The sequence below is a fragment of the Salvelinus namaycush genome, chromosome 5 (genome assembly GCF_016432855.1).
Source record: "Salvelinus namaycush isolate Seneca chromosome 5, SaNama_1.0, whole genome shotgun sequence".
Lineage (NCBI taxonomy): Eukaryota > Metazoa > Chordata > Actinopteri > Salmoniformes > Salmonidae > Salvelinus > Salvelinus namaycush.
In genome coordinates this window covers 17,005,280-17,235,127 of record NC_052311.1, presented here as the reverse complement: position 1 = coordinate 17,235,127, position 229,848 = coordinate 17,005,280, and the positions used below count along the sequence as shown (strand labels likewise).

At 42.7% G+C, this 229,848-nt stretch overlaps 12 protein-coding genes and 2 non-coding genes across 23 annotated transcripts; 9 read left to right on the top strand and 5 right to left on the bottom strand.

The window, feature by feature from the left end:
• Positions 1–12,011: 12,011 nt before the first annotated feature.
• On the bottom strand, positions 12,012–17,533 carry LOC120047406 (protein ATP1B4-like). Its single transcript, XM_038992925.1, has 8 exons — positions 17,468–17,533; positions 16,380–16,605; positions 14,531–14,659; positions 14,291–14,398; positions 13,463–13,662; positions 12,497–12,553; positions 12,292–12,384; positions 12,012–12,173 (listed from the first exon to the last, which is right to left on the bottom strand). The coding sequence occupies exons 1-8, from the start codon at positions 17,531–17,533 to the stop codon at positions 12,012–12,014; spliced, it is 1,041 nt and encodes a 346-aa protein (XP_038848853.1).
• Positions 17,534–22,452: 4,919 nt separating this feature from the next.
• Positions 22,453–37,829, top strand: LOC120046952 (transmembrane protein 255A-like). Its single transcript, XM_038992503.1, has 9 exons — positions 22,453–22,465; positions 22,555–22,697; positions 24,556–24,618; positions 34,176–34,265; positions 34,920–34,991; positions 35,187–35,275; positions 36,004–36,166; positions 37,263–37,412; positions 37,683–37,829. The coding sequence occupies exons 1-9, from the start codon at positions 22,453–22,455 to the stop codon at positions 37,827–37,829; spliced, it is 930 nt and encodes a 309-aa protein (XP_038848431.1).
• Positions 37,830–56,051: 18,222 nt separating this feature from the next.
• Positions 56,052–60,991, bottom strand: LOC120048010 (transcriptional regulator Kaiso-like). Its single transcript, XM_038993676.1, has 2 exons — positions 59,946–60,991; positions 56,052–59,212 (listed from the first exon to the last, which is right to left on the bottom strand). The coding sequence occupies exon 2, from the start codon at positions 59,208–59,210 to the stop codon at positions 57,300–57,302; it is 1,911 nt and encodes a 636-aa protein (XP_038849604.1). The 5' UTR covers positions 59,211–59,212; positions 59,946–60,991; the 3' UTR covers positions 56,052–57,299.
• LOC120048011 (NF-kappa-B-activating protein-like) lies at positions 60,295–68,496 on the top strand. The gene is made up of 7 exons (XM_038993677.1): positions 60,295–60,883; positions 66,606–66,670; positions 66,886–66,969; positions 67,069–67,096; positions 67,201–67,386; positions 67,958–68,107; positions 68,218–68,496. The coding sequence occupies exons 1-7, from the start codon at positions 60,795–60,797 to the stop codon at positions 68,384–68,386; spliced, it is 771 nt and encodes a 256-aa protein (XP_038849605.1). The 5' UTR covers positions 60,295–60,794; the 3' UTR covers positions 68,387–68,496.
• A 2,887-nt stretch (positions 68,497–71,383) lies between these two features.
• LOC120048009 (NADH dehydrogenase [ubiquinone] 1 alpha subcomplex subunit 1-like) lies at positions 71,384–72,088 on the bottom strand. Its single transcript, XM_038993675.1, has 3 exons — positions 71,827–72,088; positions 71,591–71,680; positions 71,384–71,479 (listed from the first exon to the last, which is right to left on the bottom strand). The coding sequence occupies exons 1-3, from the start codon at positions 71,926–71,928 to the stop codon at positions 71,459–71,461; spliced, it is 213 nt and encodes a 70-aa protein (XP_038849603.1). The 5' UTR covers positions 71,929–72,088; the 3' UTR covers positions 71,384–71,458.
• Positions 72,089–72,455: 367 nt separating this feature from the next.
• On the top strand, positions 72,456–81,444 carry upf3b (UPF3B regulator of nonsense mediated mRNA decay). 2 transcript variants are annotated; one of them, XM_038993673.1, is made up of 10 exons: positions 72,456–72,817; positions 73,930–74,036; positions 74,125–74,231; positions 74,823–74,921; positions 77,703–77,813; positions 77,939–77,982; positions 78,087–78,275; positions 78,399–78,562; positions 79,302–79,668; positions 79,870–81,444. In XM_038993673.1, the coding sequence occupies exons 1-10, from the start codon at positions 72,704–72,706 to the stop codon at positions 80,005–80,007; spliced, it is 1,440 nt and encodes a 479-aa protein (XP_038849601.1). In that variant the 5' UTR covers positions 72,456–72,703; the 3' UTR covers positions 80,008–81,444. The 2 variants fall into 2 exon arrangements, with proteins under 2 accessions (XP_038849601.1, XP_038849602.1); XM_038993674.1 differs by lacking the exon at positions 74,823–74,921 and having other exon boundaries at positions 72,458–72,817.
• Positions 81,445–81,612: 168 nt separating this feature from the next.
• LOC120047405 (60S ribosomal protein L39) lies at positions 81,613–83,169 on the top strand. The gene is made up of 3 exons (XM_038992924.1): positions 81,613–81,711; positions 82,125–82,228; positions 82,975–83,169. Exons 1-3 carry the CDS (start codon positions 81,709–81,711, stop codon positions 83,021–83,023), a joined length of 156 nt encoding a protein of 51 aa, XP_038848852.1. The 5' UTR covers positions 81,613–81,708; the 3' UTR covers positions 83,024–83,169.
• LOC120048920 lies at positions 82,299–82,383 on the top strand. The gene has a single exon (XR_005477069.1). It is a non-coding gene; the product is annotated as a small nucleolar RNA SNORA69 (small nucleolar RNA).
• Positions 83,170–84,098: 929 nt separating the features above from the next.
• Positions 84,099–87,287, bottom strand: LOC120048007 (ankyrin repeat domain-containing protein SOWAHC-like). 2 transcript variants are annotated; one of them, XM_038993672.1, is made up of 2 exons: positions 87,110–87,287; positions 84,099–85,429 (listed from the first exon to the last, which is right to left on the bottom strand). In XM_038993672.1, exon 2 carries the CDS (start codon positions 85,315–85,317, stop codon positions 84,301–84,303), a length of 1,017 nt encoding a protein of 338 aa, XP_038849600.1. In that variant the 5' UTR covers positions 85,318–85,429; positions 87,110–87,287; the 3' UTR covers positions 84,099–84,300. The 2 variants fall into 2 exon arrangements, with proteins under 2 accessions (XP_038849600.1, XP_038849599.1); XM_038993671.1 differs by lacking the exon at positions 87,110–87,287 and adding an exon at positions 85,864–86,138.
• Positions 87,208–131,638, top strand: LOC120048006 (septin-6-like). 8 transcript variants are annotated; one of them, XR_005476958.1, is made up of 11 exons: positions 87,365–87,471; positions 91,687–91,801; positions 103,307–103,502; positions 106,896–107,082; positions 113,802–113,963; positions 114,986–115,082; positions 116,470–116,638; positions 122,040–122,172; positions 122,360–122,550; positions 123,685–123,744; positions 125,611–126,938. XR_005476958.1 is itself a non-coding variant. In XM_038993666.1 (11 exons), exons 1-10 carry the CDS (start codon positions 87,418–87,420, stop codon positions 124,419–124,421), a joined length of 1,308 nt encoding a protein of 435 aa, XP_038849594.1. In that variant the 5' UTR covers positions 87,365–87,417; the 3' UTR covers positions 124,422–124,462; positions 125,611–126,938. The 8 variants fall into 8 exon arrangements, 6 of the variants coding, with proteins under 6 accessions (XP_038849596.1, XP_038849594.1, XP_038849593.1 ...); XR_005476957.1 differs by having other exon boundaries at positions 123,597–123,744; XM_038993666.1 differs by lacking the exon at positions 123,685–123,744 and adding an exon at positions 124,418–124,462.
• A 754-nt stretch (positions 131,639–132,392) lies between these two features.
• On the top strand, positions 132,393–137,593 carry LOC120048005 (NF-kappa-B-repressing factor-like). The gene is made up of 3 exons (XM_038993663.1): positions 132,393–132,692; positions 134,398–134,522; positions 134,664–137,593. Exons 2-3 carry the CDS (start codon positions 134,432–134,434, stop codon positions 136,898–136,900), a joined length of 2,328 nt encoding a protein of 775 aa, XP_038849591.1. The 5' UTR covers positions 132,393–132,692; positions 134,398–134,431; the 3' UTR covers positions 136,901–137,593.
• Positions 137,594–137,759: 166 nt separating this feature from the next.
• On the bottom strand, positions 137,760–144,256 carry LOC120048004 (ubiquitin-conjugating enzyme E2 A). Its single transcript, XM_038993662.1, has 6 exons — positions 143,999–144,256; positions 143,596–143,676; positions 143,340–143,365; positions 139,148–139,237; positions 138,929–139,017; positions 137,760–138,751 (listed from the first exon to the last, which is right to left on the bottom strand). Exons 1-6 carry the CDS (start codon positions 144,040–144,042, stop codon positions 138,623–138,625), a joined length of 459 nt encoding a protein of 152 aa, XP_038849590.1. The 5' UTR covers positions 144,043–144,256; the 3' UTR covers positions 137,760–138,622.
• Positions 144,257–148,841: 4,585 nt separating this feature from the next.
• trnae-uuc lies at positions 148,842–148,913 on the top strand. Its single transcript has one exon. It is a non-coding gene; the product is annotated as a tRNA-Glu (tRNA).
• A 426-nt stretch (positions 148,914–149,339) lies between these two features.
• Positions 149,340–225,590, top strand: LOC120048003 (ETS-related transcription factor Elf-1-like). Its single transcript, XM_038993660.1, has 9 exons — positions 149,340–149,860; positions 200,005–200,396; positions 214,523–214,694; positions 214,894–214,998; positions 215,517–215,672; positions 216,412–216,495; positions 218,299–218,491; positions 219,813–220,178; positions 220,706–225,590. The coding sequence occupies exons 2-9, from the start codon at positions 200,325–200,327 to the stop codon at positions 221,493–221,495; spliced, it is 1,938 nt and encodes a 645-aa protein (XP_038849588.1). The 5' UTR covers positions 149,340–149,860; positions 200,005–200,324; the 3' UTR covers positions 221,496–225,590.
• Positions 225,591–229,848: the final 4,258 nt, after the last annotated feature.

Sequence of the window (229,848 nt, the reverse complement as noted above, 5' to 3'; positions counted from 1 at the left end):
TAGCCATTTTAAAATTGGCCCTTTTGATGTTTTCTCATCTTATCATGCAATTGCCTGTTCAGTAGAAAGGGTTCAGACATGTTTGTCACAGAGAACTTGACTTGTCTATGAAGATAGGTAGTTGTTACTAGTATGTTAATGTTCTTGTTGTTTATCAACCTGCGTTTTCAGTTGAATGTGTTGTACAACTGACTAGGTATCCCCCTCTCCCTTTCCCCTTTATTAGAAAGTGGAGACCATCAACCTGGTGCCCAGTGCGACTAACGTGAGCGGGGCTTGTGGGGTTAACAGCAGCAACCTCATACTGACATCGGACACAATCACCATCATGTTCACTTTCAGCAACGTAAGTCGACGAGGCCAAATATCTGAAACCTAGGCCGTTATTATCCTGGTTGTCTGCATTTAGCTTGTAGACAGCTGGACTAAGGCGGTAGGATGCAGCGTAAGGTCTGTTTGTCTCCTGTTCAAGGTGTTTCCTTGCTCGTTACAGGACAGCAAGAAGTTCCACCTGCACGCTCTGAACGTCACAGTGAAACCAGCCACTGGTAGGCAACCTAGCACTACAAACCCTTTCAGAAAGCACTAGCGTAGAAAACCAAGTCCCTTTGTGGAAGTTAGTATAGGATCAACTTTATTGTCCCCCAGGTGAAAGTTGTCTTGGACACAGTGCGGCTTTATAATAAATAAACACTATACATTACATACATACACAATATATACAATGCATATTAAAACCTCTACTCTCTTTGCTCACTCTGTGTGTTACGTCCAGGGGCGGATGTCTTTGCAGACAATACCAACATGTCCATTTGGGCGGCGGCGGTAGGCAGCTCCTACATGTGCAACAAGGAGCAGACATTAACTGTCACCCAAACGCTCACTCTCTACACGTTCATGCTTCGCGTCCAGCCCTTTGGGGTTGAAAAAGGGGAATTTGCTGCAGGTAGGTGACTCTGAGATGGTGAATTGTTATCAATACCTTTGTGTTGTGTTAGCCATATGCTACAGCTTACTAGGGTTACTAGAGCCAAATGCAGCAAATATGCTTGAAACTGAGACAGGCCATAATGACCACTATTGGTATCAGTAGAATAGGTCAACTGTCCAGTTTGGTGAGAAACAGCTAAGTATTTAGAGCAGCAGGTAGCCTAGCGGTTAATAGCGTTGCGCCGGTAACCGAAAGGTTCCCTGGTTCGAATCCCCGAACCAACTAAGTAAACAAAATCTGTGCCCTTGAGTAAGGCACTTAACCCTAATTGCTCCTTTAAGTTGCTCTGGATAATAGCATCTGCTAAATAACTAAAATGTTCATATGTATTTTATACTATACCATGTTTCTGCCCCTGCTTAAACTGATTAACAACCAAATGATCATGAGAAGATGAGATGTTCCGAGTCGTGCTCATTGATTCTCTCTCTCGTCTGCAGCCCATGAATGTTCACTGGATGACACCAGCATCTTAATCCCAGTCATTGTTGGTGCCGCCCTGGCCTGCTTGATTCTCATTGTAGTGATTGCTTACGTGATTGGTAGAAGGAAGACCTATGTGGGATATCAAACCCTCTAAAAATCCATCTGTGATCATGAATCCAGAACAGTTTGATCCTTATGTGTCAGGGGGGGTCCCAAAGCCTGATCCTGGATTGGCTGTGTAATCTTTCCATTAGTGACTGACTCACAAAACTGGAATAGTCAGACTATAGTCTCTTTACTTCAGCCACTCTTAAGAGCTGCTTTTAGACTTGAGATTAGGCTAGCTTCGCTTAGGTTTAGACTTGAGTAGCTTTGTTCAGGTAAATCTGAATACTCAAAACGCTCTCCAGGACCAGGTTGGACCACCCATGTTCTTTGTGTAATTTCCCTTTTTGTTTGATTTGCTTTGTATTTTTTCCGCCTTCTCCCCTTTTTTTTGGAAAGGAGCAGTGCAGGATTCTCTGTGTTTACCAGTACAGTATAGAAGGCCTTATTTATTGCAGAATCTCTGAAAGTGATTGTTTCTTATGACACTCCATTTCCTTGCATCACTTTCCAGATGATTCTTGTTCAGTGTAGGCTCTCTTTTGATCAAGTAGCACATTTTATAGAAACTCCGGTCAGAGTACTTGTGCTACTGTTTGCACATTTTCACGAGGAGTTATGACAATTGGGTGCTGTGCCCTTGTCACTGTGAATCATGCTCCCGCCCCCTCTCCCTCACCTTTTTTTGTTTCATATGTTCTTATTTAATGTCTGTGTACATTTTTGTTCAACCTTTCTTTTGTGGTTTCATTCATCCTCACAATTCATTGTAGCAGCGCAACATTTTGACAACTTGAACATTTTAGAATTTGCCTTGCAGCTCAATGAGACAACATTGAGTAGCTTTGTTGATTTGTCTCAGGAACTCCTTACTAACTAACCAGGATAAAGGTCTGCTGCTTCGCTCTCCTCTCCCCTTACTGATAATCTACTAGTCACAGTAGTTTGAATCTGGAAAGGGAAGACTTTACGACTGAAATCTGTGTGGCCACATTAAAAAACAGTAGTATTATTGGCATATAGTGCCTTCTCCAAGTTGACGTTACCAAACAAGGGATCTGTCCCTATATGTTCACACACGGCTCTAGTTGACATAATGTTTGCCACTAATGTCTGTTTGTCTCAGAATTATGTGTTAACTCTTTGACTGACTGGCTAATTTTGTGAGGTGTGAAATCTACCTTGAAGTGTTAATTTAACTCTGAAAAGTCCATGAGGATGTAAAAGATGAACCTGAAAGGAGAAATGAAACCAAACCCCCTCTCCCGTCATGACATGTTGGCATTAGGTTTCAAAAAGGGATAGCTGTAGTTGACTTATTTGCTGCCATTCAAATGTGTTCTTCACAGATGGTGATTATTTTGTACATATGCATTAAATCGTTCAGTAAGTTTGACGTAAGTTCAAAATGCGTGCTGCAATATTACACCTGTGTATAGTATAGCCATTGCTGCAGTGTTGCTCCGGAAAGCTGCCAGTTAGTATGGGGAACTTGTAAACAGAGCTGGGGTCAATTCCATTTTACAATCAAGTCAATTTCAGTAAATTGATTTCTAATTCCAATTGTCCTCTCTGCTCTTCAGTGAGAAACATTTGAATGTGAATGTTTGTTTACTTTCTGAATTGACTGAAATTAAATGGAATTAACCCCAACCCTGCCCAGTTAACCCCTTGTAAGTTGTACCTATCGACAGAGAGTGGTAGTAAAGGTCATTGTCCACAGGATGTGTATATTTTTGTACTGTTAGGATGGGATACAATGGGTATTATGTTGTAGTGCGGTGGTCAGCATGAGACATGAATACATTTGATTGCCGCCTTTAATTGCTGTTGATTCAACCAATTTTTCTTCAGATTATGTGAATGATTCATTTATTCCTTATCAAATATTATTTTGGATTCTTGCTTTACAGTCTGGTGTGATGTGTCTTGGAAAATTGACTGCTTTTCTACAAATCCTGTTTGTTACTATGATTCTAAAATTGGCTTCTCAGACCCTGTATAAAATCAATTCTAAAATACCCTTTGGAATCTTAACATTTACTACTCCCAATTTTCATTTACTTGACATGATAATGAATGTTATGATTGTGACAAATGTGTGCCTTACTCAATGAAGCTTGTCCATTTGAGATTCATTCAGGTTTGATATCTTTACATTTAATGGATTCTCCACTAGTCTAAATGTCTCCTATTTTATGAATTCAAAATGCATCATGTTAAGAAAAGGGAAATCCCTATTACAGGACAGGCCCATCCTCCAAATGTAAGATACATTGTATTTTCTTCTGTGTAACTCCAAACAAATGTTCATTTTTGAATTCCTTTTCAATAGGCTTTTAGCTGCATTAAATGGGAATGGAGATTTTCCCCCAAAATAATGGCGTGGAACATTTGTTTTTATATTTTACGATTATGAAAATAAGTGTTTATTGGTCCCTGGTCATTTTAGTAAATTGCTCTTTGTTTTCCAACTATTCTTGACTGAGAAGCGTCCTAGTATGACCATGCATTCACCATTTTCATGTTTTACATTTCACCCTGCAACGTCCCTCATGCCCACTTTCTTTACTGTCACCCAGCGGAGGATTGACGATAGGACAGGGAGCTGCTCTGGCTGTGCTGGTGCTCATTGTACTGATCGCATATTTCATTGGGAGAAAGAGAAACCAGGGCTCTAGCTATGAGCACTTCTAAATGACCCCACTGAGGTTGTATCTTTCCTCATCAGGATACATGTTGATTGTAATTTAACTACAAATTGATATGTGCTGTGCATAGTTAACCTTACTGTGAAATTCACCTGACGCTGTTTGTGAAGATGTTTGTGTTAAAGAAATTGCGTGGCTCTGTTGATAACATTTGGCATGTAACAGTTCTTGTAGATATATTTAGAATTGATTGGCTGACTCTTATTCCTCACTTATAACATGGTTGACTATAGATGGCAGATGATGGCCAAATATTTTCCTAACTGCCGTCACTGCCCATGTTCTGACAGAATCCCCGGTGTTGTTGTAGATCTGCCATCACCGAATATGCTCTGACAGAACCGCCCTCATGTGGTAGATGAATGTCTGGGTTCTGATCTGACGTCTTGCTGCTTTTCGAGCCTCGTCATCCATGTTGTCTGTGAAGAGCTTAACCAAATCCTGTTTCTTCACTAAAATGTGTGTTTTCTGCTGACTAATTGCTAGCATGCTAATGTCGCTAACCCTTCTTCTGTCTCTTCTCTGTGGCAGCCGTGGAGTGCTTCATGGACTCTGATTTGAGCTTTCTGGTGCCCATCGCTGTGGGCGTGGCCCTCTGCTTCCTAATCGTCCTTGTGCTTTTCTCTTACCTGATTGGCCGGAGGAAGAGTCGCACCGGCTACCAGTCTGTATAATCCAACCAATCCCAGCTGCTTCTGCCTCTACCCATTCCTTCCCATCCTCCCCCACCCAAGCCACCCACAACACGTTGGCTCCCCATCCCCAAAGCTTCTATGGCATCCAATTGGAAATGAAAGGAAGAAATGTATCTTTCCTTAACGTTACCCCCAGCAAATTCCCTGTTCAGACTCCTACCCTAATTATCAAACCCACCCAACAGTAATTTTGAAAGTTGACTGTTTTGCTATTTTTTGACACCAACAATGACTGAAATAATTTACCACCAAAACCTGTCAACATAATCAGTGGTATTGCACCAGGTGTGTGTGGATGTAAATTGCATGGAGTGAAGTATCATGGGTCCTCTTAATAACAGGCCATAAGTTTCTTTATTCCCAGAGAGGCTCATATGAATGAGGCTGTTTTTTCTCACTTCTGTTTTGTGTTGCATTATATTTCTATGTTTCTAATTAATTACTCTCTTGTATAGAATTAATTGTTGATTTTGGATAAATAGGGACTTGAAATTGTGCAAAGAATTTATTGAAAGTTCATAGATATGAATAGCAATGCCTCAATTTGTAAGTATCCATTGTTAAATATTTGTAGAATTAGAAAATATCCTATAATTTTTTTGAATTCCCTGTAATTTAAATGTTATTATACCCCCTGCACTAATCTTCTCCTAGTGTCCCTTTATTGTACTAGGACTAACTTTACAAAGACACGTACCAACCAGCATTTGGAGCAGTTGCATAAACATGTGATTTTGATGTTCGAGAGAAAATACAATGTTAAGAAGTCCCCTCTCAGGGAAAGGAAGACAGCGGTATAGTCTCGGGTCTGGTATCACAAATGGCTCTGTTAAGACAGAGGCTGTAGGGACTCTGCAATAGACTAAACAAAATTATGTCGGTTTGCTGTCAGGAGTGTCCCTATATCCTTTTCCTCTAAAGGCATTTACTACCTGGATCATGTTCAGTAGGTAGGGCGTTTTGAAACGGGGAGGTACTGCCTGAACAATAACCTTTTTTCGTTGCAAACAGTTGCTATGGTGTGTCCTTCTGAACACTGCCCAGGCCTCATAATAGAAAGTATAATAATTTACATATTCTAGCACTAATTATTTTTATGACCAAAGCTTGGACAGAAAGGAAACTTATTTCCGGACCTCTGCATTTCAGAGCAGGTAAATGAACAGCCTGATTTTTTAAATAAACCAGTGAAATGCATTGTGTTTGACCAAGGATGATGTTTCTATTATCAGGCTCATTATTCTGTTCTGTACCAATACATAAGACCTCTGGTTAATTTTGCCCCCAAGATGTGGTTTTGTGCCTTTTTTGTTGCACTACTATTCCCCTCAACCAAGCCTGTCTCAATCCGATGAAGAATGTTGAGATGATGTTAACTTGTTGAACTTCACTTGGAGCGGGGAATTAAAATAGTTGCTTTCCTGTTTTGTAGTACTTTGCCTCTTCTTTCGTTAACCACCGGTGTTTTCCTTTCCTTTTGCTGCGCTTGTTATGACAAGGACATAACGTGTGTGTGTGTGTTGCATACAGTTGTAAATCTAGCCCTGGCAATGTTACATACATTTCTGCATTTCTGTCCAGGCCCACAGATCAGACTTTGATCAGAATCATGACTGTATAATCTCTATTGGCATGACTGTCGCCCAGGATACATCCCAAATGGCACCCTAGTGCCTTCAGAAAGTATTCATACCCTTTGATTTGTTTCACAGCCTGAATTCAAAATATATATTTTTTCTCACCCATCTACACACATTACCCCATAATGACAAAGTGAAAGCATGTTTTTAGACATTTTTGCAAATGTATTTTAAATAAAAAATCCAATTTTATACTGAACAAAAATATAAACGCAACATGTAAAATGTTGGTCCCATGAGCTGAAATAAAAGACCCTAGCAATTTTCCTATAAGCGCAAATAGCTTATTTCTCTCAAATGTTGTACACATTTGTTTACATCCCTGTTAGTGAGCGTTTCTCCTTTGCCAAGATAACCCATCCACCTGACAGGTGTGGTATATCAAGAAGCCGCTTAAACAGCATGATCATTACACAGGTGCACCTTGTGCTGGGGACAATAAAAGACCACTCGTGCAGTTTTGTCACACAGCACAATGCCACAGATGTCTCAAGTTTTGAGGGAGCGTGTAATTGGCATGCTGACTGGACGAATGTCCATCAGAGCTATTGCCAGATAATTTAATGTTCATTGCTCTACCATAAGCTGCCTCCAACGTCGTTTTAGAGAATTTGGCAGTATGCACAACCGCCTCAAAACCGCAGACCACGTGTAACCACGCCACCCCAGGACCTCCACATCCGGCTTCTTCACCTGCGCTATCGTCTGAGACCAGACAACCGGACAGCTGATAGAACTGAGGAGTATTTCTGTCTGTAATAAAGCCCTTTTGTGGAGAAAAAAAGAATTCTGATTGGTTGGGCCTGTCTCCCAAGTGGGTGGGCCTATGCCCTACTAGGCCCAACTATGGCTGCGCCTAATTTATTTATTTCAATTGACTGATTTCCTTATATGAACTGTAACTCAGTAAAACCTTCGACATTTTTGCATGTTGCAATTATGTTTTTGTTCTGTATACATAAGTATTCACACCCCTGAGTGAATACTTTTATAGAAGCAACTTTGGCAGCGATTACAGCTGTGAGTCTTTCTGGGTAAGTCTGTTTAGAGCTTTCGACACCTGGATAGTACAATATTTGCACATTTTATTATTTTCTAAATTCTTCAAGCTATGTCAAATTGGTTGTTGATCTTTTGTTAATCAACTATTTTCAAGTCATGCCGTAGATCTTTTTGCAGATTTAAGTCAAAACTGTAACTCGGCCACTCAGGGAACACTGTCTTCTTGGTAAACAACTTGTGTGTACATTTGGCCTTGTGTTTTAGGTTATTGTCCTGCTGTCGGGTGAATTAATCTCCCAGTATCTGGTGGAAAGCAGACTGAACCAGGTTTTCCTCTTGGATTTTGCCTGTGCTTGGCTCCATTCCATTTATTTTGTATCCTAAAAAACTCCCCAGTCCTTCACAATAACAAGCATACCCATAACATAATGCAGCCACCACTATGCTTGAAAATATGGAGAGTGGTACTTAGTAATGTGTTGTACTGGATTTGCACCAAACATAACGCTTTGTATTCAGGACAAGAATTAAATTGCTTAGCCAATTCTTCTGCAGTATCTAATGGCTTGTTGCGAACAGGATGCATGTTTTGGAATATTTGTATTCTGTAGAGGCTTCCTTCTTTTCACTCTTTCAATTAGGTTAGTATTGTGGAGTAACTACAATGTTGTTAATCCATCCTCAGTTTTCTCCTATGAATACTTATTGACTCAAGACATTTCAGCTTTTCATTTGTAATTAATTTGTAAAGATTTCATAAAACATAATTCCACTTTGAAATTATGGGGTGTTGTGCCAATGACCAACAAATCTCAATTCAATCCATTTTAAATTCAGACTGTAACACAACAAAATGTGGAAAAAGTCATGGGGTGTGAATACTTTATGAAGGAACTGTATTCTCTATAGGCCCTGTTCAAAAGTAGTGTACGATAAAGGGAATAGAGTGTCATTATGGACGTCCCAGTGCTATGTTATGGGTGCAGTCATCACTGGTATATTAATAGGTGCCCAAATTCTTTCTCCTTTTAAGGTCATATGAGCCTATCTCTGGAAGTTCAATGTATTGCAGAGAACAATGGATAGATCAACACTTAATCTCTCCAATGGATTGGTTGGATTCCCATATTGTTTAGTGTTTTGCGCATCAATAAGCCTCAAATAAACAATGTCATTTAATCTGACTTGATACGTTGTGGTTTTATACTTGATGTGTCAAATCATGTCATTTTCTTCTGGATTTTGTGTGAATTCCTTAATGTTTATAGTACAAAATGACAGATACACATTGTTCAATTAGTCAATATAATTTAATTTTTATTGTTAACATTTGCTACAGTGGTTTTATTAAACAATATGAATTGGCATTACGCTCACCATTTTAATATTTCTTAGCTCGAGTCTCCATATCTTTAGGCAGTTTTGATCATTGACTGTACCATATCAACATAATTAATAAAATGTATAAATCATTCTGCAATGCCTTTAAACATACACACCCCTACTTATTTATTTGGATAGTGAAGCTAAAACTTTCAATTTGGCACTCCAGCATTTTGGATTTGAGATCAATTATTTTACATGAGGCGAAAGTACAGAATGTCACCTTTTATTTGAGGGTATTTTCAAATCTGTTTTACCATTTAGAAATTAAAGCACTTTATCTAGTTCCCCTATTTCAATGTGTCATAAGCATTTGGACTAATTCACTTATAGAGTTGGTTTCCCTGAAACAGACTAAGTCTAGTACTAGACTAAAAAGCATGTGGAGAATCTCCATTAAAAGTGCTTTTTAGTACAAGACTAGGCTTAGTCTATCACATTTTGTCTAAAGTTTAGTATTTGGTCCCAAATTCCTAGCACGCAATGAGTACATCAAACTTTTGACTCTTCAAATTTGTTGGATGGCAATGGGTGCATTTGCAGTTTGTTTTGGTTGTGTTTTGTTACGGATTATGTTTTGCGCAATAGAAATGAATGGAAAATAATGTATTGTGTCATTTTGTAGTCACTTTTATTGTAAATAAGAATAGAATATGTTCCTGAACACTTCAAAATTAATGTGGATGCTACCATGATTACAGATAATCATGAATGAATCGTGAATAATGATGAGTGAGAGTTACAGAAGCATAAATAGCTTACATAGAGGCACAAGCTTGATGTAGTCATTGCGTGCTATGAATATGGGACCAAATACTTAACGTTTAACTAAATGTAATACACTATAAGTGAATTTGTCCAAATACTTATGACACCTTCGAATGGGGGGACTAGATACATAAAGTGCTTTAATTTCTAAAATTTCTAAACCGATATATATGAAAATACCCTCAAATAAAAGGTGACATTCTGTTTTGTCGCCTCATACAAAAAAAAACATTTGATCTCAAATCCAAAATGCTCGAGTAATTTTAGGTTCACTGTCCAAATAAATACGTAGGGGAGTGTATATCTGGGCAAAGTAGACCTTCAGAGAATGATGGCTAAAGGATAGTCATTACTTTATCTTGTTTGTGCATGTGTAATAAGTTAAGTTTAATGTACTGTGCTTGACAACCTTCAACGTAAGAAAAGAGTTGCATGTAAAAAAAATATAATACATTCCTATGGGGGAAAAAAGCATTGTTCTCATCAACATTGTATTTATTATAGTATATATCAGAATAAATACATGGATACCAGGTTTAGTAGAATCATAGCAAAGGTACAGTAACAAGGATTAATTCTAGGCCTACATCAAAATAGCCTGTTATTTCATGAAGAGTGTGCAAGACTGGCATACAAGTTTAGCAACAATGTGACCTCTGTCAGTTTCCACAGTAGATCTTACTTTCCATCAGCTAATATAGAGATCAAAGTCAGCCTGCAGTATTACAGTCTCAGTAGCAGTCTTGTGTTCATACAAAATAAAACAAAATGGCAGCATACACTGAGTATACAAAACATTAAGAACACCTGCTCTTTCCATGACATAGACTGACCAGGTAAATCCAGGTGAAAGCTATGATCCCTTGTTAAATACACTTCAATCAGTGTAGATGAAGGGGAGGAGACAGGTTAAAGATGGATTTTTAAGCCTTGAGAGAATTGAGACATGGATTGGGTATGTGTGCCATTCAAAGGGTGAATGGGCAAGACAAAAGATTTCAGTGCCTTTGAACAGGGTATGGTAGTAGGTGCCAGGCACACCGGTTTGTGTCAAGAACTGCAACGCTGCTGGGTTTTTCACGCTCAATAGTTTCCCATGTGTATCAACAATGGTGCACTACCTAAAGGACATCCAGCCAACTTGACACAATTGTGGGAAGCATCGGAGCAACATGGGCCAGCATCCCTGTGGAATGCTTTCGACACCTTGTAGAGCCCATGCCCCAACAAATTGAGGCTGTTATGAGGGCAAACGGGGGTGCAACTCAATATTAATGTTTTGTACACTCAATGTATATTATCAACAAATGTAGAATAAGGAGCTATCAACAAAAAAAATGAAAAAATTAAATGTAACCTAGTCATTTACTGTTTATCTTACTGAAATGTAACCTAGTAATTTACTGTTTATCTTACTGAAATGTAACCTAGTCATTTACTGTTTATATTACTGAAATGTAACCTAGTCATTTACTGTTTATCTTACTGAAATGTAACCTAGTAATTTACTGTTTATCTTACTGAAATGTAACCTAGTAATTTACTGTTTATCTTACTGAAATGTAACCTAGTCATTTGCTGTTTATCTTACTGAAATGTAACCTAGTCATTTACTGTTTATCTTACTGAAATGTAACCTAGTCATTTACTGTTTATCTTACTGAAATGTAACCTAGTCATTTACTGTTTATCTTACTGAAATGTAACCTAGTCATTTACTGTTTATCTTACTGTGTAAGTAAAAGTGTCCTGCCTTCACCATTCTTCATATTGTAGCCCTTGGAGTCTACAAAACACAATAGATATGCTGTTGAAAAGTACAAACTCAAAAGAAATTAGTACACAATTTGATTTAAAAACAAAATGTGCTTAACATGTTCCTCTTATATCCTTTTTGTACAGTGGGTATTTATGTCTATTAATAATGTCTTAAATTATAAATTGCATAGCTACAGAGACTAACTACCTGTGAGATGAGCCTTGTGTTTCATAAACCTAGCTAGTGGCATTGGTCTAGCTAAGTATTCAATGGTAATATTCAGTTTCTATACTTAGCTTGTGCTCAAGACTATCAGTGAGGTGTCTGTGTCGTGTGTGTGCTTATGATCCATTAACATTCCAAATGATTGCTTTTTTCAGCAAAAGGCACAAGAGTACATGAGGGAATGGGAGAAGAGAGAAGCTGGTCAACTATTTTATGCAAAACAAGGATTCAACATAATGAGATTTTTTCCTATATTCTCTTGTCTCCTGGTTGTCATGGGGACAGCATTCAGCATGGGGAATACTACTATGCGCCCACATCGAAGGAGAAGGACACACTGCCTAGGAAGCGATCGGTAGGCGAATCATTGATGATGCCCTTGCCATTGAGTTTGCATTTTACAACAATGTGGGTGTCGTACTGCAGCCCATTGAAACGCACGGCCACCACCGGCGCTGTGTAGTTTACCTGGGAGAGGGGATATGGGACACAAGCAACTTGAGTGGCTATCGTCACTATGATCATGCATATAATCTAGATCATGAGAGCAACAGTGGAAGTCATAATGCTGAAAATCCTCACTTACATGTCTCAGCTTCCCATAGTAAGGGTAGTACATCAGGTTGAAAATGCTTTTTGGGAAGAACTGAAGTTCTCCTAAGCTTTCTGGCGCACCTTTCTGAAAGAGTGAGAGGTCACCAAGTGAGTTATATTTTGGTGACTAAAGCAGTTATTATATTCAGTTACGAAGAGATGATGTTTGGAGGGAGTAATGCTGATTGTTACTGTACCTTGACTCCACAGGTCACGTTTACGGGAGTGCCTTGGCCAGGTAAATAGCCCAGTATCTACAGGGAAAGAAATGAGAGCAAAGAAAGGACCCTTTTGTTGTTATAACGTCATTTTGATGAGAAAAAATGTTGTAAATCTGTTATAACGTCATTTTGATGAGAAAAAATGTTGTAAATCTGTGCATATTAATAATTCACAGTGGTTATCTTCAGTTTTCTACCTAGCGATAATATACATTTTGGATATCCCCACCAGGTTTCACTCTAAAACGTTCAAAATGGGGACAATAAAACGATATGCTACAGTATATAATGCTAACAATAACATTGATTTGAGTCACAGGAACGCTGTAATCATATAACAAGACCGTTTTTATCTGCTACTCACAATGGCCACAAGATGTCACTGAAATGTATGTATCTTTCTCAGATTACCTCAATGGCATCCTCCATTTCATCTATAAACTACTTTATGTCTATAACACAGACAACACTATCTGTTAGCAAACACTGATTATATATGCAGCTTTAGGATGAAGTTCATGTTAGGTGACTGATGCTATAGAGGGATAGTGTGGTCCTGGATCTGTTTGTGCTGGGAGAATGACTCCTGTGATCGTTGTCATGCCAAACGTGCTTGGCACGCTCATAGAAGTTGGCAAAGACAGTCCAAACAGATCTGGGATCAGGCTATCCCTCTATAGCATCATCTTGTAGCCATTGTGAGGAGCAGATAAAAACGGTCTTGTGATATGATTACAGCGTTCCTGTGACTCTACTGTAGCATATAGTTTTATTGTCCCCATTTTGAACGTTTTAATATTATCGCTAGGTGAAAAACGGAAGATAACCACTGTGAATTATAAATATGCATAGATTTACAACATTGTTTCTCATCAAAATGATATTATAACAATGGGTCCTCCATGGGGGAGATCTCTACGATCTGATCTGAGTGGGTCTTACCCGGTTCATTCGGAGGAGGATGCAGGGTTTCCCCTGGGAGAATCCAAAGTGGGGGTCCTGGAGCCCCGAGCACTCGCCCAGCCAGGACCTCTTGAACTGGCACGCCTTCCTCTCTGCGCTTTCCCCTTGTTCATCCTGCATGAAGTACACGTCCTGCGGACACTGGATGTTCCTCTGCTCCTGTACGGCGTCATTGTATGCTAAAAGAGATACATTAAAAAATATATAAAAAAATAATGGGGGGTTCATGGTTAGCACTGAAACACCATTGATAATTTAAAGAATGGTATATGCTACTGTATGTCAAGGAGTGCAACTGGTTGAAAAAATTGAAACGGAGAATGTTGAAAAATAGGGACATGAGGGGGATGGGGAGGGGTGGGCTCCCATAAATAAACCAATTGTTCCGCCAGGCCTCTGATTCAGGCAGCCTGACCAAAGCAGGGAACTGAAGAAGGGGAAAAATGTAGCAGAACTCAATGGATACGCTCTGCCCATAAAGAGGCTTTCCCTTCCCAGCATGCAGTTCTCCCAGTGGCGGTTTGGGCATAGGACAAAGGTAGGGAAGGTAGGGGGAAGAGGATTAACTTACCGTGTCCCTGTTCTGCTTCAATGTCATACCCCCAACATGTCCCCAACATTTGAATTCCATTGGACCCAACACAAACAAGCACTATCCTCAGCTAACTTTCAGACCACACTCCCGCATTTTCATACAGCTAAAAGTAGCATTTGAATCAACATGGTAATGTCATGATCACGGTGGAATTCATGTTTCTATTCAAGTTTGGCCAAATGCCAACTATTCCATCATTGTATCTGACTCACGTCTTAGCTGTTCTTCCATTAGCTTTGCATACTTCTTCCAAGACTTGCGGTCGGATGCATTGAAGGCGATCTCATAGTGCCCATCCAGTTGTGGGGACATCGTCATACCTGCCAAAGGAAACCCATAGACAGTCAACTGTGCTTACGTTCAGATAGAATGGACAGATAGAAGGATGGAGGAGTGATAGAGGGATAGAATGACAGAGAAATAGTGAGTTGTGGGTTAGAGTTTATATTTACCTGGTGGCATCACCCTGTCGTTGTGGGTTGGATGGTAGGGGCTGATAGACAGCATGAGGCACCACATACAGGCACCAAACATGGCCGCCAGGAATGCATACAGTGCCGTGTAGAAGAGGATGATCAGAACTAGAAGGAGGTAACATGGATGGCATATAAAGAGAATGAATTCAAACCAGTCATTATAACTCAATTTCATGGAGATGATGAGAAGAACGGCGAGGGTAACAGTTGTGGTTATGGCTATCAGCGTGATTTGGAAAGACTACAAGCACAGCATCAGAACAGAAAGTTTTGATTTGAATTGCCTATATAATGAAGTATAAAGAATCCCCTGTTATTATTTTGGAAGTTGGAATTGTCTGGGCTGTCTAGACACTCCTAATGGCTTTGCTCAGGATGCTCACTATTGTGTTAATTAAACCAATACAAAAGAGTTGTCTCTCCATGTCTACAAATGGGAATCACTCCAATCAGTTTGTATTTTGTTACGAAATATATTTGTTAACAAACTCATTCAAATTATCTGAACTATGTGAAAAAAAGAAAACCCTGGGAAGTGCCATTGTTCTCCCCAGATTTCAATTAACAGTCCATTAGCAACTAATCAAACCCAAACGTGCCCTAAACTAAAGGCTTTTACTGCGCAGGCAATTTCACAGGAGACTAGTTGCAGCCAGCCTTGCATCCCCTGAGCCCACAAAGGCCTTACTGTTTGAGCTCAGTGAGAATTCACCCAGCAGTCCTTTCACTCAGGAACACAGTGAACCTCCGGTTGCCATCGTAGTGACGGTCTTTTGCAGCCATAGAGCCATGGCCAGCTCCAAGTAGCCCCGATCACCCCACTCTGTTAATGTGTCCCCCTCTCACACTCCTCTCACACAGGAGACACATCACAGACTTCAAACTCAGTCCCCTCTCCTTTCTTGCCAGGGGGCACATGGGGCCCCATTCCTTCACAAGTGTGCACACATTGCTTACTGAAACTATCGCTCCTTGTCCTGAGCCTGGCCTTTTGTCTTCTGTATTACTGGGCACGATGATGAAAAAACAGCAAGTTTTCAGCTTCTGACGTTTTCAGGAGGAACATGCTCTTTCTTGAGACATTTTTCAAAGCTTGGCCCCTTGGACCGCTCTCGTATGGTAGAGTTCAAACCCAAACGCGTCACATAGCAACAAGGCTGTCGGATCAAGAGCCCTGCTCCATCATCACTGATTCAACAAGCCAATTTACGACCCCCCCCCCCCCCCCCCCCCACACACACACACTTGTCTACTCCCTATGTGTTTGCCTGTGGCCGTGGGGCCGCGAGCACGCTAGGGTCAAATGCAGAGTTCACGGGAGCTTTGGGAAAGAGGCAGTGGAAAGCCAGGTGAGGGGTATGAGGAATGTGATTCCTGGCCAGTGCGCGGCCCGGAACAGCGCACTCCCGCCGGGAATCCGTCCCCAGGCAGCCTTGTTTTTGTCCACATCGGGACAGAGTTGTCTGTGCACCTATGTAAACATGAAGCTCGGGGACACACACACTCACAGTACAGTGAGCAGAGGCAAGGAACGAGGTCCCCCCCAGCTATAGCCCATCCCAGCCCATCATCCAAAAACAATAAGCCATGAAACCACCACTTTTGCTTCAACCATTGGCGATTAACATTGTAATGATTACAAATGAGAGAGGCTAATGGATCTATAAAGAGGTTAAGTACCAATGTGTCAGTAGACCTAATGTTGCAGTTTTGAACACTGCATTATGTACACGCTTTAGCTGTTATCTTGGGGGTGGAATATGTTGTGTGATATGATATGTAAGCGCAACATGCAGTTCTGCTACTACTGAGCACTTCTACTTACACCAGCTATGCCCAGTGCGGCCCATGAACTCTCTGGTCTCTGCGTTCCATAGATATGTCTTCACATCGCCTGCTTTCTCGTGGAGCGTTCTCTTAGGTTTGGGCTTGGGCTTCCATTTCTCAAAGTTCAGGTCTTCCTGCTCCAGAGGTTGATGTTCTATCAACTCCTCCTGCACCTCTTCCAAGGCCTCTGACACTGCGTGCTTTCCAGGCGGCGCCTCTGCAGACTGGCACAAGGAAAAAAGAGGGGGAGAAAAGGAAGGTAAGAATCACCCCAGTCTGACTTTGCCTTGCCACGATGTTGTCAATCACTATCTATTGGTTCTAACTCATTATAGAAAGCCATTTTTGAATTATTATAATCAGCCATGTTTTTTAGGTTAAGCGCCATGATTCTTTTTACATAAAGACTATTATTCCCTATTTATCGAGTAAATGCAATTTTCCAAAACAGCATGACATCCGCTGTAGCAACGCTCCTCCGCGATGGTCCTGTCCCATCATGTTTCCTTAAATTGACCTTCGTCATGACCCTGGTGGTCCTCTTTGGGAGGGCTCTCCTCCTCGAGGTTGACCTTCCTGCTTGGAGCAACAGCTGCATCCGAGCTGGAGGGTCACGACGACAGCCAGATGTAAAACACTGATTCTCAGCATAGAGAGGCCCAAGAAAGATCCCCAGTGGTCAGTGAAACCCCCTGGGGTTTTAAGAATGTCGCTTTCTTAATGAAGTGGAGTTTTTAAGAACTTTTTTTATGGCTTTGTTGTAAGATCAAATACACTTTTTAAAAAAGCATCCTGCTAATTGCAGATGGATCTATTACTGGTAGGCCTTCTGGATGTTTAAAGTATCCAAATTAGAACTAGATCTGATATATGGCATGCAGGTTTGATGGGTTAACAGTTACAGGCAGATAGGTATTTTATTTTATTCTATTCTGACATAAATGGGTAAGAATTTAATTCATTATTAATTAAATCCATGAGGTATGGTACCCCAATCCCCTTGCAAGGTGCACTTGTAGACAGCAGAATGAGTCCCAGAAATCAATTAGTTTTCATGTCATCCTCTGTTTTCTAAAGTGGACTTACTGGATTTGGTGAGTAGTTTCCATGGTGCTCTTCCTCAGCCCCTCCCGCTGTAGAATTGGGCTCCATGATTCTTCACAGAGAGAAAGGTACTTGTTAACCCAATCACATCTACTACCTTCCCCAAGGAATTAAAGCGGCACATCCTAACATCCTTAGAAAGTAATACAAATCCATTGCACCCACTGTTTCCGACATTTTTGCGTGAGGTCTACCAAATAACTTTGAAAAACCATTACAAATGTTTTTATCCACAATTGATTTTGGCACAGCTCCAGGGTGTGATTTCCCAAAAAGATTTAAATAACGAATCTTGACATACCTGAAGTTTTCTTTAGCAGGGAAAGTTCTTTGAGTGTCTTGAATCCCTCTTGACCCTAAGTAGAACGAATTCTAAATCGGTCAAAAATAAATTTGGGATTTCATTAGAAAGTTTTACGCACACAAGGGGAGCCGGGCACAAGAAGCTCCTCTCAGCTAGGCGAGCATCATAGTGACTGAGTGCATACTGAAAAGAGGAACACGGGGGGAAGGCGGGGGGGGGGAAGAACTTTCCCAGAAGAACTTTTGGCAACAGTGTAGGGGCCGATGTACGGCATTCTGCACACGCACACCAGAGTCGCGTTGTCTGTTGAGCTGAACTGAGACTCAGGCAAAGACGCAGCGCATCGAAAATACTATTTCTATGTTATTCCCAACATGCTACTGTCAATCACTGTCGTGCTTAAAGCTGCATTAACTGGGGGTTTTATTAATAATGTATCTATTTTTGTGCTTTTTAAATGGCCACTGCTTGTTGTAGGCTATGCTAAATGTAATGCAACGAGTAAATTCCAATAGTGTAGTATTGTAACGGCCCTTATAAGCGCGGATATTTCATTACAGTATGATGATCGTGAATGAAGTCTGCACCTCTCTCTGACAGTGACAGACCCAAAGTGTGCAAGTTTGCAACCGACCATCATCGGCCCAGAGGTTAGGCCATGAAGATTATAGGAGTTGATGGTAACAATTTTGAATGTTGACATGGGGTGGCGCTCGAACGTATCCAAATCGCTATCTTATCCTACTCCACTCTTGCTTATTATGAGCCGTTTTATCAGCTAATGTCTTCCTGTCTGATCAAAATAACGGTTATATACTAATGACCGTATATAACAATAATAAAGACGAATACAAAAAAGCAGAAACTAAATAAATCTATATATTTTGGCTATAATTAGGCTATATGAAAATGTTCAGCTAATAAATTGAGATAAAATAAGCCTACGATTATTTTAGGACTGATTTAAATGTGTTATTGTCCTGAGTGTGACTGGCCGGTGTGTGACTGTGACTGGAGAGTGGTGCATGCGTAAAACTGTGCACCTATTGACGCTCTGCGGTTCACGACGGATGAAGACAGTAGAGAGTGGACATGTCAATAGACACTGATGTAAAAGAGACAGCCACGGTTGTGGCGCGGGGAGGTCTGCTATTAGAGAATGCCACTGCAGTCAAATGTCACGCGTGCATTAGCTCTTAGCAGTAAACACGTTTTTGTTCCGCTTGTTATGCGTCTAGTTTTTAACCTTGAATCATAATTTTGGGCCTATATTCAGGTCCCGCGGTTAATTAGAAAATGCCTCTTGTACAGAATCAACAAGCCGGAATAATTTTGACAGAAACTCCTATAGGTACAGTATGTGTGCGCGAGGTCAACCGCATGGTTACAGCAAAAATGATAGGCTACTTGGTGCAATATAATTTTGTCTGCAGCCTACTGGCTAGTATGGCTAATGTAGGTTACATTGGACTGGCTGACTGTTTTTCTTTTTTGTGGGTTTGTCAAAATCTTGAAGAAAGGTACAATTTGTCACATTGTCAGGATAAATAGGATGGATGTAATACTAACTCTGTGGGAATTAAATGTGTTTGACACGAACAGGGCAGTTCTTGATTAATATGGGAAAGCCGCTAGTTTACATTAGATAGATACAGTATATTTCTGTTCTTTTTGCTCGGGCCACTGCAGCTGCAGCCATGCAGCATTAGATACAGCGATTATGTATTTGTTACTTAGCCAACAACATTCACACACCCACGGCACATTACATTGCATTTGTGTTTCTTACAAAGTAGTTCTATAAGATGTTATTAGCATGCAATCATTCATTAATTACATGGTTATAACAACACGTGCACCTGATTCGACATCAGACAATTCGAGCGCTTAGGACTATAAGGTTCTATCTTAATTTTCGTCGAAATTTAGTTATTTAAATAGTCTTGAATGTTCAATTCTCTAACTATATAGCATTCTAAATACCCCAAATCATGTTGTTAAAGACAAAATAATACTAGACAAAGCCAGTATTATCAAAAATGTATGCTACCGTGAATCGTCACATAGAATCGATAATGTTAATAATGAGAAACAAATCATCAATGTCTAGATGATAATATATTTTAACTACACATGCATGCATTTTGAATGGAATGGAGCAAGGGGAACAACAGGGTTAGTTTAATCAAGGCTTTAGATTCCTTGGTTTATTACACAGCTAACCATAATACACTCCTATTGATATTGCCCTATCAGTTGAAGAGGAGTGTATTATGACTTACACAGGAATACTCCTGTCAAAAACTATATTAGTACAATCCTAAAAAAGTGGTATATTGAGGGTATATATAGGTATATTGAGGGTATATACAGGTATATTGAGGGTATAAAGAGGTATAGTGAGGGTATCTAGAGGTATATTGAGGAGATATAGAGGTTTATTGAGGGTATATATAGGTACACTACATTACCAAAAGTATGTGGATACCTGCTCAACAAACATCTCATTCCAAAATCATGGGCATTAACATGGAGTTGATCACCCCTTTGCTGCTATAACAGACTCCACACTTCTGGGAAGGCTTTCCACTAGATGTTGGAACATTGCTGCGGGGAGTTTCTTCCATTCAGCCACAAGAGCATTAGTGAGGTCAAGCACTGATGTTGGGCTTTTAGTCCTGGCTTGCAGTCGACGCTCCAATTCATTCCCAAGGTGTTAGATGGAGTTGAGGTCAGGGCTCTGTGCAGGCCAGTCAAAACCTTGAACACCGATCTCAACAAACCATTTCTGTATGGACCTCACTTTGTGCAAAGGGCTTTGTTATGCTGAAACAGGAAAGGGCCTTCCTCAAACTGCCACTAAGTTGGAAGCACATAATCATCTAGAATGTATTGTATGCTGTAGCATTAAGATTTCCCTTCACTGGAACTAAGGGGCCTAGCCCGTACCATGAAAAACAGTGTCAGACCATCAATCCTCTACCACCAAACTTTACAGTTGACACTGCATTCGGGCAGGTAGCGTTCTCCTGGCATCCGCCAAAACCAGATTAGTCCGTCGGACTACCAGATAACGCGTTTCCACTGCTCCAGAGTCTAATGGCGGCGAGCTTTAAACCACTCCAGCCGATCCTTGGTATTGCTCATGGTGGTCTTAGGCTTGTGTGCGGCTGCTCGGCAATTGAAACCCATTTCATGAAGCTCCCGACGAACAGTTCATGTGCTGACGTTGCTTCCAGAGGCAGTTTGGAATTCGATAGTGAATGTTGCAACCGAGGACAGACAATTTTTACGCGCTATGCGCTTCAGCACTCGACGGTCCCGTTCTACGAGCTTGTGTGGCCTACCACTTCGCAGCTGAGCTGTTGTTGCTGCTAGACGTTTCCACTTCACAATAACAGCACTTACAGTTGACTGGGGTAGCTCTAGCAGGGCAGAAATTTGACAAACTGACTTATTGAAAAGGTGACATCCAATGACGGTGCCACATTGAAAGTCACTGAGCTCTTCAGTAAAGCCATTCTACTGCCAATGTTTGTCTATGGAGATTGCATGTTTTTACTCGATTTTATACATCTGTCAGCAAGGGGTGAGGCTGAAATAGCAGAATCAACTAATTTGAAAGGGTGTCCATATAGTTTTGTATATATAGTGTGTATTGAGGGTATATATAGGTATAGTGAGGGTATATACAGGTATATTGGTGGTATATACAGATATATTGATGGTATATAGAGGTATAATGACAGTATATACAGGTATATTGAGGGTATATAGAGGTATATTGAAGGTATATTGTGGTTATATAGAGGTATATTGAGGGTATATACAGGTACAGTGCATTCGGAAAGTATTAAGACCCCTTGTCTTTTTCCACATTTTGTTACATTACAGCCTTATCCTAAAATTGATTAAATTAAAACATTTCCTCATCAATGTACACACAAAGCCCCATAATGACAAAGTGAAAACAGGTTTTTAGAAATTTTTGTAAATGTATAAAAACAATAAAACAGAAATACCTTATTTACGTAAGTATTCAGACCCTTTGCTATGAGACTCGAAATTGAGTTCAGGTGCATCCTGTTTCCATTGATCATCCTTGAGATGTTTCTTCAACTTGATTGGACACCACCTGTGGTAAATTCAATTGATTGGACATGATTTGGAAAGGCACACACCTGTCTATACAAGGTCCCACATTTGACAGTGCATGTAAGAGCAAAAACCAAGTCATGAGGTCGAAGGAATTGTCTGTAGAGCTCCGAGATAGGATTGTGTCAAGGCACAGATCTGGGGAAGGGTACCAATTATTATTGTTAATTAGAATTTTTTTAGGTGGTGCTTTGTTTGTAAATTATGTCTGAGTGTTGGAGAGTGCCACTGGCTATCCATAAATAAATAAAAAAGAAAGAAAACTGTGCCGTCTGGTTTGCTTAATATAAGGAATTTGAAATGATTTAGACTTTTACTTTTGATACTTAAGTATATTTTAGCATTAACATTTACTTGTGATACTTAAGTATATTTAAAACCAAATACTTTTAGACTTTTAGTAGTATTTTACTAGGTGACTCACTTTTACATGAGTAATTTTGTATTAAGGTATCTTTACTTTTACTCAAGTATGACAATTGGGTACTTTTTCCACCACTGTGTATTGATGGTATATACAGGTATATTGAGGGTATATATAGGTATATACAGGTACAGTATATTGAGGGTATATACAGGTATATTGTCTAACGCTGTGTTTGTCTTCCAGGATCATTCAAACAGAGGAAACGGAAGTCCATCATGGTCACTATGATGTTGCTCATTGTGTCTGTACTCATCCTTATCTTTGGACTGGCAGCCACCACCAGGACACAGAACATCACAGTCGGTGGCTACTACCCTGGAGTCATTGTAAGTAGAAGTCTAACATCTTACTGTCTTAGCGATATGTCATACCTCAACGAGAAGAGGGTAACACTATAATGCATCACAAGACTTGTCATGAGTATATGACCCTCTTGTAATGGCTTATCATCCTCTCGATCCTAACTAAATACCAGCCATTTTGAGAAAGTTTAAATGTTGTTACACAGAGCGACATAACATATTAAAAGCTTGATTCTTATAATACATTATAAATATTTTATACATGCTTATACATGCTTCTATAATAACATTATTATTGTTATTATTATTATTATAATAATTAGTTATAAACAAGAAATTCCGTCACAGATTTACTATTCTACTCTATTCTATACCATTCTATTCTATTATACTCTATTCTGTTCTACTCTATTCTTTTCTACTCTAAAGCCCGTTATGCCTGCAGACTTTAAGTAACTTTAAGTGTTTATGAAAAGAGTATTGCATACCATCCAGGGTAATATGCTCTGGCTGATGTAAGCTCTCTTTTAGCTGCTTTTGAGTGATAATTTATGATGGTCTCTCAGAGGGTGGCATTTCCCCCACATTCATTATTTAGCATGTTTGTCATTAGAGGATGAAACATGTACTCATCATCCATAAATTGGCTTCAGAGTCCCCATCTATACAACTCTCAGCATTCTGCCTCAGAAGAAAGCAACAGTGGTGGTCCTATAGAGCTTATACTAATATATTGTAAACCTTATTCTAAGCCATTATTAAGACTCATACATGCTTATAACAAGTTCTAAAGAAGAAGCTCCCTAACAGTAAAAAGAAATGTCCTTTGTTCTATTCTATTCAGTGTGGATTATCAAGGCGAGACCCAGATGCAGACACAGGAGGCAGATGGTTAGAGTCTTTGATATTTATTGACAATCCAAAAGGGCTAGGCAAGAGAATGGTCATGGACAGGCTAAAGGTCAAAACCAGTTCAGAGTCCAGGAGGTACAGAGTGGCAGGCGTGGCAGGGCAAGCAGAATGGTCAGGCAGGCGGGTATGAAGTCCAGAAAACAGGCAAGGGTCAAAACCGGGAGGACTAGCAAAAGAGAAAGGAGGAGCACGGGAAAACACGCTGGTTGACTTGAAAAACATACAAGACGAACTGGCACAGAGAGACAGGAATAACAGGATAAATACACTGGGGAAAATAAGCGACACCTGGAGGGGGTGGAGGCAAACACAAGAAGCAGGTCAGGGCGTGACAGTGGATGTTGATTAGGCTGTCTCTAAGAATAAATCAACTATGGTCATTCTTCTGAAGAAAGACCAGTGAATCAAATTTCAGATACAATAATAAGCCAGATATTTAAGAACAGCATTGGCTAGGATAGATCAAGATAAATGTTATTGTGAACTTGTGTGAATAGAGCTGAGACTGGCTGTACTTTCACCACATGTATCTTACTGAGTGATCAATGTCACGATTATAGATATGGGCCCTGTTCGAATACTTCAGAAATGCATCCTTCCTTACCTTCCTACCAGTGATGTAGTGGTAAAAAATAGGTGGGTAAACTCTGATCACCGGTCGTGGTGAAAAAAAAGTAACGCACCCTATACTTTCAATGCCTTTTTCGGCAAAAGGTGGGTAAACTGTTACAGACCTGTGATTACTTCCATGAAGTACCTCAAGGAAACAAGGAAGGGAGGATGCATTTCTACAGTATTTGAACAGGGCCGTTTTATTATTTCTGGGGAAAGGTCATTTGGGTGAACCGAATGGAAGGGCCATTTCCTGATCCTGAGGGACTCAGTGTTGTGTTGTAATTGCTGATTCAAATGAATTTCCTATTTATTCCAGTTCCACTGGCGCCCTATCAACAGTCTGCTCTTTTTTCAGCTGGGCTTTGGCTCCTTTCTGGGAATCATCGGAGCCCATCTGATAGAAAACAAGAGGCAGATGGTAAGAGGAATTATATTACGCCTGCACTTCCGTATCAGTTTCTATGCCACGGCTCTATATCTCTCTGCAGACATACACCACCAATAACCCAATCCAATTATTTAAGCTGCATTCACTTGACATAGACTACATCCAAATTGTGGTCTTCATGTGGCATGGGCACACAACCACAGCTACCTTCTCTAGCAGAACGACACAGTTGGCTCACAGGGGTTTTAGCGTGGCTATCAGAAAATAGCTCCTAGGGCTTCTTGTGAGATGCACCCAGAAATAGACATGTGTAAGAGGAGGAGGACAGATGTCCACGCAGGAATGTACAGAAGGAACTGCAGATGAAGGGTGGTGCCAGGGGCATAGCCACTCCCCATAGCTCCCGAAATGAATAATGAGTGTGTAGCGTGACAGCCTTAACACACAGAAACTACAGGGAGGCTGGATGAGGAGCAAATATCAGTAAACAACTAACATCCAAAGCATCCTAGTGCATTTATCCCACATAATACAGTAGAGATGTTGCCACCCTAGTGCATTTATCCCACATAATACAGTAGAGATGTTGCCACCCTAGTGCATTCCTCCCACATAATACAGTGGAGCTGTTGCCACCCTACCGCATTCCTCCCACATAATACAGTGGAGCTGTTGCCACCCTAGTGCATTCATCCCACATAATACAGTGGAGCTGTTGCCACCCTACCGCATTCCTCCCACATAATACAGTGGAGCTGTTGCCACCCTAGTGCATTCCTCCCACATAATACAGTGGAACTGTTGCTAACCTAGTGCATTCATCCCACATAATAGGGTGGAGATGTTGCCACCCTAGTGCATTCATCCCACATAATAGGGTGGAGATGTTGCCACCCTACCGCATTCCTCCCACATAATACAGTGGAACTGTTGCCACCCTAGTGCATTCATCCCACATAATACAGTGAAGATGTTGTCACCCTAGTGCATTCATCCCACAAAATACAGTGGAACTGTTGCTAACCTAGTGCATTCATCCCACATAATACAGTGGAACTGTTGCTAACCTAGTGCATTCATCCCACATAATACAGTGGAACTGTTGCCACCCTAGTGCATTCATCCCACATAATACAGTGGAACTGTTGCTAACCTAGTGCATTCATCCCACATAATACAGTGGAACTGTTGCCACCCTAGTGCATTCATCCCACATAATACAGTGGAACTGTTGCCACCCTACCACATTCCTCCCACATAATACAGTGGAACTGTTGCTAACCTAGTGCATTCATCCCACATAATACAGTGGAACTGTTGCCACCCTAGTGCATTCATCCCACATAATACAGTGGAGCTGTTGCCACCCTACCGCATTCCTCCCACATAATACAGTGGAACTGTTGCCACCCTAGTGCATTCATCCCACATAATACAGTGGAACTGTTGCTAACCTAGTGCATTCATCCCACATAATACAGTGGAACTGTTGCCACCCTACCGCATTCCTCCCACATAATACAGTGGAACTGTTGCTAACCTAGTGCATTCCTCCCACATAATACAGTGGAGCTGTTGCCACCCTAGTGCATTCATCCCACATAATACAGTGAAGATGTTGCCACCCTAGTGCATTCATCCCACATAATACAGTGGAGCTGTTGCCACCCTAGTGCATTCATCCCACATAATACAGTGGAACTGTTGCTAACCTAGTGCATTCATCCCACATAATACAGTGGAGCTGTTGCCACCCTACCACATTCCTCCCCACATAATACAGTGGAACTGTTGCCACCCTAGTGCATTCATCCCACATAATACAGTGGAGCTGTTGCCACCCTAGTGCATTCATCCCACATAATACAGTGGAACTGTTGCTAACCTAGTGCATTCATCCCACATAATACAGTGGAACTGTTGCCACCCTAGTGCATTCCTCCCACATAATACAGTGGAACTGTTGCTAACCTAGTGCATTCATCCCACATAATACAGTGGAACTGTTGCCACCCAAGTGCATTCCTCCCACATAATACAGTGGAACTGTTGCTAACCTAGTGCATTCATCCCACATAATACAGTGGAACTGTTGCCACCCTAGTGCATTCATCCCACATAATACAGTGGAACTGTTGCTAACCTAGTGCATTCATCCCACATAATACAGTGGAGCTGTTGCCACCCTACCACATTCCTCCCACATAATACAGTGGAACTGTTGCCACCTTAGTGCATTCCTCCCACATAATACAGTGGAACTGTTGCTAACCTAGTGCATTCATCCCACATAATACAGTGGAGCTGTTGCCACCCTACCACATTCCTCCCACATAATACAGTGGAACTGTTGCCACCCTAGTGCATTCATCCCACATAATACAGTGGAGCTGTTGCCACCCTAGTGCATTCATCCCACATAATACAGTGGAACTGTTGCTAACCTAGTGCATTCATCCCACATAATACAGTGGAACTGTTGCCACCCTAGTGCATTCCTCCCACATAATACAGTGGAACTGTTGCTAACCTAGTGCATTCATCCCACATAATACAGTGGAGCTGTTGCCACCCTACCACATTCCTCCCACATAATACTGTGGAGCTGTTGCCACCCTACCGCATTCCTCCCACATAATACAGTGGAACTGTTGCTAACCTAGTGCATTCATCCCACATAATACAGTGGAGCTGTTGCCACCCTAGTGCATTCTTCCCACATAATACAGTGGAACTGTTGCTAACCTAGTGCATTCATCCCACATAATACAGTGGAACTGTTGCCACCCTAGGGCATTCATCCCACATAATACAGTGGAACTGTTGCTAACCTAGTGCATTCATCCCACATAATACAGTGAAGATGTTGCCACCCTAGTGCATTCATCACACATAATACAGTGGAACTGTTGCTAACCTAGTGCATTCATCCCACATAATACAGTGGAACTGTTGCCACCCTACCGCATTCCTCCCACATGATACAGTGGAACTGTTGCTAACCTAGTGCATTCATCCCACATAATACAGTGGAACTGTTGCCACCCTAGTGCATTCATCCCACATAATACAGTGGAGCTGTTGCCACCCTACCGCATTCCTCCCACATAATACAGTGGAACTGTTGCCACCCTAGTGCATTCATCCCACATAATACAGTGGAACTGTTGCTAACCTAGTGCATTCATCCCACATAATACAGTGGAACTGTTGCCACCCTACCGCATTCCTCCAACATAATACAGTGGAACTGTTGCTAACCTAGTGCATTCCTCCCACATAATACAGTGGAGCTGTTGCCACCCTAGTGCATTCATCCCACATAATACAGTGAAGATGTTGCCACCCTAGTGCATTCATCCCACATAATACAGTGGAGCTGTTGCCACCCTAGTGCATTCATCCCACATAATACAGTGGAACTGTTGCTAACCTAGTGCATTCATCCCACATAATACAGTGGAGCTGTTGCCACCCTACCACATTCCTCCCCACATAATACAGTGGAACTGTTGCCACCCTAGTGCATTCCTCCCACATAATACAGTGGAACTGTTGCTAACCTAGTGCATTCATCCCACATAATACAGTGGAACTGTTGCCACCCAAGTGCATTCCTCCCACATAATACAGTGGAACTGTTGCTAACCTAGTGCATTCATCCCACATAATACAGTGGAACTGTTGCCACCCTAGTGCATTCATCCCACATAATACAGTGGAACTGTTGCTAACCTAGTGCATTCATCCCACATAATACAGTGGAGCTGTTGCCACCCTACCACATTCCTCCCACATAATACAGTGGAACTGTTGCCACCTTAGTGCATTCCTCCCACATAATACAGTGGAACTGTTGCTAACCTAGTGCATTCATCCCACATAATACAGTGGAGCTGTTGCCACCCTACCACATTCCTCCCACATAATACAGTGGAACTGTTGCCACCCTAGTGCATTCATCCCACATAATACAGTGGAGCTGTTGCCACCCTAGTGCATTCATCCCACATAATACAGTGGAACTGTTGCTAACCTAGTGCATTCATCCCACATAATACAGTGGAACTGTTGCCACCCTAGTGCATTCCTCCCACATAATACAGTGGAACTGTTGCTAACCTAGTGCATTCATCCCACATAATACAGTGGAGCTGTTGCCACCCTACCACATTCCTCCCACATAATACTGTGGAGCTGTTGCCACCCTACCGCATTCCTCCCACATAATACAGTGGAACTGTTGCTAACCTAGTGCATTCATCCCACATAATACAGTGGAACTGTTGCCACCCTAGGGCATTCATCCCACATAATACAGTGGAACTGTTGCTAACCTAGTGCATTCATCCCACATAATACAGTGAAGATGTTGCCACCCTAGTGCATTCATCCCACATAATACAGTGGAACTGTTGCTAACCTAGTGCATTCATCCCACATAATACAGTGGAACTGTTGCCACCCTAGTGCATTCCTCCCACGTAATACAGTGGAACTGTTGCTAACCTACCACATTCCTCCCACATAATACAGTGGAGATGTTGCCACCCTAGTGCATTCATCCCACATAATACAGTGGAACTGTTGCCACCCTAGTGCATTCATCCCACATAATACAGTGGAACTGTTGCCACTCTAGTGCATTCCTCCCACATAATACAGTGGAACTGTTGCCACTCTAGTGCATTCCTCCCACATAATACAGTGGAACTGTTGCTAACCTACCACATTCCTCCCACATAATACAGTGGAGATGTTGCCACCCTAGTGCATTCCTCCCACATAATACAGTGGAACTGTTGCTAACCTAGTGCATTCATCCCACAATACAGTGGAGCTGTTGCCACCCTGGTGCATTTATCCCACATAATACAGTGGAACTGTTGCCACCCTAGTGCATTCATCCCACATAATACAGTGGAACTGTTGCTAACCTACCACATTCCTCCCACATAATACAGTGGAGATGTTGCCACCCTAGTGCATTCCTCCCACATAATACAGTGGAACTGTTGCTAACCTAGTGCATTCCTCCCACATAATACAGTGGACAACATATGGATATATCCGGCACCATCCACACATGTATACATGATTTTAGACAATGTCAAAATGTGGAAATATTGTTGTTGTTGATGTTGCCAAACATAGATGGAATATATTCCCATGGAATGAATCTTGGCTCAGATCCAAGTCCCTGCAGTTGCTGGTTGCTTTTGAATGTGTGGTGTCCCTGGCTACTGCTTCCTTCCTCTCCTCTCCTCCCAGGGAGGGCTGTAGAGTGTTGTAGAAAGGGTGGGGTGATGTGTCATTGAATACATGCTGTCTTTCTTTGAGAAGTGAAAGGACTTGAGGGTGAGGGTAGCGATGCCTGAAAAGAGCTGGGCACTGTGCCACGTGGGGCGGGCACCGCAGGACCGAGGTGACAGTCAGAGCACTCTATCACTGTTGTCCTGTGCCCACCCCCAATATACACCCCCACCCCGTCTCCTCACCGGGAACATTCATACTCACGCACCCAGGGCACGCTGCATTCTCAGTGACCTGGTTTACACGTGTCCTCACACACTCATATATGAACACACGCACATACGCAAGAACACATTTCATGTGTGAATAGACACACACACATCATGCACACACGCACACACACACACACACATAGACACACTATCATAGGGCACCTGCAACAGCTACAATGCCACATTAAATTAGAAGCAGGTATTGAAGTTACCTATAATTCCAACTCCAATTCATAATGTAGTAGATCATTCATAATATAGTAGATAATACATAATATAGTAGATAATTCATAATGTAGTAGATAATACTGTAGTAGATATTGCTGTAGTAGATTATACATAATGTAGTAGATAATACATCGTGTAGTAGATAATACTGTCGTAGATGATACATAATGTAGTAGATAATACTGTAGTAGATAATATTGTAGTAGATAATACTGTAGTAGATAATACTGTAGTAGATAATACACAATATAGTAGATAATACAACATGTAGTAGATAATACATAATGTAGTAGATAATGATGTTGTAGATGATACATAATGTAGTAGATAATACTGTAGTAGATAATACTGTAGTAGATAATACATAATGTAGTAGATAATACATAATGCAGTAGATGATACATAATGTAGTAGATAATACATAATGTAGTAGATAATACTGTAGTAGATAATACATAATGTAGTAGATAATACATAATGTAGTAGATAATTCATAATATAGTAGATCATTAATAATATAGTAGATAATACATAATGTAGTAGATAATACATAATGTAGTAGATCATTCATAATGTAGTAGATAATACATAATGTAGTAGATAATTCATAATATAGTAGATCATTAATAATATAGTAGATAATACATAATGTAGTAGATAATACATAATGTAGTAGATCATTCATAATATAGTAGATAATTCATAATGTAGTAGATAATTCATAATGTAGGAGATAATACATGACATACTGTAGTAGATAATACATAATGTAGTAGATAATACATACTGTAGTAGATAATTCATAATGTAGTAGATAATACATAATGTAGTAGATAATACATAATGTAGTAGATAATACATAATGTAGTAGATAATACATAATGTAGTAGATAATTCATAATGTAGTAGATAATACTGTAGTAGATAATACATAATGTAGTAGATAATACATAATGCAGTAGATGATACATAATGTAGTAGATAATACTGTAGTAGATAATACATAATGTAGTAGATAATACAACATGTAGTAGATAATACATAATGTAGTAGATAATGATGTTGTAGATGATACATAATGTAGTAGATAATTCATAATATAGTAGATCATTAATAATATAGTAGATAATGCATAATGTAGTAGATAATACATGCTGTAGTAGATAATGCATAATGTAGTAGATAATACATACTGTAGTAGATAATTCATAATGTAGTAGATAATACATACTGTAGTAGATAATACATAATGTAATAGATAATACATACTGTAGTAGATCATTCATAATGTAGGAGATAATACATGACATACTGTAGTAGATAATACATAATGTAGTAGATAATACATACTGTAGTAGATAAAACATAATGTAGTAGATAAAACATACTGTAGTAGATAATACATAATGTAGTAGATAATACATACTGTAGTAGATAAAACATAATGTAGTAGATAATACATACTGTAGTAGATAAAACATAATGTAGTCGATAATACATACTGTAGTAGATAATACATAATGTAATAGATAATACATACTGTAGTAGATAATGCATAATGTAGTAGATAATACATACTGTAGTAGATCATTCATAATGTAGTAGATAAAACATACTGTAGTAGATAAAACATAATGTAGTAGATAAAACATACTGTAGTAGATAAAACATAATGTAGTAGATAATACATACTGTAGTAGATAATGCATAATGTAGTAGATAATACATACTGTAGTAGATCATTCATAATGTAGTAGATAATACATCATGTAGTAGATAATTCATGATGTAGTAGATAATAATGTAGTAGATAATACATCATGTGATAGGTAATACTGTAGTACCTAATACATAATGTAGTAGATCATCGAGAGCATCCAACATTGAGAGCATCCTGACTGGTTGCATCACTGCCTGGTACGGCAATTGCTCGGCCTCTGACCGCAAGGCACTACAGAGGGTAGTGCGTATGGCCCAGTACATCACTGGGGCTAAGCTGCCTGCCATCCAGGACCTCTACACCAGGTGGTGTCAGAGGAAGGCCCTAAAAATTGTCAAAGACCCCAGCCACCCCAGTCATAGACTGTTCTCTCTACTACCGCATGGCAAGCGGTATCGGAGTGCCAAGTCTAGGACAAAAAGGCTTCTCAACAGTTTTTACCTCCAAGCCATAAGACTCCTGAACAGGTAATCAAATGACTATCCGGACTATTTGCATTGTGTCTCCCCCCCCCCCCCCCCCCAACCCCTCTTTTTACGCTGCTGCTACCCTCTGTTTATCATATATGCATAGTCACTTTAACTATACATTCATGTATATACTACCTCAATTGGGCCGACCAACCAGTGCTCCCGACCAACCAGTGCTCCCGCACATTGGCTAACCGGGCTATCTGCATTGTGTCCCACCCACCACCCGCCAACCCCTCTTTTACGCTACTGCTACTCTCTGTTCATCATATATGAATAGTCACTTTAACCATATCTACATGTACATACTACCTCAATCAGCCTGACTAACCGGTGTCTGTATGTAGCCTTGCTACTTTTATAGCCTTTTTTATTTCTTTACCTACCTATTGTTCACCTAATACCTTTTTTGCACTATTGGTTAGAGCCTGTAAGTAAGCATTTCACTGTAAGGTCTACACCTGTTGTATTCGGCGCACGTGACAAATAAACTTTGATTTGATTTGAATACTGTAGTAGATAATACATAATGTGGTAGATAATACATAATGTAATAGATACATTTAAGCAATAAGGTCCGAGGGGGTGTGGTATTTGGCCACGGTAAGGGTTGTTCTTAGAACGACGCAACACGGAGTGCCTGGATACAGGCCTTAGCCGTGGTATATTGGCCATATACCACAAATACCACAAACCCCCGAGGTGCCTATATATATATATATAAAAGAAATGTCAATTGAAAAAAGGTCAAACGAAACGAAGTGTAACTAGTTTGCAGTCTTTCCAGCTTCAGTTTGAAGTGATTGTGTTAGCTGTGTTGTTGGCTAGCTCCTCTGAACAACAGTGTCCTGACAAGTGAGCACATTTTCTATGCCAGGCGAAATCGCGCCTCATTACCTCATTGTTATGGATGTATCCAAATAAATGTCACTAGAAAACAGCTTAAACAAATGCAAATGCAGCTTCTTTTCCATTATTCTGGCTGCACTTTTTGACGTGACTGTAAGTTAGCCGTAGTTGGCTAGCTAGCAAGCAAGGGATAAGAATGTTGCCAGTCAGTATGGCAATGGAACATTTAGAACGAACGACTGGGTCGCGTCCATAGCTACAGAACAAAAAGACTGAATGACTGGGTCACGTCTCTGGCAACCGAACTGATAGAACAACAACCAGCCGGCTTGGGTAGCAACCCTAGATTTGTGTCGAGACTATATCTTGTGGAAGGATGAAATAATACGAATAAACTTATCAAAATAACGTTTTTCATGAAAATGTGTCAATCATTATTTGAATATGTTGGTAACCCGTAAAAGTGATAATGCCCTCGAAGCTGGTGTTTGGAGGATATACACCCATGCCAATATATCCTCCAAACACTGGCTTCGAGGGCATTATCATGTAGTAGATAATACATCATGTAGTAGATAATACATCATGTAGTAGATAATACTTCATGTAGTAGATAATACATCATGTAGTAGATAATACATAATGTACAACATTAGATGCAGAACAACAAACACAATAATTTATTCATGGAATGAGAATATTTCCCCTGAGGTGACTTTCCAATGGAAGGTAATAAGACTAAGGTCTAAGTGGATAACTCTTTGTTTCTCTCATCACTCTTTGTTTCTCTTACAGCTGGTGGCGTCCATTGTGTTCATCAGTTTTGGAGTGGTGGCTGCCTTCTGCTGTGCCATTGTGGATGGGGTGTTTGCAGCCAGACACATAGTGAGTAGCAGTACCAAGCAGAGCCAATAAGCCAAGCTCTAATGCAGTTAACATGCAGTCATATGGAATATCAATGTTTTGGTGTTATTACACAGTAACCACACTAGTAACTGATTTAATATATAATATGACCATTGCCAATTATTTTCAATTATAAACTGGGTGGTTCGAGCCCTGAATGCTGATTGGCTGACAGTCATGGTATATCAGACCGTATACCACGGGTATGACCAAAACATTTATTTTTACTGCTCTAATTACGTTGGTAACCAATTTATAATAGCAATAAGGCACCTCGGGGGTTCGTGATATATGGCCGATATACCACGACTAAGGGCTGTGTCCAGGCACTCCGCGTTGCATTGTGCTTAAGAACAGCCCTTAGCCATGGTATACTGGCTATATACCACACCCCCTCGTGCGTTATTGCTTAATTATATCATTGTTTTTGTACCTTTTCTGTATTTTCCATGAGAAAGTATTAATTACATACTGGTTACTTACGTATAGAGTAACTATATGACATAAGTGAGTTTGAATCTAGTGTTGTTGCAGTGTATTCTGCTGGTGTGGTTGATGCTGTTGTTTCTTCTCTAGTGATGTGTAAAACCTAAACAGTAGGATGAAATGTTTGTATGTTTTGTTACGCCCCAGGACCTTAGACCTTACTATGCCGGCCGCTGTGATTTCTACGCCAATTCAAAATCCTCTGTGGATTATGAAGACGTAAGTGCACACTCATATCACCACTTTGTTGAAAGGTTGCCTTAAAGTTGTTTATATGTTGCCTTAAAGTTAAAAAGTTGCCTTAAAGTGGTTTAAACATTGCCTTAGATTTGAAAATCCATCAGTTCTCAATATAGAGAGCATGATCCAGATGCTTTACTGTGTGATAACAGTGACTGCCTGTGTGAAATCTAGGTTCACTGCCAGACAGCATCCCGTGCAACCTGTAACCTACGTGTGAAATCCAATACCTGCTACTGCTGTGACCTCTACAACTGTGGCAAGTGAGTTTCCCAAGTCTCTTTCACCAACTTCTGTCATCACAGGATTATTTTGATATTATCTCGCAGTCTGAGAGGCAGTTTAACTCATCTCAATTTGATTGTTTTCTTAGTTTGATTATTTCCTTGTTTACCTCACGTATTTACCCTTGTGCTGTTTTAGTGTATTTTGTGTTTGCTCTAAGGTCAGCACCGTTGGAAAAATGACATTTAAAAATCTTTTTTGGACTTATGTTTCAGAGAACATCCTCTTTTGGGACATGGGAATAAAGATGTTTTGAAAAAGTTTAGGAAAACGTCCATGATTTGGAAGTAGGTCCCTTTCTTTTAGCCCCTTGAGACTCATTAACAACCCATTTTCTGTTGTTGTGGTTGATTTTAACAGTAGCTGTGTAGAAGTCTTCTTGCTTGGAACACACCATGGGAATGAGTGTATCACTCCTGCATGAAGACCAGTCCACCTACCTGTCCCCCAGCTCTTACTCTCTAGTAGTTGTAGCTAGTTCCTCCATTTCAACTCCATTTGACAGCCAAAGGCCAACTTATGTTCATGTATTTATATTCTGTTGTCATTTTCTATCAAAGAATTAAATACACAGTGAATGTGGTACAAATTACACTTTTCTCTGTAGCCGTGCGTCTCAAGTAGGTGGTTCTTACTTACTTCTGTATGTCTTTACTCTTTGTCCTTCCTGATCTCGTACACCCACCTCTCCCACACACTGGCCCAGCCGTGTGGAGCTGATGGGGGGCTACCACGAGTACACGGAGGTGGGGAGCTGCGAGGATGTGGTACACCTTTATCACCTGCTGTGGTCCGTCACCATCCTCAACATCATCGCTCTCTTCCTGGGCATCATCACCGCCGCCGTGCTGGGAGGCTTCAAGGACATGGTGAGATGAACAGCAGGACATATCTGGGTTGTATTCATTAGGGCACATCCTAGCATTAAGTTTTAAAGTGTTTTTCAACAGAAACCGAAAGAAAGTGGTTCTTATTGGACTAGTTCAGGTATTCCTTCCCAGTTTCAGTCTGCTTTCTTCCATTTGGTGCCTAATGAATATGACCCTGGGATGTATATAGTGTACTTAGTTAAAGAAAGAAAGGGGGATACCTAGTCAATTGTACAACTGAATGCGTTCAACTGAACTGTAACTTCCGCATTTAACCCAACCCCTCTGAATAAGAGGGGTGAGGACGGCTGCCTTAATCGACATCCACGGCGCCTGGGGAACAGTGGGTTAACGACAGATTTGTTCCTTGTCAGCTCGAGAATTCGATCCAGCAACCTTTCGCCAGGCTACCTGCCGCCCCTACGTAGTTATGTCAAATAGTTTGAAATACTTGAGCAGCGATTGATTGAGTTTAACACAGTATAATGGAAGCAATGGAATATTCCCAAACATGCAAACCTCAAGCTGAATCAATTTAAATGTATTTATTGGATTTATTTGACCCAGGACATGGTATAAGACACTGACCCAGAGATGGAGGAGCAGACATGATATAAGACACTGACCCAGAGATGGAGGAGCAAGCATGGTATAAGACACTGACCCAGAGATGGAGGAGCAGACATGATATAAGACACTGACCCAGAGATGGAGGAGCAGACATGGTATAAGACACTGACCCAGAGATGGAGGAGCAGACATGATATAAGACACTGACCCAGAGATGGAGGAGCAGACATGGTATAAGATAGTAACCCGGTGGGCAGAAACGAACAATTCTTAAAAAGTTGCCCAACCATTCTTAAAAGGTTGAATGATGTTAATTAGGCATTTTAGGCATTTGATTTACTTAGGGTTTGCTCAAGATGAAAGCTTATCACCTCGGCCCTTAGTGTGGCCCTTAGTGTGGCCCTTCATCAATCATTGTTGTGTGTGTGCGCGTGTGTGTGCGTGTGTGTGTGTGTGAGAGTGTGTGTGCACACCATGGACTACATGTATCAGTATTGCTCATTCTATATGTATGTGTTTTGGACAGACGCCCATGCTGACCCCTGACTCGTGTGAGTCAGAGCCCCTCCCAGCAGCCCCTGTCTCCACAGAGCTTCCAGCTCCCAGCACCTCCTCCTTCAACTGCTACTACAGCAATGCCCCCTACCTGCCACCCTATACTGCCTACGACCTGCAGGTAATAAACTACTAATATCCATCATTCATTACCCCCCAGAAAGCCACAACTAACAGGAATAATTCATTAGGACTGAAGATTAACTTAAACTATGTGTGGGTAGCTCAAACTCTTGAGGAGATCACGAGTTTATGTCAATGGTGTTATGATTCTGTCCTCACTGCTTGACCATAGGATGAGTACTGTACAAACTCAAGTCGCCTGTACAAACTTTGTACAAACTCAAAGTTGTTTCAACCCCGGCTCACCTTCCCCCTCCTGTCTCTTCAGGGCTCCAGCATGATGTTCCCTGACTCTTCTGGCCTGTCTGATGAGTCCCAGTCGGGGGCCAGCCACATGTGGTCCTCCCTGGTCCCCCCATGCTACTCTCCACCTTACTGCCCACCCGACGAGAAGCCCCCGCCATACAGCCCCTAGGAGAGAAGCTGGAACTGGGAAAGAACAGGGGAGGACATCCGGTATCATCTCCTCTTTTGCCAGCTACATTGGCAACAAAGGGCAATGGGTATTGATGGGTGTTAATGGACCTTGAATATGAACCTGTTTGAACGCGAGCTGCTGCTGCTGCATATGGTCCAAACTGTTCCTGAGCAGCCAAGCCTGCCTGAGCTGTGTGGAATATAAAGATACAAGGAGTTAGTGGAAGAAAGAAAGAGCATGAGTCACTGATGTGACTAGAAGCCAGTGCTGTGAGGTTTAATTCATCCCCCAGTAAGTATAGCCTGTTAGGATTCAGTCAAATCTGGATGGAGCGGGGGGTATAGCAAGACCCTGCTTGGCCTACACCCCCTTTTCTCAGCAGACTCTCTCAGTTGGTGCCAGTTTGCTCCCTAACTCTTCCCCTTGGCCCTAACTCTTCCATGTCTGCATTTCTAAGGGGTCTGGGTAACTATAAGCAGCGTAGTGGGGGAGCCAACATCCTATCGTTTACACCTTACAGGTCTGTAAACATCAAAAGGTTATTTGAATTGATGTCATTAGGATCCCCATTAGCCGACACCAATGGTGACATCTAGTCTACCTGGGGTCCGACACACAACGAAAAAATACATTACAGACAAAAATACTATAATTTACATACATTTAAAAATATTAACATTAGCTAGGTTTCCATCCAATTGAGGACAGATTTTCATGCAAATATTCTAGAATCCGCATAAAGAAAACATGCACATTTTCCCACCAGTGGTGTGTTTCCACCAAATAGACTTGTTGCGGATAAAAATCAGTGCGTGATGAAAATTTACTTTTTCACATAAGTTTTCATGTACAGAATACATTTTTTAAGTTCAATGTGTTTCCATCGCATTTTTAACTTTACTTACTACTAACACTGTTGCGTTAATGTGCCTACTCTGGTCTTGGCAGTGTGCTCTAGCCAACAGCTCACAAATACAGTGCGGGTAGGCTGTGCAGGTAGGCTAGTCTACAATGATGAGATTATTATGGATAAGAGCAAGAATATTTTTATTTGTCAAATGGCAGTCAAGCATCGATCATCATGTCACCAGAAAAGGACCCTCGATAGTTATTGGAAAGGAGCATCAAGATCACTTTGCACTTTCAGCACCCTGTGAAGTTCATCATAACTTATTTCATCTGTAGCCTAATAAACTGCATGGTATCCTGAGTTGTAATGGGAGGAACACACACCATATCATCGCATGACTCCAAGTTTACTTTGATATATTTGCGCATAAAGGCGTTTCCACTGCCATTTCTCGCCTAATTAATTGTACAGACACAAAAAGATCCCACCATGTCGAACAAACAAATGATCTGTCGGCATTTATAAAATTGTACTGAAACATCCTGTTTCCTTCACAGCTGCCATGATTGTTTTTTGTACGGTATGACTTTATCCGCATAAAAACTGTGGATGGAAACGTGGTTAGTGACATTACAGACTTAAATATAAACTACAACTAAAGACACGTTTAATAAAACTTAAGAATAATAATGTGTGGGTGTGTGGAGTGTGTGTGTGTGTGCGTGCGTGCGTGCGTGCGTGCGTGCGTGCGTGCGTGCGTGCATGTGCATCGATCAGTTACACATACATGTCAGTACATACACACGTAGGTCAAGTAGGTCACGTGGGGGAGAGGTGTTGCTTTATTTGTTTTTTTAAATGAAGTTTGCTGTTCACTTGAGCAATATGAGAGGGAAGGGAGTTCCATGCAATCGTGGCTCTATATAATACTGTACGTTTCCTTTAATTTGTTCTGGACCTGGGAACTGTGAAGAGACTCCTGGTGGCATGTCTGGTGGGGTAAGTATTTCTGTCAGAGCTATATGTAAGTTGATTAAGCAGACAATTTAGAATTTTCAACACATGAATATTTCTGACAAAAACAAGAATTGATGCAGTCAATTTCTCCTCTATTTTGAGCAGAGAGAGACTGACATGCATACTGTAGACAATTGCCCTCAGAGTACATTGAAGGGCAAGACGTGCTGCTCTGTTCGGGGCCAGCTGCAGCTTTTCTAGGTTCTTCTTTGCAGCACTTGACCATATCACCGGGCAATAGTCAAAATATTAGATAAAACTGGGCTTTTGGTTGACTGTGATGTTAAAAATTCTGAGCATCTCTTTATCAGACAGACCTCTCCCCATCTTTACAACAATTGAATCAATACGTCTTGACCATGACAATTTATAATCTAGGGTGACACTGAGAAGTTTAGTTTCTTCAACTTATTCAACAGCCACATCATTCATTACCAGATTCAGCTGAGGTCTAGAACTTACGGAATGATTTGTACCAAATATGTGTTATGGCTTTACATCCTATGGTAAAGAATGTAAAGCCATAACACCTACGTTTATCCAACAACAGGCTATTTGTCAATAATATTAAAGGTTGTTCTGAAGTCTAACAATACAGCTCCCACCATATTTTTATTATCAATTTCTTTCAGCCAATCATCAGTCATTTGTGTCAGTGCAGTACATGTTGAGTGCCCTTCTCTGTTGTTTATTAGATTACAGAGAAATAGCATTGTATTTGGTCAAACACCATTTTTTCCTGAAGTTTGCGAAGAGCTGGCAGAAAGCTTATTAGTCAGCTGTTAGAACCAGTAAAGAATGATTTACCATTCTTGTGTAGCGGAATGACTTTGGCTTCCCTCCAGGCCTGAGGACAAACACATTTCTCTAGGCTCAGATTAAAGATATGACAGATAGAAGTGGCTATAGAGTCAGCTACCATCCACAGTAGCTTTCCATCTAAGTTGTCAATGCCAGGTGATTTCTCATTATTGATGGATAACAATTTTTCAACCATGAATATGATGGCTCACAGTTTGTTTTGGGCATTTCTGAGTTTGTCAACTTTGCCAATGAAATAGTCATTAAAATAATTGTCAATATCAAAAGGTTAGAGCCAAGGTGAAGGGGTGGGAGCGAATTGGGATTGGCTGTAGTGTATCAAAAACAAGCTGACCTGTCTTAAGATGCCAGGACTGTCTACAGATGTGCCTTATCCATATCTGTCAACTCAAGAGAAGCACTAGTTATCCTGGCCAGATGAGAAGCTCTCCTCAAACAATGTGCTCTCCTCCTTGGACAATGTGGTCTCCTCCTTGGACAATGTGCTCTCCTTGGACAGTATGGTCTCTTCCTTGGACAATGTGCTCTCCTCCTTGGACAATGTGCTCTCCTCCATGGACAATGTGTTCTCCTTGGACAATGTGCTCTCCTCCTTGGACAATGTGCTGTCCTTGGACAATGTGCTCTCCTTGGACAATGTGCTCTCCTGTAATGTACTCTACAACATCATTATCACCCCAGTACAAGAAATATCAGCTGTAACGGTGCTTGGATTTATGTAAAGGTACACAATTTTCTCTAGTAGTGCAATTGAAAATGAAGGTATTGAAAAATCGATACTGAAGATCACAGTTCACCCTATTTATCTAGCTCACAGTATTGTTATTATAGATGGGTCACAGTTCACCCTATTAATCTAGCTCACAGTATTGTTGTTATAGATAGGTCACAGTTCACTTTATTAATCTAGCTCACAGTATTGTTGTTATAGATAGTTCACCTTAATACTATACCTCGCATTATTGTTGTTATAGATTGTGAACATGGTTATAGCAGAGAAAATAATGAGAACATACTCTGAGTCTGTTTGTTGTAAGGGGTGGATTAGGGGGAATCTGAAACATAAATGATCACCGAACATTATGTAATGTATTTTATAAATTGTAAAGGGACTGGCTAAACACGAAACTCTTCTGTTTCTTTCTAGGTGTGATATAACAGGCTTTTACACTTGAATATAGCAAAAAAACAGCATTGTGGGTTGTATCTTAATCACAAAATGCATAGACCTCAAAAGTAAAGAGCAGCTTCTTGAGATCATCGATTAAAGTAGTCAGCTTTGTTTTTGCATAATTTTTTTGAACAGCACTTTCTCAACAGCTGAAGATGGACGTCTGCTGACTGGAGTGGATGGATTGTCTCGCCATTAAAAGTAATTTTTGTGAAAAATGCATGTACAGTGTTACTTTCCATAGACAACGTACATTGAATATACAAAACATTAGGAATACCTTCCTAATATTGAGTTGCACCCCCTTTTGCCCCCAGAACAGCCTCAATTTGTCGGGGCATGGCCTCTACAAGGTGTCGAAAGCGTTCCACAGGGATGCTGGCCCATGTTGACTCCAATGTTTCCCACAGTAGTGTCAAGTTGGCTGGATTTGCTTTGGATGGTGGACCATTCTTGATACATACGGGAAACTGTAGAGCTTGAAATCCCCAGCAGCATTGCAGTTCTTGACACGAACAGGGGTGCCTGGCACCTACTACCATACCATGTTCAAAGGCACTTAAATATTTTGTATTGCCCATTCACCCTTTGAATGGCACACATACACAATCCATGTCTCAGTTGTCTCAAGGCTTAAAAATAATTTTTTAACCTGTCTCCTACCCTTCTTCTACACTGATTTAGTGGATTTAACAAGTGACATCAATAAGGGGTGATCGATTTCACCTGGATTCACCTGGTCAGTCTGTCATGGAAAGAGCAGGCTGATGTTTTGTACTTGTCACACCCTGGCCTTAGTTATCTTTGTGTTCATTATTATTTTAGTTAGGTCAGGGTGTGACATGGTGAAGTATGTGTTTTTGTATTGTCTAGGGGGTTGTATGGTTTAGAGGGTTAAGGAGAATAGATGGTTTAGTGTTGTGTGTAGTTGTCTAGGAAAGTCTATGGTTGCCTGAATGGGTTCTCAATTAGAGACAGCTGGTTACTGTTGTCTCTGATTGGGAGCCATATTTAAGGCAGCCATAGGCTTTAGCTGTTGTGGGTCATTTTCTATGTCTAGTCTATGTTGAACGTAAGTAGTTTGTGTGTGCACTTGCGTTTGTAGCTTCACGGTCGTTTGTTGTTTTTGTTAGTTTGTATAAGTGTTTCGTGTTACGTCTTCGTATAATAAAAAAGAAGATGTATTCATATCATGCTGCGCCTTGGTCCAATCTCTCATATCAAGACGATCGTGACAGAATGACCCACCAAACCCGGATCAAGCAGCATGACAAGCGGCAACAGGATCAAGGCATCAAGGATTCATGGACATGGGAGGAGATATTAGATGGAAAGGGACCTTGGGCACAACCGGGAGAATATCGCCTTCCTCGTGAAGAGCTGGAGGCAGCGAAAGCCGAGAGGAGGCGATATGAGGAGGCAGCACGGAGGCAAGGCTGGAAGCCCGCGAGTACTACCCAAAAATTTCTTGGGGGGGGGGGCTAAGAGGTAGTGGGCCGAGGGCAGGTAGGAGACCTGCGCCCACTTCCCAGGCTAACCGTGGAGAGCGGGAGTACGGGCGGACACCGTGTTACGCAATAGAGCGCACGGTGTCTCCTGTACGTGTTCATAGCCCGGTGCGGGTTATTCCACCTCCCCGCACTGGTAGAGCTAGATTGGGCATTGAGCCGGATGTCATGAAGCCGGCCCTACATATCTGGCCACCAGTACGTCTCCTCGGGCCGGCCTACATGGCACCAGCCTTACGCATGGTGTCCCCGGTTCGCCTACATAGCCCGGTGCGGGTTATTCCACCTCCTCGCACTGGTCGGGCGACGGGGAGCATTCAACCAGGTAAGGTTGGGCAGGCTCGCTGTTCAAGGGAACCAGTACGCCTGCACGGTCCGGTATTTCCGGCGCCACCTCCCCGCCCCAGTCCAGTACCACCAGTGCCTCCTCCACGCACTAGCCCTATGGTGCGTGTCTCCAGCCCTTTACCACCAGTGCCTAAACCACGCACCAAGCCTCCTGTGTGTCCTCAGAGTCCTGTGCGTCCTGTTGCTGCTCCCCGCACTAGCCCTGAGATGCGTGTCCCCAGTCCGGTACCACCAGTTCCGGCACCACGCACTAGGCCTAATGTGCGCTCCCAGGGTCCAGTATGCCCTGTTCCTTCTCCCCGCACTAGCCTGAAGGTGCGTGTCCTTAGCCCGGTGACTCCAGTTCCGGCACCACGCACCAGGCCTACAGTGCGCCTCATCCGGCCAGAGCCATCCGTCTGCCCAGTGCCATCTGAGCCATCCGTCTGCCCAGTGCCATCTGAGCCATCCGTCTGCCCAGTGACATCTGAGCCATCCGTCTCCCCAGCGCCATCTGAGCCATCCGTCTCCCCAGCGCCATCTGAGCCATCCGTCTGCCCAGTGCCGTCTGAGCCATCCGTCTGTCCCGAGCCATTAGAGCCGCCCGTCTGTCCCGAGCCGTCAGAGCCGTTAGTCAGTCAGGAGCCGCTAGAGCCATTCGTCAGTCAGGATCTGCCAGAGCCGCCAACCAGACAGGATCTGCCAGAGCCGCCAACCAGACAGGATCCGCCAGAGCCGCCAACCAGACAGGATCCGCCAGAGCCGCCAACCAGACAGGATCTGCCAGAGCCGCCAACCAGACAGGATCTGCCAGAGCCGTCAGCCAGCCATGAGCAGCCAGATCCGTCAGCCAGCCATGAGCAGCCAGATCCGTCAGCCAGCCATGAGCAGCCAGATCCGTCAGCCAGCCATGAGCAGCCAGATCCGTCAGCCAGCCATGAGCAGCCAGATCCGTCAGCCAGCCATGAGCAGCCAGATCCGTCAGCCAGCCATGAGCCGTCCAGCCAGGATCCGCCAGAGCCGTCCAGTCAGGATCCGCCAGAGCCGTCCAGCCAGGATCCGCCAGAGCCGTCCAGCCAGGATCCGCCAGAGCCGTCCAGCCAGGATCCGCCAGAGCCAGCCAGCCAGGATCCGCCAGCCAGCCAGGATCCGCCAGAGCCAGCCAGCCAGGATCCGCCATTCAGTACGGTGCTGCCCTTCAGTCCGGTGCTGTCCCTCAGTCCGGAGCTGCCGTACCTCAGTCCGGAGCTGCCCCTTATCCTGGTGCTGCCCCTTATCCTGGTGCTGCCCCTTATCCTGGTGCTGCCCCTTATCCTGGTGCTGCCCCTTATCCTGGTGCTGCCCCTTAGTCCGGTACTGCCCCTTAGTACGGTGCTGTCCCTTAGTCCGGTGCTGCCACTTAGTCCGGTGCTGCCCCTTATTCCAGTGGGGTTAAGAAAGCGGGTAGTGACTATGGTGGGGTGGGGACCACGACCAGTGCCAGAGCCGCCACCGTGGACAGACGCCCACCCAGACCCTCCCCTAGACTTTATGCTGGTGCGCCCGGAGTTCGCACCTTAAGGGGGGGGGTTATGTCACACCCTGGCCTTAGTTATCTTTGTGTTCATTATTATTTTAGTTAGGTCAGGGTGTGACATGGTGAAGTATGTGTTTTTGTATTGTCTAGGGGGTTGTATGGTTTAGAGGGTTAAGGAGAATAGATGGTTTAGTGTTGTGTGTAGTTGTCTAGGAAAGTCTATGGTTGCCTGAATGGGTTCTCAATTAGAGACAGCTGGTTACTGTTGTCTCTGATTGGGAGCCATATTTAAGGCAGCCATAGGCTTTAGCTGTTGTGGGTCATTTTCTATGTCTAGTCTATGTTGAACGTAAGTAGTTTGTGTGTGCACTTGCGTTTGTAGCTTCACGGTCGTTTGTTGTTTTTGTTAGTTTGTATAAGTGTTTCGTGTTACGTCTTCGTATAATAAAAAAGAAGATGTATTCATATCATGCTGCGCCTTTGTCCAATCTCTCATATCAAGACGATCGTGACAGTACTGTTTTGTACAGTCAGTGTATACTGTCAGTATAGGTTAAATAAAGTCAACAAACATCATACGGTGTTGAATACACAAGGAGCATTTGATTTTCGTTTCTTTAAATAACAGAATCAACTGGGGTTGAGGGAATGCCAATGGAGGGGCCTTCATTAATATGGGAGTTAGGACAAGTACCATATTTACCTTCCTTCAATACCATGGGAGTTAGGAGAACTACCAGATGTATCCTCTTCCATTACTATGGGAGTTAGGACAACTACCAGATTACTCCTCCTTCATTAATATGGTAGTCAGGACAACTACCAGATGTATCATACTTCAGTACTATGGGGGGTAGGACAACTACCAGATCTATCTTCATTTGTTTCTTTGGGAGTCAGGACAACTACCAGATTCATCCTCCTTCATTACTACGGGAGTTAGGGCCAGTAACAGAGTTATCCTACTTCATTACTATGGAAGTCAGGAAACTACCTGATGTATCCTCCTTCATTACCATGGGAGTTAGTATAACTACCAGATTGTTCCTCCTTTGTTACTACGGGAGTCAGAACAACTACCCGATTCATCGTCCTCCATTGCTAAGGGAGTTGGGCAAACTACCTGATGTATCCTCCTTCGTTACTATGGGAATCAGGACAACTACCAGAATTATCCCCCTTCATTACTTTGGAAGTTAGGACAACTACCAGATTCATCGTCCTCCATTACTATGGGAGTTAGGACAACTACCAGATTTATCCTCCTTCATTTTTACGGGAGTCAGGACAACTACCAGATGTATCCTCCTTCATTAGTATGCGAATCAGGACAACTACCAGTTCATTCTCCTCCATTACTATGGGAGTTAGGACAACTACCAGATTTATCCTCCATCATTACTGTGGGAGTCAGGACAACTACCAGATGTATCCTCCTTCATTACTATGGGAGACAGGTTAACTACCAAATGTATCCTCCTTCATTACTATGGGAATCAGGAAAACAACCAGATTCATTCTCCTCCATTACTATGGGAGTTAGGACAACTACCAGATGTGTCCTCCTTTATTACTATCGGAGTTAGGACAACTACCAGATTTATCCTCCTTCATTACTACGGGATTCAGAACAACTACCAGATTTATCCTCCTTCATTACTATGGGAGTCAGGACAACTACCAGATTCATCCTCCTTCATTACTATGGGAGTTAGGACAACTACCAGATTTATCCTCCTTCATTACTATGGGAGTTAGGACATCTACCAGATTTATAATCCTTCATTACTACGGGAGTTAGGACAACTACCAGAATTATCCTCCTTCATTACTATGGGAGTCAGGACAACTACCAGATGTATCCTCCTTCATTAGTATGCGAATCAGGACAACTACCAGTTCATTCTCCTCCATTACTATGGGAGTTAGGACAACTACCAGATGTATCCTCCTTCATTACTATGGGAGTTAGGACAACTACCAGAGTTATCCTACTTCATTACTATGGAAGTCAGGAAACTACCTGATGTATCCTCCTTCATTACCATGGGAGTTAGTATAACTACCAGATTTATCCTCCTTCATTACTATGGGAGACAGGACAACTACCAGATGTATCCTTCTTCATTACTATGGGAGACAGGACAACTACCTGATGTTTCCTCCTTCATTACTATGGGAGTTAGTATAACTACCAGATTTATCCTACTTCATTACTATGGGAGTCAGGACAACTACCTGATGTATCCTACTTCATTACTATGGGAGTCAGGACAACTACCTGATGTATCCTACTTCATTACCATGGGAGACAGGACAACTACCAGATGTATCCTTCTTCATTACTATGGGAGTCAGGACAACTACCTGATGTATCCTACTTCATTACTATGGGAGACTGGACAACTACCAGATGTTTCCTTCTTCATTACGATGGGAGTCAGGACAACTACCAGATTCATCCTCCTTCATTACTATGGGAGTTAGGACCAGTAACAGTTATCCTACTTCATTACTATGGGATTAAGGACCACTAACAGATGTATCCTACTTCATTACTATGGGAGTAAGGACAACTACCAGATTCATACAACTTCATTACTATGGGAGTCAGGACAACTACCAGATGTATCCTCCTTCATTACTATGGAAGTCAGGACAACTACCTGAGGTATCCTCCTTCATTACTATGGTAGTTAGGACAACCACCAGATTCATCCTTCTCCATTAATATGGGAGTTAGGACAACTACCAGATTTATCCTCCTTCATTACTATGGGAGATAGGACAACCACCAGATTCATCCTTCTCCATTACTATGGGAGTTAGGACAACTACCAGATTTATCCTCCTTCATTACTATGGGAGTCAGGACATCTACCAGATTGTTCCTCCTTTGTTACTACGGGAGTCAGAACAACTACCCGATTCATCGTCCTCCATTGCTAAGGGAGTTGGGCAAACTACCTGATGTATCCTCCTTCGTTACTATGGGAATCAGGACAACTACCAGAATTATCCCCCTTCATTACTTTGGAAGTTAGGACAGCTACCAGATTCATCGTCCTGCATTACTATGGGACTTGGGACAACTACCAGATTTATCCTCCTTCATTACTACTGGAGTCAGGACAATTACCAGATTCATTCTCCTTCATTACTATGGGAGTTAGGACAACTTACAGATTTATCCTCCTTCATTACTACGGGAGTCAGGACAACTACCAGATGTATCCTCCTTCATTACTATGGGAATCAGGAAAACAACCAGATTCATTCTCCTTCATTACTATGGGAGTTAGGACAACTTCCAGATTTATCCTCCTTCATTACTACGGGAGTCAGGACAACTACCAGATTTGTCCTCCTTCATTACTATGGGAGACAGGTTAACTACCAAATGTATCCTCCTTCATTACTATGGGAATCAGGAAAACAACCAGATTCATTCTCCTCCATTACTATGGGAGTTAGGACAACTACCAGATGTGTCCTCCTTTATTACTATCGGAGTTAGGACAACTACCAGATTTATCCTCCTTCATTACTACGGGATTCAGAACAACTACCAGATTCATCCTCCTGCATTACTATGGGATTTGGGACAACTACCAGATTCATCCTCCTTCATTACTATGGGAGTTAGGACAACTACCAGATTCATCCTCCTTCATTACTATGGGAGTTAGGACAACTACCAGATTTATCCTCCTTCATTACTATGGGAGTTAGGACATCTACCAGATTTATCCTCCTTCATTACTACGGGAGTCAGGACACCTACCAGAATTATCCTCCTTCATTACTTTGGAAGTCAGGACAACTACCAGATGTATCCTCCTTCATTAGTATGCGAATCAGGACAACTACCAGTTCATTCTCCTCCATTACTATGGGAGTTAGGACAACTACCAGATGTATCCTCCTTTATTACTATCGGAGTCAGGACAACTACCAGAATTATCCCCCTTCATTACTATGGAAGTCAGGACAACTACCTGATGTTTCCTCCTTCATTACTATGGGAGTTAGTATAACTACCAGATTTATCCTACTTCATTACTATGGGAGTCAGGACAACTACCTGATGTATCCTACTTCATTACTATGGGAGTCAGGACAACTACCTGATGTATCCTACTTCATTACTATGGGAGACAGGACAACTACCAGATGTATCCTTCTTCATTACTATGGGAGTCAGGACAACTACCTGATGTATCCTACTTCATTACTATGGGAGACTGGACAACTACCAGATGTTTCCTTCTTCATTACGATGGGAGTCAGGACAACTACCAGATTCATCCTCCTTCATTACTATGGGAGTTAGGACCAGTAACAGTTATCCTACTTCATTACTATGGGATTAAGGACCACTAACAGATGTATCCTACTTCATTACTATGGGAGTAAGGACAACTACCAGATTCATACAACTTCATTACTATGGGAGTCAGGACAACTACCAGATGTATCCTCCTTCATTACTATGGAAGTCAGGACAACTACCTGAGGTATCCTCCTTCATTACTATGGTAGTTAGGACAACCACCAGATTCATCCTTCTCCATTAATATGGGAGTTAGGACAACTACCAGATGTGTCTTCCTTTATTACTATCGGAGTTAGGACAACTACCAGATTTATCCTCCTTCATTACTATGGGAGTTAGGACAACTACCAGATTTATCCTCCTTCATTACTATGGGAGTCAGGACATCTACCAGATTGTTCCTCCTTTGTTACTACGGGAGTCAGAACAACTACCCGATTCATCGTCCTCCATTGCTAAGGGAGTTGGGCAAACTACCTGATGTATCCTCCTTCGTTACTATGGGAATCAGGACAACTACCAGAATTATCCCCCTTCATTACTTTGGAAGTTAGGACAACTACCAGATTCATCGTCCTGCATTACTATGGGACTTGGGACAACTACCAGATTTATCCTCCTTCATTACTACTGGAGTCAGGACAATTACCAGATTCATCCTCCTTCATTACTATGGGAGTTTGGACAACTACCAGATTTATCCTCCTTCATTACTACGGGAGTCAGGACAACTACCAGATGTATCCTCCTTCATTACTATGGGAATCAGGAAAACAACCAGATTCATTCTCCTTCATTACTATGGGAGTTAGGACAACTTCCAGATTTATCCTCCTTCATTACTACGGGAGTCAGGACAACTACCAGATTTGTCCTCCTTCATTACTATGGGAGACAGGTTAACTACCAAATGTATCCTCCTTCATTACTATGGGAATCAGGAAAACAACCAGATTCATTCTCCTCCATTACTATGGGAGTTAGGACAACTACCAGATGTGTCTTCCTTTATTACTATCGGAGTTAGGACAACTACCAGATTTATCCTCCTTCATTACTACGGGATTCAGAACAACTACCAGATTTATCCTCCTTCATTACTATGGGAGTCAGGACAACTACCAGATTCATCCTCCTTCATTACTATGGGAGTTAGGACAACTACCAGATTTATCCTCCTTCATTACTATGGGAGTTAGGACATCTACCAGATTTATCCTCCTTCATTACTACGGGAGTCAGGACACCTACCAGAATTATCCTCCTTCATTACTTTGGAAGTCAGGACAACTACCAGATGTATCCTCCTTCATTAGTATGCGAATCAGGACAACTACCAGTTCATTCTCCTCCATTACTATGGGAGTTAGGACAACTACCAGATTTATCCTCTTCGTTACTATGGGAGTCAGGAAAACTACCAGATTCATCCTCCTCCATTACTATGGGAGTTAAGACAACTACCAGATGTATCCTCCTTTATTACTATCGGAGTTAGGACAACTACCAGATTTATCCTCCTTCATTTTTACGGGAGTCAGGGCAACTACCAGAATTATCCTCCTTCATTACTATGGGAGTCAGGACAACTACCAGATGTATCCTCCTTCATTACTATGGGAATCAGGACAACTACCAGAATTATCCCCCTTCATTACTTTGGAAGTCAGGACAACTACCAGATGTATCCTCCTTCATTAGTATGCGAATCAGGACAACTACCAGATTCATTTTCCTCCATTACTATGGGAGTCAGGAAAACTACCAGATTTATTTTCCTTCGTTACTACGGGAGTCAGGACAACTAACATATTTATCCTCCATCATTACTGTGGGAGTCAGGACAACTACCAGATGTATCCTCCTTCGTTACTATGGTAGTTAGGACAACTACCAGATTCATCGTCCTCCATTACTTTGGGAGTTGGGACAACTAACAGATTTATCCTAATTAATTACTATGGGAGTAAGGACAACTAACAGATTTATCCTCCGTCATTACTATGGGAGTCAGGACAACTACCATAATTATCCTCCTTCGTTACTATGGGAGTTAGGACAACTACCAGATTCATCGTCCTCCATTACTTAGGGAGTTGGGACAACTACCAGATTTGTCCTCCTTCATTACTACAGCAGTCAGGACAACTACCAGATGCATCCTCCATCATCACTTTGGGAATCGGGACAACTACCTGATATATCCTCCTTTGTTACTACGGGAGTCAGGACAACTACCAGATTCATCGTCCTCCATTACTTTGTGAGTTGGGACAACTACCAGATTTATCCTCTTTCATTACTATAGGGGTTAGGACAACTACCAGGTTCATCCTCATCCATTACTGTGGGAGTTAGGACAACTACCAGATTCATCCTCCTCCATTACTATGGGAGTTAGGACAACTACCAGATGTATCCTCCTTCATTACTATGGGAGTTAGGACATCTACCAGATTTTATCTTCATTACTACGGGAGTTAGGACAACTACCAGAATTATCCTCCTTCATTACTATGGGAGTCAGGACAACTACCAGATGTATCCTCCTTCATTACTATGGCAATCAGGACAACACCAGTTCATTCTCCTCCATTGCTATGGGAGTTAGGACAACTACCAGATTTATTATCCTTTGTTACTATGGGAGTTAGGACAACTACCAGATTTATCCTCCTTCGTTGCTACGGGAGTCAGGAAAACTACCAGATTCATCGTCCTGCATTACTATGGGACTTGGGACAACTACCAGATTTATCCTCCTTCATTACTACTGGAGTCAGGACAATTACCAGATTCATCCTCCTTCATTACTATGGGAGTCAGGACAACTACCAGAAGTATCCTCCTTCATTACTATGGGGATCACGACAACTACCAGATTCATTTTCCTCCATTACTATGGGAGTTAGGACACCTACCAGATCTATCCTCTTTCGTTACTACGGTAGTCAGGAAAACTACCAGATTCAATTTCCTTCATTACTATGAGAGTCAGGACAACTATTTGATGTATCGTCCTTCATTACTATGGGAATCAGGAAAACTACCAGATTCATCGTCCTTCATTACTATGGGAGTAAGGACAACTACCTGATATATCCTCCTTCGTTACTACGGGAGTCAGGACAACTACCAGATTCATCGTCCTCCATTACTTTGTGAGTTGGGACAACTACCAGATTTATCCTCCTTCATTACTACTGGAGTCAGGACAATTACCAGATTTATCCTGCTTCATTACTATGGGAGTTAGGACAACTACCAGATTCATCCTCCTCCATTACTATGGGAGTTAGGACAACTACCAGATGTATTCTCCTTCATTACTATGGGAGTTAGGACATCTACCAGATTTATAATCCTTCATTACTATGGGAATCAGGATAACTACCAGAATGATCCTCCTTCATTTCTATGGGAGTCAGGACAACTACCAGATGTATCCTCCTTCATTACTATGGGAATCAGGACAACTACCAGTTCATTCTCCTCCATTACTATGGGAGTTAGGACAACTACCAGATTTATTATCCTTCATTACTATGGGAGTAAGGACAACTACCTGATATATCCTCCTTCGTTACTACGGGAGTCAGGACAACTACCAGATTCATCGTCCTCCATTACTTTGTGAGTTGGGACAACTACCAGATTTATCCTCCTTCATTACTACTGGAGTCAGGACAATTACCAGATTTATCCTGCTTCATTACTATGGGAGTTAGGACAACTACCAGATTCATCCTCCTCCATTACTATGGGAGTAGGACAACTACCAGAGTATTCTCCTTCTACTATGGAGTTAGGACATCTACCAGATTTATAATCCTTCATTACTATGGGAATCAGGATAACTACCAGAATTATCCTCCTTCATTTCTATGGGATCAGGACAACTACCAGATGTATTCCTCCTTCATTACTATGGGAATCAGGACAACTACCAGTTCATTCTCCTCCATTACTATGGGAGTTAGGACAACTACCAGATGTATTATCTTTGTTACTATGGGAGTCAGGAAAAGTACCAGATTCATCCTCCTCCATTACTATGGGAGTTAGGACAACTACCAGATTTATCCTCCTTCGTTACTATGGGAATCAGGAAAACAACCAGATTCATTCTCCTTCATTACTATGGGAGTTAGGACAACTTCCAGATTTATCCTCCTTCATTACTACGGGAGTCAGGACAACTACCAGATTTGTCCTCCTTCATTACTATGGGAGACAGGTTAACTACCAAATGTATCCTCCTTCATTACTATGGGAATCAGTAAAACAACCAGATTCATTCTCCTCCATTACTATGGGAGTTAGGACAACTACCAGATGTGTCTTCCTTTATTACTATCGGAGTTAGGACAACTACCAGATTTATCCTCCTTCATTACTACGGGATTCAGAACAACTACCAGATTTATCCTGTTCATTACTATGGGTCAGGACAACTACCAGATTCATCCTCCTTCATTACTATGGAGTTAGGACAACTACAGATTTATCCTCCTTCATTACTATGGGAGTTAGGACATCTACCAGATTTATCCTCCTTCATACTACGGGAGTCAGGACACCTACCAGAATTATCCTCCTCATTACTTTGGAAGTCAGGACAACTACCAGATGTATCCTCCTTCATTAGTATGCGAATCAGGACAACTACCAGTCATTCTCCCATTACTATGGGAGTTAGGACAACTACCAGATTATCCTCTCGTACTATGGGAGTCAGGAAAACTACCAGATTATCCTCCTCCATTACTATGGGAGTTAAGACAACTACCAGATGTATCCTCCTTATTACTATCGGAGTTAGGACAACTACCAGATTTATCCTCCTTCATTTTTACGGGAGTCAGGGCAACTACCAGATGTATCCTCCTTCATTAGTATGGAGTCAGGACAACTACCAGATGTATCCTCCTTCATTACTATGGGAATCAGGACAACTACCAGAATTATCCCCCTTCATTACTTGAAGTAGGACAACTACCAGATGTATCCTCCTTCATTAGTATGCAAATCAGGACAACTACCAGATTCATTTTCCTCCATTACTATGGGAGTCAGGAAAACTACCAGATTTATTTTCCTCGTTACTACGGGAGTCAGGACAACTAACATATTTATCCTCCATCATTACTGTGGGAGTCAGGACAACTACCAGATGTATCCTCCTTCGTTACTATGGTAGTTAGGACAACTACCAGATTCATCGTCCTCCATTACTTTGGGAGTTGGGACAACTAACAGATTTATCCTAATTAATTACTATGGGAGTAAGAACAACTACCAGATTTATCCTCCTTCATTACTATGGGAGTTAGGACAACCACCAGATTCATCCTTCTCCATTAATATGGGAGTTAGGACAACTACCAGATTTATCCTCCTTCATTACTATGGGAGTCAGGACATCTACCAGATTGTTCCTCCTTTGTTACTACGGGAGTCAGAACAACTACCCGATTCATCGTCCTCCATTGCTAAGGGAGTTGGGCAAACTACCTGATGTATCCTCCTTCGTTACTATGGGAATCAGGACAACTACCAGAATTATCCCCCTTCATTACTTTGGAAGTCAGGACAACTACCAGATTCTTCGTCCTCCATTACTATGGGAATCAGGAAAACAACCAGATTCATCCTCCTCCATTACTATGGGAGTTAGGACAACTACCAGATGTATTCTCCTTCATTACTATGGGAGTTAGGACATCTACCAGATTTATAATCCTTCATTACTATGGGAATCAGGATAACTACCAGAATTATCCTCCTTCATTTCTATGGGAGTCAGGACAACTACCAGATGTATCCTCCTTCATTACTATGGGAATCAGGACAACTACCAGTTCATTCTCCTCCATTACTATGGGAGTTAGGACAACTACCAGATGTATTATCCTTTGTTACTATGGGAGTCAGGAAAAGTACCAGATTCATCCTCCTCCATTACTATGGGAGTTAGGACAACTACCAGATTTATCCTCCTTCGTTACTACGTCAATCAGGAAAACTACCAGATTCATCCTCCTGCATTACTATGGGAGTTGAGACAACTACCAGATGTATCCTCCTTTATTACTATCAGAGTTAGGACAACTACCAGATTTATCCTCCTTCATTTTTACGGGAGTTAGGACAATTACCAGATGTATCCTCCTTCATTACGATGGGAGTTAGGACAACTACCAGATTTATTCTCCTTCATTACTACGGGAGTCAGGACAACTACCAGATTCATTTTCCTCCATTACTATGGGAGTCAGGAAAACTACCAGATTTATTTTCCTTCGTTACTACGGGAGTCAGGACAACTAACATATTTATCCTCCATCATTACTGTGGGAGTCAGGACAACTACCAGATGTATCCTCCTTCGTTACTACGGGAGTCAGGAAAACTACCAGATTCATCGTCCTTCGTTACTATGGGAGTCAGGACAACTACCTGATATATCCTCCTTCGGTACTATGGGAGTAAGGACAACTACCAGATTCATCCTCCTCCATTACTATGGGAGTTGGGACAACTACCAGATGTATCCTCCTTCATTACTATGGGAGTCAGGACAACAACCAGAATTATCCTTCTTCATACTAAAAGGACAGTCATCTCAAGCTATAGATTTCTTCCCTTCTGTGAAATGAGACACACTTTGGTTTTATTTACTTTATTAACATTTGTTCAGCACTAAGACCTAATAAATACATTATTTAAACAAAGAACATTTTAAAATTAAAAAGGTGTTTAGCACAATTATGTAGAAGACACCACTGTTAATTTTGTAATTTTTCTTTAAACCATAAAAGCTGGAAGTTCCCTTATTGAAGGACATACTGAAGCAGTATAAAATGTCAAGTTAGCTCTACAGTCCAAGTCTATTCAACTACATACTGACAAGACAAGACTGGGAAGAAAAAGGAACATGATTCCAATGAGATACATGAGTACTATGATACACTACGTAGGCTAACTTTATACATACAGAGTAGCAGGCAGCTTCGGGCATCCTTGACAGAACATGACTTTTAGAAAGACTGCAAAATATATGGCCAGCATATGAAAGGAAAAAAAAGGTCCCAACAAAAGAGTAGACCATATAAGGTAAGTCATGATCAAACCATTTGCAAGGACTTCAATATTTAATGGACATAAGTAAATCTTAAATTATAGGTTTGTGCAACCAATTCAAATACTAAATAATTATTGCAATTGCGTTTCCTTTCAACATTGGGCAAAAGTGTTATAATCATCATTAATTACTAACACAGCAAGACCAGTAATTTGTGCACATTGCCTTTTCATTTGTGGCACAAAAATAATACAATAGAAAATTGAACAATCCAGATTTTAAATCGACACATATGCTATTTAAGCAATGTATCCCATCAATGAGCTGGTATCTGAATCCCTGTATGCAGAAAGAGCATCATTTCAGTATCATTATTGAATGTCATCAATTAATTCCATCAATATCCTGCATCCCGATACAATCTCTGGGGTTTGAAAATAAACTGTACAGTATATTCTCAAAGGCATAACATACTTTGCCTACATAAAAAAAAGAATCACAAAATAAAATACATACTAACAATAAATACATTTATATGACTAGATTGAGGGTCCTTCTGTTGAACAGCATGAGCACTCCAAAATTCTTGGAAATATTTACCATTAAAAGGGTCAGTAGAAATACAATGAGACAATAGACAGTTCAATGACGAGCTTGATAAGAACAAAAGTCATACTACACTCCAGATGGGTTAGCTAGTGCACATAGGAACTTCCTACAAAACAACTGTTGAACATCTGAAAAAGACAACATGGATGACATTTGACATGGACCCAGGAAACAGAATTCGAAAAGGGGACCCCACTGACAAGGCACAGATCGGTGAGCCACCCTGCTCAGTAGGTCTCTGGTATGACAAACTCAAACTCAGACGAGCCTGGTGGAGGTTGGATGGGGTGGCTCCCTGGTCGGTGGGCGTGTGCAGCTGGTCGAGGCTGTGCCTCAGGCGCCACAAATATGTCATCCCAGTTCAACATCTTGCCCTGGGTGGACTCTAACGGTAGTGGGTTGGGCTGCCCCCTTCCAGGGTTAATGTGCTGGACCCTCCCATCGTCTTGGATAATAGGGACCCCTCTTGGATCTGAACCGTCTGTCTCATATGAGTAGGTCTTGAACTGCACCGTTTTGCAAGGGAGCAGGCGGTACAAGTTGTTGTCGGTGTCGTCCTTCTGTTTCCTCCCAGACGGGTCTTGGTTGTGGGCCTGTTTGCAGTGAGTTGACAGTAGCTGGTAGTTGATTAACATCTCGTTGCACAGCAGGCACTGGTACCTCCTCTCACCTGTGTGGTGGATCTCGTGTTTCGTCCGGTACTCAGCCAGGGCGAACACCTTGTCACAGTAGTGGCATGGGTACTTCTTCTCCCAAGAGTGGGTGTTGAAGTGGCGCCGGAGGCTTGTCAGGCACACGTAGGGTCGCTTACAGACCACGCACACAAAGAAGGTCTTCCCGTCCATGATGAGCTCATAGTGATCTTCCTGCTCGGTTTTGGCCTTCTTCTTGCTCGAAGCACCCTGTGGCAGTTGAGAGGTGTTGAAAGGTTGAAGAGGTGTGGCCATCAGAGACCTCTTTGCCCCTCTACTGTTTTTAGAATATCCCTCCCCGGGATCGTCCTTCATGGGGACAATGTCATATGTGTTCTCCCCGATATTGGCATACACCTTGCAGCCTGGAGAAAGTGAGCCGAGCTCCGAGGCCTTATCTAGTGTGATTGTCTTTTTTGCAGCTGCAGCCGCTTGGGGAATGCTAATGCCTGCCTCGTTGATGAATCCGCCTGGTGACGTCACATCCGAGAGCTTGATTTTTAAGTTGCCCTTTCGAGCTAGTGTGACCTGCTTCTTATGGATTCCTATTATCTCTGGGGTTTCTGAAAGCAGGGAGGTGCTGTGGAGTTTGGGGATGAAAGTGCCAATTCTAGCTGGCGTTGTGGATGTGCTGCAAGACGAGGCTACAGCAGGTGAAGATGGAATATTGGAACTGGTGTCAGGGGACACCATAGGGCTGTTCAGAGGACTGTGGTCTCGCAGGGTCTGAGGAGAGCTGTTGAGGTGCGGGGCTGCTTTGACTGTTTTCTCTTGGTCCTTTGTCAAAGCAGGGGGTCTGGCCTCTCCCGGTTGCTTTGTCACAGAGGCTTCCTCTGTTTCAGGTGCATCCAAATCAATGATTTCAGAGGGCTTGCATTTTTTGATGGCGTCCGTTTTGGACACAAACATAATGTCATCGTCTGAGTCCTGATCCGTACTTCGGTCAGTCTGGTTGAACTCCTCTGCAGACAGTGAAAAGGACTCGGTGATAATGGGCATCGTTGGCTCTGTACTGTTCTTGTCTACAGAGCTCACCTCATTGTTTTCCGTGTCTTTGGACAGGCCAGGTAGGCCCTTGACTTGTGAGAGCGGTACGCCTAAATTCGCAATGAACTTCACCCCCAACATCTGCCCAGCATTGATAAGCTCCTTGAGCATGTCAGAGCGAACGCGGACAATCTTCGAACTGTAAATGTAATTCAGGATTTCCTCAAAGATTTCCGCCTTTATGAAATTCAACTCAATCACCTGTCCAGCCACTGAGAAGAGTTGGTGGAAATAAGTACTCGACGCCGACAATATGTTTTTGTGCGCTCGAAATTTACGGTCCTGTATAATTATGGTCACGTCACAGAACAATCCGTTATTTCGTTGTCTATTCATCGACTTCAGCACCGTTCCTGAATACCGGGTGTCAGTTGCAGAGATCAGCTTTAGGCCCGACATCCCTGTGTGGTGAAGACAAAAGCAACAAATAAATGCATTCACTTGACAGTCTATTATATATCAATATACAACAACGTCCTCCATCCCAGGTCTTACAGTTCCTTTACTGCCCTATTAGTGGTAAATTGCAAATCACCTTTCACTTCTTGTTGGGTGACCTTATCATGCATTCATAGTAGCTCATTGTTTTAAAGACAGAGGGAGTCAGCAAGCTACCCATTATGCTGGCTGTTGGGGTTTATAAAATAGTTGGCAAACTAGCTACATTGCTAGCTGGCTAACGAGCTAAAGCCATAATTGATCAATAAAAGTCAAGGTCTGTACAAATAGTTTTGGGGGAGGAGAGAGCGAAAACGAATATGCATTGTTTGTAACTTGCCATATAGCTAACGTTAGCTAGTTAGCCTAACACCATTCACAAATAGAAGGCCGGTCTACACAATAGTCTTGCATGCCAATCACATCTAATATATTTTTCAAATAAAAAGCTATTATGGTAGTGATTTAAGGTAGCCTTGTATCTATACAATGTATTATTTTACATTAGGGAAATACGGCTTCATATTGATTGATTATATGAAAAGGATCTAGTTAGCTAGCTATTAACAGAGGTACGGATGTCCCCTTCCTGGTTCGCGGCCTTTTGGTGAGAGTTGATCTTCCATCATTACAAAATGATTGTATGGGGCCAATATACGATGTTGGTTTCTATAAGTAGTTAACACTTGCATTTACCTGTAACGCCTAGCCGTATGATTGATGTTCTCTTTCCAAACGAAGTATCGGTAGATGGTTGTAGACAACAAAACGTCAATCTCCTTGTTACCGTCGGTGTGACCTACTGCTAGTTCATGCATGGCCAACAGGAGTCGCAACAATTCTGTCTCAAAATAGTTCCATGTAGCGAGATCTACACATTTGCTGCAGTTCAAACGTTTGAAACTAGATATGTTCAATGGCATTATTTGAGATAATTAATACAGACCATAATTATTATTTTTTAAGCCAGCGACATTGCTTAAGCGACTGCTTAAAGTCAGTTCCAGTCTAACGTACTACGCGGAACTAAGAGCATCGTGCTGCATTGTTTCAAGGGGGACCTGTTTACACTCGCACCCCATCATGTACTGTTTTTGAAGCTCGTATATAAACAACGCAGAATGACCGAAACAGCAGATTAGGTAGTCATTCCTGTTTATTCTTTGCCAAGCTCTCGAATTTAGGATGTTAGCATAAAAAACGCTAGCTACGTCTCTGTTCGATTAAGAACAGAGAAGACGACGCAGCCGATCTGGCAGCGGCAGTCGATCTCGCGACTACAGTCCAGTCTTTGGTCCCATGCCCAATGCTTATTCTTTACCAAGCTCTCGAATTTAGGATGTTAGCATAAAAAACGCTAGCTACGCCTCTGTCCGACCAAGAACAGAGAAGCCCCAGAAGACGACGGAGCCGAACTGGCAGCAGCAGTCGATCTCGCGACTCCAGTCCAGTCTTTGGTCCCATGCCCAAGGCCCCCAAAAATGAAGAAGAGCATAAACCTCATCGAATTTCCGAGATAGAGAGAGAAATGCCAAAGGGTTTCGTATGGAAAACCCCCGCGAGAGGTACAACAATCAGCGAGGTGGCGGCAGGAATGATGATCAACGCCAGAGACAAAACGCCTGCATCTCGAGGTAAATGTAGTTCGCGTGTGCAAGTTAATTAGTTACCACCTGGTCTCACAGCTGTGTTTTCGCACAGCCAGCTAGTTAGCATTGTCTGACTCACACAATCTAACGACAAATTGTTTCAAGGGTTTGTGAAGTCACTTGATCCCCTACATACTCAACTTTCGGGGGAGGTTCTCTTCTGCACTGTTCAACCAATCCAGTAAATGTGTAGGAGGAGTTAATTAATCTATAAGGCCTAATGGGGTGTGGTATATGGCCAATATACCATGGCTCAGAGCTGTTCTTATGTGCAACGCAGAGTTCCTGGATACAGGCCTTAACCACAAACCCTTGAGGTGCCTTGTTGCTATTATAAACTGGTTGCCAATGTAATTAGAGCAGTAAAAATAAATGTTTTGTCATACCCGTGGTATACGGTCTGATATACCACGGCTGTCAGCCAATCAGCATTCTGGGCTCGAACCACCCTGTTTATATCACTGGCCACTTTAATAATGTTTACATATTTTGCATTACTCATCTCATATGTATATACTGTATTATATTCTACTGTATTTTAGTCTATGCCGCTCTGACATTGCTCGTCCATATATTCATATATTCTTAATTCCATTCCTTTACTTAGATTTGTGTGTATTGTTGTGAATTTGTTAGATATTGCACTGTTGGAGCTAGAAACACAAGCATTTCGCTACACCCGCAATAACAACTCCTAAACATGTGTATGTGACCAATAAAATTTGATTTGATTTATAATACATTTTAGAAACCAGCTGGTTCGATCCCTGAATGGTGATTGGCTGACAGTCGTGGTATATCAGACCGTATACCACGGGTATGACAAAACATTTATTTTTCATACAAAGCTCTCCCTCGTCCTCCATTTGGCAAATCTGACCATAATTCTATCCTCCTGATTCCTGCTTACAAGCAAAAACTAAAACAGGAAGCACCAGTGACTCGGTCAATAAAAAAAGTGGTCAGATGAAGCAGATACTAAGCTACAGGACTGTTTTGCTAGCATAGACTGGAATATGTTCTGGGATTCTTCCGATCGCCTTGAGGAGTACACCACATCAGTCACTGGCTTCATCAATAAGTGCATCGACGACGTCGTCCCCAGAGTGACTATATGTACATACCCCAACCAGAAGCCATGGATTACAGGCAACATCCGCACTATGCTAAAGGGTAGATAGAGCTGTTGCTTTCAAGGAGTGGGACTCTAACCCAGAAGCGTATAAGAAATCCCGCTATGCCCTCCAACGAACCATCAAACAGGCAAAGCGTCAATACAGGACTAAGATCGAGTCGTACTACACAGACTCCGACGGGCAGGGCTTGCAAACTATTTCAGACTACAAAGGGAAGCATAGCCACTAGCAGCCCAGTGACGCGAGCCTACCAGACAAGCTAAATTACCTCTATGCTCGCTTTGAGGCAAGTAACACTGAAACATGCATGAGAGCATCAGCTGTTCCCGGACGACTGTGTGATCACGCTCTCTGTAGCCGATGTGAGTAAGACCTTTAAACAGGTCAACATTCACAAGGCCGCAGGGCCAGACGGATTACCCGGATTTGTACTCCAAGCATGCGCTTACCAACTGGCAAGTGTCTTCACTGACATTTTCAACCTCTCCCTGTCTGAGTCTGTAATACCAACATGTTTCAAGCAGACCACCATAGTCCTTATGCCCAAGAACACTAAGGTAACCTGCCTAAATTACTACCGACCCGTAGCACTCACGTCTGTAGCCATGAAGTGCTTTGAAAGGCTGGTCATGGCCAAAATAAAACACCATTATCCTAGAAACCCTCGACCCACTCTCAATTTGCATACCGCCCCAACAAATCCACAGATGACGCAATCTCTATTGCACTCCACAGTGCCCTTTCCCACCAGGACAAAAGGAACACCTATGTGAGAATGCTATTCATTGACTACAGCTCAGCGTTCAACACCATAGTGCCCTCAGCCCATCACTAAGCCAAGGACCCTGGGACTAAACACCTCTCTCTGCAACTGGATCCTGGACTTCCTGACGGGCCGCCCCCCAGGTGGTAAGGGTAGGTAACGACACATCCCCCACGCTGATCCTCAATACGGGGGCCCCTCAGGGGTGCGCGCTCAGTCCCCTTCTGTACTCCCCTGTTCACCCATGACTGCATGGCCAGGCACGACTCCAACACCATCATTAAGTTTACTGATGACACAACAGTGGTTGGCCTGATCACTGATAACAATGAGACAGCCTATAGGGAGGAGGTCAGAGACCTGGCAGTGTGGTGCCAGGCCAACAACCTTTCCCTCAACATGATCAAGACAAATGAGATGATTGTGAACTACAGGAAAAGGAGGACCGAGCACACCCCCATTCTCATCAACGGGCTATAGTGGAACTTGGTTGAGAGCTTCAAGTTCCTTGGTGTCTACATCACCAACAAACTAACATGGTCCAAGCACACCAAGACAGTCGTGATGGGGGCACGGCAAAACCTATTCCCCTTCAGGAGACTGAAAAGATTTGGCATGGGTCCTCAGATCCTCAAAAGGTTCTACAGCTGCACCATCGAGAACATCCTGACTGGTTGCATCACTGCCTGGTATGGCAACTGCTCGGCCTCCGACCGCGAAGCACTACAGAGGGTAGTGCGTACGGCCCAGTACATCACAGGGGCCAAGCTTCCTGCCATCCAGGACATCTATACCAGGCGGTGTCAGCGGAAGGCTCTAAAAATTGTCAAAGACCACCCACCCCGAGTCATAGACTGTTCTCTCTGCTACCACACGGCAAGCGGTACCGGAGTGGCAAGTCTAGGTCCAAAAGGCTTTTCAACAGCTTCTACCCCCAAGCCATAAGACTCCTGAACAGCTAATGAAATGATTACCCAGAATATTTGCAGTGTCTTTCGCTTCCAAGTCCTGCTTGCCGAGCACTGCTGTCCTGCAGGGAAGTAGCTAGATAGTTTAGCTAATATCAGGCCAGTAAGGAGAGTGAAGTAGCTAATATCAGGCCAGTATGGAGAGGGAAGTAGCTACTAGCAGGGTTGGGTAGGTTACTTTCTAAATGTAATCCGTTACTAGTTACCTGTCCAAAATTGTAATCAGTAACGTAACTTTTGGATTACCCAAACTCAGTAATGTAATCTGATTACATGCAGTTACTTTTAGATTACTTTCCCCTTAAGAGGCATTAGAAAAAGACACAAATGTATGTAACCAATTGAACCAAATCTGTTGCAGGATAAATCAATGTTAAAGTTTACATAGCTGGCCATATATGGATGTTAAATTTTACTTTATGGGTTGGTTATGTAGGGTTCTTCTCACCCATCACAAAAGAAATGTTGTGCTCATGGAATGGCATGCTTTGAGCACTACTAGCGCTATTTACATGTGAAAAATGAATGCCATATGCAGCATTTGCTGCAGGCCTATTGTTTAAATGTTTTGTTGGTGACACTTTGATATCTTGACAATCCACTTTTTTGGTAAAAAGCTGAGGGATGGGCCTGGAGAAATGTAACCACTCAGATTAATAGACAGAGCTATGGATGCAAGGACTGGCCATCCATGATATCAAAATTATTGTTTTAACCATGTTATGAGGCTATACAGTGGTTGTTTACATTTACAATGTTTACAAACATTGGAGAAAAACAAGCTTATATTTTGGGTTCTCATGGAGTGTGACAGTTGAACTAAGCTCATGAGGCATTTATAAGTTATATTCTTCAAGAATCAATGGATATACAGTACGAGTCAAAGATTTGGACAAACCTACTCATTCAAGGGTTTTTCTTATTTAAAAAAAACTATTTTCTACATTGTAGAAAAGTAGTGAAGACATCAAAACTATGAAATAACACATATGGAATCATGTAGTAACCAAAAAAGTGTTAAACAAATCAAAATATATTTGAGATTTGTCAAATATCCACCCTTTGCCTTGATGACAGCTTTGCACACTTGGAATTCTCTCAACCTGCTTCACCTGGAATGCTTTTCCAACAGCCTTGAAGGAGTTCCCACATATGCTATGCACTTGTTGGCTGCTTTTCCTTCACTCTGCGGTCCAACTCATCCCAAACCATCTCAATTGGGTTGAGGTCGGGTGATTGTGGAGGCCAGGTCATCTGATGCAGCACTCCATCACTCTCCTTCTCGGTCAAATAGCCATTACACAACCTGAAGGTGTGTTGGGTCATTGTCCTGTTGAAAAACAAATGATAGTCCCACTAAGCGCAAACCAGATGGGATGGCGTATCGCTGCAGAATGCTGTAGTATTTCATTTTTTAATTTAACCTTTATTTAATTAGGTAAGTCAGTTAAGAACTATTTTTTATTTACAATGACGGCATACCAAAAGGTAAAAGACCTCCTGCGAGGATGGGGGCTGGGATTAAAATAAAAAAACTAAAAAAACATATAGGACAAAACACACATCACGACAAGAGAGACAACACTACATAAAGAGAGAGCTAAGACAACAACATCCCAAACCATCTCAATTGGGTTGAGGTCGGGTGATTTGTGGAGGCCAGGTCATCTGATGCAGCACTCCATCACTCTCCTAGTAGCCATGCTGGTTAAGTGTGCCTTGAATTGTAAATAAATCACTGACAGTGTCACCAGCAAAGCACCATCACACCTCCTCCATGCTTCACGGTGGGAACCACACATGCGCAGATCATCAGTTCACCTACTCTGCGTCTCACAAAGACACAACGTTGGAACCAAAAGTCTCAAATTTGTACTCATCAGACCAAAGGACAGATCTCCACTGGTCTAATGTCCATTGCTCGTGTTTCTTGGCCCAAGCAAGTCTCTTCTTTATTATTGGTGTCCTTTAGTAGTGGTTTCTTTGCAGCAATTTGGCCATGAAGGCCTGATTCACGCAGTCTCCTCTGAAGAGTTGATGTCGAGATGTGTCTGTTGAACTCTGTGAAGCATTTATTTGGGCTGCAATCTGAGGTGCAGTTAACTCTAATTAACTTATCCTCTGCAGCAGAGGTAACTCTGGGTCTTCCATTCCTGTGATGGTCCTCATGAGAGCCAGTTTCATCATAGCGCTTGATATTTTTTGCGACTACACTTGAAGAAATTTTCCGGATTAACTGACCTTCGTGTCTTAAAGTAATGATGGACTGTCGTTTCTCTTTGCTTATTTGAGCTGTTCTTGCCATAATATGGACATGGTATTTTACCAAATAGGGTTATCTTCTGTATTCCACCCCTACCTTGTCACAACACAACTGATTGGCTCAAACACATTAAGAAGGAAAGACATTCCACAAATTAACTTTTAACAAGTCACACCTGATAATTGAAATGCATTCCAGGTGACTACCTCATGAAGCTGGTTGAGAAAATGCAAAGCTGTCATCAAGTGTGCAAAGCTGTCATCAAGGCAAAGGGTGGCTACTTTGAAGAATCTCAAATATAAAATATATTACTGATTTGTTTCACACTTTTTTGGTTACTACATGATTCCATATGTGTTATTTCATAGTTTTGATGTCTTCACATAATGAGGGAGAGAATTGGTGAACTTGGATCACCTGAGGTCTGGGGCTATTCACCAAGAGTAATGGCGCCAGAGTAACTTATTCTTATGCATCTTATTCAACTAATCAAGTACAGGATTATGAAGAGTTGGGCTATACACACCAACTATCAAATTATCTAAATTTAGATCATTTTGTGACCTTTTCCAATAAGCTCTGATGACCATTCACCAGTTGAAGAGTATGTGAAAAACAGAGGCTCAGATTCAAGCTCATCTGGTGAGTGTGCTGAATTAGCTACTGTAGTAGTCTTTATAATAATTTTTTATGAAAGTCTGCCCTGAGTTAGCCTATATCTGACTGAATGACATGCATCGACTAGTCAAGAACAAAGTGGAAACTGGGCATTCTATATTATGTAGTAAGTCAAATGTATGTTCTGATTACACCCTTGAATTGGGGAGAGATCAAGACAAGTGCACTCTAATTCGTAGATGATAAGAAGAAGAAAAAGAAGAAGAAATCCAAAAAGAAGAACAAGAAACACTCCGATGACAGCGAGGAAGAGTCGGATTCTGGTGTTGAGAAATGTTTCACATTAAAAAAGGTTAAATTCAATTATAAAGGCTGCTTGTCTGGCTAAGTTTATTTCACCCTCTAATGTTGTTTTATTTCAGACGAGGAAGTGAAAAAGAAGAGCAAAAAGTAAATGAATCTACATTCTACCTCTAACCGTCCATAACATAAATACGTGACATACCTATACACTACAGCATTTTCCTTAACCGTGTTTTGTCTTCTCTTCACAGGTCAAAGAAGTCCGAGAAGAAGAAGACTATGAAGAACCGCAAGCAGTCAGCGAGCGACTCCAGCAGCGACGGGTCAGAGGAGGACACCAACGGGGATCTGTGGGTGGAGAGGACCTGCATCGACGAACACATGGTGGGCCCAGAGGCCCCACTCACCCACCTGTCCCAGGACGACAAGCCTCTCGAGTAAGTATGCATAGAGTAATCTTTCTTACATTCAATAATCTACTTTGTGCTGTGGCTGGGGTTATGCAACAGCAAAGTTATGGAAACAATTTGAAATTCCTCTCAGATGTTGTTATGAAATTATAATAACTTTATTACCACGTTTTATTATAACTTTAGAGATGTTAATAGCTTACTATTAACATTATAAGGGATACTCCACACTGTCTACAACTCTTGACAGTAGTTAATCACATTGTAATTATGTGGCATTAAGTAGAAAACAAAGCCAGGGTCATATTTGTTAGTGCACACTGTAGCAAAATGTTTTGCACTTTAATAGAATGGTTTGCGATGGAAAACGAAAACCAGCATTTCTAATTGGACACTATCAGGTAGCCCAGTATATTTCCTAGTGAATATGACCCAAGCGCCTTAATTTTAGTGTGCTGCTAGGTACATACAACTTGCTTCCACAGTTTTTAACGACTACCACACTATATTCAGCTTTTAAAATGCAGCCCTATTCTTTTTTTTATTATCAATGAAGGGCTGATTTATTGATTTACATCATTTTTCTCTTTCCCCCTAGTTTTGGTCATGCCCTGCTGCCAGGTGAGGGTGCCGCTATGGCAGAATATGTGAAAGCAGGCAAGCGTATCCCAAGAAGAGGTGAAATCAGGTTGACTAGTGACGAAATCGCAACCTTTGAGATGTCTGGCTTCGTGATGAGCGGTAGCAGGTACATTACTATTCTTCTGTTTTCATTTGGACATTTCCAATATTTCATCATATTTTACACATTTGGTTGACTGCTTTGTAACGCTCATTGCAATTTTGTAACCCCCCCAGACATCGTCGTATGGAGGCTGTGCGTCTGAGAAAGGAAAACCAGATCTACAGTGTGGATGAAAAGAGAGCCTTGGCATCCTTCAACCAGGAGGAAAGAGGGAGAGCAAAATCCTCTCCAGCTTCAGAGAAATGGTGTACAGGAAAACTAAAGGCAAAGAGGACAAATTAGCCTTTTTGTTCCTCCCCTTTCGGGAACATTCAGCTTCGGATAACTTTTTCTCCCAACATTGTCTTTCGTTGTGTTTATTTTCTCATCGTTTCATGATTTGAGAATGTTATTTTTTTCCTCTTTGTATTGGGAATTAGGCTTATATTACTTATATTTTAAAGCCTCTCTGACACAGTGGACTATTTTGTTTATTTAGAAAGTAGTCAATTGAATATTGGAAAGTGCTTGTTTGTCACAAAGCAAACGTATTCAAAGACAAGCACAAGACTGGACCATGCAGATGTATGGTGTATAGATTTGGAGACCCATCCGGAGAGCCATTTTGTATTGGGCTATTACAATATTGTGCATCCTAACATACACTTAGTGTACAAAACATGAGGAACACCTGCTCTTTCCATGACATAGACTGACCAGGTGAATCCCTTATTGATGTCACTTGTTAAATCCACTTCAATCAGTGTAGAGGAAGAGACCGGTTAAAGAAGGATTTTTAAGCCTTGAGACAATTGAGTTATGGAATGTGTATGTGTGCCATTCAGAGGGTGAATGGGCAAGACAAAAGATTGCTGTGCCTTTGAACGGGGAATGGTAGTAGGTGCCAAGCGCACTGGTTTTACTGTCAAGAACTGCAACGCTGCTGGGTTTTTCACGCACAACAGTTTCCTGTGTGTATCAACACCCGTTGAATATGGCCGCCACCCAAAGGACATCCAACCAACTTGACACAACTGTGGGAAGCATTGGAGTCAACATGGGCGAGCATCCCTGTGGTACGCTTTCGACACCTTGTAGAGTCCATGCCCCGATGAATTGAGGCTGTTCTTTGGGCAAAAGGGGGCGCAACTCAATATTAGGAAGGTGTTCCTAATGTTTTGTACACTCATTGTAAATCAAATCCATCCCAGAACCTTCTACCTATGTAATGTTTAACATAGGAAACGTGTATGTAATATCACACATTACATATTCAGAATTAATAAATCATTTAAAAATGGTTGGGCTTTATGTAATAGGTCAATTTAGTTGATGTTTAAAATGAGGTTGGATCTTTCTCTGGGAAATGTATTATATACTGAACAAAAATATAAACACAAAATGCAACAATTTCAATGGTTTTACTGAGTTACAGTTCATATAAGGAAATTGAAATAAACTAATTAGGCCCTGATCTATGGATTTCACATGACTGGGCATTGGCGCAGCCACTTGGGAGCCAGGCCCACCCAATCAGAATGAGTTTTTCCCACAAAAGGGCTTTATTACAGACAGAAATACTCCTCAGTTTCATCAGCTGTCCGGGTGGCTGGTCTGACGATCCTGCAGGTGAAGAAGCCGGATGTGGAAGGCCTGGGCTGGCGTGGTTACACATGGTCTGCGGTTGTAAGGCCGGTTGGACGTACTGCCAAATTATCTAAAATGACGTTGGAGGTGGCTTATGGTAGAGAAATGAACATTACATTCTCTGGCAACAGCTTTGGTGGACATTAATGCAGTCACCATGCCAATTGCACACTCCCTCAAAACTTAAGAGATCTGTGGCATTGTGCTGTGACAAAACTGCACATTTTAGAGTGTAATGATCATGCTGTTTAATCTGATTTTTGATATGCCACACCTGTCAGGTGGATGGATTATCTTGACAAAGGAGAAATGCTTACTAACAGGGATGTGTGCATAAATGTAAGAGAAATAAGCTTTTTGTGCGTATGGAAAATGTTTGGGATCTTTTATTTCAGCTCATGAAATGATACATGGGACCAAAATGTTACATGTTGCATTTTATATTTTTGTTCAGTATAGATTATTATGTTCTATCTTGATCAAAATGTTTAATCTTTTATTATTCTAAACCTTGATGCCAAGGAGCTGTGCATTTATTTAACAGGCATTGGCCTCAGTAAATACATATAGTCTGTCTAGACTGGAAGAATTGTAATTCTTTGGCACGATGTGCTTGTGCAGCCTTATGATGTCCTTGAAATTCAATACCACCAGTCTCTTATGTACAGAGATGGCACAATGCTGAGTGTATGGTAGATTTGTAGATCAGTGAGTCTGTGGAGCAGGTTACTTAGGGTGAGTTTGTAAATTGAATCTGGAGTGCAAGATTGCAACTCAGAGTGCGCTCGTAAATTCAGAGCGTGCACTGGACGCTCTGGTGGAGCAGTCAAGCATCCAAGCCGTCTAGCTTGATGGCTACTTCCAGACAAGTTAGAGAAAAGCTCACTGACCATTTGACTACCCCTAGCAGAGCTGGTTAAGTTGTTTTTATGTTATCCAGAGCACTGGTGACTGTAACGGTGCTGCTGGCAACAATTTAAAGCCAACGTTTACTGACAACGGCCATATTCAACGGGTGTTGAGCATTCTTAAATTCATCAGTTATTCTGCGCTCTAGCACACTCAAAAGTGCTCTGAAATCAGAGTAGATAGCCAGAGTGAATTTATGAATGCACCCTTAGGCCAATCCTTGAATGGAATGATAGGCTGTGTTCCAGGCCATCTTTGATGCAGTCATGTTACACAGATTTTCAGATATCATTACGCTCTGAGAATACTGAATGTGATTCATTCAAGTGTTTAACATCTCAGGAACCACATGATATATGTGCAGCATGACTGCAGTAAAGACGACCTGATACGTGCCCAGTCAAGCAACTAGGGTCATCTAGAACCAAACATCTGCATACATCAGACGGACATAACATGTTATGAATATCAGTCACAGGAGGTTGGTGGCACCTTAGTTGGGGCTTGTGGTAATGGCTGGAGTGGAATGGTATCAAATACATGGTTTGCATGTGTTTGATACCATTCGCTCCAGCCATTATTATTAGCTGTCCTCCCCTGATATCAGTGAATAGGAGCAATTCCTTAGGAGCCATAGAAAGTAGTTACAAATTGTCTATTGAATACATTCAAAACTCTGTAAACCCGACGTGTTATTTCATAAGGTTTTCAACATAATCAGCAGTAACTACACAAAGAAACTGGTTAATTCAGACAATAAATAACTTTTATTGTACAACGAATTCTGACAGAAATCCATTCCATAGGTGAGATCTGGGATCAGTGGATATTCTCAAGTCCCTGTAAAGAAGAGAAAGATGTAGGTAGGCCTAAGCAATGCCTGACAGACACTAGTAATATAACGTTACAGTACTTCGTTATTGCATAAACGTGAATGAATTGCCTGTTTACCTTCGATTTGTAATACAAATCCACTCCTGACACACGTCTGTCTCTCTCCATCAGATACCACTGATATGGAACCCGGGCGATTCTCTTTTCCTAAAAGTCAAAGAGAAGAAGTGTTAGCATAGCTAATTTAGTATATAGAACTAGCGAATGGTATTACTTCAACCTGTTCAAAACTTCACATTTAGCTAGCTAACTATTGCAGTCATTCAACTCATCGGTAAGCAAATATCTCTCACCTTCCCCCCGTTGGTGAGTTTGTGGATCTGTGCAGTGAAAACCCCAGGAAGGATGAGACAAACAGTCATGACTCCGAGACCGGGAAGAATTTCATACCACATAGCTGCAATGTGGGTGACGCAAGTGACAAAGGCGTTTATTTGTCAGACACGCCAAATACGACAGTTTATTTTTGCTAACTTGCTAAGAAAGGCTAACAAAATGTCGACCGACCTGAATAGTTCACGGTCATCCGTTCACTTCCGGAAGTTTCACATTGAGGAAGCGGAAGAGAGCGGCCCAACTCGGCGGAAAGTCGGTCTCCCTCCAAGCAGGTGACGTTTTTTTCGATGTTTCGCCCACCAAGCAAGGAGTGTTTCAATGGAGGTCAATGAGTGTCGAATTTGGTTCCCCCCAAAATAATGGCTTATTTGCTACGTGAGGTTTATTTGATCGAATACAAGTTTCGTAATGCTTAAGTTGTTACGAGTGTACTGGTATAAGTAGGACACGTAACATCCCGGCAACTGTGAGAAAAACAATTTATATCGGAGATGTCTCGAAATTGCTATGCATATTCATGTCACGAGGTTAGTAGCGTCGCATCTCAATTGAATACAGGCAGTTGACGTCAACAACCCTCGTCAAATATTAAAGCGTGATTACAATAATGAGCTGTATCCACCAATCCAAAGAAAGGATAGGCGGGAACTAGATAGCCCGCCGTGCTGCTTTGTGGACAACGGCTCCCATTGTTAGGGCGTAGAGAGATGTAGTATCTTGTCAGTATATCCATAATCTTTGGTCTCCCAAAAGCCAATCAACAATCGTTAGCAAACAAGCAAGTAAAAAAAGTTGATACAGGACTGTAGATTGCAACAGGTTTATGGCATAACGATGAAAGAGGACAAGGAAAACACTCGTCCGATTGAGAAAATTATGGAGATAAAATGCGAAGATACTGAAAAAACGGAGAAGCCAAAGCCGGAGAAGAAAGAAGCAATGACGAAGGTACGCCAGCTAACAACATTAGCCAGCTAGCTAGCTAAGCCAAAATAGCTAACGTTAGCTAGCTACATGAATTTCACTAGGCTAGCTACTCCTGTATTGCTGGCAAGCTAGCTAGCTAGTAGAGCAGGGGTGATTAACCTTTATAATTGAAGTTGGTTAACGTTAGCTAGCTTTTGAATGTTGCATATTGAAGAGATATTTAAGTTATACTGAAAAAAAAGAAACGCAACAATTTCATTGATTTCCTGAGTTATAGTTCATATGAGGAAATCGGTCAAATTAAATGAATTCATTAGGCCCCAATGGATTGCACATGACTGGGAATACAGATATGTATTTGTTGGACACATATACCTTAAATGGGCCTCGATCTCCCAACGGTATTTTTGTGCATTAAGATTGCCATCAATAAAATGCAATTGTGTTTGTTGTCCGTAGCTTATGCCTGCCCATACCATAACCCCACCGCCATTATGGGGCACTCTATTAACAACGTTGACATGAAACCGCTTGCCCACACAACGCCATACACGTGGTCTGCGGTTGTGAGGCTGGTTGGACATAATGCCAAATTCTCTAAAACAACTTTGGAGGGAACTTATGGTAGAGAAATTAATATTATATTATCTGGCAACAGCTCTGGTGGACATGCCTGTAGTCAGCATGCCAATTGCATGCTCCATCCATCTGCACATTTTAGTGGCCTTTTATTGTCCCCAGCACAAGGTGCACCTGTGTAATGATCATGCTGTTTAGTCAGTTTCTTGATATGCCACACCTGTCAGGTTGATGGATTATCTTGGCAAAGCAGAAATGCTCACTAAAAGGGATGTAAATAAATTTGTGCGCAAACTTTTTGAGATAAATAAGGAAATATGTTTTTTTTGTGCGTATGGACCATTTCTGGGATCTTTATTTCAGCTCTTGAAACATGATACCAACACTTTATGTGTTGCGTTTATATTTTTGTTCAATGTATTTAGCTAGTGAGCCTGCTAACTTAACCAATACTTAGCTGAAAACCAACGCTGCTATTTTAACCATCTGGCTTTGAAGGCTTGGATATTCAATTGATAAGTTGGCTAACATTTGAGTGACTTGTTTTTCCACAGATCATTATCCGACGTCTGCCTCCTAGCATAACCAAGGAGGAACTGGAGGATCAATTGCAGCCACTTCCAGAAGTGGACTACCTCGAATTTTTCTCCAATGACAGCAGGTGCATATAGTCTGTTGTTGATTACCATTGTCTGTCATAATCACATATTTGGTACCCTGGTTACTTACTTAGCTTTTCTCCTGTACAGCATGTACCCCCACGTCTTCGCCAGAGCATACATCAACTTCAAGAATCAGGAAGATATTGTCCTTTTCAGAGACCGGTTTGATGGATATGTGTTCATTGATAATAGAGGTGTGATTCATTTCAGTTCATTAAAAGATTGACGTTTAAGGCCTCCCGAGTGGCGCAGTGTTCTAAGGCACTGCATCGCAGTGCTAGCTGTGCCACTAGAGATCCTGGTTCCAGTCCAGGCTCTGTCGCAACCGGCCATGACCGGGAGACCCATGGGGCCCAGCGTCGTCTGGGTTAGGGGAGGTGTTGGCTGGCAGGGAGGTTCTTGTCCCATCGCGCACTAGCGACTCCTGTGGCGGCCCGGGCGCAATGCATGCTGACACTGTCGCCAGGTGCACAGTGTTTCCATACAACACATTGGTGCGGCTGGCTTCCGGGTTAAGCAGGCATTGTGTCAAGAAGCAGTGCGGCTCCGCTGGGTTGTGTTTCGGAGGACGCGCGGCTCTCGACCTTCACCTCTCCCGAGTCCGTACGGGAGTTGCAGCGATGGGACAAGACTAACTACCAATTGGATACCACGAAATTGGGGAGAAAAATGGGTAAAAAAGTAATAATACGTTTGACATCTAATAAGAACCACACAATATAACCCTACATTGCAGCAAGTTCTGAGTGAATTGTGTATTAGTGTTGCCCCTTTGTTTTCAACAGGGCAGGAATATCCAGCCATTGTTGAATTTGCTCCTTTTCAAAAGATTGCCAAAAAAAGGAGTAAGAAAAAGGATGCCAAAAGTGGAACAATCGATGAAGGTGAAAATGTTACATTAGTCATTATATGGTTGGTTGGTTGCAATTGCACACCATGTACAATGCATTTGGATACAGACCCCTTGACTTTTTGCACATTTAGTTATGTTACAGCCTTATTCTAAAATGTATTAAAATATAATCAACTACACACAATACCCCATAATGACAAAGTGAAAGCAGGTTTTTAGTAATGTTTGAAAATACTTTATATAAGTATTCAGACCCTTTGCTATGAGACTTGAACTTGAGCTCAGGTGCATCCTGTTTCCATTGATCATCCTTGAGATGTTTCTATAACTTGATTGGAGTCCACCTGTGATAAATTCAATTGATTGGACATGATTTGGAAAGGCACACACCTGTCTACATAATGTCCCACAGTTGGAAGTGCATGTCAGAGCAAAAACCAAGCCATGAGGTTGAAGGATTTGTCTGTAGAGCTCAGAGACAAGATTGTGTTGAGGCGCTGATCTGGCGAAGGGTACAAAAATTCCTGTAACATTGAAGGTCCCCAAGAACAGTGGCCTCCATCATTCTTAAATGGAAGAAATGTGGAACCATCAAGACTCTTCCTAGAGCTGGCTGCCCGGCCAAACTGAGCAATCGTGGGAGAAGGACCTTGGTCAGGGAGGTAAGCAAGAACCCGATGGTTACTCTGACAGAGCTCCAGAGTTCCTCTGTGGAGATGGTTGTCCTTCTGGAAGGTTCTTCCATCTTGGCAGCACTCCACCAATCAGGCCTTCATGGTGGAGTGGCCAGATGGAAGCCAGTCCTCAGTAAAAGGCACATGACAGCCCGCTTGGAGTTTGCCAAAAGGCACCTAAAGGACTCTCAGACCATGAGAAACAAGATTCTCTGGTCTGATGAAACCAAGATTGTACTCTTTGGCCTGAATGCCAAGCGTCATGTCTGGAGGAAACCTGGCACCATCCCTACGGTGAAGCATGGTGGTGGCAGCATCATGCTGTGGGGATGTTTTTCAGCGGCAGGGACTGGGAGACAAGTCAGGATTGAGGGAAAGATGAACGGAGCAAAGTACAGAGAGATCCTTGGTGAAAACCTGCTCCAGAGTACTCAGGATCTCAGACTGGGGTAAAGGTTCACCTTCCAACATAATGACCCTAAGCACACAGCGAAGACAATGCAGGAGTGGCTTCGGGACAAGTCCTTGAATGACCCAGCCAGGACCTGGACTTGAACCCGATCGAACATCTCTGGAGAGACCTGAAGATAGCTGTGCAGCGACGCTCCCCATTAAACCTGACAGAGCTTGAGAGGATCTGCAGAGAAGAATGGAAGCAACTCCCCAAATACAGATGTGCAAAGCTTGTAATGTCATACCCAAGAAGACTTGAGGCTGTAATAGCTGCCTCAACAAAGTACTGAGTAAAGGTTCTGAATACTTATGTAATGTGATATTTCTGTTTTTATATACATTTGCTAAAATTTCTAGACCGGTTTTTGGTTTGTCATTACGGGGTATTGTGTGTAGATTGGTGAGGAAAAAATGAATGTTATAAATTTTAGACTAAGGCTGTAACGTAACAAAATGTGGAAAAAGTCAAAAGGTCTGAATACTTTCCAAATGCACTGAACAAAAATATAAATGTAACATGTAAGGTGTTGTTCCCATGTTTTTATGGGCTGAAATAAAAGATCCCAAAAGATCCCTTTTTCGCTAAAATTTTGTGCACATATTTGTTTACATCCCCTTTACTGAGCATTTCTCCTTTGCCAAGATAATCCATCCACCTGATGTGTAGCATATCAAGAAGCTAACCACGCCAGCCCATGCATGACATTCACATCCGGTTTCTTCATCAGCGAGATCGTCCTGAGATCAGCCACCCGGACAGATGATGAAACTGTGTTTGCACAACTGAAGAATTTCTGCACAAGTTGTCAAACTGTCTCAGGGATGCTCATCTGTATGCTCGTCATCCTCACCAGGGATTTTACCTGACTGCAGTTTGGCATCGTAACCATCCGCAGTGGACAAATGCTCGGCTTCAATGGCACGTTTGAGAAGTGTGCTCTTCACAGGTGAATCCCGGTTTCAACTGTACTGGGCAAATGGTGTCGTGTGTGCGAGCGTTTTGCTGATGGCAACGTTGTTTACAAAGTGCCCCGTGGTGGTGGCATTATGGTATGGGCAGACATAAACTACGAACAATGAACACAATTGCATTTTATCAATGGCAATTTGAATGCACAGGCATACCGTGATGAGATCCTGATGCCCATTGTCAGCATGATAATGCTGTCGCAAGGATCTGTACTCAATTCCCGGAAGCTGAAAATGTCCGTTCTTCCAATGACCTGCACGCGCACCAGAAATGTCACCCATTGAGCATGTTTGGGATGCTCTGGATCGACGTGTACGCCAGCGTGTTCCAGTTCCCGCCAATATCTAGCAACTTCGCACAGCCATTGACGAGTGGTACAACATTCCACAGGCCACAATCAGCCTGATCAACTCTATGCAAAGGAGATGTGTCATGCTGCATGAGGCAAATAGTGGTCACACCAGATACTGACTGGTTTTCTGATCCACGCCCCTACCATTTTTTTTTAAGGTATCTGTGACCAACAGCTGCATATCTGTATTCCCAGTCATGTGAAATTCATAGATTAGGGCCTAATGGATTTATTTCAATTCACTGATTTCCTTATATGAACTGTAACTCAATTCAAATCTTTGAAATTGTTGCGTTTTAATATTTTTGTTCAGTGTAGATCCTCTAGCTGTAATGTCCCACTGAGACACTGTTTGTTCTTTAGATGCTGACTACAAGAAATTCCTGGAGATTTATAATGGTGATGATGAAAAGTTTACATCCACTCCTGAGACTCTACTGGAAGAAATAGAGGCTAAAACAAAGGAACTAGTGGGTATGTAAACATGGTGGTAAAAATGTTCTGTTGAAACACGCTAGATGAGTGTTAATGTGAGATCAAGTAGTCTGCCAAGGGGTATTTCAGTAATAGATGATTTTGCTTATTTTCTCCGCATTTAGCTAAGAAAACGACTCCCCTCTTGGACTTCTTGAAGAACAAACAGGTATGTATAGCCAGTTTGGAATCTATGTATTTTAGCTGTGCTTCTCTTGCATGGTATATGAGGCTGGACAGACTATTCATGTGGCGTTGACTGCTGATGGTCAGAGAATCCGTGAGGAAAAGAAAGAGGAGAGGAGGAGACGAGAGCTAGAACGGAAGCGCCAGCGGGACGAGGAACGTCGAAAGTGGAGGGAGGAGGACAGGAGGAAGCGCAAAGAAGCCGAGAAGTTTAAGAAAGGAGACAAAACTGCAGAGAAAGATAAAGACCAGGCAAAGGAGGAGCCAAAAATCAAGGTATGGAAAGGAGGAATTCTTTCAAACTACTCAACTGCGTGATGATACAGGGGATCCCGAAGCGATTGTAGCAGAATAACAGACTGCTTTTTACATGTTGGTAATGCGTTCGTCTCTGTTCAGCTCCTGAGAAAACCAGACCGGGGAGATGACGTGGATGTGGAAAAGCCTAAAGAGAAGTCAAAGAAACCTGAGAAGGACAAAATGAAAGACGACAGAGTCCCAGGGGGTTCTGATATGAAGAAGCGCCAAAACCATGAAACCAGGGAGGAGAGGGGATCACGGAAGTAAGTTGTCACTGCCATTTTTGTATTTTTATTTTTTAAAGATGTTACAGGTCTTTAAAACCTCTACAGGATAGGTGTCGTCGTCCCCCCCCCCCCCCCCCCCCCCCCACGCGACGGTTGAGCTAATGTGATTAGCATGAGGTTGTAGGTAACAAAATACAATTCCAGGACATAGACATATCTGATATGGGCAGAAAGATTAACAAGAATTTAAGCTAACGGCACTGTTCAATTTACAGTAGCTATTACAGTGAAAGAATACCATGCTATTTTTTGAGAAGAGTGCACAATTATGAACTTAAATGTATTAATAAACCTTTTAGGCACATTTTGTCAGTCATGATAAAACATTTTAAACAGATATGCAATGGTTCATTGGATCAGTATAAAACTTTTCACATACACTGCTGCCATCTAGTGGCCAAAATCTAAATTGCGCCTGGGCTGGAATAATACATTATGGCCTTTCTCTTGCATTTGAAAGATGATGGTACAAAAAAAAACGCATGTTTTTTAATTTGAATGATCTTTTACCAGATTTAATGTGTTATTCTCCTACATTAATTTCACATTTACACAAACTTCAGTGTTTCCTTTCAAATGGAATCAAGAATATGCATATCCTTGCTTCAGGTCCTAAGCTACAGGCAGCTAGATTTGGCTATTTCATTTTAGGGGGAAAAGGGTACGATCCTTAAGGCTTATATTGTATTCATGTTAATGTGTTTGTCTTTCACAGAGCTGATGAAGATGGACACAAAGAGGGACATAGAGATGGACACAAAGACTTCAGAGAGCGAGACGTAGAAAGATACAGGGACCGCGAACGAGACAGGGAGAGGGAACGGCGGCAGAAAGAGAAGGAGCGCATCAGACGACAGGATGAGGATCGACGAAGGAGGAGGGAACGGCACGACGGAGAGAACTCGTACAGAAAGCGAGAGGACGAAGGGAAAAAGGAGAAAGGAGATCGTGTCTGGGAAAAGAGAAAGGGCGAGAATGCAGGAGACTCTGTAAGCCATACTTCAAGCCATACCGATAAGCCTAAAAAGTCAGAAGAAACCCTGAGGGAGGAGAAAGCTAAAAGAGATCGTTTAAGAAACAAGGTAGTAACTTCAGTCTTTGTTGGAATTTAGTCATATACATTTTTCTGTATCAATCAATAATTCTGTCCTGATGTTTTGACTTGGGGTAATTGGGATACTTTTTATTATATTTATACCATTTTTTCCTGATCACATTCCTGAATACTTTTGTCAATTTCTTTTGTCTCTTAACCATAGTCATTTTGTTCCCTTGTGCATCAGGATCGGCCTGCCATTCAGCTTTACCAGCCAGGTGCTAGGAACCGAGGAGCTCGAGGTGGTGGAGGAGGAGAATCTCATGCTGGGGAGAGAAAGTCAGAGAGTGAGAGCAAGAGATCCCAAGAGAAGGGAGATGAATGATAAAAAATGACCACAAATAAAGAATGATAAAATGAGTGAGGAGAGGGAGAGAGATTTGCTCTGAGCCAAGCAAACTGGTGCCAGAGAGGCGCATGCAGTGATAATCCTGCAAAGCCACATCCCGTCCTCCCACTCACAACCAGAGGCAGGGATGTGACCATGGTGCCCCCCTCAGTGCCTGAATGTGCCCCTCTTAGTTTTGTTTATGAAGAAAATCAAGGGAAAGTTATCACTTCCTTTTAATGTTTGTGAGAGTTTGATTATAGGGTACAATGAGACAAAGCCAAAGCTTTCTAGGACCACATGAATTTTAAGTGACCTTACTACAGTATTGGTACACAGTCTGTGCTACACAGTTGCAAAGCACGGTTCTTATATTGAATAGGCTTTCACCCTGATTGGTTGTGTATTCTCTTTTTATCACATATAATACAACATTCTCTACTTTCGGAACAGTATAGGAGATTACTGATTTAAAGATATCCTGTTGCATCTATTAAAATCTATTTTGTTAACTTTTAGGCATATTTTAGGTTTATACTCTACATTTAAGGAGCGACTGCCTTTAAAAAGCAACAAATCCCTTTGAAGATGGCCTATGTGGCATCGATATGAGTCAAACAGTTATTCGAGTGTCAAAATGGACAAAGTGTAAATTGGATACATTTGGTCAAAAAGTCAGTCTCGTCTATAACGGCGTTTGGAACATCCGTGCGTCACAACGGGTAAATTAAGGTTTGGGTTTTGATTTGACGATGACCATTTGCCCACTAACATGGGGTGAACAGCTGCAGCGATTGCGCTTCATCCAATAGCATAGACAGTGAGACAGACCTGCCCAGCAGCGCCGACTTTGTTTACGTAAGACAACACCTTGTGGATTTTGTTCGTTTTTTTAACTTGAGAAATACTGCACCAAACACCTTAGATGTAAAATCGCGCAACTAAAACATCCTCGGCAAAAACTCTTAAAATCTGTTATTAATTTAAGTTATGTTAGATTCATTCTGGGGATATTGAGGAAGTGAAATAGGCATCCGCGTCTACAGTGTCATGGGGACAAACAACCAAACACGTCTACAAGACTGATATCTAGTTTTTCAAATAAGCAACAGAAATAGTCTGTACAGGTAACAAAACAATAATACAATATTAAGTTATTTCACCGATTCGGGAGAATGAAATAGCCATTTCATTGTACATATTAAACTGAGCTATGCCTTGATTTGAGACTACATGGAACCCCCAATGGGTGACTATTAACCTTAACCTGTGGCCTTCCCCCTCATACATATATGCATCTTCATACGTAAACAATGCTACTGTATGGTTAACAAAATTCTAATTGGAATAAACATTTTCTGTTTCTTTCATAATTGATGTAGCCTTGCTAAACACAGTGACAAATGACCGCAATAAATAATGTTTTGTTCTAAATTGTGTATGGGATTTATTCATTACTCCAGATTGGAATGTACTGTAAATAGTTTCAAGAGAGAAAAAACATAACTCGTACTTTTTACAAGTGGTACACAGACATCATGTTGATGCAATGCGGAAGGGATCCACATGATGGCGCTGTGGGCGCGTAGCGCAAGAATTTTCTCCACCCTGATTGGTACGGATTGCATACATCACCACCGCTTCCCCTCCTTCTTTCTCTTCGGCCTCCGCCATTGTGGTGTAAGGATTGTGCACGAAATGGTAAGTTGAAATCTTATAACATCCTTGTCCAATTAAGTGAAATCCGTACTTGTTCATATCGTTCGCATAGTGTTTTTTACGGCCACACCGAAAGCCTTTATATTGTCTCCCATAGCAGTATTCAGTCCTTAGAAAAGTACATTTTAGTATAGTGTGAACAAAGCCGGTTTCTACTGAAAAAAATACATATGTAAACAGACCTGCCTGCAATAACAGTTGTCACACTAACCACATTTTCATAAATGTAATTTCAAAATTGTGACGTTTCTGCTTACACTCGTCTACCGGTAACAGAAGTGCAAAACACTAGGCTAGCTAGCAGGCTTAGCTAGAAAAACACGTCAGTTACGCCTTGCACGTGATTAAATAAAAACAGGTTTAGTTAGTTAACATGGCTCATCTCTTCATTTCAGTCGTCCCACAAGACTTTCAGGATCAAACGCTTTCTCGCCAAGAAGCAGAAACAGAACAGGCCAATTCCACAGTGGATCAGAATGAAGACTGGCAACAAGATCAGGTATGCGTGTTATCTGCCTAGCCTCCCTCTGTAAGGTGTAACTGGTGCTACATGCACGATATGACGATCTAAAGCAGGTCTGCAATTGCACTGCTTCCATTCAGTGGGAGTGGTGTCATTAATCCTGCTGAGAGTAATCAGATCAATATACATTTTATCAAATTGTATTTGTCACGTGCCGAATACAAAAGGTGTAGATCTTACAGTGAAATGCTTACTTACAAGCCCTTAACCAACAATGCAGTTAAAAATAAGTGTTAACGTATTTAGTCAAATTAAAGTAGTTGATGATTAAATGTACCTTCCACTTTGGAGTTCACGTCACCTGTGACATTCTCTTTTAGTAGAGCAATGGAGATAAGTATCATAGCTGTCTACTGAAGTAATGTGGTTCTTATCCAATAGTAAGTTTGAATGTCTTTCAACCATATTGGGGCTGACATCCCCATTGTGGATGTAATCTATTGGCAGTACCTCAACCTAATTTCCTTGCTTTTGGGCATATGGAAATGACTCCTTGGATGTCTGCCAAGTTATTGTATAGAAACAAGCTAGGGGACTATTAATGCTATTAATAGTTTGCTATTAACAGCTAGACAAGCCTAAGTACAACCTGTCTAAATACCGAGGAACTTTAATGATTACATTTTTTATTTTGTAATATATTTTTTTACTAATGCCACCATGGAGACTATGATTGGTAGTTCTATTATCAGTCCAAATCATTCCTGGTTTCAATGTTCCAGGTACAACTCCAAGAGGAGACACTGGAGGAGGACCAAGCTGGGCTTGTAAATGCACAGGTCTTCAGATCTCCAGCATCTTCCACCTGCTGGGCCCTGATCTGGAGAGGAAGCCATACTATCTGGAACAGCGGTCTTTTTGTACAGATACTCTGGTTATGCTCGTGTTTGACAATTAAAGATTTGTGATAAATTAGACTTGGTTGTGCCATGTGAGTTTTTTTCAATACTCAATAAATCTGTTTCCCAAACTGTCCTGCAGACCCTAAGGGGTGCACATTCTGTTTTTTTGCCATAGCACTACACTGCTGATTCAAGGCTTCATGATTAGTTGCCTACTTAAATCTGCTGTGTAGTTAGGGGGAAAAAAACAAATTGTGCACCCCTTGAGGGTCCCCAGGACTGAGTTTGGGGAAACTGCAATACATCCTTTACTCGAAATGCTTGTATGAAAATGTAGAAAGCTTCCAGTTAATGTCACTTACCCAAAATTTGCCAGCCATGTTTCATTGGTGTTATCTACTTTCATAGCGTGGACATTAGTGCAAAGCTCTACATTTGATAATAGAAAGGCATTACACTCTAAGGTCACAGGGCTAATGATAAGTTGACTAAATTACTGGCTAGTGACCCTGTCACTTCATTGTTTGCTCAAACAAATGTAAAATATGGAGTGGTCAGATTATTCTACTCTTAACCACCAGAGGGAGACCTGTACCCTTTCTGCTGGCGCAATGCTGTTTGTCCACTAAAAACCTATAAATGCACAACACTTAAAGTGAGGCTAATGCATTGATCAGTGATTCGGACTTAAACAGAAACATTACTATTGAAAGTTTAATTAGGAATGGGTTTACATGGGCGCAAGTCTAAATGTTAAATCCCAATGAACCAGTGTGTAATTAAAGCGAAGACTAGTGTTCGTTTTTATAAGCGACCATAACACCCTAAGCAGAATTGTTACTTTACAGGTTCATTTTTAGAATTACAGGCTGTATTTGAGAATATAACATGTCTCTAGTTCTGTAGCAATTGCTATACCTATGCTTACACAATTTGCAGGAAGTGTCAAAATTAGTGTTGAATAACAACTCTTTCGGTGTAGAAAACAAGAGCACACGCGCGAATGCCTTCAAATAGAACAGTGTATTTAATGTCAATTGTTGAATACAGAACATTCTGAAGATGAAAGTAAAACTGTTCCACTGCAGCCCATAATCAGTTTTGTCGCCAAGCCTAGGGGTGCGTAAAAGTATTTACAAACGATGCTCAATGAGTCGTGATGAAAACGCTTGATTTCGCGTGGGAAAACATGTGGCCGTCTGACCTTTAATTTTTGTTCACAAATGACAAGAATGGAGCCAACAACTTTTTAAATGAGCCGCGCCAGCTGCCATTCCTTCGAGTCCGATCAAAGTAGACTGGATCGTCTCTCTCCTCATCACTTAATTCTGACTTGGGCACTAGTGTGGCACTGTTGTTAGTGTTCTGCTGACCCACGCTACGGTGCTCATCATCCCAAGTGCCAAGAAGCTCCTTCATCTCCTCAGGGGCGTTGCCCTTCAGATATTGCCAAGCTTTCCTTCCATTGTAATCCATGGCATCGATATTGGCACCGAACGCACCGACTAGAATTTTAATTACCATGTATCGACTGTGCATAGCAGCTACGTGGAGTGAGGTGAGCCCCCCACTGCCCTTCAAATTCACGTTGACTGGAATCCCCTCCTTTTCAGCATGCCTTAGCAATTGTATTAGTGTCTCATCCTGGCCACTTTTGGCTAACCAGTGTAGCACTGTAAACCCACTGACAAAATCTTTCCTGGTTAGTAGACTAGAATCTTCGGAAAGAAAGTCCATGATGGTTTCATAGTTTCCATCTACAACAGACAACATCCATGCATGCTCCATGGGGCACAGAGCCCAACCTTCCACCACCTCCTCACCAATCTCCCTTGAAGACGCACCGGAACCTTTTGAAGATAGAACATTCGCAAATCCACCGGACGAGTTGTTCAATAATAAGTCCTTCAAGTATATTTTACGCATGGCGGGTGTGAGCGAGCCTCTCTCGGGTGAGCTGCTGTTGGTGTCACACACCTCTGGCTGTCTCTGCAGCCTTGATCTGCGTGCCGAAGCATAAGTAGTGACACTGGCAGGGAATGCCCGCACACCAGTTCTAGACAAGCGGTCCAAGACGTTGGCCTGTCCAGATTGCTTGACATGGGAGTCTTGCCCATTATTAGTTGGTTCAGATCCAGACTCCAATGCGCCTCCGTCTTGCAGGGGTTGGAAATGTGTCACTGAGTTGTCTGTCGGCTCTCTGATGCTGGTGCCGTTATACATGTTGCCTGACTTGTTGCTTTTTCTCGTTTCCTCAATTTAGATAAGTATTTTGGATAGCATTAAACAAGGAAATGCTTGTCTCCATTGCGCATTGGGCCTTCAATACTTGTCTCTGAAAAAACAACAACATGTTTATTAGCCTATAGGCCACTCATTTTGTAGCACATGCTCGTCATACACATTTTGTATTTTATTATTTAGTAAAAAATACATGTTATAGGCTAAAACGTTTAATTCTATTCGGTCTTTGAAAATAAGAAAATTATAGTGTAGACGTACTTCTCCCCAATAAAGTTATAGCATATAAGCCTACATTTAAAAAAAAACTTAAACATGTTTAAAAAAAATAATCCTTCATTGCTCGTTTAAAAACCAAATGATATGTCTCCTTTCCTGTTTTCAGTAGCCCAATTACACAGGCTTGTATACATTGGCTACATCGTGATAAGCAGTTTAGTGACATCTCTTGTAGACTCACATGTAAACAAAGTAAAAAATGCTGCTTTTCTTTATATTGGATAGGTCATAAATAACAGTTCTGCTCACCTGTAGTCAGTCTACTTGGTGTGCCAAGAAGAATTTACGTATATCCTCTTAGCGCGAGTCATTTTAACTTTCTCTTTAACCAGTTATTCAAGCTTAAACCTATTTTGTCAACAGCAACCACCCTCTACACCATAGGCTCTCTGTAACTATCTTAAAGTTGAAGTTCACCCTCCAAAAAAAACGTCAAATAATTTTCACTTCCTATTCTCTCCTCTCTCCCCTAGCCTCAACAGTAACTGACAACGTTCAATTTTAATTCATGATTAAACCAACAGCGCTACAACCTCAAGCACACGTGACCACTAGTGGACTTCTCAAAGGGAGGGAAGTAAAACTTAGAAAAAAAATACAGCCAGTCACCATGTTGACTCACTCCCAATTCATCACTTATTAATAGACAGAGATAAGGAGTTACTCTTAGGTGTGGACTATACCATGTAGCCTACATGCAGGTAGAGAGTACATGCAATCTACATTATCTAGCTTGTATTTTCATGCTCAGTCTCTGGAATCAGGTTTCCTGGCCCCAGATCTGTTTCTGCAGTCATGCCAACTCCTATGGCCATTGGGGCATTACAATTACCATAGGAGTTGACAAGACAGCAGCACATACAGGTCTTGGACCAGGCAAGGAATCACTGACAGCACTGCTCACACATATCCTAAAGGGTTAGCCTTGAATAGGTATAGGCAATACTGACTTGTGAGACTACCAAGGGATCATTTCAGCATGATCATATTGCAAGTGTCCTAGATTTCTGACAGCCAATGTGACAAAAATAAAATTAAACTCACTAGAAAACTATTCAGGCTAAAACTTTATTCATAAAAAAACAATTATACAGATTAAGTTTTCAACTGTACAAAGCTATAGACTCCTACATCTATCTCTGGGGGCAGGGCAATGGTCAGCTTGTTGATAGTTTGAAGGAAAGCATCCAATTCCGTAGTGCAATTGTCTGAGTAAAAAAAAAGGAGAGAAATTGAAATATGACAAACGGACAATCTCACAATGGAATTTAACCCCAAATCCTGAAGCGAATCGGAGCGTTGCAGGTTCTTCAATGGAGACAAACGTGTGTATGTCTCGAGCACTTCAAAGTCCTCTTCAGGCAAACATGGCATTTGTGGAAGATATACCAGTCCTGCCAGTACAAGGTGACTCATAATGAGAACATTATGATCACTACACAGATATAGGCACATCACCTGGCTAACATGATTTGTGAAATTGTGAGTTTCTGACCTGTGTCTCAAGGAGTTTGTTCTTTTGTCCATTTACAGTTGGAGTTGAGGTGATCTTGTTCACTACCCCCAAAGCCTTGCGACCAGACTGTAAAGGAACATGCAACTTTTTTCCTGTCAGCGGAGTCTTCAAGAGGATGGTAGTGCATGCGAGTTCTCATTGGAATTAACTCAACCAATGTAGGTTATGAAGCATCACAGAGAGTTCTAGTAAGGTAGACAAACAGGTCAATAATTGACAATTGTGTGTAGGTAGGGCAGACTACCTGGAGCAGATATCAACCGCTGGCGCGTCTTTAGCACAAGTGTATGGAGGGTGGCATTTTCTCTCTGCGAAGATTATGGAAGCAATTTCCCGTTTGGGTAAAGTAGTAGCTAATTAGTAAAATATTGTTACCTAACTATCTCAGACAATTACCTAGGCTATTTATTATAAACTATCAGGGTATCAAAATACGCTTGAGGTTTGTGACAACCCAGAAAACAAACCCTGAGAGTAACATTTGTGAAGACAGGGTCCAAGTATGTTCAGAAAACCTTTGGTTTGGTTGGTGGCTAGCAGTTTCTCAACTCCACGATTTAACCTTAGCTACAATGCATCGTGAGAAACTCTGCTAGTTGGTGGCATGCTAACGTTGGCTAGAGCTAGGTAGCTGCAGTCATGCATACTTTTGTCATGCAAAACTTAAGCGCCAGTTACCGTGCTAAATTATACCGTGTCAAGGACCTACCGTTTGGTGGCTAGTGGTCATATGAGTGCATTTGATCGTATTCGTGTACGGTATCATGGGCTTCTCCGTTTGTTTTGATTTGTATAAGCAGAAACGTATTCGCGGCTTCCTTTTCATCCCATTGCATTGGTTTACGTGCGCACGGGGGAGCCAGTCGCACGGTTAGTGCTATACGGGACCCTTGGGACATCCATACCCTAATAACCATAACCCTCACTTAACCGTACCTTCACTACGTCAACTGGGTAAAGTCAGAGTTGGAACGTCCCAAGGATCCCGAATAGCAAGGATAACAGTTAACTACCAAACATGCATTGTAACAATTTCCATGACACTAGTGATTGTCATTCACCTCTACTGCAGACAGTGTGTTTAATGTTTTTTTGCTCTGATAATAAACTTGCTCTCTAATATCATAAATCAATTGTTCACTTTATAAAACAGCCTGATGTTATCACTTATGTAAAATATTTTCAATTATATATAATTCCCTATCTCTTTTATTTGTTTCCCCCTTGATAAATCGTACTCTTCCTATTATAAAGCTTATAATTTGATGGAAAGGCTATTGGCTTTGATAAAAATGGCAACATATTTTACAATTTCAGCAAAAAGATGAGCATTTCATGGCATCTTACTGGTCCAGCCGGTCCAGCCTTCTCAGAAGGTTCCAATGAAAATAGGGGTATACCATATAATTAAGGTGTATGTTATGTATGTAATTAGTTGGTTATGCAAACGTTATATTATCAGCTTAACATAGTGTATATGTTTCATATGCTACCACCCGTTTTCAAAAGTTTATATTTTAATTAATGCTCTTACCATTTTGGATATTTTATTTGTTTATATAAATATCTGCGGACAAGTGGTACATTCTCTCGTGTATGAAGCCAACTCTTGTTGTATGCAGCTTCCTGCATAGGGTCTTCATCACAAAAAATAATCATGGCGGGCACTGAAATAGCTAGGCAAGCGGTGAGTACTATAATTAAGGATGCTTTTCCTGCTCTTTTGGCTAGGGCACCGATGTAACTTGCTAAAATTAATACATTTGAGTAATGGGTGAATTTAACTCAAACAGCATAGATACATGTCGGTGGAAAGCCCCTCTCCCCATGGTTGTTGTACTGTTTTTACAAGCTAGCTCCATATCACATTTCCTCTTTATTACAACATTAATATCGCATTGATACAATGTATCTAGATAAATATCGCTCATCACGAAACCGCATGGTTTATCAAAATAAAAATGATCGCGAACATTCGATTGTCTGATTCAGGCTATTGCCCGCGTGCGTTCCCTTACTTGGTTATCGTTGCGATCCAGTATCCTCATCCTTTCTCCATTTCGCAGTTAAAACTATTTATACATCACATTGATATGGTATTATTGATTGGATATTATGACTGTATTTATTTCTGGACATTGCAATTTGCATGCATATCCGAACTCTCGTGAGTTCGATTATGTTAGTAGACTATCACATTGTTTCTGGTCCTCAGTCCCGTTACTTTGCTGGGCGTTGTCTGGTGTGCATAACGAATCATATAGGTTAACCGCTTGGGGTTTATTAATATTATTGATATATAACTAAATAATAACAAGGCTAATAATGTGGATTCATCAAAAGGGATTTACTTAATTTCAGAATGTGTCAGCTTGAAAAATCACTGGGTGAAGGATTGGTAGGCTAAACTAAATAGGTTTTCCGGTTATGTTCACCTACATCAACGCTTTTTTGTGCAATTAATTCAACCCAAATGTCTCAATAAATGGAAGTCAACAACAAGCGTTATGTCATTGTGCAAGGCAGATGTGTTTTTGACCCCAAGTAGGCCTTGGGTTTGGGAATGCTGCACATGTAGGCCAGCTGAGGAGTGTGTTGAGTCAAGAAATACTGTCTGTTTAACCAATAGCCTTTCAGCTTTTAAACCCAATTCGAACTATCCAAATAATTGACAACTGTTTACCCAAGTCTGTGTAACTATTTTCAACCTCCCCTTTTAGCTGAGCGGATTTTGCTGTCTGCCTCAAAGCCACAATATATTTTAAAAGCAAAGTTTTGTTACATTTAGCCATTTTAGTGGTGGCGTTGCTGTGTTTCAGTTGATTCACTATTGATGGTACACATGTCAGTTCCATGTAATCTAAATTCCTTGTTTTCCTGCCGACACCACCACCCTGTGCAGTTCTAGAAACAGGATGTCTGATGATGCTAGCTTTCTACTCTCTTGCTCTCTCTCTCTCTCTCTCTCTCTCTCTCTCTCTCTCACAGACACACACACACACACACACACACACACACACACACACACACACACACACACACACACACACACACACACACACATCCATATAAGGCCCTTATGGATTTGGGGTCGGGCCTACAACATTTCCTATTGGATTCGTAGGATTCATGTCCTCCTGTATCAAGTTGTGTCATCTGTTATAATACATGTATTACTCTCACATAACAATACCCTTGTTCTACAGTACCTCTCAAAATAGGATGTTTTACTTTCCATATATGGACATTGTGGTTTCAACAGTAGACTGTGCTTTATGCAAATATGTCAGCATACAGGAAACAGGAAGTGTATTACAACAAGAGCACAGATCAAATCAAACTTTATTTGTCACATGCGCCAAATACAACAAGTGTAGACCTTACCGTGAAATGCTTACTTACAAGCCCTTAACCAACAGTGCAGTTCAAGAAGAGTTAAGAAAATATTTACCAAATAGACTAAAGTAAAAATTAACATAATAAGAATAACAAGGCTATATACAGGGTGTACCGGTACCGAGTGAGTGTGCGGGGGTACAGGTTAGTTGAAGTAATTTGTACATGTAGGTAAGGGTGAAGTGACTATGCATAGATAATAAACAATGAGTAGCAGTAGTGTACAAAAGGGAGGGGGCGGGGGGTCAATGTAAATAGTCCAGTGGCAATTTTATTAATTGTTCAGCAGTTTTATGGCTTGGGGGTGGAAGCTGTTGAGGAGCCTTTTGGCCCTAGACTTGGCGCTCCAGTACTGCTTGCAGTGCGGTAGCAGAGAAAACAGTCTTTAACTTGGGTGACTGGAGTCTCTGACAATTTTATGGGCTTTCCTCTGACACCGCCTATTATATAGATCCTGGATGGCAGGAAGTTTGGCTCCAGTATTGTACTGGGCCGTACGCACTACCCTCTGACCTCCTCCCTATAGGCCGTCTCATCGTTGTCGGTGATCAAGCCTACCACTGTTGTGTCGTCAGCAAACTTAATGATGGTGTTGGAGTCGTGTTTGGCCATGCAGTCGTGGGTGAACAAGGAGTACAGGAGGGTACTAAGCACACACCCCTGAGGGGCCCCAGTGTTAAGGATCAGCGTTGCAGACGTGTTTTTGCCTACTCTTACAGCTTGGGGGCACCCCGTCAGGAAGTCCAGTTGCAGAGGGAGTTTCTAAACCTGAGAATTGAGCCGACATGCGTTATCTTGCTAGAATACAATGGAATGTGTGAAACTAGTCTGGCAAAAATAGCGAAATTGTAGCTTAAACCATAGATTGTAGCTGTGGTTAACACTTCAACAGTTTGGGCCTTAGAATTTACACCACCAGTAGTTGTGGGAGGGAATGTTTGACATGTCATATTGCTGTGTAGTCATGTTCTACATGAAATGTGTAAACTGAGGTGAAATAATAATGTTATTATGATCAGCCTTATGTTAACCTAAATTACGATAGCCTAATCCATATCACCCCCGTTTCATATGTATCTGTGATTATACCTGGTGGTTAATGATTAATTACACATCTTTACTCAGTGTTCCTAATCTCAAAATCGTTCTCTTGTCTTTAGGGAGAAGGTGCTCGCGCCGTCCCTCTCGCCGGCCATGTCGGCTTCGACAGCATGCCTGACCAGCTGGTCAACAAGTCTGTCAACCACGGCTTTTGCTTCAACATCCTCTGCGTTGGTGAGTGTGTCATGCGTGAAACCTCCCTTTTCTCCTCAAGGCAAAATGGGAGCCATTCTCCGCCGCAATTTATATATTGCGTTTCCACTGTGAATGTAAACCTAATTCATTCTGTCTTTGACCCACTTTGGTTGTTTCTCACTGGTCAGTAGTAGGGCTGGGCGGTATACCGTATTTTACTATATACCGGTATTTATGCACGGACCGGTTTGGGTTTTTACTTTACCTTCTATAAAGGTATTTTATTGTTTGGTTTGTTAAATGTGATACGCCGTGTGTAACGTCCATTTTTATATTTTACTCCGCTACTTGAGTCATCCCTCTCGGTTCTCTCTCTCCATGCTGCTTTCCACAGACTTATTTCCACCCGTCACTCAAGGAGCGCATTTGTTGTTGCTTGACCACGAGACACTTTCGTTCAGTCTGCATGGTCAATGCAGCACATGCAACAATGTTGATGACAACGATGTTGTTTCCACTTTGATCTTAATATAAATCCACAAGTGTTCTGTAATTACACTATTAGTTTGTTTTTCTTACATCTGTAATGTTAGGGTTGCGAAAGTTCAACTGAGATAGGAACAATAGTACACCTGAACTTGGTTAAATTAATTGTTTAATTCAAAAGTTAATAAATGGCAAATACAATTTCCGTATATACGGGTTCAATGTTTCATCACGCAGGATAAGACAGAGAACTGATTTGTTTCTGACAAAGATATTATATTATACTCGTGACAGAGGTTAGTTCCCACTTCCGAGCCGGCCTGTCAGAGTAGAGACTGGGCGTGGTTTAGACTCACCCAGCCTATCGTTGATGTTGGCGCCTTAAGCCAGTCCTGGCCCCTTAGCGCATGTGATGTCCCGACGCTGTTGCTGTGTAGATTACGCTCCTTCACCCCAAAGGCTGAGGTCAGACAGTTTTATAACATTGTCTGAGATATCTGCACCTGTTATACAATGTCCACTGTTCTCGCTCAAGGCTAACTACAGCTTCCCAGCTTCTTATCTGAGCTAACTGTTACTTCCAGCACACACACACAGACATCCAGGCGCCCAGACCAACAGGTTGTCAATATCAAATCACGTTTGTTATAGTATTCAATCACATATAATACAGTTGCTAATCACGTTTGTTATAGTATTGGGTTATAGTGTATGACTCAGAACCTCACATATGTTTTTCGTGTGTATCGTTTATCTGTTATTGTCTGGTCAGCAGTCTCCTGATTCACCCCCCTCCTGTGTCTCTCTAAGATTAGCACAGTCTCGGCCACACAGTACAGCGCCCACACTACTGATACATTTGTTTCATACCCACACATATTTCATACACACACATATTTCACACACACACACATTTCAGACTGCTTGTTCATATCTTATGCTCAGATACAGTTGTTGCAATTTCAGGCTGTGGCCTCATGGTTAGACAGAGCACTTTCAAACTTTAATGCATAAGAAGCCCTACTAGCTTATAGTTAGTTAAGCATGTCAAAAAACCTTATAAAAACCCCACAGTAAACAGCTAGTTTGTATTTTCTTAGCAAGTTAATCTAATTCGTCTTAGCCACTAATGCTAATCGCTAGTTAGCTAACTAGCTAATAAAAGTACTGAGTCAGTGCAAACGTAGCTAGCTAATACAGCTTGATACCAGTACTGGTGGAGGCTTAAATCAGCATGTTGTTTGTGCAACAGTATCTTCTAAATCAAAGAGGAATAGGCGAAGCATGAATATGTTGGCCATATGAATAAAGATTTAATGTAGTCAAAGATTATAGGGTCCTCTAGGAAACACTTAACATCACTTTGGTTCTTACCCTGTCACAATAACTTGTCCATGGCACTTTCATTCGTTGTCCTGCCAAACAACACTATATTCAAAGTGCCCACTAACTATAGAATTCTATCATTCTATTTCCATGATTCTAAAAGTTCACCCAAGTGTTTTGATCTAAATCGCAATTGCAACATTTGGTTAAAAATAAGGCCTAGTATTTTTGCCCATATCGTGGCAGTGTGGAAATGACCACAAATGAGTGCAGGAAATGCAGAAATTGATGGAAATTGAGGAAATTATTTTAGGTTGAAGTTGAATTGAACAGTATAAAACAATCCGAATGGAGAAAGACCCATTGAAATAATTTAGAATATATGTGTTGCCTTGCCACCCTAGTCACACACTACTCATGAAGCAAATTTAGAACTTTTATCAATCAACAACATAAAATACTGTCAAATACCATCATACCGTCAAAAATGTGAAAAATACCATAATATGATATTTTGACCATATTGCCCAGCCCTAGTCAGGAGTAGACTCTGGTTACTGTAGCTAATTCATCCTCCATCATGTTCGAGCTGTCGTCTGGGACTGGGTGTAGAAATGCCAGTAAAATTATTCCAGTCAAGTGTAATTGTGCTGCTCCCACCAATAATGTCAAGTCAAAGCAATAGACCTGTTTATTTCTCCCCATATATTACTGTCTGTCTGTTACAGTATCTCAGAATTAAATACGCATGCCCTAGGCCTCATTTTGACAATCATGACAACTGTATACAACTTAGGTGAATAATATCTTGGCACTATTAGCTATGTTTCCATTAACTGGTCCAGTGATTTATTTTGTTGGTCAACATTTAGAAAGTTTGCATAGAAAATAAATTAGACAGTTGCCTGCTACGGTGCATTTTCATTTAACTATCTTCTATCGATAAATACAGCTGGACGTAATGATGTCACACACAACAATGTCAATTAAGAACACATTCTTATTTACAATGATGGCCTACCGAGAGACAAAAGGACTAGTGTGGGGACGGGGGCTGGGGGCTGTGATTAAAAATAAAAATGTAGGACAAAACACAGATGATAAGAGAGACACCACAACACTACATAAAGAGAGACACCACAACACTATATAGAGAAGCAGCAGCACCACATGGTACAAACATGGTTAGGCACAGGCAGCACAAAAGGCAAAAAGGTAGCGACAACAATAATCAGGCGAAGCAGCCACCGTAGGCAAGAGTGTCCATGATTGAGTGTTTGAATGTAGAGATGGAGATAAAACGGTCCAGTTTGAGTGTTGTTTTTGCAGCTCGTTCCAGTCTAGCTGCACTGAGAAGAGGAGCGACCCAGGGATGTATAATAGCAGCACAACATTGCTTAGAGTCAAGGGCAGTGGTGACATCATTGAGGACCTTTAAGGTTGTAGTGACACATCCATAACCTGAGCGGAAACCAGATTGCATACCAGAGAGAATACTATAGACATCAAGAAAGCCAGTCAGTTTATTATTGACAAGTTTTTCCAACATTTTTGATAAACAGGGCCAAATATAACAGTTAGGATCAGCTTAATCTCCCCCTTTAAATAAAGGATGCACCATGGCTGCCTTCCAAGCACTGGGAACCTTCCCAAAGAGGAGAGACAAGCTTGGTGATGATAGGGGCAGCAACCTTAAAGAAGAAAGGATCTAAATCATCTGAGTCAGATGTTTTTTTTGGGGTCAAGTTTAAGGAGCTCCTTTAGCAGCACAAAATCAGTGACCGCCTGCAGGGAGAAGCTGTGTAGGGGGGCAGGGGAAAAAGAGGGAGAAGCATCAGGACTAGTCAGATTAGAAAGGCTGGGAGATGAGGAAGTGTTGGATTGGCAAAGAGGCATCCAACAAAGAGCTCAGCCATACGCTCCTTGTCAGTAACAACCACATCAACATTAAGGGATATGGGCAGCTGTGAGGAGGAGGGTTTATTATCCAGGTCTTCCTACCAATTTCCAGAACATGGGGTTAGCCGTGCGTGCTTGTTAACAATACCACTGAAAATATAAAAAAAGAAGGTCCAAGAATCTTCGACAGAGGGGATCAAGCGGATTCTATACCAATTCAGGCCAGGCCATGAAGGAAGGTGGTTTATGCATTTCCCATTTTATGTCACCTAGCAGCACAAATTCAGACTTAGTGGGGCCAGGAGAGAGCTTAGGGCAGGTAGGGTACAGGCCGGTGTTGATGGTGGATGATAACACCCAGCAACAGTCAACAAAGAGCAATTTGCTTAATGCTTAAAACCAGCAAATCAAATTGTGGAGACAACTGAGCACTGAACGTGTTCCTTGGGAAAGATTGTCATTCCACCACCTTTGGAAGATCTGTCTTGCCGAAAAAGGTAATAACTAGAAAGGTTAACATCAGTGTTCAGAATACTCTTTCTTAACCATGGCTCAGTAATGACCAACACATCTGGCTGGATAAGAGCTGTGAACCCACACTTTCAATTGATTAATTTGAGGTAATAAGCTTCTCGTGTTAACGTGCAGAAAATCCAGGCTTTTATGAGAGCAGAAATCAGGGAAGCAGAAATCATCAGAGCACAAGTCAGAATTGGGGCTAGCAACAGTAGACAGGCCAGGGTGTACATGCACATTTCCAGATATCATCAGCAGTAATACAATCAGGGCATGGCAGAGGACAGGGAGTGCTCTGCAGTGTTGATTTGTTATGACATTTAAACGTGCATCAGCTGGCAACAAGATCATATTGTACAGCAAAGCCGGCGAGAGAGGGTTAGATTAGGATGGGAGGCCAAGAATCTTTGTAACCAATAGAGAGTCAGAGTCGCGAGTGTGTGAACAAACATTGTCTGTCCCACGGTCTGTTGAACAAGCAAGTTTATAGTCAACAAAGTTCGCAGGAGTCATGGAACAAATACCACAAAGCACAAGAAAAAATTGGGCTAGCCATTGTAAGTTAAAAGAGTCACTCTCCCCAACAAAATAACTTGAGAGAGTAGCTCTCTAAGAGTCCAGTAGGCTATACAAGTGTGAGATACAATAAATAAATAGTAGGCCTATACTAATTAATTAAAGCATTTCTGAGTAAAGCTCACATAAGATTCACAAGTTAATTAGCCTGTGTGTGTGTCACAGGAGGTTGGTTGTACCTTAATTGGGAGGACAGGCTCGTGGTAATGCCAGGAGCGGAATGAGTAGAATGGTATCAAATACATCAAACACATAGTTTCCATGTGGTTGATGCCATTCTATTCGCTCCATTCCAGCCGTAATTATGAGCCATCTTCCCCTCCGCAGCCTCCACGTGTGCCTGTGCGCGTGTGTGCGTGTGTGTGTGCGTGCGTGCGCGTGCCTGTGTGCTAGATGAGAGCGAAAGCTTGGGAGAGAGGGGGGAGTGTGGCAGGGGTACCTGTACCAGACAGGGAGTCAGGGCAGACGGGGAGCAGATCGCCCAGTGGGATCCAAGCAGCAGTGCAACAGGAATAGGAGAAGTAGGAGAAGCTTTTGTCAAGGGGCTGAGTAGGAGAGAAGGCGTTCAACCTTACTAGACAGTTGCATAGTGGAGCAGATAAAACATCCGAAGCAAATTAAGTTTTTCCATTACCCATTTAGGCAAATTGCGCATTAATACATTGGCAACAGCCTGTATGCCCTCCCACCTAACTGTTTCAAATTTCAGGTAGCCTGTGAAAGCCTGCATGGATGGAATTGGCCCCCCCCCCCAATCCATATATGAACTTGTACATACGAACGACAATTTACAGGCGCACAGATGCACACAAACAATGACTACATCTCATCTGCCCAGACCTGCATGCTCCCACCCCCATCCCTAGTGCCTGCATGCTCCCACCCCCATCCCTAGTGCCTGCATGCTCCCACCCCCATCCCTAGTGCCTGCATGCTCCCATCCCTAGTGCCTGCATGCTCCCATCCCTAGTGCCTGCATGCTCCCATCCCTAGTGCCTGCATGCTCCCATCCCTAGTGCCTGAATGCTCCCATCCCTAGTGCCTGCTTTATTGTTTGCCACTTGGCCTTAAATTGTATCCATTTGATTTTCATCTGTTGCCTCTGCTATTTAAATATTTAAATAATAAATCCGATGTTTTCATTGTGTTAACGATGGCGGTTTGATTTCCAAGTTTTTGGTATACGTTTTTTCAAGATGAGTGATGAGAATGAATCGTCCAGCCCATTGGGTATCTCATACCCCATATGCTATGTCTTCAAATATGTAGACAGAAGGATTAAAAGCCATTTTACATATTTAATTTATTTTCATGTGCCAACATTTCGCCACTGTCCGTGCCATGTTGAAACTTCCTACCTGCCCTAAGCTCTCTCCTGGCCCCTTACACTAAGTCTGAATTTGTTCTGCTAGGTGACCTAAACTGGGACATGCTTAGCCCACCTGACCAAGTCTTAAAGCAATAGGACTCCCTAAATCTTTCTCAGATTATTACCAGTCCCACAAGGTATGACTCCAAACACCCAGAAAAGGCTACTCTCCTCAATGTTATCCTCACAAATAATTCTAATAGGTATCAGTCTGGTATTTTCTGTAATGATCGTAGTGGTCACTGTTTTACAGCCTGTGTTCGTAATGGCTGCTCAGTGAAATGACCTGTCCTGATTTGTCATAGATGCTTGCTAAAAAACATTAATGAGAAAGCCTTCCTTCATGTACTGGCCTCTGTATATGGTATAGAATCAGCTTGATACCCTCTATCGAAGATGCTTGGACATTCTTTTTTAATATTTTCAGTGGTATTGTTTACAAACACGCCCCCATAAATAAAATTAGAATTAAAAACAGGTTCAGCCCCTGGTTCAACCGTGATCTTGCAGAGTTACTCCACCTCAAGAATTGCATTTGGCGAAAGGCTCGGCACACGCATACTCAGGCTGACTGGCTCTCGTTCAGGCAAATGAGAAATAAGTGCACTCAGGCAATCCGAAAGGCCAAAGTTAGTTACTTTAAGGAGCAGTTTTCTCTCTGTGGGTCTAACCCAAAGTAGTTCTGGAAAATGGTTAAAGACCTGGAGAATAAACCCTACTCCTCACAGCTGCCCATGTCCCTTAATGTTGTTGATGTGGTTTTTACTGACAAGAAGCACATTGCTGAACTCTTTAATCACCACTTCATTAAGTCAGGATTCCTATTTGACTCAGCCATGCCTCCTTGCCCGTCCAACATTTCCTCATCTCTCACCCCTTCTAATGCGACTAGTCCAGACACTCCTCCCGCTTTTCCCCCTGCCCCGCTACAAAGTTTCTCCCTGCAGGCGGTCACTGAGTCCGAGGTGCTAAAGGAGCTCCTTTAACTTGACCCAAAAAAAACATCTGGGTCAGATGGTTTAGACCCTTTCTTCTTCCAGGTTGCTGCCCCTATCATCGCCAAGCCTATCTCTGACTCTTTTTTTTTCTCTCCTCGCTGGGGAGTTCCCAGTGCTTGGAAGGCAGCCACGGTTCGTCCTTTATTTAAAGGGGGAGATCAAGCTGATCCTAACTGTTATAGGCCAATGTCTATTTAGCCCTGTTTATCAAAACTGTTGGAAAAACTTGTCAATAATCAACTGACTGGCTTTCTTGATGTCTATAGTATTCGCTTTGGTATGCAATCTGGTTTCCGCTCAGGTTATGGATGTGTCACTGCAACCTTAAAGGTCCTCAATGATGTCACCATTGCCTTTGATTCTAAGCAATGTTGTGTTGCTATTTTTATTGACTTGGCTAAAGCTTTAGATACTGTAGACCATTCCGTTCTTGTGGGCTGGCTAAGGAGTATTGGTGTCTCTGAGGGGTCTTTGGCTTGCTTTGCTAACTAACTCTCTCAAAGAGTACAGTGTATAAAGTCAGAACATCTGCTGTCTCAGCCATTGCCTGTCACAAAGGGAGTACCCCAAGGCTTGATCCTAGGCCCCACGCTCTTCTCAATTTACATCAACAACATAGCTCAGGCAGCAGCAAGCTCACTCATCCATTTATATGCAGATGATGCAGTCTTATACTCAGCTGGCCCCTCCCCAGATTTTGTGTTAAACACTCTACAACAAATCTTTCTTAGTATCCAGCAAGTTTTCTCTGCCTTTAACCTTGTTCTGAAACCTCCAAAACAAAGGTCATGTGGTTGGGTAAGAAGAAGGACCCTCTCCCCATTGGTGTGATTACTACCTCTGAGAGTTTAGAGCTTGAAGTAGTCACCTAAATACAAGTACTTGGGAGTATGGCTAGACGGTACACTGTCCTACTCTCAGCACATATCAAAGCTGCAGGTTAAAGTTAAATCTAGACTTGGTTTCCTCTATCGTAATCGCTCCTCTTTCACCTCAGCTGCCAAACTAACCCTGGTTCAGATGACCAATCTACCCATGCTAGATTACGGAGACTACATGTATAGATCGGCAGGTAAGGGTGCTCTCGAGCAGCTAGATGTCCTTTACCATTCGGCCATCAGATTTGCCACCAATGCTCCTTATAGGACACATCTCTGCACTCCCCCTATCTGAGATATATACTGCAGCCCTCATCCTCCACATACAACACCCGTTCTGCCAGTCACATTCTGTTGAAGGTCCCCAAAGCACACACATCCCTGGGTTGCTCGTCTTTTCAGTTCGCTGCAGCTAGCGACTGGAACGAGCTGCAATAAACACTCAAACTGGACAGTTTTTTTTTATTATTATTATTATTTTTTAAATAAATTTGATCCCCTTTTCTCCCCAATTTTCGTGGTATCCAATCGCTAGTAATTACTATCTTGTCTCATCGCTACAACTCCCGTACGGGCTCGGGAGAGACGAAGGTCGAAAGCCATGCGTCCTCCGAAGCACAACCCAACCAAGCCGCACTGCTTCTTAACACAGCGCGCCTCCAACCCGGAAGCCAGCCGCACCAATGTGTCGGAGGAAACACCGTGCACCCGCCCCCCTCGGTTAGCGCGCACTGCGCCCGGCCCGCCACAGGAGTCGCTGGAGCGCGATGAGACAAGGATATCCCTACCGGCCAAACCCTCCCTAACCCGGACGACGCTAAGCCAATTGTGCGTCGCCCCACGGACCTCCCGGTCGCGGCCGGCTGCGACAGAGCCTGGGCGCGAACCCAGAGACTCTGGTGGCGCAGCTATCTAGACCACTGCGCCACCCGGGAGGCCCTCAAACTGGACAGTTTTATCGCAATATCTTCATTCAAAGACTCAATCATGGACACTCTTACTGACAGTTGTGGCTGCTTTGCGTGATGTATTGTTGTCTCTGTACCTTCTTGCCCATTGTGCTGTTGTCTGTGCCCATTAATGTTAGTACCATGTTTTGTGCTGCTACCATGTTGTGCTGCTACCATATTGTTGTCATGTTGTGTTGCTACCATGCTGTGTTGTCATGTGTTGCTGACTTGCTATCTTGTCTAAGGTCTCTCTTTATGTAGTGTTGTGTTGTCTCTCTTGTCGTGATGTGTTTTGTCCTATATTTTATATCCCATATCATTAACATGATATCCAGAAGGTCGGACTTCCTAACCTAATATATCCGGTAATGAGCACCGAGCTCTGTTTACAGAGCGGCGCAGCATTCTCAACAAAAACTGCGCCGCTTTCTCGACCCAAACAATTTGTGGTCGTGGTCTTCAAGTTGTTTCCGCGGGTTCGCAAAAATCTAAATTAATATGACGAGCTGAATTGAATGTAAAAGACTTTGAGAATAAAACGTTTGCGGTATGCTCAGCGCTCCATTGACATTTCACAGAGATACGCTTGTTTCTGTAAGAAGTCTTTGGAAAAAACACGAACTTTGCATTAATATGAACAGTGTATACTAATCTATGATAATGTCATGTCTCAAAATCGATATATATCTTACCTCTATATTGTTTTATGTCCTCCGGATTGGAGAAGAAAGATGAGTTCAACGGTGAACCTTTCAGTTAGCCTTAATTCTCACACTATTTTTCTCTGGCCTCCATTTATTTATTCACCCTAATTTTGGCCATCCTACAAGGGTAAAACGGCCAATAAGTTTTGAACAGATTTTAATAGAGATGAGGTTTGGGCCATTGGTTTTCTTAGAGGATTATCTACACAACGAACATATCATTTTACTCATTGGTCAAAAGACGCGTTTTTGATTGGACAGCCGTTTCCATTACACATGTCGCAAACATTCTTTTGGTTACATTGCTTTTGTCTAAATAAACCTGGCTCAATGGAAACCTGCCTATTGACAGATATAGTTTTCAAATATTAGCCTTTTTTTAAAGCAAATGGTCAATTTTGTTGAAAGTAGGAAACAGAGAATATAATTCTCTCTCCATTTTCCACACTCTAAATTACTTGAAAGTTATCAGTGGCACTCAAAACATTCAAAAGCAATGGCAGAAGCCCTAGAACCTCTATTATTACAGTCTACTCTATGAAGTCTGGTGTGTGTGAATCCCAGGAAGCAAAACAGTTGTAAAATTGCACAGGCCTACAGCTCAAGCCCCAGAAATGTGATCCGGAGGCATGTGGCAAGAACTGAATCGAGAGCAAAACTTTTTGTCCTCACGAGACTTAGATTTCTTATGCTTTTTGCTGGTACATTCAAATGGAAACCTTTGGATGTCAGGGCCCCATCTTTAGCATGGGGTTCAGCTTGGGTCCCTGCCAAGCGAGATGCTCATTGCTTATCCAGCCCTGCCAAATTTCTATGAGGATGATGAGAGACCACGGAAACATCTTGACGATGACCTGAGGTGGACTTTCTCTCAGACGCAGGAAATGGGAGGGGAGAATCTGGCACTGTGCTGTTCCATTCTAACCCCCCTCCACTATTTAGTGTGCACTCAGAGTGAAAGCCTGATGCCTTGTGAAAGGAAGACTAATATACCGTTGGCAGTATAGAGCTCTGCGTGCTCTGTGTGTAGATGTGGTGTCTGATGAACAGAAGTAAGCCTCGGGCAGCATCCCAAATGGCACCCTATTCCCTATATAGTGCACTACTTAGGGAATACGGTGCCGTTTGGGAAGTACCACTAGATTTTCTTGCACTGGGAAAGGAAGGCGCCTTCTCACCCGACTGACAGCTTTGAACAGTGTGAGTTTGTCAGAACGCATCAGGACATCCGTGACTCAGACCCATGCGGCCATTTTTATGATGGTCTGCTCTAGATATCAACTGTGGTGGACATAGGATTATCTTGTGTGCTACGCCGCTGCAAGATGTCACATTCAATGTAGTCCCTCTTAAAGGCACCCAAGTTATTAGACATTTCTGCAGCGCATCTTTTTTATTCCATTAAAAAGCGCCTCCTGCCAAAAGCAGCGGAGGAGCCAGAGGTAGGGGCTCACAGCTAAATGTATAGGGAAGTGACAAATGGGAAGAGTCCATATAATTAACATTCTGGTGGCATTAGAGAGATCTGCTCTGCAGCCCGAGTCCAAATTGTAAAACTGAAGTATTTTCAACAGGATGTACTAAATCCTGTAATGTACAGTATGGGAGAATATTTTAAGGCCACATTTATTCTGACAATAGCCCAATCTGGAATATTCCCTGCTGTTCAATGCTAATTTCCATTAATGATATACTGTAACCTATACCCATTGACTCTAGAAGAATATAGCTTATGAATGCCTAATGAGCTTAGTACAACTATCTCACTCAAACTCCAGATAGTAGAGCCCACAAAAAAAGTACACAATGGTGAATGAACTGAAAGGTATGCGTGTATTTTAGGTGAGACGGGCCTGGGCAAGTCCACTCTCATGGACACCCTGTTCAACACCAAGTTCGAGGGCGAACCCACCCAGCACAACCAGCCGAGTGTGCAGCTCAAGTCCAACACCTACGAGCTCCAGGAGAGCAATGTGCGCCTCAAGCTGACCGTGGTCAACACTGTGGGCTTCGGAGACCAGATCAACAAAGAGGACAGGTGAGAGACAATGATGTAGATAAACATATGCATATACTGAATGTATGTCTGTCTGTCTGTCTTTGGGATTAGAGCCCCAGGTTCCGCTTCATGTGTCTAAGAGATGTATAGATTGTACAATCATTTATTGGTCGCATTCATTAGGCACAAAACAGAAGAAAACTCTCTGAAACGGGTAGGCACTATGATAACTTATGCAACCCCCTTATGAATACAGGCCTGGTGTTCCTACAGTATACCACTGCCAAGAATATATCTTTCACAGGAGTGATAGTTTGTGAATGTCACTCTTTAATTGTGCATGCTTGAGATGCCAACTATGAAGTGTGGACTTGAGATGCCCCTATGAAGTAGAGGTCGACCGATTAGGATTTTTCAACGCCGACACCGATACCGATTATTGGAGGACCAAAAAAAGCCGATACCGATTAATCGGCCGATTTCAAAAAATGTTTTATTTGTAATAGTGACAATTACAACAATACTGAATGAACACTTATTTTAACTTAATATAATACATCAATAAAATCAATTTAGCCTCAAATAAATAATGAAACATGTTCAATTTGGTTTAAATAATGCAAAAAAAAAGTGTTGGAGAAGAAAGTAAAAGTGCAATATGTGCCATGTAAGAAAGCTAACGTTTAAGTTCCTTGCTCGGAACATGAGAACATTTGAAAGCTGGTGGTTCCTTTTAACATGAGTCTTCAATATTCCCAGGTAAGAAGTTTTAGGTTGTAGTTATTATAGGAATTATAGGACTATTTCTCTCTATACCATTTGTATTTCATTAACCTTTGACAATTGGTTGTTCTTATAGGCACTTTAGTATTGCCAGTGTAACAGTATAGCTTCCGTCCCTCTCCTCGCTCCTACCTGGGCTCGAACCAGGAACACATCGACAACAGCCAACCTCGAAGCAGCGTTACTCATGCAGAGCAAGCGAGTGACGTTTGAAACGCTATTAGCGCGCACCCCGCTAACTAGCTAGCCATTTCACATCGGCTACACCAGCCTAATCTCGAGAGTTGATAGGCTTGAAGTCATAAACAGTGCAATGCTTGAAGCACAACGAAGAGCTGCTGGCAAAACGCACGAAAGTGCTGTTTTGTGTTCCTACAATAAAAACAAAGTATAAAAAAAAAAAAGAAAGTGCTGTTTGAATGAATGCTTACGAGCGAGCTGCTGCCTACCACCGCTCAGTCAGACTGCTCTATCAAATCATGGACTTAGTTATAACATAATAACACACAGAAATACGAGCCTTAGGTCATTAATATGGTCGAACCCAGAAACTATCATCTCGAAAACAAGACGTTTATTCTTTCAGTGAAATACGGAACCGTTCCGTATTTTATCTAACGGGTGGCATCCATAAGTCTAAATATTCCTGTTACATTGCACAACCTTCAATGTTATGTCATAATTACGTAAAATTCTGGCAAATTAGGCGGCCCAAACTGTTGCATATACACTGACTCTGCGTGCAAGAGAAGTGACACATTTTCACCTGGTTAATATTGCCTGCTAACCTGGATTTCTTTTAGCTAAATATGCAGGTTTAAAAATATATACTTCTGTGTATTGATTTTAAGAAAGGCATTGATGTTTATGGTTAGGTACACATTGGAGCAATGTTACGCACCGCATCGATTATATGCAACGCAGGACACGCTAGATAAACTAGTAATATCATCAACCATGTGTAGTTAACTAGTGGTTATGATTGATTGATTGATTGTTTTTTATAAGATAAGTTTAATGCTAGCTAGCAACTTACCTTGGCTTACTGCATTCGCGTAACAGGCAGGCTCCTCGTGGAGTGCAATGTAATCAGGTGGTTAGAGTGTTGGACTAGTTAACTGTAAGGTTGCAAGATTGAATCCCCCGAGCTGACAAGGTAAAAATCTGTCGTTCTGCCCCTGAACGAGGCAGTTAACCCACCGTTCCTAGGCCGTCATTGAAAATAAGAATGTGTTTTTAATTGACTTGCCTAGTTAAATAAAGATTAAATAAAGGTGTAAAAAAACAAACCAATTGGCCATTCCAATTAATTGGTCGACCTCTACTATGAAGTGTGGAATTGAGATGCCCCCTATGAAATGTGGAATTGAGATGCCCCCTATGAAGTGTGGACTTGAGGTCATCCCCTTTGGAGTCTGGTGGAACATTAGGTACTACTCTTATGATGCCTCTCCCATACCTTATGTAAACAGTGAGTCATTGATAGATTTATTGTTAGACAATATGAATAACAGTAGTCTGACACTTGAGCCAGGAGTCTCAAGGGCTAAATCATACAGTGTCTTGTCTGTGGGAAAGGGAGTACTACTCTACCTGTCACTTTCCATCTGATGGAAATCTTCTAGTGAACATGGGATCTCATTGTATCCATTCTCCCTCCCTCCTGTCATGTGAACCTCAGAGAGGGTGGATGATGTCATGTGAGCACCAGGCAGCTCTCTCTAATCTCAGTCCTCAGTCTGTCCCAGACCTCTCTAGCTGCTCTGGTTAGGGCCCCGAGGGGGAGGCTGTGCTAGTTACAGGAACCCTCATGTAGGTCAGCGCTCTAGGTTCAAACTGCTTCACATCACTATCAAATGGTGGCTGGATGAGGGTGAGCTAAGGGCTAGCAGTTAACCTCGGTTGAGTTTCTTATGGGGGAGTGGAGGTGGGAAGAGGTGTGTGTGTGTGTGTCTGTGCACTCACACGTGTTTGTGTGTTGAAGGGCAGAGGTAAAACCTGAGTTTAATCAGCGGTTCCTATCCGCCTTCGGCCATGCGGTGAATCTTCCCCTTCCTTGGCGATGGTATGCCTCTCCTCTGCTCCCTGATCCGTGCGCTCCCACGTCTTTTCCCCACCATGTTCTGCCTGATGACTCCCAGCTAATGAAACCCAGCTCAGCTGAATGATGGATCAGCAGATCACTTATATGGAGCTGAGCTGTACTCACTTAGCATCTAGCTACCTCCCACTAACAACACTCCGGGATTAAAGTACAAACTGGCTTAAATCTCTCACTTAAAGGGATACTTCTGGATTTTGGCATTGAAGCCCTTTATCTACTTCTCCAGAGTCAGATTAACCATTTGTGTGTCAGCTAGCATACTGGATGCAGAGACATAAAAATGGTATCCATAAGTTCGTCTGACTCTGGAACAAGTAGGTAAAGGGCTTCATTGCCGAAATCCCTTTAAGAGAGGCTTTACAACATACCCTCTGGTATTCTATGGTGGTGGAAAGGTAAAGGTATAGCCTACCCTTAATCCTATATGACGATAGTAAGACACATTTTTTATTTTTGGTGGACAGCTACATCTTCAGTCCGGTTTCCTTATCAGCTGTTTATGGTGTGTTTATAACACCTTGAAACACATGCTTTTCTCTCCTCAGCTACAAGTCTATTGTGGAGTTTATCGACACCCAGTTTGAGGCCTATCTGCAGGAGGAGCTGAAAATCAAGCGCACGTTACACAGCTACCACGACACACGCATCCACGCCTGCCTGTACTTCATCGCACCCACCGGACACTCCCTCAAGTCCCTGGACCTGGTCACTATGAAGAAACTGGACAGCAAGGTGGGCTGCAAGGCTAGCTAATTACACTATGATTCCAATGGTTCACTGAGTTCAATTCCTGCGTGGGACAGATATAGTATACCGAGTTGACCTATATGTGTCACTGTCAAGGTTGGCTTCTCTGTAAGCCGCTTTGGAAAAAGATTTCTGCTAAATTACCATATTATGCAATCCATTCATTAAACTCTGCTGATTTGAAGTGCCACTTGAAAAGCAGCTTCCATAATATGATAACCTCGGTTGAAGAGTCATATTTTTTTCATAGCTATTTATAAAATGCACGGGAAAAGAGAAAGCTCTCTAGCGTCAAGATGATGTCACCATGTAGATGCAGGGCATCATTGATGTCATCACAGAGCATCGTGGCTCATAAACTCTTCTACACCATTTGCACGCTCAAAGATGGGCTCCTGTCCCGTGACGTTGTAGGTCAGCCGTGAAACGCCGGCCCTTGGTCGTCATGGTGACACTCACTCTATTTTCCTAGGGCCACCCCAAAAGGCCCTATTTGCATAGAAACTTCCTGGCTTTCGAGTGTTTGCCAGAGCAGCTGTACCCTAGCCACCTTCCAGCCTCTGTGATCCAAAGCAGAAGCCTCCCTGTGTAGGCAGGCAGCTACAATGAAACAAAGCCTGTTGCGTAGAAGGGAGTGCAGTGTCTCTTGAGTTTATGGGTGAGAAGTGGTGGTGGGTGAATGTTTGACAAAACCCCCCCTGCATCCTCAGGCCTCCTCTTCCGTCCTGTGCCTCCATTGAAGCAGATATTCTGGCATATCTCTTCCCTATCTCTTCATGTTCTGATTTTGACACCAAGCATGGGGGCTGGAGGAAGTGTTTCTTCTAAACCAGCTGGATCAGTAGGCTCTCATCATTAACATTGTGTTTGGAGATCTCTTCACGAGATAGATCCTGCGTTAGAGATGAACTAGTACTACCCTCTCTTGTAAATGCTCTTACTGCTCTGCTGTCTATTTTTTATCTTTGCTTCGTTCCAAGCTCTGATTATGGCGGAAATGCACATAGATATGCCCAAATCAAACATCCCTGAAGCTAGTAGAGGCTAGAGGTGTTCAGATATAAAAAGACATGTTACATTTCTAGCTTTTGTATCTGTCTGCATGATATCCCTGCTGTAGACCAAGGCACAAGGCATCCAGAGAAGCATAAGAAAGGGAGGTGTAGGCCCAGATCTCAAGGTCTATTTATATCCTGTCTTGGCCAGATGTTCCCCACTTGTCTCAGGAGGTTTAGCTAGCTAGCTGTGATGTAATGACCTGGCTGCATAGGAGATGCTCGCATCATCCGGCCCCGCTCTGCTACCTTCCAGCTGAGGTTTCCCCAGCAAACACAGAATGTACTCGTAATGTTCCCAGAAGGTTCTCCTTTGGTTATTTGCTAGCTGGGTACACTCTCCAATCAGAACACCAGCTTGATGCTGCTGCACAATATAGGCTAAACCCAGCAGCTTGGGTACAACTTTGGTTTGATATGGGTTTAGTAGCCCATACAGAAAAAGTATATAATAACATAGATTTTAACAACCAACATATATGTACATGTATTTAAGTGTATGTAAATTACAGATATAAATATATGTTTAAGCCATTAAAAAAATGTCTGTTTTCATATATTTCTACATATGTTTCTGTATTTAAATATATGGTGTGGAAATTGATTTTGACAGTATGCTGTGGTTGGTAGTAAAATATATTCCCAAATATATTTCATAATTATAAACTGGGTGGTTTGCCGTGGTATATCAGACAGTATACCATGGGTATGACTAAACATTTGTTTTTACTGCTCTAATTACGTTGGTAACTAGTTTATTACATTTACATTTAAGTCATTTAGCGGACGCTCTTATCCAGAGCGACTTACAAATGGGAAAGTTCATACATATTCATCCTGGTCCCCCCGTGGGAATTGAACCCACAACCCTGGCGTTGCAAGCGCCATGCTCTACCAACTGAGCCACACGGGACCACCAGTTTATAATAGCAATGATGCACCTCTGGGTTTGTCATATATGGTCAATATACCACGGCTAAGGGCTGTGTCCTAGCAATGTGTTGCGTCGTGGATATGAACAGCTCTTAGAAGCTAGCCAGAAGCTAACCAGAAGCTAGCCAGTTTACTGGCTAACGTTAGTATTCAGCTAACCACGGTTTGTGGTCATCAGCTATCCTTTAGCTCGAAAAGCTATCGCCAGTTTTGTACTATGCGACTCCAGACCAGAACATACCGGACCTATTTTTCTCTCCATATCCCCGGATTTCAACCGCAAGCTCTGGACATTTACACCTGGATCTCGCAGCTAGCTAGCTGCTATCCGTGTGACTATTGGCTTACGTTGATCCCGGAGCAAACATCAATTATTCCAGAGCTAGCCAGCTGAAGAGTTCCATCAGTGGGCTACAATCACCTATCCGGACCCGTTTTACTGCCGATGCGGAGCCCCACCGGGCCTTCACGACTGGACTACCGACGTTATCTGCCCGAGGGAGTTATCCAACTGGCCCCTCCGTCGCGACGTTACCTGAACGCCCATCTGCGGCCCGCTAATCGTTAGCTGTCTTATCGGCTGCTGAATAGGTCTATCTATCGGACAATTTTTCTTGGGTCACTATAACTATATCTATTTTGCCAATTGGATTGATACCCTCTACCACACGGAACCCCACTAATCTACCGTCGGAAACGCACAAGGTGGCTAAAATCTGACTTCCATCCTATGCTAGCTTGCTACCGATGGCTCAGCTAGCTGTCTGAATCGCCGTTACCCCAACCAACCTCACTACTCACTGGACCCTTATGATCACTCGACTAAGCATGCCTCTCCTTAATGTCAATATGCCTTGTCCATTGCTGTTCTGGTTAGTGTTTATTGGCTTATTTCACTGTAGAGCCGCTAGCCCTGCTCATTATACCTTATCCAACCTTTCAGTTCCACCACCCACACATGCGATGACATCACCTAGTTTCAATGATGTTCTAGAGACAATATCTATCTCATCATCACTCAATACCTAGGTTTACCTCCACTGTATTCACATCCTACCATACCTTTGTCTGTACATTATACCTTGAAGCTATTTTATCGCCCCCAGAAACCTCCTTTTACTCTCTGTTCCGGACGTTCTAGACGACCAATTCTCATAGCTTTTAGCCGTACCCTTATCCTACTTATCCTCTGTTCCTCTGGTGATGTAGAGGTGAATCCAGGCCCTGCAGTGCCTAGCTCCACTCCTATTTCCCAGGCGCTCTCATTTGATGACTTCTGTAACCGTAATAGCCTTGGTTTCATGCATGTTAACATTAGAAGCCTCCTCCCTAAGTTTGTTTTATTCACTGCTTTAGCACACACTGCCAACCCGGATGTTCTAGCCGTGTCTGAATCCTGGCTTAGGAAGACCACCAAAAATTCTGAAATCTCCATTCCTAACTACAAGATTTTCAGACAAGATAGAACGGCCAAAGGGGGCGGTGTTGCAATCTACTGCAAAGATAGCCTGCAGAGTTCTGTCCTACTATCCAGGTCTGTACCCAAGCAATTTGAACTTCTACTTTTAAAAATCCACCTCTCTAAAAACAAGTCTCTCACTGTTGCCGCCTGCTATAGACCACCTTCAGCTGTGCTCTGGACACCATATGTGAACTGATTGCCCCCAATCTATCTTCAGAGCTCGTGCTGCTAGGCGACCTAAACTGGAACATGCTTAACTCCCCAGCCATCCTACAATCTAAGCTTGGTGCCCTCAATCTCACACAAATTATCAATGAACCTACCAGGTACCACCCCAAAGCCGTAAACACGGGCACCCTCATAGATATCATCCTACCCAACTTGCCCTCTAAATACACCTCTGCTGTTTTCAACCAAGATCTCAACGATCACTGCCTCATTGCCTGCATCCGCAATGGGTCAGCGGTCAAACGACCTCCACTCATCACTGTCAAACGCTCCCTGAAACACTTCAGCGAGCAGGACTTTCTAATCGACCTGGCCGGGTATCCTGGAAGGATATTGATATCATCCCGTCAGTAGAGGATGCCTGGTTATTTTTTTTTTTAAATACCTTCCTCACCATCTTAAATAAGCATGCCCCATTCAAGAAATTTAGAACCAGGAACATATATAGCCCATGGTTCTCTCCAGACCTGACTGCCCTTAACCAACACAAAAACATCCTATGGCGTTCTGCATTAGCATCGAACAGCCCCCGTGATATGCAACTTTTCAGGGAAGCTAGAAACCAATATACACAGGCAGTTAGAAAAGCTAAGGCTAGCTTTTTCAAGCAGAAATTTGCTTCCTGCAACACAAACTCAAAAAAGTTCTGCGACACTGTAAAGTAAGAATGGAAAATAAGAACACCTCCTCCCAGCTGCCCACTGCACTGAGGACAGGAAACACTGTCACCACCAATAAATCCACTATAATTGAGAATTTCAATAAGCATTTTTCTACGGCTGGCCATGCTTTCCACCTGGCTACCCCTACCCCGGTCAACAGCACTGCACCCCCCACAGCAACTCGCCCAAGCCTTCCCCATTTCTCCTTCTCCCAAATCCAGTCAGCTGATGTTCTGAAAGAGCTGCAAAATCTGGACCCGGGCTAGACAATCTGGACCCTTTCTTTCTAAAATTATCTGCCGAAATTGTTGCAACCCCTATTACTAGCCTGTTCAACCTCTCTTTCGTGTCGTCTGAGATTCCCAAAGATTGTAAAGCAGCTGCAGTCATCCTCTTCAAAGGGGGAGACACTCTAGACCCAAACTGCTACAGACCTATATCTATCCTACCCTGCCTTTCTAAGGTCTTCGAAAGCCAAGTCAACAAACAGATTACCGACCATTTCGAATCCCACCATACCTTCTCCACTATGCAATCTGGTTTCAGAGCTGGTCATGGGTGCACCTCAGCCACGCTCAAGGTCCTAAACGATATCCTAACCGCCATCGATAAGAAACAATACTGTGCAGCCGTATTCATTGACCTGGCCAAGGCTTTCGACTCTGTCAATCACCACATCCTCATCGGCAGACTCGATAGCCTTGGTTTCTCAAATGATTGCCTCGCCTGGTTCACCAACTACTTCTCTGATAGAGTTCAGTGTGTCAAATCGGAGGGCCTTTTGTCCGGGCCTCTGGCAGTCTCTATGGGGGTGCCACAGGGTTCAATTCTTGGACCGACTCTCTTCTCTGTATACATCAATGATGTCGCTCTTGCCTGCTGGTGAGTCTCTGATCCACCTCTACGCAGATGACACCATTCTGTATGCTTCTGGCTCTTCTTTGGACACTCTGTTAACAACCCTCCAGACGAGTTTCATTGCCATACAAATCTCCTTCCGTGGCCTCCAATTGCTCTTAAATACAAGTAAAACTAAATGCATGCTCTTCAACCGATCGCTGCCTGCACCTGCCCGCCCGTCCAACATCACTACTCTGGACGGTTCTGACTTAGAATATGTGGACAACTACAAATACCTAGGTGTCTGGTTAGACTGTAAACTCTCCTTCCAGACTCACATCAAACATTTCCAATCCAAAGTTAAATCTAGAATTGGCTTTCTATTTCGCAAAAAAGCATCCTTCACTCATGCTGCCCTTGTAAAACTGACCATCCTACCGATCCTCGACTTCGGCGATGTCATTTACAAAATAGCCTCCAATACCCTACTCAATAAATTGGATGCAGTCTATCACAGTGCCATCCGTTTTGTCACCAAAGCCCCATATACTACCCACCACTGAGACCTGTACTCTCTCGTTGGCTGGCCCTCGCTTCATACTCGTCGCCAAACCCACTGGCTCCAGGTCATCTACAAGACCCTACTAGGTAAAGTCCCCCCTTATCTCAGCTCGCTGGTCACCATAGCAACACCCACCTGTAGCACGCACTCCAGCAGGTATATCTCTCTGGTCACCCCCAAAACCAATTCTTCCTTTGGCCGCCTCTCCTTCCAGTTCTCTGCTGCCAATGACTGGAATGAACTACAAAAATCTCTGAAACTGGAAACACTTATCTCCCTCACTAGCTTTAAGCACCAGCTGTCAGAGCAGCTCACAGATTACTGCACCTGTACATAGCCCATCTATAATTTAGCCCAAACAACTACCTCTCCGCCTACTGTATTTATTTATTTAGCTCCTTTGCACCCCATTATTTCTATCTTTACTTTGCACATTCTTCCACTGCAAATCTACCATTCCAGTGTTTTACTTGCTATATTGTATTTACTTCGCCACCATGGCTTTTTTTTGCCTTTACCTCCCTTATCTCACCTCATTTGCTCACATTGTATATACTTATTTTTTTTCAACTGTATTATTGACTGTATGTTTGTTTTACTCCATGTGTAACTCTGTGTTGTTGTATGTGTCGAACTGCTTTGCTTTATCTTGGCCAGGTCGCAATTGTAAATGAGAAATTGTTCTCAACTTGCCACCTGGTTAAATAAAGGTTAAATAAAAAAAATAACAACAATCCTACACCTGCTCTGCTCCCTAGCTGCTAGCATGCACTTTGTACTAAATATTGTAATTCTGATTTTAAAATTGATGCAAGTATGTAAAAAAACAAACAAATCAATGCCTGTGTCTTTTGTATGTATTTTGAATGATTGTTTTGTCTATGTGCCTGCACATATCATTTCCTCATTAGCGGATAGCCTAATAACATTTTCTGATCTAATTTCATCTCCTCAAACAACAGGTCAACATCATCCCCATCATCGCCAAATCAGACGCCATCTCCAAAAGCGAGCTGACCAAGTTCAAGATCAAGATCACCAGTGAGCTAGTCAGCAACGGTGTTCTGATCTACCAGTTCCCCATCGACGACGAGACGGTGGCAGAGATCAACTCCACCATGAACGTAAGATAACCCTTCTATGATGCTGCTCATTTTAGTTCAGCAGCATTTCAGCAAGTTATACAGACTTACTAGTTATAGTTGAGAGGTATGAGACTGACTGACAAGGTTTGGTTACGAAGAAATATCAAGTGAATACGATAGTTGATGTTTTCATAGAAGATTTATTTGTGATGCCAAGTAATACAATATACGTACAATATATTTCACACAATCATTACAGGAGTAGATATAGTTGTGTATCTGTACCCCTCGAGTGAGTTTCCTTTCACTATGAGAGTTCTGAGTAATTTATTCTGTTAATTCTCAGAACATTGAAACAGCAGCACTAGAGCAGGATACGAGTACCATCTGTGTCCAGTCTTCCTCCTCCACCAGTCCAGTACAGTGTATGGCAATCAGCTAGCTCTTGCTACAGGAAGCTCTATGTGGGAAAGGGCCCCTGGCCGCTGACAAACGGGCCGGGGTTAAATGAGCGGACCATGAGGAGTGACATAAGCGAGTGGAGAATGCCAATTCTTCTGACTGAGCAGAACCCAGCTGATTTGCGTTAGTCAATTAGCTCTCAAGACTCTCGCCCTCCGATCTCACGAAGACGCCACCGCTCTGGCAGAAAGGCCACCCACTCCGATCACTGCAGTGAGAAGCCCTTGCTGTTGGATGAATGGAACGTGTATTAACTTGCAATATAGACATTTACATTTAAGTCATTTAGCAGACGCTCTTATCCAGAGCGACTTACAAAATAGACCTAACATGATTCACATCACTTGTAATTAACTTTGTGTTAGGTTCACTCTGCCAATTGTTTTGCCTGTCAAGAGATGTGCTCCAATTTATCCAAATCTAAATAATCAAGTTATGTAATGGAGTGATAACATGGGATGATAATTGCAGGAAGTGTCAATAGTGTGTGTGCTTGCATGATGTGTGTAATATGTGTGTTGTGTTTGATAGAAAGAGAGAAAGGCAGAGAGAGGGACTCAGGTGTCACTGCACTAACGAGAATCCCTTCTGCTCCGCAGGCCCATTTGCCGTTCGCCGTGGTGGGAAGCACGGAGGAAGTGAAGATCGGCAACAAGATGGTGAAAGCGCGGCAGTACCCCTGGGGGACGGTACAGGGTAAGCTAGGTCACATACAACAGGGGAAATGAGAGCGGGGGTCCTTCCATTTTTGGCCACCATTTCCCTCCACTCATTCCACCCCAACTCCCTAAACAACTACATTTATACTGTCAAGAGGGAAGCCATCACTGCTGCTTATGTAATCTCATTCAAGTTTGTCTATTTAACAATGCATGCGCCCACTCTTCCATAACTGTATGAGCTACAGCAGCGGTTGCTTGAGTCATGTCACAAATGTCTGAGGGTTCTATGGGATTGATTTATCTCAAACGAGTCAATAATGCTTGAAAAGTGGTAGGTCATGAAACCTGTGAGCATTATCAGGGTAAGTCACTGATTTACCATAGGAATACAGATGTGAAACGTCTCGTATTCTCAGTATATCAAATTATATGACACTTCCTCCGTATTCCCACACCTTATCACCTGTCAATTTGTTCTTTGGTTCAGTATGGTGTACTCGTATGCATGTCGGTTTAGGCTGTGTGTGGATACGTGGGGGGGTTGTGTGAACTAGACCTAGCCCTGCCCAGCACATGGAACATATATACAAGGCTGAGGCTGTCTCAGACATTGAGTACGGTGCTCTCCTCCGTTCACAGAGTACGGTGCTCTCCTCCGTTCGCTGAGTACGGTGCTCTCCTCCGTTCGCCGAGTACGGTGCTTTCCTCCGTTCGCCGAGTACGGTGCTTTCCTCCGTTCGCCGAGTACGGTGCTCTCCTCCGTTCGCCGAGTACGGTGCTCTCCTCCGTTCGCCGAGTACGGTGCTCTCCTCCGTTCGCCGAGTACGGTGCTCTCCTCCGTTCGCCGAGTACGGTGCTCTCCTCCGTTCGCCGAGTACGGTGCTCTCCTCCGTTCGCCGAGTACGGTGCTCTCCTCCGTTCGCCGAGTACGGTGCTCTCCTCCGTTCACTGTATGGTTCACTCTGATGGTGCACATGACTCTGTGGCCCTCCGCTATATTCTAAAACCAGAAATGAACCCTCCATAAGGCATGAATGGAGCTGTGTACATTTGTTATTAGTGTTCACTGAGTATTACACATGCCTGCACATTTCAATCGCAGTTTAGTCAGAAATGTGTTTAAAACAAGCAATTATGTGAGTTGTGAATGTGTGGTTCTGGTCTTTTACAATGGCTGTCGTTTGTTCAATTTGTAGTGGTTAATGGATTGACCCACACTGTCACAACCAGTGGTAGTGTTTTAATCAAACGCTGTTGAGTAGTAGCTGTCTGATGTGTGTGTGTGTGTGTGTGTGTGTGTGTGTGTGTGTGTGTGTGTGTGTGTGTGTGTGTGTGTGTGTGTGTGTGTGTGTGTGTGTATGTGTGTGTGTGTGTGTGTGTGTGTGTGTGTGTGTGTGTGTGTGTGTGTGTGTCGTCGGCAGTGGAGAATGAGAACCACTGTGACTTTGTGAAGCTGAGAGAGATGCTAATCAGGGTGAACATGGAGGATCTTAGAGAGCAGACTCACACCAGACACTACGAGCTCTACCGTCGCTGCAAGCTGGAGGAGATGGGCTTCAAGGACACGGACCCCGACTGCAAACCCTTCAGGTGAGGCTGCTTCTCGTCATATTTCCTCCTTACTTCCTGTTTCCTCTTAACTCCCTACATCCCTCAGAGACTGCGTCCCGATTCTCCACCCTGCTGCACACTCCTTGTCATGGATTTAACAATGGCGTAAACTCCCTCCACAGGGAAACCTTTTGTCTGGTTATTTATTTTCTTTAGCCACAGAACCCCTAGCAACAATAATTAGAGCTCATGGCTCAATCCGGGGCATAGAGATTGGTGGAGATCAACATGTGACATCATTGTATGCAGATTACGTTTTACTTTATTGATCTAAACCAGAACATTCTCTGACATGCCTTTTATTACTGTTGGACACATGGTGCTGTGTCCAGATTCAAAGTAAATTGGGAGAACTGAAATAATGCCCGTTTGTAATCATGACTTCTCAAGCTTAGAAAGTACATCTAAGTGGAAATAGACAAAGACATATGACATCCCTGGGTGTACTGATACCATGCAGTCTGGAGGAGGCACATAAAATCAATTACTCTCCTTTGATAGATAGGTTGAATCCGATGTTCAGTAATGGAGATCTCTCCCTTTCTCTATGATGGGTAGGGTCAACATAATCAAAATGAATATATTAATAAGGTTGATGTATTTATTCCAGCCCCTGACAGTTTCAATTCCATCCAACTTTTTTAAATAAAATGGCCTGCTCTCCAACTTTATTTGGAATGGAAAGACCTCAAGAGTCAAATTGACTGTTTAATACTTCCTCTATAAAGCTGGACGTCTTGGACTACCTCATAGGAAGATGTATTACTGGGCTGTACAACTGCTTTCACTTAAACAATGGAAATCAGTCTATCCTTGTGCATGGAGGACTATTGAAGTCGTACATGTAATACGTTATGATCTAAAATATATTCACTATATTCACTACTAAAAACAGACAGTCCACTGATTCTCAATGTCATTAATGTTTTGGAAAATGTACATTAATTAATGAGGTGGAAAGAACAAATATCGCCAGGCACCCCTATTTGGAATAACCCCACCTTACCTCCAGTGTTTAATGATAACACCTTTAAGTCCTTGTTCCAAAGTGGCATTATGAATTTCGAACATGGATCTCTACTGATTCAATCAATTACAAGAAAGACTTGGGATTATCCAAGGCCGATTTCTTTTAAGTTCTTCCATTCAGATCGTATTCAATCACTTCAACAGAATCTGGATGAACCGACGGCTTCTAGCATAGAAAAAATACTGAAAGAGGCTGCAACGCTAAAGAAGTTGATTGCCAAGTTTTATCAAGGGTTGATTTAAACTCTACCAGATGGTTCAGAACCTAGAAGGAAACCATGGGAAACAGATCTAAAGGAAGAAATTGAGGAGAACTATTGGTCACAGATATGTTCCAAGATGGCGTAGCAGTCGGATGTCTATTTGTCCCGTCCCGTCCCATGTATATATCGTTTTCTTCGTATATATTTCGTATATATTTTTAATCTCAATTTCCATCTACGGACTGAACATACTCTCCTGCAACCCTCCTCACCCAATGTGGTACGGATCTGCAATTCTTTTACACTTTGGAACTGGAACCCCCAGTAGAAGCTAGCCAGCTAACTAGCTACTAGCTAGTAGTCAGTTAGCCAGTGCTAGCGGTCATCACTGTTAACTCGGACATCAGCCAGCCTCAGCCCGGTCAATTCCTGCCAGTCTGCACAGCGCGATATCAACCCAGAGCATATTAGACTGCTTTTTCCATACCACATCTCTGGATTCCTACCGCAAGCTCTGAACCTTTACACCGGATCATCACAGCTAGCTAGCTGCTATCCGAGTGGCTGCTCCTGGCTAACGTCTCTGTCCCGAAGCAAGCACCAGCTAGCCTGGAGCTAGGCCTATCTCCCGGCTAGCCAAAGAGGTCCTTCAGCCAATTATTGGGCTACAATACCTATTTTGCCAATTGGCCTGGACCCTTTTACTGCCGACACGGAGCCCCACCGATCCATCACGACTGGTCTACCGACGTAACCGTCCGAGGGGGTCTCAACAGGCTCTTCTGTTACGATGTCGCCGAAGAACCATCTACTAGCCCCGGGCTGCTAGCTTTTCTGAACCATGTGTCCCCTGCTTGCCTAGCGTAGTAGTGATTACAGAACGGCACCCTGACTCACCTATTGCTGCTCCTTTGACCCTTTGACCCTATGATCACTCGGCTACACAGCTGATGCCCTCTGGACTGTTTCAAAAACACTGTACCTCTTTTTGTTTACCTGTCGGCCCCAACCTCGAACTCAGGTCCTATATGTACCTAACTAACCCGCCCCGCCCATTCATCCCCATTTACCCGTTGTTGTCTTAGCTCTCCTGATCAACACCTGTGTTTGCTTTATGCCTCTCTCTAATGTCAATATGCCTTGTCTACTGCTGCCTTGGCTAGTTCTTACTGTTTTATTTCACTGTAGAGCCCTCAGTCCCGTTCAAAATGCCTTAGATAGCTCTTTTGTCCCACCCCACGCACATGCGGAGACCTCACCTGGCTTAACTGGTGCCTCCAGAGATGAAACCTCTCATTTTCACTCAATGCCTAGGTTTACCTCCACTATACTCACATCTTACCTTTTCCATTGTCTGTACGTTATGCCCTGAATCTATTCTACCATGCCCAGACATCTGCTCCTTTTATTCTCTGTCCCCAACGCACTAGACGACCAGTTCTTATAGCCTTTAGCCGTACCCTTATCCTACTCCTCCTCTTTTCCTCTGGTGATGTAGAGGTTAACCCAGGCCCTGTTCCACTCCTATTCCCCAGGCGCTATCTTTTGTTGACTTCTGTAACCGTAAAAGCCTTGGTTTCGTGCATGTTAACATTAGAAGCCTCCTCCCTAAGTTTGTTTTATTCACTGCTTTAGCACACTCCACCAACCCTGATGTCCTAGCCGTGTCTGAATCCTGGCTTAGGAAGGCCACCAAAAATTCTGAAATTTCCATCCCCAACTACAAAATTTTCCGCCAAGATAGAACTGCCAAAGGGGGTGGAGTTGCAATCTACTGCAGAGATAGCCTGCAGAGTTCTGTCATGCTATCCAGGTCTGTGCCAAAACAGTTCGAGCTTCTACTTTTAAAAATCCACCAGTCTCTCACTGTTGTCGCTTGTTATCGACCCCCCTCAGCCCCCAGCTGTGCCCTGGACACCATATGTGAATTAATTGCCCCCCATTTATCTTCAGAGTTTGTACTGTTAGGTGACCTAAACTGGGATATGCTTAACACCCCGGCCGTCCTACAATCTAAGCTGGATGCCCTCAATCTCACACAAATAATCAAGGAACCTACCAGGTACAACCCTAAGTCCGTAAACACGGGCACCCTCATAGATATCATCCTGACCAACCTGCCCTCTAAATACACCTCTGCTGTTTTCAAGCAGGATCTCAGCGATCACTGCCTCATTGCCTGCGTCCGTAATGGGTCCGCGGTCAAACGACCACCCTTCATCACTGCCAAACGCTCCCTAAAACACTTCAGCGAGCAGGCCTTTCTAATTGACCTGGCCCGGGTATCCTGGAAGGATATTAAACTCATTCCGTCAGTAGAGGATGCCTTTGTTATTCTTTAAAATTGCTTTCCTCGCCATCTTAAATAAGCATGCCCCATTCAAAAAATGTACAACTAAGAACAGATATAGCCCTTGGTTCACTCCAGACTTGACTGCCCTTGACCAGCACAAAAACATCCTGTGGCGTACTGCATTAGCATTGAATAGCCCCCGCGATATGTAACTTTTCAGGGAAGTTAGGAACCAATATACACAGGCAGTTAGGAAAGCAAAGGCTAGCTTTTTCAAACAGAAATTTGCATCCTGTAGCACAAACTCAAAAAAGTTCTGGGACACTGTAAAGTCCATGGAGAATAAGAGCACCTCCTCCCAGCTGCCCACTGCACTGAGGCTACGAAACACTGTCACCACCGATAAATCTACGATAATCGATCATTTCAATAAGAATTTTTCGACGGCTGGCCTTGCTTTCCACCTGGCTACCCCTGCCCCGGTCAACAGCTCTGCACCCCCCACAGCAACTTGCCCAAGCCTCCCCCATTTCTCCTTCACCCAAATCCAGATAGCTGATGTTCTGAAAGAGCTGTATAATCTGGACCCCTACAAATTAGCTGGGCTAGACAATCTGGACCCTCTCTTTCTAAAATGATCCGCCACAATTGTTGCAATCCCTATTACTAGCCTGTTCAATCTCTCTTTCGTATCGTCTGAGATCCCTAAAGATTGGAAAGCTGCCGCGGTCATCCCCCTCTTCAAAGGGGGAGACACTCTAGACCCAAACTGTTACAGTTCTATATCTATCCTACCCTGCCTTTCTAAAATCTTTGAAAGCCAAGTTAACAAACGGATCACCGACCATTTTGAATCCCACCGTACCTTTTCCGCTATGCAATCTGGTTTCCGAGCGGGTCATGGGTGCACCTCAGCCCCCTCAATTGCTTTGCTTTATCTTGGCCAGGTTGCAGTTGTACATGAGAACTTGTTCTCAACTGGCCTACCTGGTTAAATAAAGGTGAAATAAAAAAAAATCTGTGAAATGGTTCATACCTGCTCCTACAACGGTAGACATAAACTACTGCAATTTAATATAATTCATAGAACTTACTACACTCCTGCCAGAATGCATCTAATGCACCCAGAAATGTCATATCTATGTTGGAGATGCAAATAGCACAAAGGAACCCTTTTACATATGCTGTGGATCTGTGGTAAACTGACAATGTATGTGCTATCATTTCATTGTGTTTAGTCATTTATATCCATCCATCTCCACGATTATGTCTGTTGGGAAATGTAAATATTGGTGATCAATATCAGAGGAAGTTTTGTAATCTAGGTCTAATTGCTGCAAAAAAATGGAACGCCATCAATTGGAAAGCCTTATATTCACCCTCAATAACAAACAGGAGGACTGAACTCTCTAGCTACAATCCCATAAGACTATATGTTATAAAATGAAACATAAACCAGGCATGTTTGACCGAATTTGGAAAATATATGTTGACCACCTTAGAGTGCTTTGTATAGTGTGCGTTTTATTTTTGTGTTGTAGTCTTGTAGAAAAACTAAAAAAACTAAAAATAGTTTAAAAAAAATAAAGGAACTCCCTCCAGCCAATTCCTAACATAATTCCAATGCTTTGAACTCCATGGCGAGGAGTGTGCCAGAGCACTCTTTAGGAGAAGGGTGTGAAGAAACGGGATTTTCCACTTTCTACCACCCCCTTAGTTAATCACAAACACTTTTATCATTTTGATTTAAATGACAGTCTGCTCTATTCCACTGTAATGATAGACATAGTACTAACGTATATGACTCATTAGTATGACATCATTTATGTCTTTCCTCTTTCTGTGTGGACCCCAGTCTGCAGGAGACGTATGAGGCCAAGAGGAACGAGTTCATGGGAGAGCTGCAGAAGAAAGAGGAAGAGATGAGGCAGATGTTCGTCCAGAGAGTCAAGGAAAAGGAGGCTGAGCTGAAGGAGGCCGAGAAAGAGGTTTGTGTATGTGTGTACACAGGAAGGTTTCGCCGTTACTAGTTAACGCTTTAATTCTGCCACGTCATCACCAATCCTACCAACCTAAGAAGAACTAGGGTTACATGTGCGACATCTCTGTTTGCTACAGATATCACACCTAAATTAGTTTCTATCTGAGACGTAAGTCTTCTCCCTCGCCACACAGCTGCACGAGAAGTTTGACCGGCTCAAGAAGCTGCACCAGGATGAGAAGAAGAAGCTGGAGGACAAGAAGAAATCCCTGGATGACGAGCTCAACGGCTTCAAGCAGAAAAAGATGGCCGCTGAGCTCCTGCAGTCCCAGGCTCTGCAGGCAGGGGGCTCCACCACACTCAAGAGGGACAAGGAGAGGAAAAAGTAAGTGTCTCCTGCGTTCACCTCCCTACTACTCACACAGCAGGCAGTGTTCAGGGTCATGTTCATTAGGCACCCAAACAGAATAGAACAGACTGAAACAGGGAGGGACTACCTAGACCTGTCAAATGAGAAACGCTCATTTTCATGTTCAGTTCATGTTGCCTGCCTTAATGAACACGACCCAGCTATACTTGAGGATTCCTTAGGGATACTAGACTGGAGCAGTCTGATCTAGGAGGATCAAAGACCAACTGGATAAATTGTGACTATATTGTTTCCCCTAGATTGTTTTCCAGGCTGAGCGCAAAGGCCCCCAAATCAACATTCAGGGCCTCATTAACCAAAATGAGGGGTGCCCTGCCTATACAATAATAGGGGAACACTGGGTCATTCATTCCACTTAGATTAGGTGCCATCCAAAATGATGTAATACTGTCCTTCCCTATCCACGCATTTGTATTTGGTGATACAGATGGTGGGATGGACTGATCAAAATAGAAATGTGATTTAGTTCTGTGCTGTATATATGTGGACCACTGTACTGTATGCTGTTGTTGCATCACCGCACCTCAGATATAAAGAAGCCTGGCACACACCACACCTAGAAAAACGACAAACTCCTTATCGAAGCTTTCATTTGCCTTGTGTCGATGCATTTCCAGGAACTCTTTGCCTGACCGTTAATGTCACTGAGCATTGAGTGGTTTCTCTCCCCAGTCTAATGGATGAGTGATAATCAACGAAAACTGACTGATTACTTTGAAATGGAGGAGCAATAGATGTCGTGATGCTTAGCTTAACAGTCTAGCAAGCCGTTGCTCTTATTCCTTTATAACTATGGTATAGAGGGGGACTTGCTATTCTTCTACAGAGTAGAGTACCATATCTAGTAATATCCTAAACCAGATGTAAACCAGATTAATCTAAATTAGACTTGGTATTACAGGAATCTGATTGTATTGACCCTAGACTAGGGACACTGCTGGTATAGGCCTATATCCCATAGGAATGTTGGTTGTCATTTTTACAGCTTGTTTTATCTGTAGTATAGGGCTGCAGTATTAGGGCCGTGGTGACAGAGTTGTTGTCGTGGGTCCCTTCATGTTGGTAATCACTCCTGGTTGTGTATTCAAGCTGATGTGAGCCCTGTCACCGGCCCCGTTAGAAAGAAAGAAGACACTTGCACTGAGAAAGGTTCTTTTTTTATTCTAAATGATTTTCTTTACAGTTCTTCTGTCCTTTCTCTCCACTATCTCTGAACTCTGGACTTTTCCCCCTGCCAGGCAGCTGTTTTTCCACCTCACAGGGTTCACTTTACTCTCCTCCCCATTCACTTCATGTCTCTGGGTTACTGATCAAAACATTATTGGCCAGTTTCCTGGACACAGATTAAGCCTTGACCTAGACTAAAAAGCCTAGCTTAATCTTGTCTGAGAAACTGGCCGTATGAATGATAGTTAATACTTCCTCGTTTGCTAAACCTTTGGATCCCAAACAAGGAGCCTTTCTATTTCCTTATCTAGTGCAAAATATAAGCCTGTAGATAGCTTATGCTACAAATTAATGTTTTGTTCAGGAACCAAAGGACATGAGCATGGCATGTTTTAGTGAGTGGTGTAGATGTGACATGTGTATGTGTTGCCGCGTTCAAGACAACTCGGAAACTGACATTTCCGACTCATAAACTTGTTGTAGAAAGATGAGGCCCAAGTTTCCCACTTTGAAAATATCTGAATCAGCCAATAGGAAGCTCTACACAAAAAAACATATTTAACTCTGAGGTTCCTAGTTTCCAAGTGGTCTTGAATGCACCATATTTCTCCTGTGAGTGCATGTGTCACCTATGTTCATCCATGCTGTTTTACAGTTAACTCCTCCACTTGCTGCATGCTGCATGAGGCATCTTGTCCTGGTAAGGCTTGCATACTCAACTGTTCCCCTGGTAACCAATGACAAAAAGCACAAAAATCAATGTTTAAATACATGTTAATCAGATGTGAGTTAAACACATATTTGAACTTAAATGAGAAGGAAGTCCTCAAATTATAATTATACATTTATTTCAATAAGTATTTTAACTTCTAGCAGCTGGTAGAAATGCAGGCAACAATATGTCTACTATCAATACCACAACAATCTGCTTTTGTGGTCCGCCCTTCCCGGGCCTGGCCAGCCACTACACAAAGAGACATTCAGAGTCCTGCAGAAACTGCAGGGTCACGCTAGTGCGCTGTTCAGCTATAGGGACAATTCTTGTGTACAAGGATTTTTTATAGCAATGTTTTTGTTGTTGATCCTTCAGCTACTTGACACTCACCTCTTTGTTGACACAAAAGAAAAACACACTGAGAGATACGCTATTCATACAGACTCAGCCATACACTCATCAACAGAAAGGGTTCCAAAAGGGTTCTTCGGCTGTCCATAAAGTAAGGAGCCTTGCACGAGCCCAAACGGCAGGAGCCTATCTCCTGTTTCTGTAGCGTGAGTCAGCTTGATGTACAAGTAAACCCCCTGGACAGGACACTAGTCTATCATAGGGCCTTACCCCCAATCTATCTCCTTGATGCTGAATGCCAAACAGAGACACATCAGGTCCCATTTTTATGACCTGGCCGGGATGGAACTACCAACCTTCCAATCCCAGGGCGGACACTCTAACCACAAGGCCACTGAGTTGGTGTGGTGTCAATTAGCATACCAAGTCCATTTAGTTTCAACAGATACTCTAAATCTCCCCACCCCCATTCACTCATATGTCCTATAAACAGTAACAACCTAAGTGCATGTTCCTTTTAACATTACATTTTACCACTAACATGAAGAATGTGATTCTGTCATTTGATTAAAAAGTATGTCTATCACAGGAAGTTGGTGGCACCTTCATTGGGGAGGACGGGCTCGTGGTAATGGCTGGTTTCCATGTGTTTGATGCCATTCCATTAGTGCTGTTTCGGCCATTATTATGAGCCGTCCTCCCTTCAGCAGCCTCCTGTGGTATCTACCAGTGTTGGCGTTAATCCCTAGAAAGCAGTAATGGTCCTTCTCTCTCGTTTCCAGTTAAGGATTCCTGTAGGAATGATTTTTCACCCCATCCCTGGCAGTGCCATGCTGTTCTCTGTGCCCTCCAGCCCTCCCCCTCTCCCCCATTCCAAACCCCACACATGCCCCTGCACTGTGGAAGAATCCAGCCATTACTGTGAATGGGAATCCTTGACTCAAACGCATCCTTTTTGCGCTAAAGATGCTTGTTTTTGTACGTTTTTTTTGTTACGAGCCATCATCCTCTGTTTGCCTGTTTGCTTTCTGTTGGAAAGTAGATGTATTCTCTAGTTGTTTTTGTTGTTGACCGTTCTGCATGACTGAGTGTGCTTTTTACTTTTACATGCACAACTACTGTTGTGACAGGCAGGAGTTTGTGGAGGCTAAGGTGAAATGTATATCAGCTGTGGTCTGACCAGGCCAGTGGTGTGTGTGTGTGTGTGGATAAATTTTTACTATACTTGTAAGTACCAGAAGTCCTCACAAGAATAGTAAACCAACTAAAATTCAGAGAAGTGAGGACATTTTGTTGGTCCTCACTTGTAATATGGCTATTTTAGGGTTAGGTTTAGGGTTAGAATTTGGGTTAGAATTAGGGTTAGAGGTTAAGATTAGGTTAAGAGTTAGGTTTAGGGTTAGCGGTTAGGGAAAATTGGATTTTGAATGGAAATCAGTTGTTGGTCCCCCAAAAGACCTCACTAGTATAGTAAGACATAGCTGTCTGTGTGCGTGCTCATTAGCATCTTCCGGTCCATGTTTCAGACCACCACTATTCTACTCACCACCAGGGTATAATCAACCACTCCAATAGTATGACATTATGACAATGTGCGCTGATATCGTGTTGGCATACAATGTGTAATTATTGAAAATTAAGATACTATTATTGTATGTTTTGAATGAGGGCATCTGTTTGTGCTTTTGCCTGCTCCTAACATGGCATGAATAATGAGTGACAGGGAGTTGGCATGATAGCACAAACAGACTGGCACTCAGGCTACGGAGAAAGTGAGTGTTAGTCAACTGCTGATGTTATTTCATCTTAGCCTGGTGCATGTGCAAATATGAATGATTTCTTGTCATCTCTTTGCCCATACCTCATTGTTTTTCATATACTGTACGCTATCTGCATACTTGTTAGCTTTTCACATTTTACACAAATGTAATTTTGTATATTTCCAGTGCAATTGTGACTTTTATATTTTTTTCTACATATAACATCATATTTTAAGCCATTTATCCAAATAACAATAATGTAGGGATCAGTATTGCACTTGTATCAGTGTTACACAAAAAATACTTCATCTCCAAGGGAAATAAAGAGGGAATTTCACCAAATATTTCAACTGTGGCCACGATTATTGTGTATGAAATATTTTAATGAAGCAGTAACATAGTATGTAAGTGGGTTCTGCATGTGAGGATATTAGGGTTTCACATAGATTCTGATTACAGTTGAAAACACTAGCTTTGGTCTACATATTTAACTCTCATTCAAGGGCTTTGAGATATCACGCCATTGTTATTGTCAAAACAGCTCTCCTTACAGAGCTTTACAGAGCAAAATTGTCTGCTAACCTGAATTCAAAGGGCTGGATCCTGACTTGGGATATGCGCACGTAACTTGAATTTCACATAAATCCTGAATTGAATTCAGTGGGAGACTTGCATGAGCATTTAAGTTAGGTGCTCAAATGTCAAGTTAGTATTCAGCCTTATACTACTGCACTGCTTTTGTCTGAACAGACTGAGCCAGCAGTCATTCTCCATCCCTCCTAGAGAAACAGGATAGGAACACTCCTTTGTTTGGCAGATAACTGTCAGTGCCAATGAGATTGTTGGGTTTTATTTTCCAATCCACTTCCTTCACATCTGTATCTTGAGGACAGGGTGTTGTTTATCAGAAAAACATTTCCACCCTCCAAAAACATGTCTGTTTGTCCTTGCTCAATATAATCATGTGGGACAGTTGGTCTGACGAGTGTCCACAGATGTAGGCCCTTTGTTTCCATCTAAATGTATTGAAATGAGTCTCTTACATGCTTACACATTCTTGTACAAGGGTGTAGTAGGTATGGTTTACAACTTCTCACAATCCCTTCTCAAGTTGCTCTTTGTCTCAATGTTTCTGGGGAACTGTTGTCCTCAGCTCTTTGGGTTGGCAGGGTGTGCCTTGGTGTGTGGTGTCATTCACAACCTGCTTCAGTCCCCCTGTTCACTGCTCTATGTATTTACCTTTCCTTTGCAGTAATCCCTGGCTCTGCACTGAGTAGGTGCTTCCACCCTCAAGCTTTGCTAAGGGACCAGGCTTTGTGGGTAGCCGGTACCCCAAGGCTGAGGAGAGGCATTGCGGACCCTGGTTTAAAAAACATGAATCTGCTCTATGTACTAACTAAAAGATACCCCTATACAGTTGAAGTCGGAAGTTTACATACACTTAGTTTGGAGTCATTAAAACTCGTTTTTCAACCACTCCACAAATTTCTTGTAAACAAACTATAGTTTTGGCAAGTCGGTTAGGACATCTACTTTGTGCATGACACAATTAATTTTTCCAACAATTGTTTACAGACAGATTAATTCACTGTATCACAATTCCAGTGGGTCAGAAGTTTACATACACTAAGTTGACTGTGCCTTTAAACAGCTTGGAAAATTTCAGAAAATTATGTCATGGCTTTAGAAGCTTCTGATAGGCTAATTGACATAATTTGAGTCAATTGGAGGTGTACCTGTGGATGTATTTCAAGGCCTACCTTCAAACTCAGTGCCTCTTTGCTTGACATCATGGGAAAATCTAAAGAAATCAGCCAAGACCAGAAAAAAATGATAGACCTCCACAAGCCTGGTTCATCCTTGGAAGCAATTTCCAAACGCCTGAAGGTACCATGTTCATCTGTACAAACAATAGTATGCAAGTATAAACACCATGGGACCACGTAGCCATCATATCGCTCAGGAAGGAGACGCGTTCTGTCTCCTAGAGATGAACGTACTTTGGTGCGAAAAGTGCAAATCAATCCCAGAACAACAGCAAAAGACCTTGTGAAAATGCTGGAGGAAACAGGTACAAAAGTATCTATATCCACAGTAAAACCAGTCCTATATCTACATAACCTGAAAGGCAGCTCAGCAAGGAAGAAGCCACTGCTCCAAAACCGCCATAAAAAAGCCAGACTACGGTTTGCAACTGCACATGGGGACAAAGATCGTACTTTTTGGAGAAATGTCCTCTGGTCTGATGAAATAAAAATGGAACTGTTTGGCCATACTGACCATCGTTATGTTTGGAGGAAAAAGGGGAACGCTTGCAAGCCAAAGAACACCATCCCAACAGTGACGCACGGGGGTGGCAGCATCATGTTGTGGCGGTGCTTTGCTGCAGGAGGGACTGGTGCACTTCACAAAACAGATGGCATCATGAGGCAGGAAAATTATGTGGATATATTGAAGCAACATCTCAAGACATCAGTCAGGAAGTTAAAGCTTGGTCGCAAATGGGTCTTCCAAATGGACAATGACTCCAAGCATACTTCCAAAGTCGTGGCAAAATGGTTTAAGGACAACAAAGTCAAGGTATTGGAGTGGCCATCACAAAGCCCTGACCTCAATCCCATAGAAAATTTGCGGGTAGAACTGAAAAAGCGTGTGCGAGCAAGGAGGCCTACAAACCTGACTCAGTTACACCAGCTCTGTCAGGAGGAATGGGCCAAAGTTCACCCAACTTATTGTGGGAAGCTTGTGGGAGGCTACCTGAAACGTTTGACCCAAGTTAAACAATTTAAAGGCAATGCTACCAAATACTTAATTGACTGTATGTAAACTTCTGACCCACTGGGAATGTGATGAAATAAATAAAAGCTGAAATAAATAATTCACTCTACTATTATTCTGACATTTCACATTCTTAAAATAAAGTGGTGATCCTAACTGACCTAAAACAGGGAATTTTTACTAGGATTAAATGTCAGGAATTGTGAAAAACTGAGTTTAAATGTATTTGGCTAAGGTGTATGTACACTTCCGACTTCAACTGTATGTATATCACTGCTGCTCTAACTATATGTGCTCACTATGTGGTTTAATCTTAATATCTTGTCTATGGCTATGCCTTTTGTCATGTCGTGTGTTTTTGCTGTGCTGACTTAGATGACTAATATCAGCATTTTGCTCTTTGTTTCTGTAAGATTGACATTTCTGGACTATGTTGTTGTGCACGTCACTTGGTAGTTTTTCCATCATGTTAGGTTTAATATTGTCCATGTTTGATTTATTAAATGACATTGCATACCCTTTTGGGATTTTCAGAGGACATAATATCTGCTGCGAGCAGTTAATTAAACTTGTCTCGAAGGGATTAAGCTATTTATTAAATGTTTTAAATCAGTATTATGCTCAAATCGAATTAGTCAGCTATAGTATGGTATTATATTAGTCGTTTTTTTTACGACACTGACAGTACATTTGTAATGTAGTTAGTGTAATTTGAAGTACAGTAGCAACTATACATGCCTTAGGAAAACCCAAATACTTTCTGTCTTTCTTCCCAAAATGTCAGTAATCCTTGTTTCTTATTTATCTTGAACCTTGCCTTCTGGTAAGCACTGTTGCCTGGGCCTCTCTTGTAACTTTGCATTTGTCTCTTCCTCTCTCTAGCTTCTTTTAATCTGTCTTGCCCACCTGTCTGAAGAGGGGATTGCAGCTTCAACAAGAACTAAGCACCCGTTTCCTCTTCCTGTCTTTTCTCTCTGCATCAACCTTTTTTAACTTCTATCTCATCTGCTTTGTTGACCATGGCCTAATGTGGGGTTCACATGGTATTTTTTGGATAGTTTACGTTTTGTCACCTAATCAAGGTACACTTTGGTTAGTGGGAGTCCTTCACTCTTAATATTTTTCAGCTCCGTCTTGGTGTATGAATGAACGAAGCTTTGCTTAGGTAGGATTCTAAACGGTTGTTCAAGAGAAACACATCTAATCAATAGTTTCATCATACCAATTGTAACAGAGCCAAGGTTTTGGATTAATTTATATTTTGCACAAAACTATCTGAATTTCATTGACAGTTAATTTTAAGGAAGTGTTTATGTAATAACATTCAATCATATATTACGTCCATTTTGAGAAGGGCTTATTCTGTTTGAAATAACCAATACTATTACAAATAGCCTATATGATTTACTGTGCTCCTCATTCAAAGGGGGAGTTAGTTTTGAATACAAATAGCATAACCCACAAATCTCAATAAAACACTGATAAAACCAAAATACATTCATTTGGTGATTGATAGAGCAAAGTGTGACATCTAACCTTACATGTGTGACTAGTAGATACTTTTGTCAGTTAAAAACCAAAAGACAATTACGATCCAAAACAGTGTTCTTTATGTTCACTGCATAGATTGTTTCATTGCAACTTAGAAGAGCCAAAGCCGTATTCATGTCAAGCACTTATTTAGTGAAAACACCTTTTCCGTACTGAAATACCATATAGGTCACATTTAATGCCCTTTACACATTGTGCTTTAACTACCATCACCCTATTCTGTATTTTGCATGTCTAATGCTCTTTTATTTCATCACTTCTGTGATCTTGACCTTTTGCTCCCATAGCTGTTTTCTCCCCTAACAGTTCCGTTTTGCACTATTTCACATTTGGTGCTCTATATTGTTTGGATCAGTTTTATCTTGTGTATTACTCCTTGTTATACCCTTCTCCACAATTTTCAGCATCCATATTGCCAAATATTACAATGAGGTGGAGTTGAATCCTAGGTACAGATGGATACATTTGTATAATTTATAAAGATATATTTTGTGTATTGAAGTGGAGACCTGTTTATGAGATATGATCTTTGGATGTGACTCTTCTCTCTGTGTAGTTACATTTTTTGGTGTAAGAAATTGCCATACATTTTTCTAGCATCTGCCATAATCACCCCTCCTAGTGAATTATCTGTCCACACCACAAATTAATTATGAAATATTTTATTGTAGTTTGATTCCATTGATGTACTTTTTCAATAAAATTATGAAAATAAAGTGTACATTTGTTTTGTTATGCCAAATTACTTAGTTGTGCAAATAAACATTGGTGTTATATAAATATTCACACAATGAAATAAGCCCATATTTTTGGTGCACTTTGAAAGTGAAGAGGAAGACTGCCACCTTCTGGTTCTCAGGTGGAGCGCATGCATGCGGAAACATTCCAGACGCCATGATTTTAGATGGACTAGAAAATGGAGGGTTGTAAAGCAAAGATTTTTTATAACTAACCCCAGAAAGACCACACGTAATTTTCAATGGGAACAAATGAGTTAGTGGGCAGAAGAATCAAGTATGGAGGCAGAGCCAAGCACGAGGCAGCGAGATCCTATTGCCGCGTTGTAGCACGTATTTGCATATTTCTGTTAGGGATCGCCTACTTTATAGAGTGCGCGTGTGCAATAGCTCAATTCGCCCTTGCTCCTAAACAACGAAACAATTTTACAACTTTGGCAAAGGGTAAAATCTACAAAACGCAGTCCACTCTGTTCGTATCATATAGTTTTGGGAGCAGAAAACGGTATTGAAATCAAATGTTTAATCGATGAAAAAATGTCCATAATGTTGGCAAAAATGAATCTGCTCAATATTCTCCCACTGTCGGCTACTGGGCTTCCTCTCACCACCATATTTGGTAGTGAGTGGATACGCCAACGGAATGCTTCACACTAAAACATTCGCTGAAATATCTGTCTCATTGTTCTATCTGTGGTTATATGGGACGTTGACGGGTTGTCACTAGTTACCACAGCTACAAAGTCAATATTGGCTATATCGTAAAAATGAATGAAAACAAAAAATAGCTTTTTGATCTTATTTTAAGGTTAGCAGTGTGGTTAAGATTAGGTTTAAAATCAGATTTTAAGGAAATAAATAGGCGATGTTGGTGTTTATCCATAATTATGACTTTGTGACTGTGATGACTACTGACGACCCCCCCGGATGTTATGGTGATGACCAAAGGCGAAGCCGCTCGCTAGACATTGAACTATATTAGTGGAAGACTGACACCAAGGGCACAAAGAAACATCGGACTTAATACTTTGCATTGAGGTAAGTGGCTAAAATATTAATTTGAGCTAAAAACAATTCGACAACTAGCTATCTGTCTCGTGCTCCATATCACATTCCCGTGCAAGATGATGCATCAATCTTTTTTCAATGAACTAGCTAGCTAGCTAGCAATGTTTGCTCGTTTACTGCGTCACTTGTTTCGTCTGTTAAAATCTGGTTTACTTTAAAACAGATGATTAGTTATACCATTTAATCTGTAGACAACTCAAATTAGCAAACGAAGACTTGATTGTGTGCATCAATGATACGTAGTTAGCTGTTATGCTGAAGTTAGCTAGCTAGTTGCTACGTAGCGTGCTAGTTAACTCGGTAACGTTATACCAAAGACAGTACAGTATGAAGATAGGCCAAAACTGCTTCTCCAAAAGAAATCCCAGATCTCACTTGTAGGCGATGTCATGGCGACGTTGGCTAGTTAAGCTCATGCGTAGAAACACGTCATCGGGGCTAACGGTCTCTCTTGCAGAACTGCGCATGTGCAGGCTGTTAAATCTAAGGCTCTCCGTCAATGTAAAGTTGTTTTTGACGAAAATGAAAACGTGTCAGTTTGTCACTTTCACGAGGTTGGAGTAATAACATCTTCAACTGCTTAAGACATTGGCTTGAATCTAGGTTGTGTCTTTAGATTTCTAGAAAATGAACTAAGGAATAATTGTTCACTTATCATTGACTTCTCAAACCCTGGTCTGTTTCGCAAACGTTCCCGAAAGTCTCGCGATGTTGCCCCTCTGGGTTTAGAAACTCTGTGGTTATACTTAGTAGAAAATACGGTTTTGAGAAGTTGTGCACACTAAGGAGTCATAATTAATCAGAAATGTAGTTAATGTTGCCATAAATAATAGCATTTTTATCCACATCAGTCTGCCTATTCTTAGCTAGTTATCTAACGTTAGCCATAACATTAATTCTTAGCGACTCATGATGGTGGCCTTTCTGCCAGCTGGGGCGTATTCATTATGCTGTCTCAGTTGCAAAACGTTTCTCAAACGAAACGGTGAGGGGCCTACTTGACTTTGTCCAATAGAAACTCTCGTTTTAGTTGAAAAACATGTCTGGGTAATGATTACACTCCTGGTAATGTTTGCTAATCTTCTTTCTTGCAGTCTGTAAACTGATCTTGTTAGCTAGCACTAGTTATTTTTGCCATCATTCCAATAATTACCTTTACAGAGCCACGTCACTGTCAATGCGTTTTGAAAGTGAGAAACAGTGGTTGGCCATAAAACAATTTATTGTGAAACGAATGTCCACAAGGCCTTTCCTGACACCTGGATAAGGACATAGGCGTACCTTGTCGGAATCATGGCCTAATATGAACCTATGTTCATATGTAGCCTACAGATTCGTATCATATAGTTTTGGGAGCATATAGCCCTCAGTTTGATGTGGGAATTATGTGGGAACAAAAGTTCTCTCCCTAATAGAGTATTTCCGGTAGTAGACCCACGTTAACTGTTTTACTGTGCTAGCATAGAAATACACGTTATGCTTGTTTACCTTTTTTATATAGTCCCGTGTAGCTCAGTTGGTAGAGCATGGCGCTTGCAACGCCAGGGTTGTGGGTTCGATTCCCACGGGGGGCCAGTACAAAAAAGTATGAATGTATGTACTTGTAAGTCGCTCTGGATAAGAGCGTCTGCTAAATGACTTAAATGTAAATGTATAGCTCTGTTTTCTTTTAAAGGTATGGCTCTGATCTGAGGTGAGAGGTGCTGGACATGGCTGAAAGGATTGACATTGGCGAAATGCCCTCCTTTGACCTGGTTCCAAGTGCTGAAGCAAAGAAGAGACCCAATTCATCAGATGGCAGTAAGTGATTTTGGTTCTTCAAATTGAACTCCTTGCCACTGTTTTAAAGTATTTTTCTAATTTACTGGAAGATGAAAAATTACTCATTGATTGTTATATGCTTGTCATTGATTGATTCTCTGTTTTGTTCTTTAATGTTAGGAGAAGAGCCAATGAGGAAAATGCCGGTGTCCAAATTTGGTTCCAGACCGCGGTTTGAGCCTGTGCACTTTGTTAGTGGTGGCAGCAGTGGCAGGTCTGGCAATGATGAGAAGGAGAATGACAAGGAGCGCCGTAGGAGTGAGGTGAACAGTGTGAGACAGTGGGACTCAGACTCTGACCGTCCCTCTTATGGCAGCAACCGAGCTCCAGACTCCTCTGCAGCTAGGCCTGCGTTCGACAGAGTTTCATCATACGGTTCTTCTGACTCTTGGCGGGATAGAGAAAGAGATAGAGACATACCCTCAGGTAGCACAAGTGGTTTGGGTCATGGAAGCCGAGGATCTGCCTCAAATTATATGACTAAAGTGCAGCAGGACTACTCGGCCAGATACGAGTTCCACAGCACTAGGCATCCGGACACATACGCTCAGGCCCCTAGATTTGATGGATATGGAGGGGGCAGTCGATCAGGGGGCTGGGGGGATTCAGGAAGCCAAGGCCTTGGCTTCAGGCAGCAGGACAGACCCACATCCAGCAGACCATTCAGCAGAGTCTACAGCAGCCCAGGGAGGAGCAGTCCCTCATCTGTCTCTGGGTCTTCTTCACAACTCATCCCCATATCTCAAGCCGTGCTGGATGAAAAGCAAAGGCTGATCAATAGTGTGGCATCCGCCATAGCTGTCACTTTAAGAGACCCCGCGTTCATGTGTGGAGCTGAATCTCCTAACTACAATTTCATGCTGAGCCGTAGCATACAGGCCTGTAAAACCAATCCGGAGTATGTCTATGTCAACCTCAAGGATATCCCTCCAGCAGACCTACCCAAGAACAGGAAAGTACCGACTGATGGCTATGCCTGTGAGCTGAGATGCCAGTGTGTTTACCTTGCTACTGGCTACTCTGGCAGCAAAAACGGGGCCAGGGACCGTGCTTCTGAGCAGGCTATGAAGCTTTTCTTTAAACTGGTGGAGGTCCGTGTAGTGCAGCGCAAATTCAAACACTCCTTGGTCAATGATATTGTGGTCTGCCAGACGCACTGCCCTACCCCTGCATTTCTACCGGCACTGCGTAACCCAGAGGACAAGCCTACGCCTAGCTCCAAGGGTCAATACGAGCCTGACAAACGCAAGCACTGGACAGATTTTGTCGTTGTTGACAACGCTCATGATGCCATCTGCATTCTTAACAACTCTGCCGCCTTCAACCGCATGAAGATTGACTACAAGTTCGACGTGGTCCCCAACAGCAGTGCATGGCAATGTAGCGTGTACTTACAGGATGCGCTGGTGGCACAGGCCAGGGGAAGTAAGAAGACGTCTAAACATACAGCAGCTGAAGAGGCAGTGAGGAAACTACGCATGAACCAGGCAGCCCGGCAGCAGCAACAACAACCACAGCAGTTCTCTCGAGGAAACCATCACTCTGACCCATCGGGTGGTCGTTTCGGTCACCAGGGTGGTAGGAAGAAACACTTGAGCGAACTGGTCATCCTGGAGAACTCGGACAATGCCATCTGCATCATCAATGACACTGCCCAGTTCAACAAGGTAGCTGCCGATTATAAGTTCACAGTGCTACCAGACCACCGCTGGAGGTGTGAGGTGTTCCTGGAGGGTCAATACGTAGCGGCAGGCATCGGACCCAAGAAAACGGTGAAGCACATTGCAGCAGAGGAGGCCCTGGCCACACTCCGGCAAACACAGGCTGTGGTGAAATCCAACCTCAGGAAGGAGGGTAATGCTGACGCCCTCTCTCGCCACCAGATTCTGACTCGCTCTGGTGAAGAGTCCTCGAGACAGGAGATCAAGGAGGACAATATTGGGAATCAGCTACTCCGCAAGATGGGCTGGAAAGGTGGCGGATTGGGCCGGGAAGGGGAGGGCATCTCTGAACCCATCAAGGTCAAAGAGCAATTCTCCAGAGAGGGACTGGGTATGGACATGGACAAGTCTGGGAATCAGCTCACCAAACGGAACATCGAGGACATCATCCGTAACTATGCCAGTTCAGACCGCCAGGATGACCTGCGCTTCTCCACTGAGCTCAACAATGATGAACGCAAGCAGATCCACCAGATATCCCAGAAGTATGGCCTGCGCAGTAAGTCATACGGCCAGGGTAGGCTGCGCTTCCTCATCGTCAGCCGCAAAGTGCACAAAGACCAGCTCATTGGCCAGCTCCTGCAGGAAGGGCAGGTGGGACGCTACGAGCTGGTGAAACCTCAGGCCTCACACTGACTGGATGTCATAGCTCCAAAAATACTTACCACAAAAAAAATCACACCTGGTCTGGGAAAAGTTTGTGAATGTAAACTGTTTCAATCTTCTAGGCTTGTCTTTCGGAGAAACACTTGTGGTTTCTGCATTCCTTTTCATACAATTGCATATTTTCTGACATTGTATTAACGTTTCTTGTGTCATTCCACTATTTTGTCTTCTGTCAGCTTCAAATTTGCACAATATGCTAGTCTTGAACTGCTTTGTGCTGTTACGGTTGATTAGAGTGCTGTATCTTTTGACAGAAATCTTCAATTTTTAGCAAATGTTTTTCATGGCTACAGAAATAGCCTTAACAAGCAGAATGCCTGCCATTTCACCTTCACAAAAGTTTCATTAGAAATGAAGATACTGTTGGCATCACCTCAGGTGATGACAGGTGTAAACTAGAGGCAACATCTGTAACTATATGCTGACATTGAAACATCCCTGCCACAATACTTGCAATGTTTCCCCCCCTCAGATAGTTGAGAACATTTACAAATAAACTGCTTCCATGACTTGAATTTGATCTTTGTCACATGGTAAAAGTGCAACCTGTGATCCCTTTGGAATGTCAGATGTATAAGCCTGTGTGAATACAGTTCTCATCTGCTTGTTTTCACAGCTGTAATAACACTAATCAATAAATTAAGTCTACTGTCTGGACTTCAATACGTGAGTTGACTGGTGTTATTACAAAAAAAAAATCTTAATTAACTGCTATATCAGTGGCAATTTGAACCATACCCCTCCAATGTTTGCAGCAATATTGTGGAGACGAGGGATCTGAGACCAGCTGGAAACTTAAATCATGTCGCGCCATCATCCCTCAAGAAAAGCACGTTGAATGTATCATTTTTATTTACAAGAAAATGTACAGTTTGTTAGATACAACTGCACATTTTACACAGATTGAATGGTGTTAAGGACACTGCAACAATTATGTCATGAGGGCATCAAGTACAGACAACCTTTACCTTGATACATTGAGTTCTGTGCATGAGAAAAAGTTTGCCTGCTCTGAGAGTGGTAATTTGTCAATCATCCTCATAAATATGCTTTTGCACTAGCGTTACAGGACTTGCATTTAAAAGTGCACCAAGTATGTTCCTTAACGAAACACTTGAATCCTGTTGGAGATATCATTCAAAGAGCCATTCAATTCATAAAACAAAGCCCCAACAAGAACATGGTTTGTGCATGTAAAAAGGTAGGGTTTTGAAATTGACATTGGTTGGAAAAAAGTCCATGACAGTTGTTCGTCAAATTGTTTCTTAGTTGGAATACTATCATACTACAGCTCCAAAAAGGCAAACGTGTGAAAGCTAGAAACAAAACAGTCAAACCACAGCAAAAACCCTCAAACTTCTGAATATACACAATTATCTGAATCAATACAGCAAAATCACACTACTAGCCAAAGACTTAAAACACTAAAATGACAAGAGTAACTCCTGACCCCCCCCCCCCACAGTACCTTTATGTGCCGGGGTAAATTACATTGTAAGTAACCCAGATATAACAAGGTACATTTACTTCGATGTGCTCTTGTCCAGGAGGAGCATTATGCATGAAGAGAAAGCACAACAAACATACTGCAGAGAAAGATTCAAACCATGTGTATTTCATTTCCTTTGAGATTTTTCTTCTGTTCTCTTTTTGACTTGAGGTATTGTTCATACTTTGTGAACGGTGAGGGTGTCAACAATCACGCCAACTCTGTTCCACGATGGCAGACACCCGCTTCTCGTACTCCCGCTTGTTCTCCTGGTACAGCTGAGCCGCCTGGCTGTTGGCTGGGCTGTTGGGATTCGGCTCATCCAGTAAAGACTAAGACGATGCAATAGTAGACACTTCAGTAGCAATAGTATTCTGGCACCCTTGACTAGATTTTTAAAATTCAAATAGTTTCAAACACTGTTATTTGAGAAAAAAATGTAAGCACAAAAGGAGCTTTACAATTCAAGTAAGTATTTCATGAAGATTCATGGTTAATGCTGAGTATACCTGTATTGAAGTTAGAATTGAAGAAACATCATAAGTTGGACTCCAGCGGTTCTGAAGAATGTCCAAGCATATACTACCATCTGCGTAGACTGTACAATACAGAACATACATTTACTCCATAACAAAGACTGGTGGATTGTGTTGACAAAGATTCAGCTGTTCCACTATAAAATGATCCTGTAAGCAATAAGCATGTTAAAAAAAAAAAAAAAAACATACCGTTTGGATGAAACATTTTGGAGACAAAACGCACAGTTGGAGGCTTATTAGGGTATTCCTCTGTGAATTCTATTGTGAGTTTGAAAGTTCCTGAAAATAAAGGATATGAGAATATTAATTATCAAGTGGGCACTAAAACAATCACACAATGGTAACCGGTTAGCTTGACAATGACCACAAATGGATCTGGGACCAGGCCAAAACAGAATGGCTTAGAACAAATTCAAAGTTGTCTTGCTGCAAAATGTTTTCAGCAACCAAATAGCATACTGTAATTGGCCACTAAATTGTTACCATTTCAATAAAGTAATATACACATCCTAAAGCACAAATGTACATAAATGCAACTCAATGAGGGACATTTGCTAGAATGGAGGATTACTGGTGGGTCTGATATGCATATTCATTAACAGATGATGTCAAACAGATACAATCCCCTGGTTTTGACCCCAAGCGTTAACCCATATTTCACAGGATTCATTCACTTGCTGGCAGGCAGTAATCTCAGCGATTTAACAGGTCAGCTGGATTACTGTAGTAGTTCTGATAAGACACCACCTGGTCTACAATGTCAAATCAAAAAGGTTTATTGGTTGTGTACACAGTTTAGCAGTTATATTGGGTACAGCAAAATGCTTATGTTACTAGTTCTTAACGCAGCACAATGTCAAACAAGTACACAAATAATTAAAACAAATATTTAGAAATTTTATTTGTCACATACACAAGGTTAGCAGATGTTAATGTGAGTGTAGCAAAATGCTTGTCCTTCTAGTTCCAACAGTGCAGTAATATCTAACAATTCCACAACAACTACCTAATACACACAAATCTAAAGGGGTGAATGAGAATATGTACATGTAAGTATATGGATGAGCCATGGCCGAGCGGCATAGGCAAGGTGCAATAGATGGTATAAAATACAGTATATACACACGTGAGTAATGTAAGATATGTAAACATTATTAAAGTGGCATTATTTAGACTGCATTGTATAAAGTGACTACTGTTTGGGTCTCAATGTAGGCAGCAGCCTCCGAGTTAGTGATTGCCGTTGAGCAGTCTGATGGCCTTGAGACAGAAGCTGTTCTTCAGGCTCTTGGTCCCAGCTTTGATGCACCTGTACTGACATCGCCTTCTGGATGGTACCAGTGTGAACAGGCAGTGGCTCGGGTGGTTGATGTCATTGATCTTTTTGGCCTTCCTGTGACATCGGGTGCTGTAGGTGTCATGGAAGGCAGGTAATTTGCCCCCGGTGCTGCATTGTGCAGACCGCACCACCCTCTGGAAAGCCTTGCGGTTGAGGGCAGTGCAGTACCAAGCTGTAATACAGCCCGACAGGATGCTCTCAATTGTGCATCTGTAAAAGTTTGTGAGGGTTTTGGGTGACAAGACAAATTTCTTCAGCCTCCTGAGGTTGAAGAGGCGCTGTTCCACCTTCTTCACCACACTGTGTGTGAGTGGACCGTTTCAGTTTGTCGGTGATGTTCACGCTAAGGAACTTAAATCTTTCCACCTTCTACACTGCTGTCCCTTCGATGTGGATAGGGGGTGCTCCCTTTGCTGAAGTCCACGATCATCGCCTTTGTTTTGTTGACGTTGAGTGAGAGGTTGTTTTCCTGACACCACACTCCGAGGGCCCTCACCTCCATGTAGGCTGTCTCGTCGTCGGTGGTCATCAAGCCCACTACTGTTGTGTCGTCTGCAAACGTAATGATTGAGTTGGAGGCGTGCATGGCCAGGGAGTACAGAAGGTGGCTGAGCACACACCATTGTGGGGCCCCAGTGTTGAGGGTCAGCGAAGATGTTGTTTCCTACCTTCACCACCTGGGGGCGGCCCATCAGAAAGTCCAGGACCCAATTGCACAGGGCGGGGTTGAGACCCTGTTGTGATTAGTCTCTCAAAGCGCTTCATGATGACAGAAGTGAGTGCGACGGGGCTGTAGTCATTTAGTTTAGTTCCTTGCCTTCTTGTGTACAAGAACAATGGTAGCCATCTTGAAGCATGTGGGGACAACAGACTGGGATAGGAAGCGATTGAATATGTCCGTAAACACACCAGCCAGCTGGTATGCACATGCTTTGAGGACGCGGCTAGGGATGCCGTCTGGGCCAGCAGCCTTGCGAGGGATAACACGTTTAAATGTTTTACTCACGTTAGCCACAGAGAAGAAGACAGGGGTGCGCAGTCCTTGTTAGCGGGCCGCGATGGTGGCACTGTATTATCCTCAAAGCGGGCAAAGGTGTTTAGTTTGTCTGGAAGCGTGATGTCGGTGTCAGTTACGTGGCTAGATTTCTTTTAGTCTGCAATTTCCTGTAGAACCTGCCACATACGTCTCGTGTCTGAGCCGTTGAATTGCGACTCCACCTTGTCCCTGTACTGGCATTTCGCTTGTTTGATTGCCTTGGAGGGAATAGCTACACTGTTCATATTCAAACATATTCTCAGACCGCTTTCCATGGTTAATGCGGTGGAACATATTCCTGTCCGCATGATCAAAACAATCTTGAAGTGTGGCTTCCGATTGGTCGGACCAGCGTTGAATGGTTCTCGTCACTGGTACATCTGGTTTGAGTTTCTGCCTATAAGACGGAAGGAGCAAGATGACGTCGTGGTGGGATTTGCCGAAGGGAGGGCTTTGTATGCATTACGGAAGTTAGAGTAGCAGTGGTCAAGGGTATTGCGCATGCACTTAGCGCAATCAATATGCTGATAGAATTTAGGTAGCCTTGTTCTCAAATTTGCTTTGTTAAAATCCCCAGCTACAATAAATGCAGCCTCAGGATGTATGGTTTCCAATTTCCATATAGTGAAGTTCCTTGATGGCTGTCTTGGTGTCTGCTTGAGGGGGAATGTACACAGATGTGACTATAACTGACGAGAATTCTCTTGGTAAGTAAAATGGACTTGATTGGAAGGAATTCTAGATCGGGTGAGCAGAAGGACTTGAGTTCCTGTATGTTGTTATGATTACACCATGAGTCGTTAATCATAAAGCATACACCCCGCCCTTCCTTTTCCCAGAGAGGTGTTTATCTCTGTCGGCACGATGCATGGAGAAGCCCGATGGCTGAACCGATTCTGACAACATATCAAGAGAGAGCCATGTTTCTGTGAAACAGAGAATGTTACAGTCTCTGATGTCTCTCTGGAAGGCAACCGTTGCTCAAATTTCGTCTACCGTGTTGTCAAGGGACCGGACATTGGCGAGTACTATACTCGAGAGCGGTGTGCACGTCTGCGAAGCCTGGCCAAGTGGCCGCTACGTCTGCGGCGTCGTTGTTGTTTCGGATCACCTACTGGAATTCGCGCCATTGTCCTGGCTGGTGGTCCGAACAGAGGATCTGCGTCGGGAAAGTCCTATTCCTGGTCGTAATGTTGGTAAATTGATGTTGCTCTTATATCCAATAGTGCTTCCCGGCTGTATGTAATAAAACTTATTATTTCTTACATTGTTACCCCAGGAAATCTTACATAAAAAAAAAAAAAATACTGCATAGTTTCCTAAGAACTCAGTGCCATGCTGTACTGTCAGAACAAATCCAATTAATACTGTAAAAGTAACCCAACTGCAATCTATACATATACACTGGATGAATTTACACAAAATATATTAAAAATGGCACACACAGCAGTAGATATATTACAGTGAGCTATGTCAAGAATCCAGTATATAAATAAATGTGATGTGTATAAACAGTAACTAAAATGCAATGTACAGTAGTAGAAATATTAGTATAAACCGTCAAGAATACAGTATTTAAATACACAGCACAAAACAAAGGAAAAATGTATAGAAATGCAGGAAATTAGCTTCCAGACTACAGCCCAGAATATAAATATATATGTGAACGGTGTGTACAGCCAGTATGGACAGTATATGAATAGAAAAGGTGTGTAAAGCAGTAGTTATATAGGATGATCATGAGCCATGACTAGAATACTGTATATACACAAAGTGGGTAAAACACAAAGTGGGTAAACATTAAAGTGGCCAGTGTTCAATGGCTAAGTTATGTACATATGGCAGTAGTACTAGTACTGCTAGTCTACGTACTGTTCCAACAGGTCTCCCATGCAATTAAATAGTCCATATCATGGTACTGATCACTTCCGTTTGAGTTGTCAAACACATGCACAAGAATGTACCAGCTACAAAAAAAGTAAACACATAGCTAGCGAGCTATTTACCGTCTTCAAAAGGTGTTCCCTCTGGGCTGGGGAAGAGAGAAAAGAATTCACTTTAGATAGCTAATGTTAGTTTGATAACTTTAATATGCTAGGGACAAGAGGTTCAATGTTAATTTCTTGAAAAATAACAGATAATTCATAAGAATACCCTACTTTGGATACATGTTACGACATGTCATTGATTTTGCGGGTAACGTTAATCATCTATTTCTAGCTAGCTAACGTTAGCTACTGCTTTTATAGTCCAGTCACTTACCCAAAAATTACAGCATTCCATACCATGATATTGTTTTCCGAAGGGGCTCCACTAACTCCTGCAGGAGGGTCCTCTTGAAGCCTGAGAAATAATATTATTTTCGATGCTTAATTAGCAAACGTTAGTAGTTCGCTAGCTAGCTAAAATAGGCTAACGTTAGCAACAGTAGCCAGGCCAGTTAACTACAACTTCAAAATATTCAGCTGTAATGTTATCTTTACGTTAACAATCCATGTGTTAGTAACTTATTTATCAAGTAGCTAGTAACTTATGCTATCCAATAACTGTTAAGATGTTTGGGAACATTTCGCAAAAAAAAGGAAAATTCAGCTAGTTAGCAACAGTCAGACAAACGCTTCACCTAGACATCCAAGCTAGCTAGCAAGCAGCTCCTCACACATACCGCTTAAAATCTCTCATTAAACGTCGTCTTGCTGGAGTTGACATCTTATTTAGTTGAACTAAAACGTACGCATACGGTTACCAGTCACACGTTTTAAAATAAACGATTTTCACAGTAATGATTATATTTCCCACGATAACGTTAAGTTTCCACAATCTTTAGCTAAACGTTAGCGTCTTTCTCCCCCTCAGACAGGAGTTGGCTGGGCTAGCCACTACTAACGTTACCACTCACAAGGAAAAGAGGGGTGAGTATTGGTATGGTTCTTTTTTTTCTTTATTTGTTTTCTGCTTCTTCTTCAAGATTTGTATGGCGGATCGGATCCAACTTTTAGGTGCATACACCGCCACCTACTGTACTGGTGTGGGAGTTAATTCACGGCTTACCTACATTACATTCTTGAAACGGTAATACAAATTGGGAAAATTGTCAGTGGTGGAAAAAGTACCCACTTGTCATACTTGAGTAAAAGTAAATATACCTTAATAGAAAATTACTCAAGTAAAAGTGAAAGTCACCCAGTAAAATACTACTTGAGTAAAAGTATTTGGTTTAAAATATAGTTCATGTCATGGTTCCACCTGTCACCAGAGGGCGGCAGAGACCGTCCTAGAGACGGTTGTCCTTTGCAGAAGCTTGAATTGTTAACCATGTGCGTTCGTTTCCTGAGTGAGTTTTCGAGACTTAGTGTTTGTTGGTTTTTCAAGTTTACTGTGATCCTGTGGCTACCGTTTCTCAGTAAAGTATAATTTTTTATCCTTAACCACTGATTCCTCGTCTGGTCTCTTCTCTGCACCTGGGTCCAATCTTACCACGTCACAGCAAGCTTCTGCCTCAACATGGACCCAGCAGAGATCACCGAGATCCAGAATGCTATAACCTAACAAGGAGCACTGTTGGGGCGGCAGCAAGAAAAACTCACCCAAATATCAGAGACCCTCCGGGCACACGGCATTGCTGAGCTGCAACCAGTCTTCAACCACCCAGTCTATGGACGAGAAGCGGCAAGCCAACTGTTCAACCTCTGCCAAGGGGCCAGACCAGTGGCTTCGTCTTTGAGTTCCGCACCCTCGCCGCACAGTAGGTGGAACACTGAGGCACTGGTCACCGCTTTCCAGCAGGGTCTGTCTAACTCCATCAAGGATGAACTGGCCGCTCGGGAACTGAGAGAGGACCTCGAGTCCCTGATAACGCTGGCCATCAATTTCGACAACCGCATCCGAGAATGTGTGAGACAGTGTTTTTTTGACACCGCCCCCGTTTCCCGGTTTCCGGAGCCCCCCAAGCCCAGCATTGAGGAGCCCAGGCAGCTGGGACGCACACATCTGAGCCCACAGGAACGTGACAGGCGTATGCACAACGGCTGCTGCCTCTACTGCAGAGGTCTCCGCCATCTCTGTTAAACATACACAGAGTTGATGGGAAACGCTGGGGCTCGCCAGGACAAGGGTAGACCCGGACGAGCTGTGCAGTTACACCCCAGCTACCTGGTCACCGTCTGACACTACCCACAACCCTCCATTGGGACAACCGTCAGCACCACATTCAAGCCTTAGTGGACTCCGGGGCCACGGATAAATTGAACACCAAAACTTTTCCGCTCTCCCTCCCGAGTACTTCAACGTCCGGGAGGCCTTCAGTAAGAGGCAATCCTCCACCCTCCCTCCTCATCGTCTATATGACAGCGCCATATAACTCCTACCTGGCTCCACCCATCCTGGGCTCGTCTGTACTTCCTGAAGCAGCAGTCATGGACAATTACATCTGGGAGTCGCTGGAGGCAGGTTTCATTCGCTCCTCTACATCCCCAGCTGGTGCAGGCTTCTTCTTCGTGGGAAAGAAGGATGGAGGTCTGCATCCATGCATTGATTACAGAGGGCTGAACAGGATTAGGATTAAGAATCGTTACCCCCTTCCCGAGTGGGCTCCCGAGTGGCGCGGCGGTCTAAGGCACTGCATACCAGTGCTAAAGGCGTCACCACAGACATCCTGGTTTGAATCCAGGCTGTATCACAACCGGTTTTGATTGGGAGTCCCATAGGGAAGTGCACAATTGGCCCAGTGTTGTCTGGGTTTTGCCAGTGTAGGCCGTCATTGAAAATAAAAATTTGTTCTTAACTGTCTTGCTTAGTTAAATGTTATAAAAATAAATAAATAAGAATAATTACCCCTGATATCTGCCACCTTGGAATTGGCCCTTGGGCCCCAATTCTTCATCAAACTGGACCTCCGCAACGCTTACAATCTGGTGAGAATCAGGGAAGGAGATGAATGGAAGACTGCCTTAAACACCCCAAGTGGCCACTATGAGTATTTAGTCATGTCCTTTGGATTATCGAACTCACCGGCAGACCTCCAAGCATTGGTCAATGACACGCTTAGGGATATGTTGAATCGGTTCGTCTTTGTTTACGACATCCTGATCTTCTCCAAGACCCTTCCAGAACACATCCTGCACGTCCGCCCAGTCCTGAGACGCCTCCTGCAGAGTCAACTATACATCAAGATAGAGAAGTGAGTTCCATGTGTCCCAAGTTTCTTTCCTGGGCCACATTATCTCTACCTCTGGCATCCAAATGGACCTCTACCTCTGGCATCCAAATTCAACTTCACACTAGCCTATCGCTCGAGATCCAAGAATCAGAAAGCAGACGCCCTATCCAGCCAACACAATGTCTCTAACAAGGAGAAGGACTCTGAGCCCATCATCCCCAGCTCCCGCATTGTGGCCCCCGTGATATGGAGTATTGAGACCACGGTGCGACGAACCCAGACCCGAGAACCTGACCCCGGCAGGGGTCCCACTAACAGACTTTATGTTCCGCGATCAGCCCGTTCCTGAGTACTACAATGGGGACACTCCTCTAAATTAACTGGGTATCCAGGGGTTAATCGGACACTGGAGTTCCTGAGGCGGAAATTCTGGTGGCCCAACATGATTAAAGATGTGAGATCCTTCGTTACGGCCTGCTCCACCTGTGCCCAAAGCAAGTCCTCACGACTGCGACTGGCTGGGTTGCTCCAACCCCTGCCCATCCCCAGCCAGCCCTGGTCCCACCTGTCTGTAAACTTTATCATAGGGTTACCCCCATCCCAAGGGCTTACCATTATACTGATGGTCAACGATCGGTTTTCCAAGGCAGCCCATTTCATCGCCTTACCCAAGTTGCCCTCAGCGAAGGAGACCGCTGATCTCATGATTACCCATGTCTTTCGACTACACGGACTTCCCCAGGACATTGTCTAGGATTGTGGGCCCCAGTTCGTCGCACAATATTGGAAAGCCTTCTGCTCCCTGTTGGGGCGTCGGTGAGTCTCTCCTTGGGGTTCCACCCACAGTCGAATGGGCAAACGGAGTGGGCCAACCAGGAGTTGGAAAAGTTCCTCCGCTGTTTTGTCTCCTCCCAGGCCAGCAACAGGAGCACGTTCCTCGTCTGGGCAGAGTATGCTCACAACACACTGCCGAACTCGTCCACTGGACTGTCGCCGCTCAGTGTCAGTTCTGGTTCGACCCCGCCCCCCTATTTCCTGAATAATAGGCCAACGCGGGGGTGCCATCAGCCGAGGCGTTCATTAGACGATAGCACAATCCTCCTTGCTCCACTCCTCTGCCCGACACCAAGGCAAACCGTCACCGAAGGCCTTTTCGGGCTCCTCCGACCGGGTCAACGGGTGTGGCTGTCCACCCGTGATCTTCCCTTACAGGTGGACTCACGGAAGCTCGCTCCACGCTACATAGGACCATTCAAGATCCTGAGTCGCATCAACCCTATCGTCTCCAGCTTCCCAGGTCTATGAGGGTCTGTCCATCCTTCCATGTCTCCCGTCTCAAGCTGGTAAGGACCAGTCCCTTCTCTCCCCCCACAACTGCACCTCCGCCTGCTCGACTTTTTGATGGTCCCCCGGCCTACACTGTCCAGCGTCTGTTGGAGGCTCATCGAGTACAAGAAACCCTGCAGTACCTGGGGGACTGGGAGGGCTACAGCCCTGATGGGTGGGCGTGGGTGCCTGCCTGGGACATCCTGGAGGAAGGAATGATTTATAAAATGGACCACCCTTGGCCGGAAATTCGTCACTCGTTCATCATGCGATGATTGTGTTTTCAGCCACCGGTAACTTGTGGGTGCTTCATATGCGCTACAGTCAGTTATGATTGCATGTCTACATATATTAACTATATAATTATTAATATATGCCTACTGTATGATAGCTGGCAAATTAATTAGCTAACTAATGTTAGCCTGCCTCATTGGAACGTCTGAATAAGGAAAATGTTTTATTTCTACAATTTCCAAAAGATAACCAAACAAAAACATTTACTTAGACAGCTGCGCCACTCGGGAGCCCATATAAAGTGTTTTTTCTCAACGTTGCCGGGATGTTACGTGTCCTACTTATAGTTACTTAAATTCGACACTCATTGACCTCCATACAACAACAACTCGTTTGGTGAGCGAAAAAACGCAACCTGTTGGAGAAGACAGATTTTGGGCCCCCTCATGCTTCGCCTCTTCCTCTCTGTTTATAGCAACTGTTTTTTAGTACATTGCACAAGTTACATGAAGTCGACCCTAGGTGGGGTTGAATTGCCATGGATAGCAGAAATGTGGAGATGTGTTAAATTCAGACTTTTTTAAAACAAGGTTATCTACAGGCTACCCATCTGTAATAATCTAGAAAATTATAATGGTAAAACTCTTTATACAATGACCCTACGGGGCAATGTAGGCCAGTTTAGGAGAGTCAGCTAACTATAATCGACGTGTTCACAATTATTTATTCTCTCACTATTCCTATGCAGGTCAGATATAAATATATACGTTTGCCCTTTTGGCGTATCTGTTCCCATATGGTCTAGCGGTTAGGATTCCTGGTTTTCACCCAGGCGGCCCGGGTTCGACTCCCGGTATGGGAATTCATTATTTTAATATGGTCTCGTTCATGTATAGCAACATGTAGTTGTTTCACAATAAATTGTAAAACTGCTCACAGAGAGGAGGACCAGTGTGTTTATCAGTTATTATGCTAAAAACTCTGCAACAATATCTGAAGTCTGGAATGTATATTGTTCAACTGGACAACACAGTTGTTTATAACATGAAGTGAATTCCCGAAGTAGGAAATCTACCGAAAATGCGATCCGTCTGAAGTGGGCGGGATTCAAAGTGTACTGTTATTTTGATATTCTAAGGGACAATGTGCATTTATCTGTTTCAATGTATCAATCTGAGCCACATCCTTGCGTTCTATATTTGATGTTTTTTTTTTATAGGCATGGAATTCCATAATGTTCGCGATTGTAAATCTAGTTGGCGTTAACACAATCTGCTATAGAGAATAATTCAAATTATAAAAACGAAGTGTCTATATCATTTTCGGTTCAGTTGAAATTCAGATAGGCCTAGTTTATTCTAGTCTATACCGGTAAGTTTTTAGTCTTCTTAATAAGAGTAACCAACATGACATTATTTTTTTCATAACGTCCTGTTTCTCCATAGTTTTTAATGCTAGACAATCATGTCTTATGGTTTCTTTTACGCCTGTTACGTCAGGTTAGGGAAAATGTGACTGGTAGGAATTCCCCACGCATCAGCTTTCCGTAAGAAAAAAAGAAGAAAAAAACGGTGTAACCTTTCGTCAAGCACGAGAAAGTAGTGAAACTGGAGTTGCCTCAGTCGTTGTGCTGTACCGACGATGTCGAGCTTTCATCTCACATTTGAAGGGGGAATATTACCAAGATGCTGATAAGTGCCTACTGAAGATATTTGGCTACTGGCCGATGTTGATGAAGCCATCATTCATGAGGCATAAGACATTGGAATTTTAAATGTCTGACGCTAGGCTATAAGATAAGGACTAAAGGTGAGTCTTCCCTACTCGAATAGCTAATGATGTACTTCTGTTTTGTTTATGCTGTCTTGACTATTAGTTTGGAATGTGTATTAATCTAACAGTTGTGTTACCACCTCCCAAGCAGTCCCTCCCAAGCAGTCCCTTATTTTCTAGAACCCTCCCTTTCAATAAGTTTATGAGAGGTATTTAGTAACGTGTTATATTTATTTAATCCATTTTCATATAGCATACATAAGGTATTTATATATGTAAATCCACAACAAAGTAAATAAGAAGTTTATAACTTAAACTGTATATTCACCTAGGCTACTACAGATATGGACTACTTTAATTTCTCAAATTCAAGAGTTCTATTAAACCAATGTTCTGCCACTGACCCCACATTTGATGTGAAAAGCCTCCAGTCTGAATAACCTACTGTTTCGCTTTATTAACCCTCCTCTTACGGATAAGCTGTGTCATTGTGCCACTACCATGCCTGCCATGTGACAGGGGTGCTGTGTGGTAAATGTGTGAAGCTGTTGTGTGCTGCTGACAGAGCTAGCCTGTCTCCAGTGTCTCCCGGGTCCAGTGGCCATTTGTGCTTCATGTGAGTGTGAGGGATCAATTATACAGTCCTGAAAGAAATGGATTGTTAATGTTTTCTCTGTTATGTAAAGAGGAGTTCAACTGCGCCCTATTGTTGCCATCAGAAGTATTAGACATCACATTAATAAAGCATAACCAATAGCTCTTCAGACTCTGAATTTACTATTGGAGAATAGTCTGTCATTGCACCAGTGCTTCTAATTTCCTCTGATTATTAGAAATGGCATGCGGTACCATTATCAATGTTTCACTACTCTATCTTGAAGTTTGTCATTCAGTTCAAGAGGTTGAGAAAGACCCCCTCTTTCTGGGGCACTTGTCTGAACCATGTCTGCTCATCATGGTCATCTAACATGTTCATGCTTATTTTCATGTAATAAACGACCTTCACCCTCCAAAAAATGTGATGCTTGGATCTCCATTAAACCATGTTTTCTCAAATGACTTGAGCTCCTCAACATATCTGTGGCCAATATAAATGTTTGCCAGATGTTTACATTTTTCGGTTAAGATGCTGGCCTCAGGGACATTGCAAGCTGAGAAATCTCATTGGCCTTCCGTGCCTGCTGTTGTCCGGAGAAAGGGAGGGGCGAGACAGGGGAATACTTGTGCTTTTGTTATCCGGTGGGGGGTGGGCAGGGGGGGGGGGATTCTTGCGGTTCTCAGCTCAGCCCGTTAGCAACAGAGATCAGCTGGTCCCTCTGACCCCACCTCTCCTCCACTGCCCCCACCTCTCCTCCACTGCCCCCCCCCCCCCCCCCCCCCCCTGCAACACAGCCCGCCTATCCCAGAGGCCTGGCAGATAATTGGAAATCTCAGTCTTCTGAAACCAATTATCTCCAACAAGAGCTCCTAAATATACTTGTCTGCAGTGTAGTGGTCTCTAGCATATGTTGCATGCACAGACTTCATGCATAGTTTTAAAAAAATCCCATGGTGCCTGCCTCACTCCACACTCCTCACTCCCACCCTCTCCCTCCTTCCCTCTCTCTCTCGGCCTTGACAGTCATGTGCATCAATGACCCTACCTTCTCTGCCTTTGAACTTTGTTACTGAAGGGATTTCTCCCGCACAAAGGGACTTTGAGGGACTAACTTCCCTCGCCTTTCATGAGACAGTGCTTGTATTAACATGATGACAACAGGCCAGGCATCAGGTTGCAGTTGATAGTGTGTTTATACACACTGACTGGGAACACTAGCCTCTGTGACTGCCTGGCTGGGGCAAATGGTATCCCTGGTACTTATGGTGTGACCGTGATGTCACCATCAGCAGGGCACAGCAGCCCAAGCCGCTGAGGAGTGACTCGGTGACGATGACTCCAGACAATGGGAGAGCTGTGCTCCTTTGTACTCCATAGTATTGAGGGTTCCTGTCATTGTCACGGCCTCAGTCTTGAGGTTTTTCTTAACCGGCAGAGAGCTGCCCTAATGGGCTCCTGGATATCGATCTTACCAGCTCACTTGTATCAGACTTTTATGCTGCGTCTGAAGCACCACTATAGCCTCACAAAGGACAGATACCTTACATAGTGGCCTTGACAGAGACAGGTGAGTGAATGAAATGACTCTTGTGTTTGTCATATCCTTTTTGGTCAGGGTTCAAGTTAGATGATGTGGGAAACATATGCTCTATCACATCCCCTGAAAAAGTTTTACATTAGAAGCCCCTGTAATGTCTCTTGAGATGCCTGGTTTGAAGTCTTCTTTCCAATCAAGTCCAGTGATCAGTCTCTGAGGTAAATTAGTGTAATTTGGCACCTGTCAAGTAACCACAAGGTGGCAATGTTTATATGTTTCTCTGACTATGTAAACAAGTATGTAAGTTGACCGAAATGTGAAGTGACTCACTCAAATAAAGGAACCAAATTTACACAGAGAACCTGAAACAAAATCGTCATACTTCCCTTTTTCACACCGAAGATATCTAACTGTGGCCGCCCGTTTCTGTTGAAAGACAGTGGGGGAACTTGCTTTGTAAAGTTCCTTATTTCACAGTGATTTGGTTTCAACAGCTCTGTCACCTGAGTTCTCCGTCCTCTGATATCTCAGTAGGCAGCGCTACAGCCAAGCGGCAAAAGTGACGTCAAAGAGAAATGGGAGCCAGGGGAAATTCCACCTGTAACCCCATCCAGCCTGCATGTTGCCTCACACAATGTGAAGCATTTGACTCCAGTCCAAACAATAAAAATGGACTCCATATCTCCATATGTACTGTCATCAGGTTAACCTCAGTGTTGATGTCTTGTAAACTACATAACGTGTCTTGTTTGGCCAAGATATACTGATGTTAGAGGTCATATATGTTAACCAGCTCCAAAACAACAATGCAATGTCTCAGCAGTAGCTTTAATTAAGACTTGGTAAACTTTGCCATGACCAGAATATATAGCTTTTCTTCCCATGACCCATATAGGCTATTACCAAAGACAGTACAGCATGAAGATAGGCAGAAACTGCTTCTCCAATTGAAATCCCCGATCACACTTCTAGGCAATGTCTTAGCGACATTGGCTAGCTAAGCTCATGCGTAGAAACACGCCATCGGGTCTCATGCCAAACTGCGCATGTGCAGGCTGTCAAATCAAAGGCACTCCTTCGATATGAAGTTGTTTTTGTGGAAAATGAAAACATGTCAATTTGTCACTTTCACGAGGTTGTAGTAATAACATGTTCAACTACTTAAGGCATTGGCTCGAATTTAGGTTGTGTTGTGCCTTTTAGATTTCAACAACTAAGGAAGAATTTTTCACTTCTCTCATTGACTTCTCAAACCCCAAACCCGGGCCTGATCTTCTTGGCCTGTTTCGCAAGCGTTCCCAGCGCCTCTGGGTTTAGAAACGGTGCTATTACTCAGTTATTACTCTGTTAAAACGTTATGGTGGCAAAAGATGACCAACCACAATAGTGATTGACAATCAGCCTGGACTGATGCAGAGGTTTTTCTGCTGTCTCGTTTCTAGCACGTCATCGTCTGTTGGCACCATCTGATTGGTGCAAATTCAAGGTTGCACCTCTCAGTCCGGGTACTTTTTGTTGAGACTGATGCATATGTATCTTGGGTATTTTTAGTCAGCACACTATGTATCCGATGCTTGATTAAATTGGGCGGGGGTGGCTGGGTTGTGGTTTGACTACTAGCGTGATGCTCAAACAATAGCCAAGCTAAGCTAACCACATACATAGCAGCCTATCACCACAAGGAGCATCACGTTCTCTCTCTCTCTCTCTCTCTCTCTGCTTACACTGTCGTTTAAATTGGTGCTTTGTGTTGTTGCCATGTGTTAGGATGCATGTCGGTCAGTGGAGTGCTACTAATGTGTCTGTCATGAAAGCCTGACATGCAAAGTCATTTCAGTGTGTGCCTGTGACCATGTGTCTGATGATCTCACCTCATTCAGTTGATCCACAGCGTCAAACAAGTTCAAGTGTGAAATGTGACGGCGTCTTAAAGAGTGGGCTGGACAACATGTGTTAGCCAGTTAGTAGCTCGTCACGTACACAGAGAAGCAGTTACTATCCTATATCGGTCACCACATTATATAGGCTAAGTTACTGTCCTATATCTGTCACCACATTATATAGGCTAAGTTACTGTCCTATATCTGTCACCACATTATATAGGCTAAGCAGAAAGGTTTTTTCTGAGGGGAGTTCTAGAGTGACAGACTGTCCCTCCTTCGGGCCTGATATTTGAATTATTTAATAACTACATTCTATTATTGGGTGTTCATTCAACAGTACGCTTCCAAAGCCCGTGGACATTATATATACTGAATGTGAAAACAATACTTTGTTATAAAATGGCAAAGCTGTATACTAGACCAAACTTGAGTCCTTTCAGCTGTTGCCCAGTGTTAGCAGCTCTTAAGCCATTAAAAATGAGAGTTCTTCCACAGACACAAAGTCAGTCAATTAGACTCGGTGGAGGTAGCTCTTGTCTTTGTCCAGACTGCAGGTAGCGGATACTGTTCACAGAGGTTTGATGTGGACTGTCTGGAATGTTGGCCTTGCCGTGTGTGTTTAATGTTTAATGGGATGCATTTTATGTGAAGGGTGTGTGTTTTGTGTGGCTCGGCTGGAAGGCTCCTCCTTCCTGCCGAATATTCTGCTCTTATCTACTCAAAATATGCCCAGCCATAAACTGCAGGTTTAGTTGGTTGCTCACATTATTTGTGTAAGGATGTACTACCGCACAAAATCGGCTACAGTCTTACAAAATAACATATAATCATCACCAGGAAGTTCCAGGACATGTTAAATGTTATGTTATCACATGAGCGGAATATTCATATGCCGCAATAACCTGGATATATAGCACTCAATTTCTATCCTGGTTGAGATTTAACTTAATCTGCATCCAGGTGCAATGATTGTGTCATGTCAGGTTACTAGTTGAAACATGAGACCATCTGCAGATTATAATCCAGTGCATCATCCCATGGTCAGTGCATCATCCCATGGTCAGCGCATCATCACCGCATTTGGCAGATCTATGAGAGTGACTCAGCTGTAGGCTATGTGCATTGGATGCATTTCCATTCAGCTATACGCCTACACCTCTCTCTTTGTTAGTTCTGTGTGGCTGCAGTCAATGCAGTCATCCACAGTCATTGCTGTGAGTCAGAGTTGAGGGCAATTCCATGGAAACGAAATTGCGCTGAGTCGCAGATTTTTTACTTAAGATGTATGCCAAACAAGAATATAGTAGAGTTCAGTAGAGTTTAGTACAGTACAGTAGAGTAGAGTAGAGTACAGTACTGTACTGTAGAGTAGAGTACAGTAGAGTTCAGTAGAGTACGGTAGAGTTTAGTTCAGTACATTCAGTAGTCAGTTATAGTTCAGTACAGTACAGTACATTATAGTGTACTCAACTCTAGTGTGTTCTCCTGTGGACTGTACTGAACTATACTCTACTTTTCTTTACTGTACTGTACTCTCCTGTGCTGTGCTCTACTGTACTGTACTGAACTATACTGTACTGTGCTGTCTAAACTTGTGAACCCAACTGTGGTTTGTGATTACTATGAATTCCCATTGTAGCCAATTCAATTGCAGGAATTCTGTTACTGATTTTTCAGCAATTCCATTACATAAACAACATTTATATCAGTAAAAACACTATAACTAATTAATAGGTCTACCTTTACTTGTGAAATTAAATTATCCTCCCTCCTCATGAGGGGGAGAAATGAGAAAATATCTTAAAGACGTGGGGTTTTGGTAAAGGAATTTCAATGCACAAGGCAATGTTTCTTTAACTTACTGAAGGCAGAATTATATGTCCCAAACTAAATATAAGTGTTGATATTAGTTGGCAGGGGTCTTTACTTCAACATTATGTAAGGGATAATCAATGGGGGGCTATGCGTTCTATGGAAATTAATGAACAACGTGGAAGGGGTGTTTCACCACACGCTAGCGGAGTGGAACTAACCTTCCCTGGAGTCGCAGTATTTTCCAGAGAACGCATAGAGCCCCGAGTTGATTATCCCTTTCATACCATGGCTATCACTTTATAATTTGCCACAAAAAAAATGGTTAATTTGCAGGTAGAAATGTGTTCAACATCCACTGAAGCAGGTAGGAAGTTTACCAGACAGCTAAAGTAGTTGCCTTGGTAACCAAACCAACAGACTTGCTAGTTTAGCTAACCAAACCACTCCGCTAGCTTGCTATTATGAAAATCGAATTCAATAATGTTTTCAATTCGACTATTGCTTTCAATAGCAGCTCAAACATATAATATATAAGAATTAGCTAAAGCCTATGAATTCTACCTTGCTGATATACTATGCGTTCTAGGGAAATAATGCACGCTCTAGAATGCCCTTCAAGCCAATCAGAAACAAGTATTCAACAATTACATGGTATAATGTGTTTTCATGTATTTCTAATACCTTTTAAAAAAAATGTCTGGTTGATGTTTTCTATGACCCCTTTTCCATCTGTTTGACCAGAAATCATAGCCTTTGCTTATTCCACATTTTTAGGATGGAAAATGGTTGAAAAATTAATATATGCATTAATATATATATATTTTTAAATCTTACCTTTCATATGACACCCAATTTGACATGCTCCTATGAACTTCACATGTTGAAGCTCATGGGTCCTTCTACATGGAAATAACCTTGACCAATTCCCCAGTCCTGCCTGGTCACAGTCACGTAACATAACACTGACCAAAGCTGCATAATCTTTCTGACCATTCATTGTCTGCCAATTAACTGAAGGTTGAAAGGGTTTGAGTTAGTGAACTAGAATAGATGTTCTCTCCTAAGGATCATTGAAATAAACGATGTTGGCCCCAAACAAACTGTCTGGTGTTCATATGAAAATATTCCAACAGCGAGTCACAGACTTTTTATTTTATCACCCATTGTTCGAAGTAAGTCTGCCCTGAGTAACATTGACAAATTTTCCATTGTCATTTCAAAGTGTTTCATGGTGTTTAGTTGTACCTCTTTGTCCATATCAGTGGGGCTCATTAGAATGCCTCGCTGACCCTTTCTCCCGCTCCACCTCAATCTGCGTGAGGGATGCTATTGGCCCAGTTAGCCCTGGCTGAGGACTTTCCTTGGCTGCGTCCCAAATGGCACTATTCCTTATGTAGTGCACTACTTTTGACCAGGGCCCATAGGGGACGCACACCTCTAGCTCTGAGTCACTCAGGGAACAGCCATCAGCTGACCTTGGAGCTGCACAAACAGCACTGCCTGTCCTTCACAAGGCTCCACATCTCATGCCCTCAAGGTTTGTCTTATTTAGGGAGTGAACGTTATTTATAATAAGTGTTACATGGAGAAAATCGGACCTCTCCCAAATGAAAATGCATAGCCCTCCCTTCAGCAAAATATATTTTAGCTAAACCCTACCTGTACCCAAAATAATAATTAAAACAAAGTGGATAGTAGAGAGCATGTCTACCGTTTACCCTCACTTCTTGGAGAGACCAGAGCCTTAGATATGCAGTTTTAGAAACTGTTATTCGTCCTGTAAGCATTACATGGCAATGCAGGAATTTTGATAGCGGGCAGGGCTGCGGGCCAGAAGGTTTTTGGTTCACAGGTCAGCATGGACAAGAGTAGGGGTGGAAAGATCTCCTTTATAGTAAAAGCAATTCATTAATCTATCATCGTATTTGCAGGTCTGAGAAAAAATTGCCTTTTATAAACATTTCATGCAATTCCACTTCACTTTACATATCAGTAGAATCTTTTTTAATGACCGAAATGAAAGGCTAAGAATTGATAGAGAGAGAACCCTATGTGTTCATCTTATCATATTTCTACATTTCCAAATCAATGTGTCTTGTTTGCAACGGAACTGTCCCTGATTGCAAATACTTAAATCTGAGATGTCATTAGGAATCTGAGCATGGTACTTTCAAAAGTTAGGCCTAACTTTCCACCCCAGACAGAGTAGGCCAACCGACACAGAAAAATGTACGTTTTAACTGCTGGCTGCTCTTCTTCCGTGGTTTAACCCAACGAGAGAAGGTCACAAGTGTTTCCCTAAAATCTGTCTGGGTTTAAACATCTATTGTTCAAAAAGTGAATAGCTTAATCAATTGATAGTGACAGAATTAGATTACTTCCCAAGCAAAAGTTCATTTTTTGTCTCCTCGGCTATAGAAGGTTGTAGCTCAGCCTTTGAATGTCAAAGAAACGAAACAATGACACTCCCATATGCATCGGAGTTACTTATTTCCCTGGTATTTTAAAGCTTGCTTCTACCATAAAGCATCGCTGACCAAAGCGCTGTTTTTGATCACTTTAAATGATCGGATCCGTTTTATTTTCTTCAAAATCTTAAGCTAACAAGGGATAGGCCTGTGCTTTTTGTCATGTTCTTTAATAGAAGGTAGGCCTATGGCAGTTCTACGTCACCCAATTCTAGGCGTCACTGAACTGTCTAATTACGCACACCTGGTTCCCATTTCCCCTGATTAGCAATTGTAAACTCAGCAAAAAAAGAAACGTCCTTTTTTCAGGACCCTGTCTTTCAAAGATAATTTGTAAAAATCCGAATAACTTCACAGATCTTCATTGTAAAGGGTTTTAACACTGTTTCCCATGCTTGTTCAATGAACCATAAAAAATTAATGAACATGCACCTGTGGAACGGTCGTTAAGACACTTACAGCTTACAGACGGTAGGCAATTAAGGTCACAGTTATGAAAACTTAGGACACTAAAGAGGCTTTTCTACTGACTCTGAAAAACACTAGAAGAAAGATGCCCAGGGTCCCTGCTCATCTGCGTGAATGTGCCTTAGACATGCTGCAAGGAGGCATGAGGACTGCAGATGTGGCCAGAGCAATAAATTGCAATGTCCGTACTGTGAGACGCCTAAGACAGCGCTACAGGGACTCGCAGTGGTAGACCACGTGTAACAACACCTACACAGGATCGGTACATCCGAACATCACACCTGCGGGACAGGTACAGGATGGCAACAACAACTGCCCGGGTTACACCAGAAACGCACAATCGCTCCATCAGTGCTCAGACCGTCTGCAATAGGCTGAGAGAGGCTGGACTGAGGGCTTGTAGGCCTGTTGTAAAGCAGGTCCTCACCAGACATCACCGGCAACAACGTCGCCTATGGTCACAAACCCACTGTCGCTGGACCAGACAGGACTGGCAAAAAGTGCTCTTCACTGACGAGTCGCAGTTTTGTCTCACCAGGGGTGATGGTCGGATTCGCATTTATCGTCGAAGGAATGAGCGTTACACCGAGGCCTGTACTCTGGAGCGGGATCAATTTGGAGTTGGAGGGTCCGTCATGGTCTGGAGCGGTGTGTCACAGCATCATCAGACTGAGCTTGTTGTCATTGCAGGCAATCTCAACGCTGTGCGTTACAGGGAAGACATCCTCCTCCCTCATGGGGTACCCTTCCTGCAGGCTAATCCTGACATGACCCTCCAGCATGACAATGCCACCAGCCGTACTGCTCGTTCTGTGCGTGATTTTCTGCAAGACAGGAATGTCAGTGTTCTGCCATGGCCAGTGAAGAGCCCGGATCTCAATCCCATTGAGCACGTCTGGGACCTGTTGGATCGGAGGGTGAGGGCTAGGGCCATTCCCCCCAGAAATGTCCGGGAACTTGCAGGTGCCTTGGTGGAAGAGTGGGGTAACATCTCACAGCAAGAACTGGCAAATCTGGTGCAGTCCATGAGGAGGAGATGCACTGGAGTACTTAATGCAGCTGGTGGCCACACCAGATACTGACTGTTGCTTTTGATTTTGACCCCCCCCCCTTTGTTCAGGGACACAATATTCCGTTTCTGTTAGTCACATGTCTGTGGAACTTGTTCAGTTTATGTCTCAGTTGTTGAATCTTGTTATGTTCATACAAATATTCACAAGTTAAGTTTGCTGAAAATAAACGCAGTTGACAGTGAGAGGACGTTTCTTTTTTTGCTGAGTTTATATACTGTATGTGCCCTCTGTTCCCCAGTGTCCAGGTTGGTTATTGTTACCATGTCCGTTGGTCCTGTGAGTACCTGTGTTGTTGTTTTGTGCTATTGTTATTACGGGTCTCGTCCCTTGCATTGTTATTACGGGTCTCGTCAGTTGCATTGTTATTACGGGTCTCGTCAGTTGCATTGTTATTACGGGTCTCGTCAGTTGCATTGTTATTACGGGTCTCGTCAGTTGCATTGTTATTACGGGTCTCGTCAGTTGCATTGTTATTACGGGTCTCGTCAGTTGCATTGTTATTACGGGTCTCGTCAGTTGCATTGTTATTACGGGTCTTGTCCCGTGTATTTATTAGAGGTTTAACCTCGCTCTTTTGTTTGGGTTACATCCCTGTGTGTTTTGTATGCATGTTTGTTTTGGGTTTCGTCCCCTTGCCTTTCATGGCATGTTGTGTAATTTGGGTGGAGTATTAAAACCCCCTATTATGTATTCCTGCGCCTGTCTCCAATCCTTATACAACGTGACGGAATAACCGACCCTAAATGGAGACAGCGGGAATGTCCCGTCCGACGCCACCACATCTTCAGCAGCTGCAACTGGCCCTGACTGACCCGCATCTCTGTGGTCGTCCTCGAGGCTGGTGTCATCCTGCTGCTGGAGCAGCTCGTCAGGGGTGGGGGTACTGTCACGGATTCCCCTGGTACTGCTGCTCATTCTGTGCACCAGCTCCGGAGTTCTACAGCACCCACTTCTAGGCGTCATGAACTGTTCAATTACGCACACCTGGTTCCCATTTCCCCTGATTAGTAATTGTATATATGTGCCCTCTGTTCCCCAGTGTCCTGGTCGGTTATTGTTATCATGTCCGTTGGTCCTGTGAGTACCTGTGTTTCGGCTTTCATGCTGCGTGTCCCGTGCAATTGTTATTACAGGTCTTGTCCCGTGTATTTATTAGGTGTAAGGTTTAACCTCGCTCTTTTGTTTGGGTTACATCCCTGTGTGTTTTGTATACGTGTTTGTTTTGGGTTTCGTCCCCTTGCCTTTCATGGCATGTTGTGTAATTTGGGTGGAGTATTAAAACCCCCTATTACGGATTCCTGCGCCTGTCTCCGATCCTTATACAACGTGACAAACATTTTGTTTTTAATAAAATCTATTCTAGTGGTAGCAAGTTTTCAAAGTTGACCTCCGGTCCTCATCTTCACGCTGAACAGAACATAGGCTATAGGCTAGTCCACGCGCAAGATAGTGAATTTTTGGGACGAGGCCGAATCAACAATTATTTTCTGAAGAAGCCTACGCAGCACAGCCATTGGTTAGGCAGCACACAATAGTTTTGGATCAGCAAGAGCAGAGCTGGCCGGGGCTCAGGGTTGGAATATCCATTGCCATGTGTAATGCAGCCCAGTTGTATTTACGCCATCCCAGCAGCTATCTTAAAAATATAACTTTGCGCTGTGCTTCTCCGAGCATGCACTTCGTAGCCTATAGGCTATGGATAATTTGATTGAGACCACACTAAATAGCCCACTTGATATTGCGTGCCCAGTGGAGAATCAGAGATGAGGGGTGGCATCAGGTACACATCGATATAAAACCTAATAAGCAACTAATTCTAAAACACTGAGAAATATTGATGTTTCATTAATTACAAATTGCCTGACCCTCCCCTGTACTAGATTAAAAACAATATTAAACCCTGCCCTTGACTGAAACTGAAAAAGCATGACCCTCCCCATTTTCCTCCAAGTAACCATTCTGTACATTTCTATCCATCCCTTACGATATTTTCTTATGGTCTTCAATCAGGCCCTTGATTCAGTTCTATACTATTTTCATAGAATTGAGAAGATGTACTGTACTCCACTGGTCTGGTTACACATCCACCGTAGTTGCTGGAATTGCGCTTGAAAGACAGGGCATTTGATTTCCATAGGGGGGCACGTTTTGTTTTTCATGGGACCTCCAATGTGTGCACATTCTTTTTAATGGGTTTTTATAGTAAAAATGTATTACATTTCAATGTGGCATGAACACCAGTCATGATACTTTCATCTGATTCCCAAACAAATCACTCCATAGGTGATGTGCGAGTTTCAAGTTTGGGGAAGCTTACAATTTAAAACCATTTATACCGATCTGTGTGCCAGTTATGATCTTCATATGCATATTTTCGTGGAACAGTTTAATTTCAAAACCAACATATTATTTTCTCAATCATTGTCATTCACGTAATAGTAAAATTCTGAATTAAAATGATAAAAATCTAAAAGGTAAAATTCAACTAATGCCATATGGACACATTGATACATCGTGATCCATTGGCAGTTCAAGACTCAGATTGCCTATAGGCCAATGCAGGAGTAGGCCTATAACTTCCATTGTCAACTAAGTAAAAATACATAAAGCCGACAAATATCCTGATGAAAATTCAGGTTCTTGTAATCGCATTCATCTCTGTTACGGCTGTCCTCGCTGACAGAAGGTGGGGACCAAAACGCAGAGTGGTTAGTGTTCATTCTTTTAATGAAAATCAACAAAACACTTCAAAATACAAAAACAACCAACGTGACAAAACCGAAACCGTCCTGTGTGGCAACAAAACCTCCACAGGAACAAACACCCACAAAACACAAGTGAAACCCTGGCTGCCTAAGTATGATTCTCAATCAGGGACAACGATTGACAGCTGTCTCTGATTGAGAATCATACCAGGCCGAACACAAAATCCCAACATAGAAAATCAACCATAGACAACCCACCCAACTCACGCCCTGACCAACTAAAACAAATACATGACAAAGGAAAACAGGTCAGGAACGTGACAATCTCTCTACTCCACCTGTCTGCCTCCCTTTCTATAGGTCTTGAACTATCGTGCACATGGTATCAAATCAATCAACTGGGTCTGGCCTGAAGTTGCTGCTAGCGAACCTGCAACATTGTATCAACTAGCCTATTCCAGGCCCTACCCTGAGAGTTTCCCATGCCAGTGAGCTTGGGACAGACAGCTGTTTTGGGGAAAAGTTTTCAGGTATTTTACGACGTTTCCACTTGATATATGGGATAATCAGATCATGATATTTTGCTAATTCACACCGAGGCTTGATGATTATTGAGGTGGAGAGTGTTGGAAAGATGTTTAATATACTGTGAGTATTGAGGAACTAGTATCGTCCGCAATGGATGTTAATAAAACAGACTTCGTTGACTTACTGTGTGAGGTGAAGAAAAAATTACTGAGAAATTCAGCTTATTAGTGGTGGATGCGGATGAGCAGGGACCCTGACAATAAGAAACCAGACATCCCTAAATAGGCACTTTCCTACATTTGCGTGAAGCAGGCCAGGTACTTCAATGCGTGCTCAGGTGCGCATGCTCCCTCAACATTATCAGGACAGAGAAACCAGACACATGCTCATTGCTCACATGGAGCACTCCAAACAAAAAAATACCATGTAAAAATTGACAAAACTCGCAAATGATGGTCATGAAATGAACCAAAACTTGTTTGTCGCAAGTGTAGCAGGTTTTGAAGTCTGCAAACAACATTTCCACTCTGAGAATGAGAATGGTAAATGACTATAATTAATATATGCATTAACAGAAATTAATGTAACCAAATGATGGAGATTAACGGTACATTTACTACTGTTGACATATGTAATGGGAAAATGAAAAAAAACAACAAAGGGCAATCAATTCACACATTGAAACAATGAATGTGCAAGAATTGGTGCGAGACAGCTGAGTCATTCTGGAGAGCTGAGCACATGCATTCTGAAGAGAGACACACCCATATCTTCGCCACACCCCTAATCTTCTTGAGTCAACATTTCTTATTATACTCAAGACCAGTGGCGACCCGTCATTCAGGGCAGAGCCACACCTGTTTTGAGCCACACATTTTAAGCCCCCCCCCCAAAAGATATATGAATATATATATATATATATATATATACTGTATATACACACTACTGTCAAAAGGTTGGAGTCACAATTTCCTTGTTTTTGAAAGAAAAGTAAAAAAAATTGTCCATTAAAATAACATAAAATACAGTGTAGACATTGTTAATGTTGTAAATGACTATTGTAGCTGGAAACGGCTGATTTGTTATAGAATATCTACATAGGCGTACAGAGGCCCATTATCAGCAACCATCACTCCTGTGTTCCAATGGCACGTTGTGTTAGCTAATCCAAGTGTATCATTTTAAAAGGCTAATTGATCATTATAAAACCCTTTTGCAATTATGTTAGCACAGCTGAAAACTGCTGTGCTGATTAAAGAAGCAAAAAAAAATGGCCTTTAGATTAGTGGAGTATCTGGAGCATCAACATTTGTGGGTTCGATTACAGGCTCAAAATGGCTAGAAACAAAGAACTTTCTTCTGAAACTCGTCAGTCTATTCTTGTTCAGAGAAATGAAGGCTATTCCATGCGAGAAATTGCCAAGAAACTGAAGATCTCGTACAACGCTGTGTCCTACTCCATTCACCTAACAGCACAAACGGGCTCTAACCAGAATAGAAAGAGGAGTCTGAGGCCCCGGTGCACAACTGAGCAAGAGGACAAGTACATTAGAGTGTCTAGTTTGAGAAACAGACGCCTCACAAGTCCTCAACTGGCAGCTTCATTAAATAGTACCCTCAAAACACCAGTCTCAACGTCAACAGTGAAGAGGCGACTCCGGGATGCTGGCCTTCTAGGCAGAGTTCCTCTGTCCAGTGTCTGTGTTCTTTTGCCCATCTTAATCTTTTCTTTTTATTGGCCAGTCTGAGATATGGCTTTTTCTTTGCAACTCTGCCTACAAGGCCAGCATCCCGAGGCTGAATTAACTGTTTCGCTGCCAGACAAGGCTCCGCTGATAGCCAGGTGTAGCAGTGGTAAGGTGTTGGGACTGCTGTTGGGACTCTGCTGTTGGGACAGCTTTATGTAGGCCCTAACAGTTTGCGGGCACTGTTTGTCACCGTTATAGTGTAATTAATGTATTTTTTTGTGTTGTGTTGTGTAGTGGCTTTTCTGGCATGCATTCCACATTTATTTTTTTGCCCAACCAAAATGTACATACTAAAATCGGCACTGCTCAAGACACATTATCTTCACACATATTTTAGATGCTTTTCACTGACAGCAGCAAACTCAATAATCAGCTGGGCCTATGCACTTGTGTTTTGAAACAATCCACAGCTATTTCTTTTAGAAGCCAATGATCCTCTGCGGCTAAGTCATGCTCTCTGGTGAAGTATTTCAATGATTTTATTGCAGGAGTAATTATATAATTTGGGAAAAATATCAATTTACTTTAGGGGTTAGCCAGTATCCGCCAACCTTCCTTTCCAATTCACAAGTAGCTGAAACCAGACATCTGTATATAATGACGAGATGCTCATGTCAACTGTAAGCGGGCTGTCATGTTCCTTTCACTAAGGAGTGGCTTCTGTCTGGCCACTTAACCATAAAGGCCTGATTGGTGGAGTGCTGCAGAGATGGTTGTCCTTCTGGAAGATTCTCCCATCTCCACAGAGGAACTCTGGAGCTCTGTCAGAATGACCATCGGGTTGTTTGTCACCTCCCTGACCAAGGCCCTTCTCCCCCGATTGCTCAGTTTGGCTGGGCGGCCAGCTCTAGGAAGAGTTTTGGTGGTTCCACACTTCTTCCATTTAAGAATGATGAAGGCCTTGGGAACCTTCAATGCTGCAGAAATGTTTTGGTACCCTTCCCCAGATCTGTGCCTCAACACAATCTTGTCTCGGAGCTCTACGGACAATTCCTTCGACCTCATGACTTGGTTTTTGCTCTGTAGAACCTTATATAGACAGGTGTGTGCCTTTCCAAATCATGTCCAATCAATTGAATTTACCACAGGTGGACTCCAATCAAGTTGTAGAAACATCTCAAGGATGATCAATGGAAACAGGATGCACCTGAGCTCAATTTCAAGCCTCATAGCAACAGGTCTGAATACTTATGTAAATAAGGTATTTATTTTTTAAATTGTAAATACATTTGCAAAAATGTCTAAAAACCTATTTTTTCTTTGTCATTATGGGGCATTGTGTGTAGATTGATGAGGGAAGAAAACAATGTAATACATTTTTGAATAAGTCTGCAACGTAACAAAATGTGGAAAAAGTCAAGGGGTCTGAATACTTTCCGAATGCACTGTATATGACTCTTAGCTGTCTTTATTTTTAGGCTATAAAGTAAAGGTGTGTTTCTTCACTTAGTCAGTGAGGTCACATGGTTGAGTTCTGCAAACATCAAGGTTGCAGCTCTCTAACCCTCCACAAGGATAGGGTACGAGAGAGCCTTTTTATGTCTTCACTTGATGGCTGTTTTGGCTTACTTTTACCCCAAAATAGTTTGTTTGGACTTTGAAACTTTTTATTTCATTTGTAGCGTTTCTGTTTGTCGCTTTTCCCCTATGGCCTTTCTGTATCCATCTATTTCAAGTCCTTTATTAAATGATTGTGCTCGTTTAGCCACTTAAATATAAAATATGGCACACATCTCTTTCACACGCTAATAAGAAAACAAACACTCACAGGCTTGATATTGTGGCCCCATATCAACCGTTGATACTTTTCTCCCCTCCAAGGCAAAAGTACAGCCAGATCCTAGATTTGGTCCATGTAATAATGGCCTACAGCTGAACTTTGAGGAAAATAACCACCAGAGACAGTGACAGTGACCCATAAGTCCTCTATGTTGTAGAGATGGAATGTCATAGTTTCTGAGGCCTATATCCGCCGAGCTGTCATCTTATTCCCTCTGCAGATAAAAGGGACTGCAGTGGGGGATGATGTGGTCTTCAGCATGGGCACTGGCAGAAAGTGGAACAAAATGTGCTCCTTAGTATTCCTTAATGAAACAGCTGGAGAGGATAATGGAGTGCTGCTATCTGTGTCAACCACAAGTGTCTATTGAACCTGCCCTCTCATCTGTTTGCTTTTCTCTCCTTTTGACAGACATTTTTGTCAGCAAAGTCAATGATCCTGCCACCCGTTACTAGTGTGTTGATTTGTTTTTTGCAAATGACTGCAATTAACAGCCGATTAAAAGGTGAGGCAATTTTCTGCTCTCTGAACTGGGGTCTTTGTTGGGGGGCTGTTAATGGAGAGAGCTGGGACTCCCAGAAGTACTTCAGATACCAATCAAAGCTGTAGTATCAAGCCCCAGGAAAAGCGATGTTGCCATCAAAAAGCCTCATTGAAAAGGTTCTTGTGGACCCGTGGGAGAAAAAAAATATTAATTGACATGATTACACTGGCCATGTGGTCTGAATATACTGCCATTCTGCCTCTCCTCACCAGAAAGAGCCACACAACCAGGCTCTGAGAAAAAAACATGCACCACCACACACTATTTAGGATTAAATAATCAGCACATCCACACTATTTACAGGTCAATAATCAGCACATCCACACTATTTACAGGTCAATAATCAGCACATCCACACTATTTACAGGTCAATAATCAGCACATCCACACTATTTACAGGTCAATAATCAGCACATCCACACTATTTACAGGTCAATAATCAGCACATCCACACTATGAATGAGTTCTGGGGAGAGAGGGCTGAGAATGCAGAGGGTACAGAACTGTGTGTGTGCGTGCGTGCATGCGTGCATGTGTGTGGTCTTGTGTGTGACTTGGTGTGTATAAATCTCTCACCATCTAACAACCCTGTGTCTTTAAGACTGGAGTCAGACGGTGTAGAGGACTAGAGGGCTGCTTGGGCTTCTCCTGAATGCGTCTGATCTGGGGCTGTGTAGTGGACACGCAGTATTTCCAGGGGCGGTGATAAATGGGGGTTGTTTGGTTTATTTGCTCTGTTCGAAGCAATTTCTCTCTTCTGTGCCGAAGTGGTCCTAACCTGGGCCAGCCTGAGTAAAAACTGCCATTCAAAATTGGTCTCAGATTGGGGTTAGTGAAAAGGTGACCACATCAAATGCAACTCCTTTTACTGAAAATGTAGCTGAGATGTCACACACACACACACACACACACACACACACACACACACACACACACACACACACACACACACACACACACACACACACACACACACACACACACACACACACACACCAGTGGAGGATGGTGGGAGGAGCTTTAGGACGATAGGCTCATTGTAACAGCTGGAATGGAATATATGGAACGGTATCAAACAGATAAAACGTATGGAAACCACGTTTGACTCCATTCCATTTATTCCATTCCAGCCATTACAATGAGCCTGTCCTCCTATAGCTCCTCCCACCAGCCTTCACTGACACACACACACACACACACACACACACAGCTACGCCACAGAACTACTCAGCTTCCTGTTTGTCAGTCGAATTGTGTCTGATAAAGATGCTATCTAAAGACACGTGATGTAACAGCCCTGAACACAGGATGAGGTGGGGGATGGTGGTGCCCCAGTGGCAGATTTACATTAATTGGCTCTTCAGGCCTTTTCAGCTGAATGGGCAGGTGTGTGTGTCTTTGTTTCTGTCTGTGTGTGAATGCGAGTATGCACATTATCAGGCAAACAGGAGAAGCTAACATGGAGAATCCTGCTCTTGGAATAGTAATACATCCAGTGTTGGCTGTGACAGCTGTACACCTGTTAGCTCGTGTTTGATTGAGTTGGTTGCTTATGGGGGAGCATGTGATGAGAGCTGCAGACAGTATGGCCACTAATATACATCAGCAGTATATCATCCAGGTGGGGTTTAGGGGGAGGAGGGGGGTCTATAGAACCACCTGTGCTGAGGCATTAGCTAAGACCAGTAGCCTGCCTTTGATGTCAAAGCGCGGTCAGGTGAGACTGCTTTGGTCTTTATAGCCCACTATTCTGGTACGTCCCACTGGTCACATATAAAGCTGGTTTTATGGGGCCTCTATTGGCTCAAGAGCCACTCCTCTGGATTTACGTCTGACTGTCTCATTTGCTTTACCTTAATGACCTCACACCTCACAACCCTCTAATGAAAGCTTAATGATGAAAATTTGCCTGTATTCTTCTCTGACACATTTTTACAATCCAGTGTTTCTCAGGTCTTCCATTTACTGATTTTAACCACCAAGACGAGACTGCTCTATAGTGCTCGGTCAAAGTCCAAGTGTCCTCAACCAATGGTAAACTGAACTATGCATTTACAGCACCCAACTCCCTCCCCAGCACTCCTCCGTAGAAGAAACCAGTCTGTTGTCTTTCACATTGCTCAAGCTGTGGCCTGCTAGTTGGTCCATCCCGCTCTCCCCTCCCCCACATCCAACCCACAGCCAATCCCCAACACCTGCCGCGACTCACCTGAAAGGATTTGCATACAGGGCCCACCCTGGTTCGTGATTGGCCAGGTACAGCCACACTGCCTGAGGACTCCCCCACCAATGGCTGTCCTGCTGTGTGACTCACAGGGAGAGCCAGGGCAAGTTGCTTCACTACACTTCTCCTTTTTTAAAAACATTTTCAACAGCAGCCATTGCCTCGCTTTCTCTTCTTCTCCTTTTCAGTTTAGTTTTATCGCTGTGAGTGGGAGAGGTAGAGGGCAGGTCAGTGTTCCACACCTCCTGTACCGCGCTGGGTCCCGCTGCTCTCTGGAGGCACACCCTTACTTGGATTATTTGTCTTTCATTGCAGTTGTCTCGGTTTCCCCCCCGTGTTTTTAAGTCATTCAGATCTGTCACTTGTTCTACTGTTAACATGGAGTCCGACACATAAACCCTGTGTCTTTGAGGTTAGTGACTGCAGTATTTCTGTGAATTTGTCTCTATTTTGCTTCTTTATGGGTGAATAGTTAGTTCAAACCAAATAGAGTTGTTTATATGGGTCATGTATTTAACATTGTATGTGTTCCTCATTTGTTTTTCTATATTTGCGAATGTGTCACGAGAAAAGCAGAAGTACGACTTGCACAAATATAAATCGAGAAACAAAAAAGTTAATGTTGATACAATTAAAGATATTCTCCAGTACTTTTGTATACTTTATAGCCAGTAGTTCTGAAAGTATCTCCCATGAACCAAAAGTGCTCCACAAAAATGGTGTACTACGTGATATGTGCACCACGTCATCTCTCTCGCTCTCTGGCGAGGGGCTGAAGCTCATTGGCTGAAACTAATTGCTAGTTAGTTTATCATTGTCACTTGTCATCGTTGTTGTTTTGCTTAAGCGTCATTGCCATATATGGCGTGCATTAGCAAGGGAGGGAACTGTAACCAAGCCCCCTGACCCCGTGTCCAAGCCCCCTGACCCCGAGACCAACCCCACTGACCCCGAGACCAACCCCACTGACCCCGAGACCAACCCCACTGACCCGGAGACCAAGCCCCCTGATCTAGCCCCCCTGACCCCGAGACCAAGCCCCCTGACCAAGCCCACGTGAGCGTTTACAGTTGGTCATGGTGTAGAAATACTTGTAAATCTCTTTCATGGCAACTCTCAGTAGACCATAGGCCATAAATCTGAAAAGGTTATATTATCTTTTTGTTAACTCTGCTTTGGCCCGGCGCTAGCCTACCTCTAAAATAATAAGTCATTAATTAAATAGTATCTAGATTCTAGAATGTGCTTCTCCCCACCCTGTTGCATGGTCAGGTAAGGTTCTGTTTGATTTCAGGCTTGCTTATCAGGACCTGATCAGGCCACCGGAGCCCTGCATGAATGTTGATCTTCCTGTAAGGCAGAGGAGGATCAGCAGGTATTCGTTGCGACTCATAGTGGATGACAAACAAACTGGTGTTGTGCTACCATTATCTCCTAAGCAGTTCACATCTCAACATGCTATTCTCACATGAATGGTTTTTGTAGAGTTACCTTTGGCGTGCCTAGTTGTGGTAGGTTTCTGTTGCTAAAAGTTGCAGCAGAGATAAAATCATGGTTCCTGTTTCACCAGAAACATGCTCTGCACTGACAAACTTTATTGAGGTTGGCAGTTAAAAATGTCTCTGAAAATACTCAAAACAAAGTGACCCCATAGTTTTTGTTGTATAGATCCATCAGACCTTGAGAAAGACCCAAAATAAAGCAGTTTCACTCAATGTTGGCTCAATAATCTCCTCACATATCATTGGAGAAGCTTACACTCTGTCTTGTAAACCTAGTGATACTGTATCAAATCAGCCCTCTGTGGTTGTTAGTTATGAGGTCACTGTTTAGGTCAGCAGGGCCTACACCTGGAAAATGTTGCATTCAACCAATGCTTTACACACTTTTAATATCATGAGTCAATAACCCGGTTTAAACATGGGTGAATTGCTAAGTTGTACCCCATAGCTATTCCCAGTTTGCATCTGAGCTAACTTTATAATCATGCTTCGTGCCCACCCTGGCCTCTTGATTTGGCTTGTAAATGAGGCACAGTACCTGAGGTTTGGCCATGAAGTGAGAGAAACAACACTCCCATTGTTGACCGATTGAGTGGCTGTAGAGAGGGGCATAGTTTCTGTCACAAGGGAGGGAGTGGCAGAGAGGTGAAGAGAGGGAGGAACGGAGGGAGGGCAGCAGTAGTATCAGGTTGGCTCCTCACACAATACAGAGTCAACAAGTCTTAGCCTGTAATTAGATCATTTGGCCTGGCCGAGGAGGAGGAGTAGGGGTGGATTTAATCAGCCCAGGCTTGACATGCCCTCATATGGAACAGTACAGGGTTGGGTCTGTTCTGGCTCACATTTACTCCCTTCACAATCCAGCCTGTAGTTGACATTGAATGACATAGGGCGGCAGTTTGTTCAAGTTGTTTCGCGGTTGATGGGTAAATAATCAGATTCTGTGGCCTGCTGGCTTGTCAGTCATGTTGCTATGACACATTAACAAAAAAAATGTTCTCATATAGATGGTGCTTTCAAGACAACCTCGGGGGGAAAAAAACAAGGTAAAATCATGACGTCAGTAATCTTCAGTCAGAGCTCTAGAAAGATGCCCGAGTTCCCGACTTGGAATTCCGAGTTGGATGACCGTTCCAAATGATTTTTCCCAGTTGTCTTGAACCCACTGAAGTCGGAAGTCAGAGATTTCCCGAGTTTCCAGTTGTTGTTTTTTACACGGCATGTGTCTCAGGTGATCTCTGGTAACGGGTGACATGATCTCAGGTAACGGCAGTGACAGGAACCTGTTTGGGTGGGTAATTCTAGGTTGGGTTGTGGTCCCTTCTTTCTTTTGTTGTTAGGGGCTTTCACAGACATCTGAGGCCTGAGTGATGGTAAAATTGGCTGTAACAAGTCACAATGTGCTTGAGGTGATCTGAATTCTACACCTCTGGTTTGAAACTCCCCTCCTCCTCCCCTCCTTTATTGTGGGGGATGCTGCAGGCTCAAGCTAGCCAGAGACCAATGGAGACATACATGGACCCATTCAGTATCAATAGCCTTCATGTTGATGGAAAAAGTGATATACAGTAACTATGTGTTTGACTGTTCATTCTAAAAGTGCAGGGATCCCGAGTGGTGCAGCGGTCTAAGGCACTGCATCTCAGTGAGGAGGTGTCACTACAGTCCCTGGTTCAAATCCAGGCTATATCTCATCCGGCCATGATTGGGAGTCCAATAGGGCAGCGCAGCATCGTCCGGGTTTGGCCGGGGTAGGCCGTCATTGTAAATAACAATTTGTTCTTATCTGACTTGCCTAGTTAAATAAAGGTATCATAAAAAAAAAAATGTTGGAAGTTGGTCACATTTGAAAGATCTAGTGCGCTGTGTTGCCTGGCTGAGGGTCCTTTGTGTTGATCCAGAGGTGGATTTGCATCGCGTTTCCATACTTGTCTCTCCATTTCCATTGAGTAAAGCGCAGCTCTCCCAATGTTGCAACTGTCTGAGACGCACACAGACAAGTTGAGACTCGCAAGCCATTGTTCTGAGGTACAGGGGGAACCAGAAATGCAAGCTGGGTGTCTCAATACTGGAAGCAGAAACATAAGGGCAAGATTTCTGCTCACACCAGAATCGGAAAACCTGAAAAAGGAGATGATGCTGATGTGATCTTGTTAGGTCACTGCTCTATGTGAGCTATCTCTAAAGAGTCTAAATGGAGCTGTGCAAAGTTGTCATCAAGGAAAAGGGTGGCTACTTTGAAGAAACTCAAATATAAAATATATTTTGTTATGTTTAACACTCTTTTGGTTACTACATTATTCCATATGTGTTATTTCATAGTTTTGATGTCTTCATTATTATTCTACAATGTAGAAAATAGTAAAAATAAAGAAAAACCCTGGAATGAGTAGGTGTGTCCAAACTTTTGACTGGTACTGTATGTCACTGATCAGTTCCATCTGGTTAACATTCAGCTCCACATGACTAATTATTTGAACTTGCACAAGCCATTCAGTATTTGGATTCAAGTCACTGTTAAAGACATGCACTGGTACTTTGGTGACTGAGAAAGTATTTTTTAAACTTTCAACTTTGGGCTGGATGTGTCAATGTGTAGTTCATACATGAATAATCTATGAGCAGAATGACTGTCTTACTTCAATTAGCCAATTTTCCTGAAGCTTTGCCATGCCATTTTCCCTACATTTTCCCCCACGTGGGCCAGCCCCCTAGCAATTAGAGTTCTAGCCAATGAGCTTCAGCCCCTCGCATTTGATTGACCGTTAGCAAGAGGCCTGCCCAGCGCTATCCAATGAGGTTGCAGAGCGGGCATAACGGCTCAGTGGACACAGCAAAAAGAGAGAAAGCAATGACGTGTACATATGCGACGTAGTAAGCGATTTTCGGGGACCACTTTTGGCTCGCGAGTGCTACTTTCAGAAATACTGGCTAAAAAGTATACAAATGTACCGGATAATTTTTTAAATATCTGCATGATTATCATCCTTAGTTCAAGTGACTTACAAAGAATCATGAGAGTTTTGGGGAATGCAAGCTAGTCAGTCTCTCAGGCTGGTTTGGTTTGTGAACCAGGGAGACCAAGACCATGTGACCACACATCTTACTCATGTTTGGGGGACACACTCCCGTCTACCTCCCTAAGTCTCTTTGTCCTCAGCCTCACTGGATCATTAGCCAGCTCTATTACCTCCCCCCTATCCCTCCCTCCTTCCTTCCCACACTAGCCTTGTGAAGTGGGCAGCTGTGCCCGACTCACCACCATGCCCCCAGGCAGCTTGTTGTGGTAATAAAATAAGTCATTTTCCGGGGAAGAGAGAGTCGTTTGTGGTGAAGATCAGATCACACCTTCCTATTGATAACGCTCCCGGTTATTCAACATCAGGGCTGTGAGCTGAGGGGGCGGAATCTTTCCAACTCTGTGAGTAGGGTTGGTAGTGTCAAATCAAAATCATATAAAATGGTATTTGTCACATGCTTCGTAAACAACAGGTGTAGACTAACAGTGAAATGCAGAGGTAAAGATGAAACAAATAATTTGGAAATAGTGACACAAGGAATAAATACACAGTGAATAACGAATAACAATAATGAGTAAAAAATAACATGGCTATATACAGGGAGTACCAGTACCGAGTCGATGTGCAGGGGACGAGGTAATTGAGGTAGCTATGTACATATACAGCAACAGGGTGCCTTGGGTAATAGGAGTCATAGCAAGGCTAGTTACTGATATACCATGGAATTTCAATGGGATCCATCGTCTTGAAAAATAGTTAGTCAATATTAGGATTCTTTCTTAGAAAGGACATCTGGTGAAGTGAGTCAGCAGGATACTGCAGGAGTATGTTGCTTGTCTTTACAGATCAACCTTAACCCACTTCCCATTAAAACCTCAATGATTCAGTAGCGCCTCTTGCTATCTGTCTTGCTATGATATCTATCATGGAAACATCACATGTACGTGGGCGGCAAGAGACGGATTGTTTTCCTGAAATGTATCAATATCAGTAATTGATGGTTTACTCATACAGACAACATGGCTTTTCTTGTTGAGTGAAGAGATGATAGGTGGAATATTGACATCTCCAAAGAGGACAGTATAGTTCTGTGGCCTCTGCACATGCATATACAGCATCATGTTTCCAGCTGCATTGGTCCGGTCCCACCGTTCATGAGGTAACATGCCTCAAAAATACATTATAGTGCTTCAACTACAGGACACATCAAGCCCAATACTACCACCTTCAAATGTCTGACCATCAACCAGTCATTTTAATCCAACTTCTTCTTCTTCTCCCTATGTAGTATCGCTATCATTTAATATCAACCGCCACACACTTCCACCTTCAGCCATCAGCCATTCTAACTTAGGCACCAGGAGAAAATGTTCCTATTTTTCATGTTGTTTTCGGAGGTTTGGCTCCCAGACGCCGCAGCTGCACTGGTGTCTGTGGCTAGTCGGGAGTGGTGTGGGCCTCTGCATTCAGTGGTGTGGAAAACTGGGCCCTGAATTTTAAAGCCTTCCATGACTCCAGGAACACAGACTTCTCCTGTGTCTGCTATGCTCTGAGTCCTCAGTCAGACACATGCAAGGGCCCACAGTTACAAAGACTAGCTCAAAGCCTTGTCCGTCATCCGAAAAACTGCCCATGCCTTTAGGATTAATAGATAGTTTGTTGATATGTTACTGATTGTCCATCTGTAGATGCTCTTCAGACTATCCAAATAAAGTGTTAAAGGAGGGGGGGGATCGATACAGTTACATATCGCAATATTTGTATTTATTTATTTATTTTGCTAGGTAGTGTTAGCTAGCACTAGTCGACTGTACCTGCGGAAAAACTCTGGTATTTGTCATCCTATAGCTTGTTCTTCTTTTTAAATAGTGAGCCAACATGTTTTCAGCACTTTTATTTCACACCAAAGAGACACCCTCAGAACTTCTATCAAATTCAAAGCCTAGTTCAAAATAATTTGACAGTTGTGAATAGCATGAGAACAGTGTGAAGTAACAGACACAGGGTGGCTGTTGGACTGATGTTGTGAGAAACCATGGTACCACCATGAAATGAAACTATTTCCTGCATGCAGATTGGTCTGTAATGGGCAGGTTGATAACTAACAAAACGTGGGTCCTAAAGGTTGCAGACAAGGATGGCACAGATATTTTTTACCTTGATAGTTCTATAGAATGTAACAGTGGAAAATATGTTGATAAGTATGTACTCACAATGCAGTTAATTCATTTAGGAACTCCCACTGTACCCAACATTGACATAGAAAACATGGCTAAGAATAAAATGATGACCTAAGAAGCCTGCTCATATTTCTGTCTGAGAAGAGAAGCTAGAACTGCTCCTAAAATGATCCACGCTGCCCTGGCCATATCAAAGTTCAATGTTAATGCAGTCAGAAAATTGCATCAGAGCCTGGCTGGGAATGGCTTCCAGGGGATGAGTGTGAGTTTCCAGGCATTAAGCTCTCCCAAAGCAGCCACACTAATACAGTAATGCAGCAGAGATCAGTCTGAATCGATACAGACTGATCTGAGAGGAGAGGGAGGATGACAGGGAAGAATGTTGTCTGTAGTTTGGAGCATGATGTACTACAGTACCCATAATGTCTGTCACCTTACCAATACGTGGTTTAACTGTATCTAGGACAGGTTAGTACATGCACGCATATTGTTATTCCTTAAATAACGTGCATTGGATTTGCTATGTGTGTTTTCAATAGTATGCATGTTTTATTGAGTTTATTTAAGCATTCTAGACCGTTTGGATGACAAATTGGGTTAGATTCACTTAGGCTGCGTTTGCACAGGCCGGCCATTTCTGATCTTATTGGCAAAGGATCTTATTGCCCAATTATTGGCAAAGGAGCTGATCTGATTGGTCAAAAGACCAATTAGTGGAAAAAGAGCTCAGAATTGGGCTGACTGTGTAAACTCAGCCTTAGACGCTCGGTGAAAGTGAAATCCGTCAAGTTTTTGAGCATCACTTCAAAACCAATGTGATCATTTTTTTCCCCTTGGCAAATTGGCAATCAACTTCCACATGGGTCGAAACTTAGAGTGGCTTTGTCCCGTTTGACCTTGATCACTACCTGTTCTCTCAGGTGCTGCTCCTTAGTTACAGTGCCTTCGGAAAGTATTCAGACCCCTTGACTTTTTACACATTTTGTTACGTTACAGCCTTTTTCTAAAATTGATTAAATAAAATAAACTCAAATCTACACACAATACCCCATAATGACAAAGTGAAAACAGTTTATTTTTTATTTTTAGCAAATGTATAAAAAAAAAAAAAGGATTTACATAAGTATTCAGACTCTTTGCGATGAGACTCGAAATTGAGCTCAGGTGCATCCTGTTTCCATTGATCATCCTTGAGATGTTTCTGCAACTTGGAGTCCACCTGTGATAAATTCAATTGATTGGACATGATTTGGAAAGGCACACCTGTCTATATAAGGTCCCACAGTTGACAGTGCATGTCAGCAAAAACCAAGCCATGAGGTCGAGGGAATTGTCCCTAGAGCTCCGAGACAGGATTGTGTCGAGGCACAGATCTGGGGAAGGGTACTAAAAGATTTCTGCAGCATGGAAGGTCCCTAAGAACACAGTGGCCTCCATCATTCTTAAATGGAAGAAGTTTGGAACCACCAAGACTCTTCCTAGAGCTGGCCGCCCAGCCAAACTGAGAAATCGGGGGAGAAGGGCCTTGGTCAGGGAGGTGACCAAGAACCCGATGGTCACCCTGACAGAGCTTTAGAGTTCCTCTGTGGAGCTGGGAGAACCTTCCAGAAGGACAACCATCTCTGCAGCACTCCACCAATCAGTTTTTTCTTTGTCATTATGTGGTATTGTGTGCAGATTGATGAGGGAAAAAAACATTTCACAAATTTTAGAATAAGGCAGTAACCTAACAAAATGTGGAAAAAGTCAAGCGGTCTGAATACTTTCCGAAGGCACCGTATGTTCCATCGACGGCTTCAAATTGTTAAATTGAGTGTCTGAGCTCCCGTCACTCTGAAGGATGACATCATTTACATCATTATCCTCCACTCTCAGAAAGATTCGGTTTAAAAATTCATGCCAGTAAATTGATGCTTGGAAGTAGTGCGTACACTTCAGTTCATAATTTATTCCCTACCCACTCTGCTTAGTTCCTCACGTAGAGTAGGTCTTTGAGGGTTGTGTGACTGAAAGACTCATTCACTGCACTGTCATTGTGTGTGTGTATGTCTTTGTCAGGCTTGTGTCTTCTCAAACACACAACCCCTGCCAGTGACACACAACCCCCTCTTTTTCTCTCTTATCACAGAGCCTGCTCTACAAACCTTCTCCCTCTGCCCGTTCCTAAGCAACAGCCACTCCTTGTTTACCTATGCGTTTTTGCATTGTGATTCTCATCAGGAGAAGTCACAACCAGAGATGGTTGTCTGTTCCCTTTATTCAAAGTAGTGAAGGCTACCTTGTTTGTTAGACCCTACATGTATGTTGTGTGCAGATAGTGTAATATGTTTTCCACCTAGTATCATATACATGATCACTCAGCTTTATTTTTTATTTTTTTTTGTAACCTTTATTTAACTAGGCAAGTCAGTTAAGAACAAATTCTTATTTTCAATGACGGCCTAGGAACAGTGGGTTAACTGCCTTGTTCAGGGGCAGAACGACAGATTTGTACCTTGTCAGCTCGGGGATGCGAACTTGCAACCTTTACGGTTACTGGCCCAATGCTCTAACCACTAGGCTACGCTGCCGCCCCAAGTAGGCCTACTACATTACTTTAACCTTCTATGGTTGAATAACAACAGGTCGCCATTCAACCCCTCTAATACAACAATGCTTGTCTGTCTCTATGGACATGTGGTTTATTGTCCTCCTCATCTCCTGCATCAATGCTGCACCTTCCCCTCTGCTATCATAAACAAACGACCTGCTTTATAAAGTCTGGCTGGCGCTGCTTCACAAATATTGACCTGTACCGGCTCGGCTCCTTCTCTCCCACCTACACCCAACCTCACACAATACAATACGCTGCAGTGAAAACCAAATTACAACATGGTCAAATGTGGAATTGAATTAATAGAACATGAAAAACCACAGCAATTTGATGGATGTCTATTCTATGATTTTAAGCAGAATCGGTGAATCCCAAACTACCCCCTCGCTCGGTGTGCCCTCAGTTATGTGTTGCTGACAAAACTCAGAGGGTGACTTCCAGAGTAGCGAGGGGATCAGTAAACCCATCAACTTCGGGTCACACTCCTGACTTGAATGATGCAATTCATGTTCCCCTTTTAAATAATTAAACGAGAATGATATTCAAATCCCCTGTCGTTTTACCTCAGTAACTGTTAAACATTTAATTTGGGACGTATTCCGTTTGTTTTATGTGTCAAGTCTCTAAATCAGACACAAACGCACGTGTCATATAATTAGGCACGCCTCTCAATTATTTTGTAGGAAATTGTGCAAACTCCAAACATGTTGGGGTGTGTGTTGGGATAGTACTACCATCTGGAGCCTACATCCTTGCTGACTTGGTCGAAGTGGTTATTGGAGGGCCTAATTAGCACGTACACTCTTGATCATTTTCACTCCCTCAGTTTTGGGACACTTGTGCGTGCATATGGCGGCGGCGTGGGAAGGGTGTGATATGGGATTCAGCCTTTGACTGCTCCTGATGTCACTGAATGCATAATGTGAACAAATTTGACATAAGTGGTGATTTCGTAACATGTTTTATGTGAAAGTCTTTCAAGGATGAAAAGCTTAATCATAACCTATACAATGACAGTGGCTCGACCTCAAGCAACATTGTCCTAGAGCTCTTTCCTTCTCTTAACCCTTCCCCCAACGTCCTTCAGTTCTGACAACATGATGTGACAAAGACGACAAGGAAAGGCCAAGTGCAGAGACTACTTTCTACTACTACTGTAACATCTCAGGCACGCAATACCATACCAAACGTCACAGATGAATGAATGCCGAGTGAATTTTTTGCGGGGTGGTTAGTTTAGTAACTAAATAATATTTTCCGGTGGTATAAGGTACTTAAGTAAAAATACTTTAGTACTACTTCAGTAGTTTTTTGGGGTATCTGTACTTTACTATTTATATTTTTGACAACTTTTACTTTTACTTCACTACATTCCAATAGAAAATATTGTACATTTAACTCCATACATTTTCCCTGACAACCAAAGGTAATTGTTACATTTTCAGTGCTTAGCAGGACCAGAAATTTGTGAAATTCACACACTTATCAAGAGAACACGTGATCATCCCTACTGCCTATGGTCTGGCAGACTCACTAAACACAAATGCATCTTTTGTAAATAATGTCTGAGTGTTGGAGTGTGCTCCTGGCTATCCGTACATTTTAAAAACAAGAAATTGGTGCTGTCTGCTTTGTATAAAATAAGGAGTTTTAAATAATTTATACTTTTACATCTACCTTTGATACTTAAGTATATTTGAGAAATTACATTTACTTTTGATACTTAAGTATATTTTGAACCAAATACTTTTAGACTGTTACTCAAGTAGTATTTTACTGGGTGACTTTCACTTTTAGGAATGGGTACTCTTTCCACCACTGATCCCCCCCATGTCCCTCTGGGATGTGTCTGCTTGACATCATGGAGGAATGACTCACTCTTACAAACTTCTCATATTGAGACTGGGGTTGACTTGACACACACACTTTTACAGGCTCTAAGATTAGATATATAATACTCTGGTAACCTGGCATTTCATTGTCTGAAGTCAAATAAACTCATTAAGAAGATTTGGTGTTCTCTCAGTTGTCTAGGGTGAGAGTGGTCCTGGCTGTCAAGGTTTTAGAGGGTATCAGAATGTAAGAGCTGATTTGCTGGTTGTTTAGCTGTTTACCGACAGCTCACTCTTAGTCTTAATCTTTACATCTCTGCTAAAGCTGCAAATAGGAATTCCACCACTTATTTGTGTGATTTCAAACTGAAGTGACTCACCCACAGGAATTATGCCACAATTTTAGTACCTCATGAGCTTACTCAATGCAGTACTATAGATGCATGCAAGTGATTTGTTTGAAGGGGCACTGAAGATCAAATGCAATGTCTTTTGAATTGATTATGTTTCAAATAAATACAATAAATCTTGTGTATTTTCTCCTAAAAATGTATCAAATTAAGGGGACATAGGACATGTGCTCACTTCAGTTTCCCCCCTGTTCTCAGTTTCAATGCCTCTGGATGCATGCAAAAAAAGCCTGGTCCCTCGCCCAAAGACAAGTAGCTTTTTTATAGCATTTGACCCCAAAGCCTGCGAGAAGATTGAGGCCAATGAAGCAGAGTTAAGCTCCTCTTTCTTTAGGCATGCTGACTGTGTGTGTTGCTGACTTGCAGCATGCCTGACGATGGGTGGACACACCAGCCTGCTTGTGTCCAAACCTGTTTTGGTATGTACCGCTCTGAGCAGCCAGGCCCCCACTCCCAGAAGGAGCAAAAGCCTGTGTTCTGATAGCGCTAAACGATTTGAGGACACTATCTCAGTACAGACTTGGTATGCTATAATTTCTGCCTCAAGCAACTACTGGAGAAACAAAAGTATCTTGACTGCATTTTCCTCCTCGTTTTTATAACAGCTGTCTATGGAACCATGGTTCTTAGGGTAAACCTTGCAAACTGGCATGTCTGAAGTATTATCTGTTGGAAAATGCAGAGCAAAGTTTCAAGGTGCCGTGGTCTGGTCGTCTGGTGAGGTGAAAAAGCAGGAATCTCACGGTCAACTTTGTTTTCATTCAAGGTTGTTGCTGCATGATTTAGTGTGTGAACTGTGAAGCATGGTGGGTGTGTGAACTGCGAAGCATTTTGGGTGTGTATACTGTGAAGCATGGTGGGTGTGTGTACTGTGAAGCATGGTGGGTGTGTGTACTGTGAAGCATTGTGGGTGTGTGTACTGTGAAGCATTGTGGGTGTGTGTACTGTGAAGCATGGTGTTGTGCTGCTGGTATATTTTTCATTTTTATTCTTGTATCCTCCTGCCGACCTGTGCTGTGACATGTCGGTATTGGTATGAATGTAAACACATCAGGGGTGGGCGTTTGTGTGTTTGTTTGTGTGTGTGTGTGTGTGTGTGTGTGTGTGTGTGTGTGTGTGTGTGTGTGTGTGTTAGACAGAGAGTTGGCGGGGGCGGTGGTATTTCACAATCACACATCTGCTACCATGGAGCATAGTTTAAAAAAAGTCCATCTGAGGGCCATTGGACTTGGAATTAGCTTCACAGGGCCATGTCTTAGCAGTAGTTTCCACTTAATTTTGACTTAAAGGGGTACTATGTTAGCGTTTAGGCAGCTGTTGCTTAGGAGATAGAGAGAGGTTTCTGTACAACTTTGGGATGCTGGATGGAGCTGAAAGTGGTTTTTGCTATTCCAGTCTGGTCATGTACCAAATTGTTACCTCACAGCAGCCAAAACAACGGGAGAGTCTTCAAAACAAAGCAATTCAAATATTTCTGAGAGAGGAGAATTGTCAATGCACAGTAAGAGGCAGCTGAACTGAGGCAGAGAGATGCATACTTTCATTGTCTCTGTCTTTTCCATTTCAACCTATTGTGTCACTCAAACACATAAGGTCCTCAAAGCCCAGAGAGAGACGAAACCAGCTAAAAACCACCCAGGCTCACATGACATATGTCAAAACCATTAGATATACAATTAACATCACACATAAACCTCAAACTTTCTTTTGACGTGCCTCGAGAAGCAGGGAACTAATTCTTGGACCAAGGACAAATGTAAAGATTCTTCAACAACAGAGTCATCCGTCTACACCCACATTTTGCAAGCATGTTAGTTCACAACTGGATCCTGTTAATAGCTAATAATTTCACCTCAGTGTGCATGAACCAGGTTGGAGATGGGGTCAATGATGATGAACAAACAACCATCTCCCATGTGAGATTTGCATCGCTGCTCTTCAATATCATTCTGTGTTTTTGATCACAGATGACCAATAGGCGCCTTTCCAGTTTCTGGATTCTAATCATTCTTGCTATTCCGTGAACAGGTAAAATGGCCGAATTTACATTTTAATGAGTAGCCTCTTGTAGCACTCATGTAGCTGCTAGCTTTACTCGAGATATAAGGGGGCAGATGTATTTATTTGCCCCTTTCTGCAATTTCCTGTCCTGTTTTCACAAGTCAAATGGCTCTTCCTATCTGTGGCGTGTGGCCTGTTGCCACATAATAGAAACAGATTGCTGGTGGTGGGGGTAGTTCTGAAAAATGTTCTTAAGACCACACCATGACTATCATTCAGAATCCATGGTTTGGACGGTTGGCTATTTACCTCAGGTAAGATAGAAAATATTATGTTTGACCAATGCTTTACTGGCAGAACATAGTGACAGGAGCTTGGTTCTTCTTAGAATTGGCGTAAAACCAGTGTAAAAGGGGCTATATTTGGTGGGTGGCAACACCTTGCTCACGAACACATGGGGAAGGAAGGAACGGAAAGGGGTTACCTAGTCAGGTTTCTGTGTGTGTCTATATGTTAGATGTAAGTGTGAGTTTTGGAAGGGCATGTATAGCATATCTAGGTTATCTTCACTGTTGATGTTGAGACTGGTGTTTTGCGGGTACTATTTAATGAAGCTGCCAGTTGAGGACTTGTGAGGTGTCTGTTTCTCAAACTAGACACTCTAATGTACTTGTCCTCTTGCTCAGTTGTGCACCAGGGCCTCCCACTCCTCTGTCTATTCTGGTTAGTGCCAGTTTGCAATGTTCTGTGAAAGGAGTAGGACACAGCGTTGTACAAGATCTTCAGTTTCTTGGCAATTTCTCACATGGAATAGCCTTCATTTTTCAGAACAAGAATAGACTGACGAGTTTCAGAAGAAAGGTCTTTGTTTCTGGCCATTTTGAGCCTGTAATCAAACCCACAAATTCTGATGCTCCAGATACTCAACTAGTTTAAAGAAGGCCAGTTTTATTGCTTCTTTAATCAGTACAACAGTTTTCAGCTGTGCTAACATAATTGCAAAAGGGTTTTCTAATGATCAATTAGCCTTTTAAAATGATAAACTTGGATTAGCTAACACAACGTGCCATTGGAACACAGGAGTGATGGTTGCTGATAATGGGCCTCTGTACAGCTATGTAGATATTCCATAAAAAATCAGCCGTTTTCAGCAACAATAGTAATTTACAACATTAACAATGTCTACACTGTATTTCTGATCAATTTGATGTTATTTTAATGGACAAAAAAATAGCTTTTCTTTCAAAAACAAGGACATTTCTAAGTGACCCCAAACTTTTGAACGGTAGTGTACATAGAGTGGGATCTGAAATTATTGATAAAGATGAGCAATAAGGACTGTATAAACTAAATAATCCTGAATGAATCATGAATAAAGATGAGTGGGAAAATTACAGAGGGTCAAAGATCATACCCCAAAGACATGCTAACATCCCGTTATTGTAATGGTGAGAGGTTAGAATGTCTTGGGGGTATGATCTTTGACCCTCACTCATCATTATTCACGATTTATTCAGGATTATCCATAGTCCTGGTAACATCCACATTAATGTAGAAGTGTTTAGAAACCTATTCTATTTTTATTTACAATACTGCAAAATGACACAATACATTATTTACCATTTAATTTCTATTGGGCATAAAATTATCTTAAACACAACCAAAACGAACTGAAAATGCATCCAAAAGTTTGTAGCATCACAAGTTTGATGTAATCATTTTGTGCTCGGAATATGGGAACAAATACTAAACTTTTGACTACTTTATTCATAGGAATCTTTAAGAAAAAATGTATTACTTGTTAAACAATATCTCTTTCTCTGAGCAATTGTATTAGAAAATAATATAATTTCCCCCCCAGAATGTTGTATACAATATAGCATAAAATATTATTTATTTTATACAGTCATTATTGCTCATCTTTATCAAGGTTGTCAATAATTTCAGACCCCACAGTTCCTGAGTTTTGGACTATGTAAGGCCACAGAGGAAGGGTAGAAACACGTCAAAGACCCAATGAGTTAGTTAGAAGCAAGGAGGGGTAGTTGTGCAAAATAACATTTGACTCTTGCACTGAGAGAGGTTTTCTACTGAATGTGGTTTAACAGACAGGAAGTCGCTGAAACCCAGTGATGCATTTCCTGTCAGCGCAAGCTTCACAGGTCAGTTTGTGGCTGCTGTTTGTTTCTCTTCTCTCAATTATATTTTGTGCCTCTATTTTCAGTTTTCTACTCCCTCTTCTCTCTGTCCTCATGCATGGTATGCTCTGCCATGATAGGGAGGTGTGTGTGTCAATATATTTCCAAAGCATCATAATACTTGTGTAGGCTACAAGTAAGCTACAATTAGTAATACAAAAAAAACATTCCTAGATTTGAATGATTTAACTCTCACATCCGTATGAAGACTCAATGCAGAAGTCATGTGAATTTTGGTAATCTATGATCAATAAATTAGATTATCATGCTCTAGACTCTACACACACAGCTGATCTGTCTGCTTAAAAAACATAGTAAATTACCATGCAAATGATCATGGTACTCATGTGGCTCTATGCGCTGTGAGGTAGCACTATGAGCTGTGTTGTCACACCAGAGGGCTAGCTATAGCTCTTCAGATTTAACCTTAGCGAGTTAGCACTAGCAGCACCAGTCTGTATTGCCACACACCACAGAATGCTATAGCTCTTCAGGGTTGGCCTTAGAAAGTTAGCACTAGCAGCAGCTGTCTGTGAGGGTGCTGCTGCCTGCGACCTTGTCCATATTAGCCCTTCTCTCACTCAGAGCCTGGGGCTGCAGTGGAATAGTACAAGGTTTACGAGAGATCAGATTAAATTCCATCTCTCCCACTGAAAGCCCTGTACTGGAGGTGACCTTTTTCTCTCCATCTCCATTTGGCCGTAGCACACCAGCCCACCTCCCTGTGCATTACTACAACAGACAGACATCACTGTTGGTTTGGATGCAGGTGTTTTGTTTAGAATGACGGCTGCATTATCAACTCGATGTTGTTTAATATCAAACTCAACTGACTCATACAGAACAGAGTAATCAATCCCATATCCCAAACTTCAGGCATACCGAACAGTAACAGCACTGTAGAACTGTGTGTTAATGTAACTCTCAATGCAGCACTGTAGAACTCAGACATATCAGTCCAGATTACATGTTAGATATTGTTGCACTGTCGGAACTAGTAGCACAAGAATTTCGCTACCCTCGCAATAACATCTGCTTTCCATGTGTATATGACCAATAACATTTGATTTGATTTGAGACATAGCGGCATGTTTTGTTGTTTCGCTTTACTGGCCGCACTCGCCAGCTCAAATCAAGTCAAATCAAATTGTACTTGTCACATGCTTCCTAAACAACAGGTGCAGACTAACAGTGAAGTGCTTACTTACGGGCCCTTTCCAACAATGCAGAGAGAAAAATTGAGAAATAATAGAAAACTAGTAACACAAGGAATAAATACACAATGAGTAACGATAACTTGGCTATATACACAGGGTGCCAGTATGAGTCGATGTGCTGGGGTATGAGGTAATTGAGGTAGATATGTACATACGGGTAGAGGTAAAGCTGGGCGTTGTTAGAGGATGCCTATGTCCTCTGCCTTCATTTTTGGCCATATATCTCACCCGGCATGGCAACTTCTAACCTCCTATTCCCCGATAAAGTTAAAACATGTCAGGACTGTGAGCATTGTACACTACCATGGCCCATGCATGAACATGTGCCGAGCAAAGCAGAGAATACTACTGCCAGTTCTTACACACACTGCTGTAGGTTGCTGTGGTGGTGAAAGGACATTGTCTGTGTACACTCTGTTCTCTGGTGCCGAGGCAGCAGCCTCTTCATTGCGGAGGACTGTGACCTTTTCTGCTATGTATAATTCCCAAACAACTGGGCTAGTTTGCCTTGGAAGGCTGTCAATGCTTTGTTCCACTAACATGGGACATGGTGTGAGATGTCTTAAAACATTTTAGCAACTTGCATGTCTAAAAGACTTGATGTTTAATTGTGCATGTTTAATTGTCTGTGACTTATGTCAGAAGAGTGGTTAGTTCATTGTCTCCCTCAGTAGGGTTTTGCTGTTGTTGTTAAATGAAGTACATTTCTTAGCCTTTGGTCTGCTGACACCATGTGTTTTATGTCCCTGTTGATGTGCATGAGGCCAGAATCCTCTCAGGCCCGGCACTGGCTATCACAGAGCTCCAGGATTGACTTGACATCAGCCTAATACCACTGAGTCATTTCCCCAACAGGAACCCAGATGATTCCTGCAAAACAGCACTTCTCTGCTGACCACACTTGATGAGCACAAAAATGTGGTGTTGTCCTCGGTTTTTCTGGGGTTTTCTAACAACTTGTACATTGGTATTTTGCTTTGCTCTCAGGTCAGATCTACACTACCAGTCAAAAGTTTTAGAACACCTACTCATTCAAGGTTTTTATTTATTTTTACTATCTTCTACATTGTAGAATAATAGTGAAGACATCAAAACTATGAAATAACACATGGAATCATGTAGTAACCAAAAAATTGTTAAACAAACAAATCAAAATATTAAATGTTTGAGATTCTTCAAATAGCCACCCTTTGCCTTGATGACAGCTTTGCACACTCTTGGCATTCTCTCAACCAGCTTCACCTGGAATGATTTTCCAACAGTCTTGAAGGAGTTTCCACATATGCTGAGCACTTGTTGGCTGCTTTTCCTTCACTTTGCGGTCCGACTCATCCTAAACCATCTCAATTTGGTTGAGATTGGAGAACTGCCAAAGGGGGCGGAGTTGCAATCTACTGCAGCGACAGCCTGCAGAGTTCTGTCATACTATCCAGGTCTGTGCTCAAACAATTCGAGCTTCTACTTCTAAAAATCCACCTTTCCAGAAACAAGTCTCTCACCGTTCCCGCTTGTTATAGACCACCTTCTGCCCCCAGCTGTGCCCTGGACACCATATGTGAATTGATTGCCCCCCATCTATCTTCAGAGCTCGTACTGTTAGGTGACCTAAACTGGGACATGCTTAATACCCCGGCCGTCCTACAATCTAAGCTAGATGCCCTCAATCTCACACAAATGATCAATGAACCTACCAGGTACAACCCCAAATCTGTAAACACGGGCACCCTCATAGATATCATCCTGACCAACCTGCCCTCTAAATACACCTCTGCTGTCTTCAACCAGAATCTCAGTGATCACTGCGTCATTGCCTGCGTCCATAATGGGTCCGCGGTCAAACGACCACCCCTCATCACTGTCAAACGCCCCTAAAACACTTCAGCGAGCAGGCCTTTCTAATCGACCTGGCCCGGGTGTCCTGGAAGGATATTGACCTCATTCTGTCAGTAGAGGATGCCTTTGTTATTCTTTAAAAGTGCTTTCCTCACCATCTTAAATAAGCATGCCCCATTCAAAAAATGTAGAACGAGGAACAGATATAGCCCTTGGTTCACTCCAGACCTGACTGCCCTTGACCAGCACAAAAACATCATGTGGCGTACTGCATTAGCATCGAATAGCCCCCGCGATATGCAACTTTTCAGGGAAGTTAGGAACCAATATACTCAGGCAGTTAGGTAAGCAAAGGCTAGCTTTTTCAAACAGAAATTTGCATCCTGTAGCACAAACTCCAAAAAGTTCTGGGACACTGTAAAGTCCATGGAGAATAAGAGCCCCTTCCCCCAGCTGCCCACTGCACTGAGGCTAGAAAACACTGTCACCACCGATAAATCCACGATAATTGAGAATTTCAATAAGCATTTTTCTATGGCTGGCCATGCTTTCCACCTGGCTACCCCTACCCTGGTCAACAGCCCGGCACCCCCCACAGCAACTTTCCCAAACCTCCCCCATTTCTCCTTCACCCAAATCCAGACAGCTTATGTTCTGAAAGAGTTGCAAAACCTGGACCCCTACAAATCAGCTGGGCTAGACAATCTGGACCCTCTCTTTCTAAAATGATCCGCCGCAATTGTTGCAACCCCTATTACTAGCCTGTTCAACCACTTGTTCGTATTGTCTGAGATCCCCAAAGATTGGAAAGCTGCCACGGTCATCCCCCTCTTCAAAGGGGGAGACACTCTAGACCCAAACTGTTACAGACCCACGTCTATCCTACCCTGCCTTTCTAAGGTCTTCGAAAGCCAAGTTAACAAACAGATCACTGACCATTTCGAATCCCACCGTATCTTCTCCGCTATGCAATCTGGTTTCCGAGCTGGTCATGGGTGCACCTCAGCCACGCTCAAGGTCCTAAACGATATCATAACTGCCATCGATAAAAGACAACACCTTGCAGCCGTATTCATCGACCTGGCCAAGGCTTTCGACTGTCAATCACCACATTCTTCTTGGCAGACTCAACAGCCTTGGTTTCTCAGATGACTGCCTCATCTGGTTCACCAACTACTTCTCAGATAGAGTTCAGTGTGTCAAATCGGTGGGCCTGTTGTCCGGACCTCTGGCAGTCTCTATGGGGGTGCCAGCATAACTACTCTGGACGGTTCTGACTTAGAATATGTGGACAACTACAAATACATAGGTGTCTGGTTAGACTGTAAACTCTCCTTCCAGACTCACATTATGCATCTCCAATCCCAAATTAAATCTAAAATCGGTTTCCTATTTCGCAACAAAGCATCTTTCACTCATGCTGCCTAACATACCCTAGTAAAACTGACTATCCTACCGATCCTTGACTTCGGCGATGTCATTTACAAAATAGCCTCCAACACTCTACTCAGCAAATTGGATGTAGTCTATCTCCGTGCCATCCGTTTTGTCACCAAAGCGCCATATACTACCCACCACTGCGACCTTTGTGCTCTCATTGGCTGGCCCTCGCTTCATATTTGTAGCCAAACCCACTGGCTCCAGGTCATCTATAAGTCGTTGCAGGTAAAGCCCTGCCTTCTCTCAGCTCACTGGTCACCATAGCAGCACCCACCCGCAGCACGTGCTCCAGCAGGTATATTTCACTGGTCTAGAGGTCGACCGATTATGATTTTTCAACGCCGATACCGATACCGATTATTGGAGGACAAAAAAAAGCCTATACCGATTAATCGGACTATTTATTTATTTGTAATAATGACAATTACAACAATACTGAATGAACACTTATTTTAACTTAATATAATACACCAATAAAATCAATTTAGCCTCAAATAAATAATGAAACATGTTCAATTTGGTTTAAATAATGCAAAAACAAAGTGTTGGAGAAGAAAGTAAAAGTGCAATATGTGCCATGTAAAAAAGCTAACGTTTAAGTTCCTTGCTCAGAACATGAGAACATATGAAAGCTGGTGGTTCCTTTTAACATGAGTCTTCAATATTCCCAGGTAAGAAGTTTTAGGTTGTAGTTATTATAGGAATTATAGGACTATTTCTCTCTATACGATTTGTATTTCATATACCTTTGACTATTGGATGCTCTAATAGGCACTTTAGTATTGCCAGTGTAACAGTATAGCTTCCGTCCCTCTCCTCGCCCCTACCTAGGCTCGAACCAGGAACACATCGACAACTTTATCTTGGCCAGGTCGCAGTTGTAAATGAGAACTTGATCTCAACTAGCCTACCTGGTTAAATAAAGGTGGGGGGGGGGAAAAACAGCCACCCTCGAAGCATCGTTACCCATCGCTCCACAAAAGCCGCGGTCCTTGCAGAGCAAGGGGAACAACTACTCCAAGTCTCAGAGCGAGTGACGCCACCGATTGAAACGCTATTAGCGTGCACCCCGCTAACTAGCTAGCCATTTCACATCGGTTACACCAGCCTAATCTCGGGAGTTGATAGGCTTGAAGTCATAAACAGCTTAATGCTTGAAGCATTGTGAAGAGCTGCTGGCAAACGCACGGAAGTGCTGTTTGAATGAATGCTTATGAGCCTGCTGCTGCCTACCATCGCTCAGTCAGACTGCTCTATCAATTATCAAATCATAGACTTAATTATAACATAATAACACACAGAAATAAGAGCCTTTGGTCATTAATATGGTAGAATCCGGAAACGATCATTTCGAAAAACAAAACGTTTATTCTTTCAGTGAAATACGGAACCGTTCCGTATTTTATCTAACGGGTGGCATCCCTAAGTCTAAATATGGCTGTTACATTGTACAACCTTCAATGTTATGTCATAATTATGTACAATTCTGGCAAATTAATTACGGTCTTTGTTAGGAATAAATGGACTTCACACAGTTCGCAACGAGCCAGGCGGCCCAAACTGCTGCATATACCCTGACTGCTTGCACGGAACGCAAGAGAAGTGACACAATTTCCCTAATTATAAGAAATTCATGTTAGCAGGCAATATTAACTAAATATGCAGGTTTAGAAATATATACTTGTGAATTGATTTTAAAACATTGATGTTTATGGTTAGGTGCAACGACAGTGCTAAATCATCACCCGTTTGGCGAAGTAGGCTGTGATTCGATGAGAAATTAACAGGCACTGCATCGATTATATGCAACGCAGGACACGCTAGATAAACTAGTAATATCATCAACCATGTGTAGTTAAATAGTGATGATGTGAAGATTGATTGTTTTTTATAAGTTTAACGCTAGCTAGCAACTTGCTTGGCTTCTTGCTGCCCTCGCGTAACAGGTAGTCAGCCTGCCATGCAGGCTCCTCATGGAGTGCAATATAAGGCAGGTGGTTAGAGCATTGGACTAGTAACCGGAAGGTTGCAAAAACGAATCCCCGAGCTGACAAGGTAAAAATCTGTCGTTCTGCCCCTGAACAAGGCAGTTAACCCACCTTTCCTAGGCCGTCATTGAAAATAAGAATGTGTTCTTAACTGACTTGCCTAGTTAAATAAAGGTTTAATAAAATAAATCTCAGCTCACTGGTCACCATAGCAGCACCCACCCGTAGCATGCGCTCCAGCAGGTATATTTAACTGGTCACCCCCGAAGCCTATTCCTCATTTGGCTGCCTTTCCTTCCAGTTCTCTGCTGCCAATGACTGGAATGAATGACTAAAATCACTGAAGCTGGAGACTCATATCTCCCTCACTAACTTTAAGCATCAGCTGTCAGAGCAGCTCACAGATCATTGCACCTGTATATAGCTCATCTGTCAATAGCCCATCCAACTACCTCATCCCCATATTGTTATTTTATTTATTTTACTTCTTTGCACCCCAGTATCTCTACTTGCACATTCATCTTCTGCACATCTATCACTCCTGTGTTTAATTGCTAAATTGTAATTACTTCGCCACTACAGCCTATTTATTGCCTTACCTCCTTAATCTTACCTCATTTGCACACACTGTATATATATTTTTTTCTATTGTGTTATTGACTGTATGTTTGTTTATTCCATGTGTAACTCTATGTTGTTGTTTGTGTCGCACTGCTTTGCTTTATCTTGGCCAGGTTGCAGTTGTAAATGAGAACTTGTTCTCAACTGGCCTACCTGGTTAAATAAAGGTGAAAGAAAAAAATTGTGGAAGCCAGGTCATCTGATGCAGCACTCCATCACTCTCCTTCTTGGTAAAATAGCCCTTACACAGCCAGGAGGTGTGTTGGGTCATTATCCTGTTGAAAAACAAATGAGAGTACCACTAAGCCCAAACCAGATGGGATGACGTATTGCTGCAGAATGCTGTGGTAGCCATGCTGATTAAGTGTGCCTTGAATTCTAAATAAATCACAGACATTGTCACCAGCAAAGCATCCCCACACCATAACACCACCTCCTCCATGATTTACGGTGGGAACCACACATGCAGAGATCATCCGTTCACCCTCACCGCGTCTCACAAAGACACGTCGGTTGGATCCAAAAATCTCAAATTTGGACTCCAGACCAAAGGACAGATTTCCACCGGTCTAATGTCCATTACTTGTGTTTCTTGGCCCAAGCAAGTCTCTTCTTCTTATTGGTGTCCTTTAGGAGTGGTTTCTTTGCAGTAATTTTACCATGAAGGCCTGATTCACACAGTCTCTTTTGAACAGTTTATGTTGAGATGTGTCTGTTACTTGAACTCTGTGAAGCATTTATTTGGGCTGAAATTTCTGAAGCTGGTAACTAATGAACTTATCCTCTGCAGCAGAGGTAACTCTGGGTCTTCCATTCCTGTGGCGGTCCTCATGAGAGCCAGTTTTATCATAGCGCTTTATGGTTTTTGCGACTGCACTTGAAGAAATGTTCAAAGTTCTTGTAATTTTCCGTATTGACTGACCTTCATGTCTTAAAGTAATGATGGATCATTTCTCTTTGCTTATCTTAGTTGTTCTTGCCATAGTATGGATGTGGACTTAATTTTTTTTAAAATCTATATATATATGTAATTCAGTTAAGAACAAAATCTTATTTTTAAATTACGGCCTAGGAACAGTGGGTTAACTGCCTTGTTCAGTGGCAGAATGACAGATGTTTACCTTGTCAGCTCAGGGATTCGATCTTGCAACCTTTCGGTTACCAGTCCAAAGCTCTAATTACTAGGCTACCTGTTTTGCCCTACCTTGCCACAACACAACGCATTAAAAAGGTCAAACGCATTAAGAAGGAAAGAAATTCCGCAAATGAACTTTTAAGAAGGCACACCTGTTAATTGAAATGCATTCCAGGTGACAACCTCATGAAGCTGATTGAGAGAATGCCAAGAGTGTCCATTGCTCGTGTTTCTTGGCACAAGCAAGTCTCTTCTTATTATTGGTGACGTTTTAGTAGTGGTTTCTTTGCAGAAAAGTTGTCATCAAGGCAAAGGGTGGCTATTTGAAGAATCTCAAATATATTATGATTTGTTTAACACTTGTTTGGTTACTACATGATTCCATATGTGTTATTTTATAGTTATGAATTCTTCACTATTATTCTGCAATTTAGATAATAGTACAAATAAAGAAAAACCCTTGAATGAGTAGGTGTTTTAAAACCTTTGATTGGTAGTGTATGAAAATGTAGCTGCTTTGGTTTCAAAGCAAATTGTATTTGTCACATGCGCCTAATACAACAGGTGTAGGTAGACCTTACCGTGAAATGCTTTCTTGCAAGCCCTTAACCAACAATGCAGTTAAAGAAAAGATTTACTAAATAAACTAAAGTGTCAATGTAAATTGTCCAGGTGGCCATTTGATTCATTGTCTTATGGCTTTTGGGTAGAAGCTGTTAAGGAGCCTTTTGGTCCTAAACTTGGCACTCCGGTACCGCTTGCTGTGAGGTAGCAGAGAGAACAGTCTATGACTGGAGTCTCTAACAAATGTTTTGGGGGGCCTTCCTCTGACACCGCCTAATATATAGGTCCTAAATGTCAGGAAGATTGGCCCCAGTGATGTACTGGCCCATACGCACTACCCTCTGTAGCGCCTTACGGTCAGATGCTGAGCAGTTGCCATACCAGGCGGTGATGCAACCGGTCAGGGTGCTCTTGATGGTGCAGCTGTAGAACTGTTTGAGGATCTGGGGACACATGTGAAATCTTTTCAGTCTCCCGAGGGGGAAAAGGTGTTGTCGTGCGCTCTTCCCGACTGTCTTGGTATGTTTGGACCATGATAGTTCGTTGGTGATGTGAACACCAAGGAACTTGAAACTCTCGACCCGCTCCATTTCAGCCCCGTCGACGTTAATGGGGGCCCGTTTGGCCCTCCTTTTCCTATAGTCCACGATCAGTTCCTTTCTAGATAGAAAGGTATGCCTACCAAATTGAGCCTACGCTACCCACTGAGCACAGACTGCAGTTCAATATTTTGTTTTTACCTTCAATGTAGCTTCACTTTTGCCAGGCTAATAGCTAGCAGTTTCTGGGAACGAGACCATGCTCTAGAGATGTATTTGAGGTTAAGCTTTTCTGTTTGTCTCTCTGACTGAGACTGAACTACTCAAGTAGAGGGCTATATTCCGTCACTGGGATATGATGAGCTGTTGTAATTGACTGCAGTGGGTCAGTTTTCCTAAACTTTGCGGTGTTTAGGGAAGAGAGAAGTGTGATTTATGCCCACTCTCTTGTCTATCCTCTCCATCCACCCTGAAATGCCAGGAATGCCAGTGTTAGTCAGTTTCCCCGCTATCACCAAGCAGGAAAGAACTCCACACTCTCCCTGTCTTCCCTCTAACTTTCTCCCATTTCCACCCCAAAAGCGCTCATTAGATCAGGAGCTATTCTGAGACTCTTGAGCTGACAGCATTGAGGCCATGATCTTACACTCTCGATACAGGGCTAGTGAGTGTTAGAGCATGCAGCACCACCCATAATACTACCGCCCATCACATAGTTATACCAGAACCATCGGAGCATTCTCCAACCACCCTATAACAACGTCACCTCTTTTGAACATTGAACATCTCACATTTTGTAATTCGAGCAAGTAACCGGGGTCGATAAGAATAGTTTGTTCTTGGTCGGTTTTCTTGTTTCCCACAATGTTTGCGTGGTTGCCACATGCAGGCTGACTCATTGCCTAGTCATTCAATTGACTTAAATTACCTCCTTTCATGGTCAACAATGAGCTCAGCTGAGGAGAGCGAAGAGGAGGGAAGCATGGCCTGCTGGGAGCTGTGCGTTTGTTACACGGGTGTATTACATTTCGTGAAACGTTCAGAACATTGCAGATAGAACGGTAGGCCTAACAAGTTTAGCCTATGCTACCCACTGAGCACAGACTGCAGTTCAACGTTTTATATACATTTGATTGAGTTGTCAACTAACGTGAATTCAACACAAAATCATTTAGGTTAAAATGTACGTTGATTACTTTTTGCAAATCCAGTCAGTTTTCCAAGTTGATTCAACATCATCAGATAGATTTTTTTGGGTCGAAATGACATGAAAACAACATTGATTCCAACCAGTTTTTGCCCAGTGGGTAATCTCTATTCCACCTAACAGACAGTCATATCAACTGTTTTTTGCCCAGTTGGTAATCTCTATTCCACCTGACAGACAGTCATATCAACTGTTTTTTGCCCAGTTGGTAATCTCTATTCCACCTGACAGACAGTCATATCTGTTCTACACAATACAACGCTCTGTAACATCGCTCCCTTTTGAACAGACCGCAGGCCTCTAATTGGTTGTTATTGCGACTGCTAGTTACTTTGGGAGAGGGAGAGCAGTCTTCTGCTGTCTTTTCTCAGCTAGCTCCTCCTCCTACAGCACATAGAGCTGAGGACACGCTACAACAGACAGCCATGTTTGAGGGAGGGAGTGTGTGGAGCAAGTCAACCGTCAGTCACGTGACGTGAGCCACAGTGGAGTGGTAATTACTTCTACTAACTCCTGCAGTCTGAGGCTGGTCTAGAGTGGCACCACCCAGCCTAAAGTCACACTGCTTTATTTGCTCTGTGGAGGCTTGTGAAATTGAGGAACACTTTAACAGAGCAAGAGAGCGTTCCTCCCTTCTGTTTTGCTTCGCTTGTTTCTCCTCTCCTCTGGCTGAGAGTGATCTCAGCCTTCCTCTGCCTGTGCAGACAAGGCAGCTGTTGTCATGTGCTCTGGGATACTGTGCAGGTCTCTCTAATGACTGACTGTAGTATCTCTGTCTGCCCTCAGCACTGGGCCACCCAAATCAATGATTCAGTAACAGGAGGGATATAGAATACATGCATGTGAGCACACACACACACTCTCACACACACACAGACATTGTTCACATTTAACCCATCATATAGAAAAGCCAGGCCCTTCTACCTTGATATTTCTATTGATCTGATAACAGGCTTTTGGCTAGCATCAGATAACCCACTTGTGATTGGACGGTGCGAATGATTCATTCAGTCACAAGCTTATCTCTAAACTCTTGGACTAAGATAACGTAATAGTTTGGTTGATTGATGGCACTTTCAAATTCTAACAGACAGTCATGGTGGATGGCATGCTGAATAGGAGAAAAGGGAAATTGAACAGAGAAGTGAGACAGGATTGTAGGGGTCATATCATATTCTGGCCTCTCATAAAGGGACAGTTAATTTAAAAATCTAAATTTCTCAGTGCGCGTATCCACAAAACACTCATACATTTCATACACTCATACACTCCAGTCACCCACGTCATAGACTGTTCTCTCTGCTACCGCATGGCAAGTGGTACCGGAGTGCCAAGTCTAGGTCCAAAAGGCTCCTTAACAGCTTCTACCCCCAAGCCATAAGACTGCTGAACAATTAATCAGATTGCCACCCAGACTAGAGGTCAACCTATCGGCATGGCCGATTAATTAGGGATGATTTCAAGTTTTCATAAAAATCGGTAATCGTCATTTTTGGACGCCGATTATGGCCGATTACATTGCAATCCACGAAGAGACTGTGTGGCAGGCTGACCACCTGTTACTCGAGTGCAGCAAGGAGCCAAGAAAAGTTGCTAGCTAGCATTAAATGTATCTTTATAAAAAACAATCAATCTTAACATAATCACTAGTTAACTACACATGGTTGATGATATTACTAGTTTATCTAGCTTGTCCTGCGTTGCATATAATCAATGCGGTGCCTGCTAATTTATCATCGAATCACAGCCTACTTCGCCAAATGTGTAATGATTTAACAAAAGCGCATTCGCGAAAAATGCACAATCATTGCACCAATGTACCTAACCATAAACATCAATGCCTTTCTTAAAATCAATACACAAGTCTATTTTTTTAAACCTGCATATTTAGTTAAAAGAAATTCATGTTAGCAGGCAATATTAACTATGGAAATTGTGTCGCTTCTCTTGCGTTCAGTGTAAGCGGAGTCGGAGTATATGCAGCAGTTTGGGCCACCTGGCTCGTTGCGAACTCTGTGAAGACCATTTCTTCCTAACAAAGACCGTAATTAATTTGCCAGAAATATACATAATTATGACATAACATTGAAGGTTGTGCAATGTAACAGCAATATTTAGACTTAGGGTTGCCACCCGTTAGATAAAATACGGAACGGTTCTGTATTTCACTGAAAGAATAAACGTTTTGTTTTCAAAATTATAGTTTGCGGATTTTACCATATTAATGACCTAAGGCTCGTATTTCTGTGTGTTTATTATATCATAATTAAGTCTATGATTTGATAGAGCAGTCTGACTGAGCGGTGGTAGGCAGCAGTAGGCTCATAAGCATTCATTCAAACAGCACTTTCCTGCGTTTGCCAGCAGCTCTCCGCAATGTTTATGACTTCAAGCCTATCAACTCCCGAGATTAGGCTGGCAATACTATAGTGCCTATAAGAACATCCAATAGTCAAAGGTATATGAAATACAAATGGTATGGAGAGAAATAGTCCTATAAATTCCTATAATAACTACAACCTAAAACTTCTTAACTGGGAATATTGAAGACTCATGTTAAAAGGAGCCACCAGCTTTCATATGTTCTGAGCAAGGAACTTTAAATGTTAGCTTTTTTTTAGCACTTTTTTAGCACTTTTACTTTCTTCTCCAACACTGTGTTTTTGCATTATTTAAACCAAATTGAACATGTTTCATTTATCTGAGACTAAATTGATTTTATTTATGTATTATATTAAGTTAAAATAAGTGTTCATTCAGTATTGTTGTAATTGTCATTATTACAAATCTATGTTAATAAAAATCGGCCGATTTAATCGGTATCACCTTTTTTGGTCCTCCAATAATCGGTATCGGTGTTGAAAAATCATAATCGGTCGACCTCTAACCCAGACTATTTACATTAACCCCCCCTTTGTATTTATAATGCTGCTACTCGCTGTTTATTATCTATGCATAGTCCCAAATTACCTCGACTAACCTGTACCCTCGCACATTGACTCGGTTATTGTTATGTCATTTTCTTTATTATTATATATTTTTTTTACTTTAGTTTATTTAATAAATATTTTCTTAACTCTATTTCTTGAACTGCATTGTTGGTTAAGGGCTTGTAAGTGAGCATTTCACAGTAAGGTCCACACCTGTTGTATTTGGCACATGTGACAAATAACATTTGATTTGATTTACATTTTAAGTGATTGATTTTGACTTTGAAGTGAACTGTCCCTTTAAGTCTAGAAGGGAGCATTGGAGTTGGGCAGTACCAATGATGTCATAGACTGTATCCTGCATAGAATGAAATGTGCCTAAAATAAATATACTTTATCTCTATGCAGCCAGGACTGGGTTCTCATATGAACCTGACCTGTAGATGTTTACATTGTTCCCAGAGACGCAGAGAGAGAAGGTTTCTGCCTAGTCCAGGTTTATGTGTGCTGTCTGCTCCGTGTGTGGTCCCTATCCTGTCTCACTGCTTTTTGTGCAGAGTCACCTAGTAGACCGAGCTGTCAGAGTTGTCACTGTGCCCATGGAGAGGGATTAATGGGGGTGCCTAGAATGGAAGCACCCCCCCATTTGCCCACACCATTCCCCTGGGAGGGGGCAAGTGTCCTCTCACCCCCTTTTCCCATTATTCCTTTCCACTCCTCTCCACTCCCCCTTTCTCTCATCTGAGCTTTATGTTATGAGCAGACTGGGAAGAAACAAGCAACTTTTAATCACAAATTTGGGAAATGGACACTGGGTATGTACATAGTCAATGGTAGGCTTCGAGGGGACTCCTATGGTAAGTACACATATAGCTCATCTCTTGGCAGTTGTACTGTAGACTACTTTATCACTGACCTCAACCCAGAGTCTCTTAGAGTGTTCAGTCAGTCCACTGAAACCCCTATCAGATCACAGCAAAATCACACTCTACTTGAACAGAGCTTTGCTCAGTCATGAGGCATCAAAGCCAAAGGAACTGAATAATATTAAGAAATGCTACAGTATTCCTCTCCTCGCCTAATTTGAACCCCACACATCTTCCCTCTCTCATCCTCCCCGCCTTTTCACCACCCTCTCAGAGACACAATTGGACCAGGAATGCACTTGGTCAGGCATTTCAAGGCAAACAGGCCCCACCCTGCAACAGTAGAGAAAGAAGGGGGGGGGGGGGGGGGGGGGGGGGGCTTACTAAGTACTGCTGCCATCCTGACTCTCTCAATTCAATGAATCTCTCTCTACTCTCTACTGTTGCCAGCCCCCCCCCCCCCCCCCCCCCCCTTTAATCTTTAAGCAGACCACCGGCCCCTCCCTTTCCCCTCCATTGCCCTTGAGACCAGCTTGTGGGGTGTGGGCTACGCTTTCCCTACGATAGGCTTTATTTCATCAGGCGGATACAGCTTTGTGGTGCACAGGAGACCCAGGTTCGACTTTGAACCCCAGTCAGTCACAGTTGGTCTTACACACACACACACACACACACACACTTGGCTCCTAATGAATGTTTACTGACATGTTCCTCTCTCTCTCCTCTCTCTCAGGCAGGTGTAGATGCTCCAGACGCAGCAGGCCCCAGGAAGAGGCTGCCTCCATCCATCAGTGCGGCTCTTCTCTGATTCCTGGGTCTCTGTCGCACTTTGCACCACACCTTAACAGGGACCACAGAGAAAATAAACAGGAGTGAGGAGGCCTCTGGATATTCTCAAGAAGGGAAGCCTTTTTGTTTTGACCCACAGTATCACTGACCTTTCAACCTTTGGTTCAATCTGGTGGTTTCCTTGTGATTGGACACTCCCTAGAGGGGTTGGAAATCACCCTCCCCGTCTGTCCGTCTGCGTCCTACCTTCGGACCTCCATCACTATGGCGACTGCGGTGCAGCCCAACGAGCTGGTGTTTGAGTTCGCTAGCAATGGGATGGATGAGATAAACCAGGTACCTGTCATTACATTGGAGCTTAGCAGTAGTCGATATCAGTATTGTTATCATGTACCACTACCACCAATATAGAAAACTTCAAGATGGAGTCTGCAGTAGGGGGAAACGGCACCACTGGCCACCTCACCACCATTGTTATAGTTTTTGCTGCTGAGGTGCATCGCGCAACATGGTAAAAAAAACTTGCAGTACATATTGTGCTCTTCTAACGCGCGTGCAATAATGTCTGAGGGGAAAAAACGGTGTTTGTTGTTTGCAGTAACTTCTTTTTTGTTGTAATATTGCATCAGATGTGCCTGATTCACCATTAAGGTTTCCTGCAAGTCACTCTAAGTAACATAATACAAAAAATCCCCATCAAAATCTGTCAATTTAGGCTAGAGCATGGGCTGCATCTCAATCCACCGCATCCGCCTATGTCGGCCTTCCGCGTCTGCGGTGGAAAGTGGCCGAGCTACAGCAGTGTTTTTCAGAGCATGAGACATCCCCGAAAATCGGTCTTCTCACGAAAACGGCTCTATTATGACCACTCTATGGATAGGATAGACTCTCACGCTCTCTTTTTCCCCCACAAGTGTCATGGAACTCGTCTGAAGGTGACCCATACAAATGAATGGAAATATGGAGGTAGTTTTGTGCCAACAAAAATCTGGGGTTAAATATGTGTCCAAAAAAACAAAAATATTTCCTGAGCTTTCTTATGTCTACTAGATATCGGACAGATACTTTAAAACCTTATTCCTTATGATTTATTTTTGGACTGTCTTTTTTTCCATTTATGAATGTGTTATTCAGTGCATTTCTATGGGCTATAGTAGTAAAGGCCAAATTCAATATTTTATCAAATAATTGTAAATGTAAAGGGGTACTAAAATTCTAAATCAAATAGCTAAATGATCCATGGTATGATCATCTTAAAATTATTCCATATGTTAGCTTAGTATGGAGAGAAAGAGTGGAGTATGAAGGGATGGCAAGGAGAGGGCTGGGAAATGAAGTGTGGGCTGTAGGGAGGACAGAGACGGAAAGTGTGAGAGACCTGGAGTTGGGACTCTTTTAGTGTGCGTGGGAGGAGAGGGTGGGGCTTTGCCAGGACCCAGTCAATTTACAGCACAAATGTACGGTTTGTATGTGTTAGTCCACTTCAGTGCCCAGGTGTGTTTATCTTACCTCCACATCTTTGTCTGAATTCTGTGGAACAGGTTTGTGTGTGTGTGTGTGTGTGTGTGTGTGCACGTGTTTGTGTGTCTCTGCATTTTGTATTTGTGTAGATGTGGAGGGATGAGTTGTCACTGGATCCTCTTGCCTGAATGTCCTGGTTCATGCCTAACCAGACATACCTGTTGTGTGGAAATAACACAGGCCTCCTCTAGGGTTTCTCCCTGCGCAGAGGATTACATCGCCTGTCCACCTGGTAGCTTGAAAAAAGCTCTTAAACTTAACTTATATATATTTAGTGCTAACGAAGGTGGCCATTTTGTTTTTGCCGGAGCTAGCTAGTCTGAAGGGTTTATCTTTCCGTATGGGGTCTGTTGGAATCGGAGAAAGCCACAGCTAGCCTAGCTTGCTGGACAGTAATGACTAGCCTTCTTATATTGGATTTTACAGTCAATAAGTAGCTCCCTGAATCAGAGCCATGGTGTAATGATTTCAGAATGATGTTTACCTCAGTTTAGCATCTGAAAGCTGCTATTAGAGTTATATGGCAGCCTGCTGTGAGAGTTATATGGCAGCCTGCTATTAGAGTTCTATGGCAGCCTGCTATTAGAGTTCTATGGCAGCTTGCTGTGAGAGTTCTATGGCAGCCTGCTATTAGAGTTGGCAGCCTGCTGTGAGAGTTCTATGGCAGCTTGCTGTGAGAGTTCTATGGCAGCTTGCTGTGCGAGTTCTATGGCAGCCTGCTATGAGAGTTCTATGGCAGCCTGCTGTGGTCATACACTTATTTACACCCACTCCCGCATTTAACTGAACAGTCATTCAAGTACAGAACTCCATTAGGTCTAGTCTCTCAAAAGCACACCCCTTTTTAATTATTTCAGTTATCTGTGGTGTGGCAATGTATGCCATTCACTTCCTCTATCAGCCCCATTAGGGGATGTTAAAAGTAGGTAGGTGGGGCTAACAACGGCGTCATAGGCAGGTAAAGCAGAACCGAGTTGATTATAGGGGAACCTCTCACACACAGGGGCTTGCTTTCATAGCCGAAACTGGGAACTTGGAGATAAAAATCACCCAGTGATCGTTATCTCTCTGGTTTCCCTAGAGGCAGCCATTATGGCGCATGTGTAATTTGTTCTAAATTTCATACTCTGTTTTACACCTTTAATTAGCTTAGAGTGTCTCTTGACTCCTTCTGGTCAACATGATACTGGTCCGCCATGTTTTCGTGATACCGGGCCGCCATGCTTTCGTGATACCGGGCCGCCACGCTTTCATGGTACTGTGCCGCCATGTTTTCATGGTACTGGGCGGCCATGTTTTCATGGTACTGGGCCGTTTCTTTTTCTTGATACTGGGCGGCCATGTTTTCATGGTACTGGGCCGCCACGTTTTCATGATACTGGGCCGCCACGTTTTCATGATACTGGGCCGCCACGTTTTCATGATACTGGGCCGCCACGTTTTCATGGTACTGGGCCGCCACGTTTTCATGGTACTGGGCCGTTTCTTTTTCTTGATACTGGGCGGCCATGTTTTCATGATACTGGGCCGCCACGTTTTCATGGTACTGGGCCGTTTCTTTTTCTTGATACTGGGCGGCCACGTTTTCATGATACTGGGCCGCCACGTTTTCATGATACTGGGCCGCCACGTTTTCATGGTACTGGGCCGCCACGTTTTCATGATACTGGGCCGCCTTGTTTTCATGATACTGGGCCGCCACGTTTTCATGGTACTGGGCCGCCACGTTTTCATGATACTGGGCCGCCACGTTTTCATGGTACTGGGCCGTTTCTTTTTCTTGATACTGAGCGGCCATGTTTTCATGATACTGGGCCGCCACGTTTTCATGATACTGGGCCGCCACGTTTTCATGATACTGGGCGGCCATGTAACGGCTGTTGGTGGAAGAAGGCGAGGACCAAAGCGCAGCCTATTACGTGTTCATGTTTGTTTATTGACACTGAACACTAAATACAAAAATAACAAAGGGAATAACCGAAACAGTCCTGAAAGATTAAAAACACTAAACAGAAAACAACTACCCACAAACACAGGTGAGAACAGGCTACCTAAGTATGGTTCTCAATCAGAGACAACGATTGACAGCTGCCTCTGATTGGGAACCATACCAGGCCAAACACATAGAAATACAACACACAGAACAAAACATAGAATGCCCACCCCAACTCACGCCCTGACCAACCAAAATAGAGACATAAAAAGGATCTCTAAGGTCAGGGCGTGACAGGCCATGTTTTCATGGTACTGGGCGGCCATGTTTTCATGGTACTGGGCCGCCACGCTTTCATGATACTGGGCCGCCTACGCTTTCATGGTACTGAGCCGCCACATTTTCATGGTACTGGGCCGCCACGCTTTCATGGTACTGGGCCACCATGTTTTCATGCTACTGGGCTGTTTCTTTTTCTTAATACTGGGCGGCCATGTTTTGATACTGGGCCGCCATGTTTCCCTGTGTGGGGTGTATCACAACGGAGATTCACTAAGTTAGCCATTCTACAGATATAGCTCTTTTGTTACAAAACTGGAGCTGACAGGGGGTATTGAGAATATCGAGTGCATCCTGTTTCCATTGATCATCCTTGAGATGTTTATACAACTTGATTGGACCTGTGGTCAACTCAATTGATGGGACATGATTTGGAAGGGCACACACCTGTCTGTATAAGGTCCCACAGTTGACAATGCATGTCAGAACCAAACCAAGCCATGAGGTCGAAGGAATTGTCCGTAGAGCTCCGAGACAGGATTGTGTCAGGGCACAGATCTGGGGAAGGGTACCAAAACATTTCTGCAGCATTGAAGATGGCCTCCATCATTCTTAAATGGAAGAAGTTTGGAACCACCAAGACTCTTCCTAGAGCTGTCCACCCGGCCCAAACTGAGAAATTGGGGGAAAAGGGCCTTGGTCAGGGAGGTGACCAAGAACCCGATGGTCACTCTGACAGAGCTCCAGAGTTCTTCTGTGGAGATGTGAGAACCTTCCAGAAGGACAACCATCTCTGCAGAATTCCACCAATCAGGCCTTTATGGTAGAGTGGCCAGACAGAAGCCATTCCTCAGTAAAAGGCACATGACAGCCCACTTGGAGTTTGCTAAAAGGCACCTAAAGGACTCTCAGACCATGAGAAACAAGATTCTCTGGTCTGATGAAACCAAGATTGAACTCTTTGGCCTGAATGTCAAGCGTCACATCTGGAGGAAAGCTGGTACCATCCCTACAGTGATGCATGGTGGCAGCATCATGCTGTGGGGATGTTTTTCAGTGGCAGGGACTGGGAGACTTGTCGGGATCGAGAGAGAGATGAACGGAGCAAAGTACTGAGATCCTTGATGAAAATCTGATCCAGAGCGCTCAGAATCTCAGACTGGGGTGAAGGTTCACCTTCAAACAGGACAATGACCCTAAGCACATAGCCAACACAACACAGGAGTGGCTTCGGGACAAGCCTCTGAATGTCCTTGAGTGGCCCAGCCAGAGCCCGGACTTGAACCCGATCGAACATCTCTGGAGAGACCTGAAAATAGCTGTGTAGCGACGCTCCCCATCCAACCTGACAGAGCTTGAGAGTATCTGCAGAGAGGAATGGGAGAAACTCCCCAAATACAGGTGTGCCAAGCTTGTAGCGTCATACCCAAGAAGACTAGAGGCTGTAATCGCTGCCAATGGTGATTCAACAAAGTACTGAGTGAAGGGTCTTATGTAAATGTAATATTTCAGTTGTAATTTTTTTATACATTTGCAAAAATGTTTTTGCTTTGTCATTATGGGGTATTGTGTGTAGATTGATGAGGGGGGGAAATTATTTAATTCATTTTAGAATAAGGCTGTAACATAATAAAATGTGGAACAAGTGAAGGGGTCTGAATACTTTTGAATGCACTGTATGCGCGAAAGCTATCTAGCTGGCTAACTATTTGATCCTGCTTTGTGACAAACCCTCCAGGTGCAACTGAGCCCCATTTACGTCAAAACAACAACAGTAGACAGACACAGACATCTTCTGCCCCGTCAGCAGATTCTGTGTGGGATTCAGTCTGTCATGGTCTGGTCCTGCTATGGAGGGGAGACAGTGTGGGGTTTAATACACTGCAGTGAACTCAGCAGACTCACTGGTGCTCTCTTCATGTCTGGATACACACGTGTGCTCACGGACTCACTCACATCAGTGAATCCAGATGGGGCTCCCTACTGACTGAGATGCTGCTATAGTCTGAGAGCATTACGTCAATGACATTTCATCTTTTACAGTCAAGCACACAACAACAGCACCCTTTATTTTATACTTCCCAAGTGGTCTCGTGGCCCACTGTTGACCATTAGTGCTGACATCATGGAAAATCATTTTGCATGGACTCTGTTCTGAAAATGCAGATATTGTCTGTGAAGTTACTAGAACAGTCCCTGAACTCATAGCTATGTTCACATAGTTTAATTTTATGGTAATTAATGATTCAACCTAAAGCAGTTGTGTGTGGCATTGTGCTGTTAGTGTACTGTTAGTTCTCTGGTTAAAGTGTAGCATTGAGTGAATGTCGCCTTGGACTCCCTAGTCCCTCCGTGGGCTAAAAGCTGGAGTTCCCGGGGTTCAACCACAACAATGGAAACTAGTGCTTTAGAAGAGAGAGAGAAGTCTAACCCATAGAAATATAATTACTAAATTGGACAAGAATTACCAAAAAAGCAGAACCCTTATAATGTTCCACAACATAACAAAGACTATCTCAAGGGTAAAGGTAAAGTCCTACAACTCTGAACGTTGTTAGGCTATTCCATTAAAACCGATTTGGAAGTTTAAGTAAAAATGTTGTTACTTCCTTTCAGTATGGCTAAGTATTTGGCCACTAATTGTTTTCTAATGATTGAGAACTTGAATGAACTGTTTGGGCAGGACAAAGCATCCCAGATCATATGATAATCAGGCAATGAGCTGTAGTCTGCTGCCATCTCTTGGTTATTTTCAGAAACTGCTACTGAATTCATTTGTTTCCTCTGGCTATGAGAGTGTAATCAGGCTATAATACTTTGCACCATTTCATTAGAGCATTTTTGTTTGTTTGATATTTAGAATAGCTTAACCTGAAGTAAAAGACCTGCAAGCTAGGAGTCCTGCCTGCTCCATGTTTTTTTTCAAGCCGGGACTGGAGCTTTTAGGGCATGGGTCATGCCACAAATTCGGTGCCTTTTGAGATTTGTAACTTGGTGAAAAAAAACTTTTGATTTTACCTCATTTTAACATTCTGTCATAAAGAGCACATGTTCAACCTAATAAAATAACAGTTTTCCCATTTCATAGAAAATGACTATAGTAAGTGCCTATTTAGTGCCAAATAAAGTAACAGGGTTGACGATGTCATCTTAAATCAACCATGAATCCCCTTGTGACAGGGGGAATGGAAGCTTGTTGTGTGCAGCTGAGATGGGCATTTGAATGCAAGCTGAAGCTTCACAATAAAAAATAAACATTTCCACCACAAAACACCAGAAAATTTACAAATAGAGTAGAACCAGCTCACCTGCTTTTACACCATGATTTGGCTATTAGATGTTCAATATTTATTTTGAAAATAGTATTTAAAAGGGAATATTTTCATCATATTAAAAACGAGAGTTCAGTTCATGTAGCAAGATTGACCTTAAAATGAGAAACAAAAAAAACCTATCTTAAAATTCATCACTAATCACATAAAATAAATAATAATCTTTAGAAATGACTTTGTCAAAATAAAACAAATAATTAGAGCTTTACAATGATGATAAAAATGTGGAGACATTTTGGCGTTAAGTGGGTTAAAATTCCTGGAAGTCACAGAAGTGCACGGAGGGACATTTTGGCACTTAAGTCTTTATTCATATACATTTTTTTGATTTATTGAATTCTCAATGTGGTCTGTATTGAAGGGCACATTATTGAATATAACATGCTTTTCAATATTTGTGCACAATTTATACTTAAGATATCAAAGGGGCGCAAAAGACACTCATTTTGTGGAACCACCCACTTAATGGGAAAAAACTCACGGAAAGAGGTGCCATCCACACTGCTTCATGTTATGGTACTGTTGAAGACAGCAATATAACAGTGTGCTGAAGGAAAATAAAACTGTTTGTTTACTCCACAAGGACCTCACGCAATGAGAAATGAGAGAAGCTTGTTGTGTCCACATGTCCTGTCTGGATAACTGCCACATGTCCTGTCAGGATAACTGCCATGTCACATGGGTAGACCTACTGTAGACAGTGTTTCCCCTACCATTGTATAGGGCGATATGTATTTAAATAGACACTGGATGTTTGCTTGCAACCTGCCTGGAAAATAAGCTGGGAGAAACACTGGTGGAAGCGGTCAGTGTTCAAAGGGTTGCCAGGTGGGCTTGGTTGCCATACGCTACAGTTTCTTACACACTGAGCATACCAAACGTTAAGAACACCTCCCTAATATTTAGTTGCTCCCCCCCCATTTGCCCTCAGAACAGCCTCAATTCGTTGGGGCATGGACTCTATAAGGTGTCGAAAGCTTTCCACAGGGATGCTGGCCCATGTTGACTCCAATGATTCCCACAGTTGGGCTCCCGAGTGGCGCAGCGGTCTAAGGCTTTGCATCTCAGTTCTAGAGGCGTCACTACAGACCCTGGTTTGATCCCAGACTGTATCACAACCGGCCGTGATCGGGAGACCCATAGGGCGGCGCATAATTGACCCAGCGTCGTCCAGGTTGGAGGAGGGTTTGGCCAGGGTAGGCCGTCATTGCAAAATAAGAATTTGTTCTTAACTGACTTGTCAAGTTAAATTAAGGTTAAATAAAATAAAACATTTGGCTGGATATCCTTTGGGTGTTGGACCATTCTTGATACACACGGGAAACTGTTGAGCATGAAAAACCCAGCAGCATTGCAGTCCTTGACACAAACCGGCGCGCCTGTCACCTAGTACCATACCCCATTCAAAGGCACTTAAATATTTTGTCTTGCTTATTCACACTCTGAATGGCACACATGCACAATCCATTTCTCAATTGTCTCAAGGAATCCTTCTTTAACCTGTCTCCTCCCCTTCATCTACACTGATTGAAGTGGATTTAACAAGTTCCATCAATAAGGGATCATAGCATTCACCTGGTCAGTCTATGTCGTGGAAAGAGCAGGTGTTCTTAATGTTTTTTTTATACTCAAGTGTACTCAGTTTGGCCAGAGCTTTGGTAATTTCCTCTTCCCATGTTCAGAAATGTTGTGCTGGAAATGAGGGAGCGTGTCTGGAATCCCCAGTAACAAGACACAGGGGTATGAGGTATGAAAGGAGTGAATGGGTTGACAGTGTTCATGAGGTATGATACTGTAGGAGTGAATGGGTTAACTGGTCATTTATTTATAAAAAAATAAATAATAATTTCACCTTTATTTAACCACGTAGACCAGTTGAGAACAAGTTCTCATTTACAACTGCGACCTGGCCTAGATAAAGAAGTTACACATGGGATAAACAAACGTACAGTCAATAACACAATAGAAAGTATGGATATACAGTGTGTGCAAATGTAGAATGATTAGGGATGTAAGGCAATAAATAGGCCATAGTGGCGAAATAATTACAATTTAGCAATTAAACACTGGAGTGATAGATGTGCAGAAGATGAATGGCAAGTAGAGATACTGGGGTGCAAAGGAACAAAAAATTAATAACAATATGGGGATGAGGTAGTTGGGTGGGCTATTTACAGATGTGCTGTGTACAGGTGCAATGATCGGTAAGCTGATGCTTAAAGTCAGTGAGGGAGATATGAGACTCCAGCTTGAGTGATTTTTGCAATTCGTTCCAGTCATTGGCAGCAGAGAACTGGAAGGAAAGGCGGCCAATGGAGGAGTTGGCTTTGGGGATGACGAGTGTAATATACCTGCTGGAGCGCGTGCTACGGGTGGGTGCTGCTATGGTGACCAGTGAGCTGAGATAAGGCGGGGCTTTACCTTGCAAAGACTTAGATGACCTGGAGCCAGTGGGTTTGGCGACAAATATATATATATATATATTTTTCCACCTTTATTTAACCAGAGAACAAGTTGAGAACAAGTTCTCATTTACAATTGCGACCTGGCCAAGATAAAGCAAAGCAGTTCGACACATACAACAACACATGGAGTAAAACAAATATACAGTCTATAATACAGTAGAAAAATAAGTCTATATACAATTTGAGCAAATGAGGTGAGATAAGGGAGGTAAAGGCAAGAAAAGGCCATGGTGGCGAGGTAAATACAATATAGCAAGTAAAACACTGGAATGGTAGATTTGCAGTGGAAGAATGTGCAAAGTAGAAATAGAGATAATGGGGTGCAAAGGAGCAAAATAAATAAATACAGTAGGGGAAGAGGTAGTTGTTTGGGCTAAATTATAGAATGGCTATGTACAGCTGCAGTAATCTGTGAGCTGCTCTGACAGCTGGTGCTTAAAGCTAGTGAGGGAGATAAGTGTTTCCAGTTTCAGAGATTTTTGTAGTTCGTTCCAGTCATTGGCAGCAGAGAACTGGAAGGAGAGGCGGCCAAAGGAGGAGTTGGCTTTGGGGATGACCAGTGTAATATACCTGCTGGAGCGCGTGCTACGGGTGGGTGCTGCTATGGTGACCAGCGAGCTGAGATAAGGGGGGGCTTTACCTAGCAGGGTCTTGTAGATGACCTGGAGCCAGTGGGTTTGGCGACGAGTATGAAGCGAGGGCCAGCCAACGAGAGCATACAGGTCGCAGTGGTGGGTATTATATGTGGCTTCGGTGACAAAACAGATGGCACTGTGACTACATCCAATTTGTTGAGTAGAGTGTTGGAGGCTATTTTGTAAATTACATCGCCGAAGTCAAGGATCGGTAGGATAGTCAGTTTTACGAGTGTATGTTTGGCAACATGAGTGAAGGATGCTTTGTTGCAAAATAGGAAGCCGATTCTAGATTTAATTTGGGATTGGAGATGCTTAATGTGAGTCTGGAAGTAGAGTTTACAGTCTAACCAGCACCTAGGTATTTGTAGTTGTCCACATATTCCAAGTCAGAACCGTCCAGAGTAGTGATGCTAGTCGGGCGGGCAGGTGCACGGCAGCAATCGTTTGAAGAGCATTGAACCCTGTGGCACCCCCATAGAGACTGCCAGAAGTCCGGACAACAGGCCCTCCAATTTGACACACTGAACTCTATCTGAGAAGTAGTTGGTGAACCAGGTGAGGCAGTCATTTGAGAAACCAAGGCTATTGAGTCTGCCAATAAGAATGCGGTGATTGACAGAGTTGAAAGCCTTGGCAAGGTTGATGAAGACGGCTGCACAGTACTGTCTTTTATTGATGGCGGTTAGGATATCGTTTAGGACCTTGAGCGTGGCTGAGGTGCACCCATGACCAGCTCGAAAACCAGATTGCATAGTGTAGAAGGTATGGTGGGATTCGAAATGGTCGGTGATCTGTTTATTAACTTGGCTTTCAAAGATTTTAGAAAGGCAGGGCAGGATGGATATGGGTCTGTAACAGTTTGGGTCTAGATGACCGCGGCAGCTTTCCGATCTTTGGGGATCTCAGACGATACGAAAGAGAGGTTGAACAGGCTAGTAATAGGGATTGCAACAATTTCGGCAGATAATTTTAGAAAGAGAGGGTCCAGATTGTCTAGCCCAGCTGATTTGTAGGATCCAGATTTTGGATTTGGGTGAAGGAGAAGCGGGGGGGGGGGGGGGGGGGGGCTTGGGCAAGTTGCTGCAGGGGGTGCTGAGCTGTTGGCCATGGAGAGGTAGCCAGGTGGAAAGCATGGCCAGACGTAGAAAAATGCTTATTGAAATGATCGATTATCATAGATTTATCGGTGGTGACAGTGTCCCCTAGCCTCAGTGCAGTGGGCAGCTGGGAGGAGGTGGTCTTATTCTCCATGGACTTTACAGTGTCCCAAAACTTTTTGGAATTAGTGCTACAGGATGCAAATTTATTTTTGAAAAAGCTAGCCTTAGCTTTCCTAACTGACTGAGTATATTGGTTCCTAACTTGCCTGAAAAGTTGCATATCGCGGGGGCTATTCGATGCTAATGCAGAAGCCACAGGATGTTTTTGTGCTGGTCAAGGGCAGTCAAGTCTGGGGTGAACCAAGGGCTATATCTGTTCTTAGTTGAATTTTTTTTGAATGGGGCACGCTTATTTAAGATGGCGAGGAAAGCACTTTTAAAGAGCAACCAGGCATCCTCTACTGATGGGATGAGGTCAATATCCTTCCAGGATACCCGGGCCAGATCAATTAGAAAGGCCTGCTCGCTGAAGTGTTTTAGGGAGCGTTTGACAGTGATGAAGAGTGGTCGTTTGACCTCAAACCCATTACGCACGCAGGCAATGAGGCAGTGATCACTGTGATCCTGCTTGAAGACAGCAGAGGTGTATTTAGAGGGCAAGTTGGTCAGGATGATATCTAAGAGGGTGCCCATGGTTATGGATTTAGGGTTGTACCTGGTAGGTTCCTTGATAATTTGTCTGAGATTGAGGGCATCTAGCTTAGATTGTAGGACGTCCGGGGTGTTAAGCATATCCCAGTTTAGGTCACCTAACAGTACGAACTCTGAGGATAGATGGGGGGCAATCAATTCACATATGGTGTCCAGGGCACAGCTGGGGGCTGAAGGTGGTCTATAAGAAGCGGCAACGGTGAGAGACTTGTTTCTGGAAAGGTGGATTTATAGAAGTAGAAACTTGAATTGTTTGGGCACAGATCTGGATAGTATGACAGAACTCTGCAGGCTATCTCTGCAGTAGATTGCAACTCCGCCCCCTTAGAACTGCCAATCTTGTTGGAAGATGTTATAGTTACGGATGAAAATTTCAGGATTTTTGGTGGACTTCCTAAGCCATGATTCAGACACGGCTAGGACATCAGGGTTGGTGGAGTGTGCTAAAGCAGTGAATAAAACAAACTTAGGGAGGAGGCTTCTGATGTTAACATGCATGAAACCAATGTTTTTACAGTTACAGATGTCAACAAATGAGAGCGCCTGGGGAATGGGAGTGGTGCTGGGGGCTGCAGGGTCTGGGTTAACCTCTACATCACCAGAGGAACAGAGTAGGATAAGGGTACGGCTAAAGGCTATAAGAACTGGTCCTATAGTGTGTTCGGAACAGAGAGTAAAAGGAGCAGATTTCTGGGTGCGGAAGAATAGATTCAAGGCATAATGTACAGACAAGGGTATGGTAGGATGTGAGTACAGTGGAGGTAAACCTAGGCATTGAGTGACGATGAGAGAGATTTTGTCTCTAGAGGCACCAGTTAAGCCAGGTGAGGTCACCGCATGTGTTGGGGATGGAACAAAAGGGCTATCTAAGGCATATTGGGCAGGGCTGGGGGCTCTACAGTGAAATAAGACAATAATCACTAACCAAAACAGCAATAGACAAGGCATATTGACATTAGGGAGAGGCATGTGTAGCCGAGTGATCATAGGGTCCAATGAGTAGCACTAGATGAGTCAGGGAGCCAATTCAGTAGTCGCTACTACGCTAGGTGAGCTGGAGACACGGCGATTCAGTCAGCTAGCGGGCTGGGGATAGCAGATGGGCCTCAGGCGACGTCGCAATGGAAGAGCCTATTGAAACCACCTCGGACGGTTACGTCGGCAGACCAGTAGTGATGGATCGGCGGGGCTTCTTGTCGGCAGTAAAGGGTCCAGTCCAATTGACAAAAGAGGTATTGTAGCCCAAGAATTGGCTGGTGGACCTCTTTGGCTAGCCAGGAGATGGGCCTAGCTCGAGGCTCGCTCCAGGCTAACTGGTGCTTGCTTCGGGACAGAGACGTTAGCCAGGAGTAGCCACTCGGATAGCAGCTACTCGGATAGCAGCTAGCTAGCTGCGATGATTCGATGTAACGGTTCAGAGCTTGCGGTTGGAATCCGGAGATGTGGTAGGGAAAAAGCATTCTGATATTCTTCAAAAATATATATGTAGCGTTATTACCAGCAGTTTGTCAATTCTTGTTAGGATGAGGCCATGTTGGTCACATGAGAAATATGGGTTGTCTGTCTGTCTGTCTGTCTGTCTGTCTGTCTGTCTGTCTGTCTGTCTGTCTGTCTGTCTGTCTGTCTGTCTGTCTGTCTGTCTGTCTGTCTGTCTGTCTCTCTCTGTTTGTTTTTCTCTCTCTGTCTCTCTCTCTGTCTGTTTTCCTCTCTCTCTCTCTCTCTCTCTCTCTCTCTGTTTTCCTCTCTCTGTCTCTCTCTCTCTCTGTCTGTCTCTCTGTCTGTTTTTCTCTCTGTCTCTCTGTCTGTTTTTCTCTCTCTGTCTCTCTCTCTGTCTTGTTTTCCTCTCTCTGTCTGTTTTTCTCTCTCTGTCTCTCTCTCTGTCTGTTTTTCTCTCTCTGTCTGTTTTTCTCTCTGTCTCTCTCTGTCTGTTTTCCTCTCTGTCTGTTTTTCTCTCTCTGTCTCTCTCTCTGTCTGTTTTTCTCTCTCTGTCTGTTTTTCTCTCTCTGTCTCTCTCTCTCTGTCTGTTTTTCTCTCTCTGTCTGTTTTTCTCTCTCTGTCTGTTTTTCTCTCTCTGTCTGTTTTTCTCTCTCTGTCTCTCTCTCTGTCTGTTTTCCTCTCTCTCTTTCTTTCTCTCTCTTTCTTTTTCTCTCTCTCTTTCTTTCTCTCTGTGTAAGTAGTTCCTTTTGTTCAGCTGCATAGGGATCAAGCCAATGTGTGAGATATACCAGAGCAACTGTAAAAGCACAGTGTATAAGTCTACATTAACTTTACAAAGGATATACGATAAAAACCAAGCAAAAGACATGTCATTCTGTGGTCTAACATCTGTGGTCTAACGTCTGTGGCCTGTGGTCTAACGCCTGTGGTCTAACGTCTGTGGTCTAACGTCTGTGGTCTAACGTCTGTGGTCTAACGTCTGTGGTCTAAGTCTGTGGTCTAACAACTGTGGTCTCTGTCTTCTGTTGGCCTCTCTGTGTGTCCAGCTGGATGATCCGTCCGTGTTCCCAGCAGTCATCGTGGAACAGGTGCCCGCTGCTGACCTCATGCAGGTCTACTCGGGCATGGAGTCGGATGAGGTGACCAACGGCATTATGGTGGACAACACTGTACATGTGATGGAGGAGCCCATTATGGTCGGAGACGTGGGCCTCTCAGGTGAGGGGGAGGAGGGCATGATACTTTACACAAGCATGCATGCCTAGGGGGTAAGAGCTAGGAGTTGATTCCGGACAGGGCCTGGTATTATCTAAATTACCTAGAATTCACCCTTATTGATTGTAATATCCTTTCAAGATTGTCTCTAAAGCTGTCTGTTTCTTGTTCTGATGACAATCCCTGTCTGATTGGCCAGTAGAAACGACGGTATCGGGCACAGAGGATAACATGGAGACCAATGAGGCTGCGGCAGCCCTTCTTAACATGGAGTCACCAAACAACATTCTGGATGAGAAACGCATGAGTACGAATTCTGTTCTGTTGTTGCTTCTCTCTAGGAGGAGGTTAGGGGAAGGAGTATTTTTTGTATATGTTGGTACCACATGTGTATTAACTGAATCCAACTTCTACCCCAGAGCAATTATCTTGTGGGTTTTATTTTATCTGACCTAGTATTGATTCCGTGCTCTTTTCAAGATTCTATTCTGGATTTTCAATTTCTTTACCTTTGATATTGAGTACTGCATTGTTGAGGAAGAGCTTGTAAGTAAGCATTTTACCATACTGTTTACACCTGTTTTATCCTGTGGAGGTGATAATTACATTTTGATTTGATTTATCCCTTTCAAAACATATGGTTAAAACCTGCACATTTTTGATGAAGGCTATTTGTATTCAGTTTAATTTGTATGCGGTTTCATTTGTAGTATTTCCACTAACTCCTGTCATTATCTCTGGCTGTTGCTTTAGTTCAGTCTCACAATAATATTACAGAACTGGGAGTCATATTGAGTGTACTACTGTTTTCTCTTGTTGTTGTAGTTCATACGTACGGGACCATGTTGGAGTCTGACTACACCTACATCCACCTGCGGCCGGAGCCCAACGGCTGCATGGATGTATCGCTGGACGATGAAACATCCTCCATGGACGAGATCCCTCAGAAGAGCGTGTCCAAACCACAGAGGAAAACCAAAGGTACTGCAGGGGTTCTACTGGAATGTAGGGAGCAGTGTTACAACACATGATTTAGTCTTGTTTTTAATCTTCTATATGAAGATGTTCCACTTACTCTCATGTTTCGAAGAGATATGCGTTTAAGCGTTACACAGGAGTACCTTGGAAACCTTATTAACCATAGCTTATAGCCTTATTAACCACAGTTTCTAGCCTTATTAACCATATCTTATTATAGCCTTATTAACCACAGTTTATAGCCTTATTAACCATAGCTTATAGCCTTAATAGCTTTATTAACCATAGTTTACAGCCTAATTAACCATAGCTTATAGCCTTATTAACCATAGCTTACAGCCTTATTAACCATAGTTTATAGCCTTATTAACCATAGTTTGCAGCCTTATTAACCATAGTTTATAGCCTTATTAACCATAGTTTGCAGCCTTATTAACCATAGTTTACAGCCTTATTAACCATAGCGTATAACCTTATTAACCATAGCGTATAGCCTTATTAACCATAGTTTACAGCCTTATTAACCATAGCTTATAGCCTTATTAACCATAGCTTATTGCCTTATTAACCATAGCTTATTGCCTTATTAACCATAGTTTATAGCCTTATTAACCATAGCTTATAGCCTTAATATTATCAAATTGTTCATAATACAGTGCTGACATTTTTTTTATTCAGTCAATAACAGGGATGTGCTTAATTGGGTGTCACAGTGTTGACCTTTACCCTTTTCCTGTCTTAGTGCGCAAGCCTCGGCCGGTGCGTCCCTGCTCCCCCATTACCACTCCCAACCTGCCACTCAAGAAGAAGAGCAAGGAGGGCAAAGGTGAGCGTTCATCTCAACCAGCTCAGCTCTCAAAAAGAAGCCAATCAAGGTCTCTCTTGGGTCCTTCTCAATCAGCTTTCTTCTTGAAAAAATAGCCAATCGAAATCAAGTTCTCTCCTGGGCCCTTCTCAATCAGCTTGTTTATTGAAAAAACAGCCAATTGAAATCAAGGTATCTCCTGGTTCCTTCTGTAAGCTACTGTGCATGTTTCTGCTTGTAGAGTGGTGCAATCAGCAACCGGCAACCAGCAGCCCCTGTAGTCCAGTTGGGTTGGACCTCAGCCTGCTAATTGACTAGCTGCTCTCAACGTGCTGTGTTTCCCTGGGAAATAAGTGATTGCGCGCTGAGGGTACATTGATGAACTACTGATAAAACCCCTTTCCCCTCTCCTTGTGTGTGTCCCCTTCCACGTCACATAGAGATAGGGAGAGGGGGTTGGTTCAGCCGCACACATATACATTATGTTGTCACGGTGGCTGCTGGAGGGGTTGCTGTTTTTAACTCATTCTGGCCTAACTGTTTCTCAAACAAGAGTCATCAACTGCCAGAGCCCCATCCAATGCATTTATTTTCCAAGCCTAGGTACATACACACCAGACGAGAATGGCACATTTATTTATTTAGGTTATGAGGAGGGAATACTGCAATTACATCTCTGCCTATTTCTGTTTAAGTAAAATCTGCAATGCTAAATGAGTTATGGACAGGTGTAGCAGAACTACAAGCTCACACGTACTGTATTAGACTGACATGTACTGTATTAGACTGACATGTACTGTATTAGACTGACATGTACTGTATTAGACTGACATGTACTGTATTAGACTGACATGTACTGTATTAGACTGACATGTACTGTATTAGACTGACACGTACTGTATTAGACTGACATGTACTGTATTAGACTGACACGTACTGTATTAGACTGAGACACGTACTGTATTAGACTGACACGTACTGTATTAGACTGACACGTACTGTATTAGACTGACATGTACTGTATTAGACTGACATGTACTGTATTAGACTGACACGTACTGTATTAGACTGACATGTACTGTATTAGACTGACATGTACTGTATTAGACTGACATGTACTGTATTAGACTGACATGTACTGTATTAGACTGACACGTACTGTATTAGACTGACATGTATTGTATTAGACTGACATGTACTGTATTAGACTGACACGTACTGTATTAGACTGACACGTACTGTATTAGACTGACACGTACTGTATTAGACTGACATGTACTGTATTAGACTGACATGTACTGTATTAGACTGACATGTACTGTATTAGACTGACACGTACTGTATTAGACTGACACGTATTGTATTAGACTGACATGTACTGTATTAGACTGACACGTACTGTATTAGACTGACACGTACTGTATTAGACTGACATGTACTGTATTAGACTGACATGTACTGTATTAGACTGACATGTACTGTATTAGACTGACATGTATTGTATTAGACTGACATGTACTGTATTAGACTGACACGTACTGTATTAGACTGACATGTACTGTATTAGACTGACATGTACTGTATTAGACTGACATGTACTGTATTAGACTGACATGTACTGTATTAGACTGACATGTACTGTATTAGACTGACACGTACTGTATTAGACTGACATGTACTGTATTAGACTAACATGTACTGTATTAGACTGACATGTACTGTATTAGACTGACATGTACTGTATTAGACTAACATGTACTGTATTAGACTGACATGTACTGTATTAGTTAAAACTGTGAATTGCTCCTTTCTCCCCCCATGTAGGGAATACCATCTACCTATGGGAGTTCCTCCTGGCCCTGTTGCAGGACAAGAACACCTGTCCCAAGTACATCAAGTGGACACAGAGGGAGAAGGGCATCTTTAAGCTGGTGGACTCCAAGGCTGTTTCCAAACTGTGGGGCAAACACAAGAACAAACCTGACATGAACTATGAAACCATGGGTAGGGCACTCAGGTGAGAGGAATGACACACATGGTGTTGGCGTACATCACAGACATCACAGACATACAGTTACGAAGGCTACCACTCTAAAATGTCTGTGGCCCTGTTGCAGTAAATAGTTAAATGTCTGTGACCCTGTTGCAATAAATAGTTCAATGTCTGCGGCCCTGTTGCAGTAAATAGTTAAATGTCTGTGGCCCTGTTGCAATAAATAGTTAAATGTCTGTGGCCCTGTTGCAATAAATAGTTCAATGTCTGCGGCCCTGTTGCAATAAATAGTTCAATGTCTGCGGCCCTGTTGCAGTAAATAGTTAAATGTCTGTGGCCCTGTTGCAATAAATAGTTAAATGTCTGTGGCCCTGTTGCAATAAATAGTTCAATGTCTGCGGCCCTGTTGCAATAAATAGTTCAATGTCTGCGGCCCTGTTGCAATAAATAGTTCAATGTCTGTGGCCCTGTTGCAGTAAAAAGTTAAATGTCTGTGGCCCTGTTGCAGTAAATTGTTAAATGTCTGTGGCCCTGTTGCAGTAAATAGTTAAATGTCTGTGGCCCTGTTGCAGTAAAAAGTTAAATGTCTGTGGCCCTGTTGCAGTAAATAGTTAAATGTCTGTGGCCCTATTGCAGTAAATAGTTAAATGTCTGTGCCCCTGTTGCAGTAAATAGCTAAATGTCTGTGGCCTTGTTGCAGTAAATAGCTAAATGTCTGTGGCCCTGTTGCAGTAAATAGCTAAATGTCTGTGGCCTTTTTGCAGTAAATAGCTAAATGTCTGTGGCCTTTTTGCAGTAAATAGCTAAATGTCTGTGGCCTTTTTGCAGTAAATAGCTAAATATCTGTGGCCTTTTTGCAGTAAATAGCTAAATGTCTGTGGCCTTTTTGCAGTAAATAGCTAAATGGAAAATGAAGTAGGTGCTTCTAGATAATATAGACAACAAACTGCAGTATGTTGTGTTGTACCGACATAATACAATCTTATCTCACCTGCATCCCCTTCTCCTCTTGAAGGCAGTATTATAACATCAGTGTCTGTTATGAAACATAACTGAGAAAAATATTGAATACAGCGAGCAAGGCACTCAGACCCCAAACATCCTTTGTACCAGGAGTTTAAGTCACATCTCTCAGGTCAACATTATCAAGGACCAAGGCATAAAATAAATATTCACTGACACTTTATTCAAAGTGGACCTTATTCAAGCCACGGTCATGATCATTCAAAATGCAGGCTGGCAGGGTAGAAAGGAAAGTTCTCCATTGAAGTCAATGGTGAAAAGTGCTGAAACTTCATGTTTATTCAATGCCACAAACATCTTACCTTACCTGTCCCTACCTAAGGTATTACTACCAGCGTGGTATCCTGGCTAAGGTGGAGGGTCAGCGGCTGGTCTACCAGTTTAAAGACATGCCTCCTGACCTAGTGGTGATTGACGACGAGGACCCATGCCCCGACCTCACCTCTGGCTACGGGGGCCAGCGCCCCAGCCACCACGGCCGGGGAGGCTCCAGAGGGGGGCAGGGTAAAATCCATGCCCATGGGCACCGTCCTATATCGGTAAAACAAGTGAAGAGAGAGCCCATTGATATGGATGGAGGGCTGTACCATGAGGTCAATGGTAAACAGGCAGAACACATGATCCAGACGGTCCACGTGCTGCAGCCCAACCAGAGGGCGGCTGTGCCGGCCTCCACACACACTTTGAGGTGAGAGATAGATGGCAACCTGGCATACGTACACACACGCACATTCATACATGCACATGCATATCCATACACACACACAGATTTTGAAAGCTCATATATAATGCCAGTATGTAACATAAAGCTAATTTTATGCCTAAAGATATGTTCTATACTATATTATAAACTGGGTGGTTTGAGCCCTGAATGCTGATTGCCTGAAAGTTTGACAAAACATTTATTTTTACTCCTCTAATTACGTTGGTAACCAGTTTATAATAGCAATAAGGCACCTCAGGGGTTGGTGGTATATGGCCAATATAACACGGCTAAGGGCTGTATCCAGGCATGCCGCGTTGCATATTGGCCATATACAACACCCCCTCTGGCTTTATTGCTTAACTATATCATACTAGAATAGTGTTCTATTAAAAGTGTGTGTCTGAACCTGACTGTAAAGCACTTTGTGTCAACTGCTGATATAGAAAGGGTTTTATAAAATACATTTAATTGGTTGATTGATTGAGCTGATCTCCTCTCTCTCTCCTCAGGACCATCAACATGCCTACCTCCGTCCCCATGGTCCTGACGTCTTCCGGCCAGCTGCAGCCCCTCCTGTCCAACGGTGACTCGTCCAGCCACTCCTCCCAGCCCAGGGTCATCCTCCACACCGTCCCCTCTACCACGGCGGGGGGCAAGGATGTCCTCACCATCCAGACGGCCTCCCTGGCCACCGGGACGGGCAGCCTCCAGGATCACCATCAGCACCCCCAGTTCCTTGTCACCAGCCTGGGCTCCACTACCACCACGGGGGTCCTCAGCTCCACCACGGCCTCCCTCAACGGCCTTCCCCGCATGGTCACTCTCAACGCGGCCACCGGTCAGACCATGGTGGCCCAGCAGCCTGGTACCGTCATTGCTACGGTCCTCAAGTCCTCCAGCGGTGGCGAGCTCCTCCATGGCCTGCACGGCATCAAGGAGGAGATGCTGGACCCCTACTACCTGCAGTCAATGGTTAATGGAGACCCGTCGTTTGGCAAGGAGGAGATGGAGGCAGGGGAAGCAGAGCTCACCTACAGGACTGTGATCATCGGGAAGAACCAAAGCCTTGGACCGAGCCAGGGGGAGATTGGAAGCGAGTCTCCAGTGAACGGATACTTTTCCCAGGGAAGCAGCCCCAGTGAGGGCCTGACCCCCGTGGAGGAGCTAGAGGTGCGCGGGGAGATGGCCCTGCAACCGGAGCACATGGTGGGGGTCAAGGGGCTCCAGGAGCTGCCAGAGATCACCGTCCACCTCCCAGCCTCCTTCATCCAGATCAAGGCAGAACCCACAGAGGTCTAGTAGACCACAAGCTAACCTTTATTGTCATGAGTCTTGTCCTGGAGGCAGAACTGAGTGATTTCCGCTAGATGGGCCAGCTGAAAAGTCCAAATTGGCTCTATCATAAAAATTAAGGAAGACAAAAATGAGCTTTTTGATCATAATTTAGGGTTAGACATTAGGATTAGCAGTGTGGTTAAGATTAGGTTTTTATTTTACCTTTATTTGAACAGGGAGTCACCATTGAGACCAGGGTTTCTTTAACAAGGGAGCCATGCACATACTATTCATAAGACAAAATCGAATTGAAATCAGATACAATGTAAAACAAACTAAAATACAGCACAACACAAATATTCAAGAAAAACAGTTACATTCCTTAGTAAGAAGTTCCCCAATTTAATATTTGCAATTGCCCGAGCGGCACTACAACATCCAATTGTAATGTATTGTGAAGTTGGTTCCAGCAATGAGGTGTATTAAAACTAAAAGAGGATTTACTTAGTTCTGTGGAGACCACAAGGAACCTCAAGAGTTTGGTATCTCCTGATTTAAACTTTATATCATGTTTTATACTTTAACAACGAAGTGAGGTAAGTTGGAAGCTTGTGTAGTAGAGCTTTGTAAACAAGAAGGTAGTAATGAAGTGATATATGGGACGTTAATGAGGACCAGCCAACCTTTTGATACAGGATGCAGTGATGAGTAATAAAACTGTCACCTATGAAAAAAAAATGAATGGCACTATGGTAGACAGCATTCACAGGTTTAAGAGTAGTGGCTGCGGCAATCTGGTAAATGGTGTCACCATAGTCAAGAACTGTCAGGAAAGTTGACTGTACAATCTGCTTCCTGCTATTTAGGGAGAGGCAAGATCTAGTTAGAAAAACCACTTTTTTAAACTATCTCATTCGTATGTTTTTGTCAATCCAAATGTTCAGATATTTATAGGCGGGAATCTGATCGATGGGAGAACCATCCAATGGATAACTATGTAGTCCATCAGGTTAAGGTTAGGTTTAAAATCTGATTTTACGACTTCGTGGCTGTTCCAGCTAGTGCCCACTCTGCAGAGCTGCCTCCAGGGCAAGATTCATGACAAAAAAATGCCAACCAGCTAATAGGCCTGGACTCTCCATCTAAGCTGGACTATGGAATCAACATAAAGAAAGACTACCCAAAGGGCAATTCCATCACTTTTCAACCTCATTTTCATTGTCTCCAGCACAATACCATTGTCTACATATGTGAAAATGGCGCATTTGTACGTTTTGTGGAAACAAATATAAAGTTAAAGGGTTCTACCCAACATCATCAAAAGTTAACACATTTAGGACCTTTCTTCTTATCTTTTTAACCACAGATCATAGAAACATGCTGTTTTCACATATCTAGACACTGGTATGGTGCTGGAGATGATGAATATGAGGTTGAAAAGTGGTACAATGTCTTTTTAACAAAGTTTCCTTGTTCTTATCCCGTTGATAATCTTATTTTGAAAAGCGCTGGATTTTTAAATGTGGAGCGACAAACAGAGACCAAACGTTGGCCCCTGCCGGATGTTTTTGCTTACTCATTGATGTTGTGATCACGTGCCCAAATTTCAACATCAAGGGATTGTTTTGTGATGTGTTGTTGAAGGCTCCATAGTTCGATAGGCCCTCACTCGGATCAATCTACCTACCTACCTTGCTACTGTCAGTAGACCCGCCCCCTTCCCAAACCTGTCCCCACCAGGAGAACAGCCATTGGATAACCAGGGATCTACCCCACCACATGTGCCAGTTAGATTAGTAAATGTTCTACCTACCAGTACATCTCATCAGACTTGTGTCAATGCTAACAGACAAAAACAGCAAACCAAAAACAGGAGATGGGAACTCATGTGGGAGAATGCAATGAAATCAGACTTGATGAGCAGAAAATGTGTCATTTCTACATGCCGTCTCCACTTTTTTTTTAAGGAAGAATGACGGAAACGCACCTTACTGACCTTTAATGGAAGAGTGCCTTATACGTAAAGGTAAAACAGTTCAAACTCTTGATTGGAAAAGTCTGTGAGGGGGAAAAAAATGACGGTTCAGATTGTTTTGACTCAAACGATTGTGACTTATCCGGAGTTTCCTCCATATCTCCCCATATTATAAGGTTGTCGATAAGGTGTGCTTTCCCCTCCATTACTCATCGCCTTACAGCAATGTGTTACTATGGAAATGGGCATTTCCTGTCCCCTTGGACAGTCCAATCACAAACCTGTTTGTATATAGCTGCAGACTTGATGCAGGGAGAGAGAGAGAGAGAGAGCGAGAGAAAATACGGAGGAAAAATAAAATAGATTTTACTAGCCTCCTATCTTCCCATTAAGGCCTTTAATCCTGTTTATATGAAATGGAATATATATAAATATATATAAAATAATAATATACTATTGAGATTCAATTTAAGGCCACAAATGTATTTATTTTGTGAATTTCTAAATTCTGTATAAAAAGGCACATTTGTTTGTTATTTACATATGGAAAACACGAGGGATAATATACAAAGTATATGAAATCAAATAACAGGAAGCTCATATGTCGGTGAAATTTTTTTCCGAAAAGCTGATATGTTTTTTTTTAAGCATTCCATATAATCAGCGCAGCATTGATGATGATACTTTCTCTGTTTTGGACTCAAAGTGGTTTGCCCCGATGCAAATGATGGTCTCTATAAATATCTCTATCCTGTGTCATTTAAACATTGTGTTGTATGTGCTTTGGTTCTTCTTCCCTTTGTACAGCGGACATGCCTCTAGCCTTATTCAACAGTCAAGCAGTAGAGATCAGTTGGTTAGATTCACACACTCCTGTCCAGTTAATTTGGTCATTTGGTCTCAATCAGGTCCTCTGGGACCTCTCCTAACCCAGTTATTTCGTGACGCAAATTGTGACTGAACACCGGTGTTTTCCTCCCTACTTCTATGCATTTACAATTCTGGTGCTCCGCTCCTAGCTCTTGGTCTTTGGTCAGACTGGTGTCTGTGCTCTTTTTATTGGGTGTCCCAGTTTTGTTAAGGACCTGAGACGTCAGGGTCTCTGAATGGCCATGATAGCCTGCAAATGCTAGTGTAAGTAAACCAATATTTATCCTGAGCGCTATCGTGGCTAAATGACTTGTATTTTTTTCACTGGAGCTGGAGTGAGCAACAGACCATCTGAACTCTAGCTCAGCATCTGAGGACAAGCTTTAATGCTAATTTCAGGGGAAATGGAGAGTCTGTGACGTGACTTCCGCTTTTGGACATTAACAAGGTGACACTCCATCTTAACTCCTCCACATTTACGGAATTGTTTCAACAGTGCAGAAGAGAACCTCCCATCATTTTTTCCTTCTCAAAAGGTCCAGAAAGAAACGCCGCTCAGGCATTTATTTTACGCCTGCTTCGTTAGGTTATGCTGCTTAGGTTAGGCTACTTTTTAGAACGTGTGCCCAGGCATCAGTCTTATGTCAACCAAAGGGCTCTCTGTGTTGACAATCTGAATGTTGTACAGTACAAAGTTATGAAAAGTTGTGACAATCAATGCTCTCTAGGGTTACAAAAAGTACCAAAACAGTCTGTGGTGTTGATAATTGACTGCAATGAACTCTGTGGGTGGGGTTGACTGGATTTTCCTGCTTACAGACGCTGATGTTGTACATACAGGTATTTTCTTTTTTAAGCACTGTTGTATGTGAGATGTTGGCGTCTGTCCGCGCTGTCTGTCCGATCATTACGTTTTCCTTTGTCTTGGGTTTTCTGTGGTTTCCTCCTATGCTGTAACTAGATTAGATTTTTTAAAGAAAGAACATTTAGGCCCAGTGCAGTCAAAGCGTTATTTTCCTGTGTTTTATATATATTTCCACACTATGTGGTTGGAATAATACTGTGAAATTTTGAAAATGATGATAATGCCCTTTTAGTGTAAGAGGTGTTTGAAAAGACCACCTGAAATTTCTGCCTGTTTTGGTGGGATAGAGTCTTGGCCTGCCTGATAACATCACCAGGCAGTAAATTAGTTAATAGACCAATAAGCAAGAGTTCCAATCCTCTCTGCCAATAACAGCTAGTTTTCAGTTTTCCCCACTCAGAACACTCCCAGACAGTCCTATCAAAATTCTTGCTTGAAAAATTGCTCTTTGCTAAGAATCTATTTTTGTTTCTTTTTGACCATTTTAATTAAAAACAATCACAGTAAAGTACTTAATTGTTACCCAGAAATTATTTTGGTATTGAGATGAAAACGGCTGCATTGGACCTTTTTAATAATAAAACACATTTTGCTTATATTCCGCTTCAGTGTTTATTCTATATACACTGAGTATACTAAACATTAGGAACACCTTCCTAATTGCGTTGTACCCCCCCCCCCCCCCCCCCCCCCCTTTTCCCTCAGAACAGTCTCAATTCATCGGGGCATGGACTCTGGGATGCTGGCCCATGTTGACTGCAATGCTTCCCAAGGTTGTGTCAAGTTGGCTGGAAGTCCTTTGGGTGGTGAACCATTCTTGATTCACACGGGAAACTGTTGAGTGTGAAAAACCCAGCAGCATTGCAGTTCTTGACACAAGCTGGTGTGCCTGGCACGTACTACCATACCCCGTTCAAAGGCACTTAAATCTTTTATCTTGCCCACCCTCTGAATGGCACTCATACACAATCCATGTCTCTTTTTTAAATTATTCTTTAACCTGTCTCCACCCCTTCATCTACACTCTGATCGAATTGGATTTAACAAGTGATGTCAATGAGGGATCATAGCTTTCACCTGGATTCACCTGGTCAGTCTGTCATGGAAAGAGTCATGTTTTGTATACTCAGTGTAATAGCCTGGAATCCAAACTGATTCCGCTACTTTTAACATCAGTCCGGCATTCAGTCTGGTTTAACCAGGCTATCAATATGACATGAAACAATATTATAGCTTTGCATTCAAACTGATGCACACTTTTTTTCAGTCTGGTTTAACCAGGTTGTCAATATGATATAAGACAATTAAAATAGTGTGGACAGGCTGTTTTGAAAACTGGGACTGACTGATAAAATAATTATACTATTACCTTGTCTCCTCTTTGATGAGCGTATTAACACACACTTTCACACAAGGTCAAATCAAACAGATGTCGGTGTGCTGCTCTCAGTATATCTTCCTCCACTGTCTCTGTCCCTATACCAGGCTCCAACCAGTGATCCTCTGCTCACAAACATACATAACCGTCCTCCCTGACAACATACCAACCGATTGAGCTATACCAAAGGTACCAATTGGATAGGTCCATCGGCTATAGTTCAAGCGATAGTTCTTTACTCCGTAACTCCATAACACATCTTGCTTAAAGGGAGCTCTGATGAGGGTCAGGATGTTTCCAGCCATATGTCCCTCTTCCACGTCTGTTGCTGTAAAAACAACAGAAAACCGCGGGCCTGCTAGTCCTACTGCAGCAAAAAAAAACGACAGCAACGTCTACAATATGTCTACATGAAACAAACTGGCAACAATTGAGATTTGAGCAATAATAAGCTGTTCATTGGTGCAACTGACGCTACGAATCGTGCTCAGGAGACAGACAGACAAACCAGTCTGTTCTAGATAATAGCAGAAGCAGCTGTGCTGCTGGTTTCTAAAGGGCTACTTATGGGATTTTATTGTACACATAATGGTATTGAAGTAGCTCCAAGCTTTGAAGTTAGAGAGCAATATTGCTGTGTACAATCTGCAACATGGGATTTGAAGAACAGGAGAAGAAAAGGCATTTCTACTGGAATGAAGCCTTTAGCAGGCCGAAGAGAATGATTGGACCGTACCTCGGAGTCGTCTTCCAGTTGCCGTAGGCAGATGAATACATTAGTCCAGTCGTGCTGGGGGACAGTGGAGGCTGTTGTCACTGCTGTGACCTACTGTGCAGAGCAGCCTGAGCAGTGGGTTGAGAGTAGGGGAGAAGGGAAGGGGGGGGTGTACATTGGCTGGGATTGAGTGAGCCTCGGGTGGGGGTCTGCTGAGAGAGCTGACAGATGGGTTTGGCTGCTGTACACAACCCCCCTCCCCCCAACACTCCATGCACAACACCCACCCCCCCTCCCCACACAGCTGCAGACCACACACTCCTGCAACGCCATAGGGTTACCGCACCAAACAACACAGAAAAACTGCCACAATACCACTTCCTGTCACCAACAATGACAGCATAAGCCTTCGCCGATGGACCATTGTCCTTATCCATATCGATGTAATATTTCAAAACCGTCTCCTTTTTTGTTTCATGCTGTATCACACAGTGAGCTGCTAACTACCTTTTCACTCCATCTGAATAGACCTGTGGTGTCTTGACTTTAAAGCCAGCAAGATGCTAGTGGGATTATAAAGCTAATGAAAGACGAGCGCGTGCGTGTGTGTGTGTGTGTGTGCGCGCGGCAGTGAGTCAGAGAGCCCGGAGAGAGAGCCAGGCAGCCCAGTCCATCCGGAACCTGGGAGGGGAGAGGTCTATTTCCTGCGTCGCCTGCAGCCAGTGACACAGTGTGAGACGACCTAGCTCGCGCTAGTGAGTGTTTACTGCCGTGCCACTCCACATGCCTCTCTCACACGGCGCGAGGAGCTGTTGAAGGATGACGGCTGACACGGTAGAGCCTCCAGCCTGTGTCGGGAACCATGGCGGAGAGATTATTCAAACATCAGGCCTTCAGTGCATCATGGACCATGTACACTGACCCCACAACACAGCCCAAGCATTATAGCATTTGTCTGTTGTCTCATGGCCTAGCAGTACTACTGCCATGCACTGTGCTCTGCCTAGCAACCCACCTCAACTGTAATTTGGCCATCTGAGTGACCACTGGGCTCTGAATATATGAAAGGATTTTCAAAGGAGAGGCTCTCTTCTCTCCATCGATGTTGATATGTGCTGTTATTTGAATTTGACAGATGATTCAAAGTTTGAGTTAGAAATAGCAAAAAAGGCATTTACGTACTCAAGCTGACAAGTTAAACCTTAAAGCATAGGGCCCCTGCAGGTAATCATAACGCAACACTGGTGGAGATCAGTCTCAAAATGGCCATTCTGTCATGAGACCACAAGATGGCACTAGCAATACGTCTGTAACACTATCCGCCTGACAAGCCAAATATGTCTCTCCCCTCTCTCATAGAGGTAAATGACACTGCAGTTTTGATGTGGTAACAAAAGGAGTGAATTCACAAGTGTACACTACCGGTCAAAAGTTTTTGAACACCTACTCATTCAAGGGTTTTTCTTTATTTTTACTGTTTTCTACATTGTATAATAATAGTGAAGACATCACAACTATGAAATAACACATATGGAATCATGTAGTAACCAAAAAAAGTTAAGAGATTCGAGGAGGTTTGAGATTCTTCTTATAGCCACCCTTTGCCTTGATGACAGCTTTGCACACTCTTGGCATTCTCTCAACCAGCTTCATGAGGTAACAGATGTGCCTTCATAAAAGTTAATGTATTTGAGCCAATCAGTTGTGTTGTGACAAAGTAAGGGGGTATACAGAAGATACCCCTATTTGGTAAAAGACCGTCCATATTATGGCAAGAACAGCTCAAATAAGCAAAGAAAAATGACAGTCCATCATTACTTTAAGACATGAAGGTCAGTCAATACGGAAAACTTCAAGAACTTTGAACGTTTCCTCAAGTGCAGTCGCAAAAACCATCAAGCGCTATGATGAAACTGGCTCTCATGAGGACCGCCACAGGAAAGGAAGACCCAGAGTTACCTCTGCTGCAGAGGATAAGTTCATTAGAGTTACCAGCCTCAGAAATTTTAGCCCAAATAAATGCTTCACAGTTCAAGTAACAGACACATGTCAACATCAACTGTTCAGAGGAGACTGTGTGAATCAGGCCTTCATGGTCCAATTGCTGCAGTATGGATCCTGCAGCACTGTTTCTCTTTTGCACGCCTGCTCTGCTCAACACAATGCTAAACAAGCTTCCAGGGATTTTTTCCTAGATGCTGAATAATTTACATGAGGAACATGGACATGAGGGATTTACCTTTGAAACTACTGATTCTGGTGTTTACTATGAGTGGAGTCATAGATACAGATTTGAATGTGTAGCTTGTAGTCATCTGGACAGGGTATGTTGAGGAAAGATACACCTACTCACAAATTGGACAATTCACATTTCAACAGCCAAACAACGATTGTCCTCAGTCTCCTAACTAATTTAAAAAAATCATCACTCACGAATCGGGTACTAATCAGAATCTATTGCTCTCATGGTATTAAAGATGGAGAACAATTGAGATTTAATTCATGGCAAATTTGACAGTTATGGGCCAACTTGATATTGATACACCCACCAATCATTAGTGGGGAAATCGTATC

Excerpts from the sequence above, each read along its gene's own strand:
- LOC120048011 (XM_038993677.1), top strand. The coding sequence starts at position 60,795 with ATGGAAAACCCCCGCGAGAGGTACAACAATCAGCGAGGTGGCGGCAGG. Across the intron at positions 60,884-66,605 it reads CAAAACGCCTGCATCTCGAG|CTCTGATGACCATTCACCAG; the intron begins GTAAATGTAGTT and ends TTTTCCAATAAG. Across the intron at positions 67,097-67,200 it reads GTGAAAAAGAAGAGCAAAAA|GTCAAAGAAGTCCGAGAAGA; the intron begins GTAAATGAATCT and ends TTCTCTTCACAG.
- LOC120048009 (XM_038993675.1), bottom strand. The coding sequence starts at position 71,928 with ATGTGGTATGAAATTCTTCCCGGTCTCGGAGTCATGACTGTTTGTCTC. Across the intron at positions 71,681-71,826 it reads AACTCACCAACGGGGGGAAG|GAAAAGAGAATCGCCCGGGT; the intron begins GTGAGAGATATT and ends TTTGACTTTTAG. Across the intron at positions 71,480-71,590 it reads ATTTGTATTACAAATCGAAG|GGACTTGAGAATATCCACTG; the intron begins GTAAACAGGCAA and ends TCTTCTTTACAG.
- upf3b (XM_038993673.1), top strand. The coding sequence starts at position 72,704 with ATGAAAGAGGACAAGGAAAACACTCGTCCGATTGAGAAAATTATGGAG. Across the intron at positions 72,818-73,929 it reads AGAAAGAAGCAATGACGAAG|ATCATTATCCGACGTCTGCC; the intron begins GTACGCCAGCTA and ends GTTTTTCCACAG. Across the intron at positions 78,276-78,398 it reads AGGAGGAGCCAAAAATCAAG|CTCCTGAGAAAACCAGACCG; the intron begins GTATGGAAAGGA and ends GTCTCTGTTCAG.
- LOC120048006 (XM_038993664.1), top strand. The coding sequence starts at position 87,418 with ATGGAGGGTGGCATTTTCTCTCTGCGAAGATTATGGAAGCAATTTCCC. Across the intron at positions 103,503-106,895 it reads CAGATCAACAAAGAGGACAG|CTACAAGTCTATTGTGGAGT; the intron begins GTGAGAGACAAT and ends TTCTCTCCTCAG. Across the intron at positions 113,964-114,985 it reads AGATCAACTCCACCATGAAC|GCCCATTTGCCGTTCGCCGT; the intron begins GTAAGATAACCC and ends TCTGCTCCGCAG.
- LOC120047406 (XM_038992925.1), bottom strand. The coding sequence starts at position 17,533 with ATGGAGCCCAATTCTACAGCGGGAGGGGCTGAGGAAGAGCACCATGGA. Across the intron at positions 14,399-14,530 it reads CGACAGGGTGATGCCACCAG|GTATGACGATGTCCCCACAA; the intron begins GTAAATATAAAC and ends TTCCTTTGGCAG. Across the intron at positions 12,174-12,291 it reads ACTATGGGAAGCTGAGACAT|GTAAACTACACAGCGCCGGT; the intron begins GTAAGTGAGGAT and ends CCCCTCTCCCAG.
- LOC120046952 (XM_038992503.1), top strand. Across the intron at positions 34,266-34,919 it reads TGTTTGCAGCCAGACACATA|GACCTTAGACCTTACTATGC; the intron begins GTGAGTAGCAGT and ends GTTACGCCCCAG. Across the intron at positions 35,276-36,003 it reads GACCTCTACAACTGTGGCAA|CCGTGTGGAGCTGATGGGGG; the intron begins GTGAGTTTCCCA and ends ACACTGGCCCAG.
- LOC120048004 (XM_038993662.1), bottom strand. The coding sequence starts at position 144,042 with ATGTCAACTCCAGCAAGACGACGTTTAATGAGAGATTTTAAGCG. Across the intron at positions 143,677-143,998 it reads TTAATGAGAGATTTTAAGCG|GCTTCAAGAGGACCCTCCTG; the intron begins GTATGTGTGAGG and ends ATTATTTCTCAG. Across the intron at positions 139,018-139,147 it reads CAAAATGTTTCATCCAAACG|TCTACGCAGATGGTAGTATA; the intron begins GTATGTTTTTTT and ends TGTATTGTACAG.
- LOC120048007 (XM_038993672.1), bottom strand. The coding sequence starts at position 85,317 with ATGTATAACGGCACCAGCATCAGAGAGCCGACAGACAACTCAGTGACA.
- LOC120048005 (XM_038993663.1), top strand. The coding sequence starts at position 134,432 with ATGGCTGAAAGGATTGACATTGGCGAAATGCCCTCCTTTGACCTGGTT. Across the intron at positions 134,523-134,663 it reads ACCCAATTCATCAGATGGCA|GAGAAGAGCCAATGAGGAAA; the intron begins GTAAGTGATTTT and ends CTTTAATGTTAG.
- LOC120048010 (XM_038993676.1), bottom strand. The coding sequence starts at position 59,210 with ATGTCGGGCCTAAAGCTGATCTCTGCAACTGACACCCGGTATTCAGGA.
- LOC120047405 (XM_038992924.1), top strand. Across the intron at positions 82,229-82,974 it reads AAGACTGGCAACAAGATCAG|GTACAACTCCAAGAGGAGAC; the intron begins GTATGCGTGTTA and ends TCAATGTTCCAG.
- LOC120048003 (XM_038993660.1), top strand. The coding sequence starts at position 200,325 with ATGGCGACTGCGGTGCAGCCCAACGAGCTGGTGTTTGAGTTCGCTAGC. Across the intron at positions 214,999-215,516 it reads TCTGGATGAGAAACGCATGA|TTCATACGTACGGGACCATG; the intron begins GTACGAATTCTG and ends TTGTTGTTGTAG. Across the intron at positions 215,673-216,411 it reads ACCACAGAGGAAAACCAAAG|TGCGCAAGCCTCGGCCGGTG; the intron begins GTACTGCAGGGG and ends TTCCTGTCTTAG.